The 288358-nt window shown below is 38.3% G+C and overlaps 4 protein-coding genes across 4 annotated transcripts; 3 read left to right on the forward strand and 1 right to left on the reverse strand.

The window, feature by feature from the left end:
• Positions 1 to 2385: 2385 nt before the first annotated feature.
• Positions 2386 to 15817, forward strand: LOC124229858 (bile acid receptor-like). Its single transcript, XM_046645327.1, has 12 exons — positions 2386 to 2505; positions 3439 to 3801; positions 5938 to 6078; positions 7706 to 7848; positions 7938 to 8042; positions 8182 to 8281; positions 8949 to 9071; positions 10031 to 10156; positions 10315 to 10428; positions 12501 to 12732; positions 14663 to 14952; positions 15474 to 15817. Exons 1-12 carry the CDS (start codon positions 2442 to 2444, stop codon positions 15815 to 15817), a joined length of 2145 nt encoding a protein of 714 aa, XP_046501283.1. The 5' UTR covers positions 2386 to 2441.
• Positions 15330 to 144957, forward strand: SYCP1 (synaptonemal complex protein 1). Its single transcript, XM_046645650.1, has 33 exons — positions 15330 to 15452; positions 15916 to 16047; positions 17016 to 17100; positions 17281 to 17324; positions 17497 to 17553; positions 18693 to 18857; positions 19600 to 19667; positions 22580 to 22653; positions 32501 to 32559; positions 34091 to 34160; positions 34752 to 34825; positions 37167 to 37275; positions 64139 to 64233; positions 64719 to 64903; positions 66147 to 66214; positions 73095 to 73156; positions 79406 to 79510; positions 80319 to 80422; positions 81801 to 81918; positions 82729 to 82799; positions 85537 to 85618; positions 88193 to 88255; positions 91188 to 91250; positions 91681 to 91743; positions 99454 to 99570; positions 99992 to 100102; positions 101257 to 101349; positions 101849 to 101923; positions 125694 to 125753; positions 128404 to 128583; positions 133905 to 134048; positions 144389 to 144475; positions 144575 to 144957. The coding sequence occupies exons 2-33, from the start codon at positions 15940 to 15942 to the stop codon at positions 144710 to 144712; spliced, it is 2997 nt and encodes a 998-aa protein (XP_046501606.1). The 5' UTR covers positions 15330 to 15452; positions 15916 to 15939; the 3' UTR covers positions 144713 to 144957.
• A 41258-nt stretch (positions 144958 to 186215) lies between these two features.
• On the forward strand, positions 186216 to 187092 carry TSHB (thyroid stimulating hormone subunit beta). Its single transcript, XM_046645919.1, has 2 exons — positions 186216 to 186377; positions 186833 to 187092. The coding sequence occupies exons 1-2, from the start codon at positions 186216 to 186218 to the stop codon at positions 187085 to 187087; spliced, it is 417 nt and encodes a 138-aa protein (XP_046501875.1). The 3' UTR covers positions 187088 to 187092.
• Positions 187093 to 193615: 6523 nt separating this feature from the next.
• On the reverse strand, positions 193616 to 236847 carry TSPAN2 (tetraspanin 2). Its single transcript, XM_046645901.1, has 8 exons — positions 236694 to 236847; positions 220103 to 220205; positions 208586 to 208683; positions 207174 to 207248; positions 205809 to 205907; positions 204534 to 204605; positions 198771 to 198854; positions 193616 to 196144 (listed from the first exon to the last, which is right to left on the reverse strand). The coding sequence occupies exons 1-8, from the start codon at positions 236760 to 236762 to the stop codon at positions 196079 to 196081; spliced, it is 666 nt and encodes a 221-aa protein (XP_046501857.1). The 5' UTR covers positions 236763 to 236847; the 3' UTR covers positions 193616 to 196078.
• Between the last annotated feature and the right edge of the window lie 51511 nt (positions 236848 to 288358).

The following is a 288358-nucleotide window of genomic DNA, read 5'->3' on the forward strand; positions in this document are numbered from 1 at the left end:
TATTTATGTATATGTTTCATATATGCCCTGGAATATAACTAGCTCATAAATTGATAAAAACAAGTCTGCTTTAGACAATATTTTGGGGCACTTATATATCAGTATTGGAAGGACTTGGTTTTAGAACATTGTTATTTATGATATGAACCTTGATTGTGGCATTATTATAAGATACTTATGTGTGTATTTGTCAGGATAGTACTAGTTTTGTTTTAATGCGCTACCTCTGGTTTGTTCTAGATTATTTCTCAAATGAACTCTCATTCAGCAAAGTCTCTAACTAATACCAAATACTTATTTTCAGTCTTTGTCCTATACTTAATACTGTATGAAGCCTAACGGTAAATGCAGCAATTTTAAAAGAAGAGTGAGGGGCCGGCCCAGTGATGTAGTCGTTAAGTTCATGTTCTCCACTTCTGTGGCCTGGATTTGCAGGTTTGGATCCCAGGCACGGACATATATGCTGCTTGTCAAGCCATGCTGTGGCAGTGTCCCACATACAAAATAGAGGAAGATTGGCACAGATGTTAGCTCAGGGCCAATCTTCCTCACCAAAAAACAAAGAAAAGAAAAGAAAAGGAAAAAAAGAAGGGTGAATAACAACTTCAAGTTTTCACATTCATTTGTAATCTTCTAAAATATAGTTGAGACTCAAAAGACAAGTTTGGAAAGAACTAAACAGAACTGCTATTGCTAAAAAGTATCACAAATTAAACTAATAGCATTCAGAATTCTTTTTATATGGAGAGCCAATTGACTTGTAATATAGTAAAAACAGAAGTATATACTGACTGATCCTATTAATTTTCGTCTTTACTTTTCAAGGAAAACTTCATATTGAATTGCACTTATTTGGGGGCACCACTTTTTTTTTTTAAGATTGGCCCTGAGCTAACCTCTGTTGCCAGTCTTCATCTTTCCCCCCCCCCTTTTCTCTCCCCAAAGCCCCCAGTACATAGTTGTATATTTTAGTTGTAGGTCCTTCCAGTTGAGCTAGGTGGGACACCGCCTCAGCATGGCTTGATGAGTGGTGCTTGGTCTGTGCCCCGGATCTGAACCGGTGAAACCCTGGGAGTCCAAAGTGGGGCATGTGAACTTAACCATTTGGCCCCAGGGTCAGCCCTGGGGGCCCCATTTTTGCTTCATCTGTTCCAACCAACGGTCATTCTATACGAGTGCTGCTATACTGTCAGAAGAATGGGAGATTCAAGTGCCTTAAAGGAACCTAGAGCCCATTAGCTGATAAAAGAGATAAATTTCACAGATATTACTATCTGAATCATCTTCATGATATAGAAACCTTAGCCATGAACCCATCACATGAGTAATAAATCAAAGTAAAAGATTTTTCAATGTAATATCCAAAGCTGTCTCAGAATTTTGTCATGTATATCTTTTGGCATGATTTAAAATCCCTCTTCTCCATTTTTGGTTCCTTTTAAAAAGGAAAACAGTCTTTTCTTCTAACAGAGATGATAAAACTATAAAATATGAGGGACTCTAGAGTGACCTTTATTTTGTTCTAATAACTTCCAATTTCTTAAACTGTGATTTCCTGTTTAAGTCTATTCAAAGATGCATTATTTTTGGAGTTCCTTCCTAGGAAATAACAAAAATAATTTTTCCCATAAGGGGTAGTCTTAGGTTTTGAATAATTTTCCTTGTAATAGCTTATAATTTTTAGGCTTTACTATTAAAAAACATCCTTTTCAATAATCAGTAAACTATTTTCATTAGCTAAGCAGAACCAAATTAACATTTTAATGTTTAGCATGTCACAGTCCTAGAAAAATAAATATTTGCAAAGGACTCAGAAGATAAAAAAAGGTGCCATGAAAGCCATTCTTTTCCTACTCTTTAACTACTTTTATGAAAAAGTCTAATTCATCTAAATTTAAAACAGTAAGATCTTGAAACTACTAGAACAACGATTACAAGGATCAGTTATTAAGTTGAGAACTGCGCTGGCTTTTACATACATTAATTAAAGTCTCCCAACAACTTTGCTTAGGAGGGTTTTATTATCTCTCTTCTACAAACGAGGAAACTAAGGTTCAAGGAGGTTTAACAAATGACCCATAAATAAGTGGTGAAAGAAGTGTATGAAGCCTAACTCCAAAGCTTGTTACACTTTCAAGAGTCACAATGATTATTATCAAGGTTTGCTAAGTTATTTGTAAAGAGCTGAGCAATGAGAAATTGGCAGAATTCAAGAATTTGGTGTGTAGACATACAAAAAAAATCAGTATTTTTCCAGTTAAAGTGTACATAAAAATGTGTCCTGTACAAATTCTGATAAATTATTTTTCAAAAACAATATTGTACTTTCATAAAATAATACTGATTTGATAATCATACTTTCAAATAATCTACAAAATTTTTGTTTCCTTCAAGTTCTATTTCAGCAGGCACTGATGAAGAAGTGAGAATTGGACCAGAGAATGGCACATACTCACCTCACTGCACCTGATGGGTATGCTCTTGCTGAACCCATGCAGTACTATGGTATGTATCAAAAACTATAGTATTGTAGTTAATAAAACATTTTTTGTGGGTTTTTAGAAAAGAAATTAGCAAATGAACCAAAAACTTTGTTATTCCCTATAAGAGAATAAAATTAATTAAAAAAATCAGTAATACTAAGATGTTGTAAGCCAGAATCAAATGGAGACAATTTTCTGGATTTAGATTCAGTAATTCTCCTGAAAGCAGAAAGTAAGTTGGTGTTTGGGAGTTTCTGATAATAATAATAAAGACATGCATTAAGTATCATTTTATATTTTATACATGCTTTTGCATACCATATTTTATTTCATCCCTACAGTAACCCTGCGAGGTAGGTGAATTTATCTCCAGATAATTGCTAGTTAGAATTGCTAGACAACAAAACAAAAAAGAAACTAGTCATTTAAATCAAGTCTAGAAATGGCAAAGGAGGGTGTTAAGGTCTTTCAAATGGGGAGTTGAAACAAAAATATATATTGTATTGCTTGCAATAACCAGATAACTGGTAAAATTATACTTTAGTTTGATTTTTTTTGGAGGGGTGGGATAATTTATCAATTCATCTCTTTACTGAACTGAATGCACCAAAAACAGTTGTATCCACAACAAGGGAAATGCAGAAGATGGGGAAAACCTTTTATTCCAAACTCTGGGAAATATTTCTACATAAGGAGATAGACTGGATTGGTATTTAAGCCATTAGCAACTGTTACCCTTTCTCCCAGCTCATGAGCAACCTCTGCATACCTCTGGGATGGCAGTACTTATCGTGCATTGCAATTCAGTTTTCGCTCTGCCCCTCATGGTGGACAGCAAGTCTCTGGGATGGAACAAACATGTTGAACTATGTTTGTTGAACATAAACCTCTTTGAAATTTGAAAACAATTATAAAATGTTGACTCTTTACATTTTTTTTATGTGAAAAAATCTAGATATTTTGCCGGAACAAACCAATTATCAGCTGCACGACACTGATTTTCAAGAATCACCTTATTGCCAGTATTCTACCGTCCAGGTTCCTCCAGCTCTACAGTTCCAATCTTTGCAAAGTCATTTCAACACTTATAGCTGGGATCTACAGTTCAGTGGTGGAGAGTGTGGACCTGGTTCCTGTGAATTGAATAGATCCACTTATGTGGTTGCCCACAATATTGAAGATGGATACTCTGAAATAAAAAGATCCAGACTAACTCATTCTTCCCTGCAAATTAAGAGACAAGAAGAACTCTGTGTAGTTTGTGGTGATAAAGCGTCAGGATATCATTATAATGCACTTACTTGTGAAGGTTGCAAAGGTAAAGATAAAACAAAACTCTAATGCTAGTGTTCACTGAAGAGTCATGAAATTTTAGGCAAGTAAAAATACTCTTTTCTTTTTTAAAGATTTTATTGTTTTCCTTTTTCTCCCCAAAGACCCCCAGTACATAGTTGTATATTCTTCGGTTGTGGGTCCTTCTAGTTGTGGCATGTGGGACGCTGCCTCAGCGTGGTTTGACGAGCAGTGCCATGTCCGCGCCCAGGATTCGAACCAACGAAACACTGGGCCGCCTGCAGCGGAGCGCGTGAACTTAACCACTCGGCCACAGGGCCAGCCCCAATACTCTTTTCTTTTAAAGTGTGAAAAACAAGACCAGGGAGAATCATTGATATGTTTAAAGGTGATCAATCTGTGGGATTGAAGATGTGAAAGTAGAATGTAATAAAGTTTTGATTCAGTTTTCTTTTCATTTTTGATGAAGACTTTTACCTTTAAATATAAAATTAAGTATATTTATATGGCAGAAGGATTCCATGCTTCTAGATGAATCTGATGTTGGAATAGAAAATAATTTTAAAAAGATCTGAGGGGCCAGCCCTGTGGCCAAATGGTTAAGTTCGAGCGCTCTGCTTCAGCAGCCCAGGGTTTCGCAGTTTGAATCCTGGGCGTGGACATGGCACCGCTCATCAAGCCATGCTGAGGTGGCATCCCACATGTCACAACTAGAAGGACCCACAACTGAAAATACATAACTATGTACCTGGGGGCTTTGGGAGAAAAAGGAAAAATAAAATCTTTAAAAAAAAATCTGAATGCTAACTCTTACATCTTTTTCATGTGGTTGATGTAATTCGTGAATTAGGAGGGAATTTAAATTAAATGACTTCTAAGATTCTCTCTATTTTTTTTTTGAAATGCTTTTTTGAAAACAAATGGGAGGTCTGCAAGTGAATATCATCAATGACAATAGCATTTTCAAAGAGTGAAATAGTCCTTGATGAAGTTTTGAGATTTTGAAACACTTCTGCATTGTTTTTATTCACAAATGCAATGTTGGGACAGAACCTAGAAATGATGAGGCCAATACAGCAGTGGGTAAACATGTCTGTTAGAAATTTAAGGTTTTACTGTCAGAATCTCGCAACTCATCCTTCCCAAAGAATAGCCAAATGATCACCAAGGGAACTGAGGTACCAGGTTTATGAATAGAATACCTGCATCAGTATTTGCTTACTCTTAAAATACAGGGCCCTGCTGTTACAACTAGATTCAAAGATGAGGCATAGTTGTCAAAACCTAAGCTGAGCTTTCTATTCCCTTTGTTGAATCTAAGTCATGAAACTCCCACTCTCAAGTGTATCTACAGAAAAAGAGGGTATGGCAGTCCTCTAAGAGGGGTATTGACTAACCTTATCAACTTCACTGCTTGGAAAGGACTAAGAGGAAGATAGCAGGGATTATTGCATATGAGTGGGAAATGAGAGAGGAAATGGGAGGAGGGAATGCTATGCATGGATTTAAGAAGTGAAAGAAAAAATGTAGAACCTCCACCCTGCCCACCAACACACACACACACACACACACACACACACACACATACACAAAACATGAACCATTCAACGTCTCAGATTAAATAAACATGCAATAGTTTCTCATCTGGGGAAGTGCTACAAAAAGGAAAAGGACAGAGGAAAAAATTTGGAAGAATTTCTCTTCCTTTATCGGTTGAGGTAGAAATGTGAGGAGAGAAGAGAGGTTTTCCTTGTAGTTTTTATTTTAAGTAAGCACGTAGTCTTTCAAGGGACCCTTAAGAGATGCTTCATGGAACTTTATATTCCGTAAAACATAGTTAAAAGAAAACTTCTAGATGATATATTATAACCATAGTAAAACAGAGGGTTGTCTTAATGTGATGGAGCTATTTAGTTTAATTTCCAAGTGTGATTATTGAAAGGAACAACCTTGGAATAGAATACATCAAACAGGAGAGGATTAAAACAATTATTCAGATAAATGTATATTAAACCAAACCTTCTTATTGAGGGAAAAAACATTTTATTGAAATAATTTAGTTAAATTGATTACTTAACTCTACTATGAAGGTATATATTAATAAAAACAAGTAACTAAAAATACCTATTAGTAAAATTAAAAAATTTTTTGTTGTTGTTAGGTTTTTTCCGACGTAGCATCACCAAAAATGCAGTATATAGTTGCAAGAATGGTGGTCACTGTGAAATGGACATGTACATGCGTAGAAAATGTCAAGAGTGCAGACTGAAAAAGTGTAAGGCAGTAGGAATGTTGGCAGAATGTAAGTGCCATTTGTTTTGTTTTGCTTTGTTTTAAGGTGATTTTAGTTTTTCTTACCTTATTGAGACCTTAATACATTCTTCAAGTTGTCATTTTGAAGATTAACATATTTATCTGGATTTAAGCTATTTCTTTAGCAACTGCTAAATTAGGATAGCCAGTTACCAATCTAGGCAATTATTTCTGTAAGCCTTGTTCTATACTATATTGCTCTAATTTTGGTAATAATCATATTTTATTCTTAATTGGAAATCTTTGTATTTTCACATTACTTACCCTCAGGTTATATAATGCATCTAGAAAGAACAGAATTTGAAATTACTAGTAGTTCACCTTCTTCAGTCTCGTGTCTTTAGAAGCCTATATGATACCTGGATATGGAGAGCCTATGAACAATTAACACATAGGTGTCAAAACCCAACTCAATAGGCAGAAGATTACCTAAGGTTGTTTTTGAGTTCCTTTTATGCTCACTGTTTTTAGCTTATAAATTATGTGATATCATTTAATCCTTATAGTAGTACTAAGATTTTGGCATTATTTCCTCAATTCCTCCTATTCTCCAGGGCTCAAAATCTCATGGTGACTTTAAAGCTTATTTTTCTTTATAGAGTACTATTAATGTTTTCTTTTCTTGTCTAATCTAGTCTTGTGCAAACTCATATTATCTTGCACTTATACTGTTATGTTAGTTTCATAGTAATTTCTCCATTCTCTTTTTAGTTTAAACTACTTTCAACTGTTATAATAATCTTCAAGTTTAATTAAATTGCACTTCTGTTCAATAAACACCAATGCAATATTCTGTTTATATTATACTGCTTACTATAATAAAATCCAATATTTTCCATGAAAGTTCTTCATCAAAAGGATTCCTATTATTTAAAATTCCTGAGTTGTAATAGATCCTATGGTTATGCTGTCCAACTAGACTGAATTCTTTACTTTATCCCTGTCTTAGTCTTCTTGACTGGGCTGTCATAACAAAATACCATTGTTTCATCTTATAAGGAAAAAATTGGGGCTGGCCTCATGGCCTAGTGGTTAAATTCAGCACATTCCACTTCAGTGGCCCAGGTTCCATTCTCCAGAACAGACCTACACCACTTGCCAGTTGTCATGCTGTGGCGGCCACCCACATATAAAATAGAGGAAGATTGGTGCAGATGTTAGCTCAGGGCAAATCTTCCTTGGCAAGAAAAAAAAAATCAATTTAGCTCATTTTGAAAAACCACAAGATATTCCCTTGACTGATCAAGGATAAAAGCCCATAGATAAGGTAGTTCAACTGCTACACCAATGGACATTCTATGTTGCTTCCAATATATAATTAATGTGGAAATTTCTCTAATATAAAAAGGTCTAAATTTATAATTTGGAGATGTAAAATTAATTTTAATTTATGTCTAGGATCACTATGTACTTTCAAATAGACAGGTAGTTGTGGAAGGAAAAGGAGAAAGCAATGTAGCAAATTTAATAGCTGTGTACATACTTGCCAAAAATGAAAGGTTCTTTGTAAAAAGACAAGTCTGTGATCATATAGGTGTATAAGACAATTTTCATCAAATCCTATAATGTTACTTGCCATACCCAAAACATTTTATATGAATTTTGTAATATCACAGGTTTGCTCACAGAGATCCAATGCAAATCAAAGAAACTTCGAAAGAACTTTAAGCAGAAGAACAGCTTTTACTCTAACATCAAAGTGGAAGAAGAAGGAGTAGATAACAAGCTTGTATCATCCACCACTAGATCTGGAAAAGTGGTAAGACTCTTATAAAATTTCTTGTTTCTTTACTGATGATGTCTTTTTTAATAAGTGCCTTATAGTTTTCTACCTATATTTTTTTATAGATTCAGGATAGCATGGAACTAACTCAAGAAGAACATCAGCTCATTAATAACATTGTGGCTGCTCATCAAAAATATACAATTCCTTTGGAAGAAACAAGGAAATTTGTATGTGCTCATTGTTGGCAAGAAATAATTTATAATTCATTATGTTAAAAAATAAGAGCATAAATATAAAAGTTTAAAATCTAAACAGTTATTTGAAAGAGAATAGACTTCATTAATCTTATTTCTTCTTGTTGGTTAGCTGCAGGAATATGAAAATCCTGAACTGAGCTTTTTGCGACTCTCAGATACAGTAGTCCTACACATGCAGAGCTTAGTGGATTTTACCAAGGGACTGCCAGGTAATCACTTTACCTTTGAAAAAAATTAATTTAATACTTAATTTTTAAGAAGTTCTTTGTTTTAAAGAAAGGGAACATTTTAGGAAAACAAAAATCTCTATTTTTCCACTAAAACTACTTCAAAATACAAATACATGCTTATTTTCTCCGCTTTAACCAATCAGGTAGGTGGAAATATAAATATTTAAAAATATTATTCAAGTGACTTCACCGATGTAGAGTTAACACAAAAAATATGATTGGTTGTATGTTTTATTTTATTTTTACTTTTTGAAATAAATTGTTTTTGTCTTTTAGATAAAACATAAAACAAAAGTCCTTGTACAGTATGAAAAAATCAAGCCACTGTTGGCCAAAACTTAGCTATCTATTTACATGTATGGATAACTCACTGTAAAACTAAATTCTTTGAGTCTAAACCAAGTACTATGTTTAATTTTCTCTTCCCATAGGAAAGTATCATTATCCAGTTATGATGAAAGTGCCCCAAAATATTACCATGTGGAATCAAGAATTCTATTCAGATTTGAAGTTACATATCGATTATTCTAAGGGAACATTTAGGATTCATATCATAACTAAATAACTAATATAAAATGTTAAACCTATACCTGAAAATTGTCTTTTCATTATCTATTTCAAACAATTATGTGATCTTTTCTTAAAGGATTTGAAAATTTGACCAATGAGGATCAGACTGCATTACGAGAGGGATCAAAAACTGAAGTGATGTTCCTCCACACGGCCCAACTTTACAGTCAGAAAGAATGTTTGTCATCAGTTTCTGAAAGTAAAATAGGCCAATTAATTCAATCTTAATGGTTATTATTGTTTAGCAACAAATTATATAAACTTGAGCTATTTTTTTCTTACTGTATTTTAATTTTACTAGTTAGTGTAGGAATAAGTACTTCATAATAGCTGTTTATAGTTTTCCAAGTCTTTGGTCTAGCTTTTGCCTTCTTTTTCTTTTATTATTTTTTGAGGAAGATTAGCCCTGAGCTAACATCTGCCACCAATCCTCCTCTTTTTTGCTGAGGAAGATTGACCCTGAGCTAACATCTGTGCCCATCTTCCTCTACTTTATATGTGAGACACCTGCCACAGCATGGCTTGATAAGCGGTGCGTAGGTCCATACCTGGGAACTGAACCAGTGAACCCCGGGCTGCCGAAGCACAGCATGTGAACTTAACCACTATGCCACCTGGCTGGCTCCCCCCCGCCACTCCGGCTTTTATTTTTTTGAGGGAGGTTGGCCCTGAGGTAACATCTGTTAACAATCTTCTTCCTCCCCCCCCCCGCCCTTTTTTCTTTCTCCCTAAAGCCCCAGTACATAGTTGTACATCCTAGTCGTAGGTCATTCTAGTTCCTCTATGTGGGATGCTGCCACAGCATGGCCTGATGAGTGGTGCATAGATCCAAGCCCAGGATCTTAACTGGTGAACCCCGGGCTGCCCAAGTGGAGCCCGATAACTTAACCACTTTCCCGGGGGGCCGGCCCCCTGCCTTCCTTTCAAAGAAAGCCATTCTTTGTTATACAGCATAATGGAAAACACATTTTTGCAGGGTCTTCCCAACAATCTTTATATAAAACATGAACTATTAATCTAGCTTTATGTTTCAGTAATAAAAATTACAAAGCTATCATTCGTTGGGAATGTTTCCTGTCTAAAAGAGATTAGAGAGATTGAATTTACTATTTGTATGAAGATTTAAAAAAATCAGATGATATTTTTCTATTTTACTAGGTACTATGAGAATATCAAATGATTCAGATCATTCCCTGAATTGTCACAATCAGAGTGGTGACAGAAGTGTTATTCATCCTATGGAAACATTTTACAACACAGACTGTCCTTCTACTACGCTGACTGGTAATTTTACATACAATCCAAAATATTACATTGGAAGGAAAAAATTGAACAGATATAGTGTCATTTTCTTATACTGCTTTGAGAAAAAATGACAATGGCAATATGTTTGATTCTACACTAAGTTCTGATGAAAATGCATTTGATGTTAATTTTTCTAGGTATTTCTGAAGAATTTATTACCACACTGTTTTACTTCTACAGAAGAATGAGTGAGCTTAATATTAGTAATACTGAATATGCTCTGCTTGCAGCAACAGCTGTGTTTTTTTCAGGTAAAAACCATTTGGCAGCAAAAGCTTGGATTAAATTTGGCAACGAAAGCATGAAGTTTGTGGTTATTATTCATTGGTGCCAAATGTATCAATTTTGTTTCATCAAAATTACCTCGGTCAATCAAAATTAAATCTCTGCTAAATGCCATCTTATCTCTCATTACCCTTTAAAAAAATAGCTACTGCCCTTTCATCTAAATTCTTATCCCCCTTCCCTGTTTATTTTTCTCTATAACACTTATCACTGTCATATTATATTTTTATTTAAAAAAATGTGTATATGTCTCTTCCCTTTCGTACTCTTCCCAGAATATTCTAGAAGAGTATTCCCTTCAGTTTACAAATGTGTAATTTCTTGCATCTTAAAGATCTTCTTGACCTCAAATCTCCTTTCAGCTATTCTCCCATTTCTCTGTTCCACATCACAGAAAAAAATTTTTTTTAGAGTTATCTACACTCCTGCCTCCATTTGTATCCTCTCATTCACTCCTGAACCCAATACAGTCAGATTTTGATCCCTCCTTTCCACTCCACCATAACTTGTCAAGATCTTCTATAATTTGGCATTGCTGATTTCAGTGGTCAATTCTTAGTCCTCATCTTACTTGACCCATCAGCTCCTTTTGACAGAGCAGATCACTCACTCTCTCTTGGAACACTTCATCACTTGGCTTCAGTTGATCACTCCCTCCTTCTTGACATGCTTTTTTTTCACCTGATTTCCAGGACATCACATTGTCTTGATTTTCCTCCTCAGTAGCTGCCCTTTTTGTCTCCTGTTACTTCCTCCTCATCTCCCACACTGATAAATGTTAGAGTATTCCAGGGCTCAGTTCTCTTTTCTTCTATATCCATTTCCTTTGAAATTCCATCCTATCTCATGGTTTTCAAAGTCATTGATATGCTGACATCTCCCAAATTTATATATCGACCTAGACTACTCCCCTAAATGCCATTAAACATCCTCCTCAAGATTTCAACTTGGATGTGTGGTAGGCATATCAAATTTAACAAGTCCAAAGGTGAACGCCTGATCTCCCTCCTGATCCTCCTATATTCTTTCTCCATCTCTACTAAATGGCATCTCCATCCTTCAAGTTGCATAAGCCAAAATTCTTGAAGTCATCCTTCACTTCTTTCTTTTTCTTGTGCCCATATCAAATATGCAACAAATCCTGTTGGCTCTAGCCTCAAAATATACCCAGGACTCAACCACTTCTTAATGTCTCTGTCCCTGCCACCCTAATCAAAACTACCACCCTAACTCTCTTTCCTTTTTCTGCTCTTGCCTCTCTAGGGTCTATTCTCTATAACTGTATAGTGATTCTTTGAAAACTTAAGCCAGATCACGTCATTTCTCTGCTCATAACCCTTTAATGGCTTTCTATTTTACACAGATTAAAGTAAAAGTTCTTTCCATCATTACCTACTACTATCCCTTTTGCTTACAACACACCACAGCCACATTGCTTTTGATGCATATGTTCCTTGAAAATTGCAAGCAGGCTCCTGCCACAGGTCCTAGTGTACTTGACAAATCTGCTTGCAAAGCTCTTTTCCTAGATAGCTACCTGCTCCCTCCTTCCCCATCTTGGATCTCTGTTAAATGTCATCTTATCTCTGATTACCCTTTGAAAAATAGCTACTGCCCCTTCATCCTAAATTCTTATCCCTTTCCCTCTTTATTTTTCTCTATAACACTTATCACTGTCATATTATATTTTTATTTAAAAAAACCCATGTATATGTCTCTTTCCTCCCCTGCACCTCCCAGACACAGAATATAAGCTCAATTAGGGCAGGAAATTTTGTCTCTTATGTTCCTTTGCTGTATCTCTAGCACAACGACTGGATGAATGAACGCTGCCTAACCATTAAAGAATACTCTTCATAGAGTATTACGAAGATTAAGATATTGCAAAGAAGCAAGTTACTTAGCATAACATCTGGCATATATTAAGGGTTCAGTAAATATTTCCTATTTTTAATATTTAAAAACTGTATTGCTTTAAATTAATTATCTTCTACCATTTTCCAGTATTCATTAAGATATGTATGATGATGTTTTTCAGATCGTCCATGCCTTAAAAATAAACAACATGTGGAAAATTTACAAGAACCAATTTTACAAATTTTGTATAAATATTCAAAACTTTATCATCCAGAAGATCTACAGCATTTTGCTCGTCTCATAGGGAGGCTCACTGAACTGAGAACACTGAATCACAACCACTCAGAAATACTTAGCATTTGGAAAACAAAGGACTCCAAATTGGCTATTTTACTCTCTCAGAAATGGAATTTGTATTCACATTGCTGAAATTTCAGAATGTTGTGGTTTGTCTTAAACTTCCTACATCTAAACTGTTTACTTTATCATTATAGGGTGATTGATTTGAAAAACATGAACAGAATTGCTATGTTAAATATACTACCGCAAAATGGACATCATCAGGGCTCATCAAATTTTGTGGAATATAGGACCACCACTAGAGGGACATCTAAGATTCCTTTTAAGATTCTACTCAAAAGAAGCAATGGTTATTGTTACTGCATGGTTCCTTCAACAGGGAATAATGCTAATAGAGTTCTTACATGAGGAAACTCTACTTTTTCATTTAGTAGAAAATTGAATGAAAATACATAGATTACTTAAAGACATTAAAAAAAGGCTATCTATTGGGAATAGTTGTAATCAGAACAAAGGCAGTTTGTGAACCTTATTAATTAAGGCCAGATTGGTGCATAAGGAACTAACATTTCAAACCTATTCTTGTTATAGCATTTTATGAATTATTAAAGAGGAACAAAGCTTTGCTTAACTCTTATCTTTTCTTAATGTCTTTAAAAAAGAGATCCTTCATAAACCCCAATTAAAAAATTTGCGATGGCAAGATATTGAAAAAATTAGCATGACAAATCATTAACATATTTTAACATATATTGGGAAATTTAGCACAATTTACTGCTCATTCTGGTAGACAATATTTTGACATTTTTGTAGAAAAAATTAAGTTCTTAAAATCTGAAATCCTTCAATAAATATTTTAATCCTTGTAAGGATAGGATGGTTATATATTAAAAATAAATTTCATGTGAAAAACATGAAATTGAGAAATTCTGTGGTGACACTATCATTTTGAAAGACTGGATGTAAGTAAAATACTGTGAATTTAAGTTAACACTCCTTAAAAAAGGAGTAGCATTTTGGTTTTCAATAACGAAGAAAAGATCATAGTTGACTTTTTCACTGTTGTAAAACAAAAAAATTGGATTATTGAATTTATACCCTCAACTTAAAAAAGATCTTTATTAAATGTATCAATTATCACCCCCAGGGGGTATCTTGTGCATATTCCTGGTATCGTGTCTTGGAAGGAGTATTTTATGTTTTCTAGAGTATCTAGACTCAGTTTCCTTAAAATGTAAAATGACAGTGTTATGCTGGATCATCCTTTCCAGCTCAAAAATTTTGTAATTTTAGCAGAAACTATTATGTCTGACAGATTAATTTTTCTTTTTTTTTATAGATTGGCACCTGAGCTAACATCTGTTGCCAATCTTCTTTTTTGTTTTTCTTTTTCTTCTCCCCAAAGCCCCCGGTACATAGTTGTATGTTCTAGTTGTAGGTCCTTCTGGCTGTTTTGTGTGGGGCCGCCTGAGCAGGGCCTGGTGAGCGGTGCCACGTCCTCGCCCATGATCCAAGGAGGGAAACCCTGGGCCTCCGAAGCCCAGCGAACAACTTAACCGATAGGCCACAGGCCCGCCCCGATAGATTAAATTTATACAAAACGAAATGGGTTATTTAAAAATATTACTAAAATCCTTTGAAAAAGCATTAATTATATTACAGTACATAGAGAAATTTAGAAAACAGTAGGTGTGTCCATAACGGAACTCATGATCTTACTGCTCAAACCTAAGTACTTAGCGCCACAGTATTCATTCTATCTAGTTGCCCAACCCGGAGCACAGGCAGTCATCCTAGACTTCTCCCTTTCACTGTTCACTATGAAAAAGCCATCAAATCCTATCAATTTTACTTCCTAAATATCTTTTATATTCGACACTTCTTCCTCTCCACTGCCACTGTCATAGCTCAGGTCCACATACCTTACCCAGGCTATTAAAACTATGTCCTTAACTCCAGTCTCATAAGCCTAAACCATTTTTTATACTACAAATTTTCTTCTGAACTTGACTATGCCTCCCTTTCCGCTCAAAATTCTTCAAGACTTCCATCCCTAAAGGCTAAAGTCCGAAAACCTTTGCAAGGCCTTTCTATCTGCTGTCTCCAGACTCCTCTTGCCATTTTCCCTCTCCGTCCTCACACACCTCCGCCGCTCTCCTCCCTGATGTGTTCACCTCCCTCACGGCTCCAGCGCCTTGCCCAGCTTCCCTGGCCCGGAGTACCTTCCCCCACGCCCCATCTAGCCAACCCTCCATCCAGTCTTCTATTCTCGGCGGCAGCAGCAGCAGAAGCGCCCCACGTCTGTGAAGCCTCTCCTGACTGCCCACGCCCCGGTAAACGCCACTTTCCCTGTGTCCCAACGACTCTTTGAAAATTACCACCTTTAAATGATTACACGTGGCTACAATTGTTTGTTTGCACATCTGCTTCCTTCCTCACACTGTGAGCTCTTGTAAGACCGAAATGCATTTGTCACCATCACCTCCAATTTATCATAGCACCTGACAGCTCTCTTTGTATTCTTTGCCAATCGTAGAAGCTTCAAGAACGTCCGCACTAGGGAGAAACAGAATCCGGGGAAGAATCGTTACTAACGTAAAGGGAAATCTCGCGAGACGTAGGTCTTCGGCCCCAGCTGTCTTGGCTGACAGTTATTTAGCGGTTAAACGGTTATTCGCCTCGCCCACTCCCTGCTGGCCGCTGAGGGGGAGCGATTTCCCGCCTCTTCTGAGGTTCGAAGGCAGAAGCTCTTGATTCTTTTTGCTGCCTGGCGGAGGGCAGGCAGCAGTTCGCGTGGACAGCGGGCCTGCGGCTTCCCGCTGGTTCTTTAAAGGTAAAGGTGGGGGTTCCTGAGGACGGAACCCGGAGCTGGGGCACGTTCCCATCGCCTCGCTCGCTCTCTCGGCCGCCCCCGCGCCTTCGGCGTCGCCGGTGGTCGATAGTCGTCTAAGAACCAGACACAGTTCCTCCCGGGAGGGGATGCAATTTAACGGGGCTGGTGAAGGTAACGGGCTTGCTTTTGAGGCTCGTACAGGGTTGAGCTCTTGTTCGAGGTTCTCGCCTGTCCAGGTCGCCAGCGTGGCCCTTGGTGGCGGGGGGACGGGGGACCAAGTCCGGGCTGTTCGTGCTTTGCCCACCCTGGCGGTCAGCGCTGCGTGGGCTTCCACGGCGGCGGAGTCTGCGTCCCTTCCTCGATAAGCCGTTTATCGTACAGACATCACCTTTTTAAATGAAGGACAGTGTATTAATGAAACACCTCTCCCCCCCCCACCCCACCCCACCCCTCGGGGCAATAGATAATTACAACTGGAAGACAGAAAATGGAGAAGCAAAAGCCCTTTAAATTGTTTGTACCACCGAGATTAAGTAGCAGTCAAGTGTCTGCAGTGAAACCTCAGACCTTGGGAGGAGATTCTAATTTCTTCCAGGTAAATTTGCATATGAACCTTGATTTGACTATTCTTAACTGCAGGTAAATGAGGCGGTGTAATTCTTTCTTTTCAGTAAATATGGTCTGCTTTACCCAAGAATTTTGAGTAATAGTGCTTAGAATGGATAATGAGCATCCTTGCTGTGTGTGGGCAGAGTCTCTGCTGCTGTAGAACTCCGCGTCCCCAGTGCGACCTGCTTATTGTAACCCCCTCCTCCGTGATCCGAGGCAACTTGTGAGATATATACGAGATAGTAAAATGCAACTTAGGACGATATTAGGGTCGAGGAGAATCAAGAAAATTTGGACAAATACGTTGACATACTGGAAAAGATTAGTGTATGACTGAGCTTAAACTTTGGCTCTGAGCTTCCTGGTTGACAGGATTAAAAAGGAACATTTGTTTATATAATAGCGTTCTTATCAGAAAGGAGGAGTTATACCAAGTTTCTTAGGTGAAACAGAGCTTCTACTAAATTATTTGAAAAATTTCTTATGTGGAACTTTATATTGGAGGTGGAATGAAGCAATGCATATTTAAATTTTATATGCCATAGAAATGTTTTTATGTCTCTGTAGCCAGGAGAATAAGATTAAAATGCCATTCAGTGAAGACAATTTTCAGTTCTATCAAGGAAAAGATCGTAATGAAATGGAAGAAAACTAATATTCTATGCTACTAGATAAAATTACTAATATTATTCTTGAATACTTGCAAAGCGTGTATTGTATTTTGCATAATTTATAGATTAGCTTCATCTTACAAGTGAAAATACCTAATTAAAAATTTTTCCATTGTTTACATAGCAAAAGCGTTTGATGTTTTAAACACTATATGTACATTAAAGGATTTATAATTAGAGTGACCTCTTTAAGCAGATGTATGTTACATGTGTAATTCATATTACACTGCTAGTTATCAGAGTGTATGGAGCAGTATGTTTAAGAAGTTCTTTGTGTTTCTAGAATTTCAACAAATGTATTGAAGATGATTTTGGTTTTCCATTTGCCATGACTAATCTCTCCAAAAATGGGGAAAACATTGATTCAGGTAGGAGACGGGAAAAGCGAAATATCACCTTACGTAGAATCATATTTTAAATACACATTGCTAGATATTGAGAATATAACACAAGTATTATATTGATAACCTTGACATTAAAGCTAGATATAATACTTAATATAAAAAATATGTTGGCGTATTTGATACTAGTTGTCTTTTATCTTGCAGATCCTGCTTTACGAAAAGTTAACTTTTTGCCCATGCTTGAACAGGTCAGTTAAGTATCGTGTATATGGATGTAATTTGTTTAGGTATTGAATTGCTTACTTGAAAAAGAAAAAGCTCTTTAGTTGTTGGGTTACTAGTCTTCAGTATGTAATTGCTGCTGTTTGGAAACTCTTATCAGAAATATTTTCTTACAGGAAACATTTATTCATTTTGTAGGTTGATAATTCTGACAGTTGTCACTACCAGGAAGGACTAAAAGACTCTGATTATGAGGTCAGAAGATTTCCCATCTGTATAAATTTCTTGTAATTGGAGAATCATTTATTATTATTTGTATGTGTCTTTCTTTTGAAGTTTCGAAAGGATTAATATTTGGTTAATGTTTTAAAATATATCTTTTAAAACATTTTTCTCCTAAAATTGCAGAAACACTAGGCTTATGTATTTTCCTAGGTTTTAAAAGCTTCTATTATTTAGGAGCAATTTAATTTTAAACCATAGGAATTAAGGAAACACAAAGAAAAATCAAGAAGAGGGGAGATGGATGGATATGCGAAAAGGCTGAGAATCAAGGCTTTTTTACAAATAATTTTACAAATATTTTAATTAATAGGGATGATGGGCTGGTTTACTGACTAAGGAATTTGCAGGACATGCTGTACTTTTGATTTTAGTTATAAAAGTTCTTCTTACTTATGGCACATAGATGTCTTTAAAAGGAAGAGAAATTCTGTGGCCTGATAAAATGCTGTATGTTTGTTGCTATGATTATAGTATCACAGAATTTAAAAATATGGAACTTATTCATATATTTTGATAACAAAGGTCTATTATCAGCACACAGAAATCAGTGTGATTTAAAAAAAAAAACAAAACTCTGGCAGTTACCTTGTACTGTGGAAATGGATAATGCAGAAAATCCAAATAAAACCTCAGGCTAGTTGAAAGTTAGATCTCATTTTCACTATTATTTTTCTTGTCGTTATATTTTAAACTTCATGTCCTTTAGTTAATCCTCAGATAGTTTGTATCACCAAAATTTTTCAAGACCATTGTTCAAGTTTATAAATCTTTTGTAGAGTGATTTATTTTAGCTTTTAACCAGCCAGATTCTCTCAGTGACTAAAATATTTCTAACTTCTGACTTAGATACGTTTTGAAGCTATTTGTTTTTATTCAGCAAGGTATAACTTAGTCAAGTGACCAGTAACTTTAGTGAAGTAGCTAGTACAGCCTTAGTCGTTTAAAAGAGTTAATGTAGCTTTCAGTATACTATTAGGGCGTAAATTGAGGAGAGATTTTGTCTCAACTATTTAGGTACTATTACTCATGGATATTTTCAGTAGGCAGCAGTAGTTTGGTTATACTAAAGTTTTGAACAATTAACAATCTTTGAAAATGTATTTTAATAGAATTCTGAGCCAATGAGCAGACTATATTCAAAACTGTATAAGGAGGCAGAAAAGATCAAGAAGTGGAAAGTGAATGTAGAATCTGAACTGAAGCAAAAAGAAAATAAGTTGCAAGAGAATAGAAAGATAATTGAAGCACAGCGGAAAGCCATTCAGGAACTGCAGGTATAACAAGATTTGGAACTGAAAATGTAGTATAGTAAATCTTATCAGAATACTGTTTAAAATAGAGTATTATTTCAGGGTAAGTTGGGTTTATCGTGTTTCTGTGATGTGGATTTTAAAGACAGTGCTTTTCTAAAGTTTCGTTGATACTAGTTGCGTTTTAGCTTTAGGATGAGCATAGAAAATAAGTTGCACAAATATTAATGCAAATGATTAGAGAAACAAATTACTTTAGGTAAAGTTTAATTTAATGATTCAAATTTATTATAGAGTTTTTGTTTTTACTTATTACTGATGATGTTTTGTTTGATATAAATATCTTTTATTATATTGGAATATGACGTTTGAGGGTAAAACTTTAAATTTGAAACTGTTCAGCTTTAATTTTATGGCATAGTGAAAGAAATGTTGAGAGAATGCAACATTGGGTTAGAACAAAGATAAAACATCATTTCAAAATGTTTAGGAAAGATAATATTGAATTAAAATATTGTTGGATACTTTTTTGAAATGATTCTGGAAACTTGATTTTAGATTGATGAAAGCGAGACCCTTATTGTTATGGGAAATCCATAAGGGAAATCCGTAAGATGTGACAAAAAAGTTCTTTTTCATGTACAGAGAAAAGAAAAGAATTCTTATAGACCATCATAGCATGTTAGCAAAGAAGTGCTGCTTAATAATTATATTCTTGTTTATTTTGCTAAGCAATTGTGAACTGTTCTTCTGTTTTGTAAATTAGTTTGAAAATGAAAAAGTAAGTTTGAAATTAGAAGAAGGAATTCAAGAAAATAAAGATTTAATAAAAGAGTAAGTAATAATTTAATGAATTTGTTCTTTCCAAATTTATTTTTTATTACAAATTTATTATTAAGATAATTTCTAAAAATTTATTGAGCACTTTCTGTTATATGATATTAACTTATATGTAGAATTCTACTTGGGTGCTGTGGAAAGAGGAAGACATACCTATTTTACATTCTTGCATTTGGCAGACTGTAGTCACTGACTAACGCCTTCTCACTTTTCAAAATGTCGGGCAGGAGGGACTGTTACTTGGTGCCAAAAAAGGTACCTGATAATCCTATATCTACAACTGCCTGTGTATATTGTCTACCTTTCTGTTTTAGGTGCAACACTTGTAAAATAGGACTCAACTTAGTTCTAAGCTAATTTTCACTCTCAAGTTCCTGTTTTTGCCAGTGGCCCAAAGATTCTTCCAATAATTTTGGCTTAAAACTTTAGTATTATCTTTGACTTTTCCTTTCCTTTGTTCTAGCCAATAGCTAAACCTTATTTTTTACCTTTATCGCCTCATTCAGATTATATCATGCAGATTTTAATAGAAAAATGTAATTGTTTAATTCATCTGCCAAGTAAATATTGAATAGTTAGAATGTAATGTATGGGTGGTCCATGTAGAGTGGCAAATTTATTTATTCCTACTTGCTTTAAGTTAAACGTTATGCTAAATACGGTTCTAGAAGGCCTATCATCTTGTAAGTGAGGTTGCTGATAACTGAAAACTGCTATTTCAATGGATTGTTTTAGCCCAATTGAAAGACAACCTATGACTTTCCAGATAAAATTTAAATGTTACACTTTAATTTTTTCCCTCCTTAAGTGAGGTTTGGTTATAAGGGGAAGGGAGAGGGAGGAGGAAGGTTCTAACATTGGGTGTCTGCTGTATGTTTGATACTTGACATTTTTAGATGGGCATGTGATTGAGTTCCTATGGTATCTTATAAGACAGATGTAATGCCTACTATAGCCCTAATACCAGTATTTGATAACTTGTGAGCTTTCTTAGAATTGCTACTGCCTCCACTAATAAACACTTGAGTTTTTGTGAATACCGTGACTATTAAGTTTAGTTACATACTATAGTGTAGTATAGTATAGTATAGAATTTTTTCTTAGGAAGACTAGCCCTGAACTAACATCTGCCAATCCTCCTCTTTTTGCTGAGGAAGACTGGCCCCGAGCTAACATCCGTGCCCATCTTCCTCTACTTTATATGTGGGACGCCTGCCACAGTGTGGCTTGACAAGTGGCGCCATATCCGCACCTGGGATCGGAACCTGTGAACTCCGGGCCACCGAAGCAGAATGTGTGAACTTAACCGCTGCGCCTCCGGGCCGGCCCGATACCATATTTTTTTGATTACTGTAGCTTTGTAATATAGTTTGAAATCAGGAGGTGTGATGCCTCCAGCTTTGTTCTTCTTTCTCAAAGATTGGGGTACTTTCTGATTCCATACAAATTTTAATATTGTTTCTTCTTTTTCTGTGAAAAATGCCGTTGAAAATTTGATAAGGATTGCATTGAATCTATAGACTACTTTGGGTAGTATGGAGATTTTAACAGTATTAATTCTTCCAGTCCATGAGCATGGAATATCTTTCCATTTATTTGTGTATTCTACAGTTTCTTTTATCAGTGTCTTGTAGTTTTCAGCATACATATCTTTCACCTCCTTGCTTGAATTTTTTTCTAGTATTTTATTCTTTTTTATGCAACTGTAAATGAGATTGTTTTCTTTTTTTTCTTTCTGCTTTTTCTCCCCAAATCCCCCCAGTACATAGTTGTATATTTTAGTTATGGGTCCTTCTAGTTGTGGCATGTGGGATGCCGCCTCAGCATGGCCTGATGAGTGGTGCCATGTCCGCGCCCTAGATCCGAACCAGCGAAACCCTGGGCCGCTGAAGTGGAGCATGCAGACTTAACCACTTGGCCACGGGGCCACCCCCTAGATATTTTTTATTTCTTTTTCTTCCCTAATTGTTCTGGCTAGAACTTCCAATATTATGTTGAATAAAAGTGGTGAAAGTGGGCATCCTTGTTTTGTTCCTGATCTTAGAGGAAAAGCTTTCGGCTTTTCACCGTAAGTATGATATTACTGTGGGCTTATCATATATAGCCTTTATTGTGTTGAAGTACATTCCCTTTACACCCACTTTGTTGAAAGTTTTTATTATAAACGGATGTTGAATTTTGTCAAATGATTTCTCTGCATCTATTGATGATCAGAGGTCTTTTTGTACATGTAATGAATGGCTAGTCCGAAAATTACCTGTTTTATGTTTTGAAGGTAAGACAGCTAGAATATTTCTGGGGTAATTAGTAAATGAAAAACCCAACTTTCTTTTCTCATTTTTTTTTCCATTAGGCAAATCTGGAAGTGTTTGCTGAAAGGTTATTGATAGCTGTTTGGGTAGAAGCTTGTTAAGGAGGTGTCCCTTTTACATTTAAAGAGAGGCAGGGGCCAGCCTGGTGACGCAGCAGTTAAGTGCACACATTCTGCTTTGGTGGCCTGGGGTTCACCGGTTTGGATCCCGGGTGCGGACATGGCACCGCTTGGCAAGCTGTGCTGTGGTAGGTGTCCCACATATAAAGTAGAGGAAGATGGGCATGGATGTTAGCTCGGGGCCAGTCTTCCTCAGCAAAAAGAGGAGGATTGGCAGCAGATGCTAGCTCAGGGCTAACCTTCCTCAAAAAAATAAATAAATAAATAAAGGGAAGCAGTTACTAGATCATCTTTGCTAATAGTAGAATCAACCAGTTTTTCTTCATATAGTCATTTATGAGTGATATGTGATATATACAAAATATAATGTTTTAAGAAATTCTTTAAAAATCGTAACAATATGTTTTATAACTTTTATATATGATTTTTCTTTGAGATCAGAATTTGCTTAGGCAAACTCTTTCCTTTGTTTCAGGAATAACGCTACAAGGCATTTATGTAATCTACTCAAAGAAACTTGTGCCAGATCTGCAGACAAGACAAAAAAATGTAAATATCTTTTTTGTTTTATGGGATTTTATCAATTTATTGCTGTTTATTATTTTAATGGTGGGGGTAGAGAGGGAAGAAATTGTCTTTTCACTTTTTGGAACCAATTTTGATTTAACAAGTTATATGTGCCTCATACCATTTCTTTCTATAAGTAGAAACTAGATTCTCAGTTATTTGAGCTTTGAAAGCTCAAAGCTTTTTGAAAGATGATGTATTTCAAAAGATATATGCTTGGCATTTATAGTTAGTTCTTATTTCTGTTAAAGTGTGATCTTGAGACTAACCTACTCTTCTGTCTGGAACAACCAGAAAATTGAATCAAGAATATGATATATAGCCGTGTTCATAATAGAAAATACCAGTGGAGGGCTATGCTGAAGGCATAGTACTTAAGAATATGGTGCAATATTTATTTCCAATCCAAATAGAATTCTCAAATTTCTCCTAAAGAAACATTGTTTTAAAATATTCTTGTAAGGTTGTGGTGTGTATATTAAAGTACCTGTTTTTATTTTCTGCATATTTTGATTTTAATTGTAAAGTGGGATTTTTTTTTCATTTTGATGAAAAACAAAAGTCTGATTTTCAAAAATAATAGTTTTTATCTTTGTCATCAATTTGATACTAGCTCTGCTTTGTTTCTGCCAAGAATCTGTTGGAAGAATAGATAGATTCAAGAAGTTTACCTGCTTTTACAGGATAGCCCCTGTTTTTCTTAGCTAAAAATTTTAATTGATATCACACAGCTTACTGTTTAAGTGCTTGGGCTTAAGAGTTATCCTGTGTTCAAATTCAAACTTTGAGTTGCTATCTGCTTGACTTTGAATAATTTGCAGAAGTTATACAACCTCTCTGGCCCTCTGTTTATTAATTAATAAAATATCTCTAGTGTTGTTTTGAGAATCAGTCAATAAATAAAAAATACTTAGAACAGTGCAAAGTGCTCAATAAATGTTAATTATTATTATTATTATTATTTCTGGTATGCACTATGGCTAGGTTTTTTATTCTTGGTCCCTGCCTATAGTACTTTGCTTTTGGAACTATATATACCTTCCAGAATGTATTGCATCACCACCAGCTCCTCCACTACATCCTGTTCATTCAACTTTCAATTTTCAAGATTAGCTCTTCTTTCCCTTTTCTTTTTTTAGTAGTAGATGCTCCATGTGGAACACACAGCCTCCTCAGTCAGGAGAGACTGGCAAATTAGACATAGGCTTTTTTTTTTTTTTTTTGCTTAGAGAAGCTTTGTCATGTGCTTTAATATCTAGTAGGTCTAGGCCCTCAACCCAGCCCCACTGCTCTTCTTCTCAGAGTTTTTCTAGCTATTCCTACTTGTATTTTCCTCCAAGTTGACTTCATAATCAACTTGTCTAGCTCCAGAAAAAAAGTCTCATAGTATTTTTATTTTATTACATTACATTTATAAACTTACTTATGAAGGAAAGATCTTTATTAGACGTTGAGTCTTCCTATTCAAGAACATATGTTTTTTTGTTTATTCAAGTCTATTTTGTTTATTGACTTTTAACTTTTAGAGTAAAGCTATAGACAAATCATGGCAGACTTAATAATAGTTACAAAACAGAATGTTATCAATCTTGGAAATGCAAAGCAAAAAGCATAGCTGATTATACTTGAGAGACAGAAGGAGAGGAGGAGAGGTGGAAAGAAGTGTAGGGCTTTTAATATCCTTAACTTACAAAGTAAGAAATCAGAGTTGACAAAGTAAGAAAGAGGAGTTTATGTATTTTTACTGAAGTTAGAGAAATTAAAAAATAGTTATTTTACTTTGTTCTGGGAAGGAAGAAGGGCAGAGAAGGTGTATAGAGCAAAAGCAATGTCCACTTTTTCTTTTTTAACCTTTTGACCTCCTTCTCCTAACTTCCAGCCCTTGCATCTGGCAACCACTAATCTGTTCTCTATCTGTGAGCTTGGTTTTTTTTGTTGTTGGTTTTTTTGTTTGTTTGTTTTTTTAGGTTCCACATGTAAGAGAGATCACGTGGTATTTGTCTTTCTTGGTCTGACTTATTTCACTTAGCGTAATGCCTAGCTAAATGCATAAAAATTAGCTTTTCTGTCTAGATATAAAAAGTGGTGAAAAGTATACGGGTAGAGGTGGAGGGATAGTATATTGACTGCCTCACAGAAAGTAACCCAGACTGGAGAGACAAGGCTGCAAGTTCTTTCCTCTGTTCAATTTTAAGCTAAGTCAGAGATCAGATGGTGGAAGAGATTTGAAGACTTTTTAAATATTTTTTAGGTGATCTCTTAAATGAACTAAAGAGTGTATCTTGATGTGACATGTAGATTTTCTTAAAAAAAATCTTAATCCTTACCTTGTTATTAGTGTAAACTCCATGCAGATTCTTTCCTTAAGTCTTTCTTTTTGTCATTGTCATTTCCTCTCCCTTTTATTTATTCATTCAACATTTTTTTTCTTTTGTGAGGAAGATTGGCCCTGAGCTAACATCTGTTGCCATACTTCTTCTTTTTGCTTGAAGAAGACTGTTGCTGAGCTAACACCTGTGCCAGTCTTCCTCTATTTTATGTGGGACACTGCCACAGCATGGCTTGATGAGTGGTGCTAGGTTCGTGCCCAGGATCTCAACCCGTGAACCCCTGGCCACTGAAGCAGAGCTCATGAACTTAACCACTACACCAGTGGGCCAGCCCCACATTCAACATTTTTATGTGTCTACTATGTGTTATGAAATGTTCTGGATGCTAAGGAAAAACAGCAGTGAACAAAGTTTCTGCTCTTATGGAGTATGCTATTCTAGTGGAGGGACAAGGACAATAAATGAATAAATAAAATACATGTTGGGTGATGATAACTGCCTAAGGAGACACTATTTTGAGATAGGGTAGTTGGGGGAGTTTTTCGGATTAAGTGGTATTTGATTAAGGACCTGAATAAGTTGAGGGAGTGAGTCATATAGCTATTTTGGGAATGAATATTTCAGGCAGAGGAAACAGCAAGTGCAAAGTCCTTTAGATGAGAGCCTGTTTAATCTTTTCAAGTCATAGCTATAAGGCTACTCTGCTGTATCTTTGATATTTCTCACCCTCTATGTATTTTTCTTTTTTTTTTTTTAAAGATTGGCACCTGAGCTAACAAGTGTTGCCAGTCTTCTTCTTTTTTTCTTTTTGCTTTTTCTCCCCAAATCCCCCCAGTACATAGGTGTATATTTTAGTTGTGGGTCCTTCTGGTTGTGGCATGTGGCACACCACCTCAGCATGGCCTGATGAGTGGTGCCATGTCCTCGCCCAGGATCCGAACTGGCAAAACCCTGGGCCACAGAAGTGAGTGTGGGAACTTAACCACTCGGGCAAGGGGCCGAACCCCTGTATTTTTCATCTTTTTTCTCATTGTGCTCCATTCAGGATAATTTCTTCTAGCCTCTCTTCCAGTTCACTAATTCTCTACCTATTTTTAATCTGTTTTTAAATTCATTAGTTGAAGTCTTAATTTCTGTTATTGCACTTTCTGCTTCTGTAAATATTAGCTTGTTTTTAAAATATCTGTAGTGTCACTTTTTAGAGTGTCAAGTTTCTTGCTGAAATTTTTAAACCAGCTTTTTATCTCCATGAACATAGTAAACATGGTTTTATTAAAGTTTGTGTCCAGTAATGCCAATATCTGGAATCCCTTGGTGTCTGTTTTTGTGCTTTGTTGTTCTGTAGATTCTAGTTTTTGTTTATCTCATTGTGTACTTTGTTATCTTTGATTGTTTGTTTGCTTGAAACTTAGGATCATGTCACATTTTCCTAGTTCTTTGAATGTTGAACAATTCTGGGTTATATCCGGGACGTTTTGAATATTATGTTGTGGGATTCTGGGTCCTGTTAAAATCTCCTGGAGAATGTTTGTTTATTTGTTTACTTTTTAGCAGATAGTCAACTCAGGGTCAGACCACAAGTTCTATCTTCTCTTTTGTGTGCTGGGGTTCTAATATTAGTTCAGTTTTCAAAGCCTTTGCTATGCTGCTCTGAGTCTGTTTCATGTATGCTCCAATCAAGATTAGTTCTTGGATTTGGATTATAATTTCTATTGGAATTCAGTTTTCAAAGCCTTTGCTATATTTGCTTTGAGTCTGTCCTATATATGCACATTCTCCCTTTTCCCCGTGGGACTTGTGCCAGTTCATACACATGAATTAGGTAATCCCGTTCTCCAGCTCTCTCTAGGATTGCCCCCTCATTCTCTGCCTTACAGGGGCCCTTTTTCCCTGTCCTTTGGACAGAAATATGGAGTTTCTCTTGGGGTTTTGTCTGTCCTTGCTGTCATGGCTGCTGTAGCTCTACTACTGGGGCCACCCTTGGGGCAGGGCCACGAGAGAAAAAAAATCAGGATTTCCTTTTGCTGCTCATGCTTATTGTTACAGTTCCACTGGGGCCTTACTTTGGTTAATGCTAGGAAAAAAACTGAACAAATAGAAAACTCACCTTTACATGGGTCACTTCTTCAAGATTTTACTTTTCCTCCCAATCTGTGTGCTTTTGCTTACTTTTCAGAGTCCTCAAGTAGTTGCTTTATGCATTTCATTCAGAGTTTTTAGTTATAATCAATGGGAGAGAAAGGCTATAGTGGACTTACTTCATCTTGACTGCCACTGGAAGTTGGTTTAACTTTTTTAAGTTATAGATTTCAACGTATTTTTGGCATGATGATTTGTCATCCTTTTAGACCTTTTGATTCTTCTAATAATTAAAAAAAGTTCCTCCAGGTTTTTAATTGTCTTCAAGAGGATGGTTGGTCTGAATCACTTAGCCGTTACCAGAAAACAGAGTCCCTGATGCTTTTACAAAATATAGATCAAATCATGTCTGTCTAATTCCTTCAATGGCTTTTCATAATTTTCAGGATAGTATGATGTTTGCCACTTCCCTCTACCTTGCCAAATGTTCCCCATATGTGCCCTGTCCCCGGCCCCTGCAAGCTCATGGAGAACCACTTGTTATTCCCTAAACAGATTATGCTTCTGAGCTTTTGCATATATTGTTTCTTTTATTGGCTGATCCTCCTTCCTTCTTCATCTTGTTAACTCCTATTTGTCCTTCAAAACTCAGAATAAATATTATTGCCCTTGGGAAATATTCCCCAGTGTTGCAGTCTGATTTAGATGTTCCTCTTCTTTCACTTAGTACTCTTAGTATATCTTTATCATGTATTTGTAAATTCAACAAATGTTTATTGAGTGCCTGCTACATACCAGATGTCTCACTGTAAGCTTGAGGGCAAAAGATCATGTCTTATTTGACTCAGTATATTCAACACTTTGCACAGTGTCTGTGAAAATGGTAGCAATAAATAAATAAGTTAGTGAATAAACAAAAACGAATCTGTTCTTAAATGTATCTTGAAAAAAACCCTCTTTAAATGGCTGTTTGTTGCACACAGAATTATATTAGAACTCTTTAGCCTGTCATTTAAAGTACTACATAAACTTTTTTTGTAGCCTTACCTCCTAACCTAAATTACTTAGTATTGAAGAGGACTTTAAAGCTTTGGTAGTTTACTTACATTTCCATTGCTTTAATTTCCTTTACAGAATGTCTACCAAGTGGTAGTCTTTCCTTTGTTTGAATATATTCAGTGATGGAAACTCACTAACCTCAAGATTGTCATTTAAGGACAGCTCTTATTTTATAGTGAGCTGAAATCTCTGTGTAGTTTCTGTTTTCTTATTGTAATTTTTCTCCTTGGGGCATACAGAAAAAGTCTAGGCCATTTTTTATGTACTATCTCTTTAGATCTTTAAAGATGCTACTTGTCCTTTTTTTTTTTTAAAGATTTTATTTTTTTCCCCTTTTTCTCCCCAAAGCCCCCCTGTACATGGTTGTATATTCTTCGCTGTGGGTCCTTCTAGTTGTGGCATGTGGGACGCTGCCTCAGCATGGTTTGATGAGCAGTGCCATGTCCGCGCCCAGGATTCGAACCAACGAAACGCTGGGCCGCCTGCAGTGGAGCGCGCGAACTTAACCACTCGGCCATGGGGCCAGCCCCCTCTACTTGTCCTTTTTGAATCTTGTCTTCTTTAGCCTAGACATTTCAAGATTTTTCAGTGCTTTTGTTATTTTGGTTGATCTGTTGAACATCTTTGTTATATTTAGGAGTCCAGATCTGTGTAAGGTAATCTAATGTGTAACTTGACCTGTGTAAAAGATTGTTTCTAGTCTAATTGTAGGTGTCATTAATAACTCTAAAGTCAACTTATTTGACAGTCACATTGTATTATAGGTTTATTGAATTTACTATTAATTAAAATATTTAACTTTTTTTACTTCATTTTTTGCATGTGCATTTAGATTTTTGGATCCAAATAGAATTCTTTGTATTTATCTCTATTGGATTTCATCAGGCAGACCTGTATTTTAATCATGCACCACCACTTACTAGTTTTGGGATCCTGGCAAATAACATAATTTTTCTGTGTCACACTTTCCTCTGTGAAATGGGGATGATCACAGTTCCATCTATCTATACCTAGATCTGCCTATATATGTAGTATATGTGTGTATGTGTGTATATTTTTCCCCTTGTCAGGAGTGTAGCATTTTCTTGATCCTTATAATTCACAGTTTTGTCAGTACAACCATTTCAATCTATGTGCACCAGTGTTTCTTTAGTCCAGGAAAGCTTTATGATCTCTTTGGCTACTTTATCTTATTTCTGTTTGGGTAATACTTATTATTTGTTTCTTGGCCCTCTGTTCTTCTTCTAATTGTTTTAATATTTGTTTTCTTCTCTCTTTCTATATGTTTGTTTCCTGTATTTCCAATTTGACTTTTGAAGTATCAATTCTGTCCTATCCTGCCTCTAACCTGCAGTTCCCTTGCAGTCTCTCATTAACTAATCCATTGCCCCTTTCCTTCTCATTTATTTTTCTGTTTTATTCATCCTATTTTTTGTATTTCTGTTGTGGCCTGTTCATTGCGGTCATATTTTCTTAGTTCTGTTGAGAACACTGAATAGTTTTCATTTGGATTCTCTGGAGTTCATTTTCAGAGAGAGGCTGTTACTTTTAACATCTTTCACGGTGTTCTTTTTCCTTCGTTTTGCAGTATTTTTTCATTGGCCTCATTTAGGTTTTCTCACCATATACATCACTGAAAAAGGCAAGAACTATCCAGACTAACTAAACTAGGTGATAAACTGACTTTGGTCCTAATTTACCTCCCCGCTGGATTAGTGGTTGAATCCTCTTTTCATATTTACAATTGTATGGCAGGTCACTGAGCAGTTAAAGTTTTCTCCTTGCATAGGTCTGCGTATGATGACTGCATCTTCCTTTTGTCCTGCCTGCCTGGTTTTCTGGTACTCTGATAAATTTCGTAGAATACCATGATTCTGAGTAATTTTAATCAATAAACTCAAGCATGCACAGAATTTTTATATCTTAGAATGTTAGAAATCATAATTTTTTAATATCCTAAAGGCTTGATTCTGCTGGCATGGAAGAAATTTAATCTCAGTAAATTTGGGAATTTCCTCCCTTTCCCTGGGGTTGTATCTAAATTTGGGGGTGCCTACATAGTACCATGTGGTAGAGAGTGACATTTATTTCTCAGTCGTCTGTCCATTGAGACTTTCCTCATTTCAGTTGGTATTTAGTTATTAGTCCACGTGGATTGTTGCTGAGTTATCCCTCATACCTGTCCTCAGGGCCCATTCAGGTCTGCTGGTTCTTTGTGCTTTATCTCACCGTGCTCAGATGCACACAGTGTTGAGACAAGGGAAACAGTGAAGCTGTTTACAGTCCCGTCTGTCTAGATATATTTCATAGCCATTTCTTCTACATCTTCCTAGAGCCCTACTGAAGAAAAAAAAAAGCACAGTCCCACTCTGCTCTTGGTTTGCCCAAACTATCTGGGATTTCTGTGGTCTCCAACCCTGAGGCTTAGCCTGGTGGGTGTAGGGGGCTACAGAACCACTTCTTAAGTATCTGCCAGAATCTAACAAGCTCTCTCAGCTTCCTCTTTTAAAGGCGTCTTCCCTACAAACTAGTGAATATTTCTTATGCCTAGAGGATGGGAAGTTTTGTTCTGATTCATATAGTTTTCAAATCTATTACTTGTTTATGTACTGAATTCTTCCCTTAACCCCAGCATTGGACTTTTGAAACTCAAAGACTTTTTCTTGGCTTTTAGTTGAATCGTCTCTTCTTTAAGGCAATAGATATTACAAGATCTAGTTGCCCAAATTGGGGCGAAGTAAGAGAGACAGAGAAAGAGAGAGAGAGAGAGAGTGTGTGTGTATGTGAGTGTGTGAGAGAGACACACACAAACATACACACACACACACAAACACAGAGAGAAGAAAAGAGAGGGAGGTAGGGAGAGAGGGAAGGAAGGAGGGAAAAGGGAGTGAGGTGAGGGGTAGGGAAATAGACAGATAGACAGATAAATATCAAGAAGAAAAACTAAAAAGGTAGGCTTATATTTTTTACAATATTATATCACCACATTAGAACACTCTGCTACCAGAGTTCCTTCTCTGTGCCCCCTGTAGTGACTTGCTTCTGATAACTGTAAAGTACATCTATATTGGTGTATTTTCTTTTCTATAGTTTTATTTATTTGATTTCCAGTACATGCCTGTTGAAAGAATGGCTGGAGGAAATTTTAGAAGTATTAGTGATGGTGCTGGTGGTGGGAAGATTGAAGATGTTGGCAATAGAATGCAATTCTTTGGCACAGATAGTTTCTGAGGAATAGAGGTTTGTTGCTAATTGTGTTAGGTGATGAATATGAGACAGTGAATAGATGGAGCGAGAAGTATGAACTATCTTTCTGTTGAAATGCTGTGTTCTAGCCTCTATTTCCTTAAATTTTCCAGCTCTTTAATATTCAAATAAAAATAGTTCAGCTCCTGTTCCATGTGCTATGATAAGTCCGGAGCACTCTCTAGTATGTTTGAGGGGTTCAGGATACTTGTATTCTTCTAAAGTCAGTTCATGTACCCTCTCTTTGGTTATTTGACTCCTTATAGACATTTGAATCTATCATAGTTGTTATTCTCTTGTTTTGCAGCTTGTTACTGAGAATCTGGGACTAGTACCCTCCTCCAATTTGGTGAGGTTTCTATGATGCTGGCCTCATTTGGGGGAATGATGAAGGGACAGCCACATTTTCTTTTACTGCCTTGTATCTTAATTCTCACAGCGCTATCACCAATACTAAGTTTTACTGATTTTACTGAAGGCTTGAGGCAATCATTGCTAGAGGGAATCATTGCTCAGGTAAAAAACCTAAAAGTTAGATGATAAAATATAAGTGTTCCTAAGTCCAAAAGGAGAAAAAAAAAAAAGAAGAAAAGAAGATCAAAGAGGATTCATAGGGAATTTCTCTTTGGGGTCACACATATTGTTAACCTTGCTCTTCCTTTCTTGAAGTTTATCTTCCTTTCTGCCTCCTCGGAAATGAAGCAATACACAACAAGAATGAGCTTTGCCTTTCCTGTGTAACATGAATCTTCAATATATAAAGGAAAAATACTTTATAGAATAGCTGTCAAATCCCTACTCACTGTAAAGGCTAAAACTATAAATGTATTTTACAAAGCTTCAATAAATTCATGGATAGTGATTCCATAAAATGATATTAGAAATAATAGAACAGCACCAAGCTTTTGAGGTTGATATAGTGAAGTACAACCATTCCTTACTATGAAACTGCTTTTGATGTAACTTTAAAAGACTCAAAAGATATACCAGTGCCTTTGACTCACACAGAATTTTAAATATTTTAATATTTTCTTGAGGCATTTTGAGTAGTATCTTGTTGGCATCATAATTATTTTAAAATTTAATTTTAAAATATTTTATGTTAATAACAGATGAATATGAACGGGAAGAAACTAGGCAAGTTTATGTGGATCTGAATAATAACATTGAGGTAAGTGATACTTAAAATTTGAATATTTTAAACAGGCATTTCTAAGCAAAGTAGAGTGATAGTACAAAGATGCAGACGACTGTTCTTGCTAAAGGGATTATTATTTATTTGTTGACATATGATTATATCACCAACAAAATTCCCAAGGTTCTATACTGTGAGTGTTAATGTTTTGTTATTTAGTAGCTTTTGAATTTACATGTTAGTGACACCATTTAACTTATTTTGTCAAATATATATTAACTCTGTGTCAGAGACTAGTACATTATGACATATAACCATTAATTTGAAAAACATACAAAGTAGTATTATTCTGTGTCTCCTTCCTACTTACCTTTCATATCTCACCCCCTATCATTCTCTACTTTGTTTCTCTGCGGTAGTTGCTCTTTTCTTTTTTATGTCTCTCAAACTTGCTAAGCTCTTTCCTATGTTGGTTCTTTGAACTTGTTCACTCTGTGTAGAACTTTGTTGTCCAAGATCTTATGCAAACTCCTTAGCTTCATTCTGCTTTATTACTCCCCTTACTACTTTATCTAAAATATCTTTCTATTCAGTTATTTTCTGTCTCTTCGCCTCATTTAACTTTTCTGAAGAGCACTTAAACCTGCATGACATTTATTTGGTATACATAAGCATGTGTGTGTATGTATTCTTTTTACACTGGAATGTAAGTTAGTTCCAGTAGGGTGAGGACTTTGATTTATATCCTAAGTGCCTAAAAGAGTGCCTGGCACATAAGAGACATTCAGTAACTATTTACTGAACAAATAAATGAGTTCATCCAATTTTGCAAATCAAGATTTGTTGAATGTTGAATGAACTCATGCTGCCAGATGATAGAAGTGTAATTTGGACTCTTAAGGGGAGAGGCCTCACAGAAGTTACACTCTAGTGGAGAAGACAGAAATTAAATAAGTAAGCAAAAATAAATATAAAATTGCAAATTTTGATATGGGATATTAAGTGAGTGACTAGAGTACCAACGATCATTTTACTGATGTTTAGTATTATATAACATGTCTCCAGCGCCTTTAAGCATCTGGGAAGCTAACAAAATAGGCACTCTTAATACATTTTTAACAAATTATTTAATTATTAGAAGTTATATGGTTTTCATTATTCATTAGATGTGGTTTTAAATCTAATGATCACATAAAACAAATTTATTAAATTTTCATAGTTTGAAGAAAACTATTTAAAAAGTCTAAGCGTCGGGGCTGGCCCGGTGGCACAGCGGTTAAGTTCGCACGTTCTGCTTCTCGGCGGCCCGGGGTTCGCTGGTTCGGATCCCGGGTGCGGACATGGCACTGCTTGGCAGCCATGCTGTGGTAGGCGTGCCACGTATAAAGTAGAGGAAGATGGGCACAATGTTAGCTCAGAGCCAGGCTTTCTCAGCAAAAAGAGGAGGACTGGCAGTAGTTAGCTGAGGGCTAATCTTCCTCCAAAATCAAAACAAACAAACAAACAAAAAAAAACAAAAAATAAAAAGTCTAAGCGTGATTCTTAAAAGTTACACTTTATTTTTCAGAAAATGATAATAGCTTTTGAGGAACTTCGTGTGCAAGCTGAGAATTCCAGATTGGAAATGCATTTTAAATGTAGGGATCCTATTTAATATTTTATATTACTCTTCTTCTGTTTATATTTTTATTAGATTCTGTTAATGTTTTCATCCCTTCAGCTTGATGCCTCAACTATTTTAAATTTTGTATTGTATGTAGTTTTGTAAGCCCCTCAAAATCTGGTGGAATATGGCAGAGAATTGACATATGTTAAAAATACTTTTTTGCCTTCAAAGCTACATTTTCCCTGAAATCAAATTTAGCGTGGTTTGTATTTAATTTTTTAGAAGTGTGATTTGGTCTTATTTTTACATTTCTAGGTAAAGTTGCATGTTAAAATAACTATATATTTAAAATCTGTTATTTCAGATTAGTGTGTTATAAAAAACTTTTATATGTGTACTATTATAAAAATTATAGAATTTTCTTAAGTTATTATAACTGATATTATTTAAATTCACTAATTTAGTAAACAAAGCAGTGAGAAAACAGTTGTTTTAGCTTGTTAGAAACTTTTGGGGTTTAATATCTAGACAAATGAGGTGATATAAAATATCAGAAACTTTAAATTTTGTTTGTTATACAATTATGTTAAGATACTAAAGTATATTTGTTTTATTTTTAAAGTAAAGGAAGATTATGAAAAAATCCAACACCTTGAAGAAGAATACACGAAGGAAGTAAATGACAAGGAAAAGCAGGTGTTTTTTAAAAATCAACTCTCTGTATTCTTTGTATTTGCTAATTCATAAAATACTTAAAATTTCAAAAGAAACTGATATTTTCCAACTGCACGATAAATTTCTATGAGAGAATTTTAATATAATACGTATCCAAATATTTAGCTTTTTGCCTAGCAGAATTAATTTCCATTGACTCAAATATGCAGACACTGAATGCTAGCCCCTTTTTTAAAATCAATGAATCTTCTACAGTATTTATATTACTGAGTAATAGGGCATTGCTGCAAAAATATATTATTTCATGAGAACTTTTGTTCAGACAAAACCTCATAAAATGTAAAGATGATGATCATTGGCCACTAAACCCACATTTTGCAGTTTATTTTGAAATATAATATCCATGACACCAGTGAAGGGGAACTAAAACGTTGTTTTGCTTCTTTCTATTAATATCACATAATGGAAGACTTGAAGATGGTGACTCTGTGTTGTTTGACGTTCACAAGACTGTTGGTTTCAGGTTGTTATTATGTCAACTTTATCAGTTTCATGCCTTCTGCTTCCCAAATGGAAAGCACTGTCTTTTTCCCTCTGTTTTTTCAGAGTTTTTCTTCTCTGATTTGCCACAAGATACCTTATAATGGTAGATAACAAGGATATCTACTTAAACAATAGTAACAAAAGTTAATTGAAAGTGCAGAGAGGATACTTAGAGTTTTCTTTAAGTTCTGGCTACATGATAGAATTCTAATTTGTTATGCTTAGATCTTTTGAAAGCATTAACAATTTTCTGTATTTTAGCTAAATTTTTAAACCAGATTTCTGAAAGAAGTCTTTTTAAAAGTTAAAATTGTGCTTAATATAAAGAACATAAAAGTAGGATGAAGCGCTAAGAAGCTCATTGGAGTTCTGAGTACATGGACAGAGCTTACAGATTGTTGGAGTTCTCTGTGAAATGATGGCATGGCCAGCTAGTGTTTTTGCTGGGACTCCTAAATGTCATTATTTGTAGAACTTTTTTTCTGGAGTTCTCCAAATTCCTGCCTGGGAATATAAACTCGGCTGATGGCATTTTGGAGCTGGGTTGGCAGGATAGGAAGGACAGAAGTCTCACCATTCCATATGCTGACTTTTCAATTATATCCTTCATCCCAACTCCTCCCTGTGCCTGGAATACCCCCAGGTTTAGAGATTCTCTTTTTGAATTTGACTATGCCTGTGTCTCTTGCAAAGATGGAGTAGGGTTGGTTCTCTGACTACATTGTGTATCAGGGAGCAGAGGCCAGGATAGGAGGGTTAAGTGGCCCTAGGCAGGTCTTACTACTGTTTTTACAGATTTCCAAATAGTCTTCTTGTACTTAGTCTCCTGTTTCATACCTACTTTCCACAGTGTCTGTTGCCTCTAATTCTTGAAACATTCTGGGGTTCTTTGGGGTTGAGTTATCTTGCTTCTCATTAGTATCTTCTCTGTGTAGGCTCTTAGGTTTGACCTTGCTTTCCTATGGTAAATCATTTTCCATTCCGTTCAACTGCTTTCCCTCTTTACGTATTGTGGTTTGGATTATGGAAGTCCTCTGGTTTCATGGAAGATGAAGTCTGTCTTTGCTGTTTTCCTGGTTATTTTTTGGGTGATTTGGAGATGAAAATAGGGCAGAGAGGTCTCTCTGCCATCTTAAATCTGCAAGTCTTCAGCTTATCTTTATATCTTCTACCTTTTCTTCACATGCATTCTGTATTCTAGCTATCTGAATATTTTCAGTTCTCTGAATGAAGCATGATTTCTTGATCTTTTGTGTTCTTGCATGTGTAGAATTCTTACTTTCCCATGTTTGCCTGATTAACTTCTCCTTGTTAATCAAGACTTGATTCAGTCCTCTGAGAAGAAGTTATTTTTGATTATATCCCCCAAGACTGATTAGGTTCTCCTTTCCTGATTGCTCTAACATTTTTGTCCTATTACTGATAACGTTTAAGTATAGTTGTTTGTCTTCCAGTCTAGGCTATGAGTTTCTTAAGGGTGAGTTCCCTCATCTTTGTATACTCAATGCTTATTATCATTTCTGGAATGGAGGAGGTGCTCAATAATATTTATGGAATAAATGCACCAGTAGATTTCATTATATAATCTTCTCAGTAATAACTTAAAATGCATACTATAATATTGGGTATATCATTATTAGTTTGTTCATTCATTCATTCAGTAAATATTTATTGTGCAAGCATGTACTAAATGCCAAGGCACAGCCAGCTGAAAAGTATATAAGCAAGTGCATAAAATAATTGTAGGTGATGATAAATGCTATGGTATCATATTTAATTTTTTATATCTGTAACATATTATTGAAATATTTCATTTTAGGTATCACTGCTGTTGATTCAGAGCACTGAAAAAGAAGATAAGATGAAAAATTTAACATTTCTGCTAGAGGAATCCAGAGATAAAATTAATCGATTAGAGGAAAAGACAAGTAATAATTTATATAAGAACGTATAACACTGTGTCTTATTATTCCTCTTGTTGTGCTTTAAATTTTGGCTTTGATTACAATTTTGTTGTAATGCTTTCTGGTGCTGTAAATCTCAACCTGGATTGGCCCAGTTGGAGGAGGGCATAATAGAGTTTCTTAAGGAGATTTTTCAAAGTACCTATGCTCTTCTTTTCCCTTTTCCAAAGTTTCTTCCTCAAAGTTTCAGCGAAGTTTTAGTGAAAACAAGGATATTTGTCTTTTTTTTGTTCACTGATGCATTCCAAGTGCCTAGAACAGAGCCTAGCATGTATTAGGCACTCTACATATTTTATAAGTGACTACTATGGGAGCAGTATTGGGGGGATTATTAATTATTCCAGGAGCAAGACATTTGGGAAGGCATTAGGGAAAAATTGTTTGTTGAACTAGACCTTAGATAATTAAAGGGTGCCCTAGCCAGTGAATTGGAGGAGAGAGTGTAGGCAGGAGAAATGGCTTGTGCAAGTCATGGAAGTGTGAAAGTTAGGGTATATTTGAAACACTGATTAGTGTGTCTATATCTTGGAGAACTCTGGTTGATGAGATTGGAAAGAATGTTTCGATCAGATTATGAAGAACCTTGAATGTCATATTTTGTTTAGACTATCTTATTATTGAATATTTATTTAATTCATTTTTATTGAGGTAATGATTTATAACATTGTATAAATTTCAGATATACATCATTATATTTCACCTTCTGTATAGACTACATTGTGTATCCCCACTGAAAGTCTAGTTACCATTCATCACGGTACACATGTGCCCCTTTACCCCTGTTGCTCTCCTCAGAACCCTCTTCCCCCTCTGTAACTACCAATCTGTTCTCTGTATCTATATGTTTATCTTCCACATGTAAGTGAAATCATACGGTATTTGTCTTTCTCCATCTGATTTATTTCACTTAGCATAGTACCCTCAGGGTCCATCCATGTTGTTAGAAATGGCAAGATTTCATCTTTTTTATGGCTGGGTAGTGTTTCATTATATATATATATACTCACCACATCTTCTTTATCCATTCATCCGATATTGGGCACTTAAGTTGTTTACAAGTCTTGCCTATTGTGATTAAGGCTGCAGTGAGCATAGGGGTGTGTATATCTTTATGCATTCGTGTTTTCATGTTCTTTGGATAAATACCCAGCAGTGGAATGGCTGGATCACATGGTAGTTCTATTCTTAATTTTTTGAGGAATCTCGATGTTGTTTTCCATAGTGGCTGCACCAGTTTACATTCCCACCAGCAGTGTATAAGGGTTCCCTTTTCTTCACATCCTAACACTTCCTATTTCTTGTCTTTTTGGTAGTAGCCATTCTGATGGGCTTGAGGTGATATCTCATTGTAGTTTTGATTTGCGTTTGCCTAATAATTAGTGATGTTGAACATCTTTTCATGTGCCTGTTGGCCATCTGTATATCTTCTTTGGAAAAATGTCTTTTCAAATCCTCTGCCCATTTTTAAATTGGTTTTTTTTTTTTTATTGTTGAGTTTGAATATTTTTCAAACTTGTTCAGTGGCAGGGCACTTGGAAGGCATAACATACTTTGTGAAACACAGTGTAGCTTTCAGACCATCATACGTATCTTGTGGGATTTCTCATTTTCTCTTGAAAACATTCTCTGTTCTACACATGGCAAGTAATTATCTAGTTCCTGCAAACCTGTGCTTGCTCATTTTACCTTACTGTCATTACTATATCATGTATTTCAGTTATATTGAAATTGTTTAACTTCTCCTACCTTTTATGTTCTTGCTATCTCACCATCATGCTTTTGGCTACTTTCTCTACCCAAAATGAGCCTCCTACCTCCACTCCAAATCTGTTGGCTAAATTCTAGTGAACTCCTTATTCTTTAAAAAAAATTTTTTTTACATTGAGGTACAATTGACATATAACATTATATTAGTTTCAGGTGTACAATATAATGATTTGATATTTGTATACACTGTGAAATGATCACCACAGTAGTAAGTCTAGTTACCATCCATCACCATACAAATTATACATTTTTTTTCTTGTGATGGGAACTTTCAAGATTTACTCTCTTAGCAACTTTCAAAAATGCACTGCAATATTATTATTTTTTTTTGAGGAAGATTAGCCCTCAGCTAACTACTGCCAGTCCTCCTCTTTTTGCTGAGGAAGCCTGGCCCTGAGCTAACATCTGTGCCCATCTTCCTCTAGTTTATACATGGGACACCTACCACAGCATGGCTGCCAAGCAGTGCCATGTCCGCACCCGGGATCCGAACCAGCGAACCCCGGGCCGCCGAGAAGCGGAACGTGCGAACTTAACTGCTGCGCCACCAGGCCGGCCCCAGCACTGCAATATTATTGACAGTAGTCACCATCCTGTACATTACATCCCCATAATACATGACTTATTTATTTTATAACTGGAAGTTTGTACCTCTTTACCCCTTCACCCATTTTACCTATCCCCCAACCACCCTCCCCTCTGGCAACCACCAATCTTGAACTCCTTCTTCTTAAGAATGGTTTAAGTATTACTCATCTGTCTCCTGTGACCAAGAGTGTCTTGAGGGCAGAGACTGTGTCTCATTAAATATCTTTGTAACTCTAGTGCCCAGCAAATTGCTATGTATGTAATAGGAGTCCAGTAGTTGTTAGGATGAATGAATGAATGTTTAATCCTATCGTATAAACTGGAAACCACTTATTGATAATAAATGACTAATTCTTTGTGATTCTGCAGACTCATAACCACTGAAATGTATTCAAATTACTTTTCATTGTTTCCCATATGTATGTATCTTCCATTTGTTTTTGTCTTTGTTTTAGTTTGGATGTCTTTTATTGACCTGTTACCTAATCCTGCCTTCTGCTGTGTCTAATTTGCTTTTAAATCTACCTACTGAATTCTTAACTTTAGATTAATCATATTTTTTTCTTTCTAAAATTTCCGTTTCATTACTGTTTTTAAGATTCCAATTCTCTGGTGAAATTGAGCTCTTTTAAAAATCACATTTTCGGGCCAGCCCAGTGGTGTAGTGTTTAGGTTTGTGCACTCTGCTTTGAGGGCCCGGGGTTCGGATCCCAGATGTGGACCTACCCACTGCTCATCAAGCCATGCTGTGGCAGCATCCCATGTACAGAGTGGAGGAAGATTGGCATGGATGTTGGCTCAGGGACAGTCTTCCTCACCAAAGGAAAAAAAAAATCACATTTTCATCTTTTTTGAATATATTAATCATTTATATTTTATAACTAGTCTCTTTTTACTTCAGTATCTGGCTCACTTGTTGGTCTGTTTCTCATTTCTTTTTTAAAAATTGTGATAAAATACACATAACATAAAATTTACCATCTTAACCATTTTTAAGTGTACAGTTCAATGGCATTAGATATATTCACATTGTTGTGCAACTGTTACCACCATCCACCTCCAGAACTCTTTTCATCTTGCAAAACTGAAACTCTGTACCCATTAAACAGTAACTCACCATTCCCTCCTCCTCCCAGCCCCTGGTAACTATCATTTTACTTTCTGTTTCTTTTTGGTCTTGCTTTCTGGTGATTTGTTTTTATCTTTTGGTGTGCCCAGTAATTTTTGACACATTGTAAAAAAGTTGGAGGCTCCAGATGATGTCTTTTATTTGCTAGGGAGAAATTGGGAGTGTGGTGGGCTGATTACTTTAATCCAATTAGAGGCTGAGCCAAATGAAGGGAAATAGCCAGGTATATGAGGTTTTTCAGGTCTCCAATTTTGTTTCTCCAGATCTTTGAGACCCCTAAAACTACACAGGTTTTTCTATTCCCCAGCAGCAGCCCTCTGCAAAGGCCAAGCCAGCATTCAGGCCTCTTGCTAACGCCCAGAGTCAGCAAATGTCAGCTGCACTTTATCAGTTCACCTATCAGTTCTTTCTTAGGAATCTTAACCTCTTTAGTCCTTTCTGTTTGAATTTGCTTCTGTCTTTTCTAGCTATTTTCAGCAGGAGAGTTGGTCTGTTATGAACTACTCCATTCTGCCTGAAGCTGTCCACTGAAATTAATCATGTTCAACTGATTTTTTTCTTCTTGATGTTTGCTTGTTATTGCCTATTTTTTGTCACTTGCCAATACTTGTTGCTTGCTAAAGAGTATCAGTCATCAAAGATTTAAGAAAAAATTTAAGGGGAGAAAGTTCTGAATATTTATTTTCTCTCTCATGTATAAAGAATACTATACTTTTAAATAGAATTCTGTTTGGAGGGAGTTTGGTTTTTTCCGTGAGTCTATATATCAGTCATCCTTGATTAAAACCTATTGCTTTCTTTCATTCTCAAATTAAAATTGGCTTTTCACCCTGTTTTAACCTCCTGTCTTCTCCTTTGCAACCCTTGCTCTTTCTATGTAGTATGTAAAGTTTCTTTCTCCCTCAGCCTATTAATACAAGTTTTCTTTACCTTCTGGTTTTAACAAAACTTGAGATTTCTCTGCTTCCTCTTCTATCCTTTTGAATGGAGGCTACACATTGTCCCATATTCCATGTACAATGGAGTTGGAAGGCAATTGCAAACTTTCTTTTGCCTCTGTATTGCACTTTTAAACCATTACTCATTCATTTATCCATTCAACTTTTTGTAATCCCCCTTCTATTCTGTGCCAGGCATAAAGCTAGTTGCCTGGAATGCAATTATTTATTATTGCATTCCTGCTTTCTGGAAGAGAATTACTATCTGTTTCTAATATGTCAAGAAGTTTTATAATAATGAATGCATATTGACTTATCAAATGCCGTTTTGGGGCATATATTGAGATTGTCATATGATTTTTCTCCTTTAATTTATTAGTGATTATTTTCTAATGTTATTTTCTAGTGTTAAACCTAATTTTCTACTGTTAAACAACTTTTTATTCCTGGTTATAAATCTACTTTTATTATTATTTGTGTGTATTGTTTCATTCATTTTTATATATTGCTTGATTAAGGTTTTTTGTAGACTTTTGCATCCATGTTCATAAATTAGATTGGTTTATAATTTTTCTTTGTCATACTTTATCAGATTTTAATATTAAGTATATACTGGCCTCAAAAATGAGTTTGGAAGTGTTTTCTCATGTTGCATATTCTGGAAAAGGTTGAGTGTGGTTTGCATTATTTCTTCCCTCAATGTTTGGTAGAATTTACTAGTGAAGTAATTGTGATTAAGGCTGTAATGAGCATAGGGGTGCATATATCTTTATGCATTCGTGTTTTCATGTTTTTTGGATAAATACCCAGCAATGGAATGGCTGGATCATATAGTAATTCTATTCTTAATTTTTTGAGGAATCTCCATACTGTTTTCCATAGTGGCTGCACCAGTTTGCACTCCCACCAGCAGTGTATGAGAGTTCCCTTTTCTCCACATACTCTCCAACACTTATTTCTTGTCTTGTTAATTATAGCCATTCTGACGGGTGTGAGGTGATATCTCATTGTAGTTTTGATTTGCATTTCCCTAATAATTAGTGTTGTTGAGCATCTTTTCATGTGTCTGTTAGCCATCTGTATGTCTTCTTTGGGAAAATGTCTGTTTAGATCTTTTGGCCATTTTTTAATTGGGTTGTTAGTTTTTTTGTTGTTGAGATGTGTGAGTAGTATTCCATTGTGTGTGTGTGTGTATATATATATATATATATATATATATATATATATATATATACACACACCACATCTTCTTTATCCAATCATCAGTCCATGGGCACTTAGATTGTTTCCATGTCTTGGCTATTGTGAATAGTATTGCAATGAATATAGGGGTACATATGTTACTTTGGATTGTTGATTTCAAGTTGTGTGGGTAGATACTCAGTAGTGGGATAGCTGGGTCCTATGGTATTTCTATTTTTAGTTTTTTGAGGAATCTCCGTACTGTTTTCCATAGGGACTGCAACAGTTTGTATTCCCACCAGCAGTGTCTGAGCATTCCCTTTTCTCCACATCCTCTCCAACCTTTGTTGTTTTTTGTCTTGGTAATTATAGCCATTTTGTCTGGTATTAGGTGATATGTCATTGTAGTTTTGTTTTGCATTCCCCTAGTGATTAGTCATGTTGACCATTTTTCATGAGTCTGTTGGCCATCTGTATATCTTCCTTGGAAAAATGTCTGTTCATATCCTTTGCCCATTTTTTGATTGGTTGGTTGTTTGTTGTTGAGTTGTGTGAGTTCTTTGTATACTTTGGAAATCAACATTGTGTCTGATAAATGATTTGAAAATATTTTCTCCCATTTGGCGGGTTGTCTTTCCATTTTTTTGATGCTTTCCTTTGCTTTGCAGAAGCTTTTGTCTGATGTAGTCCCATTTGTTAACTTTTTCTTTTGTTTCCCTTACCTGAGTAGACATGGTATTCGAAAAGATGTGGGTAAGACCAATGTCCAAGAGTGTACTGCCTATATTTTCTTCTAGGATTTTTATGGTTTCAGTTCTTACATTCAACTCTTTAATCCATTTAGAGTTAATTTTTGTGTATGGTGCAAGATAATGGTCTACTTTCATTCTTTTGCATGTAGCTGTCCAGTTTTCCCAACACTATTTATTGAAGAGACTTTCCTTTCGCCTTTGTATGTTCTTGGCTCCTTTGTCAAAGATTAACTGTCCATAGTTGTATGGTTTTATTTCTGGGCTTTCAATTCTGATCCATCATCTGTTTGTCTGTTTTTGTGCTAGTACCATGCTGTTGATTACTATAGCTTTGTAGTATGTTTTGAAGTCAGGGATTGTGATACCTCCAGCTTTGTTCTTTTTTCTCAGGATTGCTTTGGCTATTCAGGGTCTTTTGTTGTCCCATTTAAATTTTAAGATTCTTTTTCTATTTCTGAGAACAATGTCATTGAGATTTTGATTGGGAGTGCATTGAATCTGTAGATTGCTTTAGATAGTATGGATATTTTGACTATTTTTAGTCTTCCGACCCATGAACATGGAATATCTTTCCATTTCTTTATGTAGTCTTCAATTTCTTTCAATAATGTCTTATAGTTTTCAGTGTACAGGCCTTTCACCTCTTTGGTTAAATTTATCTCTAGGTATTTTATTCTTTTTGTTGCAATTGCAAATGGGATTGTATTCTTAATTTCTCTTTCTACTACTTTGTTATTAGGGTGTAGAAATGCAGCTGATTTTTATGTATTGATTTTGTATCTTGCAACTTTACCATATTCATTTATTATTTCTAAAAGTTTTTAGTGGATTCTTTAGTGTTTTCTATAGATAAAATCATGTCATCTGCAAATAGTGACAGTTTCACTTCCTTTCCTATTTAGATCCCTTTTATTTCTTTTTCTTGGCTGATTCGTCTGGTTAGGACTCTAATACTATGTTAAATAAGAGTGGCCAATGTGGGCATCTTGTCTGGTTCACGTTCTTAGTTGGATAGTTTTCAGTTTTTCTCCCTTGAGTATGATATTAGCGGTGGGTTTGTCATATATGGTTTTTATTATGTTGAGGTACTTGCCTTCTATAGGAATTTTATTGAGTTCTTAGCATAAATGGATGTTGGATCTTGTCAAATGCTTTCTCTGCATCTATTGAGATGATCATGTGATTTTTATTCTTCATTTTGTTAATGTGGTGTATCAGGTTGATTGGTTTGCAGATGTTGAACTGTCCTGCATCCCTGGAATAAATCCCACTTGATCATTGGGGTATGATCTTTTTAATGTATTGTTGTATTCAATTTGCTAGTATTTTGTTGAGGATTTTTGCATCAATGTTCATCAGTAATATTGGCCTGAAATTTTATTTTTTTGTGTTGTCCTTGTCTGGTTTTGGTATCAGGGTAATAATGTTGGCCTCATAGGATGAGTTAGGAAGCTTCCCTTCTTCTTCAATTTTTTGAAAGAGTTTGAGAAGGATAGGTGTTAAGTCTTCTTTGAATGTTTGGTAGAATTCACAAGAGAAGCCGTCTGGTCCTGGACTTTTATTTTTTGGGAGGTTTTCGATTACTGTTTCAATCTCCTTACTGGTGATTGGTCTATTCAAATTCTCTATCTCTTCTTGATTCAGTTTTGGCAAGTTGTATGATTCTAAGAATTTATTCATTTCTTCTAGATTATCTGATTTGTTGGCATATTGCTTTTCTGTAGTGTTCTTTTATAATATTTTTTGTTTTCTTGAGGAAGATTAGCCTTGAGCTAACATCTGCTGCCAATCTTCCTGTTTTTCTCCTGAGGAAGACTGGCCCTGAGCTAACATCCATGCCCATCTTCCTCTACCTTATATCTGGGATGCCTGCCCCAGCATGGCTTGGCAAGCGGTGGGTAGGCCCGCACCTGGGACCTGCACCGATGAACCCCGGGCCACTGAAGCAGAACGTGTGAACTTAACCACTGTGCCACTGGGCCAGCCCCCTCTTATAATCTTTTGTATTCTGAGGTGTCTGTTGTAATTCTACTCTTTCATTTCTGATTTTATTTATTTGAGCCTTTCTTTTTCCTTGGTGAGTCTAGCTAAAGGTTTCCCAATTTTGTTTATCTTTTCAAAAACCAGTCTTTAGTTTCAATCATTTTTTTCTAGTTTTTTTAGTCTCTATTTCATTTATTTCTACTGTGGTTTTTATTAGTTCCTTCCTCCTACTGATTTGGGCTTGTTTGTTCTTCTTTTTCAAAGTTCCTTTAGGTGCACTGTTAAATTGTTTATTTTAGACTTTTATTGTTTGTTGAGGTAGGCCTGTATTGCTATAAACTTCCCTCTTAGAACTGCTTTTGCTGTATCCAATAAATTTTGGCATGTTTTACTTTCATTTTCATTTGTCTCCAGGCATTTTTTGATTTCTTCATTGACCCAATTGCTATTCAGTAGCATTTTGTTTAATCACCACATTTTTGTGGCTTTTCCAATTTTCTTCTTGTAGTTGATTTCTTGTTTCATACTGTTGTGGTCAGAAAAGATGCTTGGTATAATTTCAGTCCCTCTTAAATTTATTGAGACTTGTTTTGTGGCCTAATATTCATCTATCCTGGAGAATGTTCCATGTGCATTTGGAAAGAATGTGTATTCTGTAGTTTTTGGATGGAATGTTCTGTATATATATCTACTAAGTCCATCTGGTCTAACGTGTCATTCAAGGCCAGTGTTTCCTTATTGATCTTCTGTTTGTATGATCTATCCACTGGTGTAAGTAGAGTGTTAAAGTCCCCTACTATTATTATGTTACTGTCTATTTCTCCTTTTATGTCTGTTGATAATTGCTTTATCTATTTGGGTACTCCTATGTTGGGTGCATAGATATTTACAAGTATTATATCCTCTTGTTGATTGTTTCCTTTATCATTATGTAGTGCCCTTCTCTGTCTCTTGTTACAGTTTTTGTTTTAAAGTCTATTTTGTCTAATACAAGTATTGCTACCCCAGCTTTCTTTTCATTGACATTTGCATGGCATATAGTTTTCCATCCCTTCACTTTCTGTTTGTGAGTGTCCTTAGGTCTGAAGTATGTCTCTTGGATGCAGCATATGTGGGTCTTGTTTTTCTATCCAGTCAGCAACCCTGTGTCTTTTGATTGGAGCATTTAGTTCATTGACATTTAAAGTAGCTATTGATAAGTATGTACTTATTTCCATTTTGTTACTTTTTTAATGAGTGTTTTAGTAGTTTTTCTCTGTTCCTTTCTTCTTCTCTTGCTCTCTTCCCTTGTAGTTTGATGGCTTTCTCTAGTATTATGTTTGAGTTGCTTTTTATTAATTTTTTTTGTGTATAATAGATTTCTGATTTGTGATTACCATGAGATTCATATATAATAACCTACTTATGTAGTCATCTGTATTAAGTTGATAGTCTCTTAAGTTTAACCTCTTGTTAAAAGTTCTTCTCTTTTTCTCCCTCCTCCCACATTTTATAGTCTTGATAGCATATTTAACTTCTTTTTTGTGCATGTGTATCCATTACCCTTTTATCATGGAGATGGCTAATTTTATTACTTTTCTATTTTGACCTTCACGTTAGCTTCATGGTTGGTTGATCTGCTACTTTTACTGTATATTTGCCTTTACCAGTGATTTTATTTTATTTTATTTGGTAATTTTCTTATTCCTGTTTGTGAACTTATCTTTTCCACTTAAATAAGTCCCTTTAGCATTTCTTGTAAAGCTGGTTTATTGGTGATAAACTCCTTCAGTTTTTGCTTATCTGGAAAACTCTTTCTCTCTCCTTCCATTCTGAATGATATCCTTGCTAGGTGGAGTATTCTTGGCTGTAGATTTTTTCCTTTAGCACTTTAAATATATTGTGCCACTCCCTTTTAAGCTGTAAAGTTTCTGCTGAGAAGTCAGCTGATAGCCTTATCTTTGTATGTAACTTGTTGCCTTTCTCTTGCAGCTTTTAGGATTCTCTCTTTATCTTTTTTTTTCCCTGAGGAAGATTTACCCTGAGCTAACATCTGTTGCCAATCTTCCTCTTTTTGCTTGAGGAATATTCACCTTGAGCTAACATCTGTGCCAATTTTCCTCTATTTTGTATGTGGGTCGCCACCACAGCGTGGCAGCTGACAAGTGGTGTAGGTCTGCACCTGGGAACTGAACCCAGACCATGAAGCAGAGTGTGCTGACCTCAGCCACTAGGCCATGGGGCTAGACCCCTCTCTTTCTTGACATAATGTGTCTTGGCATGAGCCTCTTTTGGTTTATCTTGTTTGGTGCTCTTTGTTCTTCCTGTACCTGGATGTCTGTTTCCTTCCTTAGGTTAGGAAAGTTTTTAGCTATTATTTCTTCAAATAGATTCTCTGCCCCTTTGCCCCTCTCTTCTCCTTCTGGAACACCTATAATATGGATGTTAGTGTGCTTGATGTTGTCCCAGAAGTCCTTTAGACTGTTCTTCTTCTTTTCAATTTTTTTTCTTTTATCTGTTCAGCTTGGGTGATTTCCTCTGGTCTTTCATCCAGCTCACTGATCTGTTCTTCTGTATCATGTACTCTGCTCTTGATTCCCTCTAGCGAATTTTTCATTTCCATTATTGTATTCTTCATTTCTGATTTTTTTTATATTTTGCAATTCTTTGTTGAATTCATCCATTCTTCTCTCAAGATGAGTGAGCATCCTTATGACTCTTAGTTTGTACTCTTTGTCAGGTGGATTGTTTATCTCTTTTTGTTTAGTTCTTTTTCTGTTTTTTTTTTTTCCCTGTTCCCTTACTTGGAATATATTCCCTTTTCTCCTCATTTTGTCTCTTTTTCTGTGCTTTTATCTATATGTTAGGTAGGTCAGCTACATATCCCAGTCTTGGAGGGATAGACTTATGTAAGAGATGCCTTATGAGGCCCAGCAGTGTGCTTCCCTCTCGTCACCAGTTCCCAATATTCCAGGAGTGTCCCCTGTGTGTGCTATGTGTGTCCCGTTGTGGCAGGTTGCTCTTGCTGCAGGTTCATGTGGAGGCTAGGCTCTTCCCCTGGCTGGTTGGTTGTAAAGCTCAGCTTTGTGCAGCTGCTGTGGTCTCTTCTTTCACTTTATTGGGCCTGGGGAGCCCCAGCGCAGTTGGCTGTAAAGTCTAATAGCACATTCCTGTTGGAGTTTTTCTGTTAAGTGAGTAGGCTCCTAGCATGGCTGGTTGCTAGGCTCTGGGGCTTACACTTGCTGTAGGCCTCTGGCAGGCAGTGCTGTTGTCCACTCTCTTAGGAGCACAGCTGAGTGGAGTGGGCCCCAGGCATGACAACACACAATTGTTTCAAGTGTTGGAAGGTGGACCCAATCCCCTATGTGGCTGTTTTGAGAAGCACAAATCTGCTGCAGCTGACAAGCCCTACTGTGTGCAGGTCCACACACTCCTTCAGTGCAGTCCTGCACTGTGTGCCCACCCTGACCCACTGAAGTGAACCCACTTGCCCTGCTACAGAGGCCCCACACACTCTGCCAATGCAGGCCTGCCCCTTGTGTACTCCCTTCCCCTCGTACATGCTCCACCCTGCAGAGGCAGACCCACTTGCCTCACTGCAGAGGTCCCACACACCCTTCCTATGCTTGCTGTTGGGTGGGGCCAGTCCTAGGGTGGGCTGCCTGCCCTGGGTTAGCTGGATTAAATCAGTGCTCTAGGGGGTGGGGCAGGACCCTGTGCTAACAGGCCATGGGAAGAACTCCACTGGCATCTGCTATTGTCTGTGTCAGCAAGCCTGTACTAGCTCACGATAATGGCTGCTGTCAATGTCTCAGTCCCTGGGGAGGTGGTCCCAGCCTGGGGAGGTCTTGCCTCTTGCCTGGATGTGCCCAGAGCCTATCAAATGTGTCTCTTTTCACCAAAGGAGTGTGTACCTTTCTTTCTCGTGATTTTATTTGCCTTCTGAAACGGGTGAATTTATGCATGGGTCCTTTTCATGTGTTCATAGTCTTTGAACTTTCATTGATTGTTTTGTCTGAATCTGAATTATAGAAAGAAACATCATAAAATCTTTTATTGTTTGCTGATTTTTAAATTTATTTTTGTATTTCTGTTGGTTAGTGTTTTCTCTATTTAGAGACTGTGTTATTAGGTGTATACAAATTTTAAAATGTTATATGTCCTTGGTGAATTGAATCTTTTATCATTATGAAGTGATTCTACTTATCTTAGTAATTCTATTTGTAATGAAGTATTTTTTTTCTGATATTTATATAACTGTACAAGTTTTATTTCTTACTTCGTACCTCAGGGATAAATACCCAGGAATGAAACTGCTTGGTTGTAGGGTAATTGCCTGTTTAGTTTCAAAAGATACTGTCAAACTATTTTCCAGAGTGGCTGTATCATTTTATGTTCTGACTACCTGTATGTGAGCCATTCCGTTTTCTCTGCATCCTTGTGAGAATTTGATATTGTCACTTTTATTTTAGCTATTCTGATAGGTGTGTAGAGGTATGTTGTGGTTTTAATTTGCATTTCTCTGATGGCTGATCATCTTGAACATCTTTTCAGTACTTATTTGCCATCTGTATATTTTCTTCAGTGAAATATCTTTTCATATCTGTTGCCCAGATTCTAATTGGATTGTTTGCTTTTTTCTGATTGAATTTTTTTAATATGTTTGAGATACTGTTCCTTTGTCAGATATGTGGTTTGCATATTTTGTCTTCCAGGCTGTAGCTTGTCTTTTCATCATCTTTTAAAAAATGAGCATATTTTTAGTATCTTTCCATTATAAGATCAAAGTCTATATCATTTGATAAGTACTACATCTTATGTGATAATTTCTTATTTGATTTACACATTGCTAAGTGATGTTCTTTGGTTGTTGTATTTGTAATATAATTGTCTTAAATATTTCCTTTACATATGTTTAAAACCACATCAGACAGTGTTTTAATTTTTACTTCAACCATCTGACATAATTTAGAAAACTCAAAAGAAGGAAAGCCCATTGTATTTACCCATATTTTTGCTTATCATGTTCTTCTTTCCTTTCTAATGTTCCAAGCCTCCTCCTTTTGTTGTTTTCTTTCTGATTAGAGGACTTTCTTTAGCCATTCTTTTAGGTTAAGTCTGCTTGGAACAGATTTTCTTAGTTTCATTCATCTGAGAAGGTCTTGATTTCTCCTTCTTTCCTGAAAGATATTTTTGCTGCTTAGGATTCTGGTTGACAGTTATTTTCTTTCATCACTTGAAAAGTACTGTGCTACATCCTTCTGGCTTCCATGATTTCTGATGAGAAATCTGTTGTTATGCTAATTATTTTTCCCTGTATGTAAGATATTCTTAAGATACCCTTTTTCTCCGACTGCTTTCAAGATTTTTTCTTTGTCTTTAGCTTTCACAAGTGTAAATATAATGTGTTCTGGAATGTGTTTCTTTCAGTTTATTCTCTTTGAGGTTTGCTAAGCTTCTTGCATCTGTAGGTTAATATATTTTGCCAAATTTGGGAAATTTTCAGCCATTATTTCTTTGAGTACTTTTTTAGCCCCACTCTCTTTCTCTTCTTCTTCAAGGACTCCGATGACATGAATCTTAGGTCTTTTGCTATACTCCCACAAGTCCCTGAGGCTCTGTTAATTTGTTTTAAAACATTACTTTTTTTTTTTCCTGAGGGAGATTAGCCCTGAGCTAACTTCTGCCACTAATCCTCCTCTTTTTTCCTGAGGAAGACTGGTCCTGAGCTAACATCTGTACCCATCTTCCTTTACTTTATATGTGAGATGCCTGCCATAGCATGGCTTGACAAGCAGTGTGTAGGTCCGTACCCAGAATCCGAACCAGTGACCCCTGGACCGTCAAAGTGGAATGTGCGAACTTAACCACTGTGCCACCAAGCTGGCTCCTAAAACTTTACTTTTTTAGAGCAGTTTTAGGTTCACAGCAAAATTGAGAGGAAGGTGGAGATTTCCCATATATCTTCCTGCTCCCACATATGCATAGCCTGCCCTATTATCAACATTCCCACCAGAGTGGTACATTTGTTATAATTAATGAACCTACACTGAGACATCATTATCACCCAAAGTCCATACTTTAGATTAGGATTCACTATTGATGTATACTTTTATAGGTTTGGACAAATGTATAATGACATGTAATGGCATGCAGAGTATTTTCATTGCCCTAAAAGTCCTCTGTGCTTGGTCTATTCATCCCTCCCTTTCCACTAACCCTTGGCAAGTACTGTCTTTTTATTGTCTCCATAGTTTTGCCTTTTCCAGGATGTCATATAATTGGAATCATACAGTAGTAGCTTTTTCAGATTGGCTTCTTTCACTTAGAGGAAGCTTGAATGCATATTACTGTCTCTTTTCACAGCTTTCTGGCTCATTTCCTTTTAGTGCTGAATAATATTCAATTGTCTGGATGTACCACAGTTTATTTATCCATTCACCTAGTGAAGTATAGCTTGGTTGCTTCCAAGTTTTTGCAATTATGAATAAAGATACTATAAACATCTATGTATAGGTTTTGTGTGGACATAGTTTTCAACTCCTTTAGGTAAATACCAAAGAGCACAATTGCTGGATTATATGGTAAGAGTATGTATAATTTTGTGAAAAACTGCCATACTGTCTTCCAAAGTGGCTGTATCATTTTGTATTACCACCATCAATGAGTAAGAGCTCCTGTGCTCCACATCTTCATCAGCATTTGATGTTGTCAGTGTTCTGGGTTTTGGCCATTCTAATAGTGTGTCATGGTATCTCACTGTTGTTTTAATTTATATTTCCCTGATGACATATGATGTGGAACATCTTTTCATATGCTTAATTGTCTTCTTTGTATCTTCTTTGGTGAGATATCCCTTAAGGTCTTTGGCCCATTTTTACATTGGGTCGTTTGTTTTCTTATTTTTGAGTTTTAAGAGTTCTTTGTGTATTTTTGATAATAGTCCTTTATCAGATATGTCTTTTACAAATATTTTCTCCTAGTCTGTGGCTTTTCTTTTTATTCTCTTGATAGTGTCTTTTGGAGAGCAGAAATTTTTAATTTTAATGAAGTCCAGCCTATCAATTCTTTCTTTCATGGATTGTGCCTTTGGTGGTATATCTCAAAGTCATTGCCAAACCCAAGGTCATCTAGATTTTTGGCTGTGTTAAATTCCAGGAGTTTTATAGTTTTGCATTTTACATTTAGGTCTGTGATCCATTTTGAGTTAATTTTTATGAAGAGAGTAAAGTCTGTGTCTAGATTAATCTTTTTGCACATGGGTGTCCAATTTGTTCCAGCATCAATTGTTGAAAAGACTAGTTTTGCTCCATTGTATTGCCTTTGCTCCTTTGTCAAAGATCAGTTGATTATATTTACATGGGTCTATTTCTGGGCTCTCTATTCTGTTCCATCAATCTGTTTGTCTCTTCTTTCACTAGTCTTGATTACTGTAGTTTTATAGTAAGTCTTGAGGTCAGATTGTGTCAGTCTTCTAACTTAGTTTTTCTCCTTCAATATTGTATAAGCTGTTCTGGATTTTTGCGTCTCTCTATAAAATTTAAAATTAGTTTTTTGATGTCTACAAGATAACTTGCTGGGATTTTGATTTCGATTGTATTAATCTGTAGATCAAGTTGGGAAAACTGACATCTTGAAAGTATTGAGTCTTCCTATTCATTACTCTGTCATCAGAGTTTTGTAGATTTCCTCATATAGATCTTGTAAGTATTTTGTTAGATTTATACCTAAGTATTTCATTTTTTGGGGGTGCTAATATAAGTGGTACTGTATTTTTAATTTCTACTTGTTCATTGCTGGTATACAGGAAATCAACTTATTAGTTCCATGAGGTTTTTTTTGGTGATTCTTTTGGATTTTCTACACAGACGATTGTCATCTGTTAACGAAGATAGTTTTACTTCTTCTTTCCAAATCTGTATACCTTATGTTTCTTTTTCTTATTTTGTCACATTAGCTAGGACTTCCAGTATCATGTTGAAAAGAAATGCTGAGAGGGGACATCCTTGCCTCGTTCCTGATCTTAGTGAGAAAGCTTCTGGTATGATGTTAGCTTTAGGTTTTTCTTAGATATTTTCTTTATCAAGTTTAGGAAGTTTCCTCTATTCCTAGTTTACTGAGAGTTTTTATCATGAATGGGTGTTGGATTTTGTCAAATGCTTTTTCTGCGTCTTTTGATACAACCGTGATTTTTCTTTATCCTGTTGATGTGATGGATTACGTCAATTGATTTTCAAGTGTTGAATTAGTCTTTCATACCTGGAATAAATACCTATTGGTTGTGGTATATAATTCTTTTTATATATTTTGAGATTCAATTTGCTAATATTTTATTAAGGATTTTTGTGTCTATGTTCATGATAGATGTTGGTCTATAATTTTCTTTTCTTGTAATGTCCTTATCTGGTTTCGGTATTAGAGTAGTGCTGCCCTCATGAATTAGGAAGTGTTCTTTCTCTTTCTATCTTCTGAAAGAGATAGTAGAGATTTGGTATAATTTCTTCCGTAAATGTTTGATAGAATTCACCAGTGAACCCATCTGGGGCTCGTGCTTTCTGTTTTGAAAGGTTATTAATTACTGATTCAATTTCCCTCATAGATATAGGCCTGTTAAGATTGTGTGTTTCTTCTTGTGTGAGTGGCAGATTGTGTCTTTGAAGGAACTTGTCCATTTCATCTAGGTTTTCACATTTGTAGGCATAGAGTTGTTTATAGTATTCCTTTTTTATTGAATAAACTTGACAGATAACATCATATAAGTTTGAGGTGTACAGTGTGTTACTTTGATACATTTATATATTGTAATATATTGCCAATGTACCAATATCGTAGTATTCCTTTATTAGCTTATTAACGTCTATGGAATCTGTAGTCCCTCTTTCATTTCTGATGTTATTTGTGTCCTCTCGCTTTTTTCCTTAGTCAGCCTGGCTAGAAGCTTATCAATTTTATTGATCTTTTAAAAAAACAGCTTTTGGTTTCTTCGATTTTCTCTATTGATTTCCTTGTTTCAGTTTCATTGATTTCTGCCCTAAATTTTATTTTCTTCTGCTTACTTTGTATTTAATTTGCTCTTCTTTTTTCTAGTTTCCCAAGGTGTAAGCTTCAATAATTGATTTTAGATCTTTCTTTTTTTCTAATATATGCATTTAATTCTATAAATTTCTCTCTAAGCACTACTCTGATTGCATCTCACAAATTTTCGTAAGTTGTGTTTTCATTTTCATTTAGTTCAAAATATTTCTCAATGTCTCTTGAGATTTCTTTTTTGACCCATTTGTTATTTAGAAGTGGGTTGTTTAATCTCCACATGTTTTGGGATTTTTCCAGTTATCTTTGTTATTGATTTCAAGTATAATTTCATTGTGATCTGAGAGCAGACATTGTGGGATTTCTATTTTTTTAAATTTGTTAAGGTGCATTTTATGGCCCAGAATGTGGTATATCTTGGTGAATGTTCCATATGAGCTTGGGAAGAATGTGTATTCTGCTGTTGTTTGATGAAGTAGTCTATAGATGTCCATTATATCCAGTTGATTCATGGTGGTGTTGAGTTCAACTATGTCCTTTCTAATCTTCTGCCTGTTGCATCTGTCCATTTATAAGGAAGGTTGTTGAAGTTTCCAGCTATGATAGTATATCCAACTATTCATCTCTGTAGTTCTATCAGTTTTTGCCTGAGTTATTTTGATGCTATATTGCTAGGCACATACACTAAAATTGTTATGTCTTCTTGGAGAACTGATCCCTCTATCATCAAGTAATGTCCCTCTTTATCTCTGGTAACTTTGCTTTCTCTGAAGTCTGCTAACATAGCTAGCCTTGCTTTCTTTTGGTTAGTGTTAGCATGGTACATCTTTCTCCATCCATTTACTTTTAATATATGTGTCTTTATATTTAAAATGGGTTTCTTGTAAATAACATATGATTGGATCTTGTTTTTTGATCTGCTCTGACAATCTCTGTCTTTTGATTGGTACGTTTAGACCATTGACATTCAACGTGGTTATTAATACCGTTGGATTAATATCTACTATATTTATTACTGTTTTCTATTTGTTTCTCTTATTCCTTGTTATTCGTTTTTTGTCTTCTGCTCTTTTTCTGCCTTTTGTAGTTTTAACTAAGCATTTTGTATGATTCCATTTTTTCTCCTTTTTTAGTGTATCAGTTTTACTTTTTTTTAAACTTAATTAGTGATTGCCCTAGATTTTTCAGTATACATTTGCAACTAATCCAAGTTTACTTTCAATTATCACTATACCAAAATAGTCCTAATTCTTTCCTCCTGTTCTTGTATCATTTCTGTCATTCATTTCTCTTATATATAAGCACACACACAGAAGATATATGCATAAGCATATGTAATTGGATACATTGTTGCTATTTTTACTTCAAACTTATTTGTGAAATCAATTAATAATAAGAAAAATAAGTTTTTAATTTTACCTTCACTTATTCCTTCTTCAGTGTTCTTCCTTTTTTTATGTAGATCTAAGTTTCTAACCTATATTATTTTCCTTCTAAGAACTTCTTTTAAAATTTCTTGCAAGACAGGTCCATGGCAATACATTCCCTCAATTTTTGTTGCTTTGAGAAAGTCTATATTTCTCCTTCACTTTTGAAGGATAATTTTGCAGGGTACAGAATTATAGGTTGGTGGGTTTTTTCTCTTAACACTAAATATTTCACTTCACTCTCTTCTTGCTTGCATGGTTTCTGAGGCAAAGTTGGATGTAATTCTTATCTTTGTTTCTCTATAGGTAAAGTGTTTTTTACCTGTAGCTTCTTTGAGGATTTTTTCTTTATCTTTGATTTTTTGTAGTTTGAATATGATTGCATTTTTGTTGTTAGTGCTGTTGGGTCAATTCTGACTCCTAACAACCCTGTCTGTGTACAGCAGAGTGGAACCCTGCCTTGTCTTTTTGTGCCATCCTCTCACCTTCCAGCGCTATATCAGACAGTGCTCCACTGCTGTTCACAGGGTTTTCATGGCCAATTTTTTTGGAACTGAGTGGCCAGGTCCTTCTAGTCTGTCTAGTCTGGAAGCTCCACTGAAACCTCTCCACCATGGGTGACTCTGCTGATATTTGAAATACTAGTGACATGGCTTTCAACATCGTGGCAACATGCAGTTGCTACAGTATGACAACCAACAGATGAGTGGTATGGTTCCTTGACTAGGAAATGAATCTGGGCCGTGGTTGTGAGAGCACTGAATCTTAACTATTAGACCACCAGGGTTGGCTATGATTGCCTAGTTGCAATTTTTCTTGCCATTTATCCTTCTTGGTGTTTTCTGAGCTTCCTGGATCTGTGGTTTGTCGTCTGACATTGATTTGAGGAAATTCTCAGTCAATATTCTTTCAAATATTTCATCTGTTCCTTTCTTTTTTTTCCTTTTGGTGTTTCCATTATGAGTATGTTACACCTTTTGTAGTTGTCCTAAAGTCCTTGGATGTTCTCTTCTGATTTTTTTATCCTTTGTTATTTTTACTTTTCAGTTTTGGAGGTTTCTATTGATATATTATCAAGCTCAGAGATTTTTTTCCTCAGTCATGTCCAGTCTACTAATAAGCCTATCAAAGTCACTCTTCATTTCTGTTAGTGTTATTGATCCCTAGCATTTCTTTTAGTTTTTTTCCTTAGGATTTCCATCTCTCTGCTTATATTGCCCATCTTTTCTTGCATGCTCTCCTCTTTATCCATTAGAGCTCTTAGCATATTAATTATACTTGTTTTAAATTTCCCACCTGATAATTCCAATATCTCTGCCATGTGTGGTTCTGATTCTTGCTCTGTGTTTTTGCCTTTTAGTATGTGTTGTAATGTTTTCCTGATAATGTGGTGGTAAGGTGTTGGGGAGGGGAGGTGTTCTATAGTCCTATGATTAGGTCTCAATCTTTTAGTGAGTCTGTGCCTCTGGACTGTGAAGTTCACAAATGTTTCTCAGTTCTCTCCTCTCACCTCTGCTGCTTTGGTCTAACAGGATTGCTAGAATGGCCTGGAGTTCAGTATTTTCCTTCTCCCAGGTGGAAGGCTAGAGGTTGCTGGAGTTGGGTATTTCCCTTTCCCCCAGGTCAATTAGGCTGTGATAAAACCCCAGCCAATTAGACTCTGGTAAATAGTTTCTCCTGAGGGTAGATCTTAAGAAGATCAGAGTGCTCTGCTGTATTTAAAAATTATTCCTTCTCCTACCTCTGCTTGAAAGCACGAGGGAATTTTTCTTGAATATTGTGAGAACCTGGTTGAACCCCTGGTGTACAACTCACAAAAATGCCCCCAAACTGGGTCTCCCTGGAGTTTTTAACTCTCAGACCTGTCCACTCTTGAGCCTCTAGCAATTTATCCATTACAGTTCTGGTTTTCCTACCACAGTACTGGTTCCTGTGGAATTGTCAGCTGGTGAGTTTCTGCTCAGGTAAGCGTGATTCTCTGTACTCTTCTGTCAGTCTCTCCAATTTTGAAGGCAGTGGTTTGCCCTGTGCCCTTACTTCTCATATGGATCTAAAAAGAGTTGTTGATCTTTCAGTTTGTTCAGCTTTTTCCTTGTTGTTAGGGTAAGTGACAACTTCCAGGCTCCTTAAATGTGGAACTAGAAACTGGACATCTGTTAATTTTTTTTCAGTCTGTTTTCTCTCTTTTGTTCAGATTGGCTAATTTTTGTTGTCATATCTTCCAGTTCACTGATTCCTTCCTCTGGCCCTTCCATTTGCCATTGAGCTCATGCACTGAGGTTTTTACTTTGATTATTGTTTTTCTCAGTTCTAAAATTTCCATTTGGTTCTTTTTTACATCTTCTGTTTCTTTGATGAGACTTCCTATTTCTTTACTGAGGCTTTCTAATTTTTCATTTGTTTCAAGTGTGTTTGTAATTGCTCATTGAAGCATTTCTCTCATGGCTGCTTTAAAATCTTTGTCAGATAATTCTAATATTTCTCTTTGTGTTGGCATCTATTGATTGTCTTTTTTATTCAGTTTGAGATTGTTCTGGTTCTTGTTATGACAAGATATTATTATTGAAACATGGATGTTTTCATATTATGTAATGAGACTCTGGATCTTGTTTCTTTTGTGTTAGCTGGCTTCCTTTTACACTGCTCTGGCAGGGGCGGTGGAGGTAGAAGTCCAGGTTTTCTACTTGGCCTTGGTTGACACCTGAATGGTAGGGGGTTTCTTATCATAGCTGGTTGGGTTGGGAGTTCTGGCTTCCTGTATAGTCTCCAGTGACACTATGGTGGGAATGGCCTCGTTACTGTGGGTTTGGTGAAAGTTGTTGCTCTCTACTAGGCCTTCTCTGACACCACCCCAGTGGGGAGTGGGAGGAGTGCCTTATTATTGATGGATGGAGGTGGACGTCCAGGCTCCCTATGTAATCTCTACTGCCACTGCTGGGGTCAGGGACTCACTACTGGTTGGTGGGGATGAAAGACACAGCTCCCTATTTGACCTTTTCTGATACCACTTCTGTGGGAGTGTTATAGTCCTTCATCATTGCCTTGTCAAGCCTAGACTCACCACTTGGCATTTGTTGCATGGGTAGGGTAGAGGCCACAGTTTTTTCTGCAGTGTTTGGCTGGTGTAGACTCTTGTTAGGCTGCCCCTTTCCTTGTCCTTTTGCTAGAGAGAGCAGATATTTTTTGGAGCTTTTTTGGTCTATGTCCATTGATGTTTCCAGGTTACCAGCTTCTTTAGCTCTAAGTCTGGAGCATGTAAGGCAAACACAAAACAAACCAAAACCAAACCTCAAGCAAACAAACCCCGCCCCCCACTCCCCCTCAGTGGTCTTACCACTATGTTGTTTCTCAGGTCCAGAGGTCTCTGGCTGGCCTCATTCTCTTCACCTGTCAAAGTCTTCTTATATTTTATATATGATGTCAAGGGTTTGGGGTTAGACTTGGGAAGAATAGGGAAAAGTATTTCTATTCCATCTTTCCAGAAGTGGAGGTCCTGATTTCGTTACTTTTTATTATTCCAATTTTTTCCCTTGACTGCTTTGAAAGTTATATAATCTGTTTCTATTTTTTTAGTAGTTCCTAGAGAGATTGCAACATAAATTGACTTCATTTCAATGTGTAAAGTGAATACATTTAGCTTCTTCCTGGGTTGTTCAAGGACTTTAGAACATTAATTCCGTTTAGTTCCATTCCCTTCTATTTCTGTTGTGTATTGTAATTTTATAAACAAGATATTATTATTAGTGTTTTATATAGAAAATGTTTATTTGGTTTTACCTATATATTTTCCTCTGTCTTTGCTCTTAATTCTTTTTTTGCATCTCAGACCTTTCATTTCAATCGTATTCTTTCTGCCTTAAAGAGGAATATTTAGAATATTCTTTAGTGAGGATATGCTTGTGATCTCTCTTCCATTTTATTTGTCTGAAAATTTATTTATTCATTCTCATTTGTTTATTCATTCCCTCAAAAAAGAAAGGAGATTTTTGCATATTTATTTCTGGTTTGGCACACTATGAAGTTTCTTTTAATACACTGAATGTATCATCCTGCTTTTTTTTTGGCTTCCTTTGTTGATTATAAGAAATCAGTTGTCAATCTAACTGTTGAAACTTTGAAGGATAAGATAAGCTCTCTTGTAGCTTTTCAGATTTTCTTTGCTTTTGATTCTTAGCATTTTCAGTATGATGTGTTAAGATATGAGTGTAATTTATTTTACAGCTTTTTGAATCTGTAAATTAGCATCCTTTTTATTGCTTTTCTTCAAATGTTGTATTTGCTCTATTTTCTGTTTCCTCTTTTTCTGGGACTTTGAGTAAAATATATGTTAGTTTTCTAACTCTATCTTCTGTGACTCTTAATCTCTTTTCCATATTTTCACAGTTTTGCCTTTCGATGCCTTATTCTGGATTTCTTTTCACTTGTCTTGTTCACTAATTCTCTCTTCATTTGTTTCCTACTCACAATGAACCCTTCCATGTTATTTTCAGTTGTTAAAATGTTTAAGGTCTTATTCTTTGAATCTGCTATTCTACTTTATGTCATTTTTCTGCTTCTTATTTTTTAAAAAATATACTAAGAATAGCTGTTTTATAGTTCCTTTGTGACAATTCTTAATCTTAAATGTTTATGAGCCTCATACTGTCTTTTGTTTCTGATAGTTTTTGGTCAAAGTGCCTTGGTTTCTGGTGTACCTTGTTGTCTGCGACTACATGCTCAGTGTTTTTCTTGAAAAAATTATTTGTAGGAATAATTTAAGGTCTGCTTAGTATGTAGGTAACTTCTTTGTGGGAGGATTTTCATTTACTTTTGCCATGTGGATGATGGCTCTACCCATCTGGTGCAATGTGAACCTGGGTTGCAAATCTGCTTGAGGCTTGGTTTACTTTTACTTCCTCCTTACATGAAAAGTATTCCAGCCTATTGTGCAAATGTTTAATTCCTGGATTCTCTACCTTAGAGAGCCTTTAAGTTTTCATATTTCTTTTCCTTACCCCATCATAATTTCAAATCAAAAGTCCAACTTTGCCAGGATCTGCAAATGGCAAAAGTGGGTTCTGGACTCATCTTGCTTCTTCAGATTTCTATTTTCCCTTCACTTTTTCCCTGGTAATTTCTAATTATTTTGTCAGAAGTTTAATGATTTTTATATTCTTAATATTTGATCCTGAATTTTTATTCCTTTTTAGTGGAGTCCTTCTTTGAATGATATACCTCACCCAGTATCCCCATGAAGTTTCAGCTTCAATTTTATATATGTCATTTCTAGGAGTTTTGCTTAGTTTATGGGTATCTTCCTTACTCCTTTTAGGTTTTAAAAAATGTTATAATACTTATTTTTTAATCCGTAGCTGGTAATTCTAACGTCTGAAATCCTTGCAGATCAAAGTCTGCCTTTTGTTCATTCTGCTGACTCTGCTCATGGTGCTTTGTTTCCTCTTGTGATTTTTGATTTTGAGGTCATGTAACTTCATCTTTGGAAATTCTTTAAGGCCTGGATTGGAAGTATATTTTTAAAGAGAAGATTTGCATTTGCAGATTCTGGGATCCTGGGGGAACTTAGGGACACTTCAAATCAAGTTTTGACTCGAATCTTTTTAGAGTATTCAGGCAGCATACATTCAGTTCCCACACATGCCTAAGGACTTCTTTATGATTTTAATTTCTCAGAGGAGACATAGTAGACTATAATAAATAGTATCGTAGTGGACACAACAGTCTTTAGTTATCATTTCCCTTTCTCCAGATCTACTTTTCCTATTTTTTTCTCAGAGTTGGACCACTAAGCCTTTTATTTTTATACAGATTTTCAGAATGGAATTTTAAAAAATATATAAATCTGAAACATCATTCTCTTGCTTAACATCCTTCTTTGTTTTTCTTATTTTTTTGTCCCCTCCCCAAAGCCCCAGTACATGGTTGTGTATTGTAGTTGTAAGTCCTTCTAGGTCTTCTATGTAAGCCAGCACCCACAGTGTGGCAACTGACAGAAGAATGGTGTGGTTTTGCAACCGGGAACTGAACCCGGGCTTCTGAGGCAGAGAGCATGGACCTTTAACCACTAGACCATCAGTGCTGGCTCCTTCATTGTTTTAAATGGTCTTCATGATTTATGAAGTGTACACTTCTGAGCAAGTCATATAAATCCTGTTATGATCTTATCTTTGTTATCTTTCCTATCATATCTGCTATGATTTCTCCTTCATACTTTGTTTCATGACATTGAAATATATTTTCTTTAGACTGCAGAATGTGTCATCCTATCTCTTCCATTTTTGCCTTTGTACATGTTCTTTCACATATCTGTGATCTTCTTTTCTCCCTCAACTGTCATTACTTTTGTTAATTCTTACTGGCTTTCACATGTTTCAATTCAGCTGTCACTTTCTGGAAGCCTTCCTTGAACTTTCCCTCTCTATGTATGTCTCCCCTCACCTCTAACCCTTACTGATCCTATTTGCTTAGGTGCCCCCCTCTATATATTCCCAGAGCTTCTAGTGAGTACTCATCAGCACTTATCATTGATTATATGTCTCCCTCCTAATTATATTATAAATACCAAATTTTAAGGTCTACTTTCTAGCATACACCATCATTATCCTTATCATAATAGTATTTAATATTTATTGAGTATATGCTAGACACTGTGGTTAAACATTTTAAGTTGCATTATCTTGTTTAATCCTAACAGCAACGCTTCAAGATATGAATAACTATCATTGTTCTTATTTTCCAGGTGGGAAAAGTAGAGACAGACTGGTTAAGTATTGTGCCCAAGGCTAGGTAGCTAGTGAGAGGAAATAGTATAATTTGAACCCAGGGAAGAACATGAACTTCTTTTTTCCGCTAGTGTTTTTTTGAGGTGTAAAAGTGAATGCACACATATAAAACACATAAACTAGTACCTGGCACTAAATATTTAGTTAAATATTAGCAATTAAGTGGAGTCAAAGGCTTTCTTCCATAATATTTAAATAAATAAATGTGATATTTTAGAAAAAGTTGAAAATCAAGGTAGACAATATGCAAATAAAATCATGAATAATTTCACCATTAGAGATAATTACATTTAATATTTTTGTGTGTATTCTTTCCTTTCACATGCACTATTTATATAAATACTGTCTTTTAACTTGCCTTTTTTTTTTTAAAGATTGGTACCTGAGGTGACAGCTATTGCCAATCTTCTTTTTTTTTTTTCTGCTTTTTCTCCCCAAATCCCCCCAGTACATAGTTGTATATTATTTAGTTGTGGGTCCTTCTAGTTGTGGCACGTGGGATGCCGCCCCAGCATGGCCTGATGAGCAGTGCCATGTCCACGCATCTGAAACGGTGAAACCCTGGGCCTCTGAAGCTAAGTGCGCAAACTTAACCACTCGGCCATGGGGCTGGCCCTGCTATTTTTATTCTATGATATTTTATGACTACCCAAATTAGTAATCAATAAGTAAAGTCTATATTATCATTTGCATTGGGCTATGTGGTATACCATTATATGTGTACTACTATAATTTAATCTATCTCCTATTGGATATTTAGGTTGTTTCCAATGTTTAGCTTTTATTAAAAATTAGCACCAAGACCAGCCTGGTGGTGCAGTGGTTAAGTTCACATGTTCTGCTTTGGCGGCCTGGGATTCGCTCGTTCGGATTCTGGGTGCGGACCTATGCACCGCTTGTCAAGCCATGCTGTGGTAGGTGTCCCACACATAAGGTAGAGGAAGGTGGGCATGGATGTTAGCTCAGGGGCTGTCTTACTCAGCAAAAAAGAGGAGGATTGGCGGCAGATGTTAGCTCAGGGCTAATATTCCTCAAAACAAAAAAAAAAGGTAGCACCAAAAATCCTTATATATTGACCTTCGAGTGCTTGGGGGATAATCTTGAAAAGTGAATAAAAGTTGGTGATGACCAGTATCAGTGCATCTATACTTGCATAATTCTCCCTCATTTTGGAGTACCAAATGGAGGGAAAAAAAGTAATTGTTACAAGTAATTTGTTTTCTTGGTATATATTTTCTGTTAAGTACTATCTATCTACAACTTTCTTTTTTAGAATTACAGAATGAAAATTTAAAAGAATCAAATGAGAAGCAGGATCATTTGACGTCAGAACTGGAAGATATTAAAATGTCTTTGCAAAGAAGTATGGTATGATTTAGAAACTAATTAGTGTGTGTTAAGCCCCACACTATCAATCAGTCAACAAATATTTATTCAATGCTAATGCTATGTACAAGGACCCAGAGCTTCAAATAGAGACGATACAATCCCAGTCTACAAAATGCTTATAGTTTAGAGACATTGGATAAAAACACATCAAAAGTATAACTAAAATGGAAGACTATGCTAAGTGCTAACAGTGATTCAGGCAAAAATTGCTGCAGTAGCTCTATGAATTGAAAGAACATCATGGGTGGATTGGCCAGGAAGACTCCATGGAGAGGTTGGGATTATAGGTGGGCTTTGGAAGAATGGTGAATTGAAACAAGAGTAGTGAGTAGGTATTCCAGATTGGCCACGGTCAGGTAGAGGAGGCGGGTGAGAGGATAAGGAGGGAGGAAAGCAGATGAATTCAGCTTTCTTTCTTAAGACGCTTGGATGATAGCTTTTGTTTTGTACTTTATTTCATTTAGAGTACTCAGAAGGCTTTAGAGGAAGATTTACAGATAGCAACCAAAAAAATACATCAGCTCACTGGAGAAAAAGAAGCTCAAATGGAAGAATTTAATAAAGCTAAAGCTGCTCATTCATTTGTGGTTACTGAACTTAAAAGTACTATCTGCAACTTAAAAGAATTGTTGACAACAGAACAGCAAAGGTAAAAACATTTCTTATTTAGGTGAATAAAAACAATTTCGTTCTAATATTTAGTGCCATTTTCTATTCAATGTCAATTGATTTGTAATTACTATAACAACTGTAACCAAGCCTGTTTTTTTTGTGTATAAAGTGAGAATACATTTTAAAGTTTGTAATGGATAGGCCGATGTCTAGGAAAAGATAGCAGATATTCTCTAGGATAGGCCCCATGCATGCTTTGCCATAGAGTCATGCTATATAGACAAACTCCTAAGGGCTGATGCAGTGATATGACATATTTAATTAAACTGTGGATTATTATTAGCTTCATAGAAATAACTTCTTAGGCTGTGTGGTTTATTTTACTGGGGTCCGTAATCTTTCTGATTTATAAAATTAGCAACTAACCTGGCACATGGTAGGTACTAAAACATTTTTATTAAATTAATGGATTAATGAATTATTGACTACGATTATATATAAAATAAACTATTCACTTGCATTTCATCTAAATAGCAGTTTGTCTAAAACTTGAGTTAAAAACTTACTGTTTTTCATTGCTTTATATTAAGGAAATATTCATATAAAGCTGTTTTTTGAGGCCTAGGTAATCATTTTTGTTCTATTAGCATCAGGGTTAATTAAGTTTAGTAGGATGAAAGAAATGAACAAGTTTCTGTCTGAAGTCATGGCCTGGGCCTAGCAGTATTTCTTCTCTACTGTTTGTGCATGGCAAAGGCAGAAAAACCAGCTTTTCTAGCTCAGCTAATCTTACATATTCTTGATTGACCCATCCAGGCAATTTTCAAATTTTAAAATTGTAAGTGACCTTAGATGTGATCTGTTCCAATTATCTCAGTTTTATAGATGAGAAAATGGGAAGCCAGAGGAGTTAAGTGAATTGCACAAGTTCTCATATTTATATTGTTCGCAAGGTAGAATTCAGTATAATATTAGTTAACATACTCGGTCTTTTTCTAGGATGCATTAATTTGATATCATCAACAGCTAAGAGATAAATTATGACCATAACCTTTACAGGTTTATGTAGATATAATTAATATACAAGATGTATTTATAATAGTAATATCTTATTTTGAAATGTTATCCTGTCTGGCACAGAGGAGGTACTCAAAAAATGTTTAATAATTGAATCTGTGAATCTGTGCTAAGATATTGTTGCTAAATTGCATCAATTTTAGTTGCTAGATGAATTCTGACTAAAAGAATATTTTACATTGTAAACTAATATGTTTTACAAGATTGGAAAAAAGTGAAGATCAATTGAAAATACTTACTGCGGAGCTTCAGAAGAAATCAAGTGAATTGGGTAAGACTTTGAGAATAACATGTTCATGATAATATAAGCCAATTATAAAAAACATAAACCCTGTTTCATAATAAAATATAGTTTCTCCTCTGTCGTTTACCAATAGTGATTATTTGATAATTTTTATTTGATTTTTCAAAGATAGAAAATTTAAATCTTAAGAAAGACTATTCAGTATTATTATGCAGTTCATAGCTATCTAGAACTGTAAGGAGCCTAAGAGATATTTGTAGTCTGTTTTCCTTATTTTAGGATTCAGAAGCCTTAATAATTCTTAGGGGAAAGTGTCTGTTATATTTTAATTGAATTTTGAAATTTCATTGATTAGTCGTGTTGGATTACGAACAACTTATAGGAAAATGCAATCCTTTTTTACCATATGGTGTTGTTAATATTGAACAATTTTTATGGCCAAAAGAGAGAGAAGTTCTGGGGTTATTTTGTGAATTTATGACCATTTAGTTAGCCAATTCTGTTAACTCTATGCTTTATATTTACAAATGTGTAGAATTATAAAGATATAAAAACATTTTTTCTAATTAGTTTTTATAAATTAAAATAATTCATGAATTGATGGGTGTTTCTTTAGAATATCTCCATCATATTCTGTAAGCTTTATTATTAGCTTTGAATACTTGTATAATTAAAATAATTGTAAGTAATATTGTCTTGTTAGGATATTTGGTTGAACTTATAAACCCTATTTATGCTTTCCTTTTGCAATTCTTAATTTTCCACTATAAACTAGAGTGACCTTTGAGTATCCAAAATTGTCCTATCCCATGGTAAATAATTTTATTTTTTAATATTATTTTAGATCAGAATGGTTGTAAATGCATTTTTCATCCAATTTTTAAATCTTCCTTTAGAGCATAGCATACCATTTTAAATCACTGCATATATCTACTTTCTTTGAATTGTTCAATTGAATGTTGTAGGCTAAAGGAATAATTTTAGTCATTAAAATATCTTCAATGGAAATTTATTTATAACAATTCAGTCTCATATTGAAATTAAGTGGCTATTACTGTCATATTAAAAAATTAAATGCATAATGTGATTTTTCTCCTAGTAGAGCAATTTATTATGAGAAGTTTGGATAAGAAATTCTAGAACTTTTGGGGCTGGCCCCATGGCTGAATGGTTAAGTTTACCCGCTTCACTTTGGCGGCCCTGGGTTTCACTGGTTTGGATCCCAGGCACAGACGTGGCACCGCTCATCAGGCCATGCTGAGGCGGTGTCCCACATAGCACAACCAGAGGCACTAACAACTAAAAAAAATATACAACTACGTACTTGGGGACTTTGGGGAGAAGACGAAGGAAAAAAAAAAAGAAGATTAGCAATGGATGTTAGCTCAGGTGCCAATCTTTAATTAAAAAAAAACAAGAAAAGAAGTTCTGGAACTTTGAAACAGTTCTGTGTTTTTTTCTTAGCATTATCTTAAGTGCTGTGAGAACATATACAAGAAATAAAATACTGCGCTCTTAAGAAATCTCTAATTATTGTGGGAGAAGGGTTGAACACAAAAACCATTAGAGCAGTGTCTCAAAATAGGGAGTGAGCAAGAATTCTATTAGAATTAGGGAAGGAAATATTAGAACTTCTATTTCTATTTATTTTTTATGCTTTTCATATATTTTATAATGAATAATATAATACACAAATTTCTATTTTGCAAATTTGTATAGACTATAAATGTTTTTGCATTTTATACATATTTATATATTTTGATTTCTTGTTGGTGGGGATGTGTTAATGCTGATAACAAGAGGAAACCGAAGGTATCAGTGTGGACTGCAGCATTGGAAAAGGCTTTATAGAAGAGGTAGATTTTAAAAGTAGACTTTAAGCTATAGAGAGACTTTGGATAGTTGTAGAGAATGATGGAGTGTGGAAAGCATTATGTGTAAGAGAGGAGCATTAACAATGACATATGTACTCAACATTAGTGTATTTCCTTCTTCAGCTGATAGTGTGATTCTCCAAACCAAAAATTTTGGAGGATATTCTATACTCTTCTTTCTCCTTTGTGTTTCACTTCTAATTAGTTATCCAATGCTGTTGTTTCTAACTCTTAATATCTAGCTCATAAAATCTAACTAATTTAAGAGTTTCTAACTCTTATATATCTTTTGAATCTTTCACTTTTTCTTCATCTCCACAGACCTAGAGCAGATCAAGTCCTCATTTCCTCTTTCCTAGTTTTTAGAGTTTCAAGCACTTTCTCTTAGCCTAGCAGAGGAGGCATGTGAGTAACATAATGGAACACGAATTGTATTTGTCAGATTAAGCATCAAACTCTGCTACAGATTACCCTACTTTGTCCTTGCTTTTGTTCATCCCTTGTATTTACTAGGCTTCTATTTGCTTTGCCTTTCTTTCCTAAGCTTCTGTCTTACTGCATTAGCCCTCACTCTTACTGCTTTGTTTCCTGGCTACACTTTGTATTCTTCCTTGTTGATATTTTCTTAGGCTTACATCTTGTGTAGAGTATTCCTGCATTTGCCTCCATTGTTTGAATCATTGACTCATCCTAAGACGACTTTTTTCTGTGTACTCCTCAGATACAGCCTGCTCTACCCTTTGTATCTTGGCATTAGATCTGGACCAGACATCTCTGACCAGAACTAATTGCCATAGCTTGAGAATCATTCTTTTTGTTTCCAGTCTTGTCTACCTTGTGTTCATTCTCTGCACTGATGCTAGAGTGTTCCTTTAAACATACAAATCTGACTATTCTGTGTTGCAAATGGAAGAGCCATCTCATTGCCTAAGTTCAAACCTTTAAATATCAGCTGTCTTTTCATTGCTACTTAAAGAGTGAGGTAGTGCATACCATGTAAGTTAAAGCCAACTGTAACTACAAAATCTTTGTCAAATAATTTTTTCTCAGTTTCTTTACTTTGTTTCTTCATATGTCTTCCATCTTCAATTCAGTCTAATGTTGCTCTAAACAGTTTTTTTCCTGTGGTCATTTTTCCATATCTGTACCCATGTTTGCTTTCACTCTTGTTATGTAACAGATTCTCCCTCTAGTGTTTTCTATTGCTTCTTCTTTGATTACTAGATAATATAATAATTATTGAATTTAGGCCTAGATGTTTATTCCTCATTTATCTTTGGATATATAGTTAGGAACGTAACGGACATGGTCTTTGGGGAGACATAAAAAGCATCACAAATAAATATTTAATTACAAATTGGGATAAGTGCTATGAAGGAAATGAAAATGACACAATATTAGAAAATAATAGGGCCTAATTTAGATTTTGTGATCAGAGATGGCTTTCAGCTGAGACCTAAAAAGTAAGTGACATTTGATTAGGTAAAGCATGTGAGTTGGGGGAAGCTTTTCACTCAGAAGGCAAAGTATGTAAGAAATGCCCTGAGGTGTGAAGAAGCTCCTAATACAAGTGAGTGAATGAAGGCTTTTGTGATTGAGTGTAAGAAGTGATAAGGAAAGGGGAATGAAATGAATATGAGGTGATAAGGACCAAACAGGGCCAAGGAAGGGAATTTTGATTTTATTCTAACAATGAAGGAAAACCATTGAAAGATTTGAAGTAGAGGAATGACATGATCTGGTTTATGTTTTTAAAGATCACTGTAATTTCTATATGGAAGATAAATTTGGTGGTGGGTGGGAAATGCTGGTACTGAGGAAAGAGTAGAAGAGGGGAAATCAGATCAGAGGCTATTTGAATGGTACAGGTATGAGAGAATATCTCTTAAAAATGGAATCATATCACGCTTCTGCTAGCATTTGGTGAACCCATTATTTGAGGACATTTCGTCTGTCTGCAGCTCTGAAATTTTTCCTTCTCTTATTTCTTTTCTTCTAGTGTTATTTTTCTCTCTCTCTGTAAGTCCTGATCAGTGGATTTTGGAAATTCTATATCTATCTTTCGTGTTTTTAAATTTTTCTTTTATACTTTCTACTTTTTGATTATTTTTCTGGGAAATTCGGGGAAAAATGCTTTTTGGCTTCCCCCTGCAAAATCCATGTTTAGTTATGTTTATTTTGCTGTTTTAAAGATCTTAGTTGTCAAATTTTAAATTTCCAAAAACTCTAGGTAATTTATTTCATGGATATAGTATCCTGTTGGAACATACCCAGCAAAATATCTGCTTCCGTTTGCTCTATTAATTCTTTCTCCTTGGGTTTTATTTTAGCTCTTCTCTTAATTGAATTTGGTGCCTGTCTCTCATGGTTTTGCTTTTCTTCATAATTGTTGATTCTTGATTACTCATCTAAGTATGTGAGAATCCATCTTCACACTTATATATGTTATAATCTGATTCTTCTGATTGTGGGGGAGGGATGGGAGGTGCTGTAAGGAAGGTAGACTTGGTAGTTTGTCTTTTGGGTATAGGGAATGTTTATTTTGCTTAGAGATCATAAGCTGTTTGGGGCACTGCTGTGTCTCTGTGTCTCTTTGGCTCCAATTTCCAGAATCCTTGATTTAACTTGAGGTGGCCTGTGTGGTGAGGAGGTGTGGTCATCTGGCCTAGTTGTTCCACATGGCCTTTATTGAATTAATGTGGGTCCCCCCCATGGCCCCCCGCAAGGATTCCTCAGCTTTTTGGTTTGTTAATGGTAGTCTGTCTGGTTTTGTTAATGTTGTTCTCTCTCTCTCTCTCTATGTATGTATGTGTGTATATATATATATATATATATTTTTTTTTTTTTTTTTCTTCTTATGTCTTGTAAAAAATTTATGGGATTAGGGATGAGAGAGATTGTGGAGACCTGTTCACTCCACTATCTTTAACAAATCTTTGAGTTTAAAAAAATTAAGTTTTTACCTAAACTGAAATTTTTTTGTTAAATAAGCTTTGCATGTGATAGGTTTTTCTTTTAGACTCTATGTTGGAGTTTCATATTTTGCTGATTTTTTCTTTAAGACCGTGGGCAATTATTACAAGTTTCTGTTTGTTTTTAATGTACAGAGTGGGAAATTTTCAGTAAATGTATTATATCTCCTATAATTAAAAACTCTTAACAGTGAGGAAGGACAATGTTACAGATATAATAAAGTTTTAGGTGACAGCTAGACATCATTTGGAAACTTTGATATAGGCAGTTTAAAAATGTAAGACAGGAGAAAAAAGTGGGAGGTTTGGGCTGGAAAGATTTTAAAATTCGTTAGCCTAATGTTGAATTCATGGAGGTATAGAAAGAAAAGCATTGTAAAACGTTATTATTTAGGGTGACAAGAAGGAAGGGTGTCAGCAAAGAAAACAGAATTCAGAGTGAGAGAAGAAACAGGAAATTCGAATAATGCAAGCCCTTGAAAATCAAAGGGAGAAAAGTAGTGAGTGGTTAATAGTATCAAATGCCAGAAAGCTCCACAATGATGATGACTGAGAATTGCACCACAAAATGGTTATTGGTGATCTTTGAGATTGTAATTTTATTAATGTCATGGAGATAGGCATTAATTTTCCATGAGGTTAAGAAAGAAATGTGTAGGTAACAAACCAGAATTTTTCTGTAAAACAAAGTAAGAAATTTGGCAGCAGTATGAAAGGGCAGAAATGTCAATCAGATATGTTTGTTTCGTATTCAAATAGCTATTTAGATGGGATGGGGGAAATTAAAGATTGCTCTACAGAGAGTCAAATGTATATTGGTAATAATAGCAACTAAAGTTTCAGAGGCAGTGGAAACTTTGAGATCCAGATTACAGTAATCAGTTAGCTTGAGAAAAGTGGATCACTTCTCATTTTAAGTTTGGAGTGAAGATTAAGAGGCCAACGTTTAGATAGTGATTAGTTGAAGGTAAAGGCATATACTGAGTGGCCTCATTCCAAAAATATTTTATATAGATTTTTTGTTTATTTTGTTTAATGGACTTTGGGCTCATTTGGTCATGGAATTAACTTTATAGAAACATTACTATTAATATTTAACCATTATTATTTTTGCATGGCTCTGATGCAGGGTCGGTGAGCCGAGGAGTCGAAAGAAAGATTTCTTAGACTCTCAAGATCTGGCAGTAGTGCTCTTTTATTTAGAGAATAGTATAGAATAGCATGGGGACAGGACCCATGGGCAGTCAGAGCTTCTGCTGCCACTGCTTCTGCTGCCCCCGCTGGCATGGGGACAGAGCCCATGGGCAGGCAGAACCACTGCTGCCCCTACTGGCATGGGGACAGGACCCATGGGCAGGCAGAGCTGGTGTGTGGGGACAGGACCCACGGGCAGTCAGAGCTCCTGCTGCTGCCCCGAGTTGAGGGTTAGGGCTAAATTTAAGGCATGGGTATGTGATCATCTCTTTACAAGACAAAGGAAAAAAAGTTAAAATGGTACCAGTGCCGGTAGGGTCCGGCCATTGGGCGGTCCCACAACTTTTAGATAAGAATCAAACCGGATTGAGTAAATGGCAGAAGTCACCGCTCAAATATTATCTTTAACTAAAGACAAAGGAGGATTTTGGGGTGGGGGGTCAGTTACATCAGGTTGCCAGACAGTAAACAACTTAAGTTCTTGCCTTCCCCATTAAGAGTTTCCAGAGATAAGGCCATCCCCCCTTCCTCCTGGCGCAGAGAGGGAGGCATGGAGATTTTCTTCACAAATGCAATTGTCTCTGATCAAAGGGCAAGCAAATTCCGCTCCTCGGAGCCTGATTCTCATCTGCAGTTTTAAAATTAACCAGCCTAAAAATCCTCATCATAAACTGTTTTAAAATTAAGCAGCCTAAAAATCCTCATCAGCTCCATTTGGACTTCCTCTATCCTTTACGGTGCTCTAGTTGCATTAACCCATCTCTTTTGGTTTTTCCCTTTCAAATGGTATCATCTTATTTTTTGTTTCTCCTTTCCTGTTCTTTTAGTCCAGCTTTTAACACTTTTGTATTCTTTTGCTTACTTTAGAAGAGATGACTAAACTTGAAAATAACAAAGAAGTAGAAGTTGAAGAATTGAAAAAAATCTTGGTAAGTATGTAGTTTCTCTTATTTATATATAGCAATTACTTTTAGAAATAATATTGAATCCACTGACTTAGACTCTCACACTAGAGATGTTCTTTTGCTAGTTTTTCCAAGTAAAATATAAAAAATTACATTTGGTTTTTTTAGTAAAGCCACTTTCTTATCTATACCAATTTTTTTACATCTTGATAATTGTCTTGTTGAAATTGTTTATATTATTTGAACGTATGTTGACAGTGCATTTAAGTAGGATCAAATATGCATGTTATGTAGCTGATTGTAAATTTGGTGTGCCTTTGATACCTTTGAGGTACAAAGCTGCAATTTTGAGAAGGATATGTAAGATATATATTCAGTACTTATGTTTAGTGTTGGTATAGAATCATGTTTAATGAATTTTTTAGGATAAGTCTTCATTATATTTTAGTTGATTATAGTGTGTAGAGCATGGGTTGGCAAACTTTTTTGTAGGACTAGATAGTAAATATTTTAGGTTTTGTGGGCTATATGCAAAATGTTAATTCTCTCCTGCTGCTCCCCTCTCCCTCCTTGTCCTCCTCCTTCTCTCTTCCTTTATTCTTAACAACATCGTAAAAATGTAAGAACCGTTCTTAGGTCAAGGGCCTACAGAAAGAGACTGCAGGCTGAGTTTTGTCTCTGCGCAGACTGTGGTTTGCCACCTCTTGCTATAGAAGACAATATTGTTGATGATTACAGATATTTGATTTTGAGTTTAACCTATCACATCTCTACCTGATTTTGCAATTCCTAATTCTTCTGTCTGTTGGGAAACATTAATTCGAAATGCTTATCCTTTCTCCATTGAATTGCTTTTGCACAAACTCTTGTAAATAATAATAATGTTTATATTGCTTTATTTGATAGTACATAGTTGTGCTTCAAGTATCAACTTAAATATCAATTCTTTAGGAAACCTCTCTTGATACTCCTAGCTAGTTTTGGACTCTATATGGCTTGTTCCCATAGCACCCTGAACTTTTTCTTTATAGCTCTTAACACAAATGAAATTAATTTATTTTCGGTATAATTGTTTAAAGCTTTATTCACCCTTTAGACTCCCCCTTACTTAGTACAGTAGATGGCACATAGTAGGTACCTAGTAATTAAATAGTAGAATGAGTATATGCTCCAATAAGGGCTAGGAACCTATGTCCTGTTTATCCTGTAACCCCAGTACTTAGCACAGTGCCTAACACTTTATAAGCACTTTATAAATATTGTTGAATAAATAAATACTGAAGCATTGTTTTTACTATAAAGATTCACTCCTACATGGGCAGGGATTGGTTTAGGGTTTTGTTATATTTGCACAGCAACAGAACATAATTAATATCTTGGTCCTTAGAATCACAATGCTTCAATTGGTATCCAGCCCTTTTCTTCTTGGCCGTATGACCTAGGGCAATTGACCTAAACTCTTGATGCTTTAGTTTTTCCATCTATGAAATGGGGGAAATAATTGTACATATCTCCTAGAGTGATTGTGAGGGATAAATAAGATAATACATTTACTCACTTAGCAAACATTTGTTGAGCTCCTGTTATGCTATACTCTGGAGATACAGTGGGGAGCAAATGGATGCATATCCTGCTTTCATGGAATTAAGTCATGAAATAATCACACTTAAAATACAAGCAGTCATTCAAAGGTAATATTACAGTGGTGACAAGGGCAATAAAAGTTTAGTTCACAGTGCTAAGAGACCTATAATAAAGGAATTTGCACTAATAGAAAGGTCAGGAGAGGCTTTTTTTAAAAAAAGTAAAGATTGAACTAAAATCCGGAGAAGGAAAGGAATAGCTTACAGGTAGAGGAAATATGTACAAAGGTCCTTAGATGGGAAGGAGTATGGAGAGCACAATGGAGTGAAAGAAAGAGTGTAGTGCAAAATGAGGCTAGAGAGTTTGATAGTAGGAGCCTGGCAATTCATGGCCTTTTAAATCATATCAAGAGAATTTTGTATTTATCTTAAGAGGAATGGGAAGTTCTAAAGAATTTCAGCAGGGACTAACTTGGTCAGATTTGCATTTTTTAAAAGCTCATTTGGCTTGCAGTATGGTAAACAACATATTAAGATAGATGTTAAGAGTAGATAGACAATCACAGTGGCCAGAGGAGAGATGATTGTAGCTTGGACTGGGAGGTCATGGTAGTAGTGAGAAACAGTGAATGGTTTTGAAAGATATTTAAGATTTAAATACTTTGGAATGGTGTAGGGTGATGTTACCATTTGTTGAAAAGACTCTCTGTTTTCCATTGAGTTGCTTCTGCACATTTATAAAAAATCAATTGGCCATGTTTGTGTGGGTCTGTTTCTGTTTACTTGATCTGTCTATCCATTCACCAATGTATCAGTGTCTTGATTACTGTAACTTTATAGTAAATCTTAGATTTTCAAGTAGTGTGTAGTAGTGTAATTCCTCTAGCTTTATTATTCTTTTTAAAAATTGTTTTAGCTATTCTAGTTCCTTTACTTTTCCATATAAATTTTAGAATCAGTTTGTCTATATCTAAGAAACTCCTACTAGAATTTTGATCGGAATTGTGTGAAATCTATAGGTCAAGTTGGGTTGAACTGATATCATTACTATATTGTCTTCTAATATATGAACACAGTATTTATCTACATTTATATAGATCTTCCTTGATTTTTTTTTTTTAAAGATTTTATTTTTTCCTTTTTCTCCCCAAAGCCCCCCGGTACATAGTTGTGTATTCTTCGTTGTGGGTCCTTCTAGTTGTGGCATGTGGGATGCTGCCTCAGCGTGGTTTGATGAGCAGTGCCATGTCCGCGCCCAGGATTCGAACTAACGAAACACTGGGCCGCCTGCAGCGGAGCGCACGAACTTAACCACTCGGCCACGGGGCCAGCCCCGATCTTCCTTGATTCTTTCATTAGCATTTTGTAGTTTTCAGACTGCAGATCCTGTATATATTATATTTATACCAAAATATTTCTTTTCTTGAAGGCATTTTAAATAATATTTAAAATATTTTTCCACTTGTACATTGCTTGTTGATGGGAATATGATTGCTTTATGCACTGTCCTGGTATCCTGCAGTCTTGCTAAATTCACTTATTGGTTCCAGGAATTTTTTACAAATTCGTTGTAATTTTCCATGTAGATAATCATGTTGTCTGCAAATAGGAAGAGTTATATTTCTTTTTTTCTTGTCTAACTGTACTAGCTCAGAATTCCAGTATGATGTTTAGTAGGAGTGGTGAATGTGTACATATTTGATGTCCTGATCTTAAGGGGAAAACATTGTGTTTCACTATTAAGGATGGTATTAGTTACAGGTTTTTTGTAGAAATTCCTTTCTATTCCTAGTTTGTTGAGAGTTTTTATTATGATTCTATTTTGAATTTTGTCAAATGCTTTTTCTGTGTCAGTTGATGTCATCATGTTATTTTTCTTCTTTAGACTGTTAATATGGTGTATTATATTGATTGATTTTCATGTATTGAACCAGCCTTGCATTCCTGGGATAAATCCCACTTGGTGTGGTCTGTTATTCTTTTTTTATATTGTTGAATTTGTTTGTTAATATTTTGTTGAGAATTTTTGTTTTTGCATTCATGAGAGCTTATTGGTCTATTCTTTTCTTGGATTGTTTTTATCTGGTTTTGGAATCAGGCTAATTCTGGCTTCATAAAATTAGTTGGGAAGCATTTCTTTCATTTCTATTTTCTGGAAGAGACAGTGTAGAATTAGTGTTATTTCTTTTTTAAATGTTTGGTGGAATTCGCCAGTGAAATCATCTGGACCTAAAGATTCCTTTTTGGCAAGATTTTTAACTATGAATTTAATTTCTTTCATTGTTATAGAACTATTTAGGTTACTTGTTTTATCTTGGGTGATTTTGGTAGATTGTTGTTTTCAAGGAATTAATCCATTTCATTGAAGTTTTCAACTTTCTGTGCATAGAGTTGTTTGTAGCATTCCCTGTTATCCTTTAAATGTCTATGGAGTTTGTAGTGTTACCTTTACTTTCATTACTAGTATTGGTGATTTGTGTTTCTTTACTAATTTTTTTGATCTTTTCAAATAATCTGCTTTTTGTTTCATTAATTTTCTCTATTGTTTTTCTGTTTTTCAATTTCATTGATTTCTGCTCTTATCTTTCTTTGGGTTTATTTTTCTCTTTTTCTAGGTTCTTGAGGTGGAAACTTAGATTGTTGTTTTGAGACCTTTTCTAATATAAGCATTTTAATGCTCTCAATTTCCTCTAATCACTTGTTTGGCTGCATCCTCCAAATTTTGATATGTTGTATTTTCATTTTCACTTAGCTTAAAATATTTTCTAATTTCCCTTGAGATTTCCTCTTTAACCCTGGGGTTATTTAGAAGTCTGTTATTTTATTTCCATGTATTTGGAGATTTTTCTCTTATTTTTTTTTATTCATTTCTATTTTAATTTCATTATGGTTAGAAAATATACTTTCTTTTGTTATTTAAATTTGTTAAGGTTTGTTTTAGAAATCCAGATATGGTATATCTTAGTGAATATTTCATGTGCTCTTGAAAAGAATGTGTACACTACTATTTTTAGGTAGAGTGTCCTATACATGTTAATTAGATCAAGTTGGTTGTTGGTGGTGTGAAAATCTTCTATGTTTTTGATATTTTTTTGTTCAGTTCTATTATTTACTGAGAGAGGTGTATTAAAATCTCCTACTTGGAGTTTGTAATTGTCTGTTTCTGTCTAATTCTGTCAATGTTTGGTTCATGTATGTTGAATTTCTGTTATAAGCCTCACATTAACATTTATATCTTCCTGATAAACTGAACTCTTTGATCATTATTAAATGCCTCTCTTTATCTCTATTAAAACTCTTTTATCTTGAAGTCTGTTTTAACTGATATTATTATAGCCACTCCAGTTATATGTTTATTGTTTGCATTGTATATCTTTCAAACTATCTTAGTCTTTACCTTTGTTGATATTTATACATATCTGTTTATTTCCTGTATATAATTGGGTCTTCCTATGCAGTATTGCTAGAGTTACCTTTTAAAATCATAAATATGATCATGTTATATTGCTGTATCAAAACTTTCAATAGCTCCACATTGCCTTCAGATAAAATTCAAACTTTTTAACTACAATTGGTAGTTTTTATAGTTATAGGACCTCTTATTAGTAAGGTAAGCCTTTAGTAAAATTGTTGTGATCTCATGCTTGAGTAAACAGATTAAAGTTGAGTTCATAAATATGTGTTCTGCTGGATAACAGGAGGATTTAATAGAATTAAGCACCCATAACTAGTGAGTTAATGGTTGTATTACTTTGTTTTGCTCAGTTTCTAGAGCTATGCTGTCCAATATGGTAGCCACTAGCCAAATGTGGCATTTAAATTTAAATTAATTAAGATAAATCTAAAAGTCAGTTGCTCAGCTGCAATAGCTATGTTTGAAGTGCTCAATAGCCACCATATTGGGTAGCACAGAAAATGTTCCTATTATTGCAGAAGGTTCTGTTGTACAGGACTTGTCCAGAGCAAAGGTTGACAAAATTTTTATATAAAGAGCCAGTAGTAAATTTTCAGGCTTTGTGGGTCATATGGTCTCTGTTGTAGCTGTTTATCTTTGCTGTTATAGGGCAAAACAGGCATAGCAATACATAAAACAAATAGATTGGCTACATTACAGTAAAGCTTTATTAAAAATAGGCAGTGGCTGGATTTGGCCTGTGGGCTATAGTTTGCTGAACTTTGGTGTTTAGAACATTTAATTTAAATCTTGACACCTTAAAATGGTGTATTGACAAAGTGAGCTTATCCTGAGGAAACTTAAAACCATTTCATAGAAAGAATGATAAGAAGAGTTAGAGATTTTAGAACAGTTAAAAATTGGAGTGATTAGAACTCTCTTCAAATATTTGTCAGCTATCATGTGAAAGAGAAATTGGACTTCTGTATGATTAAGGAAGGCAAAACAATGACCACTGTATATACGTTACAGGGAAGCACATTTTAGAATAAAATTGTGAGTGATTAATAAGTGCTAATACATTGGAGTGATTTGTGCGCAAGGTAAGTTTTGAATTCAATGACCTGTATGATATTTTTAAATAAAAATATTCCAGGGCTCTGTCCAGTAAATCCTCTGTCATCATATTTAGTTTTGAAATTTACTTAATAATGACTTGTTTTCTCTTTTTAAAAAAATTTAGCCAAAGAGAAACTCGTTCTCTCTACAACTCTATTTGTTAATGTTCTTAAATAGGCAGAAAACCAAAAGGTTTTAGATGAAAAGAAACAATTTGAGAAGATTGCTGAAGAATTAAAAGGAACAAAACAAGAACTAACTGGTCTTCTCCAAACCAGAGAGGTTTGTTTAAAAAGGATATCTTTTTCTTTCAAATATTTTCTTAGTAGAGTACCGATTTACGAAATAGATTATGGTGCGGCTATTAGCTTTGTGAAAAGTTTCTTCACAAAATTCCTTTTAAAAGTATGTGTTCCTGCTACACTTAATATGCTAATGATTGATTTAAAACGCATCTAGAGAACCTCCATATTATAACATGGGAGAGAAAGGTCAACATTTAAGATACCAATAATATACATGATGCTGTGGTCCATAACAATTATGCTTCTTGATGTCTTGAGTATTTCTTAATTGATACATTTAAATCTTAACCTTTATTAAGTTCTTAGTTTATGATAATTTTTGTAGTGCTTATGTTGCAATTTTAGAATATGTCCTTTATTTAAAAAAAGTGTATTTTCTGTTCATAACAGCATTACATTGTAACTGTCTTTCTGTAATAGTAAGAATAACTTTGCTTTTAAGATACTATCTGATTTCATTAATTGATATATTTCTTAACAATATAACATTTTAATTGAAATCAATTAGTTGGTAGAGTAAAATTGATAAATATTTTATAATATGTATGTAAATATAATTTTGCGGGTTAAGCTTCAGAATGTTGAGATGGAATTTACTCATGTTTCATTTGTTGTTGTTCATTGTGTTAAAATTATTATGGTTATGGCATTAAATCTACTTCAAAAAATTTGACATATTTTTACTAAATTTTTGCCAAGTATGACTTGATTACATAGAGTAACCATATTTTTTTGTGAGAAAATTGTAAAAACATTTTCTGTGATTATGCACATTTATTTTCCAGAAAAAAGTACATGATTTGGAAATAGAATTAACTGCTATTGCGACAAGTGAACAACATTATTCAAAACAGGTTAAAGAGCTGAAAGTTGAGCTTGAAAATGAAAAGTATGTTTTGTATCTATAAAAGCTTATGTATTCAGTTCCTAAGCTTTCTGGTAGTTCATGATAAATTAGTAAATTATCTTTCAATATTTATTTGAATGGGCTTAAAGTTGTGATTTATTCCTAATTAAAGATCAAAATAATTTATCGGTTTCATTGTTAAGGGAAGTACATATTGTTGACGTAGAAAGAGTACATCACAAAGTTGAGAACTGCTTTAGAAGGCCAATATATTACTTTTCTTGGAGATATTAAATTCTTCATAAAAATAATCATTTACTGTTCTAACTAGTTATTTTGGTTGTTTTGCTGAATTATTTCATAGGTTTGTCTTGATGAAATGACAAAATACGAATCCATTTTTTACCTTGTCCAACTAAAGTATTTGACTGAATAATTCCCTACTCAGTAAGTTTAATTTTGAGAGAAAGTGGGAGGAAGTAATTATTGTCTTATTACTCAGAAGTAAACTCAAGTAGTCAATCTAGTGGTGAGCATGATTTTTCCTTTTTGGTTGTTTCTCAGCTCTAGGTAAAAATGAGAAGCAGTTATCTCAGCATCTTGTCTTTTTCCCTTTCAGTTCCTATTCCCTGCTTCTGGTACCATAAGGGCTCTGGGTAAAATTAATCTATTAACCAAAAATCCATATTAATGAATGGACTGATAAGTTACTTATGCTTTAGTATAAATTTTTGTTATCCTTGGTATATTTGCTTTTTTTAACCTTTCATTTTTTAATGAAGACCATTGTCTACTCTTTGATGAATTTCCAGTATCCGTAAGTAGAAGGAGATAATAGGTGCTTCTGAAATCATTCCATAGAGCCACATAAGCCCCTTCCTTTGTTTAAAATTGATTCTGGCTGCAATAAATGACAGCAGTAATCCCTGTCCCAGTAGAGCATTTGAGACCTTGTAAGAGCAGTTTAAGTGTTGTGCACAAAAACTAAACCTAGTTTGATTTATTTTAATTAAAAGGAGTTCATACCTCAAGTACTACTTTAATCAAGTCATCAGAAGTTTGAAACAGTTTCTGAGAGACAGTCTACTAGAGAGAAACAATTATATGGAGAAAAAATATACCTTCAAAATTTGTGGAAAAGTATGGGGGGAATGATGTGTGGGGAATATGCAAGGAAATATATGACATCTTGAAAAAATTATTATAGAAAAATTTCAAGCAGGTACAAAGTGGAGGAAATACTGTAATGAATCAGCATGTACCTATTACCCAGCCTTAAAAATTATTAACTAATGGCCAATCTTATTTCATTTATACCCCCAGCCCTTCTTTCGTTTCTGCTGAGATTATTTTGGATTAAATTCCACATCGTACAATTTCATATGTAAACATTTGGTATGACATGTTTTTTAAAAAATAGGCTTAAGAATACTGAACTAACTGCAAGCTGCAATAGGCTTTCATTGGAGAACAAAGAACTAGCACAAGAAACAAGTGATATGGCTCAAGAACTCAAGAAACATCAAGAAGATATTAATGTGAGTTGAAAAAGAAGGTACCAGTGACTTAGTTTTCTCAACTGTAAAATTAGGGGCTTAGAGTAGATGACTTCTAAAGATTCAGATTTAAAAAGTCTGATTATCTTAGAGCTGATACTTTGTTTTAGATGAAAACATGCACATTGTTCTTAGATGGTGATAAGGGGCAACAGAATATAGAGACTACCCATTGATAACAATAATCTAACTTTAAGCATCAAGATTTTTATAAAGTATTTATTTTTCAAGTATTTATTAAGTAAATAACATAAGACAATGTGGAAGATACAATGATGAATAAAATATCATCCTTCCTCTTTAGGACCTTATGACTCAATAGAAAAAATAAATGCTTGAATAACTTAAAGAAAATAGTATGTCATATGTGTTGTTTTTGGTACAAAGTCTTATCAGAGTTCACAAGAATCACTTCTTCCTTGGTGGAAGAGAAGACTTGAGAGAGAATATAGCATTGATTTTGGCCTTAAACTTTGAATAATTATGAGTTCAGTAGGTAACAATGAGTGGAAAAGCATTCCTTGAAGCCGCAATAATATGAACAAAGATGCAAGGGTCAAAGTATTACTGGGAAACAGCAAATAATACTTGTTTTATTAGCTGCTATATAGGGATTGTTAGGGGAATAATTAAAAGCTGGAAAATTAGTTTGGAACTATGCAAGTTAAATAGCCCATTCTCTTTCTTTATATATAACTAAATGAATTTTATGCTGACAAATAAAGATCTTAAATATTAGTCTCAATTTTATTTTTGTTGAAACAATATGAACGACATTGATTATTTCTTTAGGATAGCAAAAAGCAAGAAGAAAGGATGTTGAAACAAATAGAAAATCTGGAAGAAAGAGAAACACAATTAAGGCAAGACTAATGAGTTGGCGTTTTTGTCTGGCAAAAGATATTAGTATTTCTTTTCTTTTAGCTTGTATTTAATTTAGATTAAACTTTTGTTGAATATAGTATAAAGTAAGAAATTAGAGTTAAATTAGTGCATTGGAATCCTTAAAATTGTTATAATGTCTTTTTTATTCTTAGTGTTGAAATAGTGAGATCACACAGAAATTAATTTTAAAGCCCCATAAACTTTTTAACATTTAATATTTATTTAACAAAGTACACCAATCATATGCCAGAAAATTTAGAAGAGTAATTTAAAAAATTGTGTTTTTTATTTATTTTTAGTTTTTTTTTGAGGAAGATCAGCCCTGAACTTACACCTGCTGCCAATCCTCCTCTTTTTGCTGAGGAAGACTGGCCCTGAGCTAACATTCGTGCCCATCTTCCTCTACTTTATGTGTGGGACGCATGCCACAGCATGGCTTGCCAAGCTGTGCCACGTCCGCACCCGGGATCCGAACTGGTGAAGCCTGGGCTGCCAAAGCGGAATGTGCAAACCTAACCGCTGCGCCACCGGCCCAGGCCCTCCCAAATTATGTTATTTTGAACATTATCCATGTTTCTAGGTGTTTTCTCAATCTATTTTAATGGCTGTATACCAGTCAAGTGAATATAACATTATTTATTTCAATTCTTTTTATTTTTGGATATTTACATTTTCCAGTTTTTCACTCTCATAGATAATACTGTAGTAAACATCTTGGCACATACAGTTTTTTCCCTTATTTTGAATTTGATTGGATAAATTTCAAGCAGTAGATTTATTGTCACATTCAGGAATAATTATTTCAATGACTTTTGATAGTCAAATGGTTTCTAATTCATTATATTGGTTGCAAACCATGCAATATTGTGTGAAAATGCTGATTCCAAAATGTTTTAATTGGTTTTGGGTAATATGAATTCATTTGATAATATAACAGATAAAAACAACTCGTTCTTATGATTTGTAATTTTCATTTTTTGGGTGAGCTTTGGAATTTTTCATGTTTGCTTGCTAGGATTTTTTCTTTCTGAAGTTACTTATACTGGTTGCCCACTAATATTTTGAGGTCTTGATTGTTTTCTTATTGATTTATTTAAGCTTTAAAAAATATGTTAATCCTTTATTTTGTTTTATTTGCAGCACATATTTTCCCCAACTTGTATTCCTTTCACTTTGTGTAATTTTTTTGTCATACAGAAGTTTTTTGATTTTGTGTTAAATCTAATTGCCTTTCCTTTTGTAATTTTTCCCATTGCTTTTATACTTAGAAATCTTTTGCCTGCCTGAAATCAAATATTAATCTTTAGTTTTTAAAAAAATTGACATATTGATATTTATCTTTCTCTTTTTCAAATAATAAAAATGTTTCAAGGTATCAATTTACTTTTTTCTTTCTTCCTTTTTTTTTTCATGAGGAAGATTGGCCCTGAGCTAACATCTGTTGGCAATCTTTGTCTTTTTTTGCTTGAAGAAGATTGTCGCTGAGCTAACGTCTGTGCCAGTCTTCCTCTATTTTGTATGTGGGACACCACCACATCATGGCTTGATGAGTGGTGTGTAGGTTCATGCACAAGATCCAAACTAGCGAACCCTGGGCTGCTGAAGTGGAGCACACGGACTTAACCACTATGCCACCAGGCCAGCCCAATACCAATTAAAATCCTAATACTCAATTAAATAGTAAATATCCTGGATTCAGTTTTTGCAGGGAATATTATTCCACATGATTGAATACTGTTCCATGCATACAGGTTAGACCCAGCAACATATTAGTGGTAATAAGAAAGACAAGAATTAAAAATAGCTTCAAATATCCATCTGAGGGGGCCGGCCCGGTGGCGCAGCGGTTAAGTTCACACGTTCTGCTTCTCGGCGGCCCGGGGTTCACTGGTTCGGATCCCGGGTGCGGACATGGCACTGCTTAGCAGCCATGCTGTGGTAGGTGTCCCACGTATAAACTAGAGGAAGATGGGCACAGATGTTAGCTCAGAGCCAGGCTTCCTCAGCAAAAAGAGGAGGACTGGCAGTAGTTAGCTGAGGGCTAATCTTCCTCCAAAAAAAAAAAAAAAAATCCATCTGAGACAAAGCACCATTGTTCTCATGTGCAACAGGCAGATGTTAAGTTTAAAAAATTTTGAAAGGATAATACATGCATATGGTGCAAAATTCAAAGAGACAAAGGAGCACATGGTGAAAGAAAACTATTTTTCTTGACCTTTGTCTTCCTGCTGTCCAGCACTGCACCCCAGAGGTATCACTGTTTGTTGTGTATGTTTCCAGAGATACAATATACATATATAAGGATATATGTGTATGCAAATATCTCAGTTGTGTAGTTCTTCATTAAAATCACTTGAATTTAAGTTCCTAATTTATTTGTATAAAATTGACTATGTCTTAGAATGATGACTATTTTATGACTAAAGAACGGTATAGTGAAATCTTGACTTAAATAAGAAATTAGTGTTTCTTTTTAGGAGTTTTTCTAATGGAAAAATGACTATAAGAATCCACATAATTAATTTCAAAATAAATGTATAAATTAAATATAAGAGTAGAAGTGTGCCTGTGGGTATCAAGGCTTGAAAAATTACCAAACAAAATTAAAAGATTAATCAACAAAAAAGTAATAGTCAACCATTTTAGAAATCCTGGAAAAGGAATAAAATGAAAATAGAAAGTTTATTACAATGTCACTCTCCCATTTCCTTTAAGGAATGAACTGGAATCTGTGAGAGAAGAACTAAAACAGAAAGGAGATGAAGTTAAATATAAATTGGACAAGAGTGAAGAAAATGTATGTTATATTTAATGATCAATTGTATCACAAAATTTCAAATCATAAAAGCAACACCATGTGTCTAAAAAAAAGAAGTGTGCTATTGAATTACTAGTGATATAGGGACTGTTGTACGCTGTTGATTTAAAAATATAGGCAAAGCTGGGTTGTTTTGCATATGTGGTTTATATCTAGAAGGAAATCGTGGCATAATTCTAAATTTCTTTCATAAGTGATCCATGTTTAATGTCGATTTACATTTTTAGGCTAAATAAAAGGCTCATGCTTTAGTAATACAGAATATACTGGTAAATTGATTAATAAGTTTGTATTGTGCTTTGGTGGGTATGATTTCAACAAGTTGAGATAAGAAGATTTTTAGGGAAGAATGTCACAAAAGTGGAATAGTATAAGTTACGTGACATGACTATAGTATATAACATAACATAGTCTGGGGAAAATTCTGCCAAAATGGAAAGATCAAGCTGGATTGTTGAAGGTCTTGACTATGATTTTTCATTCATTCAACAAATATTATTGACTACCTACTATGTATCAGGTACTGTTCTAGGTGTTGAGTTTGGATTTCATTTGTTTTCTGGACAATGGTGATCCAATTAAGGTTTTTTATTAGGGAACTGACATTTTTAATCTTTAAGAATGAAATGGGGAGAGGTGAAAGGCACTGAAATCAGTTGGAAGGCAGTCTTGAAAGCTCTGAAAAACATCTTGGAGACGAGATCCGGCGTGTTCAGGGTGATATGGCCGTAGGTGGATTGTAATTAGTCTTTGGGTGGTAAACATGTTGTAATCTACACGGAAATTGAAATATATAATGACATGCACCTGTAATTTATATAATGTTATAAATCACTGTTACCACAATAAAAAAAGAATTAAAAAAAATCTTGAAGAGGGCTGTGGCCTAGTTTAGTTCACTTACTTATTCCTAAACCAATCATTGTAGTTAGGGGATAGGGTAATCTAGCCCAACCTGATCTGGGTGACCACTCTTGGAGACAGATCAGCCTCCATCAAACTGCATGAACTTAGCAGGATTACTGTGGAATTTACAATAAAGAAGTCTTTTTTAGGAAAGAATGGTGGCAAAATTAAAAACATAGGTCCTCTATAGAAGTGTTATTAGAGCCCATAGAAGAGGCATCTAATTCAAACTTGAGTTAGGACAAGCATCCTGAAAGAGGTGGCCTTCAGTTTGAAACCTTAGATTAATAGGAATTAGTGTAAGGCAGAGGGGTGGACATGACGTATGAGAAAGCCTGAAAGTATGAGAGGGCCTGTCATTTTTAAGCAACTATAAGAAGTTCATTTTGGCTATAAGGTAGCGTTTAAGACAGTGGTGATACTGGAGAGAGTAGGGAAAGATGAAAGAGGGGAGATGAGGATGGGAGGAGGTGAAGGTAAATCATTTAAGGTCTCATAGCTATATTTGGGAGTTTGAAGTTATTGAAGAGTTTTGATATGAAAAGTGTCATAATCCTATTTACACTTTAGAAAGTTGTAAGACTATTGGAATAGTCAAAGGATGAGATGAATGAATATTTTTAAGGGCTTACAATGGACCAGAAATATTGTAGGTTCGTTATATATGTTATTTAACCAGAAGTCATATTATTGCTCATTTTATGAATTAGGAAATTGGGACTCCAAAGGGTAAAAAATTTTGAAAGGCTATATGACAAGTAATAGAGCTGGCCTTCTAACATTCTTTAGACTATGCTACATTTTTTACTCTCAAGAAGCTAGTTTTTTCTTTGTTTTATGTTTACTAAATTCAACCAGAAAAAACTGAATTTAATCTCCTAACTTGTATGTAATTCCGTACTTTAAAATTTGTGTCAGAGGCTGCTGCAAAACACTAGTTTTGTTTGTGATAGGGAAAAACATGAATTTGATGTTTAATGTAAAATAAAAATCCTCTACTAAGAATTCAAATTTATTTTACCAATGTAGAAAATGTTAGTGATGAGTTAAGGGAAAAAACCTGAAATGCAAGACAAGTTGTTAGCATACTAAAGCTTCCCAAGGTTAGATTTCAGTTTACCTCTTGAAACAGTTTCCCAGAAAGAATCCAAGTTACAAATATTTCTCAGCTACTTTGCCTGACACTGAAATTTGTTACACTCTTCTTTTCCCCATCCACTACCTTATCTCAGACATTTATTGTTTCATACATACTTTAGCTGACCCTAAAATTACTCATCTTTAAAATGGAGAAAATAATCCCTGTTCTTTGTATATCATTGGGTTATTACAAGGTTCAGATTAATAAATGTGTGAAATATGTATTTAAGATATTGTAAACATTTATATACAAGACAGTTTTTAAAAATTCAAGATAAACTGGGAAGGCTGATAAAATATTGCAAAGTGATACTGGGCTAAGATAAGAATGATGAACATTAGCATAAAAACATTAGCAATTTATTTTAGAAAAAGGATACTGAAACTGGGAGAACTGATAACTATTTTTGTGGAAATATAAGACAACTTTATAATTTCTGGAAGATACTCATAGAAGAAAGAAATTCTGTTAACATTTTTAATCTGATGTCAAATAATATTTTTTAGGCTCGAAGCATTGAATGTGAAGTTTTAAAAAAAGACAAACAAATGAAGATATTGGAAAACAAGGTATTATCAAATTGCAAAAAAATGTTTGTGAATAGAGACTTTGTACAATATACGTATGACTAAATTCTTTAGGGCCAGCCTTTACTCTGTCCTGTACAAAGAAATCTCAATTCACCTTTGAAGGCTTTGAGGAATAATGTCGGATTTTTACTGCAAGTTTCTTTGAAGAGGCTGTACATTCAGAAGTTTTGCACAATGCTTTCAAAGGGCAAAGGTTCATTAAACTCGTCTGTAGCTATCTCTTCCCTTTCCCCAAATTTCATATTCTTAGCAGGTGCATTTGTTGTGGATATCCTTAGAATGGCAAGATGCTTTTAAAAATCATTCTTAGACATTTCTCCTATTCCTATAATCAAGGTTGCTGTGGGAAAATTTCTGTTCTCTTTATGTGAAGTGTTTTTTCTGCCTGAGTCCCCATCCCGATTCATTTATCCTTTCTCTACACCTCACCACATGCTTGTCCTAAACTTGACCTTCTATACAGTGAGTAGTCCTCTGGAAAGTATAATTCACTTTCTACAATTCTGACATCTAATAATCAACACCATCTTCTTCTACCTAGAATTCTGGTGAATAAAATTCGTTTCTATGTACATGGATTATTTTACTTAAAAACGAACTGTGATAATTTAAAGCCTTTTCAAGAATTTCTTGGCATTCCAACAAATATATTTATCTTAATTAGCCTTAAATTTGGAGATTATTTAAATGTAAAAGGAGTGAAAACTTGTTATTTTAATTTTCATTACCTTGTTCAGAAGGAAGAGAAAGTGAGATGGGACAGTCAAAATTACATTCAAAGTTAATAGTTCTGATGTCCTTATCATTAGTAAAAAATACACATTTTTTGGACTGTGTAGTAATGCCAGTTATAAAGATGGCTTTTTAGGAAAAGCTGAGTAGGAGAAAGGTATGGTCATCACCATTAGCTCTCAGGGGAATAAGTTTTAATGGTCTGAAGAAGGGAGAAATACATGAAACGTGCTTTCTCGGGCAAAGTTATAAATGGGTGATGCTTCAAACTGATATTCTTTAAATTTGTCCAGCATTCGTTTGGTAAGGCCAAGAAGTAACCAATTTTTCTGTCTCTATTGAGTTTTAAATTTTACATTTTTTATTACCAGAAGTTTTAATTAGTTCTTTTAAAAATATGTTTAATCATCTTTTATAGTCTCCTGTTCTTGTTCATAGTTTCAAGCCTTTAACTTTTAAAAATATGTTAAGTGTTTTAATTTGATATTCTTTGTCTGATAATTCCAGTGTCTGAAGTCTTTTCAGATCCAATTCCACTTTTTGTTCTTTCTGCTCATTGAGCCTTTTTTTTTTTTTTAATGATACCTTGGAATTTATTTGTGGGAATTCTTTGAGGCTTGTGTTGAAGTTGATACCCTTCCAAAAAGACTTTCTTGGGAGCGCTCCTAACCAGGAACCATTTTAAACTAAATTCTCCACTTTAAGTTTTTCTAGATCATAGAAGTAGTATGAATTCAGCTTATAAAACCATATAAGGCCAGCTTATGGCTACAAATTATCAGGAAAGATTTTCATGCCTTTCACTCAGTGCTGGGGTCAAGATAGACAAGTTTCCTTACTGTTCCCTTCTGTGTGGCAGATTTATTTCTTGTTTACACTTTCACTGAGTAGTTAAGTCCTTTGAGATTTTGGCTTTATACAGGATTGCATTCTTGGATTCCATACTTTTAGTGAGCTCTCAGTTTTATTTCCTATCTCCCTTACCTTAGGTAGGTTTGGCAGGTATCCTTAGGCCAAATGCTGACTTTGGTGTTAGCGCCGAACTTACTGTTATCACTTTAAAGTGATAACATCAAGTAAGCAGATTCCTTACTTTCTAACCATTTACTTTTAAATTATTTTTATTAGAAAGGTTGTTCAGAGTATTTAGGTGGCTTTTCTGCCAAAAATGGAAATCTTTGATGTTTTTAATAAATAAAAATTCTGTAACCCAATAATTTCACCAGCTAATATGTTTATACCAGTCAAATTGGCATGAAAATCAGTAAAATATTTTTCACTTTTCTATAGTGTTTCTTCCTTAGTCTTCTTTTGAGTTTTTGCAATAAACCATTTGTGGGAGATGGGGCACATTACAATTTAGATAAAATAAATTACTTGTGAACAGCAGTGCCAAATATTATTCAGTTTCAGAACAGTAGCTGACTATTGACTGCACGTGACTCTTGCAAGAAGAATACTTAACAGAATATTTTATGCTAATAAGGGAGATTAAAAAATTTTTTCCATCGGAGTTTCTTACTACTTTGAAGGAAATTTGAAAAATTAACATATCTGTGATGTTTTAGGACCCTTTAGAAATCTGTGCTGCTTTTATGGTACTCCAAATATTTCTTGGGCTAATACCTCTTAGTCCAATTCTGCCTGTGTACCCAGGTGACATAATCCCTCAAAGTGAGATAAAAAAAAGTGGGTTAGCTGATATTCCTATAAAAAGAGTTAGAATGTAGTTAGGAGGAAATAGAGTACCATATTATTTCCCTTCCCCAAATATAATAAGTAAAAGAGACTCAGAAATGAGAAATGGGGAATAATGAGGAGGGAAGAAGACAAATTATCGTTATTCCTACCTCTGGCTGTGGCTTTTCAAAATCCAGTTAATATTGTAATTCAGCCTTCTATATAGGGTTGACCAAGAGGCACATTTTCCTTAAAGTGGTTGAATTCAAATGTTCTTTAAGTAGATTAAGAAATGGTAAGAATTTCACATTTTTGTTGAGATAACCTTTATGTAAATTCATACTTGTTCACATGATTTTTGACATTAATGGAATTATTTAACAACGTGATTTTTGAAGTGACTTCTATATTACTTTATACAATCTTTTTGTTAGTCTGAAATTACTTATTTTGACTGGAATATTGAATAAAATAATTATAATTTCTCATAATTTTTTAGTGTAACAATTTAAGGAAACAAGTTGAAAATAAAAGCAAGTATGTCGAAGAACTCCAGCAGGAGGTATGTGCTGATTCCCAAAATCAAACTATTTTTAAAAATCCCTACTTTTTCACTATAGTGTTTTTTTTCTTTGAAAGATTGGCACCTGAGCTAACATCTGTTGCCAGTCTTCTTTGTTTTCTTCCCAAAGTCCCCCCAGTACCTAGTTGTATATTCTAGTTGTGAGTGCTTCTGGTTGTGCTATGTGGGACGCTGCCTCAGTGTGGTTTGATGAGTAGTACCATGTCTGTGCCCAGGATCCAAACCGGTGAAACCCTGGGCTGCCAAAGTGGAGTGCACAAACTTAACCATTTGGCCACGGGGCCGGCCCCTCACTACAGTTGTTGAGAATAAGTCTTTCCTTTCCCTTTAGTGATTTCAGTCTAAGTGGCAGTGTATGTTTGAATCACTTTGGTACTAAACATACTTCTTTATTTTTAACTTTTAACAGAATAAGGCCTTAAAGAAAAAGAGTACAGCAGAAAGCAAGCAACTGAATGTTTACGAGATGAAGGTATTTGGAATCTTTATTCTTGTTTTTAAAATATTAGTAAATAGATGAGAATTTAGGAATTTTATACCCTTCATTTATATTTTAACAGTTATTTTCAAACATTATCTTTTGAGGTTGTGGGAATCAAACCTTTTAGTTGTAATAGAGTGCTCATCTATGATTTAGCTGTGTTAAAATCTTGGCCATATTTTGTTTGTCATCTGGTTCCCAATTCCTTGAACAATGACCTACACTTAGTAAGCACTCAATAAATAGTTTTTGAATCTTGAATGGAAAGCAGTGGTTGTCAGTATATTAAATATGTGCCTTTTTTGGGAAAGCAAAAATCTTATACCTTCTTTTAATACTAATTGAAATTAAAAGTATGTAAATATTGTGATTAGAAATGAAAACAAATAAGAAGTCTCATAAGCTGCTGGAATTACATATAAAAGAAGTTGATACGTATATCTTGTAATTCAGCCTTTCTTTATCTAGGTAGAATTAAAAGAAATATACAAAATATTCTTAGCAGCCTTACTTGTAGGAGTCCTAAACCGAAGACAACATGGATATCCATCAATAGCATCTTTTTTTTTTTTTTTTAAAGATTGGCACCTGAGCTAACAATTGTGGCCAATCTTTTTTTTTTTAAAATTTTTTCTGCTTTATCTCCCCAAATCCCCCCTGGTACATAGTTGTATATCTTAGTTGCAGGTCCTTCTAGTTGTGGCATATGGGATGCCACCTCAATGCGGCCTGACGAGCGGTGACATGTCTGCACCCAGGATCCTAACCCTGGGTCACCGCAGTGGAGTGTGTGAACTTAACCACTCGGCCACGGGGCTGGCCCCCAGATCAGTAGCATCTTATAATTCAATAGAAAATGACTCTAAGATGACTCAGATGTTAGAATTAGCAATTCTTTCATGCAGCTATTATAAGTATATTCAATGATGGAAAGGAAAGTATGATTATAATGAAATAACAGATGGGGAATCTCAGTGAAGAAATGGAAACTTTAAAAAAGAATCAGATGGAAATTCTAGAAGTGAAAAGTAAAATATCTTAAACAAACAAACTTCAGTAGTCCTACTAGTAGATTGAAGACGGATGAAGAAAGTGTCAGTGAACTTGAAGCTGGATCAATAGAAATTATCTAGTTAGAGAAATACAGAAAAAAAAAAAAAAGGACATGGTACCTCAGTGGCCTGTGGAACAATATCAGGTGGTTTTAGATGTGTAATTGGAGTCCCTGAAGAAGAGGAGAGAGAGAATAGGGCAAAAGAAAATTATTTGAAGAATTTCTCACATTTAATTAAAAGATAAACTTCCAGATCTGTGGTTCTTAGCAAATCCACAGTAAATAAATAGAAAGAAAACCATACCTAGGCAGGTATGTTTTAGTCAAAGTGCTAAATCTAAAGATAAAGAGAAACTTTTAAAAGCAGCCAGAGAAAAACATCACATTGCATACAAGGAGATAGTGACACAAATGATGGCTGACCTTGAATCAGGACAGTGAAGCCCAGATAACAAAGGAAAGACATCTGTAAAATGCTGATAGAAATAAGCTGTCAAACCAGAATTCTGTATGCAGCAAAAATAAGGACATTGAGAACTGCACTAAATGCTAAAGAAGTGTGATAGGAATTTTTTCAGGCTGAAGGAAAATGACATCAGATGAAAACTTGAATCAGTGGAAGCAATGAAAAGTGCTAGGAAATGGTAAACATGTAGTTGAATATAAAAAGCTATGTATTTTTCTTCTCTTAATTTTTTAAAGGGTTTATATGGCTACTTAAAGCAAAAAAAATTGCTATTATAGAGTTAATAAGATAGAGGACAACCATAGGACAAAGGACAGGAGGGTAAATACAACTTTTGTTGAAAGATTTTTACATTATGCACGAAGTACTACAATATTAAGTGTTAAGTAGACTATGGTAAGTTAGTGATACACATTTTCCTCCCTAGAGCAGCCACTATAAAATAATGCAGAGACATAGTGAAAAAGCCAATAAAGGAATTGAAATGGAATACTAAAAAATTTTGATAAACCCAAAAGGAGAAGCAAAAAAACAAAAAAGAGACGACATGAATAGAAAGAAAAGACCAAAATGATATATCTGAACCCAGCCATATCTGTAATTACCTTAAGTATCAATGGGCTAAATATTTTAATAAAAAGTTAGAGATTATTAGTCTGTATTAAAAAATCAAGGCTGACCACTCATAGGTGGAAGTTAATATATTGACAAGGAGATCTGATTGGTGGTTACCAGGGAAAAGGGGGGGTGGGAGGAGGGCACAAAGGGGGAAGTGGTGTACCCACAACATGACTAACAAAAATGTACAACTGAAATCTCACAAGGTTGTAATCTATCATAACATTAATAATAAAAAAAAAGATATTTAAAAAAAAATCAAGGCTGAACCATATGCTGCCTGTAAGAGACACTCTTTATTTAATATAAAGATACAAAGAAGTTGAAAGTAAAAAGATGAAAAAAAAGATATACTCTGCAAATAGTAAGAATAGGAAAGCTACAGTGACAATTTTAATAACACATAAAATAGATTGAAATATAAGGAGTTTTATCAGCGATCCACAGGGGCATTTTATAATGATAAAGGTGTCAATTAATCAAGAAGATACAATGATCATGGATATGTTTATACTTAATAACAGAGCTTTACAATACATGAAACAAAAACTTAAAAAACTAAAATGAGAAACAGACAGTTTCATAATCATAGTTGTAATACCTCTCTTTCAGCAACTGATACAACTAGTAAAAAATTGATAAGAATATAGAAAATCTGAACACTATTAACTACCTTGACTTAATTCACGTTTGTAGAATACTATAGTTACAACTGTAAATTCTTTTGATGTGCATGTAGAATGTGTAGCAAGATAGATCATATGCTGGGCCATAAGACAAGTCTCCATAGATTTACAAAAGATTGAAGTCTTACAGAGTATATTCTCTCACTACTACAGAATTAAATTAGAAGTAAGTAACCATAAGATATCTAGAAAAACCTAAATATTCCGAAATTATACAACACACTAGTAAATAATTCATGGGCCAAAGAAGAAATCACAAGAAAAATGAGAACTTATTTTAAACTGAATAATAAAGAAGTATAACATATCAAAATTTGTGGGATGCAAATAAAGCAGTTCTGGGACGGAAATTTATAAACAATATTTATTTTAGAAAAGAAGAAATGACCTAGGTTTTCATCTAGAAACTGAAAAAAGGTGAGCAAATTAAACCCAGAGAAAGTAGATAAAAGGAAATAAAAATAAGAAGAGAGGTCCAAGAAATAAAAAAGAGACAAAAAATTAATGAAGTCAAAAGTTGATTCTTTGAAAAATATTAATAAAATTGAGAAGCCCTTAGCAGGATTGAATACAAAAAGAGAGAATAAAATTCACTAAAGGCAGGAATGAAATAGAACATTATTAACATACACACTATAAATATTAAAAGATAACAAGGGGATGTCATGAACAACTTTATGCGAATAAATTTGAAACCTAGGTGAAATGGGCTAATTTCTTGGAAAACCCAATTTACTAAAACTGACACAAGATGAAAGGGAAAATCTGAAGAGCCATGTATCAGGAAAATTGAATCTGTTATTAAAAATGTCCTGGAGAAAAATCCATATTTGGAAGGTCTCACTGGTAAATTCTAACAACACTTCAGGAAGAAATAATACCAGTCTTTCACAAACTCTTCCAAGAAATAGAAGAGGGAGAACTAGTTTTTTGATACTAAATCCTGACAAAGACATTTACAAGAAAATAAAATTACAGACCAATATACCTTATAAATATGGATATAAAATCCTTAACAAAATATTAGTAAAGCTAATCTAGTGATATGTTAAAACCATATTACATTGAACAAGTGGGGATTTACCTTAGGAATGTAAGATTGGCTTAAGATTTGAAATTCTCAAATTTTTCAAATTATCAAATACTTTATTCTATTAAGTAATAAAAGAAAAATTATATAATCATCTCAATGGTTGCAGAAAAGCATTTGACAAAATTCAATACTCATTCTTGATACAAATTTTCAATAAACTAGGAATAGAAGGAGACTTCCTCAGTCTGATACAGAACAGCTACAAAATACCTAAAACTAGCATCATGCTTAATTATGATAGGCCAAATTCTTTCCCTTTAACATCAAGAACAATGTCTGCTCTTCAACATTATATTGGAAGTTCTAGCTAGCACATTAAGACAAAAAGAAATAAAAGGTATATAGATTGGAAAAGAATATGTAAAACTGTCTCTTCTTAAGTGATGTGATTGTCTACATTGAAAATTCTAAGGTTTTTACAAAGGCGGTAGTATACTAGTGAGTGAACTTGGCAAAGTCATGGGACACAACGTCAATTGCCAAAAATCAGTTGTCTTTCTATATATAAATACAGCTACTAACTGAAAAATGAATTTTAAAATACAATGCCACTTAACAGTAGTATCAAAATCCATATAATAGAGATAAATTAAATAAAATATGTGGAAGACTCATACACACAAAAGTACCAACATTGCTGACACAAATTAAAGAAGACCTAAGTAAGTACATATGTATCATGTTCATTGATTGGATACCTTAATATCTTTAAGATGTCAGATTTTCCCAAATTGGTCTAGAGATTCCATCAATCCCCATCATAATTCCAGCACTTTTTTTCTAATTTATAGACCTTGACAAGCTGCTTGTAAATGTATATGAATGTTCAAAGGACACAAGAATTTTGAAAAAGCAGAATCAGGTTGGAGGATTTAGGCTCCCTGATTTGAAGATTTACTATAAAGCTACAGTAATCAAGACAGTATACTATTATGAGGATAACAAAGAGATCAATGGACTGTCATAGAAAGTTCAGAAATAGATTAATTGACATGTGATTGATGGATTTTCAGCAAAGATGCCAAAAAAATTCAATGGGAGAAATGAAAGTCTTTTCAACAAGTGTTCTAGAATAACTGGATATACGTATGGGAAAGTAAAAAACCTCGACTCCTACTTTAAACAATAGACAAAAGTTAATTTTGAATGGGTTATAGACATAAAATCTTAAACTGTAAAGCTTCTGGAAGAAAACATAGGAGAGTATCTTTATGGCCTGGGAGTTAGCAGACTTCTTAGGAAGGGCACAGAAAGCAATATTCATGAAAAATATGATAAATTAGACCTCATCAAAATCTCAAAGATCTGCTTATCAAGAGGCATCATTAAGAAAATAAATAGACAAGGTACAAAGAAGGTGAAAATACTGACAAAAAACACATTTATTTGAAAGACAACATATATCCGGAATATATAAAGAACTCTTAAAACTCAACACTAAAAGATTCAAAATGGGGAAAAGACAACAACAAACAAAAAGCCTGATTAAAAAATGGGCAAAAGACTTGAATAGACATAGTTAATAAAGAACTCCTATACATCATAAAGTAACTGATGAAGCAAGCAAATAGATAAATGGGTGAAAGACATGAATAGAGATTTCACAGGACAGAAAACATCAGGAGTTAAACGTATTACATAATTTTTAGGAAAATGTAAATTTAGTGACAAGACTTCAGTCAAATATTTTTGTCTGATGCTATCAGCTGCTGATAAGGGTGTGAAGCAGGCAAAACTCATAATATTGTTTCTAGGAATTTAAATTGGCATATGTACTTTGGAAAATAATGTCATTATCTGGTAAAGGTGAACATGCAGCCTGCCCTATGACCCAGCAATTCCAATTCTAGGTATCTACTGCAGAGAAATTTTACACACTTACACTGGGAGATGTTTACAAGAACATTCACAGCGTTATTGTGTATACTAATCCCATATTGGAGACAACTGAATACATTAATAAACCATAGTATATTCATACCATATTACACCACTTAGTGAAAATGAAGGAACTGTGTTTACACACATAAATACCTGAAACATACTGCTGAATGAAAAATGCAAGACACAAAAATATGCGTACTATGAAAACATTATGTAAAATTCAAAACCAAAAAACTCTGAAATATTGATACATAGTTGTGCAGTAAAGCTATAAAGAAGAGCAAGGGAATAATGAATATTAAATTAAGAATCTTTGTTACACTTGAGGAGGCAGAAGGGGAAAACTAATGAAGAGAGGCACTCAGAAGCCTTTATCAATGTTGATAATGTTCTGTGTCTTAAAGTTGGTTGATTCATGGGTACAGAATACAGTCTGATTAATTGTTAAATTAAGCATACTTCCCTTTCCCAGTTCCTGTCCTTGCTTATACCCCCTCCTCAGTTCTAATTCAGCCCTTAGGTAATAAGTGATTTTGGAAGGTGGATGCTAATTAAGAGTCCTCTTTCTTTTGAAAATTACTATATTTGAGTCATATCTACATGACTCAGTAAATATCCGTACAAAGTAAATGAAAACAATTGGAATTGAAGGTGTTGATTATTTACAGAAAATTAATCTCATTGAGTATGCTTTTCGATGAAATCTGTTTTGTCTATTTTTCTTTAGTTGATTATGCTTTTAGTGTCATTTCCAAATCCATTGTTGTGAATGTTAACTCCTATTTTCTTCTAAGATTTATAGTTTTAGCTATTGCGTTTAGATCTTTAATCTGTTTGAGTTAATTTTTTTACATGGTGTCGAGGTAAGGGTCCAACTTCATTCTTTTCTATGTGAATATCAGTTGTTTCAGCAGGATTTGTTAAAGAAACTATTCTTTAACAAATTCTATTCATCAAAGGACACTAGCAAGAGAGTGAAAAGATAACCCATAGAATGGGAGAAAATATTTGCAAATCCTATATTTGGTAATGATCTAGTATCCAGAATATATAAAGAACACTTCCACTTCAACAACAAATACCAGTCACTGAAGGACACATACTGCATGATTCCTCATATTCCATATATGAGGTACCTAAAATGGTCAGACTCATAGAAGCAGAGATTAGAATGGTGATTATCAGGGACTGGGGGGAGGGGGAAGTGGAGAGGTGTTATTCAATTTGTATAAAGTTTCGGTTATGCAAGATAAATTAGTTCTAGAGGTCTACTGTACAGCATAGTGACTATAGTCAGCAATACTGTATTGTGCATTTAAAAATTTGTTAAGAGGGTAACTCTCATGTTAAGTGTTCTTATGACAAAACCAAAAAACAAAGGAAACTTTTAGAGGTGCTGGATGGGTCTATTACCTTAGTTGTTGTGATGGTTTCACAGGTGTATGCATATGTCCAAACTCATTAAATTGTATAATTAAATGTGTGTGGTTTTTTTGTTTATCAATTATACTTCAATACAGCTGTTTTTTTTTAAAAAAGAATGTTTTTTCTTTGAGTCACATGGGTGTTCTGTCCAAATGGAGTAGTTACTTTTTGTAACAAAAGATACTGAACGAAGACTAAGCAATTTAAATATTGTTGATAAATTCATTAAAAATAAACATATGGCTGCCTTTAAAATATTGCTTGTCAAGACTAACTACATATTTTATGGGAGAAGATAGATTTTGTGAAAAATAAAGCACATCACATCATATGAAAAATGTAAGGAAAATGACCCAACCATAATTTACATGAATAAGTAGTCTTTTAATGTTCATAAAACCACAAAATGAATACAGAATATTTTAAAATAATCCTCAGCATTTACTAATGTTCATGCTATTTTCTTTACTTAAAGGTCAGTAAATTAGAGCTAGAACTAGAAGGTGCCAAACAAAAATTTAGAGAAATGACTGACAGCTATCAAAAAGAAATTGAGGACAAAAAGATATCAGAAGAAAATCTTTTGGGAGAGGTAGGAAAAACTAAATATGTTTGAGAATTTGTTATGCTAAAACTCTATATTTGTTTATTAGTATTTTAAGAGAAAACTAATAATTCTTAATGTTTAAATTATGATTTTGATCTAATAAATTTATATTAGGGACAATTAATTAGTTTCTTAAGAAGCTAAAAATATCCTTGTTATTCTAAGTATTTGAGTATTGAGTAGTGTGTAATTATTTTGAAAAGATTAAATGATCATTACGGTGTTATACTGTCATTCTCACTTGATAGATCAAAACATCCTGAAATAAACCAAAACACTAATGCGTTTTCTACTTGCTTTTCTAATTTTCTCATGTTTGATTTCTGTGTTTTATGTGGTCTTCACATTTAGGTTAAATTTTTTTTTGTGCATTAATTTTAAGAAACACTTTTCATTTATTTGAAAGGTTGAGAAAGCAAAAGTAATAGCTGATGAAGCAGTAAAATTACAGAAAGAAATTGATATACGATGTCAACATAAAATAGCTGAAATGGTAGCACTTATGGAAAAGCATAAGGTAATTTTTTTCTTTTCTAATGTGTAATGAAAATTATTAATCAGAGCTTTATTTAAACATAAAAATGGTGAAATCAAGGTAGCACTCTGATTTGTCAGAGAGAATTATTGTCTATGCAACAATGACTAGTTATAGTTGGAATACCCTTGATCTTCCATTTAACAAAGTTTGATCTTAACCAAACAAAGCTGAGCTTGGGTGTCACTTCCTTGAGGAAATCTCTTCTCATCATCTATGATGGATGGAAGTAATCACTTTTTCTGAATTTTACCTAGTTGCCTCTTACAGTACTTTCCACCTTATATTTATTCAAGTATGTACCCAGGACATTTATCTCATTAATATTTCTATCCTCTACATGTGTCTAACACATACTAGCCTAAACGAATTTTTGTCAATGGAATAAATAGATGAAAGGCTTAATTTTTGTTGTGTTTGCAGGTGTGCCCTATTTTTTTATTGTTGTTTTAAAATAATCATTTTGTTAGGGAATTAAGCCTTATTCTCTTCAAGATTTGAAGAGTAGGTGGGTTATACCTACCTATTCATCTTTAAAATTTGTTGCTGGGATATAACATTATTATGAGGTAGCCAGTGAGGATTTGAAAAAATATTTTAAGTGACATTTGAACTCATAGATTTAAACATATTTGGTATGTCTCAGTGTAGTTCAGTTTTCATCCTTGTTTATACTCAAATTGTCTCATCTTTGGCCAGTGGGAGCCTCTTTAAAGTGGCTGGCAAGTCCTTTGACTTGACCCTAATAGTCTCTGATAGCTTTCTTCCTTTCTGTGATGACAAAATGTTCAAGACTCATCTTGTGTTTCTTGCCCAAGATCTGGAATCAGCCGCTTTTCTAAGAGGTTCTGGTGTTTCTAGCCTATTTTTTAAATTGTGAAATTCAGTGATTCTAATTAAAAAGAATTATTTCTTGCTCTTGTGTTAGATTATTTTCAAGACTGTTATCTATGTTTCATTGTTTATGTTTGATTAAACATATAATTGAAAAATTAAAAATATATGTTCAAATATATATATTACTGAATTCATAAGCATCATTTTCTGAAAATATTAAATCATAAAGATATTGGCCTTATTAAGAGATAATCTATTTGGGGTCTAATCTACCTAAATGTTTTCTCTGTTTAATGTAGCACCAATATGATAAAATCGTTGAAGAAAGAGACTCAGAGTTAGGACTTTATAAAAGCAAGGAACAAGAACAGTCATCAATGAAAGCATCTTTGGTGAGATAAAGAACAAATAGCAGTAAAAGCCAATTTTCATGTCAGTATGGCTGGTGGTAAAGAATAATATTAAATAAAACCATAATGTTTGAGCTATAGAATCAAAGAATCTTAGATCTGAAAGGGAACTTATAGAACTTATAGTTAAGTGGTTTTCCAATATAGTTTTTGAAATGGTGGTATGAACTCTTTCTAAAATGAAAAGCAATAAACTACAGTTAAGATAAGTTTGGAGCTCTGAGATTAGGAGAGGATGAAGAGGAGAGATACAATAGTATTAAATATTTCTTTAGAGAAAATTATGAAAAGTTTATCTAAATGAAATCTTTAGTTATGTTCCACTAGCAGCTTTCATATTAGTGGGCTTTTAAAGTGTATATATTTTATGAGTGAATTTGTTTCTCTATAAAACTAAGTTTATTTGTAATCCTACTTTGCATTTTCATTGTCATGAGAAATATATGGATGCACTTATAGACTTCATTTTCTTTTTCTTTAGGAGATTGAACTATCCAATCTCAAAAATGAACTTTCATCTGTCAAGAAACAACTTGAAATAGAAAGAGAAGAAAAAGTAAGTTTTGTGACATTATAGATAAAGTAATTGTAAGGTTAGGTGCAACTTCACATTTTTATAAGTGTGTCATATTAGAAAATAATATGATAAATTTGGGCAACTAGGGATTAGCTTTTTTTCCCCACAAAAGTATTTAGCATATTCCCTTGTTTAAATATTAAACACATATATATGTACACTTTGAGTAGGCGTGCTTTTAGATACACTATAAGTATTTGAGGAATATTATCTCATATATTATAAAATGCTTATATATTTAGATGTGTTTTTTTAGCTGTTCATCATGTTTCAGAAAAAAATGCTTTATATTTCTATGGTGTTTTGAAATTTGTAAAGTGAATTGACTCACACTTTAAAATGACAAATACTGTTTATCCTTTTTTGCTTCCTATACAACAGGCACTGTGCTTAGTACCCTACTCCCATCTAACTTAATCTTTACAACAATATTATAAAAATACTTATTATCTTCATTTTTACAGAGGTTAGGTTAAGATCACAGAGTGAAAATGTAAAATGGCTTAGAAATTAAACCTAAGTCTATTTTGCATGAGTCCAAATCCTGTTCTCTTCATTACTCTGCAACAACCTAGATAATGTGCACTTTCAATTTCAAGCCTTTCTGCATTTGTTCACTTTGTTTCTTGCATTTAATTCCTTTCTTCCTTTTATGGAAAATCTCACACATCTTTCACCTTGCAAAGATGAGCTTATTGTATATAGTATTCCCATAGCACTTTGTTCTGACATTAAAATAATTACGTTACTCTGTGACCTCCTTATATTTCAAGTTCTTCAAGGGCTAGGATTACATCTTATTTATCTTTGTTTTCTGTTTATCTGAGCACAGTACTTGAAAATTTTCTTTCAATAAACGTTTGTCAAAGGAATGACTAAATGGCTTTTTCTTTACCTGCAATAGTTAATATACATACTTACCTTTATCCTACTGTTTCAGTAAAAGAGAACTCCTGGTCTTTAATTACTCTTAATTTGTTTTTCAGTTTTTCCAGTTTTATTGAGATATAATTGACGTACAGCACTGTATAAGTTTAACGTGTACAGCATAATGATTTAACTTACGTAAATTGTGAAATGATCACCACAATAAGTTTAGTTAACATCCATCATCTCATATAGATACAGAAAAAAAGGTTTTTTTTCCTTTTGATGAGAACTCTTAGGATTTACTCTCTTAACAACTTTCAAATATACATACACCAGTGTTAACTATGGTCATCATGTTGTACATTACATCTCTACTGCTTATTTATCTTGTAAATCTTATAACTGGAAGTTTGTACTTTCTGACTACCTTCATCCAATTCCCCATCCCCCCACCCTCCACTTCTGGTAACCACATATCTGATCTTGTGAGTTTGTTTGCTTTTTAGATTCCACATATAAGTAAGGTTATGTAGTATTTGTCTTTCTCTGTCTGACTTATTTCACTTAGCATAATGCTCTCAGGGTCCATTCATGTTGTCACAAAGAGCAGGATTTCCTTCTTTTTCATAGCTGAAGAATATTCCATTATATATATATATATATATATACACACCACAACTTTTTTTTAATTGTGAAATGATTGCCCCAATAAGTGTAGTTAACATCTGTCATCCCATATAGATACCAAAGAAAAGAAAAAGAAAAAAATGTTTTTTCTCCTTGTGATGAGAGCTCTAAGAATTTACTCTCTTAATAACTTTCATATGTACCATACAGCAATGTTAACTGTAGTCATCATGTTTTATATTACATCCCTAATACTGATCTTATAACTGGAAGTTTGTATCTTTTGAGCACCTTCATCCAATTCACCTTCCTCAAACCCTACGCCTCTTATAACCACAAATCTGATCTCTTTTTCTATGAGTTTAGTTTTTTCCTTTGTTTTTAAACTCCACATGTAAGTGAGATCATACAATATTTGCCTTTCTCTGTCTGACTTATTTCACTCAGCATATTGCTCTCAAGGTCTGTCTTGTTGTCTCAAATGGCAGGATTTCCTTCTTTTTCATGGCTGAATAATGTTCCATTTATATATATATACTACAACTTTATCCATTCATCCATCAATGGACACTGAGGTTGTTTCCATGTCTTGGCTATTGTAAATAATGCTTCTATGAACATGGGGGTGCAGATATCTCTTTGGTATAGTATTTTTGTTTCCTTTGGATACGTTCCCAGAAGTAGAATTGCTGGATCATATGTTAGTCCTACTTTAATGTTTTGAGGAACCTCCATACTCTTTTCTTTAGCGGCTGTACCAATTTACAGTCCTACCAACAATGAAGAAGGGTTCCCTTTTTTCTACATCCTTGCCAGCATTTGTTATCTCTTGTCTTTTTGGTGATAACCATTCTAACAGACGTGAGCTCATATCTCATTGTGGTTTTGATTTGCATTTTCCTAATGATTAGTGATGTTGAGCACCTTTTCATATGCCTGTTGGCCATTTATATATCATCTTTGGAAAAATGTGTATTCAAGTCCTTTGCCCTTGGTTTTTTTTTTTTTTTTTTTTGGTGAGGAAGATTGGCCCTGAGCTAACATTTGTTGCCAATCTTCCTCTTTTTGCTTGATGAAGATTGTCGCTGAGCTAACATCTGTGGCAGTCTTCCTCTGTTTTATATGTAGGATGCCACCACAGCATGGCTTGATGAATGGTGCATAGGTCTTCACCTGGGATCTGAACCTGCGAACCCTGGGCTGCCTAAGCAGAGCGCCACTGGGCCAGCCCCGCATTTTTTAATTGGATTGGATTTTGCTATTGAGTTATTTATATGTTTTTTTGATATTAACGACTTATTGAATACATTGTTTGCAAATATTTTTTCCCATTCTATAGATTATCTTTTCGTTTTGTTGATTTCTTTCTTTTTTTTGCTGTGCGGAAGCTTTTTTAGTTTGATATAGTCCCTCTTGTTTATTTTTGATTTTGTTGCTTGTGCTTTTGGTGTCATATCCAAAAAATCATTGCCAAGACCCATGTCAAGGAGATTTTTCCCCTTTTCTTCTATGAGTTTTATGGCTTCCTGTTTTACATTTCAGTGTTTGGTCCATTTCAAGTTAATTTTTGAGAGTGGTGTAAGATAGGGGTTTGGCTTCATTCTTTTACATGTGAATATCTGGTTTTCCCAGGACCATTTATTGAAGAGACTTTCTCTTCTCCAGTGTGTATTCTTTTCTCCCTTGTCAAATATTGGTTGACTGTGTTCATGAGTTTATTTCTGGACTCTTGATTCTGTTCCATTGATGTATTGTCTGTTTTTCTGCCCTTACTATACTGTTTTGATTACTATACCTTTATAATATAGCTTGAAATCAGGAAGTGTGATGCCTCCCGCTTTGTTCTTCTTTCTCAGAATTGCTTTGACTTCTTAGGGTCTTTTTTGGTTTTATGTAAATTTTAGGATTTTTTCCCTACTTCTGTAAAAAATGTTGTTGGAATCTTGATAGGGATTCCATTGAATCTATAGATGACTTTGAGTAAAATGGACATTTTAACAATATTAATTATTCCAATCCGTGAACACGGGATACCTTTCCATTGGTGATTTCTTTCATCAATGTTTTGTAGTTTTTAGTGTAGAGATCTTTCACCTCCTTGGTAAAATTTATTCCTAAGTATTTTATGGCTTTTGATGCTATTGTAAGTGGGGTTGTTTTCTTTCTTTCTTTTTCAGATAATTCATTGTTTGTGTATAGAAATGCTACTGATTATTGTATGTTAATTTTGTATCCTTCAATTTTACTGAATTCGTTTATTAGTTCTAACAGTTATTTAGTGGAGTCTTTAGGATTTTCTCTATATAAAATAACGTCCTATGCAAATAGAGACAATTTTTCCTTTCCAATATGATGCTTTTATTTCTTTTTATTTCTTGATTGTTCTGGCTAGGACTTCCAGTATTATGTTGAATGGAGGTGGTGATAGTCAGTATCCTTGTCTTGTTCTTGATCTTAGAGGAAAAGCTTTCAGCTTTTCACTATTGAGTATAATATTAGCTGTGGGCTTGTCATATATGGTCTTTATTATGTTGAGGTACATTCCTTTCCTGCCCAGTTTGTTGAAAGTTTTTATCATTAAAGGATGTTAAATTTTGTCAAATGCTTTTCCTGTATCTGTTGAGATGATTATATGATTTTTATCCTGTATGTTGTTAATGTGGTGTATCACATTTGTTGATTTGCATATGTTGAACTATCCTTGCATCCCAGGGATAAATCTCACTTGATCATGTCATATCATCTTTTTAATGTGCTGTTGAATTCTGTTCACTGGTATTTTCTTTAGGATTTTTGTATATATGTTTATCAGGGATATTGGCCTGTAATTTTCTGTTCTTGTAGTACCCTTCTCTGGCTTTGGTAACAGTTGGTAATGCTGGCCTTGTTAAAATGAGTTAGGAACTGTTCTTTCCTCCTCAATTTTTTGGGAAGATTTTGAGAAGGATGGTATTAATTCTTTTTTGAATGTTTTATAGAATTCACCTCTAAAGCCATCTGGTCCTTGGCTTTTATTGTTGAGAGAGTTTTCATTACTGATTTACTCTCCTTATTTGTTATTGTTCTATTCAGATTTTCTGTTTTTTCATGATTCAGTCTTGGCAGGTTGTATGTTTCTAGGAATTTATCTGTTTCTTCTAAGTTATCCAATTTGTTGGCATATAATTGCGCATAGTGGTCTCTTTTGATCCTTTGTGTTTCTGTGGTATTTGTTGTAATGTCTCTTCTTTCATTTCTGATTTTATCTATTTGACTCTTCTCTCTCTCTCTTTTTTTTTGCTGAGGAAGATTTGTCCTGAGCTAACATTTGTTGTCAATCTTCCTCATTTTGCTTGAGGAAGATTCGCCCTGAGCTAGTATCTGTACTAATCTTCCTCTAATTTGTATGCAGGATGCCACCACAGCATGGCTGCCGACAAGTGATGTAGGTCTGTGCCTGGGAATTGAACCCAGACTGCTGAAGTGGAGTGTGCTGAACTTAACCACTAGGCCATGAGGCTGGCCACTTCTCTCTTTTTTTATAGTCTACCTAAATGTGCCAGTTATGTTTATATTTTCAAATAATCAACCCTTAGTTTTGTTGACCTTTTCTATTGTTTTTATGGTTTCTATTTCATTTATTTCTCCTCTGATCTTTGTTATTTTCTTCCTTCTGCTAACTTTGGGTTTAGTTTGTTCTTCTGTTTTCTTGAGGTATAAGGCTAGGCTGTTTACTTGAGATCTTTCTTTTTTCTTTATGTAGGTGTTTATCACTGTAAACTTTTCTCTTAGAACTGCTTGCATCCCATAATTTTTGGTATGCTGTGTTTCCATTTTCATTTATTTTAAGATTTTTTTTTACACCTCCAGGTATTTTATTAAATTAGATTGCTAGTAGCATCATTGTTAAGCCAAAGGGTATATTCATTCTTAAGACTCTTCATACATATTGTCAAATGGTTTTTAAAAAGTTAAACTACTGTATACTCCTACCAATTGTATATAAAGGGGTCCAACTTGCAAATTATTTCATTTTTGACTTTAATCTTATTCTTCATTAAGAGTAAAGATGAATGTTTTCACATTTATTAGTTCTTTATGTTTTCTCTTCTAATAATGATCTGTCTTATCCTTTTATATATTAGCATGTTAATGGTAATTATCTCTTAGAGTCAATTAAGTCCATGTGCATATATAAGCATTTAAATTTAGGATCTTGTAATGACAATAGAAAGGTGAAGATCTCATCCTACACTATAGAATGAAAACTATATACTTAAAAATACAATTTTATGAACAACTAACCACAAATAATGTAATAGCTTGTGGTAGTGTCCACTTAAAATCTGAACAATGCTGCCTAATGTTTTACTGTTTAACCATTTCCTGCTCATTTATTTGTGGGCTACATTAACAAAGCAATTTAAGTTCAACTGATTATGTCTCTAAAATTAACACATTTCTTGGAATCATAGTAAGGACAAAAATGGAGTGGTTATAACTAAGGATCTCTTACAATGCCAATTGTGATATGATTACTTTTTAAAGACAATTTTTACATTAGCATTCATTTCTCCACCCCCCTCCACATCTAATTGGTTTTGTCATTCTGCATTTTTTTTCAGTTATTTTATTGTGGTCATAATGGTTTATAACATTGTGTAGTTTCAGGCCTACATTATTATTTATCAGTTTCTGTATAGAGTCCATCGTGCTCACCACCTGTAGTCTGATTTTTATCCATCTCCATATGTATGTACCGCTTTACTCCTTTTGCCAACCCCTCAACCCCCTTCCCCTCTGGTAACCACTAATCTGTTCTCTTTATCCTTGTGTTTGTTTATCTTTCACATATGAGTGAAATTATGCAGTATTTGTCTTTCTCTGTCTGGCTTATTTCACTTGACATCATACCCTCAAGGTCAATCCATGTTGTTGCAGATGGGACAATTTTGTCTTTTTTTATGACTAAGTAGTATTCTGTTGTGTGTGTGTGTGTGTGTGTGTGTATATATGTATATATATATATATATATACATATATATACACCACATCTTCTTTATCCATTCGTCTGCAGAAGGGCATTTGGGTTGCTTCCAGGTCTTGGCTATTGTGAATAATGCTGCAATGAACATAGAGGTACATAAATCTCTTTGAATTGTTGATATCAAGTTCTTTGGACAAATACCCAGTAGTAGGATAGGTGGATCATATTGTATTTCTCTTTTAAATTTTTTGAGAAATCTCCATACTGTTTTCCGTAGTGGCTGTATCAGTTAGCATTCCCACCAGCAGTGTATGAGGGTTCCCTTTTCTTCACAGCCTCTCCAATGTTTGTTATTTTTTGTCTTGATAATTATAACCATTCCAACAGGTGTAAGGTGGTATCTCATTGTAGTTTTGATTTGCATTTTCCTATTAATTAGTGATGTTGAACATCTTTTCATGTGCCTTTTGACCATCTGTATTTCATTTGTTCATATTCTCTGCCCATTTTTTATTGGGTTGTTTGTTTTCTGTTGTTGTTGAGTTGTATGAGTTCTTCATGTATTTTGGATATTAACCCCTTGTCTGACATATGATTTGCAAATATTTTCTCCCAGTTGGTGGGTCCTCTTTTCATTTTGTTCATGGTTTCCCTTGTCCTGCAGAAGTTTTTAGTCTGATATAATCCCATTTGTTTATTTTTTCTTTTGTTTCCCTTGCCTGAGTAGACATAGTATTTGAAAAGATACTGCTATGACTGATATCAAAGAGTGTACTGCCTATGTTTTCTTCTAGGAGTTTTATTGTTTTGGGTCTTAGATTCAAGTTTTAATCCATTTTGAGTTAATTTTTTTGCATGGTGCAAGGTAATTGTCTATTTTCATCCTTTTGCATGTGGCTGTCCAGTTTTCCAAACACTATTTATTGAAGAGACTTTCCTTTCTCTGCTGTCTGTTCTTGGCTCCTTTGTTGATTATTAGCTGTTCATAGGTGTGTGGTTTTACTTCTGGGCTTTCAATTCTGTTCCATTGATCTCTGTCTGTTTTTGTACCAGTACCATGCTGTTTTGATTACTATAGCTTTGTAATATATTTTGAAGTTAGGGATTGTGATGCCTCCAGCTTTGTTCTTTGTTCTCAAGATTTCTTTGGCTATTTGAGGCCTTTTGTTGTTCTGTATAAATTTTAGGATTCTTTGTTCTATTTCTGTGAAGAATGTCATTGGGATTTTGATTGGGATTGCATTGAATCTGTAGATCGCTTTAGGTAGTATGGCCATTTTGACTATGTTTATTCTTCCAACCCATGAACATGGAATATCTTTCCATTTCTTTATGTCTTCTTCAATTTCTTCCAATAATGTCTTATAGTTTTCAGTATACAGGTCTTTCACCTCTTTGGCTAAATTTATCTCTAGGTATTTTATTCTTTTTGTTGCAATTGTAAATGGGATTGTATTCTTAATTTCTCTTCTGCTACTTCGTTATTAGTATATAGCAATGGAGCTGATTTTTTGGGAAGATTTTATTTTTTTCCTTTTTTTCCCCAAAGCCCCCCAGTACATAGTTGTATATTCGTAGTTGTGGGTCCTTCTAGTTGTGGCATGTGGGACGCCGCCTCAGTGTGGCTTGATGAGCAGTGCCATGTCCACGCCCAGGATTCGAACTGACGAAACACTGGGCCGCCTGCAGCAGAACGTGCGAACTTAACCACTCAGCCATGGGGCCGGCCCCTGGAGCTGATTTTTGTAAGTTGATTTTCTACCCTGCAACTTTGCTGTATTGTTGATTATTTCTACTAGTTTTCTGATGGATTCTTTAGGGTTTTTTGTTTTTTTTTTAAAAGATTTTATTTTTTTCCTTTTTCTCCCCAAAGCCCCCCGGTACATAGTTGTGTATTCTTTGTTGTGGGTCCTTCTAGTTGTGGCATGTGGGACGCTGCCTCAGCGTGGTTTGATGAGCAGTGCCATGTCCGTGCCCAGGATTCGAACCAACGAAACACTGGGCAGCCTGCAGCGGAGCGCGCAAACTTAACCACTTGGCCACGGGGCCAGCCCCTAGGGTTTTCTAAATATAGCATTAGGTCATCTGCAGACATTGAGAGTTTCATTTCTTCCTTTCCAATTTGAGTTCCCTTTATTTCCTTTTGTTGCCTGATTGCTCTGACCAAAGCCTCCAGTAGTATGTTGAATAGGAGTGGTGAGAGTGGACACCCTTGTCTTGTTCCTGTTCTCAGAGGGATGGCTTTTAGTTTTTCACTGTTAGGTATTATATTGGCTGTGGGCTTGTAGTAGATGCCCTTCATTGTGTTGAGATACTTTCCTTCTATACCCATTTTCTTGAGAGTTTCTATCATTAATGGATGTTGGATCTTGATCTATTGAGATGATTATGTGGTTATTATTCCTCATTTTGTTAATGTGGTGTATCACATTGATTGATTTGTAGATGTTGAACCATCCCTACGTTCCTAGTATAAATCCCACGTGATCATGGTGCATGATCTTTTTAATGTATTGCTATATTTGGTTTGCCAATATTTTGTTGAGGAGTTTTGCATCTGTGTTTATCGGTGATATTGGCCTGTAGTTTTCCTTCTTTGTGTTGTCCTTATCTGGTTTTGGTATCAGGATAATGTTGGCCTCATTAACTGAGTTAGGAAGTGTTCTTTCTTCTTCAATATTTTGGAATAGTTTGAGAAGGATAGGTGTTAAAAGTTTGAATGTTTATAGAATTCTCCAGAAAGCCATCTGGTCCTGGACTTTTATTTTTTGGGAGGTTTTTGATTACTGTTTTGATCTCTTTACTTGTGAGTGGTCTGTTCAGATTTTCTCTTTCTTCTTGATTCAGTTTTGGGAGGTTGTATGAGTCTGAGAATTTATCCTTTTCTTCTAGGTTATCCAATTTGTGGGAATATAGTTTTTCATAGTATTTCTCCTATAATTCTTTGTATTTCCTCAGTATCTGTTGTAATTTCTCCTGTTTCATTTCTAATTTTATTTATTTGAGCCTTCTCTCCTTTTTTCATTGTGAGTCTGGCTAAGGGTTTGTCAGTTTTGTTTATCTTCTCAAAGAACCAGCTCTTAGTTTCATTGATCCTTTCTACTGTTTTTTTTTTTTTTATCTCTACTTCATTTATTTCTGCTCTAATTTTTATTATTTCCCTCCTCCTGCTGACTTTGGGCTTTGTTTGTTCTGCTTTTTCTACTTCTGTTAGGTGTAGTTTAAGATTACTTACTTGAGGTTTTTCTTGTTTGTTGAGGGGGGGGGCCTGTATTGTTATTAATTTCCCTCTTATAACTGCTTTTGCTGCATCCCATAAGAGTTGGTATGTTGTATTTTCATTTTCATTTGTCTCCAGGTAGTTTTTAAATTTTTCCTTTGATTTCTTCATTGATCCAGTGGTTGGTCAGTAGCATGTTCTTTAGTCTCCACATATTTGTGACTTTCCCAGCTTTTTTCTTGTAGGTGATTTCTAGTTTCATAACATTGTGGTCAGGAAAGACGCTTGATGTGACTTCAATCTTCTTACATTTGTTGAGGCTTGGTTTGTTTCCCAACATATGGTCTATCTTTGAAAGTGTTCCATGTGCACTTGAGAAGAATGTATATTCTGCTCTTTTTGGAGAGAATGCTCTCTGTATATCTATTAAGTCCATGTAATCAAGTGTTTCACTTAAATCTACTATTTCCTTGTTGACTCTCTGCCTGGATGGTCTATCCATTGATGTAAGTGGGGTATTAGGTCCCCTACTATTATTGTATTGCTGTTAATTTCCCCCTTTAGATCTGTTTTTAGTTGCCTTACATACTTTGGTGCTCCTGTGTTAGGTGCATTTATATTTATAAGTGTTATGTCCCCTTGGTGGAAAGTCCCTTTTATCATTATATACTGCCCCTCTTTGTCTCTCATTGTCTTTTTTATCTTGAAGTTTGCTTTGTCTGATATAAGTATGGCAACATCTCCTTTCTTTTGTTTGCCATTTGCTTAGAGTATCATCTTCCATCCCTTAACTCTGACCCTATGTTTGTCTTAAGAGCTGAGATGTGTTTCCTAGAGGCAGCATATTGTTGGGTGTTGTTTTTTTTTTATTTTTTTAATTTTTTAAATTATTTTTATTTTTTAATGTCTTTTTTTATTATTAAGGTTATAAAAGTTAACATCCTTGTGAAATTACAGTTGTACATTATTATTAGTCATGTTGTAGGTACACCACTTCACCCCTAGTGCCCTACCCCCACCCCCCTTTCCCCTGGCAACCACCGATCAGTTCTCTTTGTCCATATGTTAACTACCACCTATGAGTGGAGTCATACAGAGTTCGTCTTTCTCTGTCTGGCTTATTTCACTCAACATAATACCCTCAAGGTCTATCCATGTTGTTGTGAATGGGACGACTTTGTCCTTTTTTATGGCTGAGTAGTATTCCATTGTATGTATATACCACAACTTCTTTATCCAGTCATCAGTTGCTGGGCACTTAGGTTGGTTCCATGACTTGGCTATTGTGAATAATGCTACAATGAAGATAGGGGTGCATGGAACTTCTGGAATTGCTGATTTTTGGGTGTTGTTTTTTAATCCATCTAGATACTCTGTGTCTTTTGATTGGAGAATTCAATCTGTTTACATTTAGAGTGATTATTGATATATGAGGGCTTAATACTGCCATTTTATCTCTTGTTTTCTGGTTGTTCTATATTGTCATTGTTTCTCTTTCCTTATATTTCTGACTGCCATTTTAATTGGTGGTTTTCTCAATTTTCTTTTGTTTATGAATTGTGGCTCTGTTCTGATTTTTTGCTTAGTGGTTGCTGTGAAGTTTTAGAAGAGATAGTCCATTTTCTGATAACCTCTTATCTCCATTAGCCTAAGCAAGTTTCATCCCTCACCTCTTCCCCTTATGAATTATTGTTGTCAACAATTATTCTGTTTGGTGTTGTGAGTTTGTAATTAAGTTGAAGTGTTTATAGGTACTTTTGATGTTTTCCTTCCCTTTATCTTTGAGGTTATATTTAATTATTTGAAACCCTTTTCTGAAAGAGAGTTGCAGTTTTCCGATTTTCTGATTTTGTCTGTCTATTTATCTTCTTGCTCAAAGCTTGGTAGACCTTTGCCTTTTGTTTCAGGTATGAGAGCATTCTTGATCATTTCTTGTAGGGGAGGTCTAGAGGTGATGAACTGTCTCAGCTTTTGTTTATTTGGGAAAGCTCTTATTTCTCCATTGTATCTGAGAGATAGAGTATTCTTGGCTTAAAGTTTTTGTTTTTCAATGTTTTGAATATATCATTCCATTCTCTGCTAGCCTGTAAAGTTTCTGCTGAGAAATTCACTGAGGCCTGATAGGGGTTCCTTTATAGGTTATTTTGTTGTCTCACTGCTCTTAATATTTTTTCTTTGTCATTTACTTTTGCCAGTTTTACTATTATATGCCTTGGAGAAGGTCTTTTTGCATTGATGTAATTAGGAGTTCTATTGGCTTCATGTATTTTTCAGTCTGGTTCCTTCCCTAGGTTTTGGAAGTTCCCAGCTATTATTTCTTTGAACAAGCTCTCTGCTCCTTTCTCCATCTCTTCTCCCTCTGGAATATCTATAATCCTTATTTTGCTTTTTCTAATTGAGTTGGATATTTCTCAAAGAATTCCTTCATTAAAAAAAAAAATCTTAGTTCTCTTTCCTCCTCCACCTGAAGGATTTCTATATTTCTGTCCTCTAAATCACTAATTTCATAATGTCAGCTCTATTTTTAAAGGATTCTAGATTATTTTTTATCTCATTAATTGTGTTCTTCATATCCATAATTTCTGCTTTTTTTTTTAATAGTTTCAATCTTTTGGGTGAAGTATTCCTCCTTCTTGTTAATTTTATTCCTGAGCTTATCGAACTGTCTTTCTGAGTTTTCTTTTTTCTTTCTTTTTTTTTTGAGGAAGAGTAGCCCTAAGCTAACATCTGCTGCCAATCCTACTCTTTTTGCTGAGGAAGACTGGCCCTGAAGTAACATCCATGCCCATCTCCCTCTACTTTATATGTGGGATGCCTGCCATAGCATAGCTTGACAAGTAGTGTGTATGTCTGCACCTGGGATCTGAACTGGTGAACCCCGGGCCACCGACATGGAACATGCGAACTTAACCACTACGCCACTGGGCCAGCCCCTCTGAGTTTTCTTGTAACTCATTGACAGCTATTTTGAATTCTCTGTCAGTTAGATTGTAAATTTCTGTGACTTCAGGGTTGGTTTCTGGAGACTTGTCATTTCCCTTCTGCTCTGAATTGTTAATGTAGTTTCTCATGGTGTTTGATGAACTAATACTTTGCTAGAACATTTGTGGTAGTATCTGGTCTCAGATTCTACCTGCTACCAATGGGGGCAAGAAGGAGCTCTGTTTCTGATCCTACCCCATCTGCTGGAAGTTATGGGTATGTTGGGAACTCCCCCTGGCTGGGAAAGCATTTGTGCACAGGCTCAGGGCTGCTGCCATGTCTTCTTACAGTTGTGCTAAGGTGTGTACCCACTTGTGGGGCTGCAGCACCACTATGGGTGCTCCCGCTGGGCAGGAAAGCATTCATGTGCATGCACTGGGCTGCTAGGGAAGGGTCGGGTTGTCTTCACTCATCTCCACTACTTCCCAGGGACCCAGTCCATCCGCCTTTAGATGTATAGCTGTGTGGGTCTCTCAGGTGTCCTGTTGTGCTGTTTGGGTATCCTCCATTGTTCAGTGAGTGTCCATTTAGTAGTTCAAAGGGGGAGAGATAAAGGGAACAGCTCACTCTGCCTCATTGCTGACGTCACCTCCTATTTCAAGATATTTTTTGATTTCCCTTTTGATTTCTTCTTTGACTCATTGGTTGCCAGGAGTATGTTGTTTGATTTCCACATATTTATGAATTTTTTGGCTTACCTCCCATTATTAATTTCTAATTTCATGCCATTGTGGTTGGAAAAGATACTTGCTATGATATGAATCTTCTTAAATTTGTTGAGACTTGTTTTGTGGCCTAACATATGATTTATCCTGGAGATGTTCTATATGCTCTTGAGAAGAATGTATATTTTGTTTTGTTGGATGGAAAGTTATGTATATGTCTGTTAAGTCTGTTTGATCTAAAGTATAGTTCATATCCAATATTTCCTTATTGATTTTTGTCTGAACAATCTATCCGTTCATGAAAGTGGGGTACTGAAATCTCCTGCTTTCATTGTATTGTTTACTATTTCTCCCTTCAGATCTGTTGGTATTAGGTTAACATATTTAGGTGCTCTGATGTTGAGTGTGTGTATATGTACAATTGTTATATTATCTTGGTGAAGTGACCCCTTTATCATTACATAATGACCTTCTTTGTCTCTTGTTACAGCTTTTGACTTAAGGTCTATTTTATCTGATATAAGTATAGCTACCTATACTCTCTTTTTGTTTCTTTTTGCATGGAATATCTTTTTCCATCCCTTCATTTTTAGCCTATGATTGTCATTAAAGCTAAGTGAGTCTTTTAAAGGCATTGGATCTTGTATATTTATCCATTTGGGTCTTGTATATTTATCCATTCACCACTCTATGTCTTTTGCTTGGAGAATTCAGTCATTAAAGTAATCATTGTTAAGTAAAGACTTACCAAACTAATTGTTTTCTGGCTGTTATGTAGTTCTTTTGTTTCTTTCTTCCTCTTTTACTGTCTTCCTTTCTGAATTGATGATTTTAACTAGTAGTACATTTTGATTCCCTTCTGTTTATCTTTAGTGTTTCTACTGTAAGTTTTTGCTGTGTGGTTACCATGAGACTTACCTAAAACATCTTATGGTTATAGTAGTCTATTTTAAAGTGATAACAACTTAACTTGTAGTGCAAACAAAACTCTGCCCTTTTGTTCCCCCTCTCTCATTTTATGTTTTTGATGTCACAATTTATATCTTAATAATGTGTCCCCATTAATAAATTATTGTAGCTATACTTATTTTTAATACTTTTGTCATTGAATCTTTATCCAAGAGTTAAGTAATACACCACTATATTACATATTAGAGTATTCTAAATTTGACCACATACTTACCTTTACCAGTGTGTTTTATATTTTATATGTTTTTGTGTTATTAAATACCATCCTTTTATTTCAGCTTGAAGAACTCCTTTCAGCATTTCTTTAAGGCGGGTCTGGTGATGATGAACTCCCTCAGCTTTTCTTTGTCTGGGAAAGTCTTTATCAATTCTTTCGTTTTGGAAGGACAGCTTTGCTGGGTAAAATATTCTTGGTTGGCAGGTTTTTTCCTTGAGTTCTTTGAATATATCATCCCATTTTCTCTCTGCCAGGTTTCTGTGGAGAAATCCACTGACATCCTTATGGGGGTTCCCTTGTACGTGAGAAGTTTTCTTTCTCTCATTGCTTTTAAAAATCCCTTTGTCTTTGATTTTAGCCAGTTTTATTATAATGTGTCTTGGAGAAGGTTTCTTTGAATTGAATCTTTTTGGGGACCTGTGAGCTTCATGAACTTGAAGTCCAAATCTCTCCCCAGATTTGGGAAGTTCTCAGCCATCATTTCTTTAAATTAGCTTTCTTCCTGGTTCTCCATCTCTTTTCCTCTGGGACTCCAATAACGTGAAAATTGTTTCGTTCAATGGTATCCCATAATTCATGTAGTCTTTCTTCACTCTTTTTCGTTCTTTTATCTTTGTTCTTTTGACTGGATAATTTCAAAAGACTTATCTTTAAGTTCATAGATTCTTTCTTCTGCTTGTTGAAGTCTGATATTGATGTTCTCTATTTCATTTTTCATGTATTCATTGTATTTTCCAGCCCTAGAATTCCTCTTTGGTTCTTTTTCATGATTTCTTCTTTCTGTTAAACTTCTCGTTTTGTTTGTGTATTGTTTTATTGAATTGTCTTTCTATGTTTTCTTGTAGCTCATTGAGCATCCTTAAAACAAGTATTTTGAGTTCTTTATTAGGAAAATCATAGATCTCTATTTCTTTGGGGTGGTTACTGGAAAATTATTGTGTTCCTCTGGTGGTGTCACATTGCTTTGACTTTTCATGTTCCTTGAAGTCTTGCATTGCTGTCTTCACATTTGAAGAAGCAGTTACCTCCTCCAGTCTTTACTGACTGCTTTCAGGAGAGAAATATCTTCTGTCAGCCCTGCTAGGGATTCTAAGGCTTTCTTAGATATTTTCTATATATATATACCTGCTCCTGGTTCCCTCTTTGAGGGGAATTCTTAAGATTGTATGCCTTATCTTGATACTGGAAAGGTCAGGCACTGACAGCCTCCTGTTTGCTTTCCCAGGGCATTCGTGAATGCTTGAGTTTGTGTGCTTTCTCCAAGTCTTGCTGAGTTGGGCAGCTTTCGGTTCATGCTCACTATCCATCTGCAAAAGCTCACACATGCTGCCTTTAGAGGCATGCACAGGTTAGCCATGGGGTGTGTGTGTGTGTGTGTGTGTGTGTGTGTGTGTATGTGTGTGTGAGGAGTGTTGGGAGTGCCTGTGGGCGAGTTGGGGGGATCTTCAGGTGAGGTGTCCTCAGTGACTCCTGGGCAGGCTTCCTGATGGAGTCCATGAAGTGGTTAGTAGGATCTGCATCCCTTCAGTACATTCTGAGCCCTCACTGCTGTGCTCTCAGCTCTTCCTCACCCTTCAGTCATGCAGGTCACCTCACCTCAGTATTCTGGATGGGGTGAGAAAGAAATGGGCCCCTTTGGCAGCATCCTACACAGTTGGGGAAGCTGGGCACTCACTCTCATGCTCTCACTTTCCTGCATGGGAAAAATTTCTGGCTGAGAGGGTCTCTGTTTGCACTGAGCTGTGCTGTTTTGGGGGAGAGGGTGACATGGGTAAAGTGAAACTATTCCACTTATCCTCTTCAATGCGTTCAATCTTGGATTTTTTTTGCTCCAACTGTGTGCTGAAACTTCTCTGCTGAAGTCCAGAACTTCCATGAAGATACTCTCATCTCTGAATGATTGTCAAAATCTATGTTCTTGGTGAGAAAGATAGTAGGAAACTCCTATTCTGCTATTTTGCTGACATCACTCTGTCCGTTTTCTAATGTAAGCATTTAGTACTATAAATTTCTCTCTCAGTATTCCTTTAGCTGTATCCCACATGTTTTGATATGTTGTGTTTTTGTTTTCTTTCAATTCGGTATAATTTTAGACTTCTTTGAGACTTCTTTGACTCATAGATTATTTAGAAGTATGTTTTTAAATGTTCATGTGTTCAAAGATTTTCCTGTTTTCTTTGTGTTATTGATTTCTAGTTTGATTTCATTATGGTCAGAGAACACAATCTATATGATTTCTGTAGTAGTCTCCTTGGGCTACTATACCAAAAATACAATTGATTCAGTAGTTAAACAACAAATATTTACTTCTCACAGTTCTGGAGGCTTGGAAGTCTGAGATCAGAGTGCCAGCATGCTCAGGTTCTGATTAAGGCCCATTTCCTTGCTTGTAGACAGCTGCCTTCTTGCTGTGTCCTCACATGGTATAGAGATCTGGTTTCTTCATCTCCTTATAAGGGCACCAATCCCATCACGGGGGCTCCACCTCCATGACCTCTTCCAAACCCAATTACTTTCCAAAGGCCCTGTTTCCAAACACCACACTACATTGAGGATTAAGGCCTCAATATATGGATTTTGGGAGTGGGGGGACACAAACATTCAGTCCATAGCAATTTCATTCCTTTAAATTTGTTGAGGTTTTTTTTATGGCCCAGGATATGGGCTATCTTGGTGAATGATCCATGACTGCTTGAAGCAAATGTATATTATGCTATTGTTGATGAAACTTTCTGTGGATGTCAATTACAGTCAATTAGTTGATTGTGGTGGTCAGATTTTGTATATTTTTGCTGGTTTTCTCCCTAAGAGTTCTGTCAGTTGCTGAAAGGGTGGTGTTAAGGTCCCCAATTTTGTCTGTTTCTCTGCTCAGCTCTATCAGTTTTTTAAGACAGTTTATTGGCGTATAATTTATGTACCATACAATCTTTCATTTAAAGTGTAGATTTTTAATATATTAATAGATGTGCAGCCATCACTGCTATGTAATTTTAGAATATTTGTTTCACCCCCAAAAGAATGCCCATACCCATCAGTAGTTATATCCTCCCACACCATTAACAGATTCACCAGCTCTAGGCAACCACTAATATACTTTCCATCTCTATAGATTCACCTATTCTGGATATTTCCTTTAATTGAAATCATATAATATATTGTCTTGTGACTGGCTTCTTTCACTTAGCATAAAGTTTTCAAGGTCCATTCATGTACTAGCGTATATCAGTACTTTGTTCCTTTTTATTGCTGAATAATATTCTATTGTATGGATACACTATCTTTTATTTATCCATTCATCAGCTGATGGAAATTGGGTTGTTTCCACTTTGGCTACTATGAATAATGTTGTCATGAATATTCATGTACAAATTTTGTGTGGATATATGTTTTTGCTTCTCTTGATTATATATGTAAGAGTAGAATAGCTGGGTAATATGATATCTCTGTGTTTAACATTTTAAGGTCCTGCCCAACTGTTTTCTAAACCAACTGTACCATTTTGGATTCACACTAGCAATGCCTGAAGGTCCCAATTTTCCTACATCCTCGCCAACACTTGTCTCTTTTTGCATTATAGTCATCCTGGTGGGGCTGGTGTGATATGTCATTGTTTTGATTTGCATTTCTTTAATGGTTTATGATGTTGATTATCTTTTCATGTGCTATTGGCCATTTGTATATCTTTTTTGGAGAAATGTCTATTCAGATACTTTGCCCATTTTAAAATTAGGTTGTTTATCTTATTAGTATTGACTTTTAAGAGTTCTTTACATATTCCAGATACAAGTCTCTTATCTGATATAAGATTTGCAAATATTTCTTCCCATTCTGTGGATTGTCTTTTCACTTTCTTGATGGTATCATTTGTAGTACAAAATCTTTAATTTTGATGAAATTCAGTTTATCTGGATACCCTTTATCAGGTTGAGAAAGTTCTCTTCTATTCCTAATCTGTTGAATATTTTTATCATAAAAGGGTGTTGGATTTTGCAAATGCTTTTTCTGTGTCAATTGAGGTGATCATCTAGTTTTTGTCTTTTATTCTATTAATACGAAGTATTACGTTAATTGATTTTCAGATGTTAAAGCAATCTTACTTTCTTGGGAGAAGTTCTACTTGCTTATGATGTATATAATCTTTATGTTCTGCTAGGTTTGCTTTGCTAGTATTTTGTTGAGGATTTTTTTTGCATCTATATTCATAAGAGATACTAGTCTCTAGTTTTCTTGTGATATCTTTGTCCTCAACCTTCAGATCATTTCATAAACTTAATGTGAAGCCCTGGAGCCTGTGTGTCTGTTTGAGAAGATAAGCTGTGGTTATTCATTTTTGCTATCTTACCGCTCTCTCTTCAAGCTGTATTTCCTCACTTACCCAATTTTATGAGGGAAAAGATAAGAATATCATGATTTGGTATACTCCACCTTCTGGGTGATGAGAGGGGGGCTAGGTAAAAGGACAAAATTCATGTGGTTTCTTGATGAATCTCTTCTTTTTGTGTTTTCTGCTCCTTCCGGAGAATTTTTTGCTTTAAATCTTAACTTGTTACTTTATTTCTAGTTTGTTATATTTATTAACAGGGATAATTAATACTGTGTGGATATGGTTATTGTGCTTTCTTTGCCCAGATTAGAGAAACCAAAATGGTAAGATTTAGTTGTTTTTCCTGCCTTTCACTATGCATTTTCTAGGCCTCTTTTTCCTGGACTGTCTACTTATCCCCTTAGACATCTTCTTATCAAATTCAGATATATTAGTGATAGTTACCCTTATTATTATATGTGTTCACTTTCACCAATACTATGCAAGTGGTGATTAGGTTAGGAGCCACATTGAGTAGGGTCATATCAACACAACTGTACTCTGTGGCTCTCATGCTGAGCCTCACTAGAATCAGAGATTATGGCATGAGATTGTGTGTTTGTGTTGTTGAATTTATTTTTGCCTGTTCTTAACTACTTTCCTTTCCTCCCTTTCATTCCTTTTTGTTTAGGGGGAGGAAGATTTTATAATCTGGCTTTATTCTACCATCTTTACCAAGAAGTTTGACCTATTGTATCAATTATTTTATTGACATCTACTTTAACTTTGTTATGTATTTTTTCTATTTGATCAGTCATGAGCTGAAAGAAGGCTTTAATGGTTCTATTACTATTATTTTTCTCTTCTTTTTGAATTTTCAAGCAGTTTTGCTTTATGTGTTTTGATGAGTACTATTTGTTGTATAAAAGTTTATACTAATTAATTTTTCCTTGGAAACTGTATCCTCTCTCTTTGTTCTTTTTTCCTTGAAGTCAGCTTTGTCTGATACTCATATTGTGACCCTCACTTTCTTTTTGTTCTTGTCTTATGTTTTTGTCCATTATTTATTAACCTTGATTGAGTCTCTAATCTGAGAAGTCTCCTTTGCTCTAATTGGTTAGTTTTCCTGATTTATTTATATGATATGTATTTTTAAGGTTATTCTTGCATTTCTGGAATAAACTCCATTTGGTCATGAAAAATTTTTAAAAATGTGATGTATTCTTTTGGCTAATACAGTTGACCCTCCATATCTGCAGGTTCTACATCTGCAGATTCAACCAATCACAGATTGAAAGGCCTACTACAATAGTTACGTCTGTACTGAATGTGGACAAACTTTTCTTCCCTATCATTATTCCCTAAACAATACAGTATAACAACCATTTACATGGCATTTACATTGTATTAGGTATTATAAGTAAGCTAGAGATGATTTAAGGTATATGGGAGGATGTGCATAGGTTATATGCAAATTCTATGCCATTTTATATAAGAGATTTGAGCATTTGTGGATTTTGTGGATTGTGGATTTTGTAATGCAGGGGGTCCTGGAATCAATCCCCTATGGATACCAAGGGACAACTGTTTTATTTAGTACTTTTATATTGATATCATAAGATAGAATGGTTTGTGGTTTTACTTTTTTTAATTGTGGTAAAAAATGCATATCATTAAATTTACTATCCATCTTAACACTTTTTAAATGTACATTTTAGTAATTTTAAGTATATACACATTGTTGTGCAATAGATCTCTAGAACTTTTTCATCTTGTAAAACTTAAGCTCTGTGTGCGTTAAACACTAATTCCCCTTCCCCTTCGCCCCAACCTCATTTCCCCAAAAAGACATTTGCAATTGCCTTCCTACTCTCTGTTTCTTTGATTTTAACTACTTCATATACTTCATATAAGTAGAATCATGTAGTATTTGTCTTTCTGGTTGTATTATTTCAATTAGCATAGTGTCTTCAAGGTTCATCCATACTGTAGCATGTGACCAAATTTCCTTCTTTTTTAAGGCTGCATAATATTTCATTGTATGTATATACCACATTTTCTTTATCCATTCACTTGTCGATGGACATTTGGATTGCTTGAACCTCTTGGATATTGTGAAAAATATTGTAATGAACATGGGTTTGCAAATATCTCTTGGAGATCCTGCTTTGAATTCTTTTCAATATATACTCAGAAGTGGGATTGCTGGATAATATGGTAATTCTACTATTAGTTTTTTGAGATATCTCCATACTGTTTTGCATAGCAACTGTACCATTTTATATTCCCAGCAACAGTGCACAAGGGATCCAATTTCTCTGTATCCTCACCAACACTTGTTATTTTCTGTTATTTTGATAGTGGCCATCCTAATGAGTGATATCTCATTTTGGTTTTGATTTGCATTTCTCTTATGATTAGTGATGTCAAGCATCTTTTCATATGCTTGTTGGCCATTTCTATCTTTTTTGGAGAATTGTCTATTCAAGTCCTTTGCCCCTTTTTAAATTATTTGTTTTTTGTTGTTGAATTATAAGAGTTCCTTATATATTCTGGATATTAGCCCTTTATCAGTATGATAATATATTTTAATCATGTTTCTATCATCTTATTTCATACTACATGATAATATTTTATTTTCTTTCTTTTTCTCTAAAGTGTATGTGTTTGCGTCTTGCTTTGGTTGATTTGGAAGGCATGTGTAGCCTTTTTAATTAATTTACTGGTTACCTTTATATTTTTAAGCAGTATATCTAACACTTTCCTACTGCCTCTTCTTCTGCATATTCAATTTTTATATTTATTTCATTATTTTACATTGTCAAGATTAATCAAAATGTACATCCTGTTCTGTAACCATGATTCTGGTATTTGTTTAACTTGAGCTTTATATTTACATAGATTCAGTTCATCTTTTATATGCAGCTTTTTTCTTAGTTCTCAATTTTGATCCCAGTCAATATGACAGTCCGTATTTTACCTACCCATTGGTATGAAGAAATTGTTACCAGATGACAATGTTAGCTTCCAATTAAAATAGGTTGGCTTTGTGGGACTGTGATAAATCACCTTCCCTACATCTTTCATGGTTTGATGGGACCTTAATCTCTGCATGGGTGAGATGTGGTATTTGGTGTATATGTTTTCATGCTTGATGTGGAGGGAGAATTTAAAAGTCTTCCACTTGGTCCTTCCAAACTTAAAATCTCTCACTCTCTGGTCAGATTCGATATGGAGATTGTACCACTTACTGAGTTTATCTGTTCGAACTGTATACTCAGGATCTGAAGAAATGACCACAGAATAGGTTTATGGTTCCATGGGTTCACTACAAGGTGTACTTGGATTAAATTCCATTTATCACCTGACCCTAATACTTAGTGACTAGTGAAAAAATAGTAACATTATAGATTACAAGAATTGGTGTTAGCTAAGAGTCAATGTCCAGTTACCTGTCAGTCTTAGTATTTCTCTCAGCGTACAAGATAGTAGGAAGGATGCATTATGTATTTGTGATATTATTACAAGATCCTTCCACAAGAGTACCAGGCTTCCTTTTAATTTAGTGAGTTCCAGATTTGTAAATTTATTTAGGTCTGAAATTCAGGCACAGGGCTGTCATTCTCTATTCCTGTAGATCATCGTTCCTGTTTGCCAGACCATACTACAGGCATATTTAGTTATTCACTGAGGCATAGAGATCTTAGTGGATGGTCCATCTCTTTGGTCTTAGGGAACTCATGATCAATTTAACCACTACCAAAGATTCATGTTTGTATACGAGCTAATTCACACCTTGGAAATAAATATTGTATTAGAACAGACTGTACTAAGATCTCCAGCCCAGCAAAAGTCCGAGTTGTGGAGACAGTGCATTGCGGGAGGTGCTTTCTCCCTTCTGTCCTCTAGAAGCCAAGATATGTATTCTAACTGAGAGTCAGTGCAATGTTGCTAGTTTAGAGGATATACTTTATCCTAGAAGATGGCATTCCAGCCCCTTAGAGTAGACCCTAGTTGTCACTATAACTGAAGATCAACCATTGGTGGTTGATAGGATACATTAAAAAAAGCTGTTAGATTCAGCTTACTGCCAGTTTCTTTCATGGTGAAGTGAGTTCTCTGGTTAGGAGCAACACTGTGGGAGAGATACCATGGTGTGCACAGGGTATTCAGTGAGGATAGATATTGGCTTAGGTATCATGGGCAAGCAAGGCAAGTTTGCCTAAAGTTCTGCATATTGGAACTTTTCTTTGTCTGAGACATTTAAGGCTCCCTGGAGCTGTAACAAGTCTGTTCTCCAGATGACTGTCATATTAAAGGCATACTACATGTTCTTTTCTGTAGGCCAGGGTTAATTCTTCTTTTTTTCCTACTAATACCTACACCCTAATCTCCAGCAAAAATGATGTATTATTTCCTAAGTATTTTATACTTTTTTATACTTTCATTTTATCCCTCATCCCTGTTTATCTCATGTTGAAAGTTCATTATTCAAAGTCTAACTGAAATGTACCTTTTTTCAACACACAAAGAAAAAGTGGATTCTGCCTCTAAAGGCCCATAATATTTTGGATCTTTTTGCAGCTCTTCACAGTTAGTTACTTGTGTGTTTCCCTTACTTTATAATCTGGTCCATCCACTTCATTTTGCAAGTGAGAAAGCTGTATTCAGAGTTTTAAAAGACTTACTCAAGATTCCACAGATACGTACTAAAGAGAGATCAGACTTTAAAAAAAATAAAACCAAATAGCATACCTCCGTAGAAAGGAACTAATTCATTTTTCTTTTTTCTTTTTATTATTTGATAACATTTAGAAGTCAGTATTCTTTCTTTGTTAATACTTCCTAGGAAAGATTTTGATAATAGGAACATTTGTTTGTGATAATATTAATGATTACGTTGTATGAACTTGATATTCATTTTTAATAGGAAAAACTCAAAAGAGAGGCAAAAGAAAACACAGTTACTCTCAAAGAAAAAAAAGACAAGGTAAGTGTTTTATATAATTCTCATAGGTTTTCCTTATAACCAATTCGTTTGCTAACATCTGCTTAGAAATTCTTTTTCATAAATAGGAAAAGAACATTTAAAATACATCACACAATTTCATTTCCTAAATTGTTTCTTGGTATTTATTAATTCAAAAACATTAGCTAAAAATTTCAAAGCATTTGTTTGGGGATTGAGAAGATTTCAATCTTCTGTAATTTTTATTATAGTATTAAGTTAGTTAGGAACTTCTGTGTTTCTCTCAAGGAATTTCCAATGTTAGAGGCAAAATATTTTCATTAAAAATTCTAAAGCTTATATTTAGATTATGGGTTTTGAGAGGGCTGAATAAATGGCATCCTGCTTTCCTTACTTAAGTCTGAACCAATTGAGAAAGACAATGAAAACCAAAATATTATCTTTATTATTGATAACTGATACTGGAGAATGTGGCTTATATTTGAAGGCAAGAGGATTTCTTCATCCTAAAATCCCAAATTAGACAAATTTACCTACTCTGTCACAGGTAGAGCTGGACTGGGACAACTCTACTCACTTGATGGTCTACTCTGGTAAAACGTACGGCATAAAGGAGCAGAGCAGGGTGTGTGCTTTGGTACCCAAGAGAAGGAATAAGGAAGGAGCTGGACTATATATGCACCCAGTTTCTCCTTCCAGATTCACCAGGGTCATCAAGTCTTTGCTTCTCCCCTAAGGAAACAGAGAGGTTGGAAATGTTACCCTAGTGGTGCTCCCTGCACATGGAAGAAAGCAGAAGTATGAGGAAAAAAGGGGTGCCCCTCAGCTCCTAATCCATTTGGTAATATAGGATTATTACAGAAGAATTTTCATTGAAAGTTTTAGTTAAAATGATTAAATACTCTTTATACACTGTGGAGTAGTCTCCTAAGTTCCCACAGAGATTGCTTTGACTATAGACTGAAAGTGACAGAGTAGTTGAAAATAATTCAGTTGTTAAACATAGACAGTGCTAAATTTTGTTACATTAGGGTTCAAAGAAAGAAAAGAAGGAAAGAAAACTGTACCTGTGAATAAATATTGAGTGCTTCATTTGTCTCAGACACTACATAGACACTTGGAAACATTGTATTTGGAGAAATTATTGTCACATTAAACTTAGCTAGCAGGGTTAGATATAGTCTAAGGGAAGTGTCTGATGAAGATAAATAAATTGGGTAAACCCTAATATTCATTTCTAAATATAGAATATATGTGTATTATGAAAGTATATATCACATATTCTTATAGAGTTTTTTTGATTCATATATAATTCCAGTAATATATACTCATTATTATATCTGTTATCAAGTAGATTAGTAAATGCCCTATATTTTATCTGTGGTTTTGGATATATACAGCGCAAATAATGAGAAAATTATAAAGGAAATTAAGAAATATAAATAGGCTATTGTTTCCCATACTTTATTCCAGCAATAGTGAAATATCACAAGCCTTATATATAATAGTCATTAGGTTTATCAAACATTTCTGAGTTTGGGAAAGTAACAACTTCTTCGTGCCTCAGTTTCCTCATCTATGAAGGGATAATAATAGTGCTTATTTCCTAAAGTTGTTATGAGGATTAAATTAGATAATTGTAAAGCCTTGAAAATAGTAATTGGCATACAGGAAACGTCTTGTAAGTGTTTAAAAAATACAACAGAGAAAATTAGGCATGTTATGTATATATGCATCACTGGAAATGTAACATTCAGAAAAGAATCTAACTTGTAGGAAAGTACATACATTTTCATGCTGTATTATGAAGAGGGTTATTTCAGTGTTCTAGAATGGGGGTGCATTTTCTTTTAGGCTACCAGGGAAATGTTAATTCCCAGACTTGGCCACAAGGTGGTGTAGTTGCCATTCTCAATCCTCTTTGGGGGAGAAAAGTTTGTCCATGAAAGCAGTTACATTTTGGAGATTCTGAGGCTGTCTCCTGACAAATCCGGAGAGCAGAAAATAATTTGCTTTCATCAAAATTGTGTTATCGGGGGCTGACCCCGTGGCTGAGTGGTTGGGTTCACGTGCTCCGCTGCAGGCTGCCCGGCCTTTCATTGGTTCGGGTCCTGGGCGCGGACATGGCACTGCTCATTGGGCCACGCTGGGGCGGCGTCCCGCATGCCACAACTAGAAGGACCCACAACAAAGAATATACAACTATGTACCGGGGGGCTTTGGGGAGAAAAAGGAAAAAAATAAAATCTTTAAAAAAAAATTGTTATCAACTATGATGTAGAAATATTTAGGAAAAAGGATACGGAAATGCAACTCTGTGAAAAAATGCTAAGTAAATCTCCAAGTATCTCCAGGCTTAAATTTATCTATCTATATAATCAAGGAGCTAAATGAGGTGATTTGTAGGTTTCTTGCCCAGTCCTAGTGATCTTACTTCCTAATCTTTTTTCCAGCAGCAATTCTGTGAAGATAGAGAGGGGCAGATAGCATTTTCATCTTAAATGGGGAAATAAAGTTAAAAAGAAGACAAATGTAATTTATTCAAAGTTATCTAGTCAATAATAAATTTTGGGGTAAATTTTAGTTTATTCCAGTGTTATTTTTAATAGTTGCTGCACTTTAATTAAAATGATGTTTAGTGATGATTTTATTCACCTTTGTTGTTCGACAGAAAATACAGACATCTTTATTTGAAACACCTGAAACTAGTTATCAGAAATTTGATTCTAAAGCAGCTCCTTCACAAAATATATCTCGAAACTTCATATCAGCTGATCATGGAAAATCCAAAGATAAAAGAGATTATCTGTGGACATCTGCCAAAAGTACTGTATCTACACCATTACCAAAGGTTGGTTGCTAAAATTTCTAAGAAAGTTGTAATTTTTTTAGTTAAAAAAGAAGGTTCTGGTATCATATACCACATATCTGATATCCCACACGTAAATATAAAACCAGTTTCTTGAATGTTTCAATTTTTTGTGATACCAGCATGAAATGGTTTCATTTTCTTTTCCCTATCATTGCCCACAACATGATGACAACTTGGGCAGATTTCATAACTTTCTGGCATTCACCAATGCATAGTCCCTGATGTGGGAAATCTGGTTCTTACTTGACATTTTCCACTATCACCTCAGTTACTTACCTTTGATGTTTACTCCACAGCATCTTGTTGCTGGAGTCCTTTACTTAGCAGTCAGCCCTTATGGAGCAGGTGCCACTGCTGAGGTGGCTCAATTCTAGCTATCTTCCGTGTCTGCTTAATCCATAGGGAATTCATTCAACCTTTCCATGCTAAATGGCCATGCAGAATGCTCTACTTTTGCTCCCCACTCCCAGCTTCTCTGCCATCTCTCTCTCTCTAATTTCTTTTTCCTCTGCTCAGCCAGATACAAAGACCAGTAAACAAATTTTCTGCCTGGGTTTTTATCCAGCTAGGGAATGAGATACCAGTCTCCCTTCTTGAAGGCACCCTTAGTCTTTATACGACTGCTGTTAAGAGTTATCTCCTCAATTGTCTTGGGAGTTGAGGGGAAAAATATCTCAACCTGTCTCTGCACCTACCTCTAAGCTGAAATTTCATGCCTCCCCCCTCCAGTTTCCTTAAAATAACTGGGAAGAAGGAAGGCGTTTGGTGATTGTAGGACTGGTTCTACCACTTATTAATGAGCCCTAGGGAAGTATCTGGCCTTAATCATAGTGAGCTTTCTTTAGAATATGAGTTACTAGCACTTTTCCCCCCAGCTTTTTGCTCCAGGTGACAATTCCAAAGCAAAAGGAAGTGTCAGACTCACATCCTATTATATATATACTATTATCCACCTTGTGGAAATTATGAAAATTAGTAAACCACAGTTGAGAGGCTTTTATATAAAATTATTTTGTTGTATTTACTACTATATTATTGAGAATATGAAATGATCTCTATTAAAGAATGACCTTACTTAAAAAAATTTTTATTGAAATATGATAGATCTTAATTATAGAACTTGATGAATCTTCACAAGCCAAACATAACCTTTTTACCAGCACTCAGATTAAAACACAGAATATTACTATGACCTTGGAAGAGCTTCTTGTTCCCTCTTCCAGTCACTAGCCCCTCACCCAAGGCTAGCCACTCTCTCAACTTATTAGATGTACTTGTTTTTGCATTTTCTATAATAGAATCATATTATTTTTGTTTCAACTTTTTTCTCTTAATATTATGTTTGTGAGATACATCTATATTGTTGCTCAAAGTTGATTATTTTTATTTCTATATAATATTGCATTGTGTGACCATAGCACAGTTTCTCTCTTATATTGTTAATGGACATTTTGATAGTTTCCAGATTGGGTTTTTCTGACTAGTATTGCTATAAAAATTCTAGTACTTGACATGTATGCATTTTTGTTGGGTATCTTCCTAGAAGTGAAATTGCTGAGTTATAGGGTTATGCATAATATGTTCCATCTTAATAGATAATGCCTGAACTGTTTTTACTCTGATCGAAAATGTGTGGATTTTTTTCCAAACACCCAATAATTCTCCAACACTCCAGACACCAGCTGGGTATCCTACAATTTGAACTGATTCTGACACTAACTACCTGGAGTTAGTGTAGACCCCACAGGTGAAGGTTTCAATCCCACAAGACTACTCTCACTTTAGATGCCAATTACAGTCCTGGCTTGCCACTTGTACTACTGACCAACTGGATATAAATTGGAAGTTCCCACAGCCCTCTCCTCAGGTTCAATAATTTGCTAGAATGACTCACAAAACTCAGGAAATTACTTTATTTACTATTACTGGTTTATTGTAAAGGATGCAACTCAGGAACAGTCAAATGGAAAAGATGCATAGGGCAAGGTAGGGGAGAAGGAGCCTGAAGCTTCATGCCCTCTCTTTGAGTGCCACCCTCTCTGGGAGAGCCATCCTTCCAGTACCTCCATGTGTTCACCAACCTGGAAGCTCTCTGAACCCTGTCTTTTAGGGGTTTTTATGGAGGTTTCATTACCTGGCATGATTGATTAAATCATTGGCCATTGGTGATTAACTCAATCTCTAACCCCTCTTCCCTCCCAGGAGGTCAAGGGGTGGGCTGAAGGGTTCCAAACTTCTAATCAAGCCTTGGTCTTTCTTGCGACCAGCCACCATCCTGAAGCTATCTAGGAGCCCCATACCACCACTTCTTTCATTAGTATAAACTCAGGTACAATTGAAAGAAGCTCACTATGAATAACAAAATACTTTCCTATCGTATCACTGGGGACAAAGACCAAATATTATACCAAAAGATGCTCCTATCACCCCATCACTCAGGAAATTACAAGGATTTTAGAAGTTCTGTGTCAGGAACCAGGGACAAAGACCAAATATATATTTCTTTTTGCATCACACTGCCAATCATGTTTTTTTTAAAAAACTGATTGTACCAATTTGCACTCTAGCTACTAATGAATGAGAGTCCTAGTTGCTCCACGTCCTTGGTACCAATTGGTATTTTTCATCTTTTTGATTTTAGCCATTCTGGTGGGTGTGGTGACCTTACTTTTTAAAAAACCTTTTGAAACTAATTTTAAATTTACAGAAAAGTTGCAAAGATAGTACAGAGAATTGTTTTATATCCCTCACACAGTTTTTTCCATCATTAACATCTTACATTACCATGTATGTTTGTCAAAACTAAGAAACATACATTGGTTCATTACTATTAACTAAATTTCAGACTTATTTGGATTTCGTAGTTTTTCTATTAATGTTCTCTTTCTCTTCCAGGATCCAATCCAGGGTACCACACACTGCATGTAATTGTCGTGTCTCCCTAATCTTGATCTTAATTTTTTTTTTTTTGGTGAGGAATATTTGCTCTGAGCTAACACCTGTTGCCAATCTTCCCTTTTTTTTTTTTGTTTGAGGAAAATTAGCCCTGAGCTGTCATCTGTGCCAGTCTTCCTCTATTTTGTATGTGGGTTGCCACCACAGCATGGCTTGGCAAGTGCTGTATGTCCATGCCTGAGACCTGAACCCATGAACCCAGGCTTCCGAAACGGAGTGCACCAGACTTAACCACTACGCCACATGGGGCTGGCCCCTGATCTTAATTTTTAATGTAGGCATTTGCAGCTATAAACTTCTCTAAGCACTGATTTCACTGTATTCCATGAGTATGTTCTGTTTTCTTTTTCATTCTTCTCAAAAGTACTTTCTAATTTTCCTTGTGATTTATTCTTTGACCCATTTGTTATTTAGAAGCATGTTGTATTCCTATATTTGTGAATTTCCTAAATATCTATCTGGTTGGTTTATAGTGTTGTTCAAATATATTTCCTTGCTGATCTTCTGTCTAGTTGTTCTTTGCGTTATTGAAAGTAGGGGTATGGAAGTCTCCTACAATATTGTTGAATTATCTGTTTTTCCCAGTTTTTGATTCATGTATTTTGGGGTTTTGTATATTTATAACTCTTATTTTTCCTTGATGCATTGATCCTTTTACCCTTATAAAGTGTCTTTTTCATCTCTAGTAACATTTTTTTCTAAAAGTCTATTTTGTCTGAGGCTAGGATAGCCACTCCAGCTCTCTTTTGCTTACTATTTACATGATATATCTTTTACTTTCAAACTACTCATGTTATTGAACTAAAATATGTCTTTTGTGGACAGTCTATAGTTGGATCTTGCTTTTTTCCATCATTCATTTTGACAATCTCTGCATCTTGATTGAAAAGTTTAATTGACTTACATTTAATGTAATTACTAATAAGGTAGAACTTATGTCCACCATTTTGTTCTTTGTTTTCGATGTGTCTTATGTCTTTTTGTCCCTGTATCCCTCTATTAGTGTCTTTTTTGTGTTAGGTAGATATTTTCTAGTATACCATTTTAATTCTCTTCTTTTTTTTACTATACTTTTAAAATTATTTTCTTAGTGATTACCTGAGAATTACAGTTAACACTTTAACTTAAAATAATTTGTTCGAATTAATACCAATGGAATTTCAATGGTATACAAAAACTTCTCCCCAATATAGCTTCATTACCTCTCTCTCTTTTATACTATCAAAGTCATACAAATCACAGTTTTGCATTTTAAATCCATTGCCACAATATTATAATGATTGCTTTATATGTCTGTGTTTTAAATCAGGTAGAAAAGAAGAGTTACAAACAAAAATACATTTATACTGTCTTTTATAATTACCTATGCAGTTTCCTTTACTGGTGCTCTTTATTTCTTCATGTGGATTTGAGTCTAGTGTCCTTTCATTTCAGCCTGAAGAACTCCCTTTAGAGTTTCTTTTAGGGAAGGTTTGTTAGTGACAGTTTCTCTCAGTTTTTGTTTATCTAGGAATAACTTAATTTCTCCTTCATTTTTGAAGCATAGTTTTGCTTGATATAGAATTATTTGGTAACAATTCCTTTTCTTTAAGGACTTTGGGTATGTCAATCCACAGCTTATTAGGCTCTATGATTTCTGACACCACAAAGCTTGCTGTTCTTACAGATTCAGCCACTTTTTAAAAAAGTAAATACTCTCCAGGTTGCAGCAAGTTTTTGGTTAATTTCCAGAGTTATGAAAAAGCTGATTCTGACCATTTTTACCAGTATATTTATTGCTTTATGAAAGAGCAAATTTTTGGAGCGCCTTACTCTGCCATTTTGGTTCATGTCACTGACCTTACTTTTTAAAGATACTTTTCTTAAATTATAAAACTTACAGGGTAATTATGGAATACTAAACATTGACTAATGTGAATTACTTTACCAAGAAAAAATAAGCAAAGCTATTTTCTCATAAATCAGTTAAGATTTTTGTAGAGAGAGCAAAGCTCACTCCGTTTTGGTGTTTAATCATGGCTAGAAAAATTAAAGTCCCTCTTAAGATTGTTGATTGCTGAAGCTGGAGTCTCACTCTCTTTCTCTTGCTGCCTCCCCCCAACTCATTATTTCCTTCAGTAAGTTGAAAGGAAGGACAAAGAAAGTCCACTATTGCAAATATTTTTGAAGGAAGTTATAAAAGTTTTAGTACCAAAACCATCTGAATTAAGTTCTTATCCAAAATTTCTATTTCATATATATGCCAATAATAATGGAGAGTTATTGATTGCTAAAGACTCAACTTCCTTTATTAATAATATATGTTCTATTTGATGGGGTTATGTATTGTTTTTCTTTTTGGATAGGCATATACTGTGAAGACACCAACGAAACTAAAAATTCAGCAGAGAGAAAACAAGAATGTACCCACTGAAGAAAGTAACAAAAAGAGAAAAATGGTCTTTGAGTTTGATTTTAATTCGGATAGTTCAGAAACTACTGATCTTTTGGTAAAAATATTGCAAATAACCAGCATTTGTTATTTGCTTAATTATTTATTATTCATCTACATTATTTCTTGATGTATATGTATAATATATGCACATACTATCTATCATTGCAATACTGAAACACAGTAGAACTCTACTATAACACAGAACCCTATGCTTTTGAGTTTTTTAGAGAAATTAGGGTTCAAATAATCTCTCTAATTTCAGAAAACATGGCGTTTTGAAATACTTGATATAACAGAATTGGCACATGAGATGATTAACCATCTTGTTTTCCAGAAGAGTGTTATAAAGGAGTTTTTACCACATTTTCTTTCCCTTTTTAGGCTTTTTTAAAAAGGAAGATTGAGTCAATAGTTTAAACCTTGCTGCAACCAGATTTGTTATTCAGGGCCCCTCTTGATTTTGCATGTATACATTTTCCTTTTTTTTACTCCGTTATTGGTTGAGATATATATATATAGGTATTGGTCGACAGCTATAACATTTCTATCATTCTTAAAGAGTTAACGTATTAAAGATGGTATGTTTAAGGAGAATATTTCCCCCAGCAGTTTATATCCCTAATTATTCCCTACCATGAGTGTATTCACACATACCAGTATTTTCTAAAGACATATTAATGATTTATTGAGAATAATTAAACTTAGATTCATTTAGTTTAAAAACAGATAAACCTCATCACACTAAATGGAGAAATATACTGAAGATTCTTAATAATAAAATTTCAGTTAAAGTCATTTATTTCATTAGTTTCACTCATAATTATGAAATCCTTCAAGCTTTTCTACTGCTTTGGGACCCTCTATTTTTATTCATTCTAGAACAATGAGTAGTTCAAATCTTAAAACTCTGATTATTGAAGTTAACTTATAGAATCCCTACTCTAGTACTTTGCTTTAAAGATACGATTAACATTTTAATGATTAAAACTGTTAACGAGGCACTGTTGTAAAGACTTTGCATAGGTTACTTGTTATTTCTTACAATAATCTCATGTTCTAGAAATTATAGACAGTGTTGCCATTCTCATTTTATAGATGAGGAAATTGAGTCACACAAGTACCTTACCCAAGATCACATAGCTAGTAAGGCATGGAGCCAAAATTTGAACACAGACAGTCTGGCTCCATAGCCTGTGTAAGTCGTCGTACATAATAACTGCTAGTTCAAACTGAAGTCCAGCTATATAAAAATGTAATGAGAATTAGTAGAAAAAGCATGAGCTCTGGAGTTAGACATTCCAGGGTTGGAATCTCTGTTGTTTTTCTAGCAGTGTGAATTTAGGCTAGTTTCTTAGCTGGTCTGAGATTCAGAATGACTCAGGATTTCATCTCATTTTGAAAAGGAACATCACAACTTTGCAACACAAACATACTGAAGTATTATATGATTGCACACAATTGTTTAAACTAGTGTAAAAACACATTTCACAATAGGTTTTATTGGTTATAACTATCACTTGAAGTTATTAGTTATTTTTGTAATTTTCTTGGCTGTTACATTTAACTTTTGGGGAACAGTCAAATTATTATAAAAAGTAAGATTTAAAATTGGATTGCCTAGAGAGACCTTAGAGAAAATGGTGGAGTAGGAAGTGCCAGGAATCCTTTTTTCCACCTAGATGACAATTACACAGGCAGAAACTGTCTGAAGTAACCATTTTGGAATTTTAGAGACTTTTTTTGTGTGTGCGGAAGATTGGCCCTGAGCTAACATCTGTGCCAGGCTTCCTCTATTTTATGTGGGATGCTGCCACAGGGTGACTTGACCAGTGGTGCTAGGTCTGCACTTGGGATCCAAACCTGTGAATCCCAGGCTGCTGAAGTGGAGCTTGTGAACTTAGCTACTATTCCACCAGGCCAGCCTCTGAACATGGTTTTAATGCTTGCAACTTCCAGAGGGACATTTGGCTGGTAAATTATGGTTAATTTTGGTTAATTTAAGCCTTAAGCATGGTAGCGGCTACCTATCACCCAACCCATAGCCCTGTGGCAGACAACTGCTCATGTCTTGCTGGAGTCAGGGTAAGCAATAAGGACCTTGTCCTCCAAATATCAAGGTTCAGTGTTCTGATTGCTTACAGCAGCTTCTGATCACTGAGGTGCAGGCACAGAGACTGGCTTCCATTATTTCAAGCCTCACTGGCTAAAGTATCCTCCAGAGGATTTAAATGAACTGCACCTGTTTTTTTTCTTTTATCTTTTTTTTTTCATTTTTTACCTTTGGGGAGCCAGATGTTTAAGGATTATGACATTCACAAGCAATCACATTTATAGGATGTTTAGAAAGTCACCACACGTGCATAGAGAAAGACACAGGCTCAGAGAAAACCCAAGAAGATCTCAGATTTTCACCTCAGGCTGATCCCAGGGACAGAGACACTTTCAACAATAAAACAAAAAGCAAAACAAAATGAAACAAACAAAAACAGCAAACCCTGGAGAAGGGGAAGAAAATGATTTGCAGTTGTGTCAAATTAGAAGATTCAAATGTCTAGTTTCAACAACAAAAAAAATCATAAGGCATATATACAAAGAAATGGCAAGTATAACTTATTCAAAAGAATCAAACAAATAGCAGAAAATGTCCCTAAGGAAGCCCAGATGATGGGCTTACAAGACAAAGACTTTAAAACAACTGTCTTAAAGATGTTCAAAGAGCTAAAGGAAGATGTACAAATACAGAAATATTATGTATAAATAAATGAGAATATCAAGAAATAGAAATTATAAAAAGAATTAAGAAAGCCTGCAGGTGAAAGTAAAGTAACTGAAATGAAAAGTTCATTAGAGGGATTAAAAAACAATTTTGAGTAAGCAGAAGAAAGAATTGATGAATGTTGAAGATAGAACAATTGAAATTATTGAGTATGAGGAAAGGAAAGAAAAAAGAATGAAAATAAACAGAAGCTCAGAGACTTGTGGAACACCATCAAGCAGACCGATATATGCATTGTGGGAGTCCAGAAGGAGAAGAGAGAGAGAAAAGGGAAGAAAGAATATTTGAAGAAATAAAGGCTGAAAACTTCTCAAATTTTGATGAAATAAATGAATCTACAAATCTGAGAAGCTCAGTGAACTCTAAGTAGGATGAACTCAAGTAGACTCACATCAAAACACATTATAGTCCATACTTCCTAAAGCAATCTATAGATTCAACGCAATCCCTATCAAAGTTCCAACAACATTTTTTGCATAAATAGAACAAAGAATCCTAAAATTTATATGGAACAACAAAAGACCCCAAATAACCAAAGGATTCCTGAGAAAAAGGAACAAAGCTGGAGGTATCACACTCCCTGGTTTCAAATTATACTACAAAGCCATAGTAACCAAAACAGCATGGTACTGCCACAAAAACAGACACACAGATCAATGGAACAAAATTGAGAGCCCAGAAGTAAACCCACACGTTTATGGACAGCTAATATTCGACAAGGGAGCCAAGAGCATATGATGGAGAAAGGAGAGTCTCTTCAATAGATGGTGTTGGGAAAACTGGACAGCCACATGCAAAAGAATGAAAGTAGACCTTTCCCTTACACCATGCATTAAAATCAACTCAAAATGGATTAAAGACTTGAATGTAAGACCCGAAACCATGAGACTTCTAGAAGAAAACATAGGCAGTACGCTCTATGACATTGGTCTGAGCAGCATATTTTCAAGTCCCATGTCTGACTGGGCAAGGGAAACAAAAGAAAAAATGAACAAATGGGACTGCATCAAACTAAAAAACTTCTGCACAGCAAAGGAAACCATCAATAAAACGAAAAGACAACCTAACAATTGGGAGAAGATATTTGCAAACCATATATCAGATAAGGGGTTAATATCCAAAATATACAAAGAACTCATACAGCTCAACAACAAAAAAAACCAACAATCCAATTAGAAAATGGGCAAAAGATCTGAACAGAGATTTCTCCAAAGAAGAAATACAGATGGCCAACAGGCATATGAAAAGATGCTCAACATCATTAGCTATCAGGGAAATGCAAATCAAAACTACAATGAGGTATCACCTCACTCCGGTCAGAATGGCTATAATTAACAAGATAGGAAACAACAAATGTTGGAGAGGGTGTGGAGAGAAGGGAACCCTTGTTCACTGCTGGTGGCAGTGCAAACGGCTGCAGCCACTATGGAAAGCAGTGTGGAGTATCCTCAGAGAATTAAGGATAGATCTACCATCTGATCCAGCTATCCCACTGCTGGGTATGTATCCAAAGAACTTGAAAACACAAAGGCATAAAGATACTTGCACCCCTATGTTCATTGCGGCATTATACACAATAGCCAAGACATGGAAGCAACCTAGGTGCCCATCAAGGGACGAATGGATAAAGAAGATGTGGTAATAACATGGTGGACTACTACTCAGCCATAAGAAATGATGAAATCCGGCCATTTGTGACAACATGGATGGACCTTGAGGGTATTATGCTGAGTGAAGTAAGTCAGAGGGAGAAAGTCAAATACCATAAGATCTCACTCATAAGTAGAAGATAAAAACGACAAAAAAACCCCCACACCACATAGCATTGGAGATTGGACTGGTGGTTACCATTGGGGAAGGGGGGAGGGGGGAGGGCAAAAGGGGTGATTAGGCTCACATGTGAGGGGATGCACTATAATTAGTGTTCGGGTGGTGAACATGATGTAATGTACACAGAATTCGAAATATGATGTACATCCAAAAAAAAATAAAAATTAAAAAAAAACCCCACCTTATAATCAGACTGGTGAAAGACAAAGAAAAATAATCTTGAAAGCAGCAAGGGAGAATCAATTCATCACAGACAAGCTACCCTCAATAAGATTATCAGCTGATTTCTCATTAGAGGCCAGAAGACAGTAGGTTTACATATTCAAAGTTCTGAAAGAACAAAATTATCAATTGAGATTTGGTATCTGGCAAAACTTTCCTTCAAAAATGGGGGAGAAATTAAGATGTTCTTGGATAAACAAAAGCTGAGGGAGTTACCACTAGACCTTTTCAAGAAATGCTAAAGGGAGTTTTTCAGGTTGAAATGAAAGGATGCTAGATAGTAATTCAAAGCCATGTGAAGAAATAAAAGATCTCTGATAAAGTTAAATACATGGGAAATTATAAAAGCTAGTATTCTTGTAATTTTGGTTTGTAACTTCACTTTTATTTTCTACATGATGTAAAAGATAAATGCATAGAAATTATTAATCTGTGTTACTGGACACACAATATGTAAAGATGTAATTTGTGATATCAGTAACATAAAGGGAGCATGGAGTTGTATAAGAGCAAAGTTTTGTAGGCTATTGAAGTGAAATTGTTATAAATTTAAATTAAATTGTCAGAACAGCATTAGGATGTTAAATGTCATCCCTTTGGCAACCACAAAAAATATTTATAGCATACACACAAAGGAAATAAGGGAATCAAAACATTTCACTACAAAAAAAAAAAAAACCCAAACACAAAGAAATCAGTAATGGAGGAAATAAGAGACAAAAGCAAAACAAAACCACCTATAAGGCATATGGAAAATAACAAATAGGCAGAAATTAGTCCCTCCTCGTTAGTAATTACTTTACGTGTAAATTATTATACCCTCCAATGAACAGACATAGATTGGCAGAATAGATTTTAAAAAATGATCCAACTGTATATATGTGTGTTGTCTAAAAGAGATTCTTGTTAGATTTAAAGACACAAATTGATTTAAAGTGAAAGGATGGAAATAGATATCCCATGCAAATAGTAACAAAAAAACAGCTGGAATGGCTATACTAAGATCTGATAAAATAGACTTTAAATCAAAAAGTACAAGAGACAAAGGAGGACATTATATATTAATAAAAGGTTCAACACAGCAAGAAGATGAGATAGTTTTAAACATTTACACAACTACTAACAGAATCTCAAAATATGTGAAGCAAAACTTTACAAAATTGAAGGGAAAAATTCTGTAAAATTCTACTTTAGTAGTTGGATACTAATTAGTTGTAGTTAGGTTCTACATTAATAGTTGGGTACTTCAATACCCCAATTTCAGGGGTATTGGATAATGGATAGAACAACCAGACAGAAGGTAGGTAATGGAAAAGAGGACTGGAGTAACACAATAGACCAAATAGATCTAGTAGACGTGTACACAGCACTCAACAACAATAGAATACACACTCTTCTCAAGTGTACGTGGGACATTCTCCAGGATAGACCATATAGGTCACAAGACAAGTCTCATTAGATCTAAAAAGATAGACATCATAGAAAATATTTCTTCTGACTACAATGGGATGAAGTTAGAAATCAATAAGAGAAGGGAAATTAGAAAATTGACAAATTTATGGAAATTAATACACTTTATTTAACCAACCAGTGGACCAGAGAAGAAATAACAAGGGAAATTAGAGATAAGTGAAAATGAAAACACAATATACCAAAACTTACATGATACAGCAAAAACAGTGCTCAGAAGGAAATGTATAGCTATAAATTCCTACATTAAAAAAGAAAGTTATAAAATCAATAACCTAACTTTACACCGTAAGGAACTAGAAAAAGAGGAGCAAGCTAAACACCAAGCTAGCAGAAAGAAGGAAATAATAAAGATTATTGTTGAAATAAAGTAGAGAATAGAAAACAATAGAGAAAATCAATGAAATAAAAATGTTTCTTTGAAAAGATGAACAAAATCGACAAATCTTTAGCTAGATTGACAAAAAAGAGAAGATGAAAATAACTAAAATCAGAAATAAAAGTGGGGACATTATTACCAACCTTTCAGAGACAAAGAGAATATTGTGAATAATTATATGCCAACAAATTTGATAACCTATAAGAATGGATAAATGAACAAGTTCCTTGAAAACACAAAGTACCTAAACTGACTCAAGAAGAAATAGGGAACTTCAACAGACCTATAGCAAGTAAAGGGTTTGAATTAGTAATCTAAAACCTCCCAACAAACAAATGTCCTAGACCAAATGGTGTCATCGATGGATTTTACCAAACATTTAAAGACTTAACACCAATCCTTCTCAAACTGTTCCAAAAAATTGAAGAGAGAATACTTTGTAATTCATTCTATGAGGCCATCATTACCTTGATACCAAAGCCAGATAAAGACATCATAAGAAAAGAAAGTTTTAGAGCATTATCCTATATGAGTGTAGATACAGAAATCCTCAATGAAGCAAATCAAATCCAATAGCATATTAAAAGAATTATTCACCATGACCAACTGGGATTTATCCAAGAAAAGCCAAGGTGGTTTAAAACAAGAAAATTAATGTAATATGTCACATTAGTAGAATGAAGGGAAAAAACCCTACATGATCATCTCAATTGATATAGAAAAAGCATTTGACGAAATTCAATATCCTTTCATGAGAGAAACTCTCATAAAGCTAGGAATAGAGGGAAAACTCTTCAACATGATAAATGGTACTTAAAAACCTACAGCTAGCATCATACTCAATGTAAAAAGACTGAAAGCTTTTCCTCTAAGATTGACACAAGGATGGCCACTTTCACCACTGCTAGTCAATTTTGTACTGGAAGATATAGCTAGAGCTATTAGGCTATTAGACAAAGACAGGAGAGAGAGAGAGAGGAAAGAAAGGAAAACAAAAGGCATGCAAATAGAAAAAAAAGAGGTAAAACTATCTCTAATTTGCAGGTGACGTGATCCTATCTATACATGGAAAATTATAAAGACTCCACAAGAAAGCTACTGTAGCTAATAAATGAATTTAGTGACAATGAAGGGTGTAAGATCAACACATGAAAATCAGTTATGTTTCTATACACCACGAATGAATAATCCAAAAAGGAAATTAAGAAAATAATTCCATTTATAATAACATCTAAAAGAATTAAATACTTAGGAACAAATCTAACCTAAAGATAGTGAAAGACTTAAACACTGAAAATTATAAAACATTGCTGAAAGAAATCTAAAAAGACCTAAAGAAATGAAAAAATAATTCTGTGTTCATGGTTAGGAAGACTAACATTGTTAAGATGTCAGTATTACCCACAGCAGTCTACAGATTCAACACAATCCCTATCAAAATTCCAGCAGCCTTTTTGGGGAAGAAATGGAAAATTTGATACTCAAATTCACATAGAATTCAAGGAGCCCCAAATAGCTAAAACAATCTTGAAGATGGAGGATTACATTGGAGGACTAACAGTTCTTGACTTTGAAACTTACTACAAAGCTAATAATTAAAACAGTACGTATACTACTGGCATAAGGACAGATATATAGACCAATGGAATAAAATAGAGAGCCCAGAAATAAATCCCCATATATAGTCAATCGATTTTTGACAAGAGTGCCAAGACCACTCAATGGGGGAGAGGACAGTTTTTTCAATGAATGGTGCTAGGAAAACTGGGTATCCACATGTAAAAAAACAAAGTTGGACTCTTATCTTACAGCATATATAAAAGTGGACTGAAAATGGATCAAAGACCTAAACTTCATGGCTAAAACCATGAAACTCTTAGAAGAAAACATTGGGGAAATCTTCATGACATTGAATTTGGGAAGGACTTCATGGATATTACACCAAAAGCATAGACAAAAAAAGAAAAAAAAATAGATAAATTGGACTTCATCAAAATTAAGAACTTTTGTGCATCAAAGGACACTATTAAGAAAGTAAAGAGACCAATGGCCAAGATTTAGAAGCAACCCAAGTGCCCTTCCACAGGTGAATGGATAAAGATGTAGTATATGTATGTACACACACACAATGGAATACTACTCAGCTGTGAAAAAAGACGAAATCATCCCATTTGCAACAACGTGGATGGACCTTGAGGGTATGATGATAAGTGAAATAAACAAGACAGAGAAAGACAAATACTGCATGATTTCACTCATATGTGGAAGATAACAAATACATGGATAAAGAGAACAGATTAGTGGTTACCAGAGGGAAGGGGGTTCGGGGGTAGGTAAAAGGGGTGAAGGGGCACATATGTATGGTGATGGACAAAAATTAGACTACTGGTGGTGATCACAATGAAGTCTATTCAGACACTGATAAATAATAATGTACACTTGAAATTATACAATGTTATAAACCATTATGATTTCAATAAAATTACAGGGAAAAAACTGAATAGACAAGCTAAAGACTGGGAGAAAATATTTGCAGGTAATATATCTGACAAGGGATTAATATCTTGAATACGTAAGGAGTTCCTGTAACTCAATAACGAAAAACAACCCAATTCAAAAATGGGCAAAGGGCTTGAATAGACATTTCTCCAAAGAAGATATACAAATGGCTGATAAGCACATGAAAAGAATGCTACAAAGTCAAAAGGACAGATAAGGTTTTGTTGTTTTAAATTGGGTTAATTTATTAGTTAGTTTTATATGGGCAGTCATTAATGAATAATCAATTATTATGCACTAAGTAAAATTTTAATAGTTTACAATAATTTCTCTTTTCTAAGCTGGTTAGTTGGTACATACTAGTTCGGAGTGTATCTGAAAAGGAAGCTCTTTATGACTTATTGAATTCTATTGAAATCTTAGAAATCCTGAAAATCTGTTTGAATATTTTCATCCATGAAGCCTCTGAAGTTAAATGTGACTTTAAGGAGCAGGAAAAGATCATGTGAACTGATTGCTTACCTGACTAAATTTGTGTAGCATATTCATTAAGAGAATGGATTCTGGAGCCAGCCTACCTGGATTTGAATCCTGGCTACCCCTCTTACTAGCTATATAATATTGGGCAAGTTACTGTGTGTCTCAATTATTCATCTTTAAAATGGGGGTAATAATAGTATATCTACTTCATAAAATTGTTCTGAGGATTGAAACTAACTAAAATGTACAAAGTGCTTAAAACAGTGCCTGACATAAAGTACTAAATAAGTGTTAGCTATTATTGTTTGGGAGAATTACAATACTTATAAATTGATATTTGACAACATTATAGTTTTTATAAGATTGTAAATACTTATTATAAGGTCTAAGTGTGAATTTGAATAAGTAGGCTGGGGGAAAGGGTGGGAAAGGTCTCAAAGTGAAATAGAAATCAGTAGAAAAATACTATTCACACAATTTTGTATTTCACATAAGCTTTTAGGAATATAGTTAATAGAATCAAAATCTGGGCCCTTGTTTGGCAGATCGCGGATTTATTTTGTCATCATCTTCAGTCTTTCTTTCTTCCCTTTTTCTCCCCCCTCCTCCCTCCTTTCTCCTTTTTTCTTCCTTCCTCTCTGCCCTCCCTCCTTCTCCTTATATGTCATATGTAGACAAAATTTTAGCAATATAATATTGATGACAACTCTCAAATTATATTTTTGTATTTTTCTTTAAGACCATGGTTTCAGAGGAAGAGACATTAAAAAAACTATGCAAGAATAATCCACCAACTTCTCATCTTTGTGTCAGAACACCAAAACAGGTAGCTTCTAAATTTTATTTCAGAAAACCAATTGCAAAAGCTTGACTTTATTATTTTTTTAGTTAAATATATTATGACTTTATTTTATTTTGTACTCAGACCCCTTCGTCTCTAGCAAACCCTGGATCTACGCTGAAGTTTGGAGCTATGAGGAAAATGCGAGAGGATCGTTGGGCTGTAATTGCTAAAATGGATAGGAAAAAAAAACTAAAGGAGGCAGAAAAGCTATTTGTTTAATTTCAGAAAAGCATCATGATTAAGGAGCCTAATAACATTAAATTTATAGTTAATTTTTTTATTCTTATTTTCTGAAGAGCCAAACTTGTTCTGAAATTGGGACTTTTTTGGTATTTGCATAAGTTGTTTTTTTATATTTTAATATTTTGGCCTAAATGTGAAATAACCACATATTACCTGAAAACTTGTAATTGTGTTCAGATAATTAGATGATTATATTTTGTTTTTACCTTTTCTTGTATTCATGAAAACTGTTTTGGCTAAGTTTTCAATTTGTAAAGTTAGCCATTGAATACTAGGAAAACATTATTGAGATTTACTCTTTATTCTTCATTATTAAAATATTTTGGATGCAAATAAATGCTTCTCATTGATTCTGTGAAGTCACTGGAACAGCTAATCATTATAATTTAATAATATTCATTTTTCAAATCTTAAGGTCATTTTAGTCAAGTTTCACAGTTCTGAAGTAGCTTTGATTTATCTATGTGTAAACTTGACAAATGGCTTTTAGTTGCAGGGAAAAAGGCTATACCAGTATGACTTCCTAAAATATTTATTCAACATTTATTAAGCAAATATTTATTGAGTGTCTACTAAGAGTCAAGCACAGTTTTAGATACTGGGGATATAATAGTGAACAAAAGAAAAAATAAACCCTCTGTTCTTCTAGAGCTTACATTTTAGTGGTGGAAATAAACAATAAACAAAATAAATACACAAAATATATAGTATATTAGTAATGATTATTGCTGAGAAGAAATAAAACAGGGAAGAATATTAGGAGTATGAAGGGGATTGAAATTTTATGTAGGGTGGCCTTCACTGAAATGACATTTAAAGATCCAATGAATAACAAGTAAACCTGTGGCTATCTGGGGGAGAACATTCCTGGTAAAAGGAACAGGAGGTACAAACGTGCAGAGGTGGGGGTGTGCCTCATGCATCTGGGATGCGACAAGAAGGCCAGTGTGGCTGGAAGGTAGTGAGCAAAAGTGAAAGTAGAAGGAGAAAAGGCCTGATATTTAACAGGGTGGGGAGTTTGGGTAGACAGATTATGTGGCACTTTTAGACCACTATAAGAACTTTGGCTTTTATTCTGAATAAGATGTGACATTAGTAGATATTTTTGAGCCAAAAAGAGCCATGATTTGACTCATGTTTTAACATAAGGATCTTTCTGACTTCTATATTGAGGACATATTTTGAAAAGGGGGAAAAATCTAAAACAGAGAAAATTAGGTTATTTTAATATTGCATATGAGAGAGGGTAGTGGCTTGATCAAGGGTGAGAGCAGCAGAAGAGTAAGTGGTCAACTTCGGGATCTATTGTGAAGATTAGTTGTGGGCTGGGATAAGAAAGAGAAAGGACCAAGAAAAACTTCAGTATTTTTTTGCCTTAGCGATGTGGTTCTGGACATGTTAGGTTTGAAATGTCTGTTAGACATCCGAAGAGAGATGGTAACTAACCTTAGAGGCAAGTCCAGGGTAGTGATATAAATTTGGGAGTCAGCAGCATATTTAAAGCTATCAGACTAGATGAGGCTGTACAATCATGGGAGTGACTGTACCTGCAAAAGGGAAGAGATCATAGAGATGAGAAAGAACCATCAAAGGATTAGCAGAGTAATAGAAATCAAGCAAGAAAGTATTTCAAAGAAGAGGGAGTGATAAACTATGTTAAGTACTGCTCAGAGGTAAAGTAAAATTGATTAATGTGGAGGTCTTTGGTGATCTTAACAATGGCAGTTTCAGTGAAGTGGAGTTTGATTGGACAGTGTAATAAAGGAGAGAATGGGAGGAGAGAGAAAGCTATCTCCGTAAAGAGCAAGAAACTCAAGAAGTTGAACTTTAAAAGGAAGAAGATAAATGAGACAGTTATTAGAAATGGAAGTGTGTCAAGAGAAGATTCTTTTTTTAAAAGATGTAAGAGCTAATAGCATGTTTAAATAATTAGGGAAAGGTTCAGTATAGGGAGGAAATGATTATGCAGGAGAGAAAGGGAAGATATTTTGTAGAATGTCCTGTAATAGACAAGAGAGATGGAAGCTAGTGGAAAATTAAAGTACTGGGCCTTAGCTAGGAGAATAGACAGTTCTACTATAGTAATAGGAGGAAAAGAAGAGTATACAGCACAAGATGATGGTAAGTGTGTGGGAGTTTGTAGAAGTTTTGGTTTCATAGCATCAATTTTCCTAGTGAAGTAAGAATTAAGATCACCCACTGAGGGATTTATACCAGGGACTCAGGGATGGTTCAGCATCTACCAATCAATCAATGTGGTACACCACATTAACAAAATGAGGAATAAAAACCACATGATCATCTCAATAGACACAGAGAAAGCATTTAACAAGATCCAACATCCATTTATGATAAAAACTCTCAATAAAATGGGTATAGACGGAAAGTACCTCAACATAATAAAGGCTGTATATGACAAACCCACAGCCAACATCATACTCAAGGGGGAAAAACTGAAAGCCATCTCTCTCAGAACAGGAACAGAACAAGTGCCCACTCTTGCCACTCTTATTCAACATAGTCCTGGAGGTTTTGGCCGGAGCAATTAAGCAAGAAGAATAAGTAAAACATATCCAAATTGGCAATGAAGAAGTGAAACTCTCACTGTTTGCAGACGACATGCTTTTATATAGAGAAAACCCTAAGGAATCCATAGATAAACTATTAGACATAATAAACAACTACAGTAAAGTTACAGGGTACAAAATGAACTTACAAAAATCAGTTGCATTTCTATAATAAACTAACAGAGAACTCAAGAATACAATCCCATTTACAATTGCAACAAAAAGAAAAAAATATCTAGGAATAAATTTAACAAAGGAGGTGAAAGACCTATACAATGAAAACTATAAGGAGGTGAAAGACCTATACAATGAAAACTATACTATAGGACATTATTGAAAGAAATTGATGATGACATAAAGAAATGAAAAAATATTCCATGCACATGCATTGGAAGAATAAACATAGTCAAAACGCCCATATAACCTGAAGCAATCTACAGATTCAACTCCATCCCAATCAGAATCCCAATGACATTCTTCATGGAAATAGAACAAAGAATCCTAAAATTCATATGGGGCAACAAAAGACCGCAAATAGCTAAAGCAATCCTGAGAAAAAAGGACAAAGTTGGAAGCATCATAATCCTTGACTTCAAAATATACTACAAAGCTATAGTAATCAAAATAGCGTGGTACTGGTGCAAAAGCAGACACACAGATCAATGGAACAGAATTGAAAGCCCAGAAATAAAACCACGTATCTATGGGCAGCTAATCTTCAACAAAGGAGTCGAGAACATACAATGGAGAAAGGAAAGTCTCTTCAATAAATGGTGTTGGGAAAACTGGACAGCTACATGAAAAAGAATGAAAGTAGACCATTATCTTTTGCCATACACAAAAATTAACTCAAAATGGATTAAAGACTAGAAGACAAGACACGAAAGCATAAAACTCCTAGGAGAAAATGTAGGCAGTACACTCTTTGACATCGGTCTTAGAAGGATCTTTTTGAATACCATGTCTACTCGGGCAAGGGAAACAAAAGAATAAACAAATGGGACCTCATCAGACTAAAGAACTTCTGCAAGGCAAAGGAAACCATGAACAAGATGAGAAGACAACCCACCAACTGGGAGAAAATATTTGCAAATCATACATTCAACAAGGGGTTAATCTCTAAAATATATGACAAACTCATACAACTCAAAAACAGGAAACCAAAGAACCTGATTGAAAAATAGGCTGAGGATAATCAACAGACATTTTCCTAGAGAAGATATGCAGATGGTCAATAGGTACATGAAAAGATGTTCAACATCACTAATCATAAAGGAAATGCAAGTCAAAACTACAATGAGATATCACCTTACACCTGTTAGAATGACGTATGACACCAAGACAAAAAACAACAAATGTCGGAGAGGATGTGGAGAAAAGGGAACCCTCACACACTGCTGGTGGGAATGCAAACTGGTGGAGCCACTACGGAAAACAGTATGGAGATTTCTGAAAAAATTAAAAATAGAAATGCCATACAATCCAGCTATCCCATTACTGAGTATTTGTCCAAAGATAATCCAAAGTGTCAACTATTCAAAGAGACATGAGCACCCCTATGTTCATTGCAGCATTATTCACAATAGCCAAGATATGGAAGCAACCCAAGTGCCCATTAACTGGTGAATGGATAAAGAAGATGTAGTGTATATATATATATATATATATGTGTGTGTGTATATATATATATATATATGTACACACAATGGAATACTACTCAGTCATAAAAAAAAGACAAAATTGTCCCATTTGCAACAACATGAATGGACCTTGAGGGTATTATGTTAAGCAAAATAAGCCAGATGGAGAAAGACAAACACCGTATGATTTCACTCATATGTGGAAAATAAACAAATACATGGACAAAGAAAACAGATTAGTGGTTACCAGAGGGGAAGGGGATTGGGGGATGGGCATAAGGGGTAAAGGGGCACACATCTATGGTGACTGACAAATAATAACGTACAACTGAAATTTCACAATGTTATAAACTATTATGACATTAATTAAAAAAACCCAATGAGATATCACCTCACACCTTTTAGAATGACTCTTAGTAAAGACAAGCGATAACAAGTTGGCAAGGGTATGGAGAGAAGAGATCCCTGGTGCATTCTTGGTGGCAATGTAAATTGTTGCTGCCACTATTGAAAACAGTATGGAGGTTCCTCAAAACATTAAAGTAGGACTAACATATGGTCCAACAATCCCACTTCTGGGTGTGTGTCTGAAGGAGATGGAATCTCTATCTTGAAGAGAGATCTGCACTTCCATGTTCGTTGCAGCATTATTTACAATAGCCAAGACATGGAAACAACCTAAGTGTCCATTGACAGATGAATGGATAAAGAAAATGTGGTGTGTGTATATATGTATATACACACACACACACTGGAATATTTTGCAACCTTAAAAAAGAAGGAAATCCTGCCATTTGCAACAACACGGATGGAGCTTGAGAGCATCACTAAGTGAAATAAATCACAAAGAGAAAGACAAATATCGTATGATCTCATGTGTGGAATCTAAAACATCTAACTCATAGAAAGAGAGTGTAGATTGGTGATTGCCAGGGGCTGGGGGTGGGGGAAATGGGAGATGTTGGTCAAAGGGTACAAACTTTCAGTTATAATATGAATAAGTTCCAGGATCTAATGTACAGTGTGGTACCTGTAGTTAACAATATTGTATTGTATGCTTGAAAGTTGCTAAGAGAATAGAGCTTAAGTGTTCTCACTGTAATAACAACTACAACAAAACAGTAATTATGTAAGGTAAAGGGTGTGTTAACTAACCTTATTGTGGTAAACATTTCACAATGTGTACGTGTATCATTATCACACTGTACACCTTCAACTTACATAATGTTATATGTCAGTTATATCTCAATAAAGCTGGGTGGGTGGGAAGATCACCCACTGAGAATGAGGATGGAAGAGAAAGTGTTGGAGGTTTTGGGGAGAAGAGTAGGTATGAAAGATTCATCTAATAAAGTGGGAAGTGAATGGACTTTATAAAAGTGATGGACAAATGAATAAAAATAGTTTTAGAGTTGTCTATAACAATTTTGGGGTAGTAGAATTCTGATTCCTTTATGGTGGGGAATTGTTTGTAGGAAAGGTTAGCCAAGAAAAATGGAAATCCTATAACATTACAGAAATTATTTTCTTCCTTCAATTTGTATACCTATGACTATATTCTGATAACTGAATATGGTTTTAGAATTTCAGCTTCTGATCTCTTAATTGAGACTTTATAATTAGTCTCTTGAGCAAGTATTTATTTTTAGAAGATTGTTAGTCTTGATAACGTGATATTTTACATTTGAAGCTGTATATTTTCAAACATTTTAAAATAAAACAAGACTATTAGTTAAGGTAACACTAGCTTCTCTGGCTAATCATTCATCAATTTCTCGCTTATCAAAAGTCCAATATAAATGTTCCTATTTAGGGGCCGGCCCGGTGGCGCAGCGGTTAAGTTCGCACGTTCCGCTTCTCGGCGGCCCGGGGTTCGCTGGTTCGGATCCCGGGTGCGGACATGGCACTGCTTGGCAGCCATGCTGTGGTAGGCGTCCCGCGTATAAACTAGACGAGGATGGGCACGGATGTTGGCTCAGGGCTGGGCTTCCTCAGCAAAAAGAGGAGGACTGGCAGTAGTTAGCTGAGGGCTAATCTTCCTCCAAAAAACAAACAAACAAACAAAAATGTTCCTCTTTGGTGAGCAGCATTCCTCCAGGCAGTGATTCAGGAATGCTGGCTCCTTTCAACTTCCTTGTTCTGCCATCTTCAACACTGGCTTCCAAGTTTGCTGCAAAAGGGGAAATGCCATGGAGGATCCATGTGGGAAGTCTTTAATGACTCAGGTCTGAAATTGATTTACATCACTTCCACACACATTCCACTTTCTGGAACCAAATCATATGGCCACATCTAACTTCAAGGTAGACTGTGATTTCTAGTTCTGTCTCCGGATGTCAGGGAAAAGGGTCAAGTGAACAACGAACTAGCCAGTCTGCCACAATTAGTTTACATTCTTTAAACTTTCAAATATTGTTCCTCCTTTCTTTTAATTAAAACAAGATGAGTTCATTAAAGTTCTTAAGTTTTGAAAGATTGCTTCTTGCTGTTCTTTAAATGTACTGGGCATGTTCCTGTCTTAGAAACTTCCCCCTCCCTCCAGCACTTCTGATTCCTCTTACACTGCTCTTTTTCTCCCCGTAGCATATACTATCTTCTAATATACCATATACTTAGTATGTTTATTGTTCACTATCTTCCCTCACTAGAATGAACTTCACAGACATTTTTTTTTGCAGTGTACTTTAAAGGTTTACATTTATTTATTTTTTTATTGAGTTATTGATAGGTTACAATCTTGTGAAATTTCAATTGTACATTAATGTTTGTCAGTCATGTTGCAGGTGCACCACTTCACCCTTTGTGCCCACCCCCCACCCCACCTTTCCCCTGGTATCCACTAAACTGTTCTTAGTCCATAATTTTAAATTCCTCGTATGAGTGGAGTCATACACAGATTATCTTTCTCTCGCTGGCTTATTTCACTTAACATAATTCTCTCAAGGTCCATCCATGTTATTGCAAATGGAATGATTTTGTTCTGTTTTGCAGCTGAGTAGTATTCCATTGTATATATGTACCACATCTTCTTTATCCATTCATTTGTTGCTGGACACTTAGGTTGCTTCCACGTCTTGGCTATTGTAAACAGTGCTGCAATAAACATTGGGGTGCATAGGACTTTTGGGATTGCTGACTTCAAGCTCTTTGGATAAATACCCAGTAGTGGGATGGCTGGATCGTATGGTAGTTCTATTTTTAATTTTTTGAGGAATCTCCATACTGTTTTCCATAGTGGCTGCACCAGTTTGCATTCCCACCAGCAGTGTATGAGGGTTCCTTTTTCTCCGCAACCTCTCCAGCATTTGTTGCTATTAGTTTTAGATATTTTTACAAAGACAGACATTTTTGTCTGCTTTGTTTATTGATGCACCCTGAGTGCCTAGAACAATACCTGGCCCATGGTATGTTCTCAGTATTTGTTGATTAAATGAAATATTAATACATATTTAAGAAAAACTTACATATACCATACTAATGATTCTTACAATAAGTAAAATTTCAGAACTAAAATGTTTAGTACGTGTATGGTCCTCAGCAAAATATGGGCTATAGAAAGAGCAAATATTAGCCACACTAGACTGGGCAAGGATGTGAGACTCAGAAGTCATATTTTGGATATATTTTGATATTGGTACAAAAAATATTTGCTGACAGATGGGCGGGAAATAAGGATGAGGTGAGGAAAAGAGAAGGTGCAAGGTTGAGTTTTGAAGTTCTGTTTTGGTCTATGTAATATTTGAGATATATTAGATATCTAAGTGGAGATGTTGAGTGGGTCATTGGACAAATGAATCTGGGGTTCTCTAGAAGGATCAGTATTTAGTAATCATAGGCATATGCGTGCCATTTAAAGCACAGGACTGAATGCACTCTCTTTATGAATAGTAGCTGTGTAGTTATAGCAGAGAAGGAGTTAGTATTAAACCTTGGGGTACTGGAACATTTAAAAGTCAAGCAATAGATGAGTTGCTGCAAAGACTAAGAAGGAAAAGCAGGTGAATTATAAGGGATCATGCAAGCCTAGAGAAAAAAGTGATTCAAGGATGGAGTATTCCCCTGTGTCAAATCCTTCTGAGCAGCAATACCTAAAAGCAAAAAGAAATACTTGATTTGGGATTATATAAAGATAATCTCTGTGCTTGATGACTTGCAGTCAAGTAGCAAATATAAATGTGTAAACAAATGAATCACTTATAATTTAGGTAATTCAACAGTATACAAGTGTAAGAGCTACAGAGACATGAATGACAATTTAATGTCTTGGCCTCAGAGAAGGCCTTCTGGAAGAGATGGGTTTTGGACATAAATACAAATGCTACAGGTGTATAAGAAGGACAACAGGAAATCACACAGAAGAAACAGCAATAAAAAGGATGAGATAAAGAGTATTTAGGAGAACCACACCATGGTCTCTTCATATAGGATGTTGTATGTTATGTTGCAATGCTTGGACTTTTTTGGTATAGAAAATGAAATAGAGTTTAAGCAAGAAAAATAAGACTTTATTATTTAAAATATGGTATTTTGAAATTTAAATTTTACAAAAGGTTATAAAGTATAAGGTCTCCCAACTCTATCATCCATTCCCCCAGTTGAAAAAGACTTTTGTTTTAGAAAGATCATTAAAGATAAATAGGAGCAGGGTGAGGCTATTGCAGCTATTGAAATAGTCCAGGTGAGAGATGGGAGAAGTTTTTAGACTGAAACTTTAAGTTCCAGACTTTTAGATTAGATCTAATACCTGTCCTAAGAAAAATACCCATAACTTTATCATTCTAGCAGTAATAAAATGTCTCCTACTTTTGTAAATGTAAATTAATGATGTCAAAGAGTAAGTTGCGTTGGTTGATATAAAGGTTAGAAGTAAATTATTCATAATTCAGGCAACCTGAATTCAGTATAATTAATAGTCCACAGGCTGTAGTAGTACATCGAGAACTTTAATCAGCGGCAGGTCAACCGTGGGTTAGAAATAGGAAATGACAAAAGCAGACAGATAAGACTTAATATTATTTAAGTTATGAAATCATAGAGTTTAGAGCTGGAGGGAACTGGAAAGATCATTTAATTTCAACAGATCAGTAATTTGAGGCCAATAAAAGCAATAAAAATTAAAAGGAAAAGATGTTTTAAAAATGACAATTTCTATATACATATACATAATTTATATCAATGCATAAATATAATCATATAAAATCTTAGTGCCCTCTTTTTTCCCTTTTGCTTTCTCCCTCACTTTCTCTCTTTCCCTCTCCACAGACATTAGGGTTCCCCCCTCCCAACCCCCAGCCACATACCCCTCTCCTAGGTAACCCTTTTCAAGAACCTGGGGTATATCCTTCCCTATTTTTCTCTGTGACAGATAGATACAGATATAATGTATTTAGTTATATTTTTACATATGCATGCATACACACAGGGTTCTCTGGTCATGGTTAATTTACAAAAATGGGATAACATTACATATACTTTTCAGAGTCTTGCCTTACCCACTCAGTATCTCATGAAATCCTCTAAAATATGGTATAGTTCCAATTTATTCTTTTAAGTGGCTGTGCATTATTTCATGGATGTACCGGTTAATTTATCTATTAAAGAGTGTGGTAGATACTTTTATGATCACCTATATCCAGTTCTCTCTCCTTCCAGGCATGTGAGAAGATTACACTTCTCCTCCCACCTTCGTGAGGCTATATGATAAGTTCTGGCCAATGGATTTTAAGTAGAAGTGATGTGCATAATTACTTCTGTGTCAGAGTATTTGATTAATAGCATGAGAACTTGTATCACACTCTTCCTCCTGCTGCAGCAATTTTTGATGTTACAGATGATGAAACTGCTGTCATTTTAGGTCTGTGAGGGAAAATTACATAGAATAAAGTTCCCCCATTAACCCATAATGGTTAAGACTTTGTGGTGTTAAGCCTCTGGGAATTTGAGGTTGTTATTGTTGGCATAAACTACTCTATCTTAAATGAAATAATGCGAATTGTTTGTTTCTAGTTTTCTGCACTCAGAACAATGCTAATGTTAGTGCTTTTATTTCTATAAGATAAATTATTAATTTTGGAATTCATGGGCCTATGGATATATATTAAATTTTTTGATAGATACTGCCTGGGAGTGATAGTAAAAACATGTAATCACTGGTATGGAAATATATAAATCATTATGTAAATATAAAAAATCATTATGTAAATAAAAATATTCTGTGACAAAAATATATTCTACAACTAAACACTTTCTTATAAAACGGCTAACCAAGTGACATAAACCATAGTGCAGATCTCTAATATTTCTAATAATTTCCAAATTATTTTTTAATTTTAAAAAATTATTGCTGTGTTATTTGCTTTATGTGACTGTCTGTAGTTAAAAGAAGCCTCTGTCTGAACTAGGATTTTTCACAGGGAAGCCTCTGTCTGAACTATGATTTGTCAAAAGAAGATGCATCAATTTTTTCCAAAGACTTTCCCAGCAAATTGTTATTCATAATTCAGGCAACCTGAATTAATAAGTAGAGATTCTCAATAAGTAGAGATTTTCTCTTTTTGCCAACAATATTGTTCATAGTACTGAATCCTCTCTTGGCTTATACTACATTAATAACTATTACATTAAAAGTTTTCTAGCCCTTATAACAGTATCTGAGATTTTTGTATATTCTGTTTATCAGCTAAATTGTAAATAGAGTTTATTGGCTTATTATGTTTCATTCAGTCAAAACTAATTCTTCAGGCCAGACCACGGGTGATATGATGTGTCAGTTAAAAGTACAGGGTTTGTTTGGCCAACTGAGTTTGGAATCGTACCTCTGCCATTCAACTTCTGAATGAGCTCTCTGTGGCTCAGCTTTCTGGTTTGTAAAATGATGATGATTACAACTAGAGAAAATGAGTTAGTAGACATTTTGAAAGGTGTCTAGCACAAAGCAAGTGCTAATAATTATTAGCTTTCATTTTTATTAATAAAATCAATTATGAATTCCCATGATAGGTGGGCTTTCAGTGGGTTTTTTTTTTAAAGATTTTATTTTTTTCCTTTTTCTCTCAAAGCTCCCTGGTACATAGTTGTGTATTTTTTAGTTGTGGGTCCTTCTAGTTGTGGCATGTGGGATGCCGTTCCAGCATGGCTTGATGAGCAATGCCATGTCCACGCCCAGGATTGGAACTGGCGAAACTCCTGGCCGCCAAGGCAGAACGCGTGAACTTAATCACTAGGCCATGGGGCTGGCCTCTTCAGTGGGTTTTAATGAATTTAACTTACTATATGAAGGTGAAAATTCAAGAGGAACAGTAAAAAAGGAGGACCTATAGCTTAGAAGTTCCCTAGCTCCAAATTGGTCCTGTGGACACTCTCCATCTCCAGAAGCCTCCTTCCTGTCCCAGGAGTACCTGAAATGTCAGCAGAACCATATCGCCCAACTGGTGCCTGCAGTACCCATTATTATCACCCACCTGCTTCTCCTAGATTCTTTGAAAACTGGTTAACTCGGAGGCTGCAGTTCCTACAAATGGACACATGAGGGCTACCCCAGGGCAACTCTGGCTAGTAATAGGTGGCCGCAGTCTGTGAAACACCAGATTGGCATGGAGCATTGGTCTCCTGGTGCCCGCTCCATTGAGTGAGTGCTCTCTGCCTTGCTGAGGCCTGCATCTATTTTGGAGGACCCAGGGCATGGTGTCTGGTGCATTGGAGCCAAGGCAGGTTAGCTGGCAGACCAGCAGATAGATGGGCCTAAGGATGGTCCCGAACAGTACCCATCTATGGCACACAAGGTCCAGAAAAGGGGCATGAATGTAGCATGGACTGGCCTTCCAGATACCCTGTGGCAGAGGGAAGATAATGATGATGCCTGGGGAGGTGGAGATTTTTGTCTAATAAACATGTATGCCACAAGCTTGAATAAACTCACTTTTAGTTCCCATACATTTTTGTAGATTCCTAGAATTTTCTATGTAGATGATCATGTCGTCTGTGGATAAAGATATTTTTACTTCTTCCTCTTCAATCTATCTGCTTTTTAATGCATTATTATACAGGCTATAATCTTCAGTATATGTTTGTATACAAATGGTAAGAGTGGACAACCTTTCCTTTTTCCCAATTATTTCACCGTAAGTATGGTGTTAGATATCATTTATCAGGTTGAAGAAGCTCATTCTATTACTAATTTTCTGGGAATTTTATCATGAATGAATGTTGAATTTTCTAATGCTTTTTCTGTATATTTTGAGATGATTATAGCGTATTCATTTTTAGTTTGTTAATATGGTGAATTACATTGATTTTTGAACATTCAACCAACTTTGCATTTCTGGGATAAAATCTACTTGACAGTGGTATACTATCCTTTTTTATATTATTGGATTCAATTTTGCTAAAATTTTTGTGAAGAATTTTTGTGTCTGTGTTTTTAAACGATGTTGGTCTCTAGGTTTTTTTACAAGTATGTAATGTTTTTGTCTGGTTTGCTATCAAGGTAATGCTAGTCTTCTAACGAACTGACGAGTCTTCCCTCATTCTCAATTTTTGGAATGAGTTTAAGTCAAATTGGCATCATTTCTTTCTTAAATGTTTGATAGAATTCACCAGCGATATCATCTGGGAAAGGAGTTTTCTTTGAAGTAATATGTTTAATTATGAAATGCCTTTATTTGATGAATATGTGGCTATTTAGAGTTACTATTTCTTCTTGAATCAGTTTTGGTAATTTTGTCTTTTATGAGATGTGTCTTTTTCTTCTAAGTGGTTGACTGTATTGGCAACAAAATTGTTCATAATGCTCTCTTACTATCATTTTAATGTCTGTAAGATCTGTAGTGAGGGCTGTTTTTCATTCCTGATTTTGGTGATTTGTGTCTTTCTTTTTCTCTTGACTAGTCCACTTGGATATTTAGGGATTTTGTTGGTCTTTTTGAGAAAAACTTTTGGTTTTACTGCTTTTTCTATTAACATTTGTCTGTTTCTATTTCTTTGATTTCTGTTCTCATCTTAATTTTTTCTTTATTTTTCTTACTTTTGGTTCAATTTGCTTTTCTTTTAAGGTGGAAACTTAAATAATTGATTTTAGACCTTTTTTCTTTTCTAATATATACATTTAAGACTATAAATTTCTCCATAAGCACTACATTAGCTATATCCCACAAATTTTGATTTTATGTTTGCTTAGTTTTAAATATCTTCTAATTTCCCTTGTGACTTTTTCTTTGAATCATTGAATATTAAAAATATGTTGTTTAATTTCCAAATATTTGGGAATTTTCCAGGTATCCTCTGTTGTTGATATTTAGTTTGCTTCCATTTTGGTCAGAACCTATACCCAATATCTTTGCAATCTTTTAAAATTTCTTGAAACTTGTTTTATAACCCACAATGTAGTTTATCTTGGTGAATGTCCTGTGTGCACTCATGTGCATTTGTAAATAATAAGTTTTCTTCTGTTGGTAGGAGGAATGTTCTATATATGTCAAATAGGATAAGTTGGTTTATAGGGTTTTTCAAGATTTTTATATCCTTTCTGATATTTTGTGTACTTATTATTTCAATTACTGAGAGAAAAGTGTTGAAATTCTCAACTGTAGTTGTAGATTATCTATTTCTCCTTTTAATTCTATCAGTTTTTATTTCATATATTTTGCAATTCGTTTTTAGATGCATACAGGTTTAGGATTACTTTTTTGTTCTTGATGAATTTGCCCCTTTATCATTATAAAATGTCCCTCTTTATTCATAGAATATTCGTTGCTCTGAAGTTTGCTTTGATATTAATATAGCCGCTACAGCTGACTTTTAATTAACGTTTGCACAATATATCTTTTCCATCCTTTTATTTTCAATCTATCTATGTTTTTATATGTAAAGTGGGTTACTTGTGGACAGAATATGGTCAGTCTTGATTCTTTTTTAATCCAGTCTGATCATCTTTGCTTTATAATTTGAATGTTTAAACTATTTACATTTAATGTAATTATTGATGTGGTTGGGTTTAAGTTTACTATTTTGCCATTTGTTTTCTATTTTTTCCCCATCTATTCTTTGTTCTTTTCTTTCTCTGTTAGTATTTTATTTTGAATTGTTTTAGTATTGTCATGATTCCATTTTGTCTTTGCTGTTGGCTTTTAAAAAATAATAGACTATACTTTTTTAGAGTAGTTTTAGGTTCACAGCAAAAATGAATGGAAGGCACTGAGATTTCCCATATACATGTGCTCCCACATGTGCATAGTCTCCCCCTTTATCAATATCCTGCACCAGAGTGGTACATTTGTTACAACTGATGAACTTTTATTGATACATCATTATCATCTAAAATTCATAGTTTACATTAAGGTTCTCTCGGTGTTGTACATTCTATGGGTTTTCACAAATGTATAAAGACATGTACCCACCATGATAGTATGATACAGAATATTTTCACTGCCCTGAAAATCCTTTTTGCTCTGCCCATTCATCTCTCCTTCCCCACCACTCCTGGTCACCACTAACACGTCTCCATAGTTTTGCCTTTGCAGGATGTTATGGAATCGTCCAGTATGTAGCCTTTTCAGATTGGCTTCTTTCACTTAGTAATATGTATTTAAGTTTCCTCCATATCTTTTCATGGTTTGATAGCTCATTTTTTGTTCAGCACTGAATGGTATTTTTTTGTCTGAGTGTACCATAGTTTGTTTATCCTTTCACCTCCTGAAGGATATCTTGGTTGCTCCCAAGGTTTGGCAATTATGAATTAAGCTGTTATAAACATCTGTATGTGAATTTCCGTATGGACATAAGTTTTCAACTCCTTTGGGTAAATACCAAGGCGCGCCATTACTGGATCTTATGATAAAGGTATGTTTAGTTTTCTAAGAAACTGCTAAACTGTCTTCCAAAGTGGCTGTACCATTTTGCATTCCCACCAGCAATGAATGAGAATTTCTGTTGTTCCACGTTCTTGTCAGCATTTGATACTGTCGGTGTTCTGGATTTTGGCCATTCTAATAGGTGTGTAGTGGTATCTCATTGTTGTTTTAATTTGTAATTCCCTGATGACATATGATGTGGAGTATCTTTTCATATGCTTATTTGCCTTCTGTGTGTCTTCTTTGGTGAGGTGTCTGTTCAGGTATTTTCTTCATTTTTAAATCAAGTTGTTAGTTTTCTTATTGTTGAATTTTAAGAGTTCTTTGTATATTTTGGATAACAATTCTTTATTTGATATGTCTTTTGCAAATATTTTCTTCCAATCTGTTTCTTCTCATTCTTTTCATACTATCGGATTGTTAGCCATACTTTTATTTTTAGTGATTGATTTCGGATTTGCAATATAGCATAGTTTACCTCCAAATAATATTATAGCACTTCACATATAGTATAAGAACCTTACAGAAATACATTTCCATTTCCCATTCCTGTCCTTTGTTCTATTCTTGACATACAATTTACTTCTACATATGTTATAAACCCCACTGTACATCATTATTTTTGCTTTAAACTATCAATTGTCTTTTTTTTGTTAGGTGGAATTCACGTGATAAAATTAAACATTTAAAAGTGAACAGTTCTGTGGCGTTTAATATTATTCACAATGTTGTGCATGCCCTACCTTTATCTACTTCTGAATCATTTTCATCATCCCAAAAGGAAACTCTGTTCCTCTTAAGCTGTTTTTCCCCATTTCCTGCTCCCCCAGCTCCTGGAGACCACCAGTTTGCTTTCTGTCTCTATGGATTTGTCTATTCTGTATATTTCAAATAAGTAGAATCATACCATATGTGATCTTTTGTGTCTAGCTTCTTTCACTTCAATTGCTTTTTACATATGTAGCAAAAGAAGTTAATTGCATTATCATTCCTTGGCTACCACAGATTAATTTTCTAACAGAATCTTTTATTGATTTTTACATATATCAATACTGTGAACTTCTTTTAAAGTAAAAAATGTACTAAAAATGAGAAAGTTAAAATAACTTTTGGGAAGACTAATAACATCATTGATTAGTTGCTGAGAAGTGGCTACATGTATTATTGTGAGTACAGTTAATACTACTTATATTAGAGAAATAATATCTTATTACCAAGGGGTTGTATAAAGTAACAAAAATAGAGTGAAAGACATACTAAGGGATAGAGAAATAAGTTTGATATACAGAAAGGGAAACGATACTGATCTGACTTTATAACTACAAATTTTATTACAGAAGATGTTAGTGATTCCTATTAACATTTATATACGACCTTAATTTCAAAAATGTTTTGAAAGGGATGGAAAAAGCTTGTATAAATTCAAATAAGTCTGGCATATTAGGGGCTTTAATTTGTTACCAAAAGAAAGAAGCAAATTGACATAATTTTTATAAATATTAAATAAATTTTGTCTCTCCACTTGGGAACTTCAAGATAATAAAATGATCAATATGCACATTAGATCCAACTCTACTTTCTATCAATTACCTGTATTGTTTAAGAAAAAAGTCTCTAAAGGAGTTTAATAAACAACTAGATTTTGCTTCAAATGGCAGACTATTCTAATGTGACTGTTACAGATAACCCAGGCTTCAGATGGATAAACAGATTTTTTAAAAAATATCTATTGCAGAGGATTTTAGAATTTTATGGAAGTAGATCATCTTGCAAGCTAGAAAAGTACCCATTCTTTGAGGAGGGGAAAATATTAGTGAGTCTGTTTCATATTCCAATGCCACTACTGTGTACAGGCTCATTGAAGATTATGGGTGGGTTTTTTTTTCCTTTGCAAATGAGTTAAAATTTTGGTGCAATAAAAAGGATATCAGGAAACTTGAATTTTAGCCTGGCTTTGCCTCTAACTATCTACAGGACATCAGAGCAGTTAATAACCTCTCCATGTATCTAATTATAAATTCTGGCAATAGGATCTGTAGTTCCATTTATTTATGCATTCAATAAGTATTTATTGAACATCTTATATATGCAGTCGGCTGGTTTGCATAACATATAGCGATGACCAAGACAGATAAGCCCCTCCATTTATGGTGTTTATATTAGAATTGGAAGGGGAGAAACAGAATAAACATGTAAACAAATAATATAACGTCAGAAAGTTATCAGTGTTATGAGGTAGTGGGATAAAAAGTGACAGGGGCAGTGTGTTACATTAGATTTGGTGGTGAAGGATGGCTTTTCTGAGGAAGTAATTTTTAAGCTGAGATGATAAGTAAGCCATTTGAAGATCTGGTGAAAGAGCTTTTCATAATGAACAAAAAGCAAATGCAAAAGCTCTGTTGCAAAAACAAGTTTAGAACGTTCAAAGGAACATAGTAAGTAAAAGGTAGAGTGAGAGAGTGGTATGACATGAAGTCAGAGACATAGACACAGATTTCTTCTGCCTACTGGATTTTTAAAAACAGCTTTGTTGAAGTATAATTGACAGACAATAAACAGCATGTATTAGTTTCCTAGGGCTATTGTAATAAAGTACCATAAATTGAGTGGCTTAAACAACAGAAATTTGTCTCACAGTTCTAGAGAGTAGAAGTCAAAGATAAGGTTTTGGTAGGGCCATGCTCCCTCTGAAGGTCATGGGAAAGGATCTGTTCCAGGCTTCTCTCTTAGTGTCTGATAGTTCCTTGTCTTGTGGCAGCATAACTCCAGTCTTCACGTGGCATTCTCCCTGTTCATGTGTCCGTATCCAAATTTCCCCTTTGCATAAGGACATCAATCGTATTGGCTTGGGGCCTACCCTACTCCAGTATGACCTCATCTTAACTAATTACATCTGTAGTGCCCCTTACTTCCTCAATAAGGTCACATTCTGAGATACTGAGGGTTAGGATTTCAACATAAATTTTGTGGGTGCACAATTCAAACTGTAACATTGTATATATTTAAACTGTACAATTTGATAGGTTTTGACATATGTATATCTTGTAAAATCATCAAAATCAAGAGAATGAACATATTCATCACCCCTAAGTTTCCTCTGCCCCTTGATAATCCCTCTCTCCTTCTTTTCCCCATCCCCATGCAATCACTAATCTGTCTTCCTTATGATTAATTTGTATTTTCTAGAATTTTATATAAGTAGAATCATATGATATTTACTCATTTTTTGATCTTTTTCACATAGCATGATTATTTTTTGAGGTTTATCCATGTCATGACTGTATCAAGAGTTTATTCCTATCTATTGCTGACAAATATTCCATTGTATGTGTTTATCATCATTTGTTTATCACCTGTGGATGGACATTAGGGTTGTTTCTAGTTTTTGGCTATTACAAATAAAGATGTTATAAAAGTTTGTGTACAGATTTTTGTACGGACATGTCCTTTCATTTCTCTTGAGTAAATAGCTAGGAGTGGGATGGCTGGTAGGTATATGTTTATATTGTAGGTCATATTGTAGGTATATGTTTAACTTTTTAAGAAACTGCCTAAATGTTTGACAAACTGTGCCATTTTATGTTCCCAGAAGCAGTGTACAAGAATTTGAGTTGCTTCACCTCCTTGCTAACACTTGACGTGGTCAATTAAAAAATTTTAGACATTCAAAGATGTGTGCAGTATTACATCATTGATGTTTTAATTTTCATATCCCTAACACTAATGATGAACATTTTTCATCTGCTTACTTTATATTTGTATACTGTGGTGAAATATCTGTTCAAATATTTTACCTACTTAAAAATGGAGTAGTTTATTATTGAGTTTTGAGAATTCTTTATATATTCTGTATACAAGTTCTTTATCTTATAAGTGGTTTGTGAATACTTTGTGAAATATTTGGGAATATTTTCCAGTTTGTGGCATGTAGTTTTGTTCTCTTAACAATACCTTTTGGAAAGCAAAAGTTCTTAATTTGGATGAAGTCCAATTTATAATTTTTTTAAGATTGACACCTGAGCTAACATATGTTGCCTATCTTTGTTTTTTTCTTTCTTCTCCCTAAAACCCTCCAGTACACAGTTGTAATTCTAGTTGTATGTCCTTCTAGTTGTGCTATGTGGGACGCTGCCTCAGCATGGTTTGATGAGTGGTGCTATGTCCGTGCCCAGGATCTGAATGGGCGAAACCCTGGGCGGCTGAAGCTGGAGCACGCAAACTTAACCACTAAGCCACAGGGCTGGCCCCAATTTATCATTTTTTTAATATATTATACTTTTGGTGTTGTGTGTAAGAAAATTTTGCCTAATTCAAGGCGACAAAATTTTAATTCTATTCTTTCTTCTAGAAGTTTTATAGTTTTAGGTTTTATATTTTGTGTTAACTTTTGCATATGGTGCAAGATATGGATTGAATTTTTTTACTGTTTTATTTTTGCATATAAACAACTAAGTGTTCCAAGCAAGCTTATTTGCTGAAAATACTATCCACTCTCCACTTAATTGCACTAGCACCTTTGTTGAAAATCATTTGATCATATATACATGAGTCTTTTTCTGTCCTTTATTCTGTTCCATAGTTCTATGTGTCTGTCTTGACACCACTCTCTTGACACTGTCTCAATTACTATAGTTTTGTAATAAATATTTAAATCAGCTAGTGCTTAGTCCTCTGACATCATAGTTTTTTCTCAAGGTTCTTTTGGTTGTTCTAGGTCTTTTGTATATTAATATGAATTTTGGAGTCAGCTTGTCAATTACTACTAAAAGCTTTCCTAGAATTTTGATTGGGACTGTTTTGAACCCATAGGTAAACTTGGAGAGAATTGAAATCTTAACATTGAGTGTTCTGATTCTTGCACATGGTACACTTCCTCATTTATTAAAGTATTCCTTAACTTCTTTCAGCAACATTTTATAGTTTTCATTGCACAGGTCTTACAAATCTTTTTCAAGATGTATCCCTAGGTATTTCATATTTATTAATGTTATTGTAAGTATATTGTTCTTTATTTCAATATCTGATTTTTTTAATATAACATTATATTATATATTATATATTTTATATTTTTTATATTATATATATTTTATATTTTTTAATATAACATTATATTATAATATAACATTATATTAATTTCAGGCATAACACGTAATGATTCTGTATATGTAGATATTGTAAAATGTTCACCACAATAAGTCTAGTCAACATCAATCACCACATTCAGTTACAAATTTTTTTCTTGTGATGAGAACTTTTGAGATCTACTCTCTTAACAACTTTAAAATACATAATACATTATTATTAACTATAGTCACCATGATATATATTATATCCCCCAACACTTGCTTATTTCATAACTGGAAGTTTGTACCTTTTGACCACCTTCATCCATTTCACCCACCTCTCACCTCCTCCACTCCCCACTTCTGGCAACTACCAATCTGTTCTCTGTATCTATGAGTTTAGTGTTTTTTTTTTTTTTAAGATTACACAAATAAGTGAGATCATATGGTATTTATCTTTCTCTGTCTGACTTATTTCACTTTGCATAATGCCCTCAAGGTCCATCCATGTTGTCACAAATGCCAGGATTTCTTACTTTTTTTGTGGCCGAATAATATTCCACTGTATATATATATATACCACATTTTCTTTATCATTTATCCAGCATTGAGCACTTAGGTTGTTTCCATGTCTTGCCTATTGTAAACAATGCTGCAATGGACATGGGGGTACAGATATCTTTTTGAGTTAGTGGGTTTTTTTCCTTTGGGTAAATATCCAGAACCAGAATTGATGGACCATATGGTAGGTATATTTTAAATTTTTTAAGGAACTTCTATAGTGTTTTCCACAGAGGCTGCACCAGTTTACATTCCTACCAACAGCACATAAGGGTTTCCTTTAATCCACATCCTTGCCAACTCTTGTTATTTATTGTCTTTTTCATAACAGTCATTCTGACAGGTGTGAGGTGATATCTCATTGTGGTTTTGATTTGCGTTTCCCTGGTGATTAGTGATGTTGAGCACCTTTACATGTCCCCTTTGCCACCTGTATATCTTCTTTGGAAAAGTGTCTATTCAGATCCTCTGCTCGTTTTTTGATCAGATTGTTTGTCCCTTTGCTATTGAGTTGTATTTGTTCTTTAACCATTTTGGATATTAATCCTTTATCATGTGTATGATTTGCAAGTATTTTCTCCCGTTCCGTAGGTTGCCTTTTCATTTTGTTGATGATTTCCTTTGCTGTGCAAAAACATTTTAGTTTGCTATAGCCCACTTGTTTATTTTTGCTTTTGTTGCCTTTGCTTTTGGTGTCAAATTTAAAAGATCATTGGCAAGACTGATGTCAAGGAGATTACTACTCATGTTTTCTTCTAGGTTTTAGGTCTTACATTCAAGTCTTTAATCCATTTTGAGTTGATTTTTGTATATGCTATAAAACAGTGGTCCAGTTTCATTCTTTTTGTGTGTGGCTGTCCAGTTTTCCCAACACCGTATATTGAAGAGACTGTCTTTTTCCCATTGTATATTCTCAGCTCCTTTGTCATATTAATTGACTATCTATGCATGAATTTATTTCTGGGCTCCCTGTTCTGTTCCATTGATCTATGTGTCTGTTTTTATGCCAATACCATACTGTTTTGATTATTATAGCTTTGTAATATAGTTTGAAATCAGGAAGTGTGATGCCTCTGGCTTTGTTGTTTGTCAAGACTTCTAGGCTATTCAGGGTCTTTTGTGGTTCCATACAAACTTTAGAATTGTTTGTTCTATTTCTGTGAAAAATGCCATTGGAATTTTGGTAGGGATTGCATTGAATCTGCAGATTGCTTTGGGTAGTATGGACATTTTAACAATCTTAATTCTTTCAATCCATGAGAATGGAATATCTTTCCATTTATTTGTGTCTTCCGTTTCTTTCATCAGTGCCTTATAGTTTTTAGTGTACAGATCTTCACCTCCTTGGTAAATTTATCCCTAGGTATTTTATTCTTTTTGATGCAATTGTCAGAAATAGATGTCAGATTTTGCCAAATGGTTTTTTTTGGTGTGTACCTTCATTGAGATGATTGTAAAGTTTTTATTGTTTAGTCTGTTAGTATAGTGAATTACATTAATTGACTGCAAACCAAACCTGCATTCCTGGAATAAACTCTACTTGGTCATGATATTTTATCCTTTTTATATGTTGTTTGATTTGACTTACTAAAATTTTGTGAAGAATTTTAGCATCTATTTTCATTTTATGGGGGTTATTGGTCTGTGGATGTTTTTTCTTGCAATGTCTTTATCTAGCTTTGGTGTCAGGATAATACTGACTTCATAGAATGGATTGGGAAATACTTCTTCCTCTTCACTCTTTTGGAAGAATATAAGTTTGTGTAGAATTGGTAATGCAATTCTCATCAAACAAGTTGAGAAATGTTCCATTCTCTGCTACTTTCTAGATTTGTGTAAATTTGTTTTATCTCTTTCTTAAAAGTTTGCTGGAATTTCCCCAGTGAAGTCATTTGGGCCAAGAATAGTATTTGTGGGAATGGTTTTAACTACAAATTCAATTTCTTTAATAGATACATGACTTTTCAGGTTATCTATTTCTTCTTGAGTTTGCTTTGGTAGCTTGTGTCTTTCGAAGAATCTGTCCGTTTTATCTAAATGGTTGATTTTTTGACATAAAGTTCTTTATATTACTCCCTTATTATTTTAATATCTATAGAATCTGTGGCAACATCACCTCTCTCATTCCTAATATTAGTAATATATGTCATTTCTTTTTCCTTATCAGTCTGGCTAGAGGCTTATTGATCTTCTTAAAGAAATAGCTTTTGGTTTCATTGATTTTTTTCCTAATGTTTTCCTGTTTATTATTTTGTTGGTGTCTTATGTGACCTTCATTATTTCCTTTCCTTTGCTTATTTTAGGTTAACTTTGCTTTTTTTCTACTTTCTTAAGGTGGAATCTGAAGTCATCGATTTGAGACCATTATCTCTTTGAAGGCATTCTCTTCATAGACATTCAGTGGTGTAAATTTCCCTTTAAGTACTGCTTTAGTTCCATATCCCAAATTTTTATGTGTTATGTTTTAATTTTCATTCAATTGAAAATACTTTCTAATTTTCCCTTTGAATTCCTTTTCAGCACATGCGTTATCTACAGTGTGTTATTTAGTTTCTAAATATTTGAGGGTATTCCTGATAACTTTTTATTATTGATTTCTAATTTAATTCCATTTTGGTCATATTTAGTATGACTTGAATCCTTTTATAAAAGAATGTGTATTATGTTCTTTTGGGGTAGAATGTTCTATAAATGTCAATTAGGAATTGTTGGATAGTGTTGTTTAAATCTTTTCTATCTTCAATGATTTTCTGTATACTCCTCTATCAAATGTTGAAAGAGGGGCATTGAAATTTTCAACTATAATTGTGGATTTGTCAATTTATTCTTGAAGTTTTATTAGTGTGTTTCATGTAATTTGAAGCTCTGTTATTAGGTGCATAAACTTTTAGAATTGCTATGTCTTCTTCTTGGATTGACTCGTTTATCATTTTGAAATGACCCGTTTTAACTCTGGTAATATTCTTTGAAGTCTACTTTGTCTTACATTAATATAGCTTTTCCTGCTTTCTTTTGATTCATGCTAGTATGGTATATCATTTTACATCCTTTTAACTTTTAATATATTTGTGCCTTCGTGTTTAAAGTAGATTTGTTATAGGTAGTATGTAATCGAGTCCATTTTTTGCCTCCACTCTAACAGTCACTGTCTTTTAATCAGTGCGTTTATAACATGTTAGTTTCTTGATTAACAAATTACCACAAATTTAGCAGTTTAAAACAAGACAAATGTATAATCTCAGTTTCTATGGGTCATGGTCTGGTGCTTCCTAACTGGGTTCTCTGCTCAGGGTCTCACAATGCTGACATCAAGGTCCCAGCAGGCTGCATGCTCAGCTGGAGACTTGGTTATGTAAAGATCCACTTTCAAGCTCCTTAAATTTGTTGCAGAATTCAGTTCCTAGCAGCTGTATCATCGAGGTTCTCTTTTTCTTGTTCTTGGTCAGGGATCGTTCTCAGCTCCTAGAGGCTACTCCCAGGTCCTTGCCTTATTATGGCTCTCTCATCAATATGACAGTTTGCTATTTCTAAACCAACAGGAGAACATCTGCTGCAGCTTTGAATCTCTCTGACTTTTTCTGTCTCTGACTTCTAGATCTTCTTTTAAAACAGCCTATCCACAATCAAGGGGAAGGAATTATACAGGATGTACATATCAGTAGTCAGAAATCTTGGGGTCTCTCTGAGATTCTGCCTACTACAGACTATTTAAATTAATGTGATTATTGATATGGTTGGATTTATATCTGCCATCTTGCTGTTTGTTTTCTGTTTGTCCCACCTGTTTTTTGTTACCTTTTCCCCTGTTTTTCTGACTTCTTTTGGATTGCGCATGTTTTATAGTTCTGTTGTATCTACTTTGTTGATTTATTAGCTATAATTCTTTGTTGTGTTATTTTATTGTTTAAGGATTACGTCTTTATTCATCTTTTACGTAATCTTGGTCTACCTTCAGGTCAGAGTATATCATTTTATTTTTTTCATTTTTTTAATGCAGTAACATTGGTTTATAATATATGAATTTCAGATGTACATCATTACATTTCGACTTTTGTGTATATTACATCATGTTCACCACCCAAAGACTAATTACAATCCATCACCACACACATGTGCCTAACCACCGCTTTCGCCCTCTTCCATCCCTCTTTCTCCTCTGGTAACTATCAATCCAATCTCTCTCTATGAGACTGTTTGTTTTTATTTTTATCTTCTACATATGAGTGAGATCATATGGCATTTGACTTTCTCCCTCTGACTTATTTCACTTAGCATAATACCCTCAAGGTCCATCCATGTTGTCACAAATGGCTAGATTTCATCATTTCTTATGGCTGAGTAGTATTCCATTGCATATATATACCACATCTTCTTTATCCATTTGTCCCTTGATGGGCACCTAGGTTGCTTCCAAGTCTTGGCTATTGTCAGTAATGCTGCGATGAACATAGGAGTGCATATATCTTTATGCATTCGTGTTTTCATGTTCTTTTGATAAATACCCAGAAGTGGAATGGCTGGATCTTATGGTAGGTCTGTTCTTAATCTTTTGAGGAATCTCCATACTGTTTTCCATAGTGGCTGCACCAGTTTGCCCTCCCACCAGCGGTGTATGAAGGTTCCCTTCTCTCCACATCCTCTCCAACACCTGTTGTTTCCTGTCTTGTTAATTATAGCCAATCTGACAGGAGTGAAGCAATATCTCATTGTAGTTTTGATTTGCATTTCCCTGATAGTTAATGATGTTGAACATCTTTTCATGTGCCTGTTAGCCATCTGTATATTTTCTTTGGAGAAATGTCTGTTTAGATCTTTTGCCCATTTTTAAATTAGGTTGTTAGTTTTTTTGTTGTTGAGATGTATGAGTTCTTTATAAATTTTGGATATTAACCCCATATCAGATATATGGTTTGCAAATATCTTCTCCCTATTGTTAGGTTGTCTTTACATTTTGTTCATGGTTTTCTTTGCCTTGCAGAAGTCTTTTAGTTTGATGTAGTCCCATTTGTTTATCTTTTCTATTGTTTCCCTTGCCCAGTCAGCCATGGTACTTGAAAATATGGTGCTAAGACTGATGTCGAATAGTGTACTGCCTATGTTTTCTTCTAGAAGTTTCATGGTTTCAGATCTTACATTCAAGTATCTAATCCATCTTGAGTTGATTTTTGTGCATGGTGTAAGATAATGGTCTACTTTCATTCTTTTGCATGTGGCTATCCAGTTTTCCCAACACCATTTATTGAAGAGACTATCCTTTCTCCATTGTATGTTCTTGGCTCCCTTGTGGAAAATCAGCTGTCCATAGATGTGTGGGTTTATTTCTGGGCTCTCAATTCTGTTACATTGAGCTGTGTGCCTGTTTTTGTGCCAGTACCTTGCTGTTTTGGTTACTATAGCTTTGTAGTATGTTTTGAAATCAGGGTGTGTGATGCCTCCAGCTTTGTTCTTTTTCTCAGGATTTGTTTGACTATTCGGGGTCTTTTGTTGTTCCATGTAAATTTTAGGATTCTTTGTTCTATTTTTGTGAAAACTGTTGTTAGAACTTTGATAGGGACTGCATTGAATCTGTAGTTTGCTTTGGAAAGTATGGACATTTTAACTATGCTAGTTCTTCCAATCCAAGATCATGGAATGTCTTTCCATTTCTTTGTGTCTTCTTCAATTTCTTTCAACAATGTTTTAAGTTTTCATTGTAAAGATATTTAACCTCTTTGGTTAAGTTTATTCCTAGATATTTTATTCTTTTTGTTGCATTTGTAAATGGGATTGTATTCTTAATTTCTCTTTCTGCTACTTCATTGTTAGTGTATAGGAATGCAACTGATTTTTGTATGTTGATTTTGTATCTTGCAACTTTCCTGCATTCATTTATTACTTCTAAAAGTTTTTTGGTGGATTCTTTAGGGTTTTCTGTATACAAAGTCATGTCACCTCAAATAGTGACAGTTTTACTTTTTCCTTTCCAATTTGGAGCCCTTTTGTTTCTTTTTCTTATCTGATTGCTCTGGCTAGGACTTCCAATACTATGTTAAATAAGAGTGGTGAAAGTGGGCATCCTTGTCTGTTCCTGTTCTTAGAAGGATAGCTTTCAGTTTTTCTCCATTGAGAATGATATTAGCTGTGGGTTCATTATACACGGCTTTTATTATATTGAGACACATTCCTTATATACTCATTTTATTGAGAGTTTTTGTCATAAATGGATGATGTATCTTGTCAAATGCTTTCTCTGCATCTATTGAGATGACCATGTGATTTTTATTATTCATTTTATTAGCATGGCATATGATGTTGATTGATTTGCAGATGTTTAACCATGCCTGCATCCTTGGAATAAATCCCACTTGATCATTGGTGTATAATCTCTTTAATGTATTGATGTATTTGATTTGCTGGTATTTTGTTGAAGATTTTTACGTTGATGTTCATCAGTGATATTGGCCTGTAATTTTCTTTTTTTGTGTTGTTCTTGTCTGGTTTTGTTATCAGGGTAATGTTAGCTTCAAATGGGTTAGGAAGCTTCCCTTCCTCTTCAATTGTTTGGAAGAATTTGAGAAGGATGGGTGTTAAGTCTTCTTTGAATGTTTAGTAGAATTCACCAGGGAAGCCATTTGGTCCCGGACTTTTATTTTTTGTCAGGTTTTTGATTACTGTTTCAATCTCCTTACTGGTGGTTGGTCTATTCAAATTCTATATTTCTTCTTGATTCAGTTTTGGAAGGTTGTATGATTCTAAGAATTTATCCATTTTTTCTAGATTATCCAATTTGTTGGCATATAGCTTTTTGTAGTATTCTCTTATAATCTTTTGTATTCTGAGGTGTCTGTTGTAATTTCTCCTCTTTCATTTCTGATTTTATTTGAGCCTTCTCTCTTTTTTTCTTAGTGAGTCTAGGTAACAGTTTGTGATTTATCTTTTTAAAGAACTAGCTCTTGGTTTCATTGACTTTTTCTATTATTTTTTATTCTCTACTTCATTTATTTCTGCTCTTATTTTTATAATTTCCTCCTTCTACTGATTTTGGGCTTGTTTGTTCTTTTTCCAGTTCCTATAAGAGCACTGTTAGGTTGTTTATTTGAGATTTCTCTTGTTTGTTAAGGTAGGGCTATATTGCTATAAACTTCCCTCTTAGAACTGATTTTGCTGTATCCCATAAATTTTGGCATGTTCTATTTTCATTTTCATCTGTCTCCAGGTATTTTTTTATTTCTCCTTTGATTTCTTCCTTGACCGAATCGTTGCTCAATAGCATTTTGTTTAATCTCCACATATTTGTGGCTTTTCTGATTTTCTTCCTGTAGTTCATTTCTAGTTTCATACCATTGTGGTCAGAAAAGATGCTTGGTATTCCTTCAGTCTTCTTAAATTTATTGGGACTTTTGTGGCCTAGTATGTGATCAATCCTGGAGAGTATTGCATGTGCATTTGAAAAGAATGTGTATTCTGCAGTTTTTGGATAGAATGTTCTGTGTATATCTACTGAGTCCATTTGGCCTAATGTGTTGTTTAAGGCCAATGTTTCCTTGTTGATCTTTTGTTTGGATGATCTATCCATTGGTGTAAGTGTAGTGTTAAAGTCTCCTACTATTATTGTGTTACTGTCTGTTTCTCCCTTTTTATATCTGTTAATAATTGTTTCATATATTTAGGTGCTCCTATGTTGGGTGCATAGATATTTACAAGCTTTGTATCCTCTTGTTGGATTGTTCCCTTTATCATTATGTAGTGCCCTTTTTTGTCTCTTGTTACAGTTTTTGGTTTAAACTCTATTTTGTCTGATGTAAGTATTGCTACCCCAGCTCTCCTTTCATTGCCATTTGCCTGGAGTATCTTTTCCCATCCCTTCACTTTCAGTTTGTGAGTGTCTTTCAGTCTGAAGAGTGTCTCTGGTATGTAGCATACATGTAGGTCTTGTTTTTTTATCCAATCAGCCACTGTATGCCGTTTTATTGGAGCATTTAGTCCATTGGCATTTAAGGCAGCTATTTGTAAGTCTGTACTTATTGCTATTTTGTTACTTTTTTTCTTGGTGCTTTAGTAGTTCTTCTCTGTTCCTTTCTTCTTCTGTTGCTCTCTTCCTTTGTGGTTTGATGGCTTTCTTTAGTATTGTGTTTGGGTTCCTTTCTCTTAATGTTTTGTGTATTTATTATAGGTTTCTGGTTTGTGATTACCATGAGGTTCATATGTAATATCCTACATATATAGCAATCTATATTAATGATTGTCTCTTTAGTTTGACCTCTTTCTGAAAGCTGTACTCTTTTACTCCCCTTCTCCCACGTTTTATATTTTTATATCATATCCATCCTCTTTTGTGTGTGTGTGTGTATCTGTTAACTTTTTATCATGGAAATAGGTAATTTTAGTACTGTTCTCTTTTGATCTTCATATTATCTACATAGGTGGTTGATCTGCTACCTTTATTGTATTTTTGCCTTTACCAGTGATTTTATTGCTTTTTTTTTTCTGGTGAGGAAGATTGGCCCTGAACTAACATGTGTTGCCAATCTTCCTCTTTTTGCTTGAGGAAGATTGTCACTGAGCTAACATCTGTGCCAATCTTCATCTACTTTGCATGTGGGACACTGCCACAACGTGCCTTGATGAGCCATGTGTAGGTCCATGCCCAGGCTGCAAATGCACAAACCCCGGGCTGCCGAAGCAGGGTGCATGAACTTACCCTCTACACCACTGGACCAGCACCACTTTTTTTTAAAACACAATTTTCTTATTCCTATTGTCTTCTCTTTCCCACTTAAATAAGTCCCTTTAACATTTCTTGTAAGACTGGTTTCTTGGTGATAAACTCATTTTTGCTTCTCTGGGAAACTATTTATCTCTCCTTCCATTCTCAATGATAACAATGCCACATAGAGTATTCTTGGCTGTAGGTTTTTTTCTTTCAGCACTTTAAATATGTTGTGCCACTCCCTTCTAGGCTGTAAGATTTCTGCTGAGAAGTCAGCTGATAGCCTTATAGGGTTTCATTTGTCTGGAACTTGTTGCTTTTTTCTTGCAGCTTTTAGGATTCTCTATCTTTAATTCTTGATATTTTAATTATAATGTTTCTTGGCGTGGGCCTCTTTGAATTTATCTTGTTTGGTGCTCTCTGTGCTTCCTGTACCTGGATGTCTGTTTCCTTCCTTAGGTTAGGAAAATTTTCAGCTATTATTTCTTCAAATAGATTCTCTGCCCCTTTGTCTCTCTCTTGTCCTGCTGGGACACCTATAATACAAATGTTAGTGTGCTTGATGTTGTCCCAGAGGTCTGTTAGACTGTTCTCATTCTTTTTAATTATTTTTTCTTTTATCTGTTCAGCTTGGGTGATTTCTTCCAGTCTGTTGTCCAGCTCACTGATCCGTTCTTCTGTGTCATCTACTCTGCTATTGGACCCTATAGTGAATTTTTCATTTCTAGTCTTGTGTTCTTCACTTCTGATTGGTTCTTTTTTTATATTTTCTAATCCTTTGTTGACATTCTCACTGAGTTCATCCATTCTTCTCCCAAGATCAGCGAGCATCCTTATGACTTTTTGTCTGACCTCTTTGTCAGTTAGATTGTTTCTGTTTCATTTAGCTCTTTTTCTGGGGTTTTGCCCTGTTCCTTTACTTGGAAAATATTCCTTTGCCTCATCATTTTTGCGTCTTTCTCTGTGCTTATATCTTTGTATTGGGTAGGTCAGCTACATCTCCTGATCTTGGAGAGGTGGCCTTATGTAAGAGATGCTTTATGAGGCCCAGTATGCTTCCCACTCATCACCAGTTCCACATGTTCCAGGAGTGACCCCGTGTGGGCTACATGTGTCCTTCTGTTGTGGCAGGGTTGCTCTTGATGCAGGTGCCCAGGGAGGCTAGGCTGTCCCCCTGACCAGTTGGTTGTAATGCTCAGCAGCATGTGGCTGCTATGGATCCTTCAGTCACTTTATCCATTGTGGGGAGACCCAGCACAGTTGGCTGCAAGATCTAATAGCACATTCCTGTTTCAGTTTTCCTGTTAAGTGAGTAGGCCCCCAGTGTGGCTGGTTGCTGGGCTCAGGGCTTTACAAATGCTGTAGGCCTCTGGCCTGCAAGGTTCTTGGAGCTCTCTCAGGATTGCACCTGAGAGGGGCTGACCCCAGGCATAGGAGCACCCAATTGTTTCAAGCTTTGGAAGGTGGGGCCAGTCCCCTATGTGATTGTTTGAGAAGCACAAGTCTTCTGCAGCTGATAAGCCCTAGCACCCACAGGGCCACACACACCATCAACACAGTCCTGCCCCATGTGCATGCCCCAACTGCCTGAAGCAGACCCAGTTGCCCCCACTGCAGAGGCCCTACACCCTCTACCAACACCCCACACACTCCACCCACTCTTCACATATGCCCTGTCCTGCTGAGGTCAACCCACTTGCCAGGCTGCAGAGGATCCAGGCACTGAGCATATGCAGGCTCACACTTTGCCTGAGGGCTTGATCTTGGGTGAGACCAGTCCCTAGGGTAGGCTGCCTGCCATAGCTGAGCTGGATTAAATCAGTGCTCTAGTGGGTGGGGCAGACCCTGGGCTAACAGGCCAGTGGAAGAACTCCAACGGTGTCTGCACACCTATACTAGGTCACAATAATGGTTGCCACCAATGTCTCACTCCCTGGGGAGGTCTCATCTCTCACCGAGATGCACAAGAGACTATCAGGTGAGTCTGTTTTCACCAAAGGACTGTTCATCTTTCTTTCTGGTGATTTTAGGTTGCTTTCCAAAACAGGTGAATTTGTGTGTGGGCCCTCTAAGAGCTGGCCTTTTCCCCCCTTACGTCCAATTGCTTTTTTGGGGATATTCTCCATTGTTATTAAGAGCCAGAAAAGCCAGATGTTATGACACTTGTCTTGGTTGTGCTGAGTCCAAAAGATGCTTATAGCAGTAACACTCCCCTGCTCAGGTCCCCCACTCCTCCAGGGAAGCCTATGTACCTTAGGATTGTTCCTGGCCAGCCATGAAGCACTGTGCCTTGGGAAGGTGGCTCTTTTTCTCTTCAGAAAGGAATTTCTTCCTTTTCCACCTCAGTCAGGACTGTCCCTTGCTTCAGAGTTTTTTTTTTTTTGATCCAGTTTTCAGTTCTCTCTCAGGGGGTAATTGTTCCAAGAGTAATTGTAAATTTGTTGTGTCTGTGGGAGGAGGTGAGTTCAGAGTCGGCCTACACCACCATCTTGCGTAATATATCATTTTAAATAGAGTATAAAAACCTTATAACAGCCCTCCTGGCCTTTGTGATATTGTTGTCATATAATTTACATCTTCATATTATTAACCCTATAATATTATTTTTTCCTTTAAACATGTACTTATCTTTTAAAGAAATTTAAATAATGATACAAAATCTTTTACTATGCGTGGAATTACCATTTCTAGTGCTCTTCTTTCTTTCATGTATATCTAGATTTGTATTTGGCATCATTTTGCTTCTGCTAATAGGGCAGATCTGTTGGTGATAAATTCTTTCAGACTGTGACTGTTGATGTTGTGAAAGTCTATATTTTCCTTTCATTTTTGAAAGATATTTTTCTGACTTAAGAATTCTGTGTTGATAGTTTTTTTTTTTTCTTTCAGTACTTTAAAGATGATGGTCCACTGCCTTCTGGCTTGAAGTGATTTTTCCAATAATAATCTGCTGTCATTCTTATCTTTGCTCTTCTCTGTATTATGTATTGTTTTCTATGGCTGCTTTTAAGATTTTTCCCTTTGTTACTGGTTTTAAACAATTTCATTATGATATGTCCTTGTTCAGTTATCATCATGTTTCTTATGCTTGGGTTCACTGGGCTTTTTGGATCTGTAGGTTTATAGTTTTAATCATATTGTATACTTTCTGGCCATTATATCTTCAAGTATTTTTTTTTCTGTACCTTCTGCCTTCAGGAGTTCAGTTACATATATATTTTGGATCTTGAAGTTGTTTCACAAATCAATCATCTACTCTTCATTTTTTTTAGTCTTTTTTTCTCTGTATATTTTATTTAGAATACTTTGTGTTGCTGTCAACTTCACTACTCTTTTTCTTTGCAACATCTTATCTGTTGTCAACCCATTTTAATGTATTTTTCATCACAAAAATTGCTGTTTTCATCTTTAGAAGTTCAATTTGGGCCTTTTATATCTCCAACTCCCTACATGCTTAATATTTCCTCTAATCGCTTGACTATATGGAAATTAGTTATAATATCTTTTTTCCAACTTTATTTATTGAGGAATAACTGACAAAGACAATTGTATATATTAAAAGTGTCCAATGTGATGACTTGATATATATATATACATATAGAGTAATTACCAAAATCAAGATAATTAATACATCCATCTTCTAACATAGTTAACTTTTTTCCTGTAACAAGAATGCTTAACATATACTCTTAGCAACTTTCAAGTACACAATATTGTATTGTTAACTATAGTCCTCACATTGTACATGAGATCCTCAGCACTTACTCTTCTTATAATTGAAAGTTTATACCCTTTGGCCTGCATATTCTCATTTCCTTCTATCTCCAACTCCTGGCAACTGCCATTTGATTCCCTGTTTCTGTGAAATTAGCTTTTTTTTTTCTTTTTCGATTCTATGTATAGGTGATACCATACAGTGTTTGTCTTTGTCTGGCTTATTTCACTTAGCATAATGCCCTCCAGGTTCATCCACATTATTGCAAAAGGCAGGATTTTTTCTATTTTATGGCTGAATAATATTCCCCATATATATATATACATATATATCTCACCTCTTCTTTATCCATTCATCTGTTGATCAACATTTAGGTTGTTTCTATATCTTGGCTATCATGAATAATGCTTCCATGAACATGGGAGTACTGATATCTCTTTGAGATACTGATTTTATTTCCTTTGGACATATACCCGGAAGTAGGATTACTGGATCATATGGCAGTTCTATTTTAATTTTTTGAGAAACTACCACACCATTTTCCATAACGGCTGTACCAATTTACATTTCCACCAACAGTGTATGAGGGTTCCCTTTTCTCCCTCCTTGCCAACATTTTTGCTCTTGTCTTTTGGATATAGTCTTTCTTACAGGTATGAGGTGATATCTCATTGTGGTTTTGATTTGCTTTTCCCTAGCGGTTAGTGATACTGAGCACCTTTTCATATATCTGTTGACCATCTGTATGTCATCTTTGGAAAAATGTCTCTTCAGGTCATTTGTACATTTTTAAATTGGATTACTTGCTTTCTTGCTATTGAGCTGTATGAGTTCTTTAAATATATATTGAATATTTACCCCTTATCAGATAGAGGGTTTCCAAATATTTTTCTCCTGTTCTGTAGGTTACCTTTTCAATTTATTAATTTTTATTTTTGTTTTTGCTATGCAAAAGTTTTAAATTTGATGTAGTTCCACTTATCTATTTTAGCTTTTATTGCCTGTGCTTTTGGAGTCAAATCCAAAAGATTATTGCCAAGACTCATGTCAACAGGGTTTTCCTCTATGTTTTCTTCTAGAAATCCTATTTTGAGTCTTACATTTAATTTTTAATCCATTCCAAGTTAATTTTTGTGAGTGGTATAAAATAGAGGTCCACTTTCATTTCTTTGCATGTAGCTATCCCATTTTCCCAACACCATTTATTGAAGAGACTATCCTTTCCCTGAAGGGTCCTTTGCACCCTTGTCAAAGAATAGTTGACCATATATGCATGGGTTTATCTCTGGTCTCTCTGTTCTGTACCATTGGTCTATGTGCCTCTATATGCTGGTACCATATTGTTTTGATTACTATATCTTTGTAACATAGTTTGAAATCAGGAAGTGTGATGCATCTAGTTTTGTTCATCTTTCTCAAGATTGCTTTAGCTACTCAGGGTGTTTTGTAGTTCCATAAAAATTTTAGGACTATTTCTATTTCTGTGAAAAATTCCATTGAAATTTTAATAGAGATTGCATTGAATCTGTATATTGCTTTGGGTGGTGTGGACATTTTAACAATATTGTTTCTTCCAATTCATGGACATGGGATATCTTTCCATTTATTTTGTGACTTCCTCAATTTATTTCATCAATGTCTTATAGTTTTCAGTGTACAGGTCTTTCACCTCCTTGGTTAAATTTATTCCTAAGTATTTTATTGCTTTTGATGCTATTTTAATGGGTATTGCTTTCTTAATTTCTCTTTTAGATAGTTGATTTTTAGTGTATAGAAACAAACTGACTTTTTTATGTTGATTTTTATCCTGCAACTTTACTAAGTTCATTTATTAGTTCTAACAGTTTTTGGGTGGAGTCTTTAGGGTTTTCTATATATAAGATCATAAGATCATCCACAAACAGAGATAATTTTACTTCTTCTTTTCCAATTTGGATAATTTTATTTCTTCTTCTTGCCTAATTGCTCTGGCTAGGACTTCCAGTACTATGTTCAGTTGAAGTGTTAATAGTGGGCATCCAGGTCTTGTTCTTGATCTTAGAGGAAAGGCTTTTAACTTTTCACCATTTGAGTATGATGTCAGCTGTGGGCTTGTCATATATGGACTTTATTATGTTGGGGGACATTCCCCTGTACCTAACTTATTGAGAGTTTTTATCATGAAAGGACATTGAATTTTGTTGAATACTTTGTCTGCTTTTATTGAGATGATCATCTGATTTTTATCCTTTATTTTGTTAATGTGATGTATCACATTGATTGATTTGCTTATGTTGAACTATCCTTGCATCCTGGGGGTAAATCCCACTTGATCATGGTGTGTGATCCTTTTAATGTGTTCTTGAATTTGATTTGTTGGTATTTTGTTGAGGATTTTTGCATCTATGTTCATCAATGATATTCTCCTGTAATTTTCTTCTCTTGTAGTGTCCTTGGCTTAGGTTGGTGTGGCTTCCGTATCAGGGTAATGCTGGCCTTGTAAAATGAATTTGGAAGCCAATTATTTGGGAAGAGCTTGAGAGGGATTGGTATTAATTCTTCTTTAAATATTTTGTAGAATTCACCAATGAAGCCATTTGGTCCCGGGTTTTTATTGTTGGGATACTTTTGATTACTGATTCCATTTCCTTACTTGTTACTGACCCCTTAAGATTTTCTATTACTTCATGATTCAATGTTGGTAGATTGTATGTTTCTAGGAATTTATTGATTTCTTCTAGGTGATCTAATTTGTTGGTGTTTAATTGTTCATAGTAGTCTCTTATGATCCTTTGTATTTCTGCTTTCAGTAGTGATGTCTCCTCTTTCATTTCCAATTTTATTTTAGTCATCTCTCTTTTTTTTTGGTGAGTCTAGCTAAGGGTTTGTCAGTTTTCTTTATATTTTCCAAAAAAAATCTAGTCTCTATTTCATATATTTATGCTCTAATCTTTATTTTTTTTCTTTCTGCTAATTTTGGGCTTAGTTTGTTCTTCATTTTCTAGTTCCTTGAGGTATAATTGTAGGTTGTCTGTTTGATTTCTTTCTTTTTTCTTAATGTAGGCATTTATCACTTAAACTTTCCTTTTAGAACTGTTTTTGCTGTATGCCAGCAGTTTTGGTATGCTGTGTTTCTATTTTCATTTATTTCAAGATACTTTTTGTTTCTCCTTTGACTCATTGGTAGTTCTTTCTCCAGCCAGTAAGTTGTAGTTTTCTTGTTTGTTTCCTATCTCTCTGGGATTATTTTCCTTTCTTTCCTAATGTCCAATGTTTGTAGAACCATTATTTCATATATTTTGTTCTGTTTATAGTAATTTTAGGTGGGAGAGTAAATCTGCACCAGAAATGAAAGTTCAATCTGTCTGGATTATTTTAACAATATGAGATCATACGCATGAGAGTTTCTTTGAAAAGAAAATCATTTCCCAAATGTATGATATTTTTTATAGTTCTTCTGTAATAGTCCAAGTATATATCAGTCACCTATTATGTATATATATATGTTTCCAAGGGTTTGGACTTTTTTCTGAGGGCAATAGGAAATTCGTATTAAACTTTTAGCATATTACTTTTGTTACAGTGAGGCAAATGGGTTGAAAGAGGTAAAACTGAGTTATAGTTATGGAGATGGAGAAAAGTGTATGTTGGTTCCCAAAATTGAGTAATTATTTATTCATGCACTCCCTCAGCCATTTATGCATTCAACAAATATAATGACTACCTACTCTACGTACTAGGCATTGTGACTAAATATTTGTTAAATAAATGGTGAATTATTATAAATTAACTATCATTTATTAAGCCCTTATTATGTTCTAGACACTGTGTTAAGTGCTTTACATAAACACTGACATTGCCTTTAAATAGGTAATGAGGCTGAGGAGAGCTCTACCAAGCCAATGTCATGCAACTAGTAAATGACAGAGCCAGGATTTGATCTCAGATCCGTTTGACAACCTGTCAGATTTGGCCATTTATCTAAATGACTATTATTTCACACATGTAGATTTTATTTATTATTTTTTAAGTCCAAAGAAAAAACAGTAAAATATTTTGAACTAATTAAGAACTTTTTGGTTTTAATTAGCAACACATATGCCAGTTGCCCTGGATTTCCATAAAGAAGTGGCCTCTGCTTTGTAAATGAGCAATAATTTTATGTATCTCTAAATGAGCATTTAGGTAAAATTTGGGGCACTAAAGCCCCAAATAAATTTTCATTCCCGAGACTGACTTAGATGATGTTAAGGGTTTTTTGTTTTGTTTTTCTCCTTCTATGTATAGCCTTTGTCAATATTTATGTTTAAATATTTATGTTTAATAAATATTGACAAAGGATATATTTAAAAGGGTAATTTTATTTTGAAATAGGAGAGAGGAAAATTCATGCTGAAATAATGTCAGAGTTTCCAGAGGAAGATGTTGTGAAATTGTTTGTCTAAACACGTTTTATTTGAGGTTCAGTATGAATTTTCAGTAGATGTTTTTCAGATAAGAAAGCAGTAATTCAAACGCAATTATATAAACAAGAAGATCAGAGAGGAATTATCCCGAAGGGTATAAAATGAACAAGAGCGTTTAGTCTGGGTCATTACAGCATCAGCTCACCAATGCAAAGTAAGGTAGGTGTCTGCACTGAGAAGGCTTTGTGAAATGAAATGTTCTTATTCTAATTTTTTTTTTATTTTCACCACTTTAGCATTTATTAAAAAATGGCAAATGCTGAATGATAATTTACTTCGATGGATTTTTAAAATTTTAATTATTGCTCCAAAATTGTTCAATGGTGAGTGAAGGTGAGTGAACTACATAACGGAAGGATAAGAAAAATTCCATTGACTTAAAGGAAGCGGAACAACTGGTCAATTTCCTAATAAAGGCTGATTGATATTCATGGCCTTCTCTTCCCATTTACATTTATATTTAAATATTTTTATCAATTGAATAATCTGTGTATTAAATCCTGTCAACTACAAATGACTGTCTTTGATGATAATATACTTCTGGGAAAACGTAGAGTAAGTTCAGTTTTGAGTACCTGCAGGGATAATTTACTCTGTATTATTTTAGTTATTTAACAGCTAAACCTCATTGGATAGTGTCCAATGCACACACCTGCCTCATAGTACATTTTGCTCTCTAGAAAAATATATTGCTTTAGTGAAGTTCCTGGATTGTTCATAGGGTAGGCAGTTGATTCTTCTCACAGTATAGAAAGGGATTTGGAGAGAAAAGATTGGCAAAGGAAATTGGCAGAGAAGAGAGAAATGTGTTTATTAAGAATGAAGGCAGTGAGAGCAAAAAGAAGAGACAAAGGTGGGATAAGGGGCAGAGGAAAGAAGAAACCTTGGAATAAGGAAAAATGTTTGAAGTCTAAACATACATGGTCATGCCACTAAAAAAGGCGTCTCTCATTATTTGGAGACTGAAATCATGCCTTCTGTGTTCAGGTGCTCAACAAATCATTTATGATGATTTTAAAAGAGGCAATTAGGTTGCAGAGATAAGAATCCAAGTGACAATAAAGGAGGAGTTGGGGCAGATCATATAGGGAGGTGTTAACCGGCAGTGATTTATGTGGTGTTACATCGTTACGTATTCTTTCTTCTGTAGCGTTCCAAGTACTTCATGTGTATATTTTAGTCTTTTTGTGATTTTAGGAAGGAGCATATGGCAAAATGAATGCACAAAGATATTAAATTGCTTAGTTACCCACAACTTCAATGAAACCTGGAAGGAGAATTCTAACTCACTTACTCTTGGATCAGGGATCTGGCACTAATTTACCACATAGAATCACAGAGTACCTGTGTTGAAAAGACTTTCCTGATCCTCTTCTGGTTCTAAGATTTCCTTTTATAGATGAGAAAATTGACATCCGGAAAGATTCTGTGGGTGACGTTTTACTGTTTGCAATAAAGGAGAAAGAATAATCCTTACTTTATATACACAAAGTTATAGAACTACTGTTGCTGATAATTCAGCACTTTAAATTTTTTCTTTTGTTAGAGTTTTATACTTATAAGAGGAACTTTGAAAAAATATAGAATGTCCATAATGAATATGACAATAATGGGTAAAAGTTCCAGAACAGTTATTCATCCTACAATTTAAAAAATGGTCAGGTGTACTTGTCTCTTTCTGTTTTGCAGGTGGGGAAATCAGGCCCAGACAGATTAAGTATCTCAGACAATTTCTCATAGATCTATGGGAGATCTTGAAATAGAATTCTGTTCCTTAACTCCAGGACCAATATTCTCACCACTAGGTCACCACACACCTATTTTATGTAGAATCATAGAGCTAAAAGTTAAAATATGTGAAGTAAATTATTTCCTATGGCAAAAACTCAGTAGCTGGCTGGCTAGACAGGCAAGAACCATGTGATCATGACAGGTGAGTATTTTATATCATTTACTCAGTTGCTATTTTTAAGATCCTGCAGAGGATCCTATAAATCTGTAATGAAAATAATGAAACCAACTCTATACCATAGAAGGAACTCACATTTGTGAAGCACTTGGGAAAACCAGACTCCATGAGCAAGGAATTCTTATATGTTCCCTCCCTTATTGAATTACCAAAAAACATCTAAGGAACGCTTGAATACGCAACATTTTATTTAAAAGAGTTCACTAGAAAACCGTTCTTAATGGGTTAGTTCACTTCCTTGTCTATGCAGAAGAAATCTTTGATAATTGTGGGTCTCACAGTCATAATTTGGACTCAGAGCACTGAGAACAATATACATTTTTATTACTAGTGTTCATACTATCTTCTCCATTAGACTGTCAGCCCTCGAGACCAAGGACCACAGCTTATCCATTTTGTACCACTTGGTGCCTGGTTCAAATGCTCAGTATATGTTTACCTAATTCATCTGTCATTCTTATTTTAGGAATAGGAGACTGGTTGGAATTACTACTAATCTCTTGAAACTGACATTTAAAATAAATCTCTGGTATCATGTTAGATGTGGTTTTCTTTTTCTTGTAAGTTGATTGAAGACAAAGTTCTGGTTAACTGAGGCTGAGTCTGAAATTTCGGTTGATGGAGGTTTTAGTGTATGTAGTTTAAAGATGTTAATGGGATATAATTGACAGATTTGAGAAAATCTTGATACATTTTTGATGGTTGAGTAAAAATGTTTAGTGAATTATAATTTATTTAATAGGGCAAGCAAACAATTTTGTGTTCAAAGATAACACTAGTCCATTAAGATGTATATTTTCTTTTCTGACGATGATAATTGAGAAGGAAAAAAATCCAAGTATACCTAGTTAACTGTACAATATCTGTAAGATGAAAAAATCTTAATCTTTGAAGTGATCAACTTAGATCCAAAAGTCTGAAACTTGATTACCTTCTCTCAGTAGCAGAACTAAAATAAAGATGTCATAACATTATCCAGCTCATTACAATGTCCAATTGATATTGAACAAACTCTCCATCAGACAGGCTCTATTGAGATACATGTTTTCCTTGTGCCTGAGGCACAGTGGACACTCTGATGTCTTCCAGGCAGCCAAAACTTATTTCAATTTCCTGGCTAACCCACAATGGATCTGTCATCCTTGATAGTATTACACCCATTGTGTCAACCTGTATTTTTTGCTTCTATAATCTTTTTAAGACAATGAGTTCCATACATCTTCTGAGTAAAGTAATTTTTTATTTGTCCAACTCTACCTCTTTCAACCTTAAAGGGATAGCCTAAGGGTTGAGAAAGGGGGTTTCTAGATTTCTGGGTTAGCTGCTTAGCACAAGTGGTAATTTTAGTCGATCTTTTCTGGACTTTCTCTAGCTTCATCTTGTCTTCCTTAACAAGCAATGGGTAGAAGTATGTGCAAGATTATTTGCATTGAGATGGTACTAAAGTTTGATTATGCATTTTCCTCATTTCTTTGCCCTTTCTGATTATAACCAGTTTGTTGGCCTTTTAAACTACTGAACCAATGTTTCCAAGAAACTACAGTTCTGAGAGAGCCCCTACTGAAGCCTAACTGTTAACTCACTTCTTATAATCAGAGGAGCAGGTAACTGGATTGTTTCCATTGAACGAATTATTTTACCCTTAGTTGACACCTATGTCTCTGTCACTTTTCTGTTGTGGTGCTTCAGGCTTACCATTTCACTGCCCAGAGGAGCTAAGTGGCACTTGCAAGCAGGACCTTCACGAAGTGAGCTCCTACACCAGGGGGTATGTGGATAATAGCCACATTTAAGTGTATAAAGGAAGGTTATTGAGAGTGTTAACTGTATAAAAACACCTAATATAGGGCCTAGGACAAACTAGGCATTCAATAAATGTATGTGTGTGTGTGTGTGTATATGATTTATCTCTTTCCAAATTTCCCTTCTGACTGTCCTAGAGGATACATGTAATAGATAATTTAATTTTATCTTTGATTTAGCATGACTGCTATCTTCCTGATGTCCATGGTTTTTGGCCTTGCATGTGGGCAGACAATGTCTTTTTGTATTCCAACTGAGTACACGATGCATGTCGAAAGGAAAGAGTGTGCTTATTGCCTCACCATCAACACCACCATCTGTGCTGGATATTGTATGACACGGGTATGTAGTTCATCTCACTTCTTTTAGCTGTAAATTAGCTAAACCTAGACTTAGTCCATTTCTATTAAGAAAGGAAATGAGATAAATCACAACCTCATTTCCCAAACATAATGGTTATTGGCTCCTTAGAGGTAGAGTGCACAGGTTACAATATTACATGGATCTACTCAGCACAATGGGTAACAGATAATTTTATGACAGTTTTACTTCCAAAATGTATTTAAACCATATCTTGTTCCCATGATCAAGGATAAAAGAGAGGAGGGTGTCACTTTTTCTCTATGGGATTCGGTGTGGATGTGCTGAGCTGGTAATGGGGAACGGGACTAAGGAATCCTTCCCCAGGCCTATTTGTGACAAAGGAGTGTAAGTGAATTAATTTTGATCTGTTTCTGTTATCTATACGTTTCCTAAAGTCCTATCACGTTGTGCTCCTTTTTCTGTTCTTTCTTCAGGATATCAATGGCAAGCTGTTTCTTCCCAAATATGCTCTGTCCCAGGATGTTTGTACATATAGAGACTTCATGTACAAGACTGTAGAAATACCAGGATGCCCACACCATGTTACTCCTTATTTCTCCTACCCTGTAGCTGTGAGCTGTAAGTGTGGCAAATGTAATACTGACTATAGTGACTGCATACATGAAGCCATCAAGACAAACTACTGCACCAAACCTCAGAAGTCCTATGTGGTGGAATTTTCTATCTAACTTCAATAGTGATGTAATTTGCAATTTGGTTAAATGTGTTCACCTGGAATACAACTAATAAAATATCAACCTATTTCACAACACCTTATGTACATTTTGAGTATTGTTTCATCCATAACCATAGCCATACGTTAGAGAGAGCTTAGGGGCTTTAGAAGAAAAGATGAATGAAAGAGCTCATATGAAAGATGGTTTCCACACGAATGGGCAGAATGCAGATAAAATGGAGAACAGGGGCATGAAATACTAATGAAAGCCAGCCTTGAGCAAGCTCTCTTAACGGAGGATCATGAGGTTTGTCCTGACATAGACAGTGAATGTGTGAATGTTACAGAGTTGTAAGGAAAGGGTAGTGTGATCAGAAGCTGAAAGAACATATACCATCAGGGTACTGGCAACACCTCCTTCCAAAGGCTAGAAGCAGTACTGGAGTGGAGGTGGAGAGAAAGGAATATGTGAAGCCTGCAATATAGTATTTTATCCTCATCATTCAAATGCACAGGATAAAACTTCGTCAAACCTCAGTAAACAGTATATTTTACTCTAAGAACTATTCTCTTTAATTTAATTACTCTGGTGGGCCAACTGACTTATGAAAGTTATACCCTGAAAGCCGAGAAAAGAGGCCACCGGTCATTTTACATGTGGAAGTCTAAATCCTTTGTAGTCTCTCAAGTAATAGGAGACACTTCATAGCAGTTATACCAAAAGCATCTTGTGCTGTTTTGGCTTTTGAGGTCATGAAAAATTAGTATCATTATGAAAAATTTTAGGGATGGGAGAAAGCACTATGGGATTCAATAGAGTAGAATCACCTTAGAGTCTAATCTAAACCTTCATCAATATTGAAATACTGTTTTCCAGTAAATGTGCTTGGTAAGCAGCTGTTTATTTTTCTTTTCCTTCCTTAGATACTCTTTCATGAGAGTTTGGTCTCAACAGATGCATAACGTGAGACAGACCTAGTGCCTTGCAGAGTTGACCTCAAAAGGACAATTTATCCTGTATTTGTCCATTTCTCTCCATCCACTCTGCTACAAGCAGGGTGAAAATTCTGTATTTGTCCATTTCTCTCCATCCGCTCTGCTACAAGCAGGGCCAGTTGGCTTTTCTGTACCCCACAGTCACTGGTTGCATTCAGCTGGGCATCTTGTAAATGTCTGCATGCTGATAGTGCCTGGGGGGATGGTGAGGTGCTGTTGATGAATTCGGATCAAGCCCATGCTCTGCCAATGGGGAAGGAACAGTTGTACATTTACATCTACATTATTTTTACCTTAATATCTCATGTTGATATTAGCATGATCTCTAAATATTAATCTGAGGCTTTGGGTTCTCATATCACGTGATAATATGGACACTTAAAGCTGCAGGATTATAACATCCCCTCTGAAGACTACTCAAATATAGATCTTTGATTAATGAGTAAAAAGTCTAATGTTCAAACCTAACTGGCACTAATCACATGTGACTTTCATGGAACGTGAAAAATATTTTCCAAGGACTTGAACTATAGGAAGACTGAGAGATTTAGGGAGTCCTCTTTTAAATAGTCCAGCTCAGAAGATATTATTTAATGGGCGTCCTCAACCTGCCGAGAGGAGAGTAGAGCTGGACATGGGTGTGGTGGGCCCGTATCATCATGGAGCACAGAAGCCTAGAGAGGGTGCATCAGAGACAACTTGTTTCCTCACACAGAAGGCAATCCATTGGGAATAGACGCATATGTAAATTGTATTAAACTGTTCTTGAAAGTGGAGTTGTCCAAGACAAGGAATCCTAAAGAAGGAATTTAGGGATTGGAATGACCAACAATTTGCTTCAACTAGATCCAGAAACTTGGGTATATGGAAATGCTGTTATGGAGGGTATGGATGTTCTTTGGGTTTAAAAGAGGGAGAATGAATAGAGAGCTTAGAAGTGGAAAAGTGAAAAATCATTGCTTGTGTAGTAAGAGAAAGACAGAAACTTAGGAACACCTTCTGAAGTGGTCTTTAGACCTAAAGTTTAAAGGAGTCAGTTTTTGGCAGAGGAAGTTTGAGACTCTGTGCTTTAAAAAAAAAGTCCTCCTGGTTCTTCATGTGATTCTATAATATAAAGAGTTATTTCATAACCAAATGGATTTGGGATCAGTGCAGCAGCAGTGTCTGCTTGTCTAATGGCCAGACTCTGGGAGCAAGTGACTGTGCTGGGATGGGGGGGTATATCGGCAGGTAACAGCATGATGCTTCCTGATAATAGGACATTCAAGTAATAAAACTTCTCTTTTATGTAGGACACTGCCCCTCCCTCCCCCTTTTTGAGCAGCAAGTTTGAGAGCAATAAAAATTATTTTATTGAGGTGACTTCCACTCTAACTCTATTGTTCAATGTTCCCTTCTTCCCTACCCTCTCATCTCTCCTGGATAATTCCTACTTATCTTTTAAAAAGACTCTGTCTCACTTTCTCTCCTTCTGTTACCCTCCTTCCACCTGCTATTTTTGCCTGCCTAGCATCCATGTCCCTTCTTTGGGTAGCTGCACTTTGACTTTCCATTGGGGGTTCTCTCCACTCCTATTTTCAATTCAAATGGTTTGAGTGGGGCTGATGGAGGTGAGTGCCCTACTTAGGCTCAACCAAACCTGTCTGATTTAGTGATGGGCATGTGACCCAATCTCTTCCAATAGGAATCAGTCCCAGGGCTTTTATTGTAACTATTGGACAATGAGGAGTGCATGACCTATTGAGGTTCTTAAGCTGATAGAATGTGAGCCTAGAGCCACTGCTGGCCATCTTTGGCGTCTCCTGGAAACAGCCAACCTGAGAATTAAGCCAACCCAGAAGAGAGCAAGAGGAGTGAGAAGGGGAGAAAGACCTATTGATACCATTTGAGCCTAATCTGAAGCCAGCTTCAACCCTTAAAGAAATCATAACTTTCCTTTTCTGCTTAAACTAGTTAGAGTTAGGTTTCTGACACTTGGAACTGAAAAGTACTGACTGATTTAACATAATTCCTACTAGTTTCAAAAGATGCTCCTGATCCCATTCCCCAATTCCTCCAGAACCTTGCTGTTCCCTCTTGTGTCTTCTCTTCCTTCCTCTTTATTGACTCTTTCTCCTCAGTATGAAGCATCCTTCAATCTCTCCTCATCTTAAAAAAAAATGTAAAAGCAACAACAAGCAAACAACCTCTCTTGACCCCGTGCAACCTTCTATTTATTTGCCCCTCTCTCCTTGAATTCTTATTCCAGGTTCTTTGTGAAAGAGCCCTATCTTAGTCTCTTCAGGCTGCTATAGCGAAATACCACAGACTGGGTAGCTTAGAAACAAACAGAAATCTGTTTCTCACAGCTCTGAACGCTGGGAAGTTCAAGATCATGGTGCCAGCATGGTTGTATTCTGGTGAGAGCCCCTTTCCTGGTTCACGGCCAGCTACTTCTTGTTGTGTCCTTGCTTGGTGAAAAGGACAAGGGATCTCTGTGGTGGGCTCTCTTTTATAAAAACGCTAGTCCAATTTATGAGGGCTCCACCCTCATGACCTAGGCATGTCCCAAAGGCCCTTCCTCCTAATGCCATCACATTGGACATTAGGATTTCAATGCATTAATTTTAGGGGGACACAAATATTCAGACCACAGCAAGCCCCCTACACTATTTACTTCCTCGCTTCTCATTCTCTTCTCAACCCACTATGATTCGACTTTCATTTCTATCTTCCCTTGAAACTGTTTTCAGTAAGGTTAACAATGACTTGCTAATGGTCCAATATACAGGACACTTTTTAGTCCTGATCTTTCTTGACCACTCTGCTTCCCTAGAGGGCCCCATGGAGGTCACATATCTAGATTCACAACATAATACATCCACGGCATTTATAATCAGTCCTAATGAGACTGAAGTCAATATGGTCTCCTTTCATGCCTTTTCTTTTTATCCTTCTCCTCTAAGATGACTCAAAATCTATGCTATGGTCTTTCGTAGGCAACAGTAATGTAGTTCAGGACTGTACTTGCTTCTGGGAATGCTTGGTGCTGTGGGAGTGAAGATTGTAAACCTTGTGAAAGCAGGGCTAGTGCTGTGATAATCTTGTGTATCCTATTGACCCTTTAGACACTGTTAAATGTAGATCATATGAGAAACTTGGGTTTGTATTAATTCAACCTTGGATGTCCTAACGAATTACACCCATTTCAGTAAAAGAGAGTTTAGATGGCAGCTGTTGAAGGAATGCAAGCCGCTAAGAGAGGCCCTCCTGTCTGAGATTAAGAAATGGATGGGGAGTAAAGAATTGTTTTGGGCTTTTAACTTACTAGAGTAGAGGATTCTAATTTTTTGAACTTTGATTTCTCACTGAGGTCTTAACATGTGAGGTGGCTCATACTGTTCGAATCTGGGCACTACTACGTTTATGTCGCAGATTGAGGAGCTGTAGTTCTACTCCAGATTTCTTTCCTGAGCTGTAGGGCCATGTAGCCAGTGCCTGTTTATATTTCCTCTTGAATGTTTTGTAGTCATCTCTAACTTGCCTCGTCACTACAATCTGCTTTTCCTCCTGTGCGCCCCTATCTTCCAGCTGCCAAGAAACCTGAGAATGATTCTGGGTTCCTCTTTCCCTCAATTTCTCTTACATCTGTCTACTTCTTGGTAGGATTTCCAGTACATTAGTTAGAAATCCTCATGACCCTGGCCTTTGTCCTCCAATCATTGTTCAGACTGAAGCTAAGTGATCTTTAAAATGTTCAAATTTGATTTTGTAACTCACTGTTTATAATTTTCCCAGTGACCTCTGCACAAAGATAAGACTCCTCAGTACAGTGTAACAAGGCCTTCTATCTCCTCAGTTCTTGACACGCTTTCTTTGAATGTTTCCACGCTTCCTCTGTTTCACGGTCTTCTTGCATATTGTTCCCTGGTAATCCTCTTTTCTTCTCTACCCCTATTACTTTTTACCTAGCTAATTTGTACAGGTTCTCCAGGATTCAGTTTAGATACAAAATTCAGGAAACCTCTCTCCCCTGACCATCCTCCCCAAGGTTGAGTGGGTCCGCTCCAGGTTAATGACTATCACAACACTCATCTCATGGTAATTACACCTGCCTGCTTTTCTCTACTCTAAGCTCGTTGAGGGCAGAGACTTGTTCATCTTAGCATATCAGTATTCTTATAGTTTTTTCAAATGGACAAAATAGTAGCTCCAAAACTAAGTAAAAAAACAGTTCTAATGTTAGAATGGGTTACATCTTAGAAGGCAGAGCAGACCCAGAGGAAAATATAGGGACTCTGGCTATGGCTATTGATATCAAGTCTTTGAATTAAAAAAGAATTGGGAAATATATCAAAAGCTATTCATTAATTCAACAAGTGGATGTGTTCCAACAGGTGTTTGGTATCATGCAGAAGTATTTCAGTTATGTATGATTATGCGTGTTTGATTTATAATTAAAAAAAAACTCTTTATAAACATAATTATAACCATGGGTATTATTCATTAGTTGCTAGGCGTGCTAAGCACTTGGTTGGTTGTTTCTTTTAATTTAAATTTCTCCTATTTAAGGAAAACCATTATAAATTATACAGAAAAAACACAAATACTAAAACTTTGCAGAGGTTTCTGGCACATTCGCTAAAAACTTTAAGAAATCGGTGTAGATTTTGCTTTGCAACATTCCAGACATAGCACTTCTATTCTTCATGTTTTCCATGCCCCCAGGAAATAGTCATCCAAACAGTGGGTTCCAAAAATCTATTTAGCCTTCGTTGTTATAATGAGGATACCACCAAAATGATTAATAACAACATTTTCCATCGGTGTAGTCTTTTTATCTTTCAAAGGATACCTATATACAATACCTTACAGGTACATTTTATAGGAAAAAATAGAGTTATATTGAAAACAAGTAGGAACTTTTTGTCCTTCTTAAAATACACCTTAACACAAATTTGATTTTGATGAGCCCAAACTAAGACAATGTAGTTAATTGGCTAGCTTCAAGGGCCCATGAGTGCTCCCTCCTAGGGGTGAGGAAAGTGGTTGCTGAAATTGAGGGGATGGTGGTCAATGGGGAGGGCAAGGGAACAGTGAATCAGGAAAGTTGAGGTGTACCTTCTGAATTCCCAATGGCTGCCCTCGGGGCCATGGAAACCACATTTTACCCATGACATGGAGGGTGCCTCTTCCTTTTAATATTTGATAAACTTACTTCAGAGTGGAAAATATGCTATCTCCTTCACTACTATCTTCCCACGAGCCTCATTCTCACCAAGCCAAAACTATTAGTGCTGCTCACAGGGGAAAGGAGAGCAACCATTGTTGATGACTGCATGGGGGACTACGCTGGACCCTGTGTCAGTGTGCAATTTTACAAATTGTACCATGGATAACAAATGAGCTATTCTGGGGAAGAGACGTATAATTTGGGTGAAACAAAATTAACTAAAATATAACTCTATATAATGAAAGTCCTTAAGGTGTTGCTTTTAAGTCCAGTTCTCAATAGTAACATTATAAGAGGGTTATTGCTCTTGCCTTTTTTTCACCATATTGTTTCGGTTGACTGGTGGTCGGACATTTAGATAAGTTGAGAGAAGGTGTGTATAAAGATATAATAGGATTTTAAGATAAATCAAACAAACAATTCCAGTACATAGAAAATTTAATTTGAAATAAAATATTTCATCAAGAAGTTTTAATTCAGCGCCTTGGCACCAGATGCTTAAGAAAATGTTTTGGTCAGATCTCAGATTAGTTCAGGTAAACAGAAATAACCAAAAATTTATATATAGGTATGTGTGTATATATATACACACACATACCTATATATATACACACTCATACCTATATGAATACATATATTCAAGTTACATATGCATATAGATTCAAGATATATATGGATTTAATATACATATAGATTCAAGATATATATAAATCTACTCTCACGCTGGGGTGACATTCTCCAATTTTACTCATTGCACATGTCTTGGAAAAATTACTCCCCAAAGGGGTACTTTAATCATATATGGAACAGATCTCTATTTTTCCACTTCTAACTATCATAGTCTTCTTTAAAGTTATTAATTCAGGTATAAAATGAAACTCACTCTTGTTGAATTAGAGACGATTCCGAGCTGGAAGAAACCTGAGTATGCACTTGGGCCTGTTTCCTGTCTTCAGGCAGACAGATACACTAAAGCCGCCAAGAGAGATGGACAGTTTGTTTGTTGCAGTTATATTTTTCAATTACCAGGTACATGCATCTATTTCATGAAGTGATTGTCTTGGAATAACCTTTTCACTAGCTACAGAACACAGGAAAGTAGCCATGCACAATTAAATGTTTAGATTGCTTCCAATCTGACTTTTTGTCTGGAAAAGCTTCCTCCAAAGTTAGTAGCAGTAGCAAGCATGGCAGAAGGAAAAATGTGGTTCTCTATGGGAGGGAGGCTATTTCACATGGTTAAGTCTTTTCAGCAAAATGTTTTGTAAAAGTTTCTTGGGAGCACACAATTCCCTTTAGTGCATACCCAAAGACTTTTATTCTCATATGTGTACAAACTCACTTGGGGGTCTCCAAAGTCCTTTGTACTTTCACATTTTTTTTGGCTTTTTAAGATGTAATAAAAAAATCCGCCATGATTTACTAAAAGTACCAAATGTTAAAAATTGACAAATATGTCAATTTAGATCCTAAATTTGAGTTTACATACCTACAATGAAGCATCAAGACCATAAAAGAACATGAAAACTTTATTTTTATAGGGGACTTCACAGAAAGAACATACTTCTGTTGTGTGTGTCTACGTATTTTTGTTTCTGTAGCTTATCTCTGTTGTGTGCACGCAAGAAGGAGAAGGTTCTTTTATTCGTTTATTTTGGTTTGGCCAAGGATGCTCATGATAGAATATTTGAATTATGAAGAATTTTGTTTTATTTGTTTTAAGTGGTGAAAACTGTAGTTCTTAATCTATCAAGAAGAATTCTCTAGGTCAATAAATAAGAAAAATACAAAAAATTAGGAAAATACGTAAACTCAAGTTATGAGGTATTTCAAAGATACAGTGCCAGTGAAAATTCTCTTTCCCACAATTTGCAACTGCCAGAGCTCTTGCTTTAGTCTTTTTATCCTTACATTTGGAGAAACACAGCCAAGTCTGAGATAAAAGCCCTTTTGTGGATGTGGAGGTTGCAGTAGTTCAGAGGAAAGTCAGAAAAGGAAAGTAATAAAGCAATATTTAAATGTCTTTATATAAGAACAAAAATATTTCTTTAAAAACTGTTAAAAGACTTTTTTAAATCCTAAAAACACTCGCTTTTATAGAGCACATGATTGTCTGTGTGGCCACTGTTTCCAGAGGGAGGTTTCTTGTTTTTAAATAGTAGGAAAGTATGACATTCAAATTAGATTTTCCATGCTATATTTAGTTTTACAGATGTGTTTAGTTCTAAAACTGTCATTTATTGTATTCTGGGGAGAGTATGTATATAAAAAAATCCCAGGAAACCCTTTCACCCAACTCAGACACAGTCAATTTTAACACCGCACCACGATCTCTCACTTCCTGTAGCTTATTGCTTCTGTTAACTAGAAATCCCCAAATTCTCCGTATCTAAATTGCCATGGCTAGAGTCTGAGAAAACGACCTGTTATCACTTTTTCTGAATAGCCAAGTTTTTAAAGTTTATCAAAGCTTTTTGATGTTTTTCTCAGAGTTCAATAGGTTGTTCTCTCACATTACAAGAATCAGGAATTCCCAGCAAGCAGACTTCATTATATATAATGCATATACCAGGAACACGCAGATCACACTTGATTAGGCTCCTAGTCAACATACACGGGCATTCACTCAAGGGGTAAACCAGTAATGAGCCAGACATACACACATGTGCAAATGTACAACCGACAGCAAATTATTTTAGATCCTACGTCCTCTGAATATTAAAAATGAGCCAGGAGGCAGCTCCTGTGACATTTGTAATGAAAACTCTAGATTGTAATTTTCATGGAGAAGTAGCTTCATATCACATCTCGTGAGTTTCGTATCGCACAGCAAAGGACCATGCTGAAGATCATGCCCAGGATCTGAAACACAAGGAGCCACCTGTTAATGATGTTCAAATGCTAACAACTGATAAAAAGGTCAGCAAACTGCTTGGGTATTTATCTAACTCACATTAGACAAATAACTCATTTGTCTCAAGTTAATGAATAATTATAACCAATAATTACTGGTTATAAATGGCATATCTGCTACTTAATTATAGGCTCATGGTTAAAGACTTCCATATTAACTCTGCTTAAAGTGCATTCCTATTTTATTTTTGTTAAAAAGTAATGCAGCTCTGCTTTAAGAAAAGGGCTCTATTTCTAGATTAGAGAATAGTTCTTAAAATTTTTAAAAGACTAATACATCACTGGTTTTGGAATTTTATATTTCAGGTTAATTCTAGGTCTCTTCTATATATTTACTTTGAAAAATACATTTATAACCACTAGTTGTTTAAATATGCTTGTGGTCTAAATAATTTTCTATTGCTGGAAAAGCTTTGAATTTTTGCATCAGTGACTACATATTAAAAAGTGGAACATTTCTTCAATCCCAGTCCATTTTTAAGTGCAAATGATGCTTACTATTTAACTCAAGAGTTTTACCAAAGCATAAACTGAGGCGTTTGAGCTATGGTATTTCTGACATCTTCTGCCTCTTGGATACTTCTTTGAGAAGCCAAATACTTGGCAAAATCAATAGCCACTTATATGGTTTGAGTAGAAGGATGCCAAAAGATCCTTCTTGTCCTCAATCATTTCCCCTACAATTCTGCAGAGCCTGTGGAATGCTATCTGTGGGTGCAATGTTTACAAACTATTGTCAATGTCTGTTTACAGAAATCAGTATCATAACCCTGGTTCTCTCCTCACTCCCATCCTACATCAGACTAGGATCTGTAAATGCTAAACTAAGAAAAGTAGGAATGATCGGTTATTTCGGAGGGAAGGGGCAGACTTAAGCAAGGGAAATAGGCACGAGCAGGACTCCAAGCTTCTAGATGACAGAGCTAGGTGTCCGTGTGTGGCAGGGGAGACACCTAATGGACATTTGGTTAACTGATTATACTGTGCAACTCTTACCTTAAGAAGAAAAGACTTAAAGAAAGAAGAAACTCTCGAGGTGCTGATTCAAGATGGCCAACAGAGGGCATCCCCCTTGACCGTGGTTGTAAGGTTGGATGCAACCCCTGCTTCATCCTGGTTGTACTCTCAAGGGATCCCATTAGAAAGAAAGTTTTTCAGCCTCATTCTGCCACTGTCATGAGTCAGGCAGGGGTGACCACTTCTAGGACGCTCATCCATTGAGATCATAGAATTAAGAGGGTCTATTTGATACCTCTGTTAGGCAGACAATTTTCAAATCTTCTGCCTCAGAATGGCAATTGGGATAGCCCCAGAGCAGGTGGGGAGGGCCTCAGAGATGTCTCTGGCTTGAAAGATCCTCAGCATAGTATTTTCACCCGCTGCCCCACCTCTCTGTGCTCTACATACAGAAAAGAGGAAAGATGCTTGTGTGTCCCCTGGGAGCTGACAATTCACTGATTTCCTCTCAATTCCCATTGTGCCCGCCTTACCTTAGGCCATGAATTAATCTATATAGAGGGCTAGAGGGTAGGTACTATATTAGCATTAGCTATTATCACTTAACTCCTGGACAATGGAAATCACCTTTTTACTGGCCTATCTGACTCCAATCTTGCTTCCTTCTACCTTTATCTCCACACTGCACCACAGGTCCTTCTAACCCTCAATGTCTCCCCCTATCTTAAGAATGAAGCCCAGCCTCTCAAAAAGACACACAAAGACCTCAAATACGTGGACCCTCACCCCTGATCCAGCGTCATCTCTTGCTACTCCTACCGTACCCTCTGCCCCTATCAATTCTTGCCCGCTCTTCTTTTGTACTTGAGGAGTACCAAGCCACCTGCAGGTGCCTGGATGCACTACGCTTCACACTTTCACACACGCTATTCCGTTTGCCTGGATTCTGGGTTTGGGAACACAGACTATATAGACCGCTAGCACTTACTGAGTGCTATGTTCCAGACACTTTATAAGAATTAATTCCTAATAATATTTTATATGTATTACTCCATTTAATCTTCACAACAATCTTATGAGGTTGGTACATTAAAATCCTCATTTTATAGATGAGGGAATTGAGGCATAGAGAAATTAAGACACTTTCGCATGATCCCAGGGCTTGTAAGCAGTGGAGCTAGGACTTGAATCCAGACAGTGCAAGGCCAGAGCTTGCACTATAATCACTACCCTATGCTGCCTATGCAAATCACAGGTGAGAGAGATTCGCCTGATATGTCACTTCAAGTCTCTAACAGTAGGAAGAGACCTAGAATTGACAATCACTTGTCCAGTTTAAACTTGGTGGCCTCAAAATGGGAAGTTATTGCAATGATAAACTGAAGGTCATAATTAGGTTAAAGTTGAAGCTTGTATCATATTTTAGAGAACTAAGTACTGATGTATCTAATTAGCTTTGTTCTCAGAAGATGTCCCGTCAACAAATGTCTTACTCTTTCATGAGAAATTTCTCCTAAGACACTGCCATATCACACTTGAAGAGAAATAAGATGCAGACGTTCAAGGCTTCTTAGAGGGCAAAAAAGGTAAATTCTGGTAAAAAAGGTAAATTTCTCACCGTGAAACCTGCAATTCCAATACCGACAATTCCGATGAGCTGGAGCTTAACACTGATTGTGGTCTCAATTTCATTAATGCAATTCTGTTTTGGGGGAAAAAAAAGTCAGGAATAACAACTGATAGTATGTATGAATCACTGCCCCGACCCTTCTCTACAGATCATCTTGTGAGAGTTAATCCATGTCAGCTTCTGCTCACATCTAAACCATTCCCTTAGATAGTATCACTTTGACAACTTTAAAGCAAAAATGTAGTTTTGGGAAAAAATACAAGCCTTTCCTTTCGGTGGAATTTTCTTATTTAGGCCAATGGCTGCTTCAGAGCCCTGAAACCTGGCTGGAGAAAGCTATTCTGGGACCTGATGCATTTAAAAATTGAGGGCCTCCTCTTACTTTCAGCAAATAAAAATAAGTAAAATATCCCCCAAATAACAGCCCCTTGCTTTTGTATTGTCATTTATAGTTTAAAAGACTTTCCACATATTTGATCCAATTTACTATGCAAGCTAGGGCTTAAGCAGTAAAACTCTAAAAAGCCTGTACGGCTTCAAATGAAACAAAGAAAAGCCAAGTTTCTTTGTGGCTCGGCTGAGGGGATCCCTATCCTTCCATCTGTGCCTCAGAGAGACCTGTGCAAGGCAGATTCAAAGAACCGTCATACAGGGGGGAAAATTGGGCAGGGAGCAGAAGAGATCACTTGCTATTAGTTTCTCTAGCTTCTATTTGGAGTCCTCTTAAGACAGAGGTATGCTCTCAACCCAGTTTTGTCCCTAGGCTGTCTGGCTTACCACTGGTCAGCTCCCTCTGATGCCTGCAGAAGCTATATGAAACCCTATTCTCCTGTCTCCTATTGTACTCCATGCTTTCAACAAACATTTCTTGAGTATCTGCCTGGCATCAGCCACTGGAATGGCATAGTGGATATGGAGATAATAGACGTGGTTTCCTGTGCCCTCAGGGGCTCCTGGTTTAGAAAAGGACACAGACCCACAAGAAATAATTACAGTACGTTCTGGTAAAAGTTTGAGATCCCCTGCTCTAGATAGTGGCTCCCTTACTCACTGGAGAAAATGAAAGTCGACTTATAGAAATTCTTCTAACTTTCCTCTCCTTCACCTATAAACTTACATGCTCCATTCATTCCGTGCCAGGCACTGCTGTAGGGTGTGGGCAGGCACAGCGAACAAGGCGGCACCGCCCCTTACTTCTTTCTCTCTCATCAAAGCCAAAGAAGTGCCCTTCTCTGTTGAACGTTAACCCCTTCACTGGCTCTGAGTCTCACTCCCTCTCATCTCCTCAGGAGGCTGTGCTGTCAGTTATCTTGTTTCCTTCCTACACATTCAGCCTCTCCTCCTCTATTGACATTTCCACTCATTGTATAACACCATGCTCACGATCTTCAGTCTAGAACAAAAAATTTCCCCTCAAATTCTGTCCTCCTCTAGCTCTGCCCACATCCCGTCCTTTTTTTCACAGCCAACTTCTTTTCGTGAAAAACAAACTAACAAAACATGTGTTGGTTTACTTAGTTGTAAAAGGAATATGTGCTTATTGTTGAAATTTGAAAAACTGATGTTAAAAAGAAGAAAATAAGAAAGATTTGTATGCCTACCACTAAAGATAATTACTAACATCGTTGGTGCATTCTTAAACACAAACACACTCACACACTCAGTTCATTATTTATATACAACTGTGTGCTCTTTTAACTTAACATTACAACTTCAAAAATATCCCCTTTCAATAAAAATTCTTTGAAATTGTGACTCAATGGCTGTAAAACATTTCATCATAAGATAGGACATAATTTATTTAGATAATCCTCTATTGTTACATATTAATGGCCTATCCAGTATTTTGTTCTTACGAATAACACTGTAATGAATACCATTGCACAAATATCTCTGTCCACATCTCTGATTTCTTTTCTTTAAAATAAATTTGAGGGGCCAGCCCCATGGCGCAGCGGTTAAGTGCGCACGTTCTGCTTCGGCGGCCCGGGGTTCGCCGGTTCGGATCCCGGGTGCAGACATGGCACCACTTGACAAGCCATGCTGTGACAGGCATCCCACATATAAAGTAGAGGAAGATGGGCACGGATGTTAGCTCAGGGCTAGCCTTCCTCAGCAAAAAGAGGAGGATTGGCGGCAGTTAGCTCAGAGCTAATCTTCCTCAAAAAAAAAATAAATAAATAAAATAAATTTGAGAAGTGGACTTTCTGGATCAAAGGGCATGAACATACTTAACCCACTACTCTTGCATAGTTATACTCACCTATAAAAATTTTGTACCAATTTCTCTGAAAATGCTCATTTCACATCATTTTCGCCAACACTGCATATTATTATTAAGAAAAAAAACCTTGGCCAGTTTCATAGGTGAAACAATGGCATCTCTTGATTTTAACTCGCTATTATTTTCTAACACTACCATTAATTGCCTACACTTTTTATGTGTTTAACAATAATTTGGATTTTGTCTTTTCTGAACTCTCTTTTCCACTCCTTCACCTAAAGCCTAACTCCTTGAAAGGGCAGCTTCCCTCCTGACGTCTCGTTTCACGCAGCGCGCGCCCTGTCCTCACTCTGTCCCTGGTGCCAAGTCAGCGGGCACTTTTTTAAAAGCTCAGTCCTGTTAGCTTTTCAGTACTTATTTTTGAGGACCTTCTTCCAAGAAACAAACCATCACGTTTTCTGCTTCTGAGCCATTGCTTACGCTGTTCCCTCTGCAGGCAAGACTCCTCTACCTCTCCCTCCCACTGCTGGCGGGGTTACTTCTCACGCTTGAAGATTTAGCTGAGACATCACTACTCCAGTCAGCCTTCCCGATCTCTCCAGCCTCTGGCCTCACCTCAGCGCCCCTCTGCGCTTTCATAGCACCTGGCACACTGTGCAAACCTCCACTGCTGCGCTTTATCCATTTCTGGGTTCACCTCTCCCATCAGACTGCAAGTTTCTTGAGAGTAGGGCCTTCTTGTGACGCATCTTTGTATCTGCAGTGCCTGGTATAGGGTAGGTAGTGGATAAATGTCGAACTGACCTCAATGGCAGCACGTGGCCCTGGTGACCATTCCCTCCTCCCCCATGGTTCTCTGCATGTGTGTCTGGCTACTTCTCCTAGTTTTTTTATTTAGCAACTCTTCCTCCGCCCATCCTTAAATGTTTTTGTTACCCAGAGTTCTGTCCTGGACCTTCTTTTCTTCCAAACCTAATGGATCAAATCATATCTACAGCTGTAAGATTCCCATAAAGTACCGATGCCCAAACCTCTTTCCTGAGCCACAAACCAGATTTTCTAACTGCCTGCTGGACGTCTCCCTTGGAAGTTTCACTGGCTCCTCAAAATCACCATGTTAAACATTTAACTCATTTTCTTTTCTCCAAAATTTGCTCCTTCTTCTCTATTCCTCAGCTCGATAAATGATACCATCATCTATCCAGATAGTGAAGCCAGAAACCCAGTAGACCCTACCTCTTCTCTCAGATCTAACTGGTCACCGGGTCCTGAAGATTATACTTTCTGAGTGGGCTTCTCCTCTGTATTCCTGCCACCTGGCCCACCTTGTCACCAGTTAACATCTCCTGGCTGACAATGAGAACAGCAGCCTTCCCAGCTGGTCTCCTTGGCTCCAGGTTACTCACCTACCGTGAATCCTCCCCACTGCACTACAGTGGGCTCAGTGAAACGCAGATCCCACCTCAGACTCCACCTTCAATGGTTTCCTAAGCATAGAGTGCGAAGCCTAGACTTTTGGCTTTGCAAGTGTATTCAAGACCCTTCACGAACAGGTCCCTCCTCTTCAAAGGACTCATCTCTGACTTGTGGGGGCTTTCAGCTGCTCCCCGCTGCTGGCACTTCCCTGGATACAACCACATTTTCTTGCCTCCACACCTTTGCCCTTTCCCCTCTACCTGGAATACTCATTCCTCTCTCATTTGCTCACTGAACTCCTGTGAATCCTTCAAAATTCATCCTAAGAATTACGTCAGGGGAGCCTCCCATGAGCCCTCAAATCCTACGCCTCTGGCTGAGTCTGCCACGCTCCCTCTAGCGCAGCCTCTACTCATGTGCTACCATGTGGTGTAATGGCTCTCTTGCATGTCTCCCTAGCCAGATGGTGAGTACTTTGAGGGCACTGGCTGTGTCTTAGTCATTTCATCCAACTCAGAAGGACTCAATAAGCATTCACTGGGTGATTCATGACCGGGGCTGGAAGTAAAATTTCATCCATCCCTTCACAGATGAATGCCTAGAAGTCTCACTGTCACTGCCCCCACATTCTCACACGCCCCCCTCCTTTCCCACATCGTACTTATGCTTTCCCCAACTGCTTCACTCAAACTGCGTGGAAACGTCACTAAAGATCTTCTAAGCACCAAATCCAACAAATTACTTCCAGCCTTCATTTCCTGGTTCTCTTCCCAGCATTGACTTTATGGACAAACCATCCCCTCCCTTGCCTCCCAGGTGCGGCTGTCTTCAGACTCTCCCCGACTTGCCTCCTCCTTCACAGTTTCGCTCTGGCTTCTTGTCCCCAGTTTACCCCTTACATGACAGTGTGTCCAGCCCACCTCTTTCCTTATTCTACACACTTGCTCTGGGTCTTCCATCCACTCCGATAGCTTCAGCTACAACTAGTATGCTGGGATTCCTACACCTGTGTCCTCAACTCAGATTTCCTGTCAGTCCCACAGGCTCCAAAAGTGCAGAGCTGACCCGAACTGAAGCTTTCATCTGCCCCCAGATCTGCTCCTTTCCCTATACTGACCTCTCTTGGTGAGTGCAGCCCTACCCACCCACTCTGCTTAAGCAGAAGCGTGAAGTCTTAGCGTCCTCTCTTTCACTCCCCACTCCACACCCAGTAAGTCGCCTGGGCCCGCTGCTTCCACACCAAATCACCTCTGAATCATCACTTCCTCCCACTCCTCACCGTTTATGACTTGCTGTAGCCCCTCATCCTTTCTTACCAGGGTGGCCACAAGTGCCACCTAAGTGGCCTTCCACCATTAGTCTCAGCCTTCTAGTCCACCTGTCACAACCAGCCGCCTGAGTACTCTTTCTACAATGCAAGACTCATTCCGTTAAGCCTCTGCTAAAAGCAAGGGCTTCTCCAAGCTTCCAGGTGTGAAATCATGCCTTTGCCTGCCTCTCCAAAAACGTCTCTCACCATCCCTCTGACGCCCTGTTCTCCTGCAGTCCTGGAGTTTCATACGGCCATGCCTCTGTTCCGGCTGCTTTCTGGGCCTGGAATGACCTTCCTTTGTCAAAACTCAGCTCAAGGATTCCATCCTCCGTGAAGCTTTCCTAACTCCACGGTGTCTCCAGTGTTCCTAGACAGACCAGGTACAGAACCGTCTCCCCTGACTGGTGTGTGAGGCCACTGAAGCAGGGATCGTGTGTATTTGTCCTTAGAGTTTTCAGAAGCTGGCATAGTGCCTGACACACTGCACTTAATAAATGAAGCATTTATCAGTGCCGTGACTCCCATGGACAGATGTGGGGCAACAGTCTGGGGGGTTGTTTTGCACACCTCTGGTCCTGGTGAGTTTAATTAGTGCCATAGCATTTGCATCACTACCCAGCACAGCATCATCCCCCAGGGTAGCAGGAGACTGGGACTCAGCATCGCTTTGCTTATTTTCCAAAGAATAAAGCTGAGGCACAGAAGCCACTGCGAGAAGGCCTCCTAGAATCATACCACCCCGAGGGCAAGAACCATCTTCTACTAGATGCAGGAGAGGAGCCCTGGTAGAGAAACCTACCTTGTGCCCTAGAAGCTCCTTTGGGCATGTGGGCTGGACTTGTTCAGAGCTTTCTTTTCCACAGCACTGAAACTAGAGAGTCAGAAAAAAGCTTTTAGGACACAGGAGGGAGAAGCAGCAGCTACAAGTCTGAGCACCACTGCTAAGGACTGGGGGTGCAGACACACCAAGCAGCTACGAGGCCCCATCACTGCAACTCAAACCACCATTCTGGAAAGAGAGTGAAGAGTCACATAATCATGCCAGCAAAACAAGATAATGACTTCTCTACAGTTGTCTCAGTTTTATGATAGGAAGTGACTCAAGGCAACCCAAACAATGCAAGATGCTAATTGACAGTGTCTGTATAAATTGCTGTTTTTTAGACAGGAGTTGGCCCTTTAGACTCTTGCAGCCTGAGAGTAATTTAACGGGCCCACTAGCTAAAGTTTTATGAGCTTCAGGAAGGGCTCATTAACTGGGGACAGTCTGGGACGGAGAGAAGTGGCCACAGCAAACCCCAGGGGCTAAAAGACCAGGGCTTGAAGGCTGGCCAGCACCCAGGTGTCCTGCCCTGGGGCTAGCCCTTCAAAGACAAAGCAACCTGTGTGCTGCTCGATGTCCTTGGGGCACCTTCCAGGACACTCCTGTGACAGACAAGAACTGGCTACCTGAAAACACTGGCCCAGGAGTCTGCAGCTACTTCTGCACATCACGATGGCCTAGAAACAGGACGATCTTGCCCGGCCCCTCTCCTCCTAGCCTTCCTTGAGTAACTGTGGGTAGCTCTGAGCACTGCACTGACAGCACATTCGCACAGGACGTGCCAGGAGAAAGGGGGCGTCCGTCTCATGCGCCCCTTCATTTTACAAATGAGGGAGCTGAGTATCAGGGAGGCAAGGAACTTGCTCAGGGTCACAAAGCTGTTCAGCGGCAGAGCTGCAGCTAGAAAGGAGCTTTTCTGGCTGAAAGGTCACGGTTGTTTCTGTTCCACCACAGTGCCGCCCTTTGAGAAGCCTGATATTTATTTGGGTGGCTTTCTCAGTGTTCTTGTGTGTGCTCTTTTGTCTCTTTGGGGCACATATCCTGACTTCCTCTTGCAAACTCTGTGTGAGGCCTCTTTCTCTTCTGGGTTCTACACCTAATGCAAACCATGGCTCCGATGGTTGAAATACAGTGCTGCTGCTTGGCTTTGCTGAATTTATTCCTATTTTTTAGTCCAGGTGACTAGAGAGAACCTGGCTCACGCATAATCTTCAGAAGATGCGATGTTAAGGAAGAAGTAAGGTTACTCACTGTTGAGTGGAAGGTGATGAGAGTCCCGTTCCCCTTCTCCCTGTCTCTAAGGTAACCGTTATACGCCTCCTCATACATGGTCTGGACGTGTCGTATAGCCTGAAACAATAGCAGGAAGACCACGAGGCCAGTGAGTGGGGAGGTTTCCAATGCTCTCCTTTCATCAAGAAAACCCCTTCTTCCCTACCTTCAAGAATACATCCTTCCATACGTTATCTGTATTTTAAGATAATTCTGCATATGGAACAGATGACAGATTCTGGAGTTTCTAAGACACTTTTGAAGATGGAAGGATAGACTAACCAAGAACAATTTTCAGAGACTCGAAAGATTTCTTAGGGTGGAGTTTCTCAAATATGAACGGACACCAGCACCAAGGGGACCCCAGATTCCTGGGCCTCACCCAGGGGATTCTGATGCACAGCCAGGGTAGGGATCTGTGCATTCTTGGTTCCCCACTGGTGAAAAGTACTCAAGTCTCATCATGACATGGTTTAAAAGGCGTGCATGGCCAAGGAAAACTGCTTCAGCATTCAAATAGCATATAAGACTTGGGGAATGCTTTTTCTGGTATAAAGGTGTGTGACCCCACATTCATAGAGACCTCAAAAGACGTAAGATCTAATCCCTCTGACCGACAAATACAACCAGCTACTTTGGAGAAATTCCAAAGGAGGTGATCTTTACTTCTTCTACATGTTTATCACTTTTTTAATCTATAATAAATTCTTAAACACAATATTGACCATACATGAATTTACGTGCAATGCAGTAAACTTAAGATTCCATTCTTCCTGCTTTTCCTTTTCACTCAGTGTGTTTTAACCTTCTAAAAAGGCCACTTCCTCTGTGGGTTCTCCTGATAACCTATTCTGGACACCTACAATTTGAGCACAAATCGAAATAAACTGGCTTCAGCAGCACACAGCAGGTCAGCGTCAGTCTCTGAGGACGACGTGGTCTCTGCCCAGGCCAGCCCTGAGGACAAACGATAGTCTAACCAGAGAGGAGAATGCATGTTCTTCCCATCCCTCTTTCTCACGTCTACAGTCAAACCCCTACCCCATTTCAAATGGGATAATCTTAAAGTAGAGATTTTTTTTTTTATCATAGACCCCTTTATAAATCTAACGAAAGCTATGAACTATCTCCTCAGAAAAATGCACGTATATGCATGCACACTCAAACACACATATGCTCAGTTCCTTAACAATACTTCTGGGTTACAAAGTTCTGTGTAAATGATAATTGGGGGCGTTATTTGGTTTTATAATATCATTATGGGTATCAATAGTCTCATATCCTTTGCCAGAAAGAGAATACTTTAGCCGCCATAGAAAGAAACTGTAAGTAATTTTTACTTACTACATCCTTGCCTATAAAAGCGAATACTCCAGTGGTTACTTCAGCAGCAAATATCACCAGTAGGCAGGTGAAAAACTATGGAGGAGAGAAAATATTAACTTCATTAATTTAATACCTTTTCAATTTATTTAGCCTGATTCTAGTTCCATTTGAAAACCATCAGGCAAGGTAATAACTTGACCTGATCTAGTAGGAAGCACTGCCCCCCGTCTCCTTGTAGTTCATTCATTCATTTATCCACTGATCAATCCATTCAGCAATGGTTTATTGATCATTACTCTGTGCCAGGCACTGTCCTAGGCGCTGGGTAGACAGTGGTGAATAAGAAAAGATCTCAATGTCTCTCCTATCATGGCCCTCATCTTACAAAGGGAAAGATATGACAAATGAGTAAAGCAATCAAAAAGTGAGTAAGATAAGTTCAGATAGTGACACAGAAATCCCACCACCTAAACAGTGCCTGGCTCCTATGTGCTTAATGAAAACGTGATAAACAAAAAAGTTTCTAGACAGACAGAGAATATGACCAGGAGGGAGAGAAAGACTGGTGGGGCCTGGGCCTGGAGAAGGTGGCACTTGAGACCGTGTGGCCTGGAAGGGCTTCTCTGAGGAGGGGGTAGCAGAGGTGAGGGGAGGCCTTCTGGACAGATGTCTGTCTCACTCTCTTGGGTCTGGTCTGATCAAACTAAGGTCAGTGATAGACAAGAGAGAGAGATGCTCAGCAACAGGGGAAAGAGAGAAAGAATGGAGGGCTGAGGAAATGAGTTAGAAAGTTTATGTAACAGAAGAAGCCATCAGACAAAGCGGTCGCAGGTAAACAATCAAGGATTGCAACAAGGAACGAGAGGCTGCCTAATAAAATTGCTGTTTCTGACTGCTCATGGAGAAATAGAAAAACTTTCTGTCTTCCTGGCCCTCTTCTTCCTTCTCCTTCTTTCTCTTAGGTCACACTGGTACTGGATGTATAGCAGTTAACTGAAATTATTTCTTTTCTCTCTCTTTTTTTTAAACAGAGGTTGCTCGTTAAAATAAACCACAAGAAGGGTGTTTAGTTAAGTTATGGATCTCAAACAGCAATGCTGTTCTTGTAGATAATAGCACTTCCCTGCCTATAGGAAGTTTTTAGCTGCTTCACTCACTGTGAAATATTATTTTTTAAAGAACAATCATAATTGCTCCTAAGAATTATTAGGCACTTCCTCTCAAAACATCTTCACACTAATGACCTCACTTTTTTCACGTTCCCTATGAGGCAGGGACAAAGGTAATATTATTCTTATGCAAGAAATGGAGAAACCGAGACTCAGGGAGAGGATGTGCGTGCCAAGGTCTCAGCCGGCGGAGGAGCTGGCGCTGGAGGCCGGACAGCCGGCTCCCTTGAGGACAGTACCCTCCCCCCACTCCCCACTTACAGATCCGAGCACACACTGCGACTCCCGCGTGGCTCCGCAGCACCCGAAGAAGCCCACGGCCATCATCAGGGCCCCTGCTCCAACCAGCACATAGAGCCCTGAGGGGAAGAGGGCCAAGGAGATGCTGACCACCGCGAGCCGGCGCTGACCGCCCAGCATCAGGGCGGCTCCAGGCGTCCCACGCACAGAGTATTCAGTGTTAATAACAGAACGGGTACTTCTTGTTGAATGCTTGCTGCGCGCTTCATACACCTGACTTAACCTGCCCAAGGATCCTGAGAGGTAGGGGCTGCTGGTATCTCCAGCGAACAAAGAAAGCCTGTGCTTGCAGAGGTGAAGGGACGCGCTCTCCCTAACAGGGCCAGCAAGGCCTGGAAACCCCGTCTGTCCTGTTCCCACAGCTCACGCGCTTCATCCTCTCCATACGCTATCAGATTTCTGCCACCTCTGTAAAGTGGGTATTACTACCTTTCACATGAAATTGATGAAATGGCGTCCAGGGGTGGTCAGGAGCCAGTGCCAGAACTGGGGCACAAACCCAGGCCTTTCTAGGAGGCCCCTGGCCTCCCCTGGCCCTCTGGAATTAATGGCTGTCTCCCTCTTGTGAGAGGCCTTGAGGACAAAGTGTCTGGGAGAGAAAGGGGGCTGATGATCTATCTGCCCAGGCACAGATGGGGAAGCAGGGAGAAGGTGGGACAGGAGAGGAAGGCTTTGGAGAGGCATGGAGGACTCAGCATAAGGCAATAAGGTTTCGTGTGAATTATAAACTTTAGGGGGCAACACCCTATACAATGGAAACACAGGAGGTAGTAAGTGTTACAAGAGAACCGCCAATGAATGGAGGCGATAAGGTAATATACACCAAATAATGTTATTGTTAATATAACATGAGCCACATTTATTAAGGGCTTATTTTCTCCAGGCACTGTTCTAAGCTCCTGGCACAGATTTATTTATCTAATCTTCATGAAGCAGGTACCATTATTATCTCCCTTTTTCAGACAGAGGAAATGGGCACCAAAAGGTTAAGCAATGTGCCCAAGATCAGAGAGCTGGGATAAAAATACCTGTCTGCCTCTACAGCCAGCTCAGCGCTGTCACCCTATCCCGCCTCGCCAGCAACGAGAGCAGCCTGAATCCAGGTGATAATTTCACTTACTGCCCAAGTCAAGCCACAGGCACAGTTGTTCTCACAGAGGAAGAAAAGGGCTGAAATGTTCTTGATCTAAGAGAAATAAAGCCAAGCCTTTTCTTATTTCCTTTTCTAATGGTGAGATAAGTTAGAACATAATATGGGCCTGGCACTTGCTTAAATAATGCTGATCACCTCTATTTTATTTTTTGCATTTTGTTTATATGAGTCACCTGGAAACCACTCCCATTTACCCAGAGGGTGGGGAGCAGGCGTCCCACCTCTGGGGAAACCCTGAGCCTGGTCTGCAGGGTGCCTCCGGGGCCTCTCTGGGGCACTGAGGGTGGTTTGTGGGCAGATCTGTCTGCTCCCTGACACAGACGAAGCCACAGGCCAGGCTGCGCGGCTTCCTGCACGGCCCAGCCGTTCTCAGGGCCTTTCAGGGCCGGGGAAGCCCTGCTGCTCTACAGGCCTGAGGCAGGTACTTCTCTATTTCCTGCTGTTCCAGCTCTGACACTTCCTCCCTTTCCCTTTTCTCTGAAAGAATAAGTTCATGGAGAATGGATGTGGTAATGAGAGAAATGATGCCATATTAAAAATAACACTATTGTTGGCCCCACTGCTGAAACAGTGAAACTGTTTAGCAGCTGAAACTGCTAAAACTTATTGTTTTAAAAAAATTTCTTTAGTTTTCAAAGCTCTTTCATTTCCATCATCTCATTGGCTCCTCAAAACAACCTCATTAGATAAGGCAAGTGTTATATTTCTGTTTTACTAGTAGGGTCAGAAAGGCAGGATAGCTCCAGGCAGGACACACAGGCTTGGCGCCCCGAATCCCCTCCCACACTCCTATTTGACCGCCCCGCTGAAACAGGCCGCAGGGCCAACATCAACAGCTTATTCAATTCCCTCACAGAACGCCTCATGGGGTGACCACCTTATTCTACTGATTTCCCACTTACGACGTTCATTGCCTCCCCTGCTACATGAGGCAGGACACAGATTCTGCTTGGAGTCACAGCCCAGGGTCTGGGCCCGCTTGCATCCTTATCCATCCTCCATTCCAGCCACGTGAACTGACCCAGTCTGCTCTTTCCCATTTTGTGTCTTTGCAGGTTCTCATATATCTTTCTCTGTAGATGTTAAGTCCACAAACAAACTTTATTCATCCGACCTAGAATATGCCCAGCACAAGACAGAATTCTTGACCAGTTGGTTGGATGAGCGGATAAAGAGACAGCAAATCAAATCTGAAGTTCTGGGCTGGCTGGCTGCCTTCGCCCATCCTTGCTTAGAGATGCATGGTGGGAATGCATCTCAACCAACATCCGAGAAGCCACCACAGGGCTGGGTTCTCCCAAAGTCAGGAGATGAGAGCAGAATGCGTGCCCTGAGAAAGGGCTCCTAAGAGTCCGGAATGTAGGAGAAAAGGGTGCTCTTAAGGAGGCTGGGGGGCAGTGGACAGAGGCAAGGGGCCCGAGGACTGAGCTGCTCTGCACTGCGAACAAGATCACTAAGTGCCTGGGGCAACAATCCTTGCCCTTCAGAAATAACAAACCCCTCAAGAAAATTTGCTTATTTGTACAATATTCCATTCTTAGGCTATCAGAATCCCAGAGCTCACAGCAAAAACACCCTGGAACTGCCCTGGGAGCTCCACCACCTGAGGCTTCACCCCAGCAGACCCCTCTTTGTGTCCATGCGGGCCACGTGACTCCTTGGGTCTGCTGAATCCAATCCCAAATCTGGTGGTTGTACTCTGCACAACATAAGGCCACCTGTGGCTTCCAAGGATACTGTATCCTTTTTCTGATCTGACCCTCAAAAAATAGTTGTGGAATGAATAAATTAACTGGTAGTCACATTTTAATTCCAAGAAGGTTTCTGTAGAGCCCTCTCTCTCCCACAACAGCCTGTCTGACAAGTGCATGACCTATTTCCCAGATCCCCCCATGCTTTCTGAGTCCTATTTCCCTTGATTTAAAAAAGAGAAAACACTTTGAAATTACATTTTTATCATGAATAGCTGGGTCTTTTGATGCCAGTGATCTCTAGGTGACATGCTACTGCCAATTCCCTGACAATTCCATCACTTGTTTCTTAGGCTTCAGATTGTTCTTTTTAGGCTAGAAGCATCATTTAGTTAACTCAGAATGGAGACAGTGACCTAAAAGCCTTGTCTGCATCAACTCATTTCAAAATGGCTCCTCCTTGTAGAGACTGGATAATGGCATGCTCATCAATTTCAGTGGCTTTTTGGCAGCAGATGGTTTTACATACCCAGCTAATAACCATTTTTCATCTAAGAATATTTTTCTCTGCCTCTGTGCCATTCTTCCTCCCTCTCAGCTTGCTCTCGATGCACATAATTATATTTACATCTAGGATGTTGGATGGGACTCAGTTTATGGGGAAGGTTAGGACTTGGTTCTTGCTAAATAACAACAGCTGTCAGCTATTGAACGCTGTTCTAAGAGCCTAACATGTATCAGTCATCGGGTCACTCAGCACTAACAGCAGCAACTGCCACTTCCTGATGGCTCAGCCTGCTGTGTGCAGCATCGTCTCAGGAACCCGCCGCCTGAGAAGCCTCAACGCTAACAACTGTCCTCTCCTTCTGACTGTGGCCTCTGAACCACTCCCTTGTCTTCCCCTCTTGGATTCTCCCAAATACTCATGCCTCTCGCAGGCTGACTCCTCCCCCAGCATGCCCTGGTTACAGTATTAACTACAGCTACTATTTACAGAGGGCTCGTTACACAACAGGTACTGTACTTAAGCACATCTGTATGTTGTCATCTCCTAGTCACATCAACTCTACGAGCTATGTGGAACTAGTATTCATATTTCACAGCTGAGGAATCCGAGACAGAGAAATCAGGTAATTTACCTGGGATGGCACAGCTAGTAAGGGGCAAAACTGGAACTGAACCCAGGGGGGCTACCCCAAAGTGCACACGCAAAGCCCTATGCTGCACTTTCAGTGGGAACTGAGAAGAACGGTGACTCTCTTAGCTAGAAATCTGCTAATTTTGCAATTTATAAACAGCAGAAGCGTTCTTTTTCTTCTGTCTTGTGAAAAGTGCTTGAGGGGTCTATCATTGATGATTTCTAGGTTTTCCTTTGAAAGTCAGGGCGGGGAGTCAGAAATCCAGGCCTGCCACCTCTGGCTTTAGGTAAATCCTCTTATTCCTCAGTTTTGTTATCTGCAATATGGAAGTAATTATCTGTTTTAACTTCTTGTAAAAATGCTTTGGAGAAATTGTCTCAACAATGTAAGCCAAAGCACATCTCCGTTCTGCAGCCACCATGATTCTCAGGTAGCTGAAAACCAAATGAAAACCAAGCAGTAAAAAAATATTACCAGAGTGAGTCAGATTTTTGAAAAAGGCAAGCCGGCTCCTCAACGTTCAGCACTGGAACGCTTTCCTTACACATCACATCTCGCCCCAATCAAAGCCAGGCTCCGCAACTCAGAATTCAACAGGGAGTGACAGTTACGGTCAGCCTGGGATCCTGGTGGCCATGTGGCTGCTGTTTGTGTGGGCAACCCCTTCACGGAGAAAACCTGCTCACGTCCTCTGCTCACAGACATGACCTCATGTGCTCAGGCACATGGCGTCTGTCCGGCCGTCCAAAGGCTGAGGGGATGGCTCCCTACTCAGCGCTCCTGCAAAGAAGACCCCTGTAGTGTCTGCCCTTCTAGAGGCAGCCCCAGAGACAGACACTAACAGGAAGTCAGAAAGGCAGGCTGGTGGAATTTGGAAAACGCTGGGGGCTTCTCCCAAGAGTTCACTGAAGGTGAAAGTGGCGAGGGTCTAGGAAGCACCAAGTTACTCGAGCCTTTCTCACGCCAGCTCCACTCTTGCCAAGCTCTCCTTTCTCCACATTAGCAACCAGTGGACACACACGCCCTGATCGGCCTCCAGGCCTTGGCCTGGACTCAGAGGTCCTTGAGAAGAGGTGGCAGCAGCAGTCGCTCCCTGTCCTCATTTCCACTCCCCTCACGCTGGATCCTCTCCACCCTGTCCCCGGGCTGTGAAGTCATGTCCAGATCTTTATCACAGAAAGGAATCCTCTCTCCACCACCGAGGAGGAAGAACCAAAGATCCCAGAAAGGAAAGCATCCTCCAAAGGATGGAAAGATTTCTGCTACAAAGTGTGGCAGTCATCTGTCCAGGGGCAGGGGGCTGGAGCACATGTCTTCCTGAGGTCCTCTCAGAGCCACTGGAATGTGCCAAGCCTATTCACCAACACTCTTTAACAAAGAGATGATAAGAGTTTAATGGGCTGGTTGCTCGGGAACCTACTCTGAAAAGAAAACACCCGGATCAGTGAATGGTACCCTGTGACATGCAGTGAGATTTTCCCAAAACTGGGCCTGCTTCCTTTTTAAAGTCCTATGAGTGTGCAATACAAGTCCATAAATGGTATCCTGGAGTATTTTTCTCCTCGTTTTATCACTAGAGAGCAGATATCTTTTCTATTTGGAAAATTATTTATCAAGGAAAGAAATATAAATTTCTATGAACATGTATATTGCTCTATTTATATTATAAGAAATATTTGAGGGGCTGGCCTCGTGGCCAAGTGGTTAAGTTCGTGCTCCACTGCAGGCAGCCCAGTGTTTTGTTGGTTCGAATCCTGGGTGCGGACATGGCACTGCTCATCAAACCACGCTGAGGCAGCGTCCCACATGCCACAACTAGAAGGACCCACAACGAAGAATATACAACTATGTACTGGGGGGGCTTTGGGGAGAAAAAGGAAAAAAATAAAATCTTTAAAAAAAAAAAAAAGAAATATTTGAAGTGGAGTAAAGGTCCCTGACTTCACATGGACTTTTTCTTGTTGCCACTATCCAGAGAGGCAGCACGGGAAACAGACGAGCATAGGCCTGGTGTTGGCAGACCCGGGTTGCGGGCCCCATCGTGAAGAGCTGGGAAACCAAAGCTGCCTGCCGGTCCTGCATTGCTTCACCCTCTGGTCCTCAGTTTCCTTATTCTGCTTAGTGCCAAGATTCTATGATAACCTACTTCTTTGGACTTCAAGCACTGACCGTCAGCATCTTCACCACTAGCCACTTCAGTGCTGACTTGGAGAGGGGAGGTGTGCTGGAGGAAGGGGAACTAAGGGTGGGCAAAGCCAAACCCATGCCCCAGGCCACCAAGAACAAGCAAGAAGGGTTCAGGCCCTGCTGTGTGGACTGTTGTTTTCCCTACTCAGAATTCACTTCTTCTTTTCTCTCAGAGAAATGAACCTCCTCCACTCTCAGTCCTTGTGGTCTGAGAGGGCCGACTGCCTTCCACTCCAACGCAGATGGAAAGGCCAGGCTTCAGCCAACAAGCCCGTCCCTCGCAGCTGGCCACAATGACTGGTTTGGGAGCCGGCACTGGACCCAAGATTGCCTATGAGAGTGAGGCTCGGGACTTTGGTTGGATCTGGTGGAATGAAAGAAGCATGGACTTCTGTTGCCAGGGCTCCTTGGGAGATGGCACCTAGAGCCATGGGTAGCCATTTATCACATCTAGAGGAAACTTGCCCAAGAATGGAGCCAAAGGAAAGCAGAGCTGAGAGATGGCTACGGACGAGACTCCGACCACATCACTTGCATCCCTGAGACCAGTACTAATCCTGGACTTTCAGCTATGTGAGTCAAGAAATTTCTTTTTTCCTTAAGGCAGTTTGAGTCAGGTTTCTGTGATTTTTCAATTAAAACGTCCTGACAGATCTGTCCATAAAGATATCACATTTCTTGCCTCTTGGGCAGTTCATATGGCTTTAGTTTAGATTAGGAAATAGGACCAGGAATGTTCGTGTGGAGCTGGTTCACCTCCTGTTCAACACAGGAATCTCCTGAATTGATAAACACCCCATTCTGATTTTCGCCACATTAGTGCTTAAATACCAACGCAGGAGAGAGTCCACTTTCATCAGTGGCAGTCTGCTCAGCTTCTTGGACTTATCAAATCATTAAAAAGGTTTTCTTATGTTGGACTCAAATTTACACCTGTGAAATTGCTATTAGTGCTTTGTTTCTGGAGTGACACGGACAGAAGCTGTCCCGAGACCGGCTTCTACCTTCAGCTCTGCATACGTGCCCCTCTCTGACTGAGCAGGGTCCCTTCTTCTGTAACTCAGGTTTCCCTCTGAAAATCACTTCTAGGCTTGATTCTGTCACTAGTATCTTTTTTGTTTTGATTCCTTCTGTCCCTGAGTTCAATTATATTTAATAATAATATTTAAAAATGCTTAATAATGTTTCTTGTCTTTCTGTTCCTTTCTTCACAATTCCTACTACAACCACCAGGAGTTATGCCCTTATTTCTTCAGGCCCAACTATATCAATAATCTAGCACATTCCTTTCTGTCCTGTGACTCCCCTCTCATTCCACAGCTGCCTTAATAGTTTCTTTAAAATGCAGTGAAAATCAGACCCTCCCCCAAGCCCTAAATTATCCTTCTACTGGTTACCAAATTAACTAACCCTGACATTCAGGTCCTCTATACTAATCCTCCCTCCCTCCCCAACATTCCTAATCCTGATTCCCATCATGCCCCAACCCTTTATGCTCCATAAGAGTCCTCTGCCTGGCCTGGGCTTGCTCATCACTGTCCAGTACGCATGCCTTGTGCAGTCTTGCCCTGCAACCTCCGCAGGCCCCATTCTTCCTCTTCTCCATTGATTACAGTCTGGTCTTTCTCTAACTCAAATCCTTCCTGCCTCAACCAGTTTAGAATGACCCCTGATGCACCCACTGCAAAGATCACTTAGTTAACATTTAGTGACACTAGTTTCTATTATAATTTAAACGGTTAAGTCTGTGAGTCTTTTCAAATAGATTGCAAGTTACATGTGTTCTCTTACTTTTCTTTTCTTTTTTTTTTTTTCAGGAAGATTAGCCCTGAGCTAACATCTGCTGCCAATTCTCCTCTTTTTGCTGAGGAAGTCTGGCCCTGAGCTAACATCCGTGCCCGTCTTCCTCTACTTTATATGTTGGACGCCCACTACAGCATGGCTTGCCAAGCGATGCCATGTCCACACTAGGGATCCGAACTGGTGAACCCTGGGCCGCCGAAGTGGAATGTGTGAACTTAACCTCTGTGCCACCGGGCCCGCCCCTCTCATACTTCTTTATGTGACCTCAGAGTCCTGGCCTGTAAATGCTGGCTGATGTATTTATGGATAAGTTATATTTTTTTCCCAAATGGAGGAGCCTACAAAAAAAAAAAAATGAAAAGAATAGAGGCTCCCCTGTTTGAATGCATAACTATGTTTGTATAAAACCAAATATTTGATGGAATCCAAACAAGAAAATAAGCATGGAGAGATTTTCAGATAGCCAGATGTTTATTATCATTGAAAGGGAGACAGCCTCTCTTACATGCTTTTCACATAACCCAGGTCTTCATGGTCTTTTAAAATGGTTTTTCTTTAGTATTGCTGAAAATTTCCAGTTCAAGCTCAGAAATGACATTATAGAGATTTAAATCTTTCAGCCTCAAACCTGGTGGTGAGGTGGGTAGGTGGCTGGGTTTTAGCCTGTAGTTATTGTCAAACAACTTGAAGGAGAATGTCTGACTGTAACTGAGCTGGTTGATGTTTTCCCATGTTTGGTTCTAACTAAGGGTGGACTCCTCCCCATCTATCTCTGGGCACAAATGCAGCTTCTGAGAGCAAGTCCTGAGAGTCGCATCTGAGGAAGATGAGATAAATAGGCTTCCGGTGCCAAGCCAATAGCGTGTGAAGAATAGATAGACTGGAGGCTAATACCTTGAAGGTCAACATGCCTGAATTTCAGGAGCAAAAAACTCCAATGTTTTATTGGAGCTGACCTTGTGTTAGGACATCAAGTAACTACTGAATTCAGAATAAGGAGAGAAAATAACGTTCACCTTGAGCATCCGTTGTAAATGTTGGGAGGAGCTAGGTTAAGAAGACTCCCCTAAAAGAGTAGCAGGAACAATGAGCCACAACTGCCACCCACAAAGGAAAGGATGGTAGCTGCTTGCCATATATTTGCGAAGTCACGCATAAGGCTCTCCCTAACTCAGTCTATCTGAAACGTACCCTCCTCCAAGGCCCCATTCAAGCACTCCTCCACCTTGAGGCTCCGCTTACCAGCCCCCAGTGTTCTCTCTCACTTCCTAATTTAGTGGTTCTGTCTGTACCACTCATTAGCACTTAATATATGCTTGTGATTGTTGTCTGCTGGTTATTATTGAACATTTCCTCACTATATGTCCAGAGAAGCAAAACTCCCATTAAAACGGGATTAAACCTTTGCTGTGGTTAATCCAGTGGGCATTGAATTGTGACTAGGCTAAAATAGAGTTAGAAATCACAGGGGATCATTATGAAATAAGCAGTTCCTGGAATATCAGTCAATGAAGGAAGATGCATTCCTTCTCCCACCCTCCCCTGACTATGCCTGTGCGCCACCTGGCATGGGTTCGCAGACTCCTGGAGGCGGTCCAGGACGAAGGCAGGCTGAGGTTTGCCCTGAGACACTCAGGGCATGCTCTAGGATGGGACAATGCTTCTGAAGTTTTCAGAGCCAGCAGTTCCTCGAGGCAGAATATGCTAACTGTGTGTGTTAGCTTTTGGATAGATGGGTGTGTATCACGTGGAAACCGTGTGGGCAGAAAAGAGCATTTCAGTGTTTTAAGTACAGTGGCAGATTCCTCTGCTTCTTCCTTGTAACAAACTCCAATTTTATCCAAGTGTCAGAGGCCCTCTGGGGAGCCTGGGCCTCTCCCCAGGCCAGAGTGACTCAGTTAGTCAGAGAGCTGGCATAGTAATTCTCTTCTTGGCTATGATTGGTTTAGGCATGAACACAATGCAATTCTGGCCCACAAGCTGCAAGGGGAAGTGGTTGGGGGACTTTTGACAAAGGTTTTATTCATTTCTAAAAGGGTCACATAAGGTGAAACTTCCTTTTTTCTCCTTAGGATATTGTTGCATGAGGATGGAGTCACTGCAACTATCCTGCAACCCTGAAGGGTTGTGTTCGAGGGTGTCCTGAGGATGGTGAGTAGAGAGATGGAAAGAACCTGGGTCCTTGATGACTCTGTCAAGCCCTGAACTAATTCTGAAGATTCCCCATCTCCATACTTCTTTTACCACATCTCATCAATTTTGAGATATATATATATTTACATTTTAACATTTCTGAAGTTAGGATGCATATTTTACGGTATGTCATAGTTAAATTTTTTCTTTTCTTAGTGGAGCTTAAAGTAATTGGGTGTTTTACAAAAGACTGCATCTAAGATTTGGTGAAATGTGGAATGTCCTTATCATTATCCATATTTTAGCAGGCTTTTCCTCTGAGAGCATCCTCACTGACACGGCAGCTCTCCCCACAGGAGGGAGCGGTGTGGGAAGGGCATTTGGAAGAGGAGGTGACACAGCTGTGGGCGGCCCTTCCTGAGGACGTGCCTGGCTCTGAGTGGAGCTGGACTCCGGGTCCCTCCTGGGAAGTAGACTCTGCTTGTCTTGGGATTTGGAGCAAATGACCTGCACAGGACTCTGCTCCTCCTCAAGCCCAGAGGTCGCCACCAGCAAGTGAAGCGTACTCCAGGGCTGGCGGGGATCTTGAAACAGCCAGTCACATAGGGCTATCTCCTCTACCGATAGTGGCCTTACATGGAGAATGAGCAAAGGCCACAGAAGAGGACTAGAAGTAGACCAGAGGGAAATAAACCAGGGGAAAACACCCAGCCCCTACTTACCACATTGTCTCAGAACTAAAGGCACACCCACCCACACCCTCACCCTTTCCTACAGCTGGTGGGAGGCGGGCTACTGCCCCTCCCCCACCGAGGCCTGTTCCCAGGGCAGCCCTGCCCTCCGCAGTCACAGAGGGACTGGGATTAGCACCTCCAAACCTTGAGATGTCTGTTCATTTGGGATTATGTTTCTCTCATAGACAATTTAAAATACAAATCAAAAAATAAATCCCTGACTTGACAGGGGGCCCTGTCACCCCTGATGGATGAGTGAACAACAGACTTTGTGGTCATGCCTACTTCCCTCAGGGGGCAAAGGAGGGTTTTCTGATTCTTTGGAAAGGAATTGTAGTTACATTCTGGGCTTCCTTTCTTGAAGTGGCTGAAAGAAGTACAAGTCCTCCCACACCAGTCTTCCTAGATTTTGGAGAGCAGGGGATGCACCATGTGAGGGGCAGGCAGGGTAGGGTGGGGCCCTCTTTCTCGCCTTGACCACATACCCGCCCCTCAGGGCCGGGTGGAGTCCACAGGGCTCAGGGTTTGCTTCTACTCTTTGGCCCCGTCCCTCCCTCCCGCAGAAGTCCAGGTGCAGGTTCTGCTCTCAGCCTCTGGGGCGGCCCTAGCTAAAGCTTGCAGAAGCTGGGGTCACTCACCCATGTAGAAATACTCTGGGGATTTGTCCTCTGATGAGAAATCCTTCATGGTGCCACCGAACCGAAACCATAGTCCAAAAGCAATCACGGCCGACCCTGCCAGCTGAAAGGTAAAGCACACGGCCTTTACAACAAATGGAAACCCCACGGCTTTTACGACGAATAGAAGGGGAAAGTGTGCGCATAACCCAGGAGTGGGCTGGGGGCACAGGATGCTGAGGCTGGAAGAGGACCTCTCTTTAGAAATCAGCTCGCCGACCCTTCACGTTTCTCTAGGAAGATGAAATGATCTGCTGAAAGCCCCCAAGGCACCTGACATGATATTAGACCTGGGGTTTCCTGATTCCAAGCCCAGGGTTGTTCCCATTCTGCTGGGCGGCCCTGTGGTTATGGGGCATACACAGCATAGCTCGGGAGGCATCTCAAAAAGAACGTTCCAGTAACAGTCCCCATAAAAGGCATCTGCCCCTGCCTTATTGTCCTTTGCTGGGCACTTTGGACCTCCTCACCAACACCACAATGAAAGGGGACTGTGTTTCAGCCGCCGGGTCACCGAGAGCAAGATGAACTCCAAGACCCTGGGGAAACCCACTTTTCTAAACAGGAAGGACACACACCAACCTCAGGACCCACCCACACTTTATGAGTGTGCCGTGCCCAGTGAGAAAGCTGTTTCAGAGGCATCTAGAACGCTTTCTGCCCCCCAGGCCTCCACGGTCACTGCTGGGCCCGGGGATGGTTTAGCAAGCAGGAGGGAGCCTGCCTGTTTTTTTTTTTTTTTTTTTGGTTGCTATTTTGAGTTTCCATGGAAAGTGAGAAAGGAAAAAATAATTTTCTGAAAAAGCATGGTCTGTGTGCTGTGCGGCTCATGGAGAGGCTGAGCGGCTGGCGCAGACAGTGGCTGGGCAGGCTGGCAGCTGGGAGAGTGATCGCTTGCTTCCTCTCGGCCACTCTGGGGCCTCTTGTGAGGCTCCACACCAAAGCTGGAAGCCCCTTCTGCCACTGCAGGACTGTCACAACTCCCCGCCAGCAGGCTCCAGCCATGGCATCCTCTCTCTCCACAAACAGCCATCTCCAATTTCATTGTACCAGTCACTCAACAGATATTCACTGGGCACCTTCTGGACTCCAGACACTACGGGAAAGTAAGCCGAGATGTCAAAACAGCCTCCAGGTTCTGCCAAGCCATCCAGTGAGTGTGGGGCTGCCCGAGCCCATCACCAGCTTAGATGAACAGCTTAGAGGCTGTCCCTGCCCCAACAGGGAAGAGCAGACACAGGTGCTGGCAACGGGAAGACAGAAGCACACAGCTCAGAGAAGTGGAGGTTCTATGAGGAAACAATGACACCAAAGTCAGGGTCAGGCCTGAGCCCTTTGTACACAGCATCCTTCTATCTGTGGGGCTATTTGTAAAGGACCAGCATTACCTTTTGGGGCGATCTGGCTGAATTTAAGTGAGGACTTTAGCCTTCTCTGCCCTCTGTGCCCCCAAGGGCGCTGCCTCTGTGGGGGCTGTGGCACGACTTCAGTGAAGGCTGGAGGAACAGAGTTACACCAGCTGGACTCTAATGAGGAATCACTAAAAGTTTCCAGTACTTAGAGGGAAGCACTAATTGGATAATGTGAGGGACAGCTAACGGAACCAGGCCCAACCAGCTTTAAATGACTTTTGCATTTTTAAAAAGGGTAGCATGGCATGGAAAAATATTGAAAGAAGTCATGCTAAAAATTAACAATATTTATCTTTGAAGGGTGCGATTACAGGTGGCTTTTTTATTTTCACTATATTGTCTAAGTTTTCTGTATTAAGCATGTATTACTCTTATAAGTTTAAAAACATTGTATAAGCATTATATGGTAGTTCATCAGTTCAATCCAAGAAAATGGGGGAGAGTTTTCTTGGGCCGTGCTTTAGTTTGGGAGGAAACCAGCTTTGAGGTCATTGCTGTTTCTGGGGCAGGAAAGAGAGTGATGCCCTTGGGAAAACACCAGCCTAGGAGTGCCGGGGGGCCGCCTGGAGCAGATGTGCCCAGCGAAGCCTCACAGGCTGCTCTGCCCAGCCCGCCTCCGCGGCGACTTGATGGAAAGACAGTTTCCAAATACAAAGCAAAATCTATTGACAGAGGCATCAGGCCAAGGCCTGCAGCCACTGAGCAGCCACCAGGCAGACTGTGGAGGAGGTGACTGGTCCCAGGGACACCCTACCATGTGGCCACATTTTGGCATCTCTGTCCACAAACTCTAATTTATAGCTGTCTGGGATCATCCTCCCAGACGGAATACATTTGTCCACTTCTGGAACACATGTGTTTGATGCATAATGGAAAATTAAAAGAGAGGTTGCAATTTAAAGCCATGGGGCAAGGAGAAAAAAATCTGCATTTGCTCATCCACGCCCCCCAACCCAAGCCACTCGGGTTTCCTCCTGGGTCAAGGAAACTGTGGCTCAGCCGAACGTCATCGCGTGCGGAGGGAATCCTCCCAGCATGCAGCTGCTGGCTGTGTCAGGAACACCGTGGGCGAGGAGCCGGTGAGCCCCGAGGTTACTGATGACGAGAGTGATCATGGCTGTAGAAAGCGGCATCGACAGAGACCATGTAGCTCTTTGGTCCTTTCAAATTCACCATTCTTGTAAGGCTCTTGAAATACTCTGGACTTTGGTTGATCTACCACACACCAGAACTCGCTTGAAAAAATTCACACCAATTCCAGTCCAGTCAGGAACAAAGTGAGCAAGTCTAGTGACATTAAACCCCGTTATCCTGTGCGTCCTATACCTGGGAAGAGGTGTCTCACTGAGTGAGCCGAGGGGAGGCTTCAGGCCCCTCCAACCCGAATTTGTAACCCTTCTAGACCAAACCCCCTTCTCTTTTTAATCTGAGCCACTCTGTTGCATTTAGACGTAACACTGCACTTCTGCCAACGGTAGAACAAATAAGGATCAAGAGCTCCCCCTTTTTGTCCCTTTCCTTCTCTTGCCCCTGCCATCATCCCCTTTCCCTTTTTCTCTGTCTGTCAGGGAATCAACTGGGATCCCGGAGGTCCAGTGCTAAGCACTAGGGAAACAACGACAAGGAAGACAGGACTCACAGTCTAACACGCAAGATAACTTGTAAACTAATAAATGCAATACGTGCAGGAAGTGTGCTCAGGGGAAGAGCATCACATTGCCCAGAGATCAAAGTGCCACAGCCAGTGTACAGCGGAAGACACTCCATTTAGATTTACATCTTGAAGAATGAGTTAGAAGTCATGGAGCACAGAGGGTCTGGAGGGAGGAGTGAATGCCAGGCAGAGGGAACAGCGCAGGTAAGGGCTTTGCTTTCCTACCTGGAACGCTGTACTGGGGAGAGAGAGCCGGCTATCGGAGGTCAGAGTCTGGGGCTTAAAAGGCGAGTTGGGGCAGACCGTGGCTCGTTGCTTCTACTGAGTTTGCTACTATTTTGAAAAGCCCGTGGGAGGCCCTTGAGGAGAGGCCAGATGCGAGCTACTCATTTTGATGAGAAAAGTCAGGAGCATGAGGGCTGCCCGACCCCAGAAACAGGGAGGAGCCAAAGACAAAGACCTGAGTGGCTGAAGGCCAGAGTCGGAATGCCAGGGAGTGGATGCAGTGAGGACCACAAAGGATCCACTCTACTGACTGAAGAACTTGGCTGAGGGCTGCCCTGCTTCCAGGATAGTACGAATCCCCATGCCTTTGGAATAATTATCACTAGAAATTCTGTTGCTTTTCCAGGAATGGACTTTTTCAGACAATAGCATGAGTTGGGCTTTGATGTTAATCATTTAATAAACATTTATTGAGCGCCTATTGTGAGCCAGGAGCCAAGGACTCATACATAAGGAAGATCCAGTTCCTTCTCCAGAGGATCTCAGCGGCTCACGGAGAAGCTGATCCCCACTGGGCGGTCCAGGAGGGACATTAACCCTGCAGGTAAGAATTCAATTCCAGAACCAGCCCACGAGAAGATGCTGGATATCATCATTCTTTGTGATGATTTTTTTTTTCTGAGTACCAGTTTTGTGTTAGGCACCCAGAGAATGTGAAAAAACAGGATTTTGAGGGCAGAAGTGTGTCCATTATTTAAAAAGAGGAAAGAATTAAAATAGAAAAAAAAAAGATAGCAGTGAAAGGCACAGACGACTTATAAGTCCGCGTCATTAAATAGGGGCTCACCAGATACAATTATATTATGCACTTTCACAGGCAAATTATATCAACAGCCAACCATATTCCAGAGAGTTGGTAGGATACAAAGTTGCAAATTGTAAGCATATGTCTTTAGAAAAGACAGTTTGTGTTGGAAAACTGAAGTAACAGAAGAGAGGACTATGGATGTGATAAGAAAGCATTTAAAGCAAAGTGCATGGACAAAAAGTTTCCTTTAAGTAAAGGCTATCTGCCAGAAACAAGTTATTTAGCATAGCATGAGGCAGAACTTGTTACTGAATTTCAATTTTATTTTACTGTATTTATTTATACTTTCCTGGGATTGCTGGTGCAATGTTCTATCTTGAGGACATATTTTTTCACTTAAAAAAAAAATGATTTCATGCATCACAAACATGTTTCTTGGGAAGGCACTAAGTTGGAGGGAGGGCAGTGCTGAGATGCAAAGATCACTCTCCAGACCTGGGTCCTCCAGTTGCACAGCTCCGCCGCCCCCAGGGGAGGCTAGCCAACCCTGATCACAAAGAGCAAATATATGCTACTCTGCTATCTGACGACTAAACCCAGCAGAAAGCCCCCTTACTGGGTAAAAAGCATCACTCGGGGGAGCTCTCAGGTAGCACATGTGCTTTTACCTAGATGGGAGACACAATTAATTGTCCTCAGATGCCTAGCCACACAGTTTCAATTCCTTCGCCCACCTGGGGGCCTCTGCTCTTGCTACTTCCTTAGCTAAGAAAGCTCTCCCCCCTGCAACTCTCCCCCCAACTCACACCCAATCACAGCTGTCAGCTCTGATGTCACTTCTCTGGGAAGCCTACCGTGGCCTCAGTATGTACCTTCCTTCATGTCTCGTGTAACTATTTCTATTTAAACATTTCTGTAATATTTTTAAAAATTAAGACCTCAACTGTGTGAGGGCAGGAACAGGGTCTATGTTGCTGTGTCCCAAGCACCTGCCCTCTGCCTTGCAGAGCAGGCTCCCAAAAGACATCTGTCTAATGAGCAAATGGAAGGCCCTCATGAAGGTGCACTTTAGGCCGTGCTATGGACCGAATTGTGTCCTCTTCACCCAATTCATATGTTGAACCTTAACCTCCAATGTATTTGGAGGTGGGGCCTTTGGGAAGTGATTAGGTTTAGAGGAGGTCATGAGAATGAGGCCCTCACGATGGGATTCCCTTATAAGAGACACCAGAGAGTTCCTCTCTCTCTCTCTCTGCCATGTGAGGACACAGTGAGAAGGCAGCTGTCTGCAAGCCATGAAGAGAGCTCTCACCAGGAACCAAACTGGCCGACACCTTGATCTTGACTTTCCAGGCTCCAGAACTGTGAGAAATAAACTCCTGTTGTGTAAGCCACCCATTTTTTTTTATGGCAACCTGACCTAAGACAGACTGACAGGACCAACTTTGAACAACTTCCCTCACAGCCCTCCAAGGGAATACTTCGAGAAGTTCTACAAATCTTCTTCAACTTCTGATGGGGTGACGTCCCAGTAAATCCATCGTAAGTTGAAAATACAGTAAGTCGAAGATGCATTTAATACACCTAATCGACCGAACACCATAGCTTAGCCTGGCCTACTTTAAACGTGCTCAGAACACTTAGACTAGCCTATAGTTGGGCAAAATCATCTAACACAAAGCCTATTTTAGAATAAAGTGTTGACTATCTCATGTAATTTATTGAACACTGCACTAAAAGTGAAAAACAGAATGGTTGTCTGGGTACAGCATGGTCGTAAGTTTATCGGTTGTTCACCCTCGTGATCATGTGGCTGAGAGGAAGCTGCGCTCGCTGCCACTGCCCAGCATCACGAGAGAGCATGGCACTGCATATCATTAGCCCTGGACAGGGTCAAAATCCCAAATTCGAAGTATGGTTTCCACTGAATGCTTATGGCTTTCACATCATCGTAAAGTCAAAAAATTGTAAGGTGAACCATCACAAGTCCAGGACTGTCTGTATTTTCAAATTCATCTGCACTGTGATGAATATACCGGGAAACACTGTGCAGACACCTCAGGAGGCACAATGTGAGCACACTGTTGAAAGATTCAGCAAAACACTTTCCCACAGAAAAACAAAACAAGAGTATGTAGTATCAGTTCTGTTTTCCTAAGCCTGCAGGGATGTGTGCTGTGCATCGTGCACAGACACAAAGAACAAACTTATACAAGCCCTTTACAGGCAGCATATGAATATGAACATTTAATACTATTATAGCAACACACACACACACACACACACTATACTCAAATGAACTAAATCAATTCTGTGTTCTCACTTCCCCAGGGTGAACACCATGTGTACAAACAGCCCAGCTCATTTGCAGTTCTCTTCTTTGGGATAAAGTCACACGAAGTTGGAAATAACACTTCAACCCTAGAGTTTTCATTAAAAGCTTTTAAGCTAATACTTGCTCTTGGTGGCAATTCCCATCCTCGATGGAATCAGGTAACAAGCACTCACAATTCTTGATCTGATCGCAAACCGTATTATCATGCCATAAGGGTAATGGAGTTCCATCCTTTTAGCAGGCAAAAGTCAAAGCACATTTGCTTTGGAAGATGATACTCATTTTCTCAGAGAAAAGCTAGCGCCCAAGATTTTCATCCTATTATGCCGTGAAAGCAAGGTAAGGATTCAGATGGCACTTTCTCAAAATCAAGGATTTTGTCAGAAGAAATAGAAGAGCCAAATGCCATATGATATCCATGCGAAGCTACCTCCGAGGAACCCTGCTGCCCTTGCCTCAACATCAGGACCAGGTGAGGTGGAATTGGGAGGCAGGAGCACGGCAGCATCTGATGGATGGCTGTTAGTTTGGAAATCCACTGGTTAGATGCCATTGTTTCTGACTTCTATTATTTTCCTCATAATGATTTCATAAGAACAAGCTCATGGTAAGAAATTTCTGAAAGACTTCCTTCGGGTAAGGATACATTTTAAAATCAATCAATGCTTAATTCTCTGCACTGATGGAAGGGTTCTGCAATCCATGACAGAATCAGGAGTGTTCTCTTTATCTCTGGAAAGAACACTGGGCTATATTTTTGCGCCAAATGCACCTTCCTCTGTTTGTTTAGGTTGTTGTAAAGTTAACTTGTGTGGGTCAACTGACATTGTTGGGAGGCAGCAGAGAAGTGCTGGGGGAGACAAGCTCAGGGGACGGAAACTGACCTGGGATGAAAAGCTTGCTGTGATGGTAAAGCAGATATAACACAGAGGGTGGAAAGTGGGTTGTATTTATTCAGTGGTTATACATATTTTCTCTAAAGAAATACAGGCAAAAGGAGGAGGAGAGGAGAGATCAGCAGGAATTAGGAGAAGGACGATGGCTGTACAGTTTTCTTTAGACAGCAAAACAAATGTCCTGGACTACTGGCTGATGATTCCAGCAAGCAGACGGCTTCACCAAGCAAAGGCCAAATACATCCAGGCCTAAAACCCAATCCACCAAGTCACTGACGTGAATTAAACCCAATGTCTGCCTTACCTCGCCTCAAGGACATTTCCAGGAGGACAATAATGGTCTTTTCTATGTTCTCTGGACTTCCTCCTCGCAGCCTCCAGCTGGCTCTTACTCTAGGCTCACCCTCTGAATAAACACTTACCTCGAGGGCTACAATGACTCCTGTGACATCTTGTCTACATCAAGCTTTATATAAGCAAAGACAGGACAATAAACAATATTTATTTTACAGCCTAATATTTCTCAAGGTAGTTTGAGAGAACCACTCTTGAGCAGATAAACAGGATTCTTAAATATCAATCAATAATAATGATCTTCACCCAGTTTTAGTTGTTACAGAGAGACCATGGGAGGAAAAAATGTTTCAGGTGGAACTCAGGTTAGACTAGAACCAGCCCAAATGCTTTATTTATTTAAAAGTTAGCTTGGGTGGAATCCAGTAGAAATCATGAAAGTCTAGCTTGGTGTTCTAGAGAGATTTTTCTCGATAGCAGTTTGACCAGAAGTCGTTTGTGGTCATGAAGGCAGGCAGCACTGGGCCATTTACCGGGGATGGACAGGGATGCACACACAGGGAGACCAACAGGGCTTTCTGGATGAGTGGCAGCAGATTCCAAGGCACCTGGTCCTGCTCATTGGGGGCTTTGCGGTCCATGGCCAAGTCCCTTGACCCAGTTTATATGCTGACTCTCTCTCAATCACCATTATGATGGGGAGGGCAGGGCTTGGCACACACTTTGGGATATTTGCCAACTGTTCTTGTAGAAAATTTTACCTCTTCTGAGTATTCAGACTCAGACAATGAATAATGATGTCCTTAGACAGGATAATAACAGAAACATCCATGTGTATAGCACTGCGGTGTCACAGAGTCATAGCAGATAAAAACAGAGGGTTCTGGGCATCCTGGATTTGAATTAGGCTCTGCTCCTCACTAGTCTGTGATCTTGGGCAAGTCACTTGAGCTCGCTAATCCTCAGTTTCCTCAGCTGCAAAGTGCAGGTAAAAACAGTGCCTCCCTAAGAGATTAAATGAGTTCCCATTACACCCTTCAAACAGGGAGTGCCCTGCCCGGCACTTAGTGTTAATATTGTGGTAGACTTGCTAACGTTACATTCAAACTGAAAACTGAATCCTACTCAAGATAGGAAACACCACTCCCATGGTACCAATAACTCGTCCTCTGCTGCCTTCCTCTACTAATTTTTATTTAGCACTACTTTCCTTCCCTGACAGCCGGAATTCCCTGGAGTTTTCTAAACCTTCTCTACTAGATACGTCAGTGCCCTTTTCCAGAAACTATGTTCCTCCCTCTCTTTAGTTTCAGTTTTTATAAGACCCAATAAGAGAAAAACAGGAAAAGATGATTTACGCGAGAAAGAATAGCTATATTCAGGCAAGGCTATCCAACAGAACTTTCTCCAATGATGTTAATGTAAAATGTTCTGGCCAGTGCTGTAGCCACTAGCCACCTAAGGCTGTTGAGCACTTGAAATGTGGCTAGTGCAAGTTAGGAGCTGAGCATTAGATTTCTTTTTATATTAATTAATTTAAATCTGAATAGCCACATGAGATTAGCAGCGTAGCCACCGTACTGGAGAGTGCAGGTCTAGAATTCACATGCTCATCATAGCTTCAACCCCCTCTCCCTGTCCATCTGCAGCCTTAGATTCCGAGGCCACACACAGAAACCCAGATCCGCCACGGGCTAGCCCTGAGTCCCCGGGCAAGTTTCTTAAACTCTGCACCTCTGTTTCCTCATGTTAAAAGAGCTGTTATTTCAGAGGGTCATGGTGAGGATTAAAGGAGTTAATATACAAAAAGTACTTAGGAAAGCAGCTGGCACACAGCTTATATTTATATAATGTTCATTACCCTTCAAGATTTTCCTACTGAAATTAGGTTCAAAAACTGTCTCTTAATACATAGCCTTTCTCAATTCCCGTCTTGCCTTCCTCCGCCTTAAACTGATCAGTAGTGCTCTTAGCCTCTCTCCGACTTCTCCCTTATGCCGGCCTGATTTACCTATCTTTTTGTACCCGCATTTCTGGAATGCATCAAGACTAAATCCAACACTGGATGTAATCTCCCTGGTCACAGATGTCACATTTTCCAAGCCAGTAATGTTTCTTATACTTTATACTCCACATGCCCTAATACCTTAATATACGGAGAGGAACATTTAATTAAAATTAGTTTCAAATCAGAAGACCTGGGTGTGAATCCTGGCTCTGCTCCTCCCTAAATCCTTGATCTCAGACATACTACCTACTGTGCCTGACTTTCAGCTCCCGCATCTGTAAAATGGGAATGATTACGTTATTTCATGGGATTGTTGTGATTCATGATCAAATGGGATAATGCATGTGAGAGTATTTTGTAAACTAAACCATTATATGAATATTAATTAGCATCATTATTTTTGTTCCCAATTAAATCCAAAGAGGATGAAAAAAGCAAGCCAAGGTAACCCTTACTCATCTGTAAGATGTGTTCCCAGCCCATCTGGTGTTCTCATTTTACCGGCCTCTTTCTCAATTCCTTCTCCTTAATTCCTTAGCAACCATGACGTGACCGGTCTCGGTGGTCAGTATAGCATCACTTGCTTTCGGAGAACAGCCCTGTTGTGAGATTAACTGTGAATAATAAAGTAGGGGATGGAGGTTATGTTCTCTTGTCACACATGACTGGAGACCCAAAGATACTGCATGAATGCTCTAGAATAACACAGTGAAACACAATGGACAATGAACAGGTGGCTGCCTGGTAATACTATAAACCATCAAATCTTAATGTAAAAAAAAAAGGTCTTAAGACAATAATGGTAAAGTGGTCACTGGAATGAAGAGAACTGCCGCAAGGAAGCCAGGGGAGCAGGCCAAGAGGAAGGGCACTCTCTGCTCCATTCAGAAACCAGAGCCACCGGGGGTCTTCGACCTCTTCAGGCCTCATCAAAACCAGTGGTTCCCTAGACCAGCAACATCAGTGTCACCAGGGGCTTGTTACAACTGCAGACCCACTGAATCAGAGGATATATCTGAGCAAGATTCTGGGTGATTTGTACGCACATTAGAGTCGGAGAGGCACTGATCCCCAAAGGCCTCCCACTGCACCCACAGGCCTCCCTGTGGAAGCTCAGCAGCCGGGCAGGTAACAAACAGATGGCTCCTGCACTGGGGTCAGTGCACACAGCCCTGTTAACTGGAGCCATCCTGTGATGCTGAACCTCTTCCAGGTGCTGAGGATGGAAGGAGGCCACCAGCAGGACACTGTCCCCGCCTGCAAGGAGCAAAGACACCAGAGAGGAAGCAAACCACAATCAAAGGCCAAATGGAGCACTTAGTAAAGGCGCGAGTGCCTCAAGGCCAAGGACTGTGTCTTACTGGTTTTGAAAGCCCAGCGTGTGGCAGGGGGCCGGGACGTAGCAGGTGGTCAGCACATGTTTGCTGAGTGACTGACTGCAGAGGAGGGAACCTCCCCTTTGACTCCTTGTCCTTCATAAACTACGAGACTCCTGCTGCTGTGCTTGGTTGCTTGGGCCTAGGACACCTACTGCCCACTTCTCCTTACTTTTACGAACCTTTTGGATTCTGGATTCTTCTTGCACTTCTAGTGTTTAAACACGACTACTACTAATATCTTCTGTTATTGAGTATTTACCACCCACATGTACCATACTTACTACTTTACACACATGAACTCATTATCCGCACAAAGATCATAGATTGATGTTGGTACTTGATCACATCCATTTTACAGATGAGAAAACTGAGGCTCGAAGAGGTTAAACAACTTGCCCAAGGTCCCCTAGTTGGTAAATAGTACAGCCAGGAATAAACCCAGGCAGTGCGATGCCAGTATCCACCTTCTAGGCTTTGAATCCCTGTATTTGAATTGCCACGCTGCAGACTGTCTGCAGACTGGCCCCTGTCACAGACTCCTAGTCCCTCCCAGTCCACACTGGCGGAGGCTGGCCCCTCTCGTCCACACTGGCGGAGGCTGGCCTCTGCTGCTCTCTTCCCACCTTGACAGAAATCAGAAATGAAGACTATCCTACAAGAAGGCCAAGGAAATCCCTATCTGCTTTCTGGGGTGGTCTAGCTTTTGGGTGAACCTGGAGGAATACTTTCTTCAGGGATTTATTTTTTCCTGAGGAAGATTGTCACTGAGCTAAGATCTGTGCCAATCTTCCTCTATTTGATATGGGATGCCACCACAGCATGGCTTCATGAGCGATGCTAGGTCTGCTCCCGGGATCCAAACTGCAAACCTCAGGCTGCCAAAGCAGAGCCCATGAAACTAAGCACTACGCCAGGCTGGCGCCTTCAGCTCTTTTTTTTTAACCAATCTTTCTCACGGATCTGAAGTTACTGTTTGAGGTAAGTTTGGGAAAGAGAGGCAGGCAACCTTGGTCAGCTTCTGTGGAGTCAAACATCTTTCACTCCAAAGCCCAGGAGACACTGTCTTTCCTAAAAGCACTTTTCAGACATCGCCAAGTGAAACCCCAAGGCTGCATTAATCATGGCGAGAAGGAAAGGAGAACAACTTCAAACAAGCCATATATGGCATCTGACTTTCTACAATGAACAGTCCTGCTTCCTGTTGGTCGGTAGCCCTGAGCAGCTCATACAGCACAATGATAGGAAAACGCTGAGCACACGACAATAAGCCAAGGCATAAACAGCGCCCAAGGTTTTCTTTAAACCAACAGATGCGGCTTGGTGGACTGTGGTGTGTTATTTATATTGCTATGCAACGGAGGGAAAAAATAAAGGTGATTTCAGTGAAAGGCAGGGACTCTGCCATGCTATCTGACTGTGGTGTCAGACACCACAGTCAATTCAGACGCCACAGATGCTGGGAGGGGCTTCATGTTAGACACCAACCATGATAACAGAAATTAACTTAGTGGGGTTCACGGCTAGGCTTTACTTTTGTTTCTGAATATGGTGAATACAGTCGGCGGCCCTGGGCCAGGGAGCGCTGTGCCGGCTCAGGCAGGATCCAGTGGATGTTTATAAGATCAGGAGCGCAGCCCAGGGAAACTTCAACCAAGCTGCCAGGAGGTTGCAAATCCACTTGTCAAACTGCGGATCACAAAACATACCCCACCCCCGCCTCCGTGCCAGCCTTCTGGTGAGTTCCTGACAGGAAAGGAAGTGCTGCCACAGAGGGGGACCTTATACCTTAGAAGGGCAGGCACGCCAGCATCGAAGGGTGTGTGTAAATACCACGCTTGAAGTCACAGCGACAGCCGATCCCTCCAGGAAAACGTCCCCCACCCTCTGCCCCTTCCCCACACTTCCCAGAAACCCCTCCAATCAGGAAAAACAACTTCAGACACCAGGGCAGGGCTTTTCTGGAATCTGGTTCCCTCAGTTACAGTCAAGGTAGATATCTGGATAATTTATCCCAAACAACTGCTTTCCCCTAAATCATTAGGTACCTGTCTCAGGGCGCCCCTTTCCCTTTGGTCATGTATGTACAGGCGTGGGAAGGCTGCCTGCAACTGCCGCTCTTCCAAGACCCTGGGTTCCCACCCACCACGGAACTGGGAGAGAGGAAGGCCCCACCTTCCCCTGCTGGGCTCAATCTGTGTGAACAATCGAAAGGTAATGAGCAGGAAGAGATAGGCTCAGTCCTCCAGATAAAGTTGATAACTGATCACCTGTGCAAATCAGAAAGGCCATTTGTACCAAGTTCTCTAAACTGCAGACTCATCAATTCACTGCACGGCTATTTACCAGTGCCTCCTACATGCTGGGCACTGTTCTAGGCACTAGGGGACAGCTGTGAACAAAACAGAAAAGAATTCCTTCTCTCAGTGTTCTCAGTTCTAGTGGGGAAAATCCGCAAGTACAAACTGGGAAGATAACGTGCAGTTATCCTAAATGAAGACAAGCTGCTAGTCACTTGGCAAACATCTACACTATTCCCCAACACTGTGGGCCTCAGAAAAGAGAGCTAACTTTTACTGAATGCTTCCTATGTGCCAGTCACTGAATGATAATATTTTCTTTTTTTTCACTTTTCTTTTTGGAGGAAGATTAGCCCTGAGCTAACATCTGCCACCAATCCTCCTCTTTTTTGCAGAGGAAGACTGGCCCTGAGCTAAGGTCTGTGTCCATCTTCCTCTACTTTATATGTGGGACGCCTGTGACAGCATGGCTTGACAAGCAGTGCGTAGGTCTGCACCCAGGATCCGAACCGGCAAACCCCGGGCCACTGAAGCAGGACGTGTGACTTAACTGCTGTGCCACCAGGCCCAATAACATTTTCTGAGCACTTACTATGGACTAGGCTCAGAGGAAGGTGAGGTCAGATACTTCATGTATTTCCTCTTAATCCTATCAACAACTCAATTACCCCAACTGTACAGATGATAAGACAGGCCTAGAAGTAAGGGGAACTTGCTCAAGCACACCCCCTTGGGATCTCTGCACTTAAGCCTGACCCCTTCATCAGACAGTGTCACACTCACCCTTGCTCTGTTCCTACGCTGGTGGGCGGTGTGTCACCCCCTCACCTTGTCTACCTCCATTCTACCAATCCTTTGAGGTTCAGCTTAAACATCCCCTCCTTCAGGAGAACTGTCCTGACTCCTCACTGTGGCTCTGACCCTTTCTCTGAATGCCTTAATTAGATCCTGTGTATCAAAGGTCACGTCTAAGCCCAGTGGTTAACACATGGTAGACACTCAAACTTCGCTTTGTTCCTGCTTCCCTTCCTGACTGTCTTTATGGTCAGAGGTGTGAAATTTGCCACTCGATTATACACTGTCTTATTTGTTTGTTGTTGTTCTATATGCATTGGATTTGTTTCCTCAACTAGATTAGCAGCTTAAGGAACAGTGCTTTATATTTATAAATTACATATGTTGATATATGTATAAGTTATCTTTATATCTTTCAATACTTGGTTGATAATTGTTTGAGTGGTTCTCAACTGCAGCATGCATCAGAATTACCTGGAGGGCTTGCTAAAATAGATCACTGAGTCCCTCCCCCAGAGTTTTCTGATTCAGCAGGCCCAGAAGGGGGCTGAGAACATGCATTTCTGACTCGTTCCCAGAAGGTACTGATGCTGCTGGTCCAGGAGCCACACTTTGAGAACCACTGGTTAGAAGTTTAACGTATCACAGTGCTTAGGAGCATGTAGGCTGAGTCTGAGTCCCACCGCTGCCACTCACGGGCTGTGTGATCTTGGGCATGTTAACCTATTTGAGCTTGTTTCCTCACCTGTGAAAAATGAGGATAACAACAGTACGCACATCAGGATTGTTGTGAGGATTAAATGCAATAATGAATGCAATGTGCTTAGCACTATCCTTGACACACTGAAAGGATTCAGTAAATGCTTCTATTATCCCTGGAAAGGCTGGCACAACAGCAGGCCTAAGTACGCACTGAACCCAGCCTCAGAATTCCTTCTCAGGCTGATAGAAAACTTCTTTTGAATTTGTAAGCAGAGAGAGTGAAGGGTGTCACTGAAGCATGACATCTATAATTAACAGCTTTTGAAATTAAGCCAGACTATTAAAAAGCACAACATAAAGGGCCTTTAGAAATGCCCCCGCCTCTGCCCCCTGAGTATGCTGGCTGTAAATGCCCAGGTGGACAAAAAACAAGTGTATTTTTAAAATGCAGGGGCTGTCTTCGGGGTACCTCCTTCACATCTTCCCCTGCTGAGGGATGCTGAGGATGGTATCTTGGCCTCTGAGAGCTTGTTGTTGCTGGAGTCACTCAGGCATCTGGGCTAATGGGTTAGCAGACACAAGCAGAGCCCATCATTCAATAATTAATTAGCTGCAGTCACGGGAAGACAAACTCCCTGGAGCAGTCAGGACAACCACCACCCTCCTCAATTCTAGTTTCAAAGCACCCAGGCCCCTGCTGCTCCCTCCCAGCACCAAGAGCCTCTCCCCCCAAAGCAAGATCTCTATTTCCCCTCAGGGTCTATCTGAGCAGATACACTGGCTGACATTCTCTTGAGAAAGCCCAAGAGGGAATACGCAGACAAGAGAATTTTCAGACCTTGTCTTACAGTGCTCCAGGGCGAGAGGCAGGGGATCCAGGGATCCATGGATGGTGTGGCACTAACCTCGTCCCCGTAATATAGGAGACAAGGGTCATGGCCCTTATCTCTCTGTAAACCACTAATCCCGGGAATGTGGTGCGTTCAACGCAAAGTTGAATGAGATCATTTCTGGGAGCATTAGTATGGAGCAGAGGCTGCCGGCTGGTTGTAGGGAGAAGCTGCTACCTTTGGAAGCCCCTCTCTTCCACTCCTCCCTTTCACAGAAGAGCACCACCACCTCCCCCCATCCAGTGGTACCCTCCCCTAATTCCCAGAAAAAGAACGACCCTCCGCCCCCCACCCCCAGCCCCGAAACACACACACACGTACACCATTTTTACTCCTACCCGCAATTTCCTAAACAAAACCATCACAGCCAAGTGGTGTCTCCACACACTCCGGTTGGGGTACCATCCCTGGCGGCCCGGCGCAGGGGGTTCACTCCCAACGCCCTGGCCAGGCCCTGGCTCCAGCGTAAAGGCAGAGCGAGAAGGGGTGTGTGCACGGGAGGCTGGCGGGGAGCCGACCGCTCAGGAGGTGAGGAGGGGTTGCTGTCCCCGCACCTGGAGTCACCACCAGCTGCCAGATGAAGACCAAGGCAAGAGGTTCCTCAAAGGGAAGAGCCACAAGGTGTCTGCCCCCCCTTCTCACCATTGCTCGTTGCTCAGTCTCTCACTCTTTCCGTTCTCTCCCCTCCATCCCTCTCCTCCCTCTTTGTCTGCTGCCTTCTCACCTCCGCCTTTTGGAACACCCTGCCTTCTGGAGCCCGGCTCGGACGCCGCAGCGGTCAGCTCCCCGGGGGACTCCGGCCCCGCGCCCCGGCCCAGCCCCCTCCCCTGCCCGACCCTCTCGGCTCCGGGTCTTACCCAGAAGAGCAGGTTGAAGCCGAGCAGCAGGTACTTGATGCACCGCAGGCCCCCGCGGAAGCGCCCCATGCTGCGGCCCCGGCGGCGGGATCTCGAGTCCCCAGGCCCGCGCTCGGAGCGCCGGGAGCGGCGGGAGCCGGCGGGGAGGGGGCGGAGCGCGAGGGCTGTGGGCGGGGTCTGCGGGGGGCGGGGCGGCAGCCTGGCAGCCTGTCGAGAGAGACGGGGTCGGGGGTACTCTGAGCGGAGAGGCTGGCGAGGGGTGGGGGCGTAGCGGGAGTGGAGACCCAGCTGCCAGAAGGAGAACGTCGCCCGCTCTCCCCCCGGGACGAGGGACCGCCTCCCTTCCTCCGGATGCAGGGCGACGCGCCCCACTCCCGGTGGTTATCCGAGCATCCGCGAGGAAGGAGCGTCCGCTGGGGACCCGAGACCCATTTAATCAGCGCCCTGTGCAGAGGCTCATTTGAGGCCTGTGGTGATGGCTGAGATTTAGGACGAGGCCCCAGTGGCTAAGGGAACCTAGGAAGGGGGCCTCGGGTAGAAGAGATAAGTAGGACCTGAGGCGGCCCTGACTCTGGCAGTACCCGTCTCGGGGCACGCGGGCCGGGGCGCCCGGTCCAGGGCTGTGGTTCCTTGGCGCCGTCCGAGCGCACAGGCGGTGGAGGCCGCTTCTAGGGGACCTTCCCTCGGCCCCTCCCGCGCTCCTCCGAGGACTCTTACCTTAATGGGCAAGACCCTGGAGAAGGCGCGGGATGCGGCTGCCCTGCGCCCTGACGGCTGCTCCCCACCCTGCTCGTCCTGGCCAGCAGATGGGGAGTCAGACTCCCCGGCTTCTGCTGGATTCGACTGATGAAGGGAGGGCTTGGAAAGGAATCCGAATCCTCGGGGGGATTAATTGTGATGTGGAGACAGGAGAAAAGGTGGCAGGTTTTGTTTTTCTTTGTTTATTAAGTTAGGCTGCTGGCGGGGAAACCAGACTCCCACTCCTATTGACTAAGTGTCTACAATATGTGGTGCCAGACAGTATGGGGGCGAAAGAAAGTGTAAAATCCAAGGAGCCTATGCATTAATTCAGCAAAACTTTAAGTGTCTATTCTAGGCCAGACATAGTAGCAAGCCCTAGGGACTCAACCATGCGGAGACAGCAAAACCTAGTAGCACCGTCTCTGATGGTAGACACAGATCTGTAAGCAAGTAATTATCGCAAGGTGAAGAGGTTGGGTAAGATTCCGGCCAGCACGGCCTGGCCTCACTGCACTGGGCAGGAAATGCTTTGCTGAGGAGAGTGGGCCTGATCTGGTCTTGAAAAAGGAGTCTGAGCAGAGAGGAAGGGCAGTCCAGGCAGATGGAAAAGCATGTGCAAAAGCAGAGGGCTGAAGAGAACAATGCCTCCTGGGGAACCAAGTGGAGCAGAGAGGGAGGTGGGTCAGAAAGGTGGTGGGCACAGCTTTCAGTCAGCAGATGAAAATGCACAACTGTCCTCCGGCCTCGGTTTCCTCATCTGCAACATGGAGATAATGGTACCCACTTAAAAGAGTTGTGAAGATTAATGAGTTAATATTTGTACAGTGCCTGGAACAGTGCCTGGCACAGAATAAGTCCTATAAAAGGGTTGGCTCTTATTGTATTGCACTCAGTCAGGTGACCAGTTTCTACCATATTGCCATCTTTGCCGACATCTGTGTCGTTGGACTTTTGTTTGAATACCTGGTGAATTTTATTTATGAAAATGAGTAGAAGACAGAAAAATGAAAGTGCTGACTCTGATAATAAGCATAAGTCTTAAACAGTGAAATAGAGACAAAGACAGAAATCATTAGGTAGACAGAAAAAGGCAAATCTTTAGCTTCAATCAAATACTTATTGTTCTACAGCTACCATCTCTGATCTATTATAAAGGAAAAGAACTAGATTAAAGAGTAGTGTCTAGTACACAGTAGGTATTCAATAAATCTCTGAGCTGAATCAACAATGATATTATACCTTAAATATATTGTTGAACTTTATGTCTCTAAGACAAAATACATTTAGAGATCGTACATTTTATACTCTCTGGGAACAGAGCCCCTATTATAACATATAAATTTATTATTCCTTCACACGGTTTTGGCACACAGATGGTTGCCTGCCTAGCATAACAGATTTAGATTTTGAGTATAGACTTCCTCAGCTCCAGGATCTACAAAGTCGTGTCTTAGGGGAGTTGACCCTTGACAGGACTAGGGAGTCCTAACTGATAACACATTTCTAAGAGTAGATTATTATACCAAGGTAGAGGATGACATCAAATGATGTAATAAGGAAGTTAGCCTTTAAACTAGACGTTACGCAAAGTCATAGACAGGATCGAAGCAGGGGGTAAGATGGTTAGATTTCTATTTTTAGAATGGTCAAGCTGGGGCAACATTGAGGATGGTTTGACGTTAAGTCTTGAGACTAATTAAGAGACTGTTACAGCAGTTCAGGTAAGAAATGAGAACCTGGACCAAGGTAGTGGCTGTGGGTATAGGAAGGAGGCTCAGATTTGAGAGATGTTCAGACTGTCAGATAAAAGATCAAGACAGAGTAGATATGAGGAATAGAAGGAGAAAGAGAGGAAAGGATGACTCCTGGGTTTCTTACTTGGGTAGCTGGGCAGATCATGGAACCATTAACAGAGATAGAGGGTATAGAAGATGAAGCAAGTTTGGGGGAGAATGTTACACATACTTTAGATGGGCTCCTCCATCACCCAATCCTACATCCATTTAGAGGGTAGGAAAGCAAAGTACTCGCTTCCTGATTTCCTTTGCAGCTGGGGGGCGGGCCATATGACACAGTTCTGATTAATGGGATTGTGTGGAAGTCTGCTGGGAGGCTTCTGGAAAATCTGAAATTGTCTTGATAAAATGTTCAATTGACACTGGCATTGCTCCCTTCCCTTTTTTCCTGTCTCCAACTCAGACATGATGACTAGAGCTGCAGAACATTTTGTGACTGTGAGGAAAGGCCAAAAGAATTGCAGACCTGCCAGCCAGGAGATTGTTGAACTACCGAACCAATGCCAGCGGCCACCTACCTCCAGATTTCTTGTTATGAAAGAAAAATAACCCTCGTTTTGTTTGACTTTTATATTTTGTTACTGTAGCTGATGATATTTCTGACATGGGAAGACAATAAATTCATATTTGGATCTGTTGAGTTTTAGATCTGATGGAAAATCCAGATGGAGTTGTCCAGGAGACAGATGCAAATATGATTGGGATTCTGGAGAGAGGTTCGGGCTGTAAGTTTAGGTTAAAGATGCATCAGTAAATGGTGATAATAGAAACCAGTGGTCTTCAAACTTTTGCCCACACATCCCCTAAAAGAATTATGAAAAAATATATTCTCCCTTGCACATTTTCCCCAATATTTTATTGTGAATATTTTCAAATGTAAAGTTGAAATAATTGAGCAGTGAACACCATATCGCACCACCTAGATTCTACTATAAACCTTTTGCTTTAGTTACATTACTTATCGCTACATCTGTCCATTTGTCAATCGATCTTATTCTTTTATGCATTTCCAAATAAATTTTAGACATCAACACATTTCACCTCTAAACTCTTCAGCATGCATAACATTAACTAGAGTTCAAATATTTGTTTATAATTTTTCTTTTTTTCTGAGATAAAATTTACCTCAATGAAATGTACACATTTTAAGCATACTGTTTAATGATTTTTGACAAATGCTTTTGCCTTTCTAGCCCCAAACCCAGTTAAGGTATACAACATTACTATCACCCCAGAAAGTTCCTTTGTTCCCTTTCCCAGTCAATCCATGCCCCGACCTTCCTAGAGGCAACCACTGTTCTGCTTTTTTTCAGTATAGATTAATTTCGTCTCTTCTATAATGTCATATAAATGGAATTGTACAGTATTTACCCTCACACATTTTTAAGTTGACATACAAAATCCTCTATTATAAATTTGAACGTTTGCAAAATATGTCACTTCTGATGTATTTTAAATATTGACATTTTAAAAGAAAATTATCATATCACTCATTTGAATGCATCCAGTAGAAACTAAGTGCCAGTGTGATCTGCCACCCACCATTATTCATTTAAAGAAATACGTGGACAAGATCCTCTTTAACAGGGTGAGAGTTTTACATCTTTCCCTTTTCTCCGTGAGCTTGTATTTCCATTCCACTCTTCCCATGAAATGTAATCCTAAAGTAATGTATTTATATGCTTAAGAAATTTTTCTTGAATGTCCTTTTATGCTTATCTGAACAAATATTACTATATATTTATTAAAATAAATTACATTTTTCCTCCTGAGACCATAAGGCTCTAAGTGTTAATTAATTTCTTCTAGATTGAGTTATCATTAAAATAATTCTTAGTACACAATTGAGTAAAATAACAAATATAGTTTAAATAAACATTCATGAAACATAAAAGTAAAATATTACTGAAAATGCATCTGTTAATGAGATTGGTGGGGTTGGAATTTTTTCCTACCAGCTCATGTATCTGTGAATGGAGGCTCCTTATTCCTGGAACAGCATAGGGCTCAGCATAAATTCCCTCAATAGTTTTCACTGCTTTGATATTAATGCTCAGAAACTTTGTTTAGACAAATAAGTAGATGAGGATGGAAGAAGTTATTACAGCCAATCAATTCTTTAAACCCGTTCTGAATTATATGCCATAATTTACATACTGATCTATCATCAAAAACTATTTCTAATGATCAATCAGCTGATAACTCTATTTGGTCTTTCTTCAATTTATTGACTGGAGAGTTGGAACCCTTCTAACTTGTAAGAGCCTTTATTACCCATATTATAGTCATTCCCTATATAATAGTCATTCTAGGTAGTCTCAGTACCTACAGCAATGTTTCAAGTTGCTGGCCCAGAGACTTTTACATAAACTGTGGAGAAATGTACCATAATCAGACTTAGGATGAGCGAGAGGTAGCTTGTGAAGGAAGACACCTTGATCCCAGGCATATTCTCAGGCAGATTGATTCTAGGAAGGAATAGACATGGAAATTGAGGATCTGGAAACTGATCGTCTTAAAACTATTCATGTTGGAGTACCTGCTGGAAAGATTTCTTACATTGCCAGAGACACATGGCTGTTTTAAGCCCTAAGAATGGATAGCATGATCAGGGAGACTGTGAAAAGTGTTGAGAACAGAAACTTTAAAACAACAACACTTTAAGTGGGCAGCGGAGATGTAACACTCAAAGGAGAATGGGAAGAAATGACCAGAGAGGAAGAGAAAAATCAGAAGAAAGTGATGTCACAGAGGCAGAGGGAGGAGTTTCTGAGAAGAGGGAATGGCCACAGTGCAAACAGCTCAGCAATAACAGGTAAGATGACAGTTCGTTAGATTTGGTAACATGGTAATTTAGGACACTGACAAGCTGGGTCAGGGCTGTTTCGGAAGAGTGGTGGGGCTGTGTGTGGAAGGCAGACTGCAGTTGAGGAGCAAATGGGCAGCGGGGAGCGCTCGCACAGTAGCTGCTCTTTCAGGAAGCGGAGCTGTAGGAGTGGTGGAGCGAGATGCGGGAAGCAAGTTTTCTTTGTTCTTTCCTTCCTTCCTTAAAGGGAAAGATATGGACATGTTCGTAGTTCTTGGAGAAGGTGTCTGTAGAAAGAGAGGCTGAGAAAGAAGAAAAGTAAGAGCAGAGTCTCTGAAGAAATAGAAAGGGGCTGAGAGCCAGAACACTGATTGACATGTGGAGGAGAAATTAGGCAAGGATGTGATGCGGGGTCGGTGAGCCGAGGAGTCGAAAGAAAGATTTCTTAGACTCTTAAGATCTGGCAGTAGTGCTCTTTTATTTAGAGAATAGTGTAGCATGGGAACAGGACCCATGGGCAAGTCAGAGCTTCTGCTGCCGCCGCTTCTGCTGCCCCCGCTGGCATGGGGACAGGGCCCATGGGCAGGCAGAGCCGCTGCTGCTGCCCCCGCTGGCATGGGGACAGGACCCATGGGCAGGCAGAGCTCCTGCTGCTGCCCCGAGTTGTGGGTTAGGGCTAAATTTAAGGCATAGGTATGTGAGTCATCTCTTTACGAAGACAAAGGAAAGAACATGAAAAAAAGTTAAAATGGTATCAGTGCAGGTGGGGTCTGGTCGTTGGGTGATCCCATGACTTTTAGACAAGAATCAAATTGGATTAAGTAAAGGTCAGAAGCCACCACCCTAAATCAGTTACATGAGATTGCCAGACAGCAACCAACTTAAGTTCTTGCCTTCCCCATTAAGAGTTTCTAGGGATAAGGTCATCTCTCTTCTTCTTCCTGGTACAGAGAGGGAGGCACCTTTTACAGATAGAGATTTACCTTACAAATGTAAATGTGTCCCAACAAGGGCAAGTTCCATTCCCCAGAGCCTCCTTCCCTGTCCCAGTTTATCAAAAGCAATCAGCCCCAAACAATCCCGATGCCAAAGAGACATATCCTGGGGTGGCCAATTTCAGGTCCCTACAAGGTCATCCCCCCTTCCTTCACAAGTGCAAATGTCTCTCAAAAGGGCAAGCAAAATTCCAGTCCTCGGAGCCTGCTTCTCATCTGCAGTTTTAAAAGTAACCAGCCTAAAATCCTCATCAGATGGAGTGGTAGAAAAATCTTGTATTCAGTATCTCATAATGCCAATATTTGAACTGTCGGTGATCTGATTTTGCTGCCTGTAGAATTTTCTGCCTGTTGAGTTAAGTGCCTTGCTTATTGTCTGTATTGTGTGATTTCTTTCTTTTTTCGTTTCTTACTGTAAGCTGCTCATTTTCCTTGGAAAATTGTGGAAATTCTTTGAGTCCTCAGTGGAGGTTTTGTTCCTCAGGGAGGATTTACTTTGACTTCTGCAGATCATTTAAGGCACTGCCACAGAGTATTAATTCAGACAACAAACCATTTAAAGGCTGGCTTTTCAAGTTCCCAGGGGAGATTCTGCCCTCCCCAGCTCCAAGATCAAAACACGTGCATTCCTTGTTGTTCCCTTTGGCACGATGGCTTTGTGTCCTGTCTTCTCCTACCTTGAGGGCGAAGCCCTAGGGAGGGGGCACCAGGTTTGAGCGGGGACTCCTGATAGACTCCTTACCTTAGTGGGCTTGACTTTGTGAACCCCAAGCCTTTGCAGCTGTTGAAACAGAAACTCAGGGCCAAAGGAGGCCTTGGCACCTGCTCACTTCCCAGGTTCTTGCTTTCACTTCAATTTGACCTTTGTTGATTCTCTTCCTTTTTGTGCTAGCTAAGCAATGTGTTTTTAAAAAGATGCTTATGTATTTTATCCAGTTTTAGTTTCCGTGAGGAAGGTGGTGCAGGATATCGTCTGCCCTACTGCTGGAAAAAGAAGCCTGGTGCCCCTGATGTCGGAACTTTGGTTTTGATAAGCAGGTCACGAGCAGTTTTTTGACTCATTGTACAGCTGGGTCTGCAGCATATTGATCCTGTTGCTATGCAGTTGTTGCTGGAAAATAGTCTGTGGGCTCAGGGTTTCTAAACCAACCATTTCTCGGATGCCCAGAGAAGGAAGGCAGGCGAGGCCCTTGGTTCGCTGATTACAAACCATCTCCATGGTCACAGGTTGCTGGGCTCTCTTCTTACCATGTTTCCCCAGCAGCATTCAGGCGGCTCCAGCTTCCTTCCTTTGATCATTTGTCAGGAGAGGAAGGAGTGTGTACCTTCTGATGCAGACATGGATGAAGCAAGAGAGGGGACTATGAAACAGGAGAAAGGAGCAAACTCAAAGGATTATTGATTGTTTCCATAGGACCCTATGGAAAAAGTTACAAAATAATAATCTGGCGTAATTTTAATGTGACTTTCCTTATTGTTTCTAAGTTGCAGCAGAGGCCCCAAAGACTGAGAGCAAAATCATTGGTACTTAAGGACATTTATATTCTAAAGCGAGGTGCACGATGGTCTGCATTAGTAAGGCTCTGTAGAGAAACAAACAATAGGATCTATGTGTACATATATTATAAGGAATTGGCTTGTGTGATTGTGGAGGCTGAGAAGTCCCAAGATCTGCAGTCCGCGTGCTGGACACCCAGGAGAGACAATGGTGTAGTTCAGTCCAAGCTCAAGATCCAAGAAGAGCTGATTTTTCAGTTGGAATCTGAAGGCAGAAAAAGACCAATGTCCCACCTCAAGGCAGTCAGGCAGGAGGAGGTCTCTCTTATTCAGCCTTTTTGTTCTATTCTGATCTTCAACTGATTGGATGAGGTCCACCCACTTCAGGGAGGGCCATCTGCCTTACTCAGTCTACCAATTCAAATGTTAATCTCATCCAGAAACCCCCTCACAGACACACCCTGGATAATGTTTGGCTAAATGTCTAGGCATCCTGTGGCCCAGTCAAGTTGACACATAAAATTAACATCACACTGTCTATGCAGGACTTGCAAAGGGATTCAGTGAAACCTGGTTCTGCCAGCCAAGGGCCTTCCCTATCACCTTGGCTTTATAGGACAAGGCTAAGGGTACAGTGACAGATTGAAGAGAGAGGGCCAGTCTCACCCCACCAGGGGAGGGGGTGCTTCCCTCCCCAACTTCAAGCCATCTGAGAGAGGCTTCCAGAAAACCCTTGGAGGGCTTGACATATGTCCCCTGGAGTTTGGGGAACAGAGGAACTGGCACTTGACTTGTGTCTGGCACTGTCTCTGCCTGGCAGCAGAGGACAGATGGGCTACAATGCAAATGGCAGGACAATGATCCAAGTGTTTCCTGTGGACCGGACATGGGCCCTTAGGAGTGACCTGGGCTTAAGGTGTCCTAAAAGTGACCTGTCCGAGAGGTGTCCCCAGCAGAGGGGTCGACTGTTGGAGCTTGATAGATAGAGAGGGAGTGTGTTTAATGGGGTGATGGAAGGGGGACTAACCCAAGAGTTAGCCTGTCCTATTCAGGGAGTGCACAGGAGTTGGGTGTGGCTAGAGATGGAGTGTGTGTTTAGGGTAGGGGGTGGCTGGGAGGAAAGTGGGGAGATAAGGGGTGGATAAAATGGCATATGGGGCCAAATTGTGAAGGACCCTGTCTCTTTCTTTCTACTAAGTTATTGGTCCCTTATTTTGTGGGGAGCAGGAGAATGACGTGATCAGATTTGTGTTTTACCAAAAAAAGCACTGGACAGAGAGAAGGACACATTCATCCAGCAACGGTAGCAGGACCCGATGCACAAGGACCACACATGCCCTCTGGTCTCGGGAAGCCTGCTGTAGAGGAGAACGTGTCTACCCACACGTTGTATTTCCAGGAGGCCACTGCTGAGTCCTCAGTGAGAAGGCCCAAGTGCTCCAAGTGCAGTGGGAGCTCGAAGCGAGAGTCCTTTGGGCTGCGGGAGTCGGGGAAGGCGTCAAGAGGGGTGGCATCGGAGGGCCGGGTCTTGAACGATTAGTGTGATTTGGAGGCAGAGATGGTGGTGGGACAAACATCGGCGTGAGCAGCGTGTGTGTGGAATGAATTGTCCCCTTAGGCCAGAGTACAGGGTGTGGGAAGGGTGCTTAGTGGGAGCCAAGGGCAGGCCTTGAAGCTTGTCCCCAGGGGTAGGTGCCACCAGGGAATACAGGGGTGAATTTCGGTGGTATGTGACGGACATTTTAAAGTTTATCGGTTAGGCATTTATATTAATGTATATTGAAAATATTTAAACAATAATGATAATATTGCTTACGATGAGGCAAAGTAGAGAAAATGAGGCAATTTAATCAATATTCAGGAAGTAATAATAGGGAGGTGCACAGACATGACAAAAATCATCAAGGAAATGTGGAGCTGACTAAAATTCAGGGAAATTGAGTAAGGAGTCGAGAATGATTTAGGAGGGTGGGTAGCTTGTGTTTGGAGTGATGCTTCAGTAGAAAGATCAGGCTGGAGCTGGCGTAAAATAGATTAAATTGGAGAAAGATCTGAGCTGGAGAGACCAGTAAGGAAACGACTGTAATGTCCTGGTGGTAAGAGTTTCCTCTTTAAGGAACCAGAGCTGCTTTTCCTTCACACATTCCCATATTTGCTCAAGCTCGTATTGTAAATTCATCAGCTTGCTTCACATGGAAGCAACACATGCTGTTGGAAATGGCCACAGTCTCTCTCCTACTGCCTTTCTGCAAAATAGATATCGCTTGGTTTTGACTGTGGTGTTTTGAAGATTTGACACATTGGACATCACAGTTCATCTCTGAGCTTCTTTCCTTAGAATCAATGCCACTCTTTCTTTCTTTTTTTTTTTTTTTGGTGAGGAAGATTGGCCCTGAGCTAACATCTGTGCCCATCCTCCTCTGTTTTGTATGTGGGATCCTCCACAACATGGCTTGGTGAGTGGTGTGTGGGTCTGTTCCTGGGATCCAAACCCATGAACTTGGGCCGCTGAAGTGGAGTGCGCAAACGTAACCACTATGCCACGGGCCAGCCCCTCCATACCACTCTTTTTGCACTGAAAAGTTTTCATCTAAATACAATGGAGAAGTTTTCTGTGACAAATGGGGGGAAAATCAGACTTTCAGAAACTGTCAGGTCAATGCCTCTAAACTGTACAAAGAACCTTGAGCCCTATTCCAATGAAACAAAAGAGCAGAGAGGCGAGCGAAGACTTCCCCATTGCACTCCAATGTCCAACCTTTGTGCAATTTTTCTCTTCAGTCCTTTTGCAATATCTACTGTCTTTGAAGCCTTGTGGCTTTCTTAAGATACTGCAACCCATATTTGAAATGTTCTTCTGATTAGAAATTACATGTTGAATTAGCATATGTTGAGCAAACTCTTCCTGTCCAGGCAGGAAACCACAATATTCTGTCAACGGATAGATGTTCAGGAGCAGGAGAAGTGGCTCTGGGCCCTCCTGGGGGCTCCCTGCCTACAAATCTGCCAGCAGATCCCATGCGTTATTCTCCTAGCCTTTTGTTCTGCGCATCTAGACTCCCGTCTATAGGTAACACTTATCCCTTCCTTCATCCTCCCAAAGCAGGGGAGCACTTGAGTCAGCTTTCATGCCTGGATGCATTTGTTTATACATAACTATTGGTGGAATGAATAAATTCCTTCTCAGTTTCCTCTGCCCCTTCTCACCAAGCTTGGTGGCTTATTTATTTAGTAGTTACCTTATCTCTCTGAATGCTACAGATGAGTCAGAGAATGAGGCCTGCAGGAGGGTTATATGACGTGTGACCTGATACGAGGTGCCATCTGGCAGTTCATTTCTCTACTTCCCACCCGCTTGACATGATGCTGTCTGAGTTTGTTTCCTAGGCAAAGCCACAGGGAAATCCACTTTGTCCTTAATGATCCTCCAGCCTTTCTTTCAGAATCCATAGTAGACATCTGCTTTTTTTTTTTTGGTCAAGAATCCCTTCCCACTTCCTTGGGACTGTCACCCCAATTTCTTTGTGATTTTCCTTTGGGGAACACTTCTCCCACTTGGAAGCTGTCTTACCGAGAGACTGTCAGTCTAGGTGTGTTGTCTTATGGCCAAAACATGAGCACGTGACCCTCGCTGGGCCCATCACAGTCTGTCTCTGGGGCATTGGCATCTTGAGAGGAGCGCAAGGACTGGGAAGCGGTTGGGCAGATTCGTTCTGACGGTGGCGACCGTCTCTCAGTCCCCACCACTTGCATCTGTGGAGCTTCCTTTGTTCCTGTTCTTCTCAAGGCCCAGCTGTTCAGACTTGCCTTTGATGCTACAGCATCTGCTTCCAATAAATTCGTTTTTTTCTGAAGTAAGCCAGACTCTCACTATTGTTGATGATCAAAGATCCTTGCAAAGGCCACCTTCTGCTCCCTTTTCTCAGTGTGCTTCTCACTCCTCCCCTGCTGACAACTCTACAGTGGCTTCACGTCTCTGTTAGACTAAGACCCCGATCCCAGCCACAGCCTGCAGGTCCCCCCGGGCCAGCCCTTGGTGGCCCTCCTCCCCCCCTTCTCCATCACTCTTGCCTCCTTCCCTCCTTGAGTGTTCCACTCGCTCTCAGGTGGGGACGTCGCGTGCTCTGCCCTCTGCCTGCAGGGCTCTTGGAGTTGGCCTGCCCGTGCTCTTCCCAACCCTTGGCTGGGTTACTGGTTAGGGGACCTCTTAATGCACCTGGTACTTTCCCATCGTAACACTTATCTCAGTTTGTAATTGTATAGCTATCTGTGGTTTATCTGATCATTGTCTCCTTCACTAGATGATAAGCTCCTCGAAGGTGGGAGCCATGTTTTCATTCCTGACTGTATTCAGCACCCGCTACATGGTAATAGTCCAAAACATTTTTGTGGAATGAATACATAAAAAAATGTGCCATCTGACCTTGTCAGACTGCCTGAGATATGAACTGTGCTCCCAGTCTTCCTCGATTCAGGATTTCTGAGCTTCATCTGTTCTCTTTAGGGCTCTGATCTGCACCGGGCCACACGGCTGGCACGGTTTAATCAAACCATAAATACCATCTCTGCTAACAAGCTTCCCCGCAGCTCTTCTTTCTCTGACCTTCCACCATACTCTAGCCTAATGTCCACCTTATACCACCCGATTATATTCTGCTACGGAGGCGCATTTCCCAGGAGGATTGTTACATCCTTGAGGGCAGGAACCAGGGGTGTGAAGACTAATTCTTATTCTGGTTCTGAGCCTGAGCAGCTGGGCGGACATCAGCTAATTCATTCAATCTCATTAACCTTAGTTTCCCTCATCTTTAAAATGGGGATAATATCTGTTCCACTGTATCATACATGGTGGTGGCGAGGATGTGAAGAGATAATGAATGTCAAGCACTTGGGAAAACTGCTAAATGGATAGAAAGTCTAAGAAATATTTATCATTACCTTATACCTTTCTCATATCCATTATAATACTTGGTCTTTTATAGGCACTCTCTAAATACCATAATGCCTTCGTCTACCTTATTTCATCCAGTAAGTGAAATAAGATGTACTACTAGTTACCACTGGCTACCTACCCAGAGCTAAGGGCTTCACATATGGTACCTCATGGAATCCTCACTAGGCATCTCATGATGGACACTGGTTTTCCTCATTTGACTGAGGAGAAAACTAATGCTAGGAGAGGTTAAGCAACTTATTCAAGGTCATGCAGCTTACAAACTGGGAACTGGGATTCAGATCTCAGCCCACTGACTCCAAGACCAGTGCTTTTCACTGGGACCACAGGGGTCCCACCCTGCTTAGGTGGTCATACTGATGAGGATTTTAGGCCAGTTAATTTTAAAACTGCAGATGAGAAGCAGGCTCCGAGGAGCAGAGTTTGCTTGCCCTTTGAGAGACATTTGCATTTGTGAAGGAAATCTTCATGCCTCCCCCTCTGCACCAGGAGGAAGGCAGGATGGCCTTATCTCTGGAAACTCTTAATGGGGAAGGCAAGGACTTAAGTTGGTTACTGTCTGGCAACCTCATGTAACTGATTTAGGGTGGTGGCTTCTGGCCTTTACTTAATCCAATCTGATCCTTATCTAAAAGTTGTGGGACCACCCAATGGCCAGATCCCACCTGTACTGATACCATTTTAACTCTTTTACATATTCTTTCCTTCGTCTTGTAAAGAGATAACTCACATACCTATGCCTTAAATTTAGCCTTACTCTCCACCCATGTGGGCAGCAGCAGTAGCAGGGGCAGCAGCAGCACCTCCTCCTGCCCGTGGGCCCTGTCCCCACACAGCAGCCTGACTGCCCATGGGTCCTGTCCCCATGCTACACTATTCTCTAAATAAAAGAGCACTACTGCCAGATCTTGAGAGTCCAAGAAATCTTTCTTTCGACTCCTCGGCTCACTGACCCCGCATCAGTACTCTGCTAAGTGATGACCACGCTCTGGGCCCCGTGTTGGCTGACTGACACACTGCCTTTCATTTAATGTTTACACCATCATCACCACTTCACAAATGAGGAAGCAGGAGCTTAGAGGGGGAACCTGAACTTTCGCTCCTGGGGAGGATACAAAAAGTTGCCACAGGCCACCACCACGTCTGCTGCTATAACGCAATGACTGGAAGAAAACTGGATAAATTGTAAAAATCATATATTGAAAGACAATGGAGAGCAGTGGAAGCGATGAGAAGAGAAGGACAAGCTTTTCCTAGGTCAGCTGATCCCTATTTGTTTTCTTCCCTGGGGACATTCCCCTATTCTGAGCTTGGGTGCGGTCTTGACCTGAGCCAGCAGAGACTCCACCGAGGGAAAGAGGAAACACGGAGGTTGTGGCCATCTTGAGGGGCTGGCACGACAGACCAGAGGAGAAACCAGAGGAGCCCTAATTTCCACACAGGACATTTGCTGAGCTCTGAGGAAGCTGATAAGAAGGCTCACTAACCCGGGATGGAACACTCACTAAATCTGGATTAGAGCTGCCTGCATCACAGGCCAGTTTTGTTTTAAGTTTCTTTGGGGCCCAAGGGATCATTTCCACTTCTTACTTTCGGTAGCTGCATTCCTCTGCACCAGTGTCTAGATTTTCTCTGGCGAGTAGTTTTTTTTTTGCAGACATTGCTGCCCCCTGCTGTCAGAGAGTGGCCTTGCAAGGGCTTGGAGCCTGCCCTTAGCATCTTCCGTCCTGGTACTTGTTCCCTCAAGAATCAGGGAGAGAGCCCTGATGATCAATTCCAAAGTCTGAGATTTTCTCTCACTGCTCCTCCATCCCTGAGTATTAACTGCCTAGATTGGTGGATGCCCGTGGCTATCAGGTCCTCATCTGTAAAATGGGGTCAATGGGGTCAATGGTGTCCATGCCACAGTACATTAAGCAAGGCAATATAGGAAGTTCTTAAAATGGCCTGGCATGCAGTTGGTGCTCGGTAAATAGTAAGAGTAATGGTGGCAATCCTTGTTAAGGCTGCCCCAGACCCTCCTCAAAGCAGGCAGCCCTGGGGGTCTCTCTCAGCGGTGGGAGAGCTGCTCTGACTCCTAATGTTCTGGAGCGCTCAGACATCCTCAGCTCTCCTCACCATAGGACGCCAGGGACCAGAAGCTTGCTGTCTAAAACCGAGGAAGGGGAGAGGAAGAAGAAGGCCAGGGTTGGGGCTGGGCGGGTGCCAGGCAGTCCCCCTAAATTCAGCTTCCTCTGTTAACTGGTTAGTGTTGGCAATTCTGAAGCCTCAGGGCTGTGGGAACTGAGGTTGCTAAAACCATCTCTGAAAAGCTGCCTTTCTGAAGGTTGCATCCTGGACCCCTCTTAGCAGATGAAACCTCTGACCTCCCTTGGCCGGAGGCGCTCTGACTTAATGGATCTAATGGTGGACAGTGGGTAGATATTCCAAAGTAGGTCTTGACTTGGTGAACTGCTTTTCTGCCTCGCTGTGTGGGCCCCATGTGGGGGGTGCTGGGGAGTCGTGGGTGTGGGTGATGGCAGCTGGCCTGCGGGCTTCCTGGTGCCAGATTCCTCGGGAGAGGCCACCTTGCCCTGGGTCTCAGTTGCCCAGCTTTGTGGGGAGCTCAGACCTTTGGAGTTTGTGGCTTTAGCTCTGGATCGCACTCCTTCCCTGTTTTCCAGTTTCCCCAGCTCTCAGGTTCCCATGTTACCAGCACCCCTAGCAACAGCAGTCTCACAGATGTTTCATTCCTGGCAACAAAGAAGACTTCCCATCACTCCTCATTTGAAAGCACACACTATCCCTTGGGCGCCCCTCTGCCTTCTCCCAGATCTTGGCACCGCTCCCCATGGGCCTGCCTACGGTCCTCTCTCTCCCAGTGTGCTTTGCCTCAGCTCTGGCTTGAGTGGATGCAGCTGGCTGCAAAGCCCCTGGACTTCTTTCTCTGGGTCCCAAACTTCCCACCACACAGGGATGCAGCTCGCAGCAGCCTGCAGTGATGGGTCAGAGCCTGAGGCATTCCAGATGACCTGGGCATTCCTGGGCAGCCCACAGACTCAGTAGCACCCTGCCAACTCTGAGCCACCCTTTATTTACTGTCCCCTCAGTATTATGACTCTATGACTTCTTGATTTCTACCTTCTTGCATAGACTCAGGTTTGGGCCTTGTGATTTTGTTCTGTTCTAGGGTTTCAGATAAAAAAATACAAGATGTCCAGTTAAATTTAAATTTCAGATAGACAAGGAATCTTTTTTTTAAGTTTGAGTGTGGCCCATATATTGCATGAACATATTTATGCTAAAAAAAGATTCTTCGTTTATCTGAAATTGGAGTTAACTGGGTGCCCTTATTTTCGTTCGCTAAATCTGGCAACCGTGTTCTGGCTGCCGCATCACGCGCCTCCCTGAGCTCAGGGACTTGCTGGGGGAGGCTCCTCCCCCGAAGCAGGGACGTCGCGCCACTCTTGGATTAGGAGATTGACCACTGACGACTTGACGACTTCTTCCGCAGACTGGGAGCTCCTTGAAGGCAGGACTTGCGCCGCCCTCCTCCCTCTCCGGCTCTTCGGGTGCTCTGGGTGAGCCCTGCCTTGTGTGCAGGGCCGAGGCTCTGCACTTTGTGGACAATTTGGGCGCGGGGCTCCTTTTCCTGAAGAGTTACCATCAGGGCTAAACCCGCACGTGTCCTGCCTGCTGGAGGGATCACATTTCCTGAAACAACAGTGGGCTGGTGTGAGGCGGGGAAACCCGGAGGGGAAATTGCCATAAGCACGGGTCTGTGACGTCTGCCGTCTGCCGGGCTGGGGATTTGCCCCGAGCTAAGTGGGCTTCCTCTGGGTGCCTCATGTCATTTTGCAGGACACAGAGTTTCATTTTACATTTTTCTGCCGCATGCGGTGTAGGATAAAGGTCAGGCCTGGACTCTGTTCTCTGCCTGCTGGCCTTTCAACTTCCTGGCTTGCGCTTCGTCTCAGAACAGGGGCCAACTCCTTTGTTATGAGGATGAGAGGAAATAATTTGACCAGGATCTGGCTCTTTTGACTCTCAGTCCAGTGCTCAGCACCAGGCTGTCTTTCTGGGGTGCTGGGGATGGGACACAAAGGAGGACGACCTGAGGCAGGAGGTTTACCCACGCCCTGAGCACTGGTGGCAATGACTGATTGTTGCTTCTCTTTTCAGCGGAGATGACAGAAAGTGTCAAAGCCAACTATTCACTGGAGGCAAAGTCTGAACACTTCAAATGAGATTTAGTGACTCATCCGTGGGCAGCCCAGGGCTCTGAGAATCCCTGCAGGTTATACACTGACAGTCCAGCTAATCTTAGGAAGAGGGACAAGGTAATCTTCTGGTGTTTGTGTTTTGATGTTTCCCCTTTTCTCCTCCTTACAGGAAAAATAAGTTTTATCCTTGGGTTGTAAAGCCAAGGAGGCCTCTGGAAGGCTGTGATTAGTGAGTGACAATGTCAAGGTCTGAATGCTATTGATAGATAGCCTTTGGGCTCCAGCAACCCCCTTCCCTTTTCCATCCCCTGCCCTTTGATGTCTCATTTCCAGGAACCTGTGCCAAGGTGCAGACCACACCAACGCGGGTTCTCTTAGAGGCACAGAGGTTACCCCTTGATGGGGTGCATCTGAAAGGGGGTGTCTTTCTTTAAAAGCAAAGAGCCTTTTCTGCTTTATCCTGAGCTCTCCTTAGTAACGCCCCCACCCCACATTGTTATCATCCTTTTTGCTGCATTTCAAATCCCTAAGTACCCCTTGGAATCCTCTGTTGGGACTCGCCTGGTTCCTCTGGGGCGCGGGTGGGGAAGAAGGGGGGGCTACTCCTGCCCCTTGGTATTTCCAAACGGCAGCCCCTTCCCTTGGGCTCTTTTCCGCTTTCCCCCACCTCTTGCCCACCTGGCAGTTCTTAGGGAGTGATTAATGGTGTTGTCTCCTCTCATCACGTTGCCAGAGGGGAGAAGGTGCAGAGGCTGAATGAAAGAGAGAGGGGCTGGGTCTGGGGGTGGGGGGCTTGTCTCTCTGGAGGGGCCCAGCTCTTTTGTAATACCTTGAATTTCATGCGGGGATCCCTCTGTGGTCAATACAGTAAGTTTTTAATGAAAAAGAATGTATCAGAAAGGACTGTGCTGGCATTGATGCTGTAGTGTGAGAAGAGCACTTTATTCTTTAACAAGACATAAAAAGAATTTACCACAACAGTGACAATATTAAAATAAAGAATTTATGTTTATTAGCCATCTTAAAGATAAGTTGCATACCAGGAGAAGATATTTGGGGGGTATATAACTTGCAAAGAATCAGTATCAAGATCGCATATACAGATCTACAGTTCAATAGAGAGAACAAACAACTCTAGAAAAACGGATAAATGACATGAACAGGGGTTTCACGGAAAAAGAAATATATGTAGCTAATAAACACATGAAGAGGTATTCACCTGTTTAGTTATCAAGGAAAAATCAGACAATGAGTTAACATTTTTCTGTTTAATTGACAAAAATTACAAAGTGTGTTCCTATAGGGAACTGGAAAAAATGTAGACATTCACTCATTTATTCAAAAAAAAATTGGTCCAACCCTGCTTTGCACTAGGTACTCTTTTAGGTGGTCAGGATATAGCAGTGAACAAAAAGACAAAAATGCCAGTTCTTGTGGTGGCTTACATTCTCCTGGGAGGAGATGGGCAATGAACAATAAATGTAATGATTAACTAGTGATATAGTATGCCAGAAGGGGAGATACAGAGGAGGGCCAGGACGATTGAGCATGATGGTGGGGCTGGTGGAGTAATTTTCAATTTAAATGGAGTAAGTCAAGGTATACCTCATGGAGAAAGTGACATTTGAGAAGGATTTGAAGGGTGTGAGGGAGTGAATTATGCAAATGCCTGAGGGAATTGCATTCCAGGCAGAGGCGACAGCCAGTGTAAGAGCCCTGAGGTGAGAGATCCACAGGATTTCTGATACCTTGTGGATGGAATGTAACTTAATGCAACCTCTTGGAAAAACAATTTAGCATTATCTTGTAAATTTGGACAGCAATTCTACTCCTAAGTATATACCTAAAAGACACTGTTTTAGATTTGGCCTACAGGAAATGTACAAGAATCTTCATGGCAGCAATGTTCACAATAGCAAAAGAATTAACTCAAATGTCCTGGCATAGGGTTTTAAACCATATTGTGTAGACATATGTTCCAGTTATCTATTGCTGTGTAACAAATCGTCCTCAAACTTAGTGGCTTAAAACAATGAGAACCATTTTCTTATCTTTCATAGTTTCTGTGGGTCAGAAATTTGGGCAGGTCATGGAAGGGATGGCTTGTCTCTTCTCCACAATATCTGGGGACTCAGCTGGGAAGACTTGAAGAATGGGGATGACTCAACACTTGGAGTCTAGAATCATCTGGAGATATCAGGAGTCACATGGTTTGTTGTTGATGCTGGCTATTGGCTAGGATCTCACCTGGGTTCTTTGCCAGAAAACCTACCTATGGCCTCTCCATGTCATCTCTCCATGTGGGATAGTTTGGACTTTCTCACAGCATGGTGGCTGGGTTCCAAGATCACGTGCCCCTGAAGAGCAAGGCAGCAGTGCATGGAATTTTTATGATTTAGCCTTGGAAATTACAGTGTCACTTCTGTCTCACTATATTGGTGGAGGCAGACACAAAGGTGTACCTAGGTTCAAGGGGGAAAGGACATAGACACTGCCACTCAATGGGAAGAATATCAAGATAACATTGTAAGAAAAGCATGTAGGGGCCTGGCCTAGTGGCATAGTGGTTAATTTTGCATGCTCCGCTTCAGCAGCCTGAGTTTGTCAGTTTGGATCCCAGGCACAGATCCACACATGGCTCATCAAGTCATGCTGGCATCCCACATACAAAATAGAGGAAGATTGGCACAGATGTTAGCTCAGGGCCAATCTTCCTCAAGCAAACAGAGAAAGATTGGCAACAGATGTTAGCTCAGGGCCAATCTTCCTCACCAAAAAAAAAAAAAAAAATAGGGCACCTGTAGGATGGGAGATATTGTGACTATTTTTGAAAACTACAACCTGCCACAGTCCATCCTCTGGCCACAACAACTCACATCCCTCTCATACGCAAAATATAGTCATCAACTCCCCCAAGACTTCCAACTTTATCTTATATGGCATCAGCTTGAAGTCCAGGATCTCACCATTTAAATCAGGCTGCAAAGTGAATGAGGCTACTCAGGTGTGGTCCTCAAGGACCAACTTGAGTATATTCCTCTTGATCTGAAGAACTATGAACTACAGAGGTAAGTTCTCTGTTCCTCATATAGCCAACATATAATGGTGGGTTAGGCATGAGCGCCAGACCCTTCAATTCATAAAGAGGAGAATAGGAGGCATATAGTAGTCATCAATCCACAGCAATTCTGAAATCTATCTGGGCTCATATTGCTAGTTTGTTCCATAATTAAGGCTCAGTTCTACTCTCTGGGAGTTGTTCTGTTTGTCTCTTGGTTCTCTCCTCTAGGATCTTGGGATTTTGGTTTTGCTTTCTGAGTCATTCTTCTTTTTACATATAAAACAGCTCATGTTTACGGCTGAGTGATTTTCCAAGTTTATCTTCTGCTTGTAAAAGTTTGGGGGTCCAAAGCCCTCTTCATTTTGTAGTGTCTGTCCCCCTCAATCTAAACTGGCTTAACTCTTTAAAAACTTTGTAGGCTTTTTATGTATCAATTTATAATCTACTCCATTAATCAAAAGCCACATCCACAATGATCTTTGAGATGAGGCCTTCTCTGCCTTGGGCTCCCAGTGAGGCTGCTGTGCAACAATGCCTTTAAGATTTTAGGAAGCTCTATTTTTTATCAGAGGATCTGCAAGGCAGGACCTTCAAATCCTTATAAGGGAGGAAGCATTTTGGAATAGCAGAGTAAAATCAGTCAACTCCTCCTGTAAAAGCAACCAGTGCCCTGGAAAAAATTGCTGTAATCAGTTTTTCAGAACTCTGGAAATTAACAAAAATCTTGTAACAATTAGAGGAGTGTCTAATCAAGAAGGCATCTTGGCAAGAACAGTAAGCCTTGTGGTATTTTAACTTGCCCTGTTGCCATTCACTCTCCCCAGCTCTGCGGTAGTCCTGAAAACCAGCAGCCTTGGAATTATAGTACCTATGAAAACCAGCAGCCTAGCAGCCACTGGAGGAGGCAGAATGGGTTTGGGGTGCCCCAGGAAGCCCCAACCCCATCAGTAGAGAATTGTCATTATTTGACTTGTCTGGCAGCTCCCTGGAAGAGTCCCATTCATGGGGACTTTATCTTTATTTGCCTGACTCAAAGTTCACTCAGTGAGGAAAGCCCTATCCTTAGGATGTTTGTCGGAAACAATCAACTGCAATTGTTTAACATCAAGTTACTTGAGACAGTGATACCACTTGGGACAAGAAGCTGACCAAAAAACTTCAAAGGAAAATTTGAGGAAAGAGTTGTCCACAGGGAGCTTTATAAAGCTTCAAAACATTTCTGTGGATCTAGAAGTCCATGTACGTGTGTAGAGATGTGCATATACACAAGAAACACCTGAGAAGGCCCTAATCTCTCACCTCTGGCTGACGTTGAAGCTCTGCATGCAGGAAGTGAGGGTTAAGGCAGGGTTATAAACTGTCAGTGAATTGGAGATGTGTTCCAACACATCCAGAGCCCTTGGCAAAGGATAAGAGACTAATGGCTTCAAGGCATCTAAAGAAATCTCTGTCTAATCATTAGCTAACCACTAAACTGAGTAGAGATTTTAGTGGCTGCACATGAAAAAGATTATAGAATTTAAAGAATTAGTCTGGGAAACAAACAGCAGCACTTAGTCCACGAAGCTCTCAAACAATAGCAGCAACAACAAACCTGAGGGGGTGGGAGGAGGGCATGGGAGAGCCTGATTTCCAGAGATGCTACATTGTAGTATTTAAAATGCCTGGTTTCAGCAAAAATTTAGAAGATCCACAAACAAACAGGAAAATATGGCCCCACACAGAAAAAAAGCAGTTAATAGAAACTCTTCCAGAGGAAGTCCACATGTTCCATATTTTAAACAAATAGCTGATTTTATATATATATATATTTTCAATAAATATATATTCAAAGAAGTAAATATGTTTAAAAAACTAAAATAGATGTATTCAAAGAACTAAAGGAAGCCATGTCTGAAGAATTAAAGGAAAATATGGCAACAATGTCTCACCAAATAGAGAATATCAATAAGAAACAAAAATGAGAGGCAGTCCTGATGGCCTAGAGGTAAAGTTTGGTGTTGTCACTGCTTTAGCGGCCCAAGTTCATTTTTTGGTCACAGAACCACACCACCCATCTGTCAGTTGCCATGCTCTGGTGGCAGCTCACATAGAAGGACTAGAATGACTTACAACTAGGATATACAACCATGCAGTGGGGCTTTGGGGAGAAAAATAAAGAAGGATTAATGGTAACAGATGTTAGCTCAGGGCAAAAATTTCCCCGCAAAAAAAAAAAAAAAAAAAAGAATGGCAATTATAGCCATCATGGTCATAAAAAAAAGAGAGAGACAGAAATGATAAAAAGGGACCAAATAGAAATTCTGGAGTTGGAAAGTACAAGTGAAATGAAAGTCAGTAGAGAGTCTCAACAGCAGAGATGAGCTGGCAGAAGAAAGAATCAGTAAACTTGAAGATTGATTGACTGGGATTATTCAGTCTGAAGAACAGAGGAAAAAAATAATGAAGAAAAATGAACAGAACCTCAGAGACTTGTGGGTCTCTATCAAGGGTACCAACATGTGCATAATGGGAATCACAGAGGGAAGAGAGAGAAAGGAGCAGAAAGAATATTGAATAATGAAAAAATAATGAAAACTCCAAGAAGTTGATCATCTACCCATCCAAGAAGCTCAACAAACTCCAAGGAGGATAAATTCAAAGAGATGTACACACTTCATGGTCAAATTGTTGAGAGCCAAAGACAAAGAGAAAATATGAAAATCAGCAAGAAAAAACAACTCATCATGTAAAGTCTTCCTCAATAAGATTAACAGCTGACTTCACATCAGAAACCATGGAGGTCAGAAGGGAGTGAAATGACATATCAAAGCACTGAGTTAGAGTGTCAACCAAGAACTTTATAATAAGAAAAACTGTCCTTCAAAAATGAAGAATAAATTATGATATTCCAAGATAAACGAAAAAGTTAATGAAAAAATTACTCACCAGGAGAACTTCCCTACAAGAAGTACTAAAGGGAATCCTTCAAGCTGAAATAAGAGGACACTCATCAATAACTTGAATCCATATCAAGAAATAAAGAGCATCGTTAAAGGTGACTACATAGGTAAATATAAAAGACAGTATAAATGTATTTTTGTTTGTAACCCTTTTCTTTTCCTATCTGATTTAAGAGAAATGCCTAAAGCAATAATTATAAAGCTGTGATGATGGGTTTACAATGTATAAAGATGTAATTTGTAGACAATAACAGCACAAAGGAGGGGAAGCAAATAAAACTGTATTAAAGCAAAGTTTTATAGTGTTGAAATTAAATTAGTATTAATCCAAATGAGATTGTTTTAGTTAAAATGTTAATTATAATCCTCAAGGCAACCACTAAGAAAATAACTAAAAAAATAGTGAAGGAAACAACAAGGGAATTAAAATGGTACACTAGAAAACACTCATTTGATGTAAAAGAAGGCATTGATGAGGGAATGAAGGAAAAAATCCCATAAGACATAGAAAACGAATAGCAAAATGGAAAGCGTAAATTCTACTTTATCAGTAAATGTAAATGAACACTCCAATCAAAGGCAGAGATAGGCAGATGGATACAAGCATGATCCAAATACATACGATCTACAAGAGAAAAACTTTAAACTCAATGACACAAATAGGTTGAAAGTAAAAAGCTGGAAAAAGATATACCATGTAAACAGTAAGCTAAAAAGAGCTGGAGAAGTTATGCTGATATCAGACAAAATAGACTTTAAGACAAAAATTGTTACTAGAGATAAAGACATTTTATAATGATAAGAGAATCGATCCATCAGGAAGAGATAAAAATTACAAACATATGTGAACCTAGATAAAGAAAAAACTGAAAAAATTAAAGGGAGAAATAGACAATTCACCAATAATAGTTGGAGACTTCAATACCATACTTTCAATAATGGATAGACCAATTAAGCAGAAGAGTGACAAGGAAAAAGAAGAGTTGAACAAGATTGTAAACCAACTTAATCTAATAGACACCTGTAGAACACACCACCCAGCAAGAGCAGAATACACAATCTTGTCAAGTGCCCATGGAACATTCTCTAAGATAGGCCATATAATAAACTTCAATAAATTTAATAAGATTGAAATAATATAAAATCTGTTGTCTGGCCACAATGGAATTAAATTAGAAGTGAATAACAGAAGCAAATTTGGGAAACATAAATATATGGAAATTAAACAACATATTTTTAAATAACCAATAAGTCAGAGAAGAAATCACAAGAGAAATTAGAAAATGCTTTGAATGAAAATGAAAACAGAACATACCAAAACTTATGGGATATGATGGAAACTTAGAGGTACATTTTTAGCTGTAAACACTTATTTTAAAAAAACCAAAGATCTCAAATTAATAACATAAACTTCTACCTAAAGAAGCTAGAAAAAGAAAAGCAATCTAAACCCAAAGTTAGCAGAAGGAAGGAAATAATAAATATTAGAGCAGATGTAAATGAAATAGGGAATAGAACAACAATAGAGAAAACTAATGAAACCAAAAGTTGGCTGTTTGAAAAGATCAACAAAATTGACAAACTTTTAGCTAGACTAAGAAAAAAAAAGAAGATTCAAATTTCTAAAATCAGGAATGAAAGAGGGGACATTACTACTGACCTTACAGGAATAAAAAAGATTTAAAGGAATGTTCTGAACAACTGTATGCCAACAAGTTAGATAACAGAGATGAAACGGAAAAATTCCTAGAAAGACACAACTACTGAAACGGACTCAAGAATAAATAGAAAATCTGAATAGACCTAAAACAACTAAAAAGAATGAATTGGTAATTTAAAAATATCTCACAAAGAAAAGCCCAGGCCCAGATGGCTTAAATGGTGAATTCTACTAAATATTTAAAGAATTAATACTACTATTTCACAAACTATTAAAAATATTAGAAGAGAAAGGAACACTACCCAATTCATACCATGAGGCCAGTATTATCCTGACACCAAAACCGAAGACATCACCAGAAAAGAAAACCACAGACCAAGATCCTTTGTGAATATAGATACAGAAATCCTCAACAAAATGCTAGCAAACTAAACCTAGAAACATATAAAAAGAATAACACACCATGATCAAGTAGGATTTGTCCCAGGAATTCAAGGTTGATTCAACATATGAAAAATCAATGAGGTACACCATATTAATGGACTTAAGGGCAAAGATTACATGATCATTTTTAAAGATGCAGAAAAATATTTAATGAATGTTTTTCGTGATAAAACACCCACAGCTTGATCACCCTTTCATGATAAAAAAATCCACAACTAACATGACAATAGTGAAAGACTGAAATTGTTCCCCGTGTGATCAGGAACAAGACAGTGATGTTCACTCTTTCCACTTCTGCTTGATATTGTACTGGAGGTTCTAGGCAGAGCAATGAGACAAGAGAAGAAATAAAGGTATCCAGATTATATTGTAAAGAACTCTTACAATTCAACAATAAAAAGATAACCCAATTTAAAAAAAGGTCAAAGGATTTGAATACCCATTTCTCCCAAAAAGATATGCAAATGGCCAATACGCACATGAAAAGATACTCAAAATCATTAGTCATTAGGGAAATGCAAATCCAAGTACAATGAAATACCATGTCATGCCTGTTAGAATGTCTAAAATAAAAAAAGACAGACAATAACAAGTGTTGACGAGAATGTAGAGAAACTGGAACCCTCATACATTGTTAGTAGAAATGTAAAATGGTGCAGCCACTTTGGCAAATGGCTTGGCATTCCTCAAAAAGTTAGATGTCGAGTTATCATATGACTAAGCAATTTCACTGCTAGGTATATATCCAAGAGAAGTGAAAATATATGTCCACACCAAAACCTGTATGTGAATGTTCATAGCAGCACTATCAGTAGTAGCCCCAAAGTGGGAACAACCCAAATATCCATCAACTGATGAATGGATAAATAAAATGTGGTATATCCATACAATGGAGCATTATTCAACAATAAAAAGGAATAAGGTACTGATAAGTGCTACAATATGGACAGACCTTGAAAACATTAAGTGAAAGAAGCCAGTCACAAAAAAACTGCATCTTGTATGATTCCATGTATGTGAAATGTCCAGAATAGGTAAATCCATAGAGACAGGGAGTAGATTAGTGGCTACCATGGGCTGGAAGGAGGGGGAGATGGGGAATGCCTACTGATGGATATGGGGTTTCATTTTGGGGTAATGAAAATGTGGTAAAATTAGTAGTGGTGATGGTTGTACAACCTTGTGAATAGATTAAAAACCTTGTAAATAGATAAGCATTGTATGCTTTAAAATGGTGAATTTTATGGTATAGAAATTATACTTCAATTAAATTATGTGAAAAGAAGAATCGGGGCTGGCCAGGTGGCATAGGGGTTAAGTTTGTTCATTCTGCTTTGACGGCCTGGGATTCACGGGGTCAGATCCCGGCTGTGGACCTACACACCACTTATCAAGCCATGGTGTGGCAGGCGTCCCACATACAAAATAGAGGAAGATTGGCACAGATGTTAGTTCAGCAACAGTCTTCCTCAAGCAAAAAGAGGAAGATTGGCAACAGATGTTAGCTCAGGGCCAATCTTCCTCCTAAATGAATCAATAAATAAATAAATAAATAGAAGAATCAGGGCAAATCTAAAATGAAATGCACTAAGTTAAATGCGAGGTGTGCAGGCAAGCCCCTTTCACAATGAGGGGTCCAGAATCTGGTGCTTTGTCACGTCACCACAGTCATGCCCCAAGTTAATTTTGTCAAGCAGCCTGCTTTTTCTTTCACAGGGTCACATTAACACAATTTGACACATTTCAAGATAGATGAGGTAAGCACGTGACCATTATCACCATTACCAATATTACTTTTCTTTTCCAAAGCCTTTTTTACCCAGCTTGAGTGTAAGTCTCCTGGGGGCGGGCGCAGAGACTTTATGCTTGCTATTGCATCTCCAGTGCCTAGTACAGTATCTGGTACCTGGGAGGGACTGAACAAAGGTTTGGGGGTGAAAAAAAGTATTCTTAGAAGGCCTTTTGTCTATTTAGAGCTGAGTTTCTCAAACTCAGCACCACTGATGTTTTGGGCCCAATAATTCTTTATTGTCGTGGGCTGTCCTGTGCATCGTAGGAAGTGTAGTGTATTCTTGGCTGCTACCCACTAGATGCCAGTAGCATACCCCAGTTGTGACAACCAAAAACATCTCTAAACATTGCCACATGTCCCCTGGGGATAAAAAAGTCTCCAGTGGAGAACCATTGGTCAAGATGCACCATTTTGGATCTTCCTGAAGTTTCTGGGCTTTTTTTCTTATTTTAAAGATTGGCACCTGAGCTAATATCTGATGCTAATCTTCTTCTTCTTTTCCTTTTCTTCTTTTTCTCCCCAAAGCCCCCAGTACATACTTGTATATTCTAGTTGTAGGTCCTTCTGGTTGTGCTGTGTGGGATGCCATCTCAGCATGGCCTGATGAGCGGTACCATGTCTGCGCCCAGGATCTGAACCAGCAAAACCCTGGGCTGCTGAAGTGGAGCATGTGAACTTAACCACTTGGCCACGGGGCTGGCCTCAGGATCTTCCTGAAGTTTTAACAAAAGATCTTATAGCCCCATCCTAGATTTGACGCATTTCTTGATATGACAATTGTTGACTCTGGAGAGGTTGGGAATGAAAAAGTTTTATTTTCAAATTTTACGTAGCTGTGCTGCAACATGCAGATTTAGAAGTGAACACCTAAGTGTTAAATTTCTAAAAAGAAAAGTAAGCATTTGGGATCCATCTGAGAAGCCTGAATGCACTCCTTCATTTCTTCATTTTACTCATTCTTTCAGCCAACATCTTTTGAGTACCTGCTATGTGCTGGGCTTTTCTAAACCCTGGTTATTGATAGGTGGGCAAACCTGCCCTGATAAAGCTTATAATCTGGTGAGAGGCAAGCATTAAATAAAATTAGTTAACATGTAAATACAGTCTTGTGCCACATAACGATGTTTTGGTCAATGATGGGACCACATATATGATGGTGGTCTCATAAGATTAGTGCCATATAGCCTCAGTGTGTAGTAGGCTAGACCATCTAGGTTTGTGTAAGTGTACTGTATGATTGCACAGTGATGAAGTTGTCCAATGATGCATTTCTCAGAAAGCAGCCCTCTTGCTGGGGCGAGCCCTGATGGTCTAGTGGTTAAGATTTGGCACTCTCACTGCCTGGCCTGGGTTTGATTCCTGGTCAGGGAACCACACCATCTGTCTGTTGGTTGTCATACTGTAGCAGTTACATGTTGCTGTGATGCTGAAAGCTATGCCACCTGTATTTCCAATACCAGCAGGGACAGGTTTCAGGTTTCAGCGGAGCTTCCAGACTAAGACAGACTAGGAAGAAGGACCTGGCCACCCACTTCCAAAAAAATTGGCCATGAAAACCCTCTGAATAGCAGTGGAGCATTGTCTGATACAGCACCAGAGGAGAGAGGATGGTGCCAAAAGACTCGGCAGGGTTCTGCTCTGCTGTACACAGGGTTGCTAGGAGTTGGAATCAACTGGACATTGTGAACAACAACAAATCTGTGATGTTAAGGGCTGCACGACTGTATATAATTATAAATCCTGACAAGTACATGGAAGAAAAAGGGCATGACGTTATGAGAGCATAACAGGATGGGCAGAGTTGAGAGTAGGTGATCAGGAAGGCCTCTCTAAGGAAGGGACATGTTAGCCAAGGCCAAGATGGGGAAGAAGTCAGCCAGGCGAAGAATGGAATGAAGTGCATTCTAGGCAGAGGGAACAGCATGTGCAAACCTGCAATGGAGAAAATGATAATAATGAAAACACAAAGTGCTTACTATATGCCAGGCATTCTTAAAAATTAATCCTCGCAACAGTCCTGTGAGGTAGATACTGTTATTATGGGTTTTTTTCTTTCAGAATTGGAAACCAAGGCGTGGAGAGCTTAAGTAAGCTGCCCAAGGTCACACAGCTAGTGAATGGTGGAGCAGGAGGCCAGCGAGGCTGGAGCTGGTGGGTGAGGACCAGAATGGCAGGAGATCGAGCCACGTGGAGGGTCTGGGTCACGTCCAGCCTTGCAGGCCATGGAAAAGGCATTGAATTTTATCCTATGTGCCATGAGAAATCATTGAAAAGATTTGAGCAGGATAGTGCATGACTTAATGTGTGCGTGAAAAAGCCTGTGATGAACTTTGTTCTTTTAAAAATAAAATCATTATAATTTATGATTATGAAACCTACATGTTCATTTGGAAAACACGGAAAAGCATAAAATCGAAAACAAAAATCACCTCTAATCCACCCTCCGAAGAAAGCAGGTAATCACTGTTTTAACCTTGGAATACAGTAACCTTGTCGTATAGTTTTCCAATCATTGATAAATATTTGTATTATAGCATAATTGCAACAATTGCCCTATACATTTTGTCTTGTCAAGCAGCACTTAAGAAAAATATAGTGTCACGCTGTAGTTTTGTTCCAAGGTTTTGCAAGAAGAAGTGGACATTGGTTGGGGGGAGAAACTGAGGAGTGGGGTGGGAGGAGGGAAAGCAGCCCGCTGTGTTCCAGGGCACTTCGCCCCGCAGGAAGATGGGTGGTGTCTGGGGCACGGGTTTTGGTTGTCACTGTGGAGGGCTGCGTTTGAGCCATGTGAGCTCGCTGCAGATTCCAGTTTCTCCGAGTCCTCCAAGGACCAGACTAGAGCCAACACCGCTTCTTCCCCTGCAGGCCTCAGCCACAAAGAACCAGCCATCCTGGCCAACTCAGAATGTGGAGACATCGTCCTTCTGTGCTGTTCCATGCACATTTCTCCTCCTCATCCTCCCTTCTGCCTTGACTGGATCATAATTCTGACGTGAGAGGATGAGTACGTTGTATGCTTGGCCTATCCCAACTGTTCATAATTACAATACACCACCAATTTTGTATCAGGCAAAGCACTTTTTATATGCATCCTTTAAATTAATCCTACCTACAGTCCTCTGAGGGGAGTCATATTAGCTCTTTTACTGATGGAGAAATGGAAGTTCAGAGAAGTAACAACAGCTAGAAAGTGGCAGAGCCAGTTGACCTTGAGTACGTCAGACCCCAAATTGCATGCGTTTAATCCCTTCTTACATCCTATGTCCCCTTAAAACTCTCTATCATCAATCCGCTTTGTTGGTGGTAGTAGTTTACTCTCCACCTGACCCTAGGATTGGGCTGGGCTGAGGTACGAGCACAAGTTGTTGGTGAGGCCAACCAGCCCTAAAGCTGGGGGTATTTAAGATGTGCAAACAGTGGGTAGGTGCTTGGAGGGCAGATAGTCAAATGCCAGGAACGCAGGCTGAAGAGCTACCATGCAGATCCATTAGGGAGAGAAAGCTGGTTTGGGGGAAGCAGGACCACCTCCCGTGATAAGATCGGGGCTGAAAGTCTGAATCCTCACACCCGTCAGGGCCTCCACCACAGCTGGAACAGGTTAGAGTAACTTCCCCAAAGCAGCTGGGAAAATTCCCAGGATGCCAGGCCGCCAGGCAGTGTTCCGTTCCTGGGGAGAGCCGACCCTGCCGCTTCTCCCTCCCTCCCATTCATGGAAAAGTACAGGCAGTGCTGGTGCCCCGCAAGCCTTCAGGCAAATGCCTGGCTGCCCTCTGGACTCACAACTGCAAGCTCTGACTGGTTTGTCCTTGGTCCAGGGCTGGAGGAAAATAGTTTCCAAAAAAAGCAGTTTAAAAAAATGTGGAAAATATCCACAAGCCCAGTGTCTGCACAGAGTGGGAGTGGGAGGCCTTGTAGATGGGCTTGCAGCCGAGGATTCCACAGTCCTCTTTGCGAAGAGGCAGGGAAGGAATGTGAAACCCTACCACCCGGAGGCGGAGAAATGCACAGTATGCCTTTCACTTTCTGCCCGCTCTGGGAAGGGGTCAGGGACGTGGGTCATGCTGGGAAGTCACAGCTTCCTGAGAGGCTGCCTCAGACAGGAGTGGTTGGTTCACCAGGTGGGTGAGTCCAGACACCTGATCTGTTATCTTCCACATCTGAGTGAAGTCATGGAAGATAATGAATATGTGGATAAAGAGAACAGATTTGTGGTTACCAGAGGGAAAGGGGGTTGGAGGGTGGGCAAAAGGGGTAAAGGGGCGCATATTTATGGTGATGGATAAAAATTACACTACTAGGGGTGAGCACAATGAATGTAGTCAGGAATTGATAAACAATAATGTACAGCCCAAATTATACAATGTTAAAAACCATTAATCCCAATAAAATTACTTGGGAAAAAAAAGATACCTGGTCTCATCACCCAGAGGCTCAGTGGAGACATGGAATTTGCGTCTATTTCCTCATGGATGCTGGGGCTGCCCGAGACCCCCACTCTCCCACTCCCAAGCTCGCCTACTCTTTATCATCTCCCTCCCTTCCTACCTTATTTAGTGAGTCACAGTTTTACATGAGATCTCATCTGACACGCAGCAAACGGGCAAGCGAGGTACAGAAGGTGGATGTCACTGGGACTAATGTACGGAAGAGGACACTAAGGTTCAGGGAGGGGAGTTGTCTGCCTAGGGCTGCACGGACCTCAGTTTCCTGTGAATCCAGTGTCCTCACTGCTAGGCCATATCGTGCCCCACAACCTTGTACCTGAGACTCTCTGGGAGTCCCTGCTGCTGTTATCTCAGAAGCGGGAAATTCTGGGGAGCGATCAGGAGCCCGACATTTTGTGGCACTGGGCCTGGTCCATAGTTGGCTTATTGATTGTGTGAAAGAATGAACGTGTGACCTTGGGCAAGTCACTTCACATCTCTCTGCCTCAGTTTCTTCATCTGCACAATGCAGATGTGGAGTGGCATAACCTCTAAGCCCTTCCCGTTCCGAAGTTTTGAGGGGCTATACTTCCTGATCAAACCCAAATTCCCAGCCCCTGCCCGGGAAGCCATCACCTTCTTCCCAGTCCATTCAGCCATGTTTTCCAGCACAGACTCTCTGCCGTGACCCTTCCTGACACCCGCCTTGCCCTGGTGAAGCAGGCAAGTGCAGGGTCTGCAAGCCCAAGTCCTGCTTCTGCCTCGGCATCTTGACACAGCGCCCCGGACGGGTTGCTCACACCAGACCCTTTGCAAGTGTCTTTGATCCCCTGCATGGCCCAGCCCTGGGAGGGCAGAGTGAGGCTGGGGTTTGGGTGAGAAAGTGAAAGATGTAGGTGAAATTCATGTGTCTAGGAAAGTAAAGGTCTTAGTGTTGGGGGTGGGGGTGTGAGGCATTTAGCTGAGAAGCAGTGTAAGGGGGTGAGGTTTTTGACCAGGACAGAGGCAAATACTCTGCCACTCTGGGTCAAATGTCTTCTGGATCTACATTGAGTGTTTGGGGCGGGGGGTGTATTTCTTCTTTGTGATCCTAGATGGCCGGGTGTTCCTTGATTGGACTAATGCTATGGGGCATAGAAAAGGCAGGTGAGGGGCTCTGACAAGGGTCAGGGAGCTGAGTCCCTGAAGCATCCGGGTGTGCTAAAGGGGGCCGGAGGTCTTGTTTTTCACACCCTGTGCGTAGCTGAGCATCGTCTGGAGATTCTGTCAACATGGCTCCTCACTTGCCTGGCCTGCGCTGGTCTGGTGGTGCTGCTGGTGTGGGGAGAGCGTGTAGAAGCTGACTTGGGAATGGGAGAATTGGCACGGGGATAAGGGTGGGGCTGCATTTCTGTCTGGGCTGGAATGGCCTACTTGTGTGTGTGTGGAGATGGTGGAGAGGGGTGGAGGGTGGTGGTGTGGCTCCAGGCTTCCCCAGCCCAGCCACCATGTTTGAAATCCAGTTTATTGAATTTACAGTAAAGGTTTTATGGGGCTTTCCTGGAAGCTTCTCATTATGGAAATTCTTGTGCTAGCAGTTTGGTGGCTGGTGTCTGGTTTGCTTGGGAGAGATTGAGTCAGGCCCTGTCTTGATGGAAATTTCCTCTGCCTGGGTCACTCGAGGGGAGCAGGCTGGGGGCCTGAGTGGGCCTGCTGGGTTCTTGGAGGGGACAGTTGTCTTGCAGCTTGGTCTTGAATGGGCCCCCACTTGTTTCCCATCTCTCCATCCTCTGTGGGTTCCAGACATCTCCTCAGGAGAAGCTGTGGTGAAAAAGTCATCCCAGTTATTAAAGCCATTTTCATTATTTTCCACATATTTGAAAAGCATGAGGTGCTGGTTCACTCAGCAAAAACAAGCCAACTCCACAAAAGTGGATTTGCTGATTATAAATAGCAGGAACACACAACACACAAGGCCATGTCTGGATTGAGAGTCCTTTGGTCCCGGCATGAAGTGCCACCAGCTGGCCTTTAGAAGTTTCTTTGTCTGGCTTTTCCAACATCCTCTTGGACCCCCACTTTGCACCTTACTCACCACGAGGCTCACATCTGACCCCAGGACACCCGATATCATGGGGAGAAGAGCAGGAGCTCTGGCTCCAGGAGCTTTGAAAAGGCCTAGAAGCCCAGTTTATGAATGTGGGTGGCTCTGTCCCGCTGAGGCCCTGAAATGGAGACTGAGTCACAAGTCACCAACCTCCCTTTGGCTGTTGATGAGACTGTTAGGTCCTGTAGTGCTGGGTTGTGAGTCCTTTCCCATGAGCCTTTTCGTTAAGCATTTATGTCACTGGTGTTCTCTTTCTTTAAAACATAGGGCCATTCATAAAACAGAACATGTTGCTTGGGGTTTGAATGACAATTGTGAAAATCGGTTCATTGTTAAGGTTTCTCTGGTCACCGATGTGTGTCCCTTTGTATGAGGATGTGGAGGAAGACTGCAGCTGTGTCACTTCCCTGGGAGCGAATGCAGTTCCTCGCCAGTGCTAGTGGACGGCCACCTTTCTGATGGTTCCAGGCATCCAAGCATGGTCTGTGCTGCCCATCACCAGAGAGGCCAGCTGTGGCTTTCATTGACCTCTCAGAAGGGTGGTTGGCTGGATCATCTCTAAGCTTCCTGACCTGAGGTTCGAGGGGGAAGCCAGTTGGAGTGGACAGGTATCAGCTGTGGCATCCAACAGACCTGAGTTCAAACCCCGATTCTCCCATGCACTTAGTTTCCTTCTCTGCAGAAAAGAAGATGATAATATCAAGGCTGTTTTGAGGAATAAATGAACGCACCTGGAACTTGGATGGCGGCTTACTGTTGTTCCCTCCTCTTCATTTTAAGTGAATTGTGTACTCAGGGTATGGGCTCTATGCTGTAAATAATCCTGTATTTTAAAATTAGCAACCACTTAGCTTCATCCAGTATGTGATATATACGCACATGAGTATTTGTATCTTGTTTTGATTTCTCCCCACTGTCTGTATTTCTAACGTGTATATCTGGGTGAGTGTGGCTGTTCTGCATGACAGAGCCCTGAGAGGCTCTGAGCCTCACTGAGCACAATTATCTGTCTCAGGGTGATGATGACGATACTAACACCTGTCTTACATCTACGGTTTCATTTGCCTTTCACAGTAACCCTGGGAGGGAGGAAAGACTAGTGAATGTGAATGGCCGTCATGGATGAGACATTGCCATCAGCTGGGGTAGCAGCAGGACCAGGCCTAGAGCACAGGCCCACCTTGTGGACAAAGCTGAAGACTTCCCAGGCCAGCCCTCTCTCTGCCTCCCTCCAACTCCTCCCAGACAATCTTTTCTTAATGTGCTCCTGAACCCCTTTTTCTGGGCTTGGCTTGAGTTCTGGTAATTAAATTAGACGGCTAATTTTCCATGTGGGCTCTAAGCAGCATAATCTAAAAGACAAGGAAGCCTTTTCCTTGGACCCTCCAGGCCTGGGTGTCTGGGGCAGCCGAGGGTTGAGTCACCTGCAGAGTCTGTGCCCTGGGGCAGCAGAGCACTGGGCCCTGAGGCCAGAGCAGGACAGAGGACACGGCCATTTGTCTAGGGATCTGCAGGCTAACTGGCTTTGGACAGTAATGGTCAGCTGGTCAGTCCTCTTTTCTCCCTAAATTAATCAACGTGTTGGTTCATTCATGCCCCTGGCCCGTGTGGCCATTATAGTCAGGGCTTTGTGAGGTCCAGGAAGGTGAGATTCTCCCCGGCCTTGAGGATTCGCAGCCTGGTGGATGAGTCAACTAGACAATGGAAATAGAGAAGTGGGAGCAGCAGAGAGTAATCTAAAGGCTGAGAGAAAGAAAAAGACACATGGCAAAACCAGGGTTTAATCCTGGCCCAGTGTGGGAAGCAGGGGTTCAGCTACTGCGGAGTCCCATGTACGAAGTAAAAGGGCCCGGCCTTGGGTCGCTGTCGGGGGAAAGGCGAGGTGACTCTGGGTAGATTCAAGGCCTTCATTTTTGCATGAGTCTGGCCCCTGATTGGACAGAGCATCTGCCCTAAGTGTAACTAACCCTTAGGCCCGCCAGTGACATGGCTTGTTTGAAGGGATGAGCCAGGCAAAGTGAGCTTCCCCTCAAAGTGTTCTGAACCAGAAAACACTGAGAGAATGAGAGAACCGTGGGACCTGCTGCTGCAAGGTCACGACACAGGAAGGAGGGTAGCCAGGACAGACACATGGAAGCCAGCCTTCAGGAGGGGCGGGTGCTCTGGTAAGCAGGCGCTGTGAGGTGGTGAAAAGCTGCAAAGAGAACAGGGAATCAGAGAGCCTCAGCTGTGAGAAACAAGGGGAAGTCAAATCATGTTAATGGTGGAGCATTAGATGGAAGATGTACAAACTTGCTGTTGAAGGCCCCCGGGTGGCTGCAGATCCAGAACCAGCCTCCGGGCTGCTCCTGCCCCAATGCCAGGCTGCTCAGCTTCTCTGGGTTCCTGTGTCGGTGCATCTGTCAAGAAACCCCCATGACGAGAGGGAACAATGGTCAGTCTCATCTCATGCAAACAGAAGATATATTAACCCAACTAACGTCTTAGAGACCTGGAGAATGAGGATCAGTGGAATGTCCACATGCACACACACACACATACACATGCTCGTGGGTGCACACATGTGTATCTTAACTGAAACGTATTTGCAGACTCACTTGCAATATGGGAGTTCCATGAGTGTGGAGCAGCAGGGCCGCGGTGGGGCCGAGTGGCGGGACGTGCACGGGGTCAGCGAGGCAAGCGGAGCGGCCCCTCCCAGATAGTCCAGTTGGAGGAACTACTGGGTCACGGTGGTAGAAACTGCTAATTTTAGTCTTCAGGATGTGGGTGTCATTTAAAGTCAAACTATTTCCTAATACTTGTGCCCAGAAAATGATTTTTTGGAGAATGTTAATCCTGTTCTCTGTCTCCGACATGGGCAGTGCAATGCTGTCCCAGGGCAGAGGACATGTGGCCAGAACAGTGCTGTCCTCAGAGGCCATTTCTGGGTGGTGTTTACCTTGTCTGCCCGGAGACCCTCCACTATGGCTGACTCTTCATCGTACTTCTTCGAAGACCTTTAACGTGTCATCTGTTCATATCCTTTGGCACTCATCACCTACAATTTTGTTTATTGCCCTTAGAAGTTTGTGTTTGTGTTGGGGGTTTTTGGCTTCCTTTGCTTCCCTGAACCCTGGATCTGGGGTCAGTAGCTCCCGCTCTGGTACTCTGTGCTGTGTGACCTTTGGCAAGCCACGAACATCTCTGAACCTGCATTTCCTTATCTGTAAAGTGGGAATAATGACATCCAACCAGCCTATCTTAAAGGGACAGGGGTCAAATGCCAATGTTTGAGAAAGCTTTATAAACTCTGAATTATGGTACTAGGTGTAATTGATATTATTTTTTTCTTTTGAAGATCATGGTTTATAGTTTTTAATGGCTCTCCACAACCTCAAACCCAACAAAATTAGCACACGGATGAGCAAACAGGAGGGGCTCAATAAATAATTGTTGAATGTGATCACTGTTTTCATCCCCACAAACTCCTTATTAATGCCTATCTGGTGCTGCACAGAAAACCCACTCTCCTGCAATGCTGCCAGATGAGCGTGGACACATGCACAACCACGGGGAGGCATCAGAAAGTTACGTAACCTGCCAGTGGAGAATAAACATCGGTCACACATAAAAGTTAAGTGCATTTCAGAGGTTAGAAAAAGTGATGAGTGAATAATTGAGGTAAGAAAGTAGCTGGTGGGAACAGCTTTAAGATATAGACTGAGGCAGGGTGGGGTGGGGGAAATGGCTTTTATGTGATTAATCTAAGAAGACCTTCCAGAGGAAGTGGGTTTCCAGGAGTAGCTAGACTGGAGCAAGGGATGAGCTCGGTGAAGAGGTGGCCGGGGAACATTCCAGGCACAGGAGCGTCGCTTCTGCAGGCTGAGGTGCCAAGGTGCCTTCAGGGTGGTTCACTCCTTTTGACAGCTTGGAATGGCTGGAGGGGTGTGTGTGTGTGTAGATGGTAGTGCAGGAGGAGGACAAGGGACAGACCGTGAGGACAGTGAGGGTGGGAGAGAGGAAAGGAGGGACTTGGTGGGAGTAGTGAAGAAAATGTGAGATTGATAAACTTTAGGTGGGAGACGTTTCAGAGGAACCTCATAAAGAGATTTCTTTACACTGTGTACAGTAAAGATGTCCCCAGCTTCTATGTTTGGATTCAGAACCTAGCCATGGGGCTAAATTAAGATTAGAGGAAGGGATAAGGTTAGGGGTGAAGGCAGAGTAAAGAACCCAGGTCCCAGGATCCATGTGGTAATTTACAGACCTCACTAGAATTTGGTCAAGACTTGGCCAATTGGCCCAACAGCTTTCCTTTTGAAGGTTTACCATTGAAATTGAGCTTTTATTTACTTGTTGCTCATTGTGGAGAACTACTGTTGAAACCCCCAAGTTCTCGTTTATTCTAATCCTGAGAAGTGAGCAATATGATCAGGCAGGCATCATGATGTTGGTCTGGAGTTCTGAATGTGCACATCCCCTTCAAGTGAGGAGGAGGACTGGGCCTTCCCTTGTCCAAGCCAACAATCCAGACGTGATCTCATCAGGGCCATTCCCTAGAGGGAGGTGGGTGGCACAGGACCATTTGATCCCATTTCCAGAAGCAAAATTGAGGCCCTGAGCAGTGAGAGGAGGTTAATAAGGATGGTTGCAGAACTGAGAACAAATTGGGCTTTGGCACAGAGCTGTTGTCGTCCACTACAGTTAATGGATGTGTGGTGTGTGTGTGTGTGTGTGTGTGTGTGTGAGGTGTAGGTTCCTCTCTGGTCCTCCTAAATCTTCAAAAGGGACATCAGAGATCACATAGTTTAAAAACAGACCCCATTTCCTGATAAAGAACGTGTGACATTGGGAGAATTACATAATCTTTGTAAGTCCAACGTCCTCATCTGTAAATAGGGAATAATGATAATTCTACCTCGTACCACTGTTGTGATGGGTCACCGAGGTCTGTAATGGGTCTAAATCTCAGGATCCAATTTCTGACCCTTAGCTGAACACATGAGCCACCTGACCACAATGCCCACAATGCCTGACCCACCATTTCTGCCCACTGTTCTTGATACACACATCTAGCACGACTTGTCTGACTTCCTCAATAAGGCTGAAACCACGAGAGAGAGCGACCATGTCTTATTCACATATCTCCCTTGCGTCTATCATGGTATTTAGCATGTAGTGGGAATTCAACCAATATTTGTTGAACAAATGAGGAAGGAGGATAACGGAACATTTAAATCCATGCTGCTCTACGCAGCCCTGAAGGGTGGTGAGCACTTGTTCCTCCCGCTAGAGGGCACTCTCTTCGTGTTCTTCGCTGGAAGCCAAGCGAAGTGTGGCTCCACTGCAGACAACCTCTTGCTAAGCTACAGTCCTGTTGTCTGGCAGAGCCTGAGGGTGCTCCGTCAGCTGTGCTGTCCAAAGGCCCCTAGGGCTTGTCAGGCTCTTGTCATTTGCTTTAGATGTATCCTTCCTTTCTCTCTTTATCCCTCTCTCACCTCCAGCTCCCCCTGGATGTCCACAACCTTCAACTGTGGCAAATTCTGATCTTTCCTTACTTCTTTTAGTGGTAGTCAACAAAATGTTAGTATCTTGAGCTAAGACTAATTAATTACAAGTTCTGAGGGTATCATCCTCCTATTGACATAGCTGCATCTTAACAATTGCTTTTAATGCCTTTGAGTGACATGTTATGTGTTCTGGTGGTGGACATAGTTTGGTGGTGGTGGGGATGCCCTCAGAGCCCCTCAAATCACACCACGCGGTGGCCTGCCTCTGAGTGCACAGCCCTGTCTGATGTGCTAAGGCACACATCTGTCAGCATACTGCTCACAACACACCTCATGTATGGATGTAGGGGCCCCCTCTGAAAGTTAGTGTTCGGCTTTGAACTGGTTTGTACCGCATTTTTTAGAAGATGTAAAAGTAATGCATTCTTCAGCTTCATTAATAAAATTTCTTCTTTAAGGAAAGTTTCAGAGTGCTCTGTGTTGTGAAACTACACATTTTAAAGACAATGGGAATTATCTGAGGCTAATATCAAAAGGAGGGTGATCAGAATGGTGAAGGTTCTGGGAAAACTGTGCCATTTGAGGGTCAGATGAAGAACTGGGGGCTGTGTAGCCATGTAGGAAGTGTTTTCAATACCCAGGAAGCTCCCAGGCCTTCTTTTGTAGTGCTGAATTTGGGGAGTGGGGTAAGAGAGAAAACAACAGAAAATAAAAAAGCTAGAGAGGCTAAGATCCTCCACAATGGTTGTGCAGTCAGAGGGCAGGTGGGGGTGGGGCACTGTGGGAGAACTGCCGTCTGCTTGCAGGCTAGTTGGGAATGGTTAAAAGAGGGAGCATTTTGGGGGTCTCAGGACTGAGTAGGAGATCAAAAGAGAACTATAGAGACAGACAATTGTGAGAAGTTGTCTGTAGTTTATTATTTGATTGCCTTTTAATAATCTTTGAGAAATTCCAGGACATTCTTGAATTGCATCTTCACTCATTCTTGGTTGTTAGACTGTTTTACTTGAATACTTGGAGACATTACTGAGCCAGGAGCGCAGGAACTCCAGGATTCAATGGGTTAAGTGAGGAAGCATTTTCTAATAACCAGTCAAGAAGAGGCTGGGCTCCTTCATGATGTGGTGGGACACAGTGCATTTGCATGAGCAGCGGTCACAGGTGCTATGTAGAGGTATTCTGTCCTGAGTGGAGGGTTGCAATGGTTTCTAGAATTCCTTTTGATTCTGAAAGTCTATAACCTCATGAGAATGACAAATTTCTGGGCAAGTTTGAGGGGCCCACCTTCTTACCTGTCCTCCCACAGTCTGATGTGGAGTCCATGAAAAGTTGGGAATGTACAAGGAGATGGTAGGCCTCCAACTTATGCTGGACAGTTCTTTTCTGGCAGCTGATTTAGCTCGAGGAGACCTTGGTTCCCAAAAAGACCATTGAAGAATCATCCCGTATTACCGTGCATACAATCACAACAGTTAAATAAAATTGCAAGTGGTCGGCTCCACAAACATCTGCTGCAGGCATTCCACAGCCAGGTGCAGTCCTGGCAGCTGGGGGCACAAGTAGCGCTGAGACACAGCCCCGTTCTTGAGGAGTCCATCTTCTGTGGGGAGGGTCATGTAAGCCGATGGCTACGTCCACATCCCAGGCCTGCACAGAAGTATGTACAAGAGAGGTGATGAGAGGTGAGGAAAAGCCTTGGTGAGGACGTCATTCTTGAGCAAGTTTTAAAGAGTGACCAAGGGTTGATCAAGGGAGCAAGGGTAGGGAAAGGAGGGCATTCCAGGCAGACCAGCCCCATGGGTCAAGGAGCAGGTATGTGAGGCTGCACGATGTGTTAGGGCAGCTGGGGCCAGGGAGGGGGAGGCGGGGCTGGAGCTTGAAAGTCTAGTCATAAAGTTGGTGACATGAGACTGTAGAGTTATGAAGGCCTTTCTCTTCCGTGCCGAGGAGATTTAGCTTTATACTATAGGGATTTTGGATCCCACAGGCATTTTAATCTTATCACTTTTTGGTGAGCAAATGGAGGATGGATTGGCGAGGTGTGATTGAGTGTGTACACATATGAGTGCATACGTACAGATGTACATGGTCCAGACGAAGTTAGTTGAAAGGCCCGGGGCTACGGGGGCCTCCCCCAGCAGACCCTCACAATCTGCTTCTAAACCATGTTTCTATCCTCGAGCTGTTTCACTTGCTTCTCATGGAATAAAAAACCATTTAGATCAATTCTCTCATTTGACAGAGGAAGAAACTGAAGTCCTGAGTGGGACTGTCCTTGCCCAATGTCACACAGCCAGGACATGGCAGATCCTTTGGTTTCTTGGCTCTTAATCCACTGCCCTGTTCATGATGTCATCCTGCCTTCTGAGAAGCTCCAATACCCACACAGCAAAGTTGGAGCTCTGGAGAATGACAAATAAAGCTTTGACAATCTGGACACAGCCACCTTTCCTTCCCAGGTAGGTCCCCACTGCATGCCCGGGGGTACCTCTGTGCCTCACTTTAGAAGCTCCTGATTCTCCTCTTCCTGAAGAGCTCCTCCTCCTTCTTTAAGCTCCAGGGTGAATGTCACCTCACATTTGAAGCAGTCTGTTACCTCCTTGACCCCCCTGGGCAGAACCAATCGTGTTTCCTTTCTGCACAGCCCCTCATGTGGCAGGTTTACAAGACTCCTGCCCCACGAGTCTTCAAGCTTCTTGAAGGAAGGCATCATTTCTATCTGGTTCCTGCTTGTAGCTCCAATGCCTAGCATGGTACCTGGCACAGAGCAGATGTCACAAAATGTTTGTTGAATGACTAAATTGATGAATGTATGAATCAAGAGTCTGACCCTGCCTCCCTCTGTGTGGAGCTATTGTTAGGTTCTCAGGGCTCTAACAGAGCACACGGTTTCCTTGTTTTACAGCAGCTGATGCTGCTCTGCTAAGAAGAAATGCGTTAGGGATGGAAAGCTTTCTATGTGTTTCTTTTTTCTAAAGCGAAGTGAAGGTGATGACCCTGGGTTCTTTGTTCCTTTGTAATTCCTCTGTATTACGTTGACCCAGGAAATTAACTTCCCTTGGACACTTTCAGCCTGGGAGATATTTTTTTTGAGCTAGTAAGAGCTAAAGCTTTTCTTACAGTTTAGATTTGTTTTGGGTATTTTGGGGAGAAAAATTCTCTTGCTCTTTTTTTCTAAAAAAAGTCTTCCTTCTCGCTCTCAAATTCCATGCTTGTTTAATCTTGTTTAAACAATTAGATTCACCCTAAGGAAGCCAAAAATGGAGCCATTTTGGGGAGGGAGCTGGGGGCGAGCACTCCCGCCCAGCCCGCTTTTCTTCTCTCTTCCAGAGCCTTTCCCGTGGTGTTCTTCTGCCAGCTGGTTAACACCTTGTGATGAAGCACCAGGCGGTGCAGGTCCAAGGATTAGCTCTTTCCAGATGGAGAGTTCATGTTCTTTGTTTAAGGGAGAACTATTTACATTTTTTTTGCATTTGATTAAAACTCCTGGGCCTGGTCCAGGCAAAGCTGTGAGAGGGTGACCCTGAGGCCTGGGTGGACCGCATGTGAAAGAGCTCTGGCCTCTCTTTTGGGGAGACAGCAGGGTTTGGCCTGGGCAGAAGGGACCCTTTTCGTTGTAGGTGTGAAGACACCTCTTTCTCTGGCTTCATTCTTGCCTGAGCCTCAGCTCCCTGGGGCTTTCTTGGGGGCCTGTTTTTGGCTGTTGTCAGCTGGTGGCTCTGGGCAGGAGCTTACACACAGCCTTGAAGCCAAGTGGTATAAAGCAGGGACAGAAGCATCCTCCTGGGGCTCAGGGAGGTCTGAGGGCAGAGATGCTGTGGAGTAGCAACCCTCTGGAAGCTGAAATTCAGAGTGATGGCAGGGGAAGGGGAAGGAGCAGTATTTGTGGATCACCTTTCGAGTGTGAGGAATGGGGCTAAGCATATAAAAACGTATGTTCCTTTAGTCCTGGTGATAACAGCTGCTAACATGTACTGAGCCCTACCTCACGCCAGGCTTATTGCGTACATGATTACATTTAGTCCTCAGAATGTTCCACCCGTGGAGTGCTTACTATTGTTTCTGTTTCACTGATGGGAAAACTGAAGCTTGGAGAGGTCGGGTCAGTTAAAGAAGTTGCCCAGAGGTGGGTGGGAACCAGACATAGCTCAGGATCCTCTTCCATGGTCCCTGTCATGGAGTCCACCCAGGCGGGAGGCTGGGGCCTTGAGAATCCTGAGAGTTTTTTCAGAATGCCATAAAATATGATCTATTGAATTCCCTCAAATGAGCAATGAACAGTTTCCCCAGCAAACAAATGATCGTATTATAGCACGAACACAAGCAGCCGGGGCCATGAGAAAGCAAGCTGTTGAAAGAAGCGTGCGTGTTGGTTTCTGAGTTTTCTCATTAACAGTTTCTACTCATTCATTTATTTTGTCTTATGCTAGTTCTGGCTAACAGGCAAGCGGTAACAGGCACCGAGGGCGGAACAAAAATTTATGGGAGAAATGCCTACAATCGAGAAAAGTCTATATGTTCACATTTTTTCAGTGCATTGGGAAAACTGCTAATAATTGATTTAAGCAGTCCACCCCCGAGGCGTGCCTCCAGATCACCAGCCTTCACAGAAGCGTGGATTCTGAGCCACACTGAGCATGGAGGGTGGATGCAGGTGTGTGGGGGAGGGCGCATCCCAAAGCATGAATCTGTTCTTTCGAGCTCTGGAAGATGTTACCTACCATTTTACAGTCAGGCAATTCACTTTCCACATCCTTTTTGCTTAGGTTACTACCAAAATGATTTGAAGTGCTCAGACTCACTGATGGGCTGTGAACTTGGCCTGAGTGTGCTAGAGTAGGGATGGGGGTGCCGAAGGTGCTATTTTTTTTGCCTGGAATTTTAGAAACAGTTGGGGATAATGCCATAAGTGGACCATTGCCATCCAGAAATCACCTGATTGATTATCTTTTTCTTGGAAGTTCTGCAACAGGCTCACAGACCATCATTTTCCCCAACTTTCCAACATTCTCTCTGAGAGAAAAGAAGAGCACTCTGGTGCATCTTCCCGTCATCATTCCTTGCTAGGGCCTGAAGGTGTGAGTAGCACCCAGTCCCGCAGTGTTCAGAAGGGTTGGAGCTCTCTCTGCTTTTGCTGCACTAACTGTTATTGCATCCGAGATCGGCTCTACTAACAAAATCTCAGGAGGACCTCTGGTCAACCCCTCATTTTGATTTTTGATCATTTTGATTGTAAGGGTGGGCGGATGGGTTGGGTGGGGGAATGATATCGAGGCAACAACAATGCCAGTATGTTTCTCCAACTCACCTCTATTTCTAGTCTCTGCAGTGAACAGGTACTGGGCCTCAGATGATAAAACACTAATGAAATGATTGTTACACTTTGCACTTGTAAAAAAAACAAATGTTAAATAACAACAACAATAAGAGTGATATGATTTTGGTTTAGGGCTGAGGCCTCAGGATTTCAGAGAGATGGAGCACATATGGAATACATTCGTAGCTCTGTATAATGCCCTATAAAGTGATTGGGTTCAGATGAGAAACATTTGTCAGCAAAGTTCCCATTACTGGGTGTGGTGGGGTCTGGCCTGGGCTCTTACTTGAGGGGCTGCCTTAGGAGACACGAGGCTATTGTTAGCTGCGGCGGTGGGAAATGTTCTGCAGGGAATTCTCCTTATCTTCATGTAAGCTCCAAGCCAAAAAATGGTTGAACCGGCTTCAATGGCTCATTTCAGTCTGTTATGCAGAAGGTGTGATGGATCAAACAGGAAATGCTAAGCATTTAGCAGGAGACCTGCTTAAGTCATAGGCCACGAGAATTTCAGATTTCGAGTTCATCCTCTTAAGGCCCTCACTGTTGTGGTAGCAGTAAGGGGAGGTTCACTTGGGTGAATTTGCTATAGGTTTTGGTCATCTGGAAGACTACGTACGATGAGTTCCAACATTATTGATGGTTGTTTTTAGTAAATTGTCCTGCTGTTGGGGTACAGTGGATATAATAACAAAGCCCCTGCCCTTCCAGTATTTGCGCTGGGCACCCCTTTCATGATAAGATAAACCAACGTAGGACTACATTTTTGTTCTCGAAAATAGGAAGCCGAAGGTTTTCCCAGGGGCTTTGTCCCTGGAGTTTCCTGCCCCCTGTGGTTTGGCTGCCTCACTCGGGTGCCTTAGTGGTCTGCTGTTTTTAGCCAATTTCCTTGCTTCTATTTTGATATCATTGCTACCAGTCATTGTTCCACGTTCTAGTGGAAATTTTACAAATATTTAAAATAAGATTGAGTTAGAGGTTGATCAAATAGAGATCTTTGCCATACTTAGGGAGCATTTCTAACATATGTGAAATATTTACAAATCCAAAGTTAATTCTAAGCAGATTTCTCCTTTGTGACTTCAATCATTTTTTTTAGTTTTGTTTTATAAAACTCAATTTTTGCCAGAACTTATCAGGAGTATGGGTAGATAAAGAGCTTCAAGGAGCCTGGAGGCGAAGGGTACTGGGAGTGGAGGCTGAAGAAGGAGAACAGTGGGAAAATGGGCAATGGATAGGGGGGAGATGTCCAGATGGATGATGTAGCAGCCATTAGTATCATCAGAAAATCATGATCACTAAGTGCCCTTGTATGCCACTAATAGAGATATGGGGATGACTGATATGCCCAAATCTCGGAACAGAGGCAGGTAAGCTAGTGTTTCTCATCTAATCAAAACAGGAGGTCTTCCTGGAGCAGACGGGGCATTTGGAATGACGGGTAGAAAGAATGCTGGCTGAGCAAAATGGCAAGAGCTGGCCTTGCCCTTGGCATAGCCTGTGTGGGCTGCTGGTCTTGTCCTATTCACTTTTTCTATTTTTACTATCTTTGTCAGTCCTGCATCTAGTTCAAATATTCCAAAGCTGTAGGAGAATTTTAGTAGAGAGATGTGCTAACTTCTAGGAAGGCAAGTTCTGCCTCCACAGTTTAAACCATCTCCTCTCTACAGACTCTGATCTTCACTCCTGCCTGAGTCCCACCTATGCATTTCACTGTTGGACTACTCCAAATGTGTGTTCATTGGTACCTCGCATTTAAAATGTGTAAAATATAATTTTCTTATCATTCCTCTTTTTTTCACTCTCCTGACATCCCATTTTACTTTGAAATGCATTCCACATTTTTTCCTATGATTTTTATTCCTATCAGCACCACCACAATCCTCTTTCAGGACCAAATTACATCATGACTATTGTACCAGCATGGCCATATTTCCCATCACTCTGCCCTCACATTCTCTCTTCTCCTATGTGATGATGCTAGAATGGCCACCCATATGGAGTCCAGGTTAATAAATATTGACTGAGTGATTAATATGTGCACAATGCCTGGCATTTACAGACCCCCAATAAACCTGTCCTGAATTATACTAAATTTAAATACTTTTAAGATGCATACAATCTCTTTCAAGAAGACAAATACAAAGTCATAAAACAGAAATAACTGAACAAGGAAGGGGGAGGAAAATATTTGTATAAGAGAAGAATATGGAGAAGAACTTTCCAGGTGGTATGAGATAGTGGACTATGTATTGATGGAAGATCCAGGAGTCATTGCTCATCAGTGATGGATTAGCAATAAGTACAATCCTGAACTTACTATTTATAGGATCTTGGGCAAGTCCTTAACTATCTCTGGGCCTGTGTTTTCTCGATTTCAAGGTGATAATTAAAAACTGGACCAGCACCATGGTCCCTTCTAGGGGACAATTCTTTGATCATTTTGTTGACTTTTGGTCATTTTCCAACTCTGCCCAAGGTCTCAGGGTTGAGGTAATGACTGATAATTTAGTTCTGAAATAAGTAACTCGGTAAGTTATTTGTGAATATGAGCCTTTGAGACAACAAACACCACAACAGGCCTGCCAATGTACGTTGAGCCAACAGACAGAGGCACGTGAGTGATATACTCCTGGAGGACTTCAATGTGCATCACCATTCTTCCTGGTTTGGAATGATGCTGATGATTGTGGCTGTCCACCAAGATGGGCGTGTCTGCAAGTTCCCCATCCTGGCATAGGACTTAGCTACCACCCCCCTGCTCCTGTAAGAGTTCACTTTACTCTTTAGTCTCAAAGCCCAAACTTCTGCCACAGTCGTTGTTTATAATGGTCTGAGCAGTGCTTCCAAAGGCCCAGGCACCACACCGTGCTGGACCATTAGATAAAGCTCAGGACGTTCAATAGTTAATGTCCAAACTATGTGGGATGCAGAGAGACTGCTCTCACCCTGGACAGAGGCTTCTGAGAATCTGGTTCCAGAGTATACATTAACGCAAATGTCAGAAGAGAAATTATGAGATCAAAACAGGTCCAACTTTAAATATTACTTAGTGGTGTTTTATTGGCTAATGTTCAGCACATGGCTTCATTTCCCTGCTTATTAAAATGTCAAAATATTAGTTTTGAGGAGCAGCACTACGGCCTGGGAATGACCTCAGGAAAAATGTATCATACGTCATCTAATTCTTCCTAAACCTGGGAAGGCTTCTTGTCATCAAGGATAATAAAGTTGCTCAGCCTAACAAGTCTAGGAAAAGATTAATTTGGGTCCAAGGATGAAATTAATAAAGGTAAATCGTTCACCATATGCATTCTTTGTTCTTCCAGCCAAGCTAATATGTTCTCAGCATCTCTCTCTCCATGCAACTTTTTATTCCTTCACCTCTATCAGCGTTTGACTTTTCCCTGTAATGATCTTTACCCTTTCTCTGTAAAATTGTGTCATAGGAGTCCTCCCAAACTCATTCCTTCTAGAAGATTTCCATTATCAAGATATCCAATTGGAGGATAAAACAGTTGCGTGATAGTGGGCACAACACTTAATCCCTGTGCCTCATCATTTTTTTAATCTTTGAAATGTCCAGCTCTAAGAGCTAAGGCTCAAAGTGTGGAATCCTGTAGGCATTCGCTCTCTTTGTAAGAACTAGATTGCCGATTCAGATAGAAAGAGAACAGAAAGAGATCTGTGGTTCTGTTTGAATAGAAACAAAGCATAGAAAACACATTTCATCCCTCTGTGCAAAGTTGATTTTCCTCCTCTTCAGATAAATGTTATCTACCCCCTTCCTGACATCCACCCTGTAGAGACAGAGTCATTTCTGATTCTTCCTGTGCCTGTGGGCCCCCTACCCGTTTAAGGTCATCGTATTCTGAATCTTATTATTAGATTGAACCATACGAAATTGTCTTTTTTTTTGTACATCAAAAAATGCTCTAATACTGGCAATTTCATATGGTCAACCTAATACAAAAGTCTTTGTTGAAGCTATTCCCTCAGTCTTGCCGTTCTTGTCAAAACCCTTTGACCAGCTGAGAAGCTTCTCCTCCTCTTCCAAGGCTTCGCTCAGGTATGAGCTTTATCTGCAGTTTGCTCCGATCTTTGAACTCTCACAGTACTTCATGTGCTTCCTACACTTCCCTGTGCTCCACGAGGTCAGGTGCCAGTAGGAAATAGATGGCACATTCAAGCCAGGAAATTCAGGAGAGCTTAATGAGGGTACCACTTAGAAAGATGTGGTCAGAATGAAGGGAAACAAGAAGGGATGTTGAAGCATCCAGGGCCAATGACACCAGGGAGCCATTCCACACACCCCTGGCCTGAAGAAGCAGGGGGTAGGAGGGGATCGCTGCCACCCAGAGAGAGCCACAGGGGCCCCAGGAGAGGACTACATTTAGGAGACGTGGCCTTCAGTAGGGAAATGCAGCCACTTTCAGTCTGTATGCCAGCAGGGAGGAGGTTGGGGAATAAACACCAGTCCTTTCTTTCTTCCTGTCTGGCCATCTTGGTTTCTGCTTCCCATTTGCCAAATTGAATCAGAAACCAGAAGGCAAGAAGCCTATTGTCCTTCCAGGTCAACTTCCTGGGGCAGGGGGCAGGGTGGAGGGTTTCTGAGGAGGTCAGAGATGCTTCTGTGTCAGGAATGGCCTGGAGGAGAGCTGGTGACCCCACTGCCAACTTTTGTTTATCGTAAATTTGCATTTGCATCTTGAAGAAGGAGGAAAATCTGAAAGAATTAGACAGTTTGTGAGGGAGGCAGGAACCTCGAGAATGGTTTTAGAGAGATAATTCACATCACCACTTTTTTTTTAAGTTAGACAATATTTCAAACATCAAAAAGCACAACAATCATGTACCAGACACCTGATACACCCATCCACAGATTTAAGTGATTGTTAACATTTTACCATATTTATTTCAGATACTTATTTAAAGAAATAAAATATTAGAGATTCAGCTCTCGCCATCTCCCCCAAATCCCATTACCCTCTCTTCTCACAAGGAGCTGCTTTCCCGAGAGTGTCGCTTCTCCATGCTTTTGTTGCACGCTCATAAGCCACGTGCATTGCCGTGCACACTTAAGTGTACATAAGTGGCATCCTATTGTGTATATCTTTTATAACTTGTTTTTTTACTCAGCTGTATATTTTTAAGATTTATCCATGTTAATACAGCCTAGTTCGTTCACTGTAACAACTGCTCATTGTGTAACCACTCTGTAATTTGTTTACCCAGGCCTATATTGATGGATACGTAGGTTGTTCCTGGTCTTTTTTCCTTTTTTTGCTATTAAAAATAATGTACATTAAATACCTTTGTACTTGTGTACTGTGCAAGAGCACCTCTGAGATATATATATATATATATATATTGAGAAATGGAATTGGGGGGTCACGGGGAATGTGCATCTTTGACCTTACTAACAGTGCTGTTATCCTCCAGATTGGTTGTACCAGTTTACAAAGTTATGGACCAGAAGGCAAGGGCATGTGAGGACGACCATGAGTCTTCCCTTAGTCTGGGTCTGGCGGAGCAATGAAAATCTCTGCTTCCGGGTCCTTTGCTGTTATTTACAACCTTGGTCCCAAAGGGAGAGGGAGAGGAAGGTCATTGTTTGCCTGTGACAGCTTATCTTCCTTGGAGAGCCCTTTGGGAGAAGAAAGTCTGTTTTATGTGCTTGGGATGGGAGGGGGCTGAGAGAATAACAGTGAGAACTATTTTCTGAGTGCTTACTGTGTGACAGGCACTTTTATGTAATTAATTTGTTTATTATCATAAATATTAAAATTATTTTGTTATTATATTATAAACCTTAAAATTATAATTTGTTATTTTTAGCTTTTTAAATTAAGAAATATAACACACATACAGAAATATATATACCAAAAATAAATGTGTGCAATAAATTATAACAAAGCAATACTTGTGTGACCCCCATTCAATTCAAGAAAGAGAACACTGTCCTCACCTCTTTCATGCCCACCCTTCTGTCTCCAGTCTAGAAACTTCCTCAAAGTTAACCATTATTTGACTTCTAATACTATAGTTTTGCCTGGTTTTGGAGGTTCTCTAACTAGAACTATGCAGTAATTTTTCTTTTGTGTCTGATTTCTGTGGTTCATTCATGTTGTTAAATGTACGCAGAGTTTATAAATTTCATTGCTCTATAGTATTACATTATATACATATACCATAATTTATTCATACATTTTTACTGTTGATGGACGTTTGGATTGTTTTCAGTTTTGGATATTACAAAGGCAGTTACTATGAACATTCTTGACTCCATCTCTTGGTGCCCATGGCTGTATGAATGTCTTTCACATTTTTCTATTGGGTTGCATATTTTTTCTTATTAATTTATAAGAATTCTTTATACCTTCTGAATGCAAACCTTTTGTCATTTACATAAATTGCCAATACCTTCTACTTTTGTGACTTGCCTTTGTATTCTCTTAATTGTGTCTTTTGGTGAACACAAGTTCTTAATTTTAATGTATCCCATTTTATCAATCTTTTTCTTTAAGGATTGATGCATTTTTTTACCTCTTGTTTAGGAAACATGTCCTTCCTCACAGTCATGAAAACATTCTCTATATTAATATCCAGAATCTTTACTTTGCCTTTCACATTTAAAGCTACAATGTTGGAATTGATTTTTGTGTATGGGGATCAGAGTTCAGTTTATTTTTTCCATGTAAGTATCTAATCAACTCAGTACCATTTATTAAAAATATCATATTTTTCCTACTTCTCTGTAGTGCCACCTTTGTCACAAATCAAGTATCCCCTTATATGTAGATTTTGGAAATTGCTTTTTTCTTTTTGGTGACGTTGAGTGGTCCTGAGCAACATCTGTGCCAATCTTCTTCTATTTTGTATATGGGCCGCCACCACAGCATGGCTTGATGAGTGGTGTAGGTTTGCGTATGGGATCTGAACCCATGAACCTGGGCTGCTGAAGCACGGCGCGCCGAACTTAACCACTATGCCACCAGCTGGCCCCTGGAAATTGCTATTTTACTTAATTGGTCTGTCTATCCTTGCACAAAAACCATCTTAATTTTTGTGGTTTTAGAATAAGTTTGATATCTGGAGAAAATTTCTTCTTTGGTTGTCTTTGTCAAGAGTGTCTTGGTTATCCTTGGCCTTTGTATTTTCATACCTATTTTAGAATTAGCTTGTTAAGTTCCACCAAAAAAACAGTGCCTACTGGAATTTTTGCTGGAACTGTGTGGAATCTACACATCAGTTACAGAGAACTGATAACTCTGCCCTATCCAACTCATGAAGCATCCTTCCATTTACTTAGATCTTCTTCACCTTGGCTCAATGATCATTTATATTTTTTTCTCTTTGAAAGGTTCACACGTTTTTCATTAGAATAATTTCTAGGTATCTGATATTTTTAATGGTTTTATAAATGGCATCTTTTAAAACCTGAAATTTAGTTTATAAA

Source organism: Equus quagga, chromosome 18 (assembly GCF_021613505.1).
Source record: "Equus quagga isolate Etosha38 chromosome 18, UCLA_HA_Equagga_1.0, whole genome shotgun sequence".
Lineage (NCBI taxonomy): Eukaryota > Metazoa > Chordata > Mammalia > Perissodactyla > Equidae > Equus > Equus quagga.

Coding starts and splice junctions, on each gene's coding strand:
- TSHB (XM_046645919.1), top strand. CDS start 186,216: ATGACTGCTATCTTCCTGATGTCCATGGTTTTTGGCCTTGCATGTGGG. Junction 186,378..186,832: donor CTGGATATTGTATGACACGG/GTATGTAGTTCA, acceptor TTCTTTCTTCAG/GATATCAATGGCAAGCTGTT.
- TSPAN2 (XM_046645901.1), bottom strand. CDS start 236,762: ATGGGGCGCTTCCGCGGGGGCCTGCGGTGCATCAAGTACCTGCTGCTC. Junction 220,206..236,693: donor GCTTCAACCTGCTCTTCTGG/GTAAGACCCGGA, acceptor TTTACCTTTCAG/CTGGCAGGGTCGGCCGTGAT. Junction 204,606..205,808: donor TCATCACCTTCCACTCAACA/GTGAGTAACCTT, acceptor CTGACTCTCTAG/TTTCAGTGCTGTGGAAAAGA.
- SYCP1 (XM_046645650.1), top strand. CDS start 15,940: ATGGAGAAGCAAAAGCCCTTTAAATTGTTTGTACCACCGAGATTAAGT. Junction 34,826..37,166: donor TAAATGACAAGGAAAAGCAG/GTGTTTTTTAAA, acceptor ATTTCATTTTAG/GTATCACTGCTGTTGATTCA. Junction 82,800..85,536: donor GAAAGAGAAACACAATTAAG/GCAAGACTAATG, acceptor ATTTCCTTTAAG/GAATGAACTGGAATCTGTGA.
- LOC124229858 (XM_046645327.1), top strand. CDS start 2,442: ATGGCACATACTCACCTCACTGCACCTGATGGGTATGCTCTTGCTGAA. Junction 6,079..7,705: donor AGTAGGAATGTTGGCAGAAT/GTAAGTGCCATT, acceptor GTAATATCACAG/GTTTGCTCACAGAGATCCAA. Junction 14,953..15,473: donor TCCTGACTGCCCACGCCCCG/GTAAACGCCACT, acceptor GGGGTTCCTGAG/GACGGAACCCGGAGCTGGGG.